Source organism: Oncorhynchus kisutch, linkage group LG26 (assembly GCF_002021735.2).
Source record: "Oncorhynchus kisutch isolate 150728-3 linkage group LG26, Okis_V2, whole genome shotgun sequence".
Lineage (NCBI taxonomy): Eukaryota > Metazoa > Chordata > Actinopteri > Salmoniformes > Salmonidae > Oncorhynchus > Oncorhynchus kisutch.
Window position 1 is genome coordinate 9,022,273 of NC_034199.2, and position 288,358 is coordinate 9,310,630.

Below are 288,358 nucleotides of genomic sequence, written 5' to 3' on the forward strand. Positions count from 1 at the left end.
ACACACACAAGGTCGCTGGGAATCCTAACTAATGAATAACAGAAAGAGGGGTGGAGCTGGGAAGCAGAGGAGAGAGCAGGCTTGCGATGTGACTCGCCACATACATCAAGTCTGCTGAGCAGAAAATGGAAATGTGGGCCGTGAGTGAGTGTAGGTTGCTTCCATTGTCCCCTGGACGAAATCCAATGATTTATCATTTCTCTCAGGGGCATTGGTGCCCTCTCACACAATCATACACTGTTGTATAATTTATTGAAATGAAAGATTACACTGAATACGATGAGGACATTCCACAAGAGATCACTGATATTACATTATCGAGGCAAACATATTTAATTAGCTCAATTAGCTTTTGAGTCTCTGGACAAAACATTCTCAGACACAGGGGAAACAACCACAAAATCACAGGGCAAACTACCCCCCCCTGGCCAGGTATAAATATTCAGTCCTGTCCCCATGTCCCAAACTTTATGTAGCAAGGCTAAGTCACTGTGGTCAGGGTCAATGTGGACATGATGGAGGAGGGGAACGCAAGAGTCCAGGAAGAACCAACACACCTCCCACACCATATACTCCCCTCCATATGTATTTGGAAGTGAATGGTGAATAATGTATTTTACAACCTATGTTGTGATAATTGCGTTGTTTGCTCTATCGCCCACTCGTTCATACACCACCGTGACATACAATAAGGCCGTGACAACAAAAAGACATCTGTCACACAGTGGCGGAATAAATTCAACTACACATAGGTTTGTTTCATTACAAAACCGGAATGCAAAATCCGTCCGGGAAAGTCTACAAAGCAATTATTGCATGTAAAAAAAAACGTTAAATTACCTGCAGCAAGGTCAAGCGAGCTAATGTATTCGACAGTTTACTAAACAACTTGTCACATCCTGACCATAGTTTGCTTTGTATGTTCTATGTTTTGTTTGGTCAGGGTGTGATCTTAGTGGGCATTCTATGTTGGATGTCTTGTTTGTCTGTTTCTGTGTTTGGGCCTGATATGGTTCTCAATCAGAGGCAGGTGTTAGTCATTGTCTCTGATTGGGAGCCATTTTTTTTAGGTAGCCTGTTTTGTGTTGGGTTTTGTGGGTGATTGTTCCTGTCTTTGTGTTTGTTACACCAGACAGGACTGTTTTTGGTTTTTCACGGTTCTTGTTTTTGTATATTGTTCATTTATCATCTTTATTAAATATGTATCTAAATAACCACGCTGCGTTTTGGTCTGCCTCTCCTTCAACAGAAGAATCCTGTGACACAACTACTGATTTAGAACCACAAGTCAGCCCAAAGACAACAGGAGCCCTGCCTCTGCTCTTCCAGCACCATTTCAACTTAAACATCATCAAATCAACAAGGATGCACAGTTGAAGTCGGGAAGTTTACATACATTTTTGCCAAAAACATTTAAACTCAGTTTTTCACAATTCCTGACATTTAATCCTAGTAAAAAATCCCTGTCTTAGGTCAGTTAGGATCCCCACTTTATTTTAAGAATATGAAATGTCAGAATAATAGTAGAGAGAATGATACATTTCAGCTATTAGCTCTTTCATCACATTCCCAGTGGGGTCAGAAGTTTATATACACTCAATTAGTATTTTGGTAGCATTGCCTTCCACAAGCCTCCCACAATAAGTTGGGTGAATTTTGTCCCATTCCTCCTGACAGAGCTGGTGTAACTGAGTCAGGTTTGTAGCCCTCCTTGCTCAAACACGTTTTTTCAGTTCTGCCCACAAATTTTCTATAGGATTGAGGTCTGGGCTTTGTGATGGCCACTCCAATACCTTGACTTTGTTGTCCTTAAGCCATTTTGCCACAACTTTGGAAGTATGCTTGGGGTCATTGTCCATTTGAAAGACCCATTTGCGACCAAGCTTTAACTTCCTGACTGATGTCTTGAGATGTTGCTTCAATATTTCAACGGTTGGGATGGTCTTCTTCAGCTTGCAAGCCACCCCCTTTTCCCTCCGAACGTAATGATGGTCATTATGGCCAAACAGTTCTATTTTTGTTTCATCAGACCAGAGGACATTTCTCAAAAAATTATGATCTTTGTCCACATGTGCAGTTGCAAACCGTAGTCTGGCTTTTTTATGGCAGTTTTGGAGCAGTGGCTTCTTCCTTGCTGAGCGGCCTTTCAGGTTATGTTGATATAGCACTCGTTTTACTGTGGATATTGTCAATTGTCTAGGTGATGCGGGTAAGGAGGAGTCAGGCGCAGGACACAGAGATGAGTAATAACCGTCACTTTACTCAAAACCAATATTCCATAAAAGAGACAATAATCCAGGTCACAAAACCAAGGAGGAAACCAGAGGTTTAAATAGGGAACAATGATTAGGGAATGGAAACCAGGTGTGTATAATGAAGACAAAACAAATCGAAAATGAAACATGGATCGGTGGTGACTAGAAAACCGGTGACGTCGACCGCCGAAGGCCGCCCGAACAAGGAGAGAAGACCAACTTCGGCGGAAGTCGTGACAGATATAGATACTTTTGTACCTGTTTCCTCCAGCATCTTCCCAAGGTCCTTTGCTCTTGTTCTGGGATTGTTTTGCACTTTTCGCACCAAAGTACGTTCATCTCTAGGAGACAGAACGTGTCTCCTTCCTGAGCAGTATGACGGCTGCGTGGTCCCATGGTGTTTAGACTTGATATGCTGATAGAATTTAGGTAGCCTTGTTCTCAAATTTGCTTTGTTAAAATCCCCAGCTACAATAAATGCAGCCTCAGGAAATATGGTTTCCAGTTTGCATAAAGTCCAGTGATGTTCCTTGAGGGTCGTCGTGGTATCGGCTTGAGGGGGGATATACACGGCTGTGACAATAACTGAAGGTAATTCTCTCAGGAGATAATACCGTTGGCATTTGATTGTGAGGAATTCTAGGTCAGGTGAACAAAAGGACTTGAGTTCCTGTATGTTGCTACAATTAAATCATACAATTGAATCATGAAACATGCACCCCCGCTCTTCTTATTTCCGGAGAGATGTTTATTCCTGTTGGCACGACGCAGTGAGAGTCCAGGTGGCTTTATTGACTCCAACAGCATATCCTGAGAGAGCCATGTCTCCGTGAAACAGAGTATGTTACAATCTCTGACGTCTCTCTGGAAAGCAACTCTTGCCCTGATTCTGTCGACCTTGTTATCGAGGGACTGGTCATTAGCGAGTAATATACTCAGGAGCGGTGAGTGGTGTACACGCCAGTGAAGTCTGACCAGAAGACCGCTCCATCTTCCTCTTCTCCGGCGGCGTTGTTTTGGGTTGGCCTCTGGGATCAGTTCAAATGCCCTGGGTGGTGCAGACAGAGGATCCACTTCGGGAAAGTTGTATTCCTGGTCGTAGTGCTGGTAAGTTGACGTCGCTCTGATAGCCAATAGTTATTTCCGGTTGTCATTAATAATAAATCCAATCAAAGCAGCACATTGCTGTAAAACAATGCAATTTTATCTTTACTTGATGACAGACTCGGACAGGTTGTTTAGGTTGATTTTCTGGGCTAACAATGTAAGAAATAAAACATAAAAAAACTAAATACCGCAAAGGTTCCTAAAGACTAGAAGTGAGGCAGCTCACGTTGTCGGCGACATCCCTGCCCTCTCTGTCGGCGCCATCTCTGCACATTGTACATTTGGTTCTGGCACTGACCCTATATTTTATATATCGTCCTCCGTAATTTGTTGTGTTTTAAAAAATATATATTGTATGTGTATATATATATATATATATAAATATACTGAGTGTTCAAAACATTAATAACACCTGCTCTTTTCATGACATAGACTGACCAACTTGACACAACTCAACTGTGGGAAGTATTGGAGTCAACATGGGCCAGCATCCCTGTGGAACGCAGGGTCCATGCCCTGACGACTTGAGGCTGTTCTGAGGGCAGAGGGTGCAACTCAATATTAGACAGCTTATTAGGTACGCCCATCTAGTACCGGGTTGGATCCTCCTTTACCTCCATTTCTTCGGAACATGGCTTCTACAAGTCAGAAACGTTTCACAGGGATGTTAGTCCATGCTGAGGCGATGGTATCACACAGTTGCTGCAGACTGGACAGCGGTACACCACCGCCACCAGCCTGTACCGTTGACACCTGGCAGGCTGGGTCCATGGACTCCATCGATGCTGCTTACGCCAAATCCTGACTCTGCCATCAGCATGACGCAACAGGAATTGGGATTCGTCGGATCATGCAGTGTTTTTCCATTCCTCTATTGTCCAACTCCAGCTTGTCTCCTGGAGTTGCTTCTTCATGGTTTTAGCTGATATGAGTGGAACTCGGTGTGGTCGTCTGCTGCAATAGCCATTCCGTGGAAAGGATCAATGAGTTGTGCGTTCCGATATGCCGTTCTGCACACAAACTGTTTGTGGCCCGCCTGTTAGCTTGCAGGCTTCTTAATTCTCCTTCAACCTCTCTCATCCACTATCTGTTTTCGCCCACAGGACTGCGGCTGACTGGATGTTTTTTGTTTGTCGCACCATTCTTGGGAATGGTCACCACCCTGACCAAGGCCCCTCTACCCCGATTGCTTAGTTTGGCCGGGCGGCCAGCTCTAGGAAGAGTCTTGGGAAACCCTATATACACTGTCATGCATGAAAATCCCAGGAGGGTCGGCTATTTCTGAGATACTGTATTAGTTAACTATTGATTACCGCACTGTTGGGTAGAGCTTGCAAGTTAAGTATTTCATTGTACATTTCACTTGATCTTCAACAATTGTTTTCTGTGCTAGCTACATCTGGAAAATGTAAATAAAATGTGAATATTTCCTTTAACATTCTGTGTTTTGTCCATATTATTTTTTATCATTGAGGGATGTTAATGAATGCTTTATAAAGGCTTTATGGATTATAAAATATAAATGACATTACATTGACTGCATAGAATTCATGTACAGTGCATTCGGAAAGTATTCAGACCACTTGACGTTTTCCACATTTTGTTACGTTACAGCCTTATTCTGCGATGGATTAAATTGTCATCAATGTACAAACGATACCCCATAATGACAAAGCAAAAACAGGTTTATAGAAATGTTTGCAAATGTATAATAAATAGAAAACTGAAATATTACATTTACATAAGTATTTATACCCTTTGCTCAGTAATTTGTTGAATCACCTTTGGCAGCGATTACAGCCTTGAGTCTTCTTGGGTATGACGCTACAAGCTTGGCACACCTGTATTTGGGGATTTTATCCCATTCTTCTCTGCAGATCCTCTCAAGCTCTGTCAGGTTGGATGGGGAGAGTTGCTGCACAGCTATTTTCAGGTCTCTTCAGAAATTTTTGATCGGGTTCAAGTCTGGGCTCTGGCTTGGCCACTCAAGGACAAGTCTGATGTCCTGAGCGCTCAGGAGTAGGCTTAATCAAGGATCTCTCTGTATTTTGCTCCATCCATCTTTCCATTAATCCTGACTAGTCTTCCGGTCCCTGCCGCTGAAAAACATCCCCATAGCATGGTGCTGCCACCCCCATGCTTCACCATAGGGATGGTGCCAGATTTCCTCCAGATGTATCCTTGGTTTCATCAGAGCAGAGAATCTTGTTTCTTATTGGTCTGAGAGTCCTTTAGGTGAATTTTGGCAAACTCCAAGTGGGCTGTCATGTGACTTTTACTGAGGATTGGCTCCCATCTGGCCACTACCATAAAGGCCTGATTGGTGGGGTGCTGCAGAGATGATTGTCCTTCTGGAGCTCAGTCAGAGTGACCATTGGGTTCTTGGTCACCTCCCTGACCAAGGCTCTTCTACTCCGATTGTTCAGTTTGGCCGGGCGCCCAACTCTAGGAAGAGTCTTGGTGGTTTCAAACTTCTTCCATTTCAGAATGATGGAGGCCACTGTGTTCTTGGGGACCTTCAATGCTGCAGAAATGTTTTGGTAACCTTCCCCAGATCTGTGCCTTGACACAATCCTGTCTCTGAGCTCTATGGACAATTCCTTCGACCTCATGGCTTGGTTTTTGCTTGGACATGCACTGTCAACTGTGGGACCTTATATAGACTGGTGTGTGCCTTTCCAAATCATGTCCAATCAATTTAATTTACCACAGGTGGACTCCAATCAAGATGTAGAAACATCTCAAGGATGATCAATGGAAACAGGATGCACCTGAGCTCAATTTTGAGTCTCATAGCATAGGGTCTGAATACTTTTTCATTTGTAATATATTTGCAAACATTTCAAACTATCTGTTTTTCGCTTTGTCTTTATGGGGTATTGTGTGTAGATTGACGAGGAAAAATGGTTATTCAATCGATTTTAGAATAAGGCTGTAACATAACAAAATTTGGAAAAAGTCAGGGGGTCTGAATACTTTCCAAATGCACTGTATAGACCGTTAATGTTGGTATTATAGATCAGAGTAGCAAACGGCACAGTTAATTACTATGTAGTGCTTAGCTATAAATGCTTCATGAATGGGAAAATAGACTTGACTTTACATTGACTGCATGGAATTCATACATAGACCCATCATGTGTGCGATATAGACCAGTACGGCCACTTAAATGTCGTGTGTAGGAGGGCTGTTAATGAGTTACAAAATAGTTATGATATGACCCACAACTACATTATTTGATCTGTTAAATGTAACCTGAGGATTCATCCCTCTGGGGATCTTCATGAAGCATTGACCTTAGTGAGAAGAAGAAGTTAAGTCACAGGTGTGTACTGGCCAGAGGGGGAAATGGGGCTGGTACAGGCTATATATCAGCATACATTTATTTTGACGTATTCACTAACACTGGTATGGCAGAAGCACACTTTTGAGAACAGCCATAATGATGATACTGCGCTGTCATTGTAATGATGCATCTATTAAGATACCTAAATATGACCTCTTACATAGCATGACATGAATGTGCTACAGATATGCTTTGGATATATTTCATAAATCTTTAATATGCGGTTGGGACCTGTTATAACACATTCATAAAATGCTTATAGATGTGTAATGAATGCATTATGGAACATTTGATCTCATGAAACCTTCACAGTCACTTCCTGGAGTAGCTCAAACGGCACATGTTATGTTTCCATGTGACGTCATTTTAAAGGCCTTTGCAGACTGTGCGTCTTTTACGATTATCACTTCACATTGTTCGATGTTACCAAATACAAATCTTGATAACAAAAAGCCAGATTGTACGATTTGCTTCAGTTCTGCGATTGGCTTGCGAGGCTACTTCAACTGCAGTGGTGTATTTGATCTGCGTATGTGCCAGCACCAGCAGCGCAATCGTCAATTGATGCTTATGCTCTGGTGAAGTGTGTTTCGAAAAGCTGAACGTAGCAATGCATTTTAGAATTAGTTTTCACATACAAACTTTATATGTCCGAACTCAAATAGACTTCAGCAAAATAAAATGTTTACTTTGTTTGCTGATTTTGTGCATTTATCAAAATCCCATCAGTAAGCCTGTTTTCAGATGTGTCATCGAACTGATATATTCATCTGACTATTCACAGTAATAATTATTGATCCGTCACAGGGATCGGCTCGGAACACCAGCCACACTACACAATTAAGTCAAAACAAATGTTACACTCCCAGAACTTTGTCGGAGCCTATGACTGCACATAGTGGTACTTAGACCTTGTCACAACTGAACGAGCCAAGACGTCCGAAAATTGTTTACAACCTAAGAATTTGCAGACAACGTGGACATTTTGTCTGGGATGACAAAATCGTGCCACGAAACGGCTAAAATCGTAGTCAACAAAGGCCTTAAACTGACTTAATTTGGCTTCAATGCGCTATTGAGTCTTCAAAAAGGAATCGTGTCACGTGATCGATGGCTTTATCCATTCACATATACTGTAGTCATTGACACCCACACACTCAGGCAAAACGCATGCAGCAAAAGGATACCCAGAGCTAAACTATTACCCTTCTTACACCAACTGCAGCTATGTTCCCTTCAATCGCTTGCTGATGGAAGAAATTGAAGCGTGTTGATGTTATATCAGAGACTTGGTCACACAGTTCAGGAGGGGTTTGGGGACACTAACAGCATTCCAACAAAACAAAAAACAGCCTTGATGACAAAGAAGTCAACCACAATGTTACCAATGTAAGTATAGGTTTTAGGTCAAGGATTATTTGAACCCAAATCTCACTCCTAGCCACTGCTACCTTTGAGAGAGTAATTTTTTATTTATTTTATCAGATCCTAGTCCTAAATAATGGAGGACAGGAAGAGTTTCCTTTAGACTACTCGTGTACGTACACTGCCTTGGCTCGTCATTAGGCATGTTTTGATCGGCTTTCACAGGCTCAGTAAGAATTTGATATTTGTGTTTTATATGATCATGAAAATCATATCCCACACACCCACAACAAGTATTGATGCTGATTTTCATATCAATGTTTTTTTTTTGCCTGTTGATTTTATTACAGGACAACATTGATTTGGAGTTGTTCTTTGGAGGAACCGAATGCAATTCAGGGGCCACTGCAGGGGCTTCAAGGTCGAACACACACACACACACACACACACACAGTCAGAGACAGACAGACATCATACACACCTAGTCGTCACAGCATCACCTTTTGATGGCCTTGGCTAACCTCCAGAGCTATTTGTAGGTAAAACATGAAAGTGGAAGGAAAGCCCATGTCCACTAATCCCGTTGAACCTTGAGATTGACAGACCGACTGACGACAGAGTAACACCTAACAATACCATCTCTCTTCACAATGTTCTATGTGAAAATATAGCGCTTGTTTTAGATCTTGGCGTGGTTTCTTCTCGGCGTGGGATGGTGCAGAAAGATAAGGGCTAGATGGGAGGCTGCTTGCTGATAAGGAGTCTGTGTGTTTCATGGGCTCAATACGTTCCGCACAACAACAGTATACAACCACGCACACGTCGCAAAGAATGACACAACTTCCGCGAAAGAAAGTAAACTATGGTCTCCTTTATTTATTTTTTTGCTCATTTTAATATATCTATTTATCCGTTATTTTTCTACATACGAGTCCTTTAAAAGTATGTCGTCATGCTTTAGGTGCAGCTTCAGAGTGGGAGCACATGCAAGATGGTGGTCCGGGTACAGGTTGCACAGCGGACGTGGGGTGAGGAGGGTGGAGGAGTTCTCTGACCACCCGAGTGGACCACATAGGGACCACTTAACAGTCACCAGTCACCACGCGGTCAGGGCGGCCGACTGTCTTGACCAAACGACCGACTGGGGACTATAGACCACTGGGACCACTAGGTTATAAGGTTGCAGTTCAGCTTCTTGGAAATAGTTTCGACCTGTCCATTTTGGGGGACGGTTTGTGTCATGACATCATCGATTGACATCTTTAGTGCAGTCAAAAAAAATGAGGAACATACTATAGAGAAGCAGGCAGTCTTTAAAGAAAGTTTCAGACAGTCAGTTTATAAAGAGATTACGACAATGGGGAGAACAGAGGGGGAGGGGAGCCATTCTTTTTGCTCCCGTTCCGGGTTGGGCCTCATTAAAAAGGGCGTTGGGGGTTATATTGCTTGTGACCTTGATCCAGTTCTCTTGGCTGAGGCCTGCATCGTGGCATGGTTCCCCCTCTGTCGGTGGGGGTAGGGGGGACGTACATGATTCCGAACATACATTTGTATCACAAGGACACAGCAACACAGGACATTTGACTTTTGCTCTACAATGACTAGCAAATCTCTGGCCGTTGCAGTGAAAGAACCTGACTAGCTTTTTTAAAAGAGTTCTAAGTAAAGGACAAAAACAAATCAAATACATCCCAGCAGTTTCATGGGGGGGGGGGGGGGGGGGGGGGGAAGAGAACAAGAACTAGACAGTGAAGGAAGAATAGTTGCACAGGCATCACATTTTTAACCAGTATTAATCCTATCCCCATCATTCCACAGCAATATAACATCAGAGAGGTTCACAATATTTACACCTTGGTAATCAACAGCTACAGATATACTGAAAGAGCCCGACAAGTAAGATTCCATCACGAAGCTGGAATACAACAGAACACAAACCCATTGTTCTATACAAATCAAATAAATTGGTCAAATGAAAGTACAATAACTAAAACATTGTAATATTTTAATCAGCAATTTGTGTGTGAGAAACACAGGTGTTAAAAAAATAATTCCCATTTTTTTAAATTTTGTAGCTCAAAAGAAAATTGTGGGAAAACACAAGGACATAATCTTTGGTGAAGATTCCACAGCAATCTCTAATATCCTGTTATGACGTTTATCGAGCTGTGTCATGCGCACACACACACTCACCTCACTCTAGACATACACACACACGACACACACAATGCTGGGACTCAAACCAAACACCTTCCCCTGCTGTTTTGAACCAAATATATTGGATATAAAAATACACTAAGTAAAGAATATCTCATAATATCAATCCCTTTGCAGCGTGTCGGTTCAAATTGTGGTTTGTCACTGGCCATCAAGTGCAACGCACAACGTTCAATATTAAACAAATGTACAATGCTGATATTACAGGTATATGACCAAGTTGTCATTACTGGCATCCAGAGTTTATCATGTTGTAGAAATAGTTGAAATAGAAAAGATTAGCACACGGCAGACAGTGGAGAACAGGGCTTATAGAATACCCAGGTATATGGACCAATAGGACTTGGAGCGAGCATACACAGATTGGTCATTTGGTGGGTGGGTGGTACCAAACTCAGCTTTGTAAAAACTCTCATGCGTTTCTTTGTGTTCCCTTGGAAGTTTACTCACACAATGAGCAATCAGCATTCGTGTTGCCTTTAAAGGCCCAGTGCAGTTTTTCCTGTGTTTTATATCATTGTGTACAACAGCTGATTAAACTAACACTAGAAAAGTGTGAAACAATGTTGATCAGTGTTATTTCCTGATAGTTGCTGGTTGAAAATACAATCTACACAGGACTTTTTAATCAGCAGGTTTGCATGGGTGGGAGTTTTGGCTTTCCATGGTGACATCACATGCTGTAAATTGGTTAATAGACCAATAACAAAGAAAGTTCCAAACCTCTCTGCCAATAACAGCTAGTTTACTCCCAGAAAGTCCAACAAAATTCTTGCTTTTTGTTTAAAAAAAAATCTTTACAGTAAGGTACTTAATTGTTACCCGGAAACTATTTGATATTGATATAAAAACGGCTGCATTGGGCCTTTAAAAGGTATTTAAATGATGACATAAGCTCTTCCCAGCTCTCTATGAATGACATGACATATGGACTACTTTACACCTTCATAACAACCCCAGACACAAGATGTGTTATGTCACCTTACTTGTATTGTGTAGCATGACCATGACATATCAAACTGAGGTTGTTAACATAAGCATTTATAAATGCCCGGGGCATGGATGCATAATGTCCATGAGGCTCATGCTTATGAAGGTGTAATGTAGCTCCTATGCAGTGTCATTGATGGAAAGACTTCATTCCTGTCATTATTCAGTTACAGTGCAATCCTTCAATCCTCACAAAAAAAAGAGTCAATTTCAATTCTAAAAACAAAAGCCCCTCCCTCCCCAAAAACAAACACATACAAAGAGAGAAAACTGTTTTGAAGCTGCCTGTGCAGAAATAAGATGCTGGCATTCAAAATTCACTCGAGGAGATCCTGGTGGTTCCCTACCAAATCAGCTCTGCAGACCTCGGAGACAGTTCCCATGCAAAGCCATGGCTTAAGTCAATAAGAAAAAACGTGCAGCGCCTACCCAATCCCCTAAACTCCCTAGGCCAAAGGACTCGAGGGGAATCATCAACAGCCTCCACCAGGGCCCCTGTTCAAGTATGGAATAGGAATGGGAATGGTTTCAATGACCAACATCGTCATCAAATAAATAAATAAGCGTAAAATGTTCACAAGAGAATATTTCAAATGAATGATGATTCAATGACTGTAACCACCATTTTGGATGAGTATTTAGCATCATGTCCTATGTGCTTTTAATACAGGGGCAAGAATGTAATAAAATAGGAAAAGAAAAGGTCAAATCTCACAATACGTAAAAAAAATATACCATGAAGTCATACGGCATTTGGGTTTCCTAGTGAAATTATATTTAACTGAATGACAGAAATGGAATCCGGCCAATCATTGTACATTCTAGTTACAGAAGTACTTATATAGTAACTACATGGTATATGGACAACCTCATGTAAAATCTTACACAAAAAAAAAAGACTAAAAAGGATTCCAGTTTAAAATACCATACATTTTTATTGCCATAAGGACATAAAAAGGTATTTGAATTTTAGTTGCTTTAAAACAAACAGACAGACACAGCAAGTGATGACGTCACAGCGATGAGGAATGAGAGCAGAGTGATTGGGGACAGAGGGAGGAGGCCAGAACCACGTGCATTATTTCTCATACACACACTCAGACAGACACACACACACACACGCATGTACGCACACACACACGCACGCACACCCACACACGTGAAGTCTCAGTGGCTGGTAGATTCAAAGAGCCTCTCTCATGTCTAGAGAGGGGGGTTGGGGTGCGGTGGGTTGAGTGAAGAGGTTCCCCCCTAATCGCCTGATCAGGAGTTGAGGGAGAACTGGTCCTGCTCGATGGGCTTCTTCACCCAGGCCCCCAGGCCCGACTTGTGGAAGACCTTGATCAGCGTCTGCTTGGCGTTGTGGTACTCTACAGCCGCCTCCTTGGCGTCGTGGTACGAGCTGGGCTTGGACACCTTGATCCTCAGTGTGGATGACAACTGGTGTGGGGAGGGGAGCAAAACAGATGTTGAGATACGCAGAAGACTACTTTGAATAGGATATTGAGGAGCAACTTGTACAGTGCATAAACGTACAACCACTTGATCTGTGCTTCAGCTGGTCTTAATGCTGCCCACATCCTCTGTGAGTAGTGCTGATAGTCATAAACACAAATTCAAGGAGAGCCGTTGTGGTGTGTGTGTGTGTGTGTCGAACCATTCCGTACCTTGGAGTGCAGGCGAATAAAGCGGCTGTAGAGGGCGTGCTTGCAGAGGCGCGAGGCGCGCCCCATGTCGTCTTTGCCCGTGGTGGCGTTGATGACCTCCAGCGCCTGGTCGCCCACTGCCCAGTTCACGCTGAAGTTGGGCGCCTTGCCCGGCTGCCTCGCCTCTGCGTTGCTGATGCCTGGAATCACAGATAGCCACTCACTCAGCAGCTCTAACTCCACCTTCTAACAGTGAGCATGCAAGGCTGAGCCAATGGGATTCAATGACGAGCCCAGGCATTAACTCTGAAAGTTAACTCCCCTTTCTAAAAGCAAGCACGCAAGTCTAACCAACCGCAAATGTGACTCATGCCCGCTTTATCCTTCTGAGAGCAAGGCATTCACTCTGAATGAAAGCATATGACTCTTCAGGTTTTGGTGAAGGCTTCTCATCGTGGTTAACCCGAGCTGTTGCTCCACAAGCGAGGGCACGACGGGTCAAAGTCGCGAGTCTTTGTACAGTCTTTGTCCTAGCAGCATCTGTCAGAGATAGCGTTAACAAAATACCCATCAAAACATGATGCTACAATGTCCACCTAGTGTGTCTGGGATAAAGCCTCTATTACAGTACATGTGCTCCTCCAAGCAGGGGCCTAGAGAGAAGATAGATTGGAGGCATAAATCCTTCTTTCAGTGGAGGGTGTTAAACGCCTCGGTTCCTTTCTCTTCTGCAGTGCACTGGGCTGCCTGGCTGGGGGATTATGATTTAAAGGGCTAAATGCTGAGCGTCCACAGCGCAAAGCTCCTTCACGGCAAAACTCCCTAAAGCGGAAAAAAAGTTAATAACCCTCCCATTATCTCTTTACCTGCAGTTCAGGGAGTCATCGGAGGGGACAGAGAGGAGGAGGAAGAGGAGAGAGGGTAAGGTAGGCGGGAAGGAAGTTGAGTGCACCAGTTGGGACAGCTATTGCATTGTGTGAGATCTGGAGGGAGATCATGGCCATGTTCATTCAGGCACACCATAGAAACACATTTCAAAGCGCCGTGCAATGGAAAAAATAAAGGACAATATGCTGTTACTAGGTAGCCCTCACCCTGCCTTAGCCCCTAACCTGACAGGAGGTGGTTTGGACAGTGGGATGGAAGGGGGAATGCACATTATTTTAGCTGTATGTGCTATAGAACACATAGCCGGTTCCAAATGCCGCAAAACAACTTGACAAAGGGATATATAATGAAATATCACAAATAAAAATCCTGGAGTCAAATAAATATTTTGAGAATATCTAAACAGATCTGACCTTATAACAAATGGCTGCATGGATTCCACCGATTTGGCACAAAGGGCATGAAGTTATCCAAACTCACACAGGAAGGGTAAGTAAATGTCACCTCAGATGACAACTGCCGTGTTTCAATAAGACTACGGTAGGTGACCCATCTATGTGATTACCCACGGTCCTGCTGGGTATTTACCGTAGACATTTATACATGATTGGTGTTTACCCTTGTGCCTACTGTGGGTTTGCCCATGGAGTCACAGTGTCCGGTTGCATTGGTCTTCACACAGAAAGCGTGAGGAAACAGACAAGAGGCCAACTAAGCCTCCTCCTAGCCACCTAAGCAAAGTGTTGAAAGTATTGGAGTGTTTGAATGTGCATGCGGTGGCACTTGAGTTAGTCTAGCGTGGAGTGTTCTTTGGCATGAGTCTACGCCCGTGTCATGGGCATTAACCACCAAACGGGTGAAAAACGGGGAGGGACTGAAACAGGAAGGGACTACCTTCGACTCGTTTTTTTGTTTTCTGTGGCAAAACGTTTTAAAACATGTTCTGTTGCGTCCCCCAAAATGAACACGACCCTGAGCGCATGAGAGTCTAGGCGCTAGAGTATTGGGGGCGGGGGGGGCAAAGAAGTAAAGGAGTCGAAGTTTAAAGGTGAAGGGTACTGACCGCTCAGTAGAGGCCTGTTGAGGCTGAACTGTTGGGGCAGGTCCTCGATGTCGGCGATGCGCTGGTACATAGCCCGGGAGAGGTGGTCGGCGTGGTACAGGCTGCCCAGGATGATGCTGGAGAAGTAGATGGGCTCCGTGAAGTAGCTCATCAGAGATCCCTGGATGCCCAGCACGTTCCATCTGCAGCAGAGGGACACACACGCATAAGTACACACACACACACACACACATACGTACGTACAAGTGCGCACGCATAAAGACACAAACACTCCCGCACAAACACACACATAGGAATGGCTGCTCTGACTCGGAACTATCCAATTGCATTTATTTCACCCTACATTCTATGTTGTTACATTAGCCGTCCCATCTTTGCCATACATTTCCTTCCACACGCTCTATGAAGCTATACCAATTGCCTTGGCGAGCGACGACTTCGAAGAGGACACACGCAGGCAGACCATTACCAGATGACAGAAACAAGACCCTGACAAACAGCTTTGATAACTGCCGCTCCTGCCTCCTTCTGACCCGAGGCAGTGTGTGTGTGAGAGTGTGTGAAATTAAGCCACCGACTAGAAACGCAGTCAAGACATGAGTCTCGGAGACCACTCGTTTTCCAGTAGCCCCCGGCAGGGACGTCTTCCATATGCGATGGGGGGGTTGATAGTTGGACTGTATCATTACTGTTGTTCAGTCCATCCACCCACCCACCTCATTTGATTTATGTGATTTTGCCCCTTGTGATAGCAGCTAAACTCAGTGGCCATGGAGGCTCTGGGGTACACAATTAAAAAACATAATCAGACAAAACATACCACTGTTCTTGGTATACCACCACCTCTTTTCCAAAAACACGCATGCACATGTACACACACATACACACACACACACACACACCCCACTCCCCCACCAACGTACCACACACACACACACACACACACACACACACACACACACACACACACACACACACACACACACACACACACACACACACACACACACACACACACACACACACACTCGCCCACCAACGCACCACACACACACACTTCAGTGTTCTAAAGGGAGAGTGGCGACCAAGCTCAAGTGATTGGGGCTTTTGAGGGCCTTCACAATCAGTTGCTTTATCAAAGAAAAAGCAACTCTGGAGAGTAACACTTCTAATGAGCCAGGAGCAGGAGGGAAGGAGCCGTAAACTAGACCTCCATCACCTTAGCGCCGCCGGGCAGGCCATGTAATCCAAGGAGAAAGGTGTAAAAAAAAACACACTGAAATTGCAGGGCTAAGTCAAACAGAGCTAGTGCATTTAGGTAAATAGCCATCGCCGAGTCATTAATCATTCGTACAGGAAGAGATGGCAGGAGGGGCATTTTTTCTCCACCTCACCATTTAGTTGCAATGGTTAGGTTAGGAGAGGACCTGTTGTGTAGAGAACAAGTGTAGGGTAGTCTGTAAAGTGGTGACACTTTCTATGCCTTGCTCTAATCGGGCTATGAGCTAGGTTAGCTGTTAGTGCACATGCTACCTGTATACTGTCATCTTGAGTTACATAGTATAATAGCAAGGCCATTAATGCTTACTCAAAAACATTAGGTGTGTGACACTCCTGTTGGCATTGAAATTGGAGGAAGGGACTAGGAGGGAGAGTTACGGAGTAGATTGCATCGTACATTAATGGGGAGGGATAGATAGCTGCACCTTGACTGTGGACAGTGAGCAGGGTCATGGGCTGACTGCGAAAACACCCGGGTTGGACCCCATCAATTCAGCTGCCCCTGATATAGCCTGAATCCAATAAGACTGGGCCTGAACAAAGTGGGATATACAGGATAACTACTAGAAACTAAGTGCTATCCCTACAGTACCAGTCAAGAGTTTGGACACAACTAATCATGCCAGGGTATTTCTTTATTTCAATTTTTTTTTTTTGTATTGTAGAATAATAGCCAAACCCAGACGACGCGGTGCCAATTGTGCACCGCCCTATGGGACTATGGGTATCTGTAGTGACGCCTCTAGCACTGAAATGCAGTGCCTTAGACCGCTGTGCCACTCGGGAGCCCTATTTGACCAAGAAGGAGAGTGATGGAGTGCTGCATCAGATGACCTGGACTCCACAGTCACCCGACCTCAACCTAATTGAGGTTGGGTGACTGTGGTTTGGGATGAGTTAGGACCGCAGAGAGAAGGAAAAGCAGCCAACAAGTGCTCAGCATATGTGGGAACTCCTTCAAGACTGTTGGAAAAGCATTCTTCATGAAGCTGGGTGAGAGAATGACAAGAGTGTGAAAAGCTGTCATCAAGGCAAAGGATGGCTACTTCGAAGAATCTCAAATCTAAAATATATTTTGATTTGTTTAACATTTTTTGGTTACTACATTTGTGTTATTTCATAGTTGTGTTGTCTTCACTATTATTCTACAATGTAGAAAATAGTCAAAATAAAGAAAAACCCTTGAATAAGTAGGTTTGTCCAAACTTTTGACTGGTACTGTATAAAACAACTAACTGCTCTAGAAAACCAGGCCACTACACAACTTTGCAATCCTCCATTAATAATTTGTACAATATTATTGTTGTACTTGGATGTAATTTCTGCAGTCTATCATAGGCCAATCTAAACCAAACTCGCTGAAAACACACTAAATGATTGCAATTACAGAAGTACATCAATAACTAGTTTGACCAAACCGTTATTAATCAAGCATTAAGCTTTTCCTATCAATGATTTATATGTACACTAGATGACTATCAGTGGGCGCTGTTTTAAAGCCATCGTGCCTCCATCTTGACATATCCCCACCATCGTAAAAAAATATTTTGGAAGCTTTAGAAATGCATTTATTAATTAAATGAATGTAACATTTGTTTTTGCCACTTTTATTCTATTACAGACACCTTAATGCATAATTATATTTATTATGTGAGCTAACATAAAAATAAAAGATTAAGAAATACAAACAAATATTTTCCTTTAAGTATAATTTGTTGAAAGTACTAATGTTACTGTCTCCACTACAACAAAAACATACTTAAATACATGTCATTTTGTCCTTGAAACATTTAATTGAAATACTGTAGAATTCCATTCAAAACCTGCTCCTTGGTTTTGTCTAGAAGGTATACAGCTTTTGTCAAAATTGACTTTTCGTAGCAGGATTCGGAGAACTTACACAGAAGGTTAGGAGAATTAACGTTGCAGGTAAGGATAATTAGGTTAACGTTAGGAAAAGGGTTAGGGTTATCTAAAATATAAAAATAATTAAACTTTTGACGTCAAATTTGACAAAAGCTGTATGCGATCTAGGCATGACCCAACTTCTTCTGGGGAGTGCCAATACGGCCGAGCGGTGGCTTCAAAACCTCTCACTGGCCAATACATAGAATCAGCAATACAGGGTTAATATACATCAGTGATTCATATGCATTAAAGAGGCAACGCTGAGTCTGCTATATGGGTGGAAGTGGCTGATAGATACTCTACATCAATGCATGATATGTGTGTGTGTGTTCTTGTGTGTGTAGGTGAAGTTCTTTGGGGTAGCGGGTAGATATGCCAGAGCCCGCTGTCACAGCACACTGAAGGAAGACAGAGTGTGTGTGTGTGTGTGTGTTTTGACACCTCTTTATCTGTCTATTTCCGTGACATTACCACGGCACACATTGGCAGACACCACCATAACTTTATGGGTGAATCCGCACCCTGCACTAATATCGACTTAACGGACACCTTAACACAGACACCAATAGCCTAACTCTGGTTATATACTGCAGCTGTATCTACCACAACAGCAGCTTACTGACTGTAAGGATTCCACCTCCAAGTGCAAATACTGTGCAAGAATTAGAGTCAAATTCATATAAACTCTGTTTAATGTCCAATTAAATTGTTGAATTGAAACACACCACTTTTACGTGGTGTCTCACAATCTTGCCGGCTTTGGAGGAGGATATGTGAGGAAAAGGATACCAAAAGGGGACACAAGGCCATGTTACCTTGCGATCTTGTCACTGCAGGACATGGTGAGCAGCCTCTCTCCCTGCAGCACCCCGTCCCATGTCTGGATGGTATTGCTGGTCCTCACAGGGATGGTCCCCTCCCCAGACTCTATCTTGGTCCTCAGCTGGCCCCGTGCCTTCCGGTTGGGGTGGCGGTCTCCTTGGTCTGTGGGAGGGGGACAAGGAGAAGACAGATGGATGAATGGATTAACACTAAACCAGTTTCAGTCAGTTTCTGTATTTTCTTTGAAATGTATCACATAAAATCAACATTTTCATGAATGCGGTCAATAAGACATTGATGATCAGCACCAGAAATATATAAGCAATCCTGGCCGCCTGTACACTCTTAAATGAAATGAAATCTGCTGTGTTGACAATTTATAATGCATAAAATATTACACCAGGCAAAAGATGCATATACCAAAATTGTTGAGGATACATACACAAAAAAAGTCAAGATACTTGTTTCCATTGTGGTCTTCTAGGGCATGTGACACCAAATCATCTCGACAGTGCGAAGGGTACAAAAGACAATAACTTTAAATACAACTTCATTGTTATTAATCACAGCATTTCTACATGTTGGAAAGTAATTCAAAAAGGCTAACAAGCCTAATCAATCCACTGGCTAATTGTACAAGGGTATTTCCTTTTGTGTTTTTGCGTATGCCGGGAAACAATGTGACAGAAGCATTTATATGTGACATATAAAGAGGGTGAGTAATCAGAGAGAGCGAGAGAGAGAGGGAGAGAGAGGGAGAGAGAGGGAGAGAGAGAGAGGGGGAGAGAGAGAGGGAGAGAGAGGAAGAGAGCGACAGAGAGAGAGAGAGAGAGAGAGAGAGAGAGAGAGAGAGAGAGAGAGAGAGAGAGAGAGAGAGAGAGAGAGAGAGGGAGAGAGAGAGAGAGAGAGGAAGAGAGCGACAGAGAGAGAGAGAGAGAGAGAGAGAGCGAGGGAGGGAGAGAAAGAGAGAGAAAGAGAGAGAGAGGAAACATGGACAAAGATCCACTAATTAACAGACTTGTTGAAATGGGTTTGTAATACGCATTTGGACATTCAAAATGAAATTCTAATTAAATGAATCCAGGCATAAGAGGAAAACATACAGGAGTTAATTGAATAAAATAAACAAGCTCCGATATGGAATTCTCAACAAGCGTAAGATTAAATAAGAAAATGTGTCAGCCAGCTAAGTGAGGAGAATGGAGACTGAGCTGACGTGGGGGTTGATTGAGTCTGGCTGTCACATGGGACAAGGTCACTAAAGATGGCATGCCACCAAAACTAATGGGACGGCCCTATATGTACATGTTCACTTAGCGTCGAAATTTAAGCCATTGACATTATAAGCTTACAGTCATATGGAATCAATGAGTGAATCACAATAAGCCTTGCATTTAAGAGATAGTTCAGCGAATTGCATTCGGTTAAGAGCAAGTAGCGTATGGTTGGAAATGCTGTTTCCGTGTTTATATGAAGGTGTATCACAAATGTATCAATGAGTATAAGATTCAAAGCTTCATATAAACTTAATGGCAGAACGCATTCACATCGAAGAGCATCGTGCAGGCGCTGGATAGCCTGACATATGCACCTGATGAAGAAGGCATGAATCATGCCATCATTGTACATTGTGGCACAGAAGGGTCAGCAAGAGGTTTGGTAACAGCTACTACTATCACAGGTAAGCGGGGAGGAGGGTGCGCCTCATACCTTCCATGCCGGCCTCATGCGGCGAGAAGATGCGTGCGTCTCCGCAGGGCGAGGTGCTGATGTAGAGGTGGAACTGGACGTTGTCCTTTAGCCGGTAGCCACGCTTGTCACAGCGCATGAAAATAGACTTCTGCTGCTCCTCCTTGTTGTTGCTAGGAGACAGAGGGTGAAAGGGGGGAGGGGTGCAAAGTGTTGGCAGTGGCTCCAAATGTCACAGAAAATAAAAACAACTAAAAGAAATCCGCTGAAGCAAGAACAAAAAAAGGAATTCCATGCTGCAATTTAAGCAACATTGCAACAGTGAACTCAATTTTACGACTAAATGCAAATTCATCTTTTACTAGGACTTCATGATCCACTGAAGGCTTCAACAAACAAGACTCTAATCAAAATGGGAGCCATTTTGTGTGTTTGTGTTTTCAATGGCCTAACTTCTCACCTTAGGAAGTGCTCTAGCTGGGCGTAGAGGTACCGGATGAGCGAGCGGCGGGCGATAATCTCTGCGTGGCAGTCGTTGAGTGCCAGGCCACGGTCGCTCATGTACTCGCCATTGATGCACTTGGTGCCCGTGGAGACGCAGATCACTTGGGCCTCTTTCACATCTGTGCCTAGGGGTGGGGATCAGAGAGGTTCAAAATTCACCTTTACATTCAATAAAAAGCCATTTGTGTTTATTGTTTCTACTTTTCTATCATTATTCCATTTCATTGACATTTTATTATATTTTTGATGAGGGTTGATGTAGGTTTTTAGAAATGTGTGTACTCGTGAAATTACATTTTTGTAAATTGTATGGAGTAAATTAGGCTTACATAGCCAATGATAAACAGCAGCACCAGTCATGGACATGGACCCCACAAAAGGAAGATTTTGATGTGCACCCTGATTGACAGGTGATGGTAAGAAGATTAATTTCCTCCCATCTACACACATTAGCCTCCTGCTGACAGTATGGCTGGGGTTTTATGGCCTGTACAAATCTAGTGGTGTACTGTTCGGCGGACACAGCAACGCTCCGAGGGTGGAGAACGTCAAGTTTTCCCATTAGGCGGAGTGATAAAGCGTACCTGTTGTCATGACAACTCCCGCCAGGACTTTCCGTCGCGCGTGGGGCGAGGTGAAGTTGTCCGTCAGCTCGCTGAACTTGTCCACCACCAGGCGAGAGACGGCGTCGGCGAGAACCTGTAGAGGTGAGAGACGCAACACAACGAGCACAGGCTTCAGGTACAGGCTGCCTGTTTGGAAATAGTTTATCCTTCCCAAATCCTTAAACATCAAAGCTCTAACTTAAACCTAAGACCAGCATCTAGGGACAACTTCATCATATTCCACCACACGCACACATGCCAGTCAGCCATGTGGACTTACTAAGCAGAGTAGACATTATAGACCCTCAAGCACTAGTCGTCACCTGTCAGTGTATTCACATACACTATATACAAAAAAGTATGTGGAAACCTCTTGAATTAGTGGATTCGGCTTTGCTGACAGGTGTATAAAATCAAGCACGCAGCCATGCAATCTCCATAGACAGACATTATTGAAAACTTTCAGTGACTTTTAACGTGGCACCCACCGTCATAGGATGCCACCTTTCCAACAAGTCAGTTTAAAAAAAAATCTGCCCTGCTAGAGCTGCATCCTCTGTCCTTGGTTGCAACACTCAAATTCCAAACGTCAGCACAAGAACTGTTTGTTGGGAGCTTCATGAAATGGATTTCCATGGCCAAGCAGCATCACACAAGCCTAAGGCCACCATGCGCAATGCCAAGCATCGGCTGGAGCGGTGTAAAGCTCGCCGCCATTGGAGTCTAGAGCAGTGAAAAAGCGTTCTCTGAAGTGATGAATCACACGATCTGGCAGTCCGACAGACGAATCAGGTTTGGCAGATGACAGGAGAACGCTACCTGCCCCAATGCATAGTGCCAACTGTAAAGTTTGGTGGAGGAGGAATAAAGGTCTGGGGCTGGTTCGGGCTAGGCCCCTTAGTTCCGGTGGAAAATTGGAGGGGAAATCTTAACACTACAGCATGCAATTACATTCTGGACGATTCTGTGCTTCCAACCTTGTGGCAACAGTTTGGAGAAGGCCCTTTCCTCTTTCAGCATGACAATGCACCTGTGAACAAAACCAGGTCCATACATAAATGGTTTGTTGAGATCGATGTGGAAGAACTTGACTGGTCTGCACAGAGCCCTGACCTCAACCCCATCGAACACCTTTGGGATGAATTTGAAAGCCGACTGCGAGCCAGGCCTAATCAACATCAGTGCCCGACCTCACAAATGCTCTTGTAGCTGAATGGAAGCAAGTCCCTGCTTCAATGTTCCAACATCTAGTGGAAAGCCTTCTGAGAAGAGCGGAGGCTGTTTAGCAGCAAAAGGGGGGCCGACTCCATATTAATGCCCATGATTTTGGAATGAGATGTTCGACGAGCAGCTGTCTACATAGAATATTAAGAATATTAAGGATAGAAATGTGAGTTGTCCTCATTTGAGCCAAAAGTCTTATACAGTCGGCATATATGGAATCGAATCTCAGCAGGAACCTCGAATGGACTTAATGCATCTCTTTTCCTTGACAGTGGCCGTTCCTTTTGCTCGCTTTTATCCATTTACTAATACAGAGGAAAATGATTACTGCCAAGGAGAGGCGACGGCTGAATAGGCACAAATTAAAAAGATTAGTCCAAATATTACTTCCGCAGTACTTCAGAGTCACCCAGTTGGAGTGGGATAATTTGACTTCTGGGAATTGGTTGCAGGCAGCACTGAAACGCGTGGACGTCTGTGTTATCCGTCGTGGAACAAAACAGCCAGCCAAAAACAGTGAAACAATTCCATTCTGGCAATAAAAAAGTACTCTATCACTCATGTTTTCCTGATTTTCCAATTAGCCCCCGTCCATATGGAGCGACCGCTTCAGCTGGGCTGAAGGTACATTTAATAAATATTAACCGACAGAGAATTAATAGACCAATTAGCGGGTGCAGCATCGTTGACACGAGCTGCCCGGGTTGAAGGAAGCAGACCGATGACAAGTGGAGGGAGAGTAAAGAAAGAAAGTGGGGGGGGGAGACAATTGAAGCCGTTGACAGTGTGCCCCACAAGCTGCTTTCCTGTCCAGACGGCACTATCTCTGCACGCACTGGCACGACTTTGACAGTCACTTCTGTGATGAAAAATCACAAACCAATCCCCATCCTCACTCCCCAATTCATATAAAACTGAACCAGCGCTAGGATATTGACAGTCTTTGGAAAGGGAGACCTTCTTTGAGCACCTTTACGCCTGGGTTTACACTCCACCAAGCACTCCAAGTAGCAAAACTCAGTGTGGAGCCGAGCCCTCCGTGTGAAAGTCACAAAGTGGTTACGGAACACGCCTAGTGGAGTGCAAATCCAGCCTAAGGGAAGGAGTGGATCTAGATGCAATCTGACTTCCAGCCACAACACCCTAATAAACCGTTACTGAGCCCTAGCCCTAACCACGGTCGTCATATTACATTTGAAGCAAAATCACATTCGATATCGAAAGTGTTTCTCTTATACAAGACATCTTGTATACAAGACATCTTCAGAAACAGTGCTTTTATTTAGGCTAAACAAGTGATGCAAAACATGACTTAACTAAAATAATTGTATTTCAAGTTTCCTATGGAATTAACCCCAACTCTAAACTCTGAGAAGCCCTGACAGTGCTAAATAGGTCCCACATCTAGGTACAAAATAGCCTGGACAGCCAATATAGTTTTTTTCAACACAACAAAAAAAAAAGTGCGATGCTAAATAAGATAGAGATTTTATCTCAGCTGCCGATTAGGGGAGCCCAATTAGGAGATGTGTAAATAGATGTCTCACATGTATACACAACCGTTTCACCACTGAAGCACCGCACATTTTGATATCCTGTCTCATCTTGTATCATTCGTCGGGCCTGATCATTTCATCTACATTTTCAATGAATGTCAAATCCAGCAATGATTGGCAAGAGAACTGAACCTTCCAGTGGGGACTTTTCAAGATATGAGCTAGTAAAGGCATGCGACTGACACTGGGATTCTTTAGATTCGCTCGAACGCATTGCGATTAAAAAGGCTTTCAGATGTTGTCGTTTGTAATATCTAGAAAGGATATCTAACTGAAATCAACAAGAGAGGGATATTGTTAATTCCAGTAGTGAAAATACCTCTGTGTCCTCAGAGCTTTCAAACTACATAAGCCTATTGTACATTTTCCCAGTTTAAAGTATGACATAAGAACTATTCTCAAACACTGAAATTCTCAGCAGATTGCTTTCTTTGACCAAAACATATCCAGATATTCCTAAATGTGTAATGCACTCCCATTTAAAAAATCCCAAATCACAACAGTGTTTGAGAAAGCCTTGCATAAGTGTTTTGGCTTCTGGGGAAGCTCTGATGCCTTTGCTCGGTGCCTGAAAACATTAGATGTAGAGTGACTGCAGATTCTATGTTCTATGTCCTGTTTTTAAAGGGCCTTGACTGGCGGCAGATTTGGCTTGTTCAGAGGGACCTAGGTTTGGGAACTTACCTGGGGTAGGTGGAGCTGCAGTCCCTCTCTGGGGATGGGCTGTCGGGAGGGTGTCTGGTCCAGCTGCATGTTGAAGAGGGCTGAGAGGGCTGCCTGGGCGGCCCGGGCCTTGGCCAGCTTCTTGTTTCGTCCAGAGCCCTCAAACTGCTGTGAGTCCACCGACACCTGCATGACAAAGTTCTTGGCGTGGCTCTCACCGCTCTCCGACACAAAGTCGTACTTGAGGCCCGGCCGCAGCTCGTTGAGGATCATGACGGGATTCTTTCCGCTCGAGTTTGAGGTGAAGGAGGAGGGAGGGGGCAACGGTGCCTGGGCAAGGTTAGCACCTGGCGTGGAGGGCAGGGGATACTCTCCCAGCGAGTTTAAGGAGCCGCTGCCATTGGATCCCAGGTAAAAGGAGTCCTCGGGTGGTGCGGGCGTCTCAAACCCATTGAAGAGCATGTCTGGGAAGTCGGCCTGATCAGATGTGAAGTCCGTGTTGACTGTCAGTGTCCGGCCCATAGCCAGGTGCGCCTCGGAGGCGTTGGGGAACTGGACAAAGGAGCGCAGGGCCTTTTCTGCCGCATTCAGCTTGGCCTTCTTCTTAGTCGGACCTGAGCCCTCGAACAGTTGACCGTTGACCTCAACGGTCATGACAAACACGGGAGCATGAACCGGACCTGTTTGAGACAGCAGCTTATACTGTAGCCCCGGCTTGATTTCATTCAGCTGCATAAGTGCATTTTTTGGTAGAACCGGGCCCGGTGTTTTCTTACGCTTCTTGGCCCGGAACTTGGACAGCGTGTGGCCATTGTTGCCCTCCTCTAGGGGGCGCTTCCTGCTGCCCCCGCCACTGCCATTGGGGAGCTGCTCGCCTACAGCTGCCCCCTCTTTGGAGGAGACGTTGTCCAGGTTACGGTTTTCCTTAACGTCGGTGCTGCTCGAACCTGCGGTGCCCAGAAAGAGTAACTTACAACGCCTTCGTTGCAGGATCTTGTAAATGTAAAATTTATAGGTTCCTATATCACTCTTTGGAACTGACCTGGTGATGTGTGTTATCGTTATTTGGTAAGGCTTAACTGATAATGCATTTATAACCCAAAGGATCAAACATATATCTAAAAGGAAAATCCATTTAGAAATGACGTTTGAGAAAAATAGCCTGAAGCACATGTCATAAATATAAATTGTAATATTGATAGGACAGTACATTCTTGGATTTTATAACATGGCAAGAGGGATTTCATCTATACAATACATGCAATTATTACATCAATGGGGAAATCAGTGATGCGGAAATATTGTAAGAATCAGGCCAGCTTAACAACATAAACAGTGAGTTCCTCCCTCTACATAAGAGAGAACTATTTGCGTTTCCTGGCCTTTTTGTCAGGGAGGGTTTTGGTTAATATTTGTCAGTTTAGGGAGGGGTCAGGTGGGAAGATGTGGAAGAGTTGGGGTACGCACACACGCATATGCACACACTGATCTTTACCTTATGGGCAGATGTTATGACCTGTTCTTTCTGCCTTAATGATAGGTTGGCGCTATATCCTAGAGTGCTGAGCTAGTGCTTTAGTGCTCATAATAGTGGAATTGCAGCTGGAGAATATTGTAAGGAGCACACATCACCAGGTCCTGTTGGCAAAGTGGACGGAATGTTGGCAAAATTTTCATTTATAACATCCTCCAGCAAAGGCTTGATAGGTTACTCCTTTCGGAACTCAGGGGAGAGAGAACCGGCAGTGCAAATGAAAGGGTTTAGTTGGAGGATGGAGGGTGCAGGAAAGAGTGTGAGGTGGAGTTTGGGTATCATAAGATGCAGGCAGAAAGGAAAGAAAAGGAGGGAGAAAAAGGCCAACAAAGTCTGACGAGGATGGCAGGGTCCAACCTGAGATTTGGTGCCAGTATCAGAACGCTTTTAGATCCACTCATGTCATCTTTACACAACCTCATTTCTATGATATCTGTTACTTGCCTCTTGGTAACACAGAGCTCTACTTAAGAAAATCAAAGTATGAAACCAAAATATATTAAATTAATGTATTTTCAAACGAGATGAACTACATAAGAGGCTAAAGGTTTCTGAAATTGTGAGGCTCTGTTGGGGTTTCCGACGACTCCTGAACAACAACAGAATCCTTAGCTTCTGACAGGTGGCGAGGTGCACACTAAAATGCATCCCAGAAACAAGACAAAACATAGCAATCCTGCTCTCACGTGATTTCCAATTCTCTTCTATATATAGACTAATATATATCCTCCACTCGAAATGCAATGTGTCCACATATGTGCGTTAATATATGCAGTTGAAGTCGGAAGTTTACATACACCTTAGCCAAATACATGTATACTCTGTTTTTCACAATTCCTGACATTTAATCCTAGTATAAAATTCCCTGTCTTAGGTCAGTTAGGATCATCACTTTATTTTAAGAATGTGAAATGTCAGAAAAATAGTAGAGAGAATGATTTATTTCAGCTTTTATTTCTTTCATCACATTCCCAGTGGGTCAGAAGTTAACATACACTCAATTAGTATTTGGTGGCATTGCCTTAAAATTGTTTAACTTAAGTTGGGTGAATTGTGGCCCATTAAATTGGGTGAATTTTGTCCCATTCCTCCTGACAGAGCTGGTGTAAATGAGTCGGGTTTGTAGGCATCCTTGCTCAAACACACTTTGTCAGTTCTGCCCACACATTTTCTACAGGATTGAGGTCAGAGCTTTGTGATGGCCACTCCAATACCTTGACTTTGTTGTCCTTAAGTCATTTTGCCACAACTTTGGAAGTATGCTTGGGGTCATTGTCCATTTGGAAGACCCATTTGCGACCAAGCTTTAACTTCCTGACTGATGTCTTGAGATGTTGCTTCAATACATCCACATAATTTTCCTACCTCATGATGCCATCTATTTTGTGAAGTGCACCAGTCCCTCCTGCAGCAAAGCAGACCCACAACATGATGCTGCCACCCCCGTGCTTCACAGTTGGGATGGTGCTCTTCGGCTTGCAAGATTCCCCCTTTTACTTCCAAACATAACAATGGTCATTATGGCCAAAAAGTTATATTTTTGTTTCATCAGACCAGAGGACATTTCTCAAAAAAGTACAATCTTTGTCCACATGTGCAGGTTCAAACCGTAGTTTGGCTTTTAATGGCGGTTTTGGAGCAGTGGCTTCTTCCTTGCTGAGCGGCCTTTCAGGTTATGTCAATATAGGTCTCGTTTTACTGTGGATGTAGATACTTTTGTACCTGTTTCCTCCAGCATCTTCACAAGGTCCTTTGCTGTTGTTCTGGGATTGATTTGCACTTTTCGCACCAATGTACGTTCATCTCTAGGAGACAGAAGGCGTCTCCTTCCTGAGCGGTATGACGGCTGCTTGGTCCCATGGTGTTTATACTTGCGTACTATTGTTTGTACAGATGAAGGTGGTACCTTCAGGCATTTGGAAAGGTATACAGGAGGTATACAATTGTTTTTCTGAGGTCTTGGCTGATTTATTTTGATTTTCCCATGATGTCAAGCAAATAGGCACTGAGTTTGAAGGTAAGCCTTGATATACATCCACAGGTACACCTCCAAATGACTCAAATTATGTCAATTAGCCTATCAGAAGCATCTAAAGCCATGACATAATTTTCTTGAATTTTCCAAGCTGTTTAAAGGCACAGTCAGCTTAGTGTATGTAAACTTCTGACCCATTGGAATTGTGATAGTTACGAATTATAATTGAAATAATCTGTCTGTAAACAATTGTTGGAAAAATGACTTGTGCATGACGCACAAAGTAGATGTCCTAACCGACTTGCCAAAACTATAGTTTGTAAACAAGACATTTGTGGAGTGGTTGAAAAACGAGTTTTAATGACTCCAATCTAAGTGTATGCAAACTTCCGACTTCAACTATATATTAGTGTAACATGGATGTGTTTGAGTGGGAGGAGGTCTTGAAGTGGGGAGTATCATTGTCACATACAGAATACATACAGTACAGAATAATGGACTCTGGGGTAACCATGCACAAGCCAGGCAGGAAGGAATCTTAACAAGGGTGTGTGTGGGATGGTTGTGGAAACAAGTACAAAGAAGAATGACCAAAGGCATGAATACTGTAAAATGAAGAAGTGGCTTTTGCCATTTTCTAAAAAGAAGGGAATCTGATAGGAGCGGGTTGTGAAAATGATCACACGAAAATATAGCATGGAGAGGAGACATTCTCATCTATTTTGATGGATGGATTAATTTCAGAGAATTATTCAAAGAATTGTTCATAGTAAGATTGGCAGTGCTAAAAGGAGTGGTCATGGGATTACATGAAATTGCTGACTTAATGAGTCAATTAATATTTAATGACTTTTATTGCAGTATAGCTACAGAAGACTGAAGCGTCTCGTCGATTTCAGTGGAGTGCTTTCATAATCTTTTTAGGCTTATGCCTCTCTCAATGTACAGTATCCTGAATGTCAGTGAGAATATCCATGGGTATGTTTGGAACATTGTTTTTCAAACTGGCATGCAGCTGGTACGAATGTGAGCAAAGACTGAGTATACAAAAATAGATGAACTGCTCCTGGTGTTCCAAGTAAATTACACATTTCCATTGCTCAGAGAAATATTTCTGTGTACAGTAGCTATCTTGAACGTGTCTCACAAGTCTGGAGATAAATAGTGCAACAGCAGTTCCAGTATCAGAACTCCATGAAATGTTCCCCTCTGCCTTGAGTCAGTTGCTGGCGCTTTGGAAAAATGTCCCCTAAGAGTTGGATTGATATTGAACTTCATTGCATACCTGCTTATCAGGGGAAATCTAAATACGGAAACGGGCCGATTGTAATGAAGGATCTTAAGGTTACATTGTCAGAGGTCTTCAGTGTGAAACCGGTGAGTGACTACAATGGTAACCATCCATTTAATCATGGGATTAGGGCAGGCAGCCATTTTCTTCTGTCTGTTCAGAGTGGTGGGGATGTAGGGACAGACACTCAATTCATAGGCTTGGCTGCTGGAGCTCAGGGCTCAGATTCCTTCAAAAATGTCCAATTAAATTTGAATATGTGAGGGAGGCTGAAATGTTTTAAGGGTGTGCATAGAGCAATATAAGTTGAATCCAAGGACATTTATTAAAGTTTTTGTGGTGGGAATATCGAGTTCTGCAGTTTTGTATATGCACTGTGTGTGTGTCCTTCGTGTGTGTGTGTGTCCTTCGTATGTGTGTGTGTCTAGGCAGGGGATCAGCTAAGGGAACAAATGGACAGCCAGACAGACAATTTGACAAAGAGACAGACAGACAGACTCACTCATGTTCTCCTCTTCATCCACATCCATGGTGAAGAGTTTCTGCTGGGCCCGGGGCTGCCTAGCTCCGGCTCCACCTGAGAACAACGAGAGGAAGGGACGGTCAGTCAAACTCAACCTACTGTAGATGTCTCCACCACAACTAACACACGGGCCCATGTGCACACACAAACAAGTATAACTATAATAGAGGGGACCAAATGTTGGGGAAGTGTCAGGGTCTCTTCCCTACGGGCAAGGGCTGCTGAAAGTGTATAAAAATCGAAATATTCATATGTACACACACACACGCACACGCACACACACACACACACCCGGTGTGTTGAGATGAAAATGACACAGCCAGGTTAAGCTTACGGTGAGTGTATAAATATTCAGAGGTGGAAACTAATCTGGACGAGAGAGGAGAGGGGGCCCGGTGCTGACAGGTCGTAATAGTCGGGAGCAGTCTATTGTGACTTTAATATCCGTCCGATTAGACCTCATTTCCAGCTGCCTGCCGGGAGATATACAGCTATTGACATGGACAGGCCTTTTAGTTGGGCGTGACACACACAGCCATTTATCCTCCAGTAGAAAATGCACTACAGTACACAGACAGTTGTACAGTACAGCAAAGCCAATGGATTTCTAGCCGAGCAGAATTGGGTTCACGCACTTGGTATTTGTGCGAGATGGTTCTCCGCAGGTGAATGCAGCTTCTGGCAATCAGTCATCAAGGAAAGACCTGGAATCTATACACAGATCTTTACTGAGATCATACTGAAATCTTTATGTCACTGATCAAGAATACGCAGTAGAACGGAAGGGTGACCTGTGAGCACTAAATATCTCAAGAGGAACATGATCTACTATCAGCAGTCATTATTTATTTCATTCAAAAACGAAGAAAAACTAAAATTTCTGAACCTTTTAAATGAATTGACGTAGCATTTGTTATAAGGTTGTTTATTAACACATTTGATGATTTATTTTATTATATTAAATATATGACCAAAATATTACCACAAAGTTTACATCAGTAAAATTTGGAAACAACCTTCCAATTCCAGTCTTAAATGATGTGGTGTTGATCTTGAACATAGCCCAGATCCAGGCCCAGATATGAACATCTAAGGGAGTGGTTAGTTTGTCTCTGGTCTAGAAAACAATGCTCTTTGTTAATAATCACATTCTCTTATGGGATTTGTTTCCTTCTGAATCCTAGTTTGTTTTCCCCCCAGTCCAACAAGTTTTCCCCCAGTCCAACAAGTTTCCCCCCAGTCCAACAAGTTTCCCCCAGTCCAATGTGCTAGTTGTCAGTCTTGGGGCATCTATGTAACCTAAGGGGGAAATTCTGTGTACCATACACCATACATTTAGAACATGTGATCTTGCAGACATTGATTCAGCTTTGATCTAACTTTATTAAACAAGCACCGTTCACCCGAGTAGCCAGTTCTCCAAGAGTACAGTATAAAATATACAAATACGCAGAACCTTGCACAGACACAGGCCTTTAAAATAACTCCCAAGTAGTCAAGAGGTGAGTGGAACCGGAAACACACATATGCACATGATTGGCAGTCTAAGATCACGGTCACTCTGGAAACCACAGACAAGAACAGCTGAGAGACAAGAAAAGTGAAGCAGGTGTGCCGAAATCATGACGAACCCCGAGGAGAGAGAGCGAGCTGTGATGAAGTATGACAGGGAGAAGACTGTGCTGAATCTAGCTCTCTGCCTTGGTCCCATGCACCATTCCTCACAGCGGACGCTTTCTTAAGCTAAACTAAATGGCCTAATTAATCTTGGCTTATGGTGGGTGACAGCAAATGGGCTAGCACAAATATTACCCTATTAAAGACTCATATTCCGCCCCATAATTGAAAATGAAAGGGGGGGGGGATTAGTTGGGGGGGGGGGGGGGGGTTAGGTAGCCTAGCCAGGTAGCCTAGCCAAACTACAGCCACGTGTCCATCCTTCGTCCAATGATCCCCCTTGCTTCCTGCACCTCCCCACCATTTATTCTATTCCACTCGAAGGTCTAAGCGCTAAATGCCTGTTTGGATATTACAGGTTGGTAGATTTGCCCATTTAGGCTGGCTCGTGCACCCGCCGCTTTTGATTTGAGGTCGCGGAGCCGTCTCGCCTCTTGGCTCATGAATCGGTTAGCAGCCATGAGATCGGAGCCAATCTACGAGCGGTGCATCTACAGCGTTCACAAAAACCTGGCTGAGGGAAAGGGAGGATGAAATCCAGTGGTGAGTTAGGGCTGTGTGATCACCAAGGCAGAACCAGAAGCCTGTCTGGTCAGTGGTCATTGAGACTCACTAACTAATTAGTCAACCTGCAGATGATCTGAGGGAAACGTCTGTTAGGATATTCGCGGCGCCTCTTCATGCCTCAGTAGCCAGCTGAAGGTTGCCAGGCCAGGGTAGAAGTGTGCTCACTGGTCAGCTCGGCCCTGGATAGAGCCAGTACTGGCACAGCTGCTTTTTGTGTTTGGCCTTTGTGTTTGCCCACAGTCAAAGCACAGAGGCTGCATTTAACCAGCTGCTTTTCTTTCCGCTCCACACAGGTCAGCGGCTATTAAAGCCATTGAAATAGAGAGGGGTATCCTGACCAGGTCTCAACTCCCATACCAGATTTAAACAGCAACTGCCGTTAAAAAGCAACAAATCCCTTTGAAAATGGCCCATGTGGCATCAATATAAGTCAGAAGCAGTTATTCTAGTGTCAAAACTGATTACAAAGTGTAAATAGGATGAATTTGGTCCTAAAATTAGTCTTGTCTAAAATGGATGTTGGAACATCCATACAGCACAACGGGTAAATGAAGGTTGGGTTTTGATTTGATGATGTCCAATTGCTATTAACATGATGTGAACAGCTGCAGTGATTGGTCTCTATCCAATAGCATAGACAGTGAGATAGACCTGCCCAGCATCTCAGACTTTGTTTACACAAGACAACACGTCACACATTTTTTTACTTGAGAAATACTGCACCAAACAACCTTAGTTAGATGTAAAATTGCGCAACTAAAACATCCTCGGCAAAAAACACAAAATGAACTACAGATTTCTTAAGTTATCTTAGATTCATTCTGGGTATTTTGAAAAAGTGAAATGGGCTTCGGTGTCTACAGTGTCTCATGGGGGACACACATCATTAACCAAACGCGGAATCGGTCAGGAAACACACCTCCAAGACTGAAATCTTGTTTTTCTGATGAGCAACAAAAACACACACGTGCCAATCGGTGTGTTCAGTGGCTCTTTAAAGAGAGATTCCTTCCAAAGTTCTACAATTCAATGGAATGTTCTTTAGCATTCAAATTAGTGTCCGTGATTATCCTGTCATGTAAATGTTCCACTCTGGCTATGGAAAATAAGGGAGGAGAGTCATTGATGCAATAATTGACGACACAACTAGAACTATTGCCATAACAATTTAGGTAAAGAACAATGTTAAAGTCAGTGAAATACCCTTCAGTCTCAACGCTAAAGATGTGCGGCTGACCAAGTAGATCATTATGCAGTCGGGTTTGAGTTCTTGCGTTGCATTGTGCTCCTCTTTGTTTTAATCCTCATGCCCAAACGATACCCAATCCCACAAGTTGTGAATGTGGCTGGTTTCAGAAGTATTTCAGAGTGGATGGTTGGGCCAAGGGAGGGAGAGAAAAGATGAGAAAACTCAAATTCAATCTCGACAGCGTGAGGGACTGAGGGAAATAAGGTGTTTTGATTTGTCTTTCATCCTTCGCTTTCTCTGCGGTGGAGTGATAGCATGGCGCTTCCGTGGAGGGAGCCCCGGCCGCCTGAACAGACAAGAGGGTAAGGGGGATGGAGAAGAGGGGTGGGAGGGAGTGAGGGAAGAGAAATAGAAAATGCAATCCTATTCCCGGTAAAAGAGAATCATTATCTCTCCTAAAACAGCGAGTGCAGGACTGGCCTGTCGCTGATAGAAAGTGGGAGGCAAACAGTCCAGCCAAACACCGATGGAGGTTGAGTGATGGGGGATTGAGAGGAGGAGTAACTTAATAGGAAGAGAGCATGAAGGCTGAGGTTCATGAAAAGAAGTTAATTTCTGTCCGGTAAAACCAACTTCCTTCATACCTTAAGGCAACAGGCAAAGAGGTCCAACAAGTTTGCAATTCACATCTACAGTACCATCCATAATGGAAAAAGCTCAATGTATACATTTCTATGGGCATATTTACAGGAGAAAAAAAGGTCTGCAACCTGTAACCACAAAGCAGAACATTATTTACAGCCTTACAGGAGCATTGGCAGTGGCATAGGGGTAAATGGTCCAATGAAAGGGTGTTTTTTGATTGATCCACTGACAAGGTGATGGCTTGTGATTGGACTACTGACAATTTGATTGTTTTTTATTGGTCCAATGACAGGAAAGCTCAGGTCAGGGGCTCTCTCCATTGTAATTCACCCTAAATGGCTTGCTCTTTATTTTGATTGAGCAACGAGGCACATAGCACTTAGGTAACGCCACCTTTTACCTGGATTCCATCACCTCTCTATCTAACTGTAATTTCCTGTAGGCTAAATCAAAACAACCTTTCTGAGGAAAAAAAAACACAGAAGATAGAAGAAACTAGCAGAATTCTGACAAATGTCTCCAAACATAAGCCACTTTCAAAGATCCTGCTCTGCCACAGCTTTTTGTTGGAGAGGAGAATTCTTCTCTGAAGGCGGCAACGCTGTGTATTGATTTTAAGAAAGGCATTGGTGTTTATGGTTAGGTACAGTCGTGCAACGATTGTGCTTTTTTCGCAAATGCGCTTTTGTTAAATCATCCCCCAGCGTTGCATCGATTATATGCAACGCAGGACACACTAGATAAACTAGTAATATCATCAACCATGTGTAGTTAACTAGTGATTATGATTGATTGATTGTTTTTTATAAGATAAGTTTCATGCTAGCTAGCAACTTACCTGGGCTTCTACTGCCTTCACGTAACAGGCAGGAAATGAGAGGCAGGTGGTTAGAGCGTTGGACTAGTTAACCGTAAGGTTGCAAGATTGAATCCCAGAGCTGACAAGGTAAAAATCTGTCGTTCTGCCCCTGAACAAGGCAGTTAACCCACTGTTCCTAGGCCGTCATTGAAAATAAGAATGTGTTCTTAACTGACTTGCCTAGTTAAATAAAGGTGTATAATTATTATTTTTTTAAACGGCGTCCAAAAATACAGATTTCCGATTGTTATGAAAACTTGAAATCGGCCCTAATTAATCGGCCATTCCGATTAATCGGTCGACCTCTAGTATATAGCCTCGTTATTGTTATGTTTGTGTTTCTTTTTATTATTAGTTTATTTGATAATATTTTCTTAACTCTTCTTGAGCTCCATTGTTGGTTAAGGGCTTGTAAGTAAGCATTTCACGGTAAGGTCTACACTTGTTGTATTCGGTGTATGTGACAAATGAAGTTTGCTGCCTTTCACAGCTGTTCCCAGGTAGCTCCGCAGCAGAGAGAGACTTGATGACACCGCAGGGATCCTCTCTAACACACAGACAGAAGTGGTCTTTGGCAACTCTGGGACTATAAAATACTGAAACTATTTTTTGATTTCATATTTTTAATTAACTGGGCAAGTCATTTAAAAACAAATTCTTATTTTCAATGATGGCCTAGGAACAGTGGCTTAACTGCCTTGTCTTTATTTTTGGGGGCTTTTTAGCTTATCAGCTCGGGGATTTGATCTTGCAACCTTTCGGTTACTAGTCCAACGCTCTAACCACTAGGCTACCTGCCACCACAATCTGCAAACAAACATGCACACAAATGACAATGTTTACTGCACACCCGACCAGGCTAACGGAACAGGACCATGGACAGAGACACACCGATACAGACTGCTCTACACAAACGTATCACTACCACTTGTGAAAACCAGTAGAATACACTAGAGCACTATTCAATCCAAATCTCTATCGGTGAGTTTCCGGAAATAAGAGGAAACAACTTTCTTCCCACAAGAAATACATCCAAATGTGCGTTCTTACAGCAAAATAAAAATCTCAGGATAGAGGTTTGTGTTTTTAGAGCACCGCAATCAATGATTGAAATGCTTCTAGTACACAGTGAAGCGCTAAAAGCAGGAGGTCCGCTTAGAAGATATGGAGGTGAAGAGGATTAGACTGCCTTTTATTGTGTTCTAGACTTTAATATTAGACAGTGGGCAGTACATCACCAGGGTGCTGATGTGGAGGACTTGGAGGTGGATAGATGGGGAGAGAGAGAGAGAGAGACAGACACAGACAGAGTATCAATATGAATTTTTTATTTGATGGTTTTATGTGAGATTGCCTTTCAGAGGGGCGCTGGAGTGGCGGGTCAGGAGAGAGAGCAGGTTAGAATGGGAGTGAAAAATATGGTGCGGGCGCACACACACACACACACGCACACACACACACTTTTCTCTTATTAACACACACGCGCAACCTCTCCCTTTCAGTTTTATAAACTTTTCTCATGTGTTCTCATTCTAACATACATACACACACACACCCACACACACACACACACACCCTCTCTCTCTCCCTCCCCCCTCTGCTTTCCTTCAGGTGTAGTCATAAATCAGCCGAGCGCGGGGACATGAAATCCCCCAGCCTGGCAGGCTGGGCCAGTAAATGGCCCCTCGCTACCTCCCAGAGTCCATCAAGGCAAGGACGAGTGACCGACCGCCCAGCACCTGCTGACACACCGGGGACGATGACAGCCGCCACCCAGCTCCCCTTCCCTCCTGCCCACCTCACCTGTACCCAACCCTCACCTCCCCCTCATAACATCTCCTCACTTTTTTTTTTATAGACAAGATTTTCGCCCTCCCCCCTTCAATCCCTCCCTGTCCACGTCCAGCCCCCGCATCCATATACTCATTATTTGTCTGTCAGGCCAGCGGACCATTTAAGCTGTGAAATATGCGGATAGGTAGTGCTGAGCTGCTGGCAGAAGCCCTGGTAGCTAGCTGGTGGCTGAGCTGAGTGTTGATGCTCCGTCACCCTGGATGCTTCTGTAGCACAACTACACCTTTCTTTCCCATGCACAGACTAGAGCTTATCCACAGGATTCAAAATATACAGTAGATGGTTCCCTACTATAAAAAGCTTGACAAAGCAGTCAGATACTAGAGGCAGCATGACACAGCCTTGGGAGGATGGGAAGTACACTTCATCTAGGAGTTAAGGTCCCCTCCCCTGGAGGTCACAGACTAACAAGAGCCACTGGGAGTCATGATTGAATGAGCCAGTCAGTGAGGGGGGAAAGGGGGGGGGAATGAAAAGAGAGAGAGAGCGAGAATATGAACCCATATGAGGGGGAGAAAATAGAACGGTGAGAGCAGTGTGGAGCAGAAGACAAGGGAGGCTGACAGGAAGCAAGAGGAAGAAATGAGAGTGAAAATGAGAAGAGAGAGAGAAAAAAAGAAGAGAGAAAGTCGACTGTGATGAATGGCTATAGGAAAGAGGGAACAGGGTGACGGGGTGGTCTGTCACCAATGCTCTCAGAGGGCCTAACACAGACAGATAGGTGCAGTGGTCAGTGCATGCATTCCATTCCAATCCAGACCATATCATAACTCTCCAGCTCCTCTCTCCGAATTTATAGTTGCGGTTTGAGCCCATATAGTGTACTACTTTTGACCAGGAACTTTAGGGCTCTGTTTAAAACTAGTGTGCACTATATAATGAATATGGTGCCATTTGGGACATATCCCTGATGTTGATGGAGGATAGTTACAACAACAGATGCAAAAGACACAGAGTGCTTCTAAAAAAATATATTTTCAGGTCATTCCGGTTCAACAGCTGAACTGGACATTCAAGGGAATTTTGCAATTGAGTTTACATTTTACAATTACACTTTGGGATTGACTGGGAAGGAAATTAATTTGACCCCGATTGTAAGGCTGCGTGCACATCCGGTCCGGTCTCCTCAGTCCTTACTATGGCACCTGGAGCAGGTTAGAACTGGAGTGGAGAGACCCTACAGTCTGGGTCAAAAGCTTGATATCTGGAGTACTTGAAATTCAGGCTTCCTTTCTAAAACCACAGCTGGAGAGAGACAGACTGACAGAGAGAGAGTTAATAGCCTAAAATGAACCAACCGTTCAAAGAAATTAAGAAACTGTTGCACACTTCTAAAAATGCAATCCTTACAAAAAGGGGCTTTGGGTTAAGGTGGTGGACGTGGCAGGGGTAGCTGAATTTCAGAGAACATTTTAGAGGCCCCCATATTGGCGGTGTAGAGACATTTTTGCATTTTTAAGACAACTTCCTGCAATTTGACACATTTCTTTATGGATCTGAGAGAAATGTTTGCAGTTTTATAGCTAATTTCCAGCAATTCTACACTTTTTAGCATGTAGTTGAGATAAACATTTGCAGTTTCAAAGCTAATTTCCTGCAATTCTATGCATTTTGGCATGGCTAATGCTGTGTTCTTTTGCTCAAAATCTATAGTCCTAAATGTGTTGTTTTTGGAATGATCAATTCCCCATGACTCAAACTTTTATTTTGGTGATTGTCAGTTATCAAAGATGATGTTATTAAATAATATCCATGATCTTTTATACATACACTACCTGTCAAAGGTTTTAGAACACCTACTCATTCAAGGGTTGTTCTGTATGTTTACTATTTTCTACATTGTAGAATAATAGTGAAGACATAAAAACTATGAAATAACACATGGAATCATGCAGTAACCAAAAAAGTGTTAAACAAATCAAAATATATTTTATATTTGAGATTCTTCAAATAGCCAACCTTTGTCTTAATGACAGATTTGCAAACGCTTGGCATTCTGTGCCTTCTTAAAAGTTAATTTGTGGAATTTCTTTCCTTCTTAATGCGTTTGAGCCAATCAGTTGTGTTGTGACAACGTAGGGGGATATACAGAAGATAGCCCTATTTGGTAAAAGACCAAGTCCATATTATGGCAAGAACAGCTCAAATAAGCAAAGAGAAACAACCTTTGTTCCCATGTGCAGTTTCAAACCGTAGTCTGGCTTTTTATGGTGGTTTTGGAGAAGTGGCTTCTTCCTTGCTGAGCGGCCTTTCAGGTTATGTCGATATAGGACTCGTTTTACTGTGGATATAGATACTTTTGTACCTGTTTGCTCCAGCATCTTCACAAGGACCTTTGCTGTTGTTCTGGGATTGATTTGCACTTTTTGCACCAAAGTACATTCATCTCTAAGAGACAGAATGCGTCTCCTTTCTTATCGGTATGACAGCTGCGTGGTCCCATGGTGTTTATACTTGCGTACTATTGATAGATGAACGTGGTACCTCCAGGCGTTTGGAAATGGCTCCCAAGGATCCCCCCTGAGCTCTTGGCACTGAGTTTGAAGGTAGGCCTTGAAATACAACCACAGGTACACCTCCAATTAACTCAAATGATGTCAATTAGCCTATCAGAAGCTTCTAAAGCCATGACATAATTGTCTGGAATTTACCAAGCTGTTTAAAGGCACAGTCAACTTAGTGTATGTAAACTTCTGACTCACTGGAATTGTGATACAGTAGATTATAAGTTAATTGTTGGAAAAATTACTTGTATCATGCACAAAGTAGATGTCCTAACCGACTTGCCAAAACGATAGTTTGTTAACAAGACATTTGTGGAGTGGTTGAAAAACTAGCTTTAAAGACTCCAACCTAAGTGTATGTAAACTTCCGACTTCAACTGTATGTGATATTGGATAGGCATTAGGCAACGGCAATGTTTCTAGATTCTCTACAATGTATTTTCACATATCAAACCATGGCAGATCAGTGATTACTTTGAGAAGGAAAGGAAGTTTTTAATAATTAGATGTGAACCAGACAGGGCTTTTGTAATGTCCGAGCCCATCTTTTTTCTTTGCTGTCCAGTTTTTTTTCTGTCCTGTTTCCTGGTGGCGGTACCCAGGTAATGCACCATAATGGGGTACACGTGTGGGGCCACCAGCGGCTTAATGGACTGGGGTCCTCGCGGACAGGGAGGCCTTTCTTTTTGCCTGATTGAAACTGATGGGCCGGGGAATGGGAGGAGAGGAGCGTGGCCGCCTAACATCGCCCCTGCCGTGCCCCCTTCACAGACACACACCGTGCCTCCACACAAATCTCCATCTCAGACTCCATTATTCATTTGGTTTCTTTAATACTGTACCCCCACGCAAATCTCCATCTCAGACTCCATTATTCAATTTGATTTTTATAATGACCAATAACTGGTTGGAATTAGATTGCCAAGACCAATTTCACTTCAGTATGAGCAGACTTCTCCGTGTCTTTAGGAGTCTCTGTTACAAGCTCCGGGTGCCAGCTGGATATTCGGATCTTACTAAGTGTCCCATAGAGACGGAGCAGAAATGAATACCCCTCATCATTCTCAGTGATGTAAGGATTTTTAAAAAAAGGTTGAAAATTCAACACTGTAGCTACGTTTAGTTTTGCAACATTCCCATATGCAATAAGAGGATACCATAATTCAAACACGTGATGCACGGGACAGAAGTAATAGTTGACGGCAGAAAATAAACAGTACTGCAAATCCAAATCAAATCCAATCAAATTTTATTTGTCACATACACATGGTTAGCAGATGTTAATGCGAGTGTAGCGAAATGCTTGTGCTTCTAGTTCCGACAATGCAGTAATATCCAACAAGTAATCTAACCTAACAATTCCAAAACTACTACCTTATACACACAAGTGTAAGGGGATAAAGAATATATACATAAAGATATATGAATGAGTGATGGTACAGAGCGGCATAGGCAAGATACAGTAGATGGTATTGAGTGCAGTATATACATATGAGATGAGTATGTAAACAAAGTGGCATAGTTAAAGTGGCTAGTGATACATGTATTACATAAGGATGCAGTAGATGATAGAGAGTACAGTATATACGTATACATATGAGATGAATAATGTAGGGTATGTAAACATTATATTAGGTAGCATTGTTTAAAGTGGCTAGTGATATATTTTACATCATTTCCCATCAATTCCCATTATTAAAGTGGCTGGAGTTGAGTCAGTGTGTTGGCAGCAGCCACTCAATGTTAGTGGTGGCTGTTTAACAGTCTGATGGCCTTGAGATAGAAGCTGTTTTTCAGTCTCTCGGTCCCAGCTTTGATGCACCTGTACTGACCTCGCCTTCTGGATGATAGCGGGGTGAACAGGCAGTGGCTCGGGTGGTTGTTGTCCTTGATGATCTTTATGGCCTTCCTGTGACATCGGGTGGTGTAGGTGTCCTGGAGGACAGGTAGTTTGCCCCCGGTGATGCGTTGTGCAGACCTCACTACCCTCTGGAGAGCCTTACGGTTGTGGGTGGAACAGTTGCCGTACCAGGCGGTGATACAGCCCGACAGGATGCTCTCGATTGTGCATCTGTAGAAGTTTGTGAGTGCTTTTGGTGACAAGCCAAATTTCTTCAGCCTCCTGAGGTTGAAGAGGCGCTGCTGCGCCTTCTTCACGATGCTGTCTGTGTGGGTGGACCAATTCAGTTTGTCTGTGATGTGTACGCCGAGGAACTTAAAACTTACTACCCTCTCCACTACTGTTCCATCGATGTGGATAGGGGGGTGTTCCCTCTGCTGTTTCCTGAAGTCCACAATCATCTCCTTAGTTTTGTTGACATTGAGTGTGAGGTTATTTTCCTGACACCACACTCCGAGGGCCCTCACCTCCTCCCTGTAGGCCGTCTCGTCATTGTTGGTAATCAAGCCTACCACTGTTGTGTCGTCCGCAAACTTGATGATTGAGTTGGAGGCGTGCGTGGCCACGCAGTCGTGGGTGAACAGGGAGTACAGGAGAGGGCTCAGAACGCACCCTTGTGGGGCCCCAGTGTTGAGGATCAGCGGGGTGGAGATGTTGTTGCCTACCCTCACCACCTGGGGGCGGCCCATCAGGAAGTCCAGTACCCAGTTGCACAGGGCGGGGTCGAGACCCAGGGTCTCGAGCTTGATGACGAGCTTGGAGGGCACTATGGTGTTAAATGCCGAGCTGTAGTCGATGAACAGCATTCTCACATAGGTATTCCTCTTGTCCAGATGGGTTAGGGCAGTGTGCAGTGTGGTTGAGATTGCATCGTCTGTGGACCTATTTGGGCGGTAAGGAAATTGGAGTGGGTCTAGGATGTCAGGTAGGGTAGAGGTTATATGATCCTTGACTAGTCTCTCAAAGCACTTCATGATGACGGAAGTGTGTGCTACGGGGCGGTAGTCGTTTAGCTCAGTTACCTTAGCTTTCTTGGGAACAGGAACAATGGTGGCCCTCTTGAAGCATGTGGGAACAACAGACTGGGATAGGGATTGATTGAATATGTCCGTAAACACACCAGCCAGCTGGTCTACGCATGCTCTGAGGGCACGGCTGGGGATGCCGTCTGGGCCTGCAGCCTTGCGAGGGTTGACACGTTTAAATGTTTTCCTCACGTCGGCTGCAGTGAAGGAGAGTCCGCATGTTTTAGTTGCGGGCCGTGTCAGTGGCACTGTATTGTCCTCAAAGCGGGCAAAAAAGTTATTTAGTCTGCCTGGGAGCAAGACATCCTGGTCCGTGATGGGGCTGGTTTTCTTTTTGTAATCCGTGATTGACTGTAGACCCTGCCACATGCCTCTTGTGTTCTGAGCCGTTGAATTGAGATTCTACTTTGTATACTTTGTATACTATACTGACACTTAGCTTGTTTGATTGCCTTGCGGGGGGAATAGTTACACTGTTTGTATTCCGTCATGTTTCCGGTCACCTTTCCCTGATTAAAAGCAGTGGTTCGCGCTTTCAGTTTCACGCGAATGCTGCCATCAATCCACGGTTTCTGGTTTGGGAATGTTTGAATCGTTGCTATGGGAACAACATCTTCAACGCACGTTCTAATGAACTCGCTCACCGAATCAGCGTATTCGTCAATGTTGTTGTCTGATGCAATACGAAACATATCCCAGTCCACGTGATGGAAGCAGTCTTGGAGTGTGGAATCAGATTGGTCGTACCAGCGTTGAACAGACCTCAGCGCAGGAGCTTCTTGTTTTAGTTTCTGTCTGTAGGCAGGGATCAACAAAATGGAGTCGTGATCAGCTTTCCTGAAAGGAGAGCGGGGCAGGGCCTTATATGCGTCGCGGAAGTTGGAATAGCAATGATCCAAGGCATGATACCTCATAGGGATGCTTAGTCATCTGGCAAAACAGACATGGCTAAAATGTTGTCAGGTACCTCGCTCAAGAGGGAATAATGCAGTATCAATCACTCCCCCGCATTTGTGGACTTGGTGTATGCCTTAAAGATTACACACCTGGGCTGTGGTGTAAAGTATAATTTATTTATTTATTTTCACTTTTAAAAAAAAACTAGGCAAGTCAGTTAAGAACAAATTCTTATTTACAATGAAGGCTTACCAAAAGGCAAAAGGCCTCCTGCGGGGACGGGGGCCTGGGATTAAAAAATAATCATAAATACAATAGAAAAATTTGACAAAACACACATCACAAGCGAAACACAACACTATATATAAAGAGAGACCTAGACAACAACATAGCAAGGTAGCAACACATGACAACACAGCATGGTAGCAACACAACATGGTAGCAGCACAAAACATGGTACAAACATTATTGGGCACAGACAACAGCACAAAGGGCAAGAAGGTAGAGGCAACAATACATCACAGAAAGCAGCCACAACTGTCAGTAAGAGTGTCCATGATTGAGTCTTTGAATGAAGAGATTGAGATACAACTGTCCAGTTTGAGTGTTTGTTGCAGCTCGTTCCAGTTGCTAGCTGCAGCGAACTGAAAAGAGGACCGACCCAGGGATGTGTGTGCTTTAGGGACCTTTAACAGAATGTGAATGGCAGAATGGGTGCTGTACGTGGAGGATGAGGGCTGCAGTAGATCTCTCAAATAAGGGGAGTGACTCCTTTACAGAGGAGTATAGAGTGCAGTGATGTGTCCTATAAGGAGCATTGGGGAAAAACCTGACGGCCAAATCGTAAAGAACATCTAGCAGCTCGAGAGCTCCCTTACCTGCCAATTTATAAATTATGTCTCCGTAATCTAGCATGGGTAGGATGCTAGATTATCTGAATCAGGGTTAGTTTGGCAGCTGGGACGAAAGAGGATAAATTACGATAGAGGAAACCAAGTCCAGATTTAACTTTAGCCTGCAGCTTTGATATGTGCTGAGAGAAGGACAGTGCACCGTCTAGCCATACTCCCAAGCACTTGTATGAGGTGACTACCTCAAGCTCTAAGCCCTCAAGAGGTAGTAAACCCACTTGTGGGGAGAGGGGCATTCTTCTTCCCAAACCACATGACATTTGTTTTGGAGGTGTTCAGAACAAGGTTAAGGGTAGAGAAATCTTGTTGGACAGGAAGAAAGCTTATAAAACTGTATCATCTGCATATAAATGGATGAGAGAGCTTCCTACTGCCTGAGCTATGTTGTTGATGTAAATTGAGAGGATCGTGGGGCCTAGGTTAGAGCCTTGGGGTACTCCCTTGGTGACAGGCGGAGGCTGAGACAGCAGATTTTCTGACATTATACACTGCACTCTTTGAGAGAGGTAGATAGCAAACCAGCCCAAAGACCCCTCAGAGACACCAATACTCCTTAGCAGGCCCACAAGAATGGAATGGTCTACCATATCAAAAGCTTTGCCAAGTCAATAAAAATAGCAGCACAATATTGCTTAGAATCAAGGGCAATGGTGACCTTGAGGACTTTTAAGGTTGCAGTGACACATCCATAACCTGAGCGGAAACCAGATTGCATACCAGAAAGAATAGTATAGACATAAAGAAAGCCAGTCAGTCAGTTGATTATTGACAATTTTTCCAACACTTTTGATAAACAGGGCAAAACAGAAACAGGCCTATAACAGTTAGGATCAGCTTGATCTCTCCCTTTAAATAAAGGAAGAAATGTGGCTGCCTTCCAAGCAATGTGAACCTCCCCAGAAAGGAGAGACAGGTTAAAAAGGTTGGAGATAGGCTTGGCGATAATAGGGGCAGCAACCTTAAAGAAGAAAGGGTCTAAACCATCTGACCCAGATGTTTTTTTAGGGTAAAGTTTAAGGAACTCCTTTAGTACCTTGGCTGCCTGCAGGGAGACACTTTGTAGTGGCGCAGGGGAAAAAGAGGGAGAAGCATCAGGAATAGTCACATTAGAAGGGGTGGGAGATGAGGAAATGTTGGATGGGCAAGGAGGCATGGCTGAGTCAAATAGGAATCCTGACTTAATGAAGTGGTGATTAAAGAGCTCAGCCATGTGCTTCTTGTCAGTAACAACCACATCATCAACATTAAGGGACATGGGCAGCTGTGAGGAGGAGGGTTTATTCTCCAGGTCTTTAACCATTTTCCAGAACGTTTTGGGATTAGACCCACAGAGAGAGAACTGTTCCTTAAAGTAAGTCACTTTGGCCTTCCGGGTAGCCTGAGTTCACTTATTTCTCATTTGCCTGAACGAGAGCCAGTCAGCCTGAGTATGCGTGTGCCAAGCCTCTCGCCAAATGCAATTATTGAGGTAGAGTATCTCTGCAAGATCACGGTCGAACCAGGGGCTGAATAAACCTGTTTTTAATTCTCATTTTCTTATGGGGGTGTGTTTGTTAACAATACTACTGAAAATATCAAAAAAGAAGGTCCAGGCGTCTTCGACAGGGGGGGATCAAGCTGATTCGATACCATTTTACAGAGGTCAGTTTATGAAGGAAGGCTTGCTCATTAAAGTTTTTTAGCAAAGTGTCTATGACAAATCAGGACAGGAGGTTTCACTGAGAAGCCATTATGAACACATGCTGTAAAACAGTGATCACCAAGGTCATTAGAGAAGACACCAGACTGATATCTATCAGGATTATTTGTGTGGATAACATCAAGGAGAATAGCTTTTTCTGGGTGTTTGGAGTCATACCTTATGGGATTGGTAATAATCTGAGAAAGATTTAGGGAGTCCCATTGCTTTAGGACTTGGTCAGGTGGTTTAAGCATGTCCCAGTGTAGGTCACCTAGCAGGACAAATTCAGACTTTGTGTAACGGGCCAGGAGAGAGTTTAGGGCAGGTAGGGTACAGGCCGGTGCTGATGGAGGACGATAGCACCCAGCGACAGTTAACAAAGAGCCATTTGAAAGTTTAATGCTTAAAACCAGGAAATCAAATTTTGGGGGACAGACTTGGTGGAGTCAACCAATCACTGAAGGTGATCCTTGGTAAAGATTGCCACTCCCCCACCTTTGGAAGATCTGTCTTGCCGAAAAAGGTTAGAACCAGAAAGATTAACATCAGTATTCAAAACACTCTTCCTTAACCACGTCTCAGTAATGACCAACACATTTGGATTGGAGCTGTGAATCCACTATGTCAATTGATCCATTTTTGATAATAAGCTACATTCCTAAAAAAATTATGTACATTTTCCCTGACACTCAAAAATACTCATTACATTTGGTCGAATTGGTCGAATTCATGCACTTATCGAGTGAACATCCCTGGTCATCCGTACTGCCTCTGATCTGGTGGACTCACTAAATACAAATGCTTCGTTTGTAAATATGTCTGTGTTGGAGTGTGCCCCTGTCAATCGGTAAATTGAAAAAAGAGAAAAGAAAATGGTGCCACCTGGTTTGCTTAATATGAAGAAATGATTTATACTTTTACCTTTGATATTAAAGTACATTTAAAACCAAATACTTTTCTTTGGGTGACTTTCACTTTTACTTGAGTCATTTTCTATTAAGGTATCTATACTTTTACTGAAGTATGACAATTGGGTACTTTTTCCACCACTGTCTAGGACACAGGCCGACAGAGCTAATATAGGCGGTTCAATAAAAACATACTATTTCTCTCCCTCTCTTTCTCCCTCCTCCCTCTCTCTTCAAGGGCGCTGAGTGGTTGCCGCCGTCCCTTTCGCCTTTTCAGAGGAACCTGTAAAATCTGTGTGACAGCTATGATTTATGATATACGCACTGTGTGCCTGTGGGGGCAGGTGTGTAAGGTCTGATAGTTCTCCTTAGTTCTCCACGGACCATAGCCAGAGGTATCAGAGGTCACTGTTCAGTGACCCCAGTCACACACAGGAGAGACGGAGAGGGTGTGTGTGTGTGTGCCTAGGAGTGTGAGTTGGGCTGCATGACATGATGCAAGAATAAAAACCAGAAACTGGTCACAAAAAAGTTTACAACAAAGATGAACTAAGACATGCGCTGACAGTTGGTTAGAGGCAACGGGTCAGCTGCTGTGTGCATATGAGAGTGTGTATGAATGTGTGTATGAGAGTGTGTATGGCCTCATTCTCTCACATCGTATTTTGAAGTGCTGCGGGCTGACCTGCTGGTATCAGCATAGTCTCTGCCTCTCTCTCTCCAACTATCTATTTCCATTGCCCTCTCTCTTTGCCCCCCCCTCTTCCCATTTTCCTCGCCTCAATACCCCTGCTGCTCGCAATGTGCACTGTACTTCATATTCAAGGCCGTGTCAGGCACTCCAGTATCCTCACGTTGGTGCGTGCATGTTTTTTTCCCCACATGTGTGTGTGTAAACATGCACTTTCTATTTGTGCAGATGCACATGTGTTTGGAACGGGGAGTGTGTGTGTGTGTGAGAGAGAGGGGGTAGAGAAGTGGAATTTCACACCTCCTGCCTCCGTTATTACCAGGTTATGAGTTAATGTTGATGGACAGTTGGGAGCGGAGAGGGTCTCACTCTGAAAGGTCACAGACAGATAAGGCTTGTCTTGACAGTAGAGCGGGAACAGGAGAGAGATCGGGAGAGAGGGAGAGTCTGCAGCACGTTAAGGACAAGTGTGGGAGTGATGGGCACAGGGTTACAGAGGGAGGGAGAGGGAGAAAAATGAATGTAGGGAGGGAACAGAGAGAGACAGACAAAGAGTTGAGATGGATAAAGTGAGGTGGGAAGAGAGATGGGAGCAAAGTAGAGGGAAGAGGGAGGGAAGAAAGGAAGACAACCAGACAAGTAAAGAATAGTTTCAGCTTCCCCTTGTACTTAAGCTCTTGTCCTTAAATTGTCACTAGTTGCTGTTAGTGTGCATATACGAATGAATGCAACACATAGCCATAGCATCATTATAGCCCTAGCAGCCATACAATGCTTGTAAATGAGATATTGTACCATCCACACACATTATGCTACCTTGGGCTGGGAATTGCCAGGGACCTCACGATACATATATGTAGTGCGATTCTCATGATTCTATATGTATAGCGATTCAACGCTGTGATTTCATTGAGATTCCACGGTCCAAACATCTTTGCTCACCATACGTCTGCTGCAGAGGGACAAGAGACATAAAAGTGCCGAAAACAAATTGCCTCCCTATCTAAAAAGAAGATGGAGAACAATCTATGAAGGAAAAATACTGGAATTTTGGTGCAGGTACAGCCAACTAGCGCAAAAATAATATTGCAATATCGTCAAAAGGATACGATATACCGTCAAAAATACCCCCCCCCCCCCCCCCTCACTAATGCTGTCCCACGTCCATTGGAAATGAGGCATACTGTAGGTAGCGGCGTTGACACCTAAGAGCCGACCAACCCTCCTCAGAGTCACAGAAACGGCGTCCTCCCTGGCTGAACACACGTTAGCGCTGCTCCGGCAACACGGCTTCCTCCTCTATCACAGGCTGACAACCATTAGCCGAATGCTAATCGGGGCTAATTACACACTGTTCACTCCTAGACGGCGTGACCCAGCTAATTTCTTATCATGACAGAGTGTTTGCATTGTGGGGCCCCCGGCGACGAAATTACGTTAACAAAAGGCAGTCGTCAACTTGGTGTCTTAATAAGTGCTTTGGCGTTCGGTTTTCAATGAATAAATGTCAAATAAGGTCTCTTTTCCGACTGTTGTTGTTGGATGCTGTTTGATGTTGTTCGATATTGTGTCTGCCAAGGCTAGAGAAGACTTTTCCTGCAGCAGCCAATTCGTTGCTGCTTTGTGACTGTATTGAGGTAGTGGCTGTCATTTGTGATTTCCAGACAGAAACACTTTCCTGAATGCTTTGTTAATTCGCTGTCATTGAGTGCAGTGCCTTGAGTGCAGTGGAAATCAGAAACCCTGTTAATCTAGCATGGAAGCCCTTTAAATCTATAATGCATTTGCTTACTTCGATTCAAAGACTCTATTCAGATCCTTTTCTCAATCTTAATATCCTTTCAAAAGCATTGGAGGTCTCTGATAGCTAACCTCTTTGTAATTTGCTGTTGGAGTAGGTGGGGTGTTGTATAAGAACTCTCACAGAAAAAGGCTGAATCGTTTCTGGCTAACAGAACTGAATGAAACAGCCTGTTCTCCTAAGCAATGGATCCACAGAGTGGAGACACGGCATATCTCCCTCCCACTCCATCTCCAAAAGCTCATTTTGAAGATTCTGCAGGCTCTGCACAAAACCCTGGGTCCCATTTTCCATATTTCATGTACGGACCATTGGAGAAGCATTGCCTTATGAGTGTCCTCCTCGCTACAATGTATTGTGGGGGCGATACATTGACGCTTCCTCTGTTGGAAAATGTGCTGTTGTGTAGTGTTCCTAGACTCAATTGAAAGTAGCCATGCGACTAAGTGGTTTGCAATGGATGAGGCCATTCACATGTCTAGTATATGGTCAATGTCATTGACACACACCGATCAGCCAAAAATATGAGCAAAAGGCACTGTTGATGTTTTCAATTCAGCAACTCTGCTTATCTTTGGGAAATGTGAATGACGCTCACAGAAGAGTGCAAACACCTGACTGTTGCCTCCTCCATTAATGTAAACCTCTGCGAGGCTAACTGGCTGGGTAGCTGGTCTGACAGACAGAAAGGCTGGGAACAGCCCAGGCCACGCCATCAGTTAGTGTTAACGTAGCGTAGCTGCTGATCACCAAGAAGGCAAACACAATGGCCTAACACACTCTGGGGACTCATCACGGCTTCCGCTCACTGAGGGAATTATTGCCAGCTGTGATGGGGTTAGCGGAATAGCATTACCCAAATGTCACCCTTAAGCCTTCTCCTCTCTGGGGTTAGTGCAAAGTGGTGCTGTCATTTCCGGAGCGATAACGAGGAAGAGATGGAGACGGACACCAGCGAAGCTGACAGACAAAAAGTCTGTCTTAAGTTTTGGTTGTTCGCGACTCGCGCGGCTAAAACGCAACTTCAGCAGTGGCGGGTTTACTCGGATGAACAGGCTCGGGTTTGACAATTCGCAGTGGGAGTGGGTGGGTGGGTGGGGGCAGGCAGGAGTTGCGGGATATATCAAAGCAAATAGCTGACATCCCTAATACCGCTACTGAGAGGGAGCATCTAAAAAATTACTACTTTCCCGGCCTGTTGGGCTAATCCCTAGAGCAGGGGAGAAGCTTAGAGTCCCAGAGGAGCCAAGTCAGTCTACTTCACTTACAGAGAGAGAAGTCTCACTCACACACAGAGGTCTATCTTACTCTCCGAGACAGAGGAGGCCGCCTTATTCACAAAGAGAGGGTTCTGTATCACTCACAGGGATAGTCCTGTCTCACTCACAGAGAGATAGGCCTGTCTCACCCACAGAGATAGGCCTGTCTCACCCAAAGAGAGATAGGCCTGTCTCACCCACAGAGAGATAGGCCTCTCTCACCCACAGAGAGACAGGCCTCTCTCACCCACAGAGAGATAGGCCTGTCTCACCCACAGAGAGGTAGGCCTGTCTCACTTACAGAGAGGTCTGTCTCATTCCCAGATAGAGAGCTCGTTGTCATTCACACAGAGATTGGTCTTTCTTACTCACAGAGAGATAGGTCTGTCTAACTACAGAGAGGTATGTCTTTCTCACAGAAAAGCCTCTCAGTAACAGAGCGATAAGTCTGTCTCACTCACAGAGAGTGTTGGGATTGGTTACTTGAAATTGAGAGAAAAAAATCTCAAAATCGCACTGTTTGTTTGACTGTCGGAGGGAGCAAGGCAAGCCACGCGCGATCTACCAAAGATAGGCTACTTACTAACTCAGGTTTGATCACTTGTTTCTCTTTTCATCTGTGGCGCTGCTTTCCTGTGCTAGTCTACAAGTGCTGCGCTATACATGGGCTGCTTAATTAGCCATATTACAGTGGATTCTGAAATTATTCATACCCCTTGACTTATTCCACATTTTGTTGTCTTACAGCCTGAATTCAAAATGGATTAGATAGATTTATTTCTCACCCATCTACACACAATACCCCATAATGACAAAGTGGCAACATGTTTTTATTAATTTTAACAAATTTATTGAAAATTAAATACAGAAATATCTCATTTACATAAGTATTCACTGTAGAAGCATCTTTGGCAGCGATTACAGCTGTGAGTCTTTCTGGGTAAGTCGCTAACATGCTGACCACACCGCCGTGTTGTGAGTGTGAGCGTTGCAAAATAAATGTACGCATACATGTTATTCAATCATTTTATCCAAACTGTTTGCACGCGTCAACGAGCATCTGCGTAGCCAACCCGGATGTTCTAGCCGTGTCTGAATCCTGGCTTAGGAAGGACACCAAAAATCCTGAAATTTCCATCCCTAACTATAACATTATCTGACAAGATAGAACTGCCAAAGGGGGTGGAGTTGCAATCTATTGCAGAGATAGCCTGCAGAGTTCTGTCCTGTGTGTGCCCAAGCAATCCGAGCTTCTTCTTTTAAAAATCCACCTTTCCAGAAACAAGTCTCTCACTGTTGACGCTTGTTATAGACCCCGTTCAGCCCCCATCTGTGCCCTGGACACCATATGTGAATTGATTGCCACCCCATCTATCTTCAGAGTTCGAACTGTTAGGTGACCTAAACTGGGACTTGCTTAACACCCCGGCCGTCCTAAAATCTAAACTAGATTCCCTCAATCTCACACAAATTATCAAGGAACCTACCAGGTACAACCCAACATCCGTAACCATGGGCACTCTCTTAGATATCATCCAGACCAACTTGCCCTCTAAATACACCTTCTGCTGTCTTCATCCAGGATCTCAGCGATCACTGCCTCATTGCCTGCGTGTGTAATGGGTCCGCAGTCAAACGACCACCCCTCATCACTGTCAAACGCTTCCTAAAACACTTCCGCAAGCAGGCCTTTCTAATGGACCTGGCCTGGGTATCCTGGAAGGATATTGATACATCCCATCAGTAGAGGATGCCTGGTTGCTCTTCAAAAGTGCTTTCCTCTCCATCTTAAATAAGTATGCCCAATTCAAATGTTGAACTAAGAACAGATATAGCCCTTGGTTCACCCCAGACTTGACTGCCCTTGACCAGCACAAACACATCCTGTGGCGTTCTGCATCAGCATCGAATAGCCCCCGCGATATGCAACTCTTCAGGGAAGTCAGGAACCAATATACTTAGGAAAGCTAAGACTAGCTTTTTCAAACAGAAATTTGCTTCCTGTGGCACTAATTCCAAAATGTTTTAGGACACTGTAAAGTCCATGGAGAATAAGAGCACCTCCTCCCAGCTGCCCACTGCACTGAGGATAGGAAACACTGTCACCACTGATAAATCTACGATAATCGAGAATTTCAATAAGCATTTTTCCACGCCTGGCCATGCCTTCCACCTGGCTACCCCTACCCCGGCAAACACCTCAGCACCCCCTGCAGAAACTTTCAACCCCCCCCCACCCCCCTGCTTCTCCTACAGCGAAATCCAAACAGCTGATGTTCCGAAAGAGCTGCAAAATCTGGATCCCTACAAATCAGCTGGGCTAGACAATCTGGACCCTCTATGCCGAAATTGTTGCAACCCCTATTACCAGCCTATTCAACCTCTCTTTCATATTGTCTGAGATCCCCAAAGATTGACAAGCTGCCGCAGTCATCCCTCTCTTCAAAGTGGGAGACATCTTAGACCCAAATTGTTATAGACCTATATCCATCCTGCCCTGGCTTTCTAAAATCTTTGAAAGCCAAGTTAATGAACAGATCACCGACTCTGTCGAAAGCATTCTTATTGGCAGACTCAATAGCCTTGGCTTCTCAAATGAGTTCCTCGCCTGGTTTACTAACTAATTCTCAGATAGAGTTCAGTGTGTCAAATCGGAGTGCCTGTTGTCTGGACCTCTGGCAGGGTTCAATTCTCAGGCCGACTCTTTTCTCTGTATATATCAATGATGTCGCACTTGCTGCAGGTGATTCTCTGATCCACCTCTACCTCTCGACACCATTCTGTATACATCTGGCCCTTCTTTGGACACTGTGCTAACAAACCTCCAAATGAGCTTCAACGACATACAATACTCCTTCCGTAGCCTCCAACTGCTCTTAAATGCTAGTAAAACTAAGTATATGCTCTTCAAACGATTGCTGCCCGCACCCTTCCACCCGACGAGCATCACTACCAAACATACCCTCGTAAAACTGACTATCCTACCCATCCTTGACTTGGGCGATGTCATTTACAAAATAGCCCCCAACACTCTACCCAGCAAACTGGATGTAGTCTATCACAGTGCCATCCGTTTTATCACCAAAGCCCCATATATATTCGTCGCCAAACCCACTGGCTCCAGGACATCTATAATCCTTGGCTTGTTAAAGCCCAGCCTTATATCAGCTCACCGGTCACCATAGCAACACCCACTCGTAGCACGCGCTCCAGCAGGTATATTGCACTGGTCATCTCCAAAGGCAACACTTCCTTTGGCCGCCTTTCCTTCCAGTTCTCTGCTGCCAATGACTGGAACCAATTGCAAAAATCTCTGAAGCTGGAGTCTTACATCTCCCTCTCTAACTTTAAGCATCAGCTTACCGATCACTGTACCTGTACACAGCCAATCTGTATATAACACACCCAACTACCTCATCCCCATATTATTACTTACTCTCTTTCTCTTTTGCACCCCAGTATCTCTACTTGAACATCATCATCTACACATCTATCACTCCATTGTTAATGCTAAATTGTAATTATTTTCACCTCTAAGGCCTATTTATTGCCTACCTCCCTACTCTTCTACATTTGCACACACTGTACATAGAACTTTCTAATTATTATTTTTTTTTAACATTGTTTTATTGTGTTGTTTTTGTCGCACTGCTTTGCTTTATCTTGGCCATGTCACAGTTGTAAATGAGAACTTGTTCTCAACTGGCCTACCTGGTTAAATAAAGGTGAAATAGATCAACAAAATTGTAGTGGAACCACTGCTAGACCAAGAGACACTACTACAGGATGATTCAAAGTAAGTAATAAAAACAAAGGTAATTGTGCAGTACACACACACACACACACACACACACACACACACACACACACACACACACACACACACACACACACACACACACACACGCTCACGCTCACACATCTCACACAAACTACAAAGAAAAGGTGGATACCTTGGCGCTCGCTGCGCTTCTTGCGCCTCCTCTTGAACCTCCTGCGGATGAGGCAGTAGTAGGAGCCCAGGCTCTGAGGGCCAGTGCTGAACAGGGCCATGCTGTTCTGTCCTTCACCGGCTACCACACTGCTCTCCTGCCCTGGAAACGCTCCCTACTGGCCCTCTAGATTCTAGCCATGTGGTGGAACGCTTACTACCCTCAACCTCCCTCTCGCAGTCTCTCTTTTCTTTCTTTCTTGGTTTCTGTCGCCCTCCACCTAGTTGGAGGGGAGCAGATAGAGAGTGTGTGGGAGGGAAGTGGATGTTCTCAAAGGAGAGGACTGGTGCGGTTCCTCAGAGAGTTGTAGAACGTCACAAGGAGTTGGTCCTATATTTCTCTCTCGCTCTTTCTTTTCCACTCCTTCTCTCCAGGCAGAAGAGGCAGCTTGCTCCCGCCAGCTCGGTGCTTCTATAGCATCTCACTGACACGTCACACTGTCCCTCAACCTATCACAGGCTGCCTCTGGCTCGTTGCCTGGCCTCTACCTGTTCACACACACATTGGACAAAACACATGCGCACTAACACATGTACTGTATGTGCACACGCACACGCACACACACGCACACACAAAGCCGGACAGACTTGCGTGCGCACTAGCATGCACACACATGGACAAACATGCATGCTTAAAATGTAGGCTACACACACACACTATCACACACTCAAACACAGTCACACTACTGTAAACACACTCATAAACGACTAACTACAAGTGATCTAATTTCTCAAAACACACACTCATGCAGTAAAACAGCTGAGCCCAAGGTACTTGTCCTGCAATAATAAACACACCTTTGAGGTGAAATATCTCACACGTCACGAGATGAGTGTATAAACTCTTAACAGGCTCAGGCGTAACTAAATAAGACAAGTCACAATACTGCAGCACAGGGCTCTACCTCCCTCTAGTGGGCATACGCCGTCACTACTCTGCTATTATGTCACTAAAGGCCATCTCAACGAAGTGAAATATTAGCAGTGTATAACAGCCGCACAAACGGCACATTCCGAGTTAGAATACAGGAGGACTTACTATAAAGACCATGTACGACACTGTCCTTGAATATGGTTGTACATGAATAATATTTTACCCTTCTGTCTAAAGCCTTACTATTACCCTTCTGTCTAAAGCATTACTGTTACCCTTCTGTCTAAAGCCTTACTGTTACCCTTCTGTCTAAAGCCTTACTGTTACCCTTCTGTCTAAAGCCTTACTGTTACCCTTCTGTCTAAAGCCTTACTGTTACCCTTCTGTCTAAAGCCTGACTGTTACCCTTCTGTCTAAAGCCTTACTATTACCCTTCTGTCTAAAGCCTTACTATTACCCTTCTGTCTAAAGCCTTACTATTACCCTTCTGTCTAAAGCCTTACTATTACCCTTCTGTCTAAAGCCTTACTATTACCCTTCTGTCTAAAGCCTTACTATTACCCTTCTGTCTAAAGCCTTACTATTACCCTTCTGTCTAAAGCCTTACTATTACCATTCTGTCTAAAGCCTTACTATTACCCTTCTGTCTAGGTGGTGGCGTCAAACTCGATCCACGGCGGGCCTCGTGTCTGCTGGTTTCTGCTTTTTCCTTTCAACCAAGACCTAGACCACCAGGCGAGGGGAGTTCCTTACTAATCAGTGACCTTAACTCATCAATCAAGAATGAAGGGAGGAGAGAAATCCCGCAGATACTCAGGCCTCCGTGGAATGAGTTTGGCACACGTGGTCTAAACCACACTAACCAGAGTCCACAAAGGAAACCACAAGATGACATGGGCCTTTATCTTGGTGCACAATGCCCCCCAGTGGAAGACATTGGTATTGCACTCACACCCTGACGGGACACCAGAGGCTTTATGGTGCAGTATAAAGAATATGAGAAAATCCCAGGAAAATAACCAGAGCATCTGCAGGAGAAATGGAAGGGGAGAGAAATGGAGGGGAGCCAGTTTTCAACAAACTTGCACTTATCTATTTACTGATTTCCCATCAGTAGGTATGAGTAGTGCTCAGACCAATGACCATGTGACCTGACTAGTAAAAACGATGGGCCCTAAATATGACGGAAACACTGTCAGTGAGGGAGGCTGACAAAGTGGAAGAGAGTGTGTGTGAGAGAGAGAGAGGGAGGGAGGGAGGGAGGGTATGGAGAGAGGGTATGGAGGGAGGGTGGGAGGGAGGGAGTGAGTGAGGGGGAGGGAGAGAGGGTATGGAGGGAGGGAGGGAGGGAGGGTATGGAGGGTATGGAGGGTATGGAGGGTATGGAGGGAGGGAGGGAGGGAGGGAGGGAGGGAGGGAGGGAGGGAGGGAGGGAGGGAGGGAGGGAGGGAGGGAGGGAGGGAGGGAGGGAGGGGCGAGAGAGTAATTAGTTAAGACACCTGTTTTCCCTTTGTTGTCCGTTGTGTAGTGCTGGGCGCTCTCTGTGGTTCTTCTTCAGTGGCCTGGGAGAGAAAGGAGAGCACAGGTCAACGTACAGCTACAGTACACGTCATCACACACTGGTACCTGCTGACAGGCAAAACCCTCAGAGGAAAACAAGAAGGATGTGAAGCACTAGTAGAATACAATGGCAGCATTTTGTAGAATGAAGAGGTCCTTTGGTAAAGGGGTTATTGGTCAGTCTTTTTATACATTTTTCACAACATGAAGAGTGCCTTGGTCTTTTGTGTTTTTGTTGTTGTCGACAACACACACCCTTGTAGGCTCGTACACACACACACACACACACACACACACACACCTCACAAAACAGATAAATTCATCCCAGGACACAGAGCCCATAAGTTTCTGTCCCAGTCATCCATCACATATCATCACTTCTTCCACCCACCCATCCATCCATCCATCCACCTTTCCTCGCTCCCTCCCTACCTACCTCCCTTTCTTCCTTATGCTCCAGATGTTATAGGCCAGACAGTAGTTGACAGCCGGCAGGTTGAGGAAGACACACAACACACCTCGTCACATAGAGCTGACAGCTTGAGAGAAGACACAAAACACACCTCGTCACATAGAGCTGACAGCTTGAGAGAAGACACACAACACACCTCGTCACATAGAGCTGACAGCTTGAGAGAAGACACACAACACACCTCGTCACATAGAGCTGACAGCTTGAGAGAAGACACACAACACACTTCGTCACATAGAGCTGACAGCTTGAGAGAAGACACACAACACACCTCATCACAGAGCTGACAGCTTGAGAGAAGACACAAAACACACCTCGTCACATAGTGCTGACAGCTTGAGAGAAGACACACAACACACCTCGTCACAGAGCCGACAGCTTGAGAGAAGACACAAAACACACCTCGTCACATAGAGCCGACAGCTTGAGAGAAGACACAAAACACACCTTGTCACATAGAGCCGACAGCTTGAGAGAAGACACACAACACACACAACACACCTTGTCACATAGAGCCGACAGCTTGAGAGAAGACACAAAACACACCTCGTCACATAGAGCTGACAGCTTGAGAGAAGACACAAAACACACCTCGTCACATAGAGCCGACAGCTTGAGAGAAGACACAAAACACACCTTGTCACATAGAGCCGACAGCTTGAGAGAAGACACAAAACACACCTCGTCACATAGAGCTGACAGCTTGAGAGAAGCAGGCTGAAGAAAACAACAGTTAAAATCTGTAGTAAAAGTCCACTGGAGTGGATAAAATAAGTTTACATTATGTGTAGAAAAACAGCTTGGACCAACCAAAGCCATAAAACTTTAAACTCTCTGATTACGAGAGGGGGGAAAAGATAAGAGTATCAGAGGGAGGAGAGGAGGAGAAGAAAGAGAGGAGGGGAAAAGATAAGAGTATCAGAGGGAGGAGAGGAAGAGAAGAAAGAGAGGAGGGGAAAAGATAAGAGTATCAGAGGGAGGAGAGGAAGAGAAGAAAGAGAGGAGGTGAAAAGATAAGAGTATCAGAGGGAGGAGAGGAAGAGAAGAAAGAGAGGAGGTGAAAAGATAAGAGTATCAGAGGGAGGAGAGGAAGAGAAGAAAGAGAGGAGGGGAAAATATAAGAGTATCAGAGGGAGGAGAGGAAGAGAAGAAAGAGAGGAGGGGAAAATATAAGAGTATCAGAGGGAGGAGAGGAAGAGAAGAAAGAGAGGAGGGGAAAAGGAGAGAGGGAGATTGATAGAGAAATGAGCAGTGAGTAGGGATGAGCAAGTCCATCTCTTTGACCGGAGGGGTCCTTTGAGGACACCACAGCCGTCTCCATCACTGCCCACTTCAAATTCCCATGGCTGTCTGTGGTACTCTGGCTCAGACCAACAGGCATGCGTTTAGATAGCTCTTCTATAAGACAAGCATGTGCTAGTTGGCGAGAGAGCGAGAGAGCGAGAGAGAGAAAAATAGAGACAGCCTTTCCATCACACTACTGACAGTATATAGGCCAAGCACAACCACAGCTGGCCAAGTCTGACCGCGAACGGTCTTGAGAGCCAAGAGGAGAAGGAAGTGGTCTTGGTTGAGAAACGGTAAGGCGTCTCAGACTCTGAATGAAGCATGACCTTCAGATGGCTCTCCCTGTGGTTGCATAAGAATTATTTATAGAAAAACACAGCCTCTTTTTACAGGCTAACACTAGTCAAAGGCCAAACAACTGTTGTCACAATTTATATTTCTTAAACTCATACGGCATATCTGTTTACAGACAGTTAACTGAATAAACGTGGTTGAAATAAAAATGACCATTGTGGTAGTGGTACCAATTCCTAAAGTCAGAGTCATTTCCCCAAAACCTTTGAACATGTGTTTGGATCAAATTAAAAGCCACAAATAGGCTACAAACAAGACTGTGGTCTAAGCGGGAGTTCCCAGGCGTTATAGTACAAACTTTGTGTATGTAGTCGCATGGCCCTGTTTACAACAGCCAGTGTTAGGAGGGCAAAACTCGCGTGAAACTTTTAGAGCTATTAGCCATGCTATGGAGCACCTTTCCCAGTTGGACCAATTGTGTGCGCTCCAGCCAAAGGGAGCGATATTGAGTTGGCCTTCAACATAACTTGGTCTAAATGATGCATGAACTGAAAAGTGAAAGAATAGCTTCATCTTCAATATATGGGCTATGGAAAGGCTGGCCAATGTCAAGGAAGTCCACGGTAAGGATCAGGAGTAAGAGCTGAGAATAATTAGTCAACGACCCCGTAGTCTAATACACCAGTAGGGGGCAGCATTGGTTTTCATTCCCCAACAACTAAGGTCACGTTTAATTCATCATGAGTGATGGATATTTCACTGTACTGTAAATACAGTATTGTTTCCCCCGTTATGGTTGAATCTAAACTGGTGTGAGAAAAATAAAAAACGTGTCTCCAGTTGAATCTGAATAGAGCGCGAATAGAGCGCAGGAAGACTGTCATGCTCCAAATGAGTAGCCTGGCCTACTTAGTGACCAGTCATCCAGCAGGGTCAGTGTGGTCAGAGAGGGGTGGGAGGTGGGGGGGGGGGAGATACTTTACAGAGAGAGAGAGAGGGCTACATAGAGAGAGGTAGGAAGAGAGTGAGAGAGGTGTGTGAGTCTGGTTCACCATCGTTAGCATCATCATTTAGGACAGGCCACTGAGGCCAGGGAATGGGGGGGCACCACCGCCGTGCCATAGGGCTCGGGTCAGGGCACTCACCCGCTGAGGGGGGCAGGGGAAGAAGAGACGTGGTGGTGGCGGGTACATTATAATTGGGCAAGACCCAAATAAGGCATGCAAAAAACATACTACCACCCCCGCACAGGACGAGTGACAGAGGGGGAGGGGGAGAGACGAGAGGGGGAGGCTAGAGACCAAACTTTGAAAATGCTATTGTTTTAGAGTTAGTACATGCAAATGTGTGTTTGAGAAAGAGACAGAGAAAGAAAATGAGAGAGAGAAATAAGATGAGAGAGAGAAATAGATGAGAGAAAGAAGATGAGAAAGAGAAGGAAGATGAGAGAGATAGAAGGAAGGAATATGAAAGAGAGAGAAGGAAGGAATATGAGAGAGAAAGAAGATGAGAGAGAGAAAGAAGATGAGAAAGAAAGAATATGAGAGAGAGAAATAATATGAGAGAGAGAGACAGCAAAAAACATATACATGATCAAATACAAATCTTAGAATCAACTATTAAAGCCTACCAGAACCCACTGGATTCTCCAATTACCTTGAATGAACTACAGGACAAAATAAAAACCCTCCAACCCAAAAAAGCCTGTGGTGTTGATGGTATCCTCAATGAAATTATCAAATATACAGACAACAAAATCGAATTGACTATACTAAAACTCTTTAAAATCATCCTTAGCTCTGGCATCTTCCCCAATATTTGGAACCAAGGACTGATCAATCACCCCAATCCACAAAAGTGGAGACAAAGACAAATTTGACCCCAATAACTACCGTGAGAAATGCATCAACAGCAACCTTGGGAAAATCCTCTACATTATCATGTACAAGCAGACTTGTACATTTCCTCAGTGAAAACAATGTACTGAGCAAATGTCAAATTGGCTTTTTACCAAATTATCGTACAACAGACCACGTATTCACCCTGCACACCCTAATTGACAAACAAACAAACCAAAACAAAGGCAAAGTCTTCTCATGCTTTGTTGATTTAAAAAAAAGCCTTTGATAAAATTTGGCATGAGGGCCTGCAAAACAAATTGATGGAAAGTGGTGTTGGGGGAAAAACATACAACATTAGAAAATCCATGTACACAAACAACAAGTGTGCGGTTAAAATTAGGCAAAAAACACACATTTCTTCCTACAGGGCCGTGGGATGAGACAGGGATGCAGCTTAAGCTCCACCTTCTTCAACATATATATCAAAGAATTGGCGAGGGCACTAGAACAGTCTGCAGCACCCGACCTCACCCTATTAGAATCTGAAGTCAAATGTCTACTGTTTGCTGATGCTCTGGTTCTTCTGTAGCCAACCAAGGAGGGCCTACAGCAGCACCTAGATCTTCTACACAGATAATGTCAGACCTGTGCCCTGACAGTAAATCTCAGTAAGACCAAAAATAATGGTGTTCCAAAAAAGGTCCAGTTGCCAGGACCACAAATACAAATTAGAGCACACAAAAAACGCCACAGGTAACTTCCACAAAGCTGTGAACCATCTGAGGAGACATGGCAAGAAGGGCATTCTATGCCATCAAAAGGAACATAACATTTGAAATACCAATTAGGATCTGGTTAAAAATACTTGAATCACCAACCAAGAATTCACAAAATGGGACAAACACCAAATTGAGACTCGGCATGCAGAATTCCTGCAAAAATATCCTCTGTGTACAAAGTAAAACACAAAATAATGCATGCAGAGCAGAATTAGGCCGATACTCGCTAATTATCCAAATCCAGAAAATAGCCGTTAAATTCTACAACCACCTAAACGGAAGCAATTCACAAACCATAACAAAGCCATCACCTACAGAGAGATGAACCTGGAGAAGAGTCCCCTAAGCAAGTTGGTATTGGGGCTCTGTTCACAAACACAAACACACCCCACAGAGTCCCAGGACAGCAACACAATTAGACCCAACCAAATCATGAGAAAACAAAAAGATAACTACTTGACACATTGGAAAGAATTAACAAAAAAACAGAGCAAAGTAGAATGCTATTTTAAACAGAGAGTACACAGCGGCAGAATACCTGACCACTGTGATTGACCCAAACTTAAGGAAAGCTTTGACTGTGTACAGACTTAGTGAGCATAGCCTTGCTATTGAGAAAGGCCACCGTAGACAGACATGGCTCTCAAGAGAAGACAGGCTATGTGCACACTGCCACCACAATGAGGTGGAAACTGAGCTGCACTTCCTAATCTCCTGCCAAATGTATGACCATATTAGAGACACATATTTCCCTCAGATTACATTGATTCACAAAGAATTCGAAAACAAACCCGATTGTGATAAACTCCCATCTACTGGGTGAAATACCACAGTGTGCCATCACAGCAGCAATATGTGTGACCTGTTGCCACAAGAAAAGGGCAACCAGTGAAGAACAAACACCATTTTAAATACAACCCATATTTATGTTGATTTATTTTCCCTTTTGTACTTGAACCATTTGCACATTGTTACAACACTGTATATATACATAATATGACATTTGAAATGTCTTTATTGCTTTGGAAATGTTTATGTTTATTTCACTTGTGTATATTATCTACTTCACTTGCTTTGGCAATGTTAACATATGTTTCCCATGCCAATAAATCCCCTTGAATTGAGAGAGAGAAGATGAGTGAGAGCGAAGGAAGATGAGAGAGAAAGAAATAAGATGAGAGAAAGAGAGAAAAAGAGTCAGAGAGAAAGCGAGAGACAAGAGACAGAAAGAGGAGAGAGGTATGACAGAAACAGAGTTAAGGAGAGAGAAAGAGAGTGAGAGAGCAAGAGAAAGAGAGAAAAAGAGTCAGAGAGCAAGAGAGAAAGAGAGAAAAAGAGAGAGAGAGAGAGAGCAAGAGAGAGAAAGAGAGAAAACGAGTCAGAGAGAAAGTGAGAAGACAAGAGACAGAAAGAGGAGAGAGAGAGAGAGAGAGAGAGAGAGAAAGAGAGAGAAAGAGAGCAAGAGAGAGAAAGAGAGCGAGAGAGAAAGAGAGAGAGCGAGAGAGAAAGAGAGCGAGAGAGAGAGAGAAAGAGAGAGAGCGAGAGAGAGAGAGAGAGAGAAAGAGAGCAAGAGAGAGCAAGAGAGAGAAAGCAAGAGAGAGAAAGAGAAAGAGAGAAAAAGAGTCAGAGAGAAAGTGAGAGACAAGAGACAGAAAGAGGAGAGGGGTAAGACAGAAACAGAGTTAAGGAGAGAGAAAGAGGGGAAGAGACTGCGTGACTGTGTAAGCAGTAGAGTTCAACCTCCCAGCCCAGTCAGTCCTCACTCGGCAGACAATTAGGCTACAGGCGCCACATCAGAGCAAATATGCATGAAGAGGGTCCTGACAAGCCCTCTCCTAGAGGTGGCTGGGCTTTTTCCGGTTCGAAAAAGGTCTGGGAGAACTTTGCCAAGCACTTCTTCACAATAATTATTTTTGTTATATTCCTCTGTTTGTTCTCATCTATCATTGGGGCAGCAGGGTAGCCTAGTGGTTTGAGCGTTGGCCTAGTAACCGAAAGGTTGCAAGTTCAAATCCCTGAGCTGACAAGGTACAAATCTGTCATTCTGCCCCTGAACAGGCAGTTAACCCACTGTTCCTAGGCTGTCATTGAAAATATGAATTTGTTCTTAACTGACTTGCCTAGTTAAATAAAGGTAAAATAAATAATCCCTCATTGGTGATAATCAGTCTGTCTGAGATGGTTCTCCCTCCTTCTGAGCATTGTGCTGAAAAATAGTTCATTTGAAACATTTTATAAATGTATCCTCATGTGTGGTTTGGTTTTACTATCCTTGTGGGAACATGAACACCAGACAAGGATAGTAAAAACTAGAAAAATTGTGTGGACATTTCACCCTGGCCCCACAAGGAAAACATATATATTTTTTGGGCTGCAATTAGGGTTAGGAGTTAGGATTAGGTTTAAGGTTTTGGGGTTAAGGGTTAGGTTTAGGGAAAATTGGATTTTGAATGGCAATCAATTGTGTGGTCCCCTCAAGGATAGTTAAACAAACGTGTGTGTCTAAGTAACCCATCTTCTGTGGATGTTTCTCCTATTCTGATGTGTACATGTATACCTGTCCAGAAGGGGGCAGCATTGTCCTTATATTAAGCACACAGGCCTGGAGTCAATGTACCTCTGTAAAGAATCCAACTGTGTGTGTGTGTGTGTGTGTGTATGTGTGTACACCCATAATATATGCGTGCCTGTGTACATCTTCCTGCATCTTTTCTTCCATCACATCCTTAAACCACTGAAATCCAGTTGAAGTAGACTCACATAGAGCCATGGATGTAAACTCTCTCACTCCATGTCCAACAGCAGCGGCACATCGGATATTAAAAGTTAACTGGAGGCTCTTCTCAAATTTCCTCCGTAGCGCGACCACCCTGCATCCGCAGGCCATAGGCTAGCGCTCGACGCTAGTGCTGCCCAATGCAGTGCGAGTGCCCGAGCTCGAAATATTAAAAAATATTTAACACACCGCAGAGAGGTGAGGGGGAACAGTACACACAGTGTCTTTCAGTACAGAGAGAGGGAGAGGGAGTTCTCAGTGCAAACACCCACACATGAGCATGTAGGGCGCACACATACACCTCATTTGAACTCTTTTTAAAATCTTGGGCAAATTCAGCACATAGCAATATCCTCCATCAGCATTCTTAAATGACCTGTATACTGGGGGTGAGAGCGGGACAATGAATTGAACTGTGTTTTATTCCTAAAAACGGTTCATCTGCCAGGGAACAACAAATACATTGCACCAGATGTAGCTACAAATGCACATCTGCAGTCTCCATCTGTCATTGGCTAGCAAAACAGTGCTGGGCTACTATTATATACAAACGACTGGGTGCGGACTGCGGAGTGATACCAATGATGTACTGTATATACGCTGAAATGAATATTCAAGGTTATGAATGTATATGAATACGTATGTCTATGGATGGCGGTAGCACGGTGTCCTGTGATCAGCGTACACTCCTGTTGATTAGGGATGGGCTTTTCGGATATTCCATTATCTGAACAAATGTTATTAGTATTCAATTATTTGGGAGAGCACATTTTTTTTTTATGGAACTTTTGGCCTTTCGGCCTGTTTTTTTTAAAGGCTTTTGTCTAAAATGAAATAAAATGATCTACGTGACATTGCTCCATAGCCTACAAGGATAGACCAACACAATGTTATTTTTTAAAGTGCACCCCATAAAAAGACACACCGGTAGCCTACACACGGTTCACTAGTGTAGCTTGTTATTGCAGGTCAATCAAAGCGGCGCTACAGTCAAAGTCTCCGTGTGTAGCCAGCTAGCTGGCTATCTTAGCTGGCTACTGTCGCTAGCTAGCTACTTTACAACGATCTGACGCAGTGAATAAGACAGCTACTACCAGATGATATGGTAGATAACCTAAGGCAGCAACAAACTTGCGCGAGTCGGTTTGGCTACTCTCTCTCTCTGTGCCACACACAGACTTTCAGAGCAGAGCGCAGCGCACCAGCGCTCTCTCGCGCAAGCAAGTCTCTGTTCGCAGAATGAAGGTTCCGCCGTCCAATCTGCAGCAACTGTGTGATGATATTCACGTCAGCATGGGCCAACATCCCCGTGGAATGTTTCCAACACCTTATAGAATGCCCCGAAGAATTCAGGCTGTTCCGGAGGCAAAGGGGGCCCGACCCGGGACTAGATGGGTGTACCTAATAAACTAGCCGGTGTATATATTTATATTCCGGACTCTGACATTGCTCGTTATGATATTTCTTAATTTCTTTCTTTTCATGTCTTTGGAAGAGTGTGTATTGTTTTGCATTGTCAGGTATTACTGCACTGCCGGAGCTAGAAACATAAGCATTTTGCTGCCCCTTGCGATAACATCTGCAAAATATGTGTACGTGACCAATAACAATAGATTTGACTTCTTGGTCTGTCCTTGCGCTCAGCCCACCCTCCTAGCAGGCCCATACGGGAGCCAGCAGCCCGGTGTGAGGTGGGGTGGCACTGGGAGGAGTCCTCGTCCTTCTGCTCTGCTCTGCTGCCACGGCCTTTGAGGCTGTGCCCGCTGCTCCAGGGCAACACAACAGAACAATAGCCGCCTCCATCTGTCTACCCTCTGGTGACACACACACACACACACACACACACACACACACACACACACACACACACACACACACACACACACACACACACACACACACACACACACACACACAGGGCCCAGACGGCTCTGGCAGACACACCAATAAGGAGAGAAGGGAAGGGGACTCCTCCCAGTGCCAACATCAGGAGACACTGGGACTGCATCCACTGGGGAAGAGGGGTGTCAGAAGGTCGAATCTGGACCAGCAAAGGCGTGGCTTTTACAATAAATCAGTGAGAACAACACTAGCCAAGCTTTGATATAGCGCAGTTAGATTTACCTAAACCTGTTCGGCACAGGGGAGACCAGTGCAGAGTAGGAGAATGAAAGTAGCCCACAGTAGAACTAAGTCAGCACTTTTTCTCTTTAACAATATTCCCACCAGCTTTGGAATAGTCCCTTCCACCTGTGTCGTCGTTAGGAGCTCTCCTTGTCCTGCCTTAATGAATGGGGAGCACAGAAAGAGATATGATACTGGGATGAAGTGAGACACAAAGAGCAGTACACTGGCCACATTTCTATCAGCTGAATGTTTCACATGGCTGAACGCACCCCTGGTTACCCAGGCGGTAACCACTCCTGGAGTCTCTGATTGAAATTCAAGGGGAGGGGGAAAAAAATGGGAACCACTGACTGAGGATTGGAGCTGTGCACCTCTGACCCCGGCCTAGTGTTAGCACCTGGGTTGGGGTCAATGCCATTTCAATTCAGTTGTTTGGAGGAAAATTGCAATTAGAATTGGAATTGACCCCCACCTAATATGATTAGCACCCAGCTGGAAAGCTGCACAGCGGGAGACAATTTGTATTTCTCCCCAAAATATCCATATTATTTGCTTAGGCTCACCTGCTGGGGTGGCAGATGTGTGTGTGTGTTTTGGGTGGCGCCCCCTATCCTCTCCCCTGGCACTGCTGGATCTACCTGGGTCAGGCATCTGGCGAGATGCCAGGACAAGGCACTGTGGTGGGAAGTTGTGCATCACAGCTGGAATGCCCACAATGCCCCAACACAAACAAACCCCTGGAGCCACCAGGTGCCAGCACCCGGAGCAGGCACACCGGCAGTGCAACCTGTTCCGATCAGGATGGTTATGAGGGTCGTGTGCGTGCGTAATGTGCGTGTGTGCGTGGCGGTTGTGAGTGTGCACGCATGCAGTTGTGAATTTGAAAACGCATTCAACCATTTCACCTCAACTTTGTCAAAACGACTGTTCTATGATCCCTGTCCCAATCAACCAATAGAAATACATAACAATACTACTCAGCATCAACTGTCATACAGTACGAGAGAAGAGCAATTGAACTTCCACAGAGACAGACAGTAGTGGTTACAAAATCATGCCTATTGATTCATCTGGCCTTTTCAATCCCAGACCGTCGGTGTAGGGTGAAGTTGCTCCTAGAAGCCGATCCTGGATCAGTTTGACATTTTCTCCACTAATGGTTAAAGTTAGGATTGAGCCTAGATCTGTACTTAGAGGAAACTTCACCCTGGAGCCCAGCCCCTCCAAACCTCCCATATGTACCATGGGTAACAATACAAATCCTAGTTCTTGCAGGAGCTTGTGTTACATCAACTGTGTTTTGAAAGTAGGCCACCGCTGCGTGTTTGTGCGTGTGTGTGTTTGTGTGTGTGTCAGAAAAAGAAGAGTAGAAAGACTAAAATGAGGGCATAGAATTGGTTTACAAGGCAGGTGAAAGTAATCTGTGACTGAAGCCTGACTCAGTCAAGCTTGACGTTTGAGCACTGTCAAATCCTTTCAAATACACAAATGCGCAGACAAACACGCACGCACGCACACACACACAGTGATGTGACTATTCAGCCAGCAAAAACCTCCAACAAGAGCCATCCAGAGCAGTGATCAGAGGCTTTGAAAAGGCCATCCAGCATCAGTGATTAAGGTAATGGCAAGCTATAACACTGTCTCATTCACAGGACATACGGTAGGTTTCATTCTGAGCAGCTTCTGAAGAACCAGATCGTAAGTCCATAAACCGTAGCAATGCGGGTCTAGGCTTAAAGCTTTCCATTCTGCCATGTCTCCAATCTCTCATTCTTTTTCTCTCTGTCCGTCTTCTTTCTCTCTCCACCCGCACACACAGTGCCAACCCAAACACGGCGTTTCCGTTTGGCAGGTGTGTGATTCTTGAGTGATGGGCGCTGGAGTAAAAAAGGGTCTTGCGGTGAAATGAAGGAGAGGTTGTGAATCTCTGTCTGTCTTTCTTCCTCTCTCCATAGTTCACTTCTAAGGATCGCTCTGCTGTTCACATGCACGCATACACACACACACACACACACACACACACACACACGTGGATGCTTGGCCGTTGTGTTGGGTCCATCATCTGGCTCACCTGGCCTAGGGGCTGGGCTGCTATGGGCCAGTGAGCAAAGCCATCTGTCTATCTGCACGTGTCTTTGTATGCATTATGTTGGGTTGACCTGCCTGTACGCTTGTCTCTCTTTCTGGCTGGCTGTCTGTAGGCCTCCCTGCTTTCCTTCTGTCTCTGTGTGTCTTTTAGCGTCTGTATGTGTGTGTGTGTGTGTGTACAAACAGCACCTCTCACTGTAAGCTCCCACTCACCCCCAGCCCTGAGTGAATACATAACTCCCTGCACTCATCCTGTTAGTTTTTACTTTTTTAATCTCTCTCTCTCTCTTTCTCCCTCTCTTCCTTCTAAAATATTTATAACTGTTGTGCTGCACAGGCAAGAAAAAGGCTTTTCTTTTGTAATATCTTTTTGGTGCTAAGCCAATCAAATGGCTTGGATCTGTTCTGCGAAGCCGGGTGCAATCCTATTCTGTCATCTCATTCCTCTCCCCCCAAAAATAAACACTTATATAACAACAATATGATTACCAACGTGCCTCTGCTAAGGAAAATAGGTTTTGCAACAGTACCGTTTTAGCATTGGCCAGCGCTAGAGGATATAATGGAGAAATGACTCACTGTATTTTGATAGAGAGCCCAGACAAGAGCAGGGGCCACTAATTCACAGTAGCATGGACACACTGACACTGAATGTTTAAAAAGCCATTGTATCTCCACAAATGTCTCGTTCAAGGTGACCAGTGAAAGACCGAAAGAGAAAGAGAGATAAAAGGAAAGAAAAGGAGAAAAACAAGAGACAAACAAATTATAGGAAAAAAGAAAATCTTACTCAAATCACCAAGTAGGATGAGGTTACCTCTAGGGACTGCTCTAAGGTTAGTTTTACATTCTCCCCACTAATGGAGGGGGCCTTCTTGTGTTCAGTTGGCAGACGACACAACAGTGGTAGGCCTGATTACCATCAATAACGAGACAACAGGGAGGAGGTTGGGGCCCTGGGAAAATAACCTCTCACTCAACATCAACAAAACGAGCTGATCGTGGATTTCAGGAAACAGCAGAGGGAGCACGCCCCATCCACATCGACTGGACAGCAGTGGAAAAGGTAGAAAGTTCCTCATTGTACACATCACTGACGGTCTGAAATGGTACACCCACACAGATAGTGAAGAAGGTGCAATAGCGCCTCTTCAACCTCAGGAGGCTGAAGAAATTTGTCATGGCCCCTAAAACCCTCACAAACGTTTACAGATGGACATTTGAGAGCATCCTGTCGGGCTGTATCACCGCCTGGTATGGCAACTGCACCGCCCGCAACCGCAAGGATCTCCAGAGGGTGGCGCGGTCTGCCCTCCAGGACACCTACAGCACCCAATGTCACAAGAAGGCCAAAAAGATCATCAAGGACATCAACCACCCACGCCACTGCCTGTTCACCTCGTTATCATCCAGAAGGTGAAGTCAGTACAGGTGCATCAAAGCTGGAATCGAGACACTGAAAACAGCTTCTATCTCAAGGCCATCAGACTGTTAAATAGCCATCACTAGCCGGCTACCACCCGGTTACGCAACCCTGCACCTTAGAGGCTGCTGCCCAATATACATAGACTGGGAATCCCTGGCCACTTTAATAATGTTTACATACTGCTTTTACTCATCTCATATGTACAGTGCCTTCAGAAAGTATTCTGACCACTTGACTTTTCCCACATTTTGTTACATTACGGACTTATTCTTGAGGATATTTTTTATTTTTTTATCCTCAACAATCTTCACACAATACCCCATAATGACAAAGCGAAAACAGGTTTTTCGAAATGTTTGTACATTTATTAAAAATAAAAAACTGAAATAAGTTATTTACATAAGTATTCAGACCCTTTGGTATGAGACTCGAAGTTGAGTTCAGTTGCAGCCTGTTTCCAAATCAGTTTATTTGTCACGTGCGTCGAATACAACAGTGAAATGCTTACTTACAGACTCTAACCAACAGTGCAATTTCCAAGTAAAAAATATAAAAAATATTAGGTGAACAATAGGTAAGTTAAGAAATAAAAACAACAGTAAAAAGACAGTGAAAAATAACAGTAGCGAGTGACTATGCGTTTATGAGTGGGTGGCGGGACACAATGCAGATAGCCCGGGTAGCCAACCAACCGGGGGCACCGCTTGGTTGGGCTAATTGAGGTAGCATGTACATGAATGTATAGTTCCATTGATCATCCTTGAGGTGTTTCTACAACTTGATTAGAGTCCACCAGTGGTAAATTCAATTGACTGAACATGATTTGGAAAAACCAAACCATGAGGTCAAAGGAATTGTCTGTAGAGCTCCGAGATAGGATTGTGTCGAGGCACATACAGTGGGGCAAAAAAGTATTTAGTCAGCCACCAATTGTGCAAGTTCTCCCACTTAAAAAGGTGAGAGGCCTGTAATTTTCATCATAGGTACACTTCAACTATGACAGACAAAATGAGAGAAAAAAACTCCAGAAAATCACATTGTAGGATTTTTAATACATTTATTTGCAAATTATGGTGGAAAATAAGTATTTGGTCAATAACAAAAGTTTGTCATTATGGGGTATTGTGTGTAGATTGATGAGGGAAAAAAAACTATTGAATCAATTTTAGAATAAAATGTGGGAAAAGGGAAGGGGTCTGAATACTTTCCAAATGTACTGTATATACTGTATTCTATTCTACTGTATTTTAGTCAATGCCACTCCGACATTGCTTGATCTAATATTGATATATTTCTTAATTCCATTCTTTTACTTTTAGATTGTGTGTATTGTTAGATACTACTGCACTGTTGGAGCTAGGAACACAAGCATTTCGCTACACCCGCAATAACATCTGCTAAATATGTGTATGGCACCAATAAAATTTGATTTGATGTGAAGAGGTCATTTGGAACCCTTGGAGATACCCTCTGATGTGGCACAAGGCATTGTGAGTAGATTATTTGCCTCTGTCGGACTGAGTGGCCTTCAATGGCAGCAAGTCTTGCCATCTCTCTCTCTCAGCCACACACACATACAAAGTCGAAACCGTTTCCACTCGCACTTGAGAGAACGAAGGACATCTCTCTGACGACTCGCATGAGAAAGGCTACAAATCACTCAATGAGCCACAAAGCATTGTGTTACGTTCAGGGCATTCTTCATAACACCAAGTGCTTGTCGTTCTGTCGGAAAACAGACAAGACGGTCACGGCGATAGAGAACCACGCGTCGCTACATCACTGAACTGCTAAAAATCCACAGCCCTCGCTACCCCACCTTTCAGTTCCATTCATAGTCAAGCAGGATTTGCAGTCACCCCACAGTGGCTTTTGAAGCTTACTCCCACACACACACACTCATTTATTCACACACATAACTCACATGGACGCTCGGCGTTGGGCACACAGACACAGACAACAAAAACAGATAAACACACCCACTCACTTCCAAAACATTCACGTCTGACACAGTTTGTGTGATCCTTTGGAAAACAGCAGACACACACCAGGGATAACAAACATACTGTATGCACTTAAAGCGCTCGTTTGACCCTATATCTACACTGCTTTAGCGCTTTCATGCCTTGAAATCCCTAGTGCTCCTGGTAGAAGTTACCACGACGACAGAGATCTGATCTAAGATCAGTTTACCTTAAGCAATTGCTTGGAACATGCAATACTGACCTTAAATCAGTGAAACATGGAAACTTCGTCCTACTCTGAAATGCTGGGATAAAAAAAATAAAAAAAGCCGCTGTTGTTGTTTCCAATTGGCCCGCATAAAAAGCTAATTAGAATTTAGGGAGAGGAAGGCCCGCTTAGGGGAAGAGGGGGAACTAGCTCACCCACACATACGCACACACACAGACAGCTGACCTAAAGAGCGTGAACCTACGTAGAGGAGCTTTGAGCTGGAGTGTGAACCCTTGGCAGGTGTCACTCAGAGTGTGGGCGTGTGTAGCGGCACAAAGGTCCCATCACATTATCCCTGTGGAGATCGATCCAGTCTTTCTGACTGACCAGATAAATCAACATGAGTGGCCCTGACAGGTGGATTACATCATCCCGGCTCATTTCAACAAGAGCCTATACACTCCCAGCTCATTATCAATACAGTCTTATACATAACCACACAGTATTGACAATAAACGGAGTGCTTTATCCAATACAGTGTACTGCAGATTCCAATGTACGGCCTAGTAGGCTTGGGCGGTATTACTGTGTATACCGTATACCGGGGTATTTGGAAATAGCCACGGGATGGTTTTTTAATACCGCCAATACCATTGAAACTGTTTTTTTTTGTGTTTTTCAATACATTTTCATATTTGAAGCAATTGTTTTTATGTAAATACCTGTGTCAACTTGTGCAATATGTTAAAAGTTAAAGCTGAACGCCTTCTTCATTTCACCTGTCACATTATTTTACATGATGAAGCTTCCCGTAGTTCCCCAGAAACAGTTGACCCAGTCACATGTTTGTTAGTAAATAGCACAATGGGAGAAAGCGGGAGCAGTTGAGTCCATCTGTGTACTGATAAGAGATTGCGTTTTATATTGAAAGGCAACCGTCTTTTTTCTTCAATAGAATGATCAGAGACGTGCAACTATAGTTTTCACAGAAAATACATTAGCGCAGCACATTCGGCAGAAAATAGCTTCATTTTCCATCAGGTGACGACAGAAGCGCAATGCTATTTGGCAGACAACCACATGAGTAAATGAGCTTACAATGACAAAAGGTATTTTTTGTTGCAAAAAAAAACAATGCGAGGCCATCATATTTCTAATGGGTATCATAGAAAAAACAGAACCAGCTACATTTCCTAAATGTTTTGCTTAAAGACCTCTTGCATTTTACCGAGCTACGCAGAGAAGAATAATGGAGAAGAGTAGCAACACATCAGTCAAAGCGCGGTCTTTAAATAGAATGCCCGTTTGTGACTTCTCATCCGAGTGGAGAAGTGCATCTGAAACACAACATTAGTTTGATGCTGAGCAGAAATTACAATAAGAAGCATTTTAGATCTGCGTTTACAAAACAGTACAGTATTTCGTTTTTTTCCACCCGGTGTGATGAACAAAGAATTCTGCATTAGGGCAACCCCTAATTTTAACTTGCTAGCTATCTAAGTAAGTGGCTGAATTAATAAGATCACGGGGCATCATATTGTTAAGCTTTCTTTTTTTTCTTACCCTCTTTTCTCCCCAATTTTTGTGGTATCCGATTGTTAGTAGTTACTATCTTGTCTCATCGCTACAACTCCCGTACGGGCTCGGGAGAGACGAAGGTCGAAAGCCATGCGTCCTCCGAAACACAACCCAACCAACCACTGCTTCTTAACAATTATCTGTACAGCCGCCACTGTAGCTGATTCCTTGCATTTTTTTCTCCTCTCGTTCTGGGCCTGTCTTCTCCTCCCCCCTCTTCTCCTAGCAGGGCAGGCAGGCCAGTTGCCCTAGCGACTCCCAGACTCCACACAGGCACAGTGTGTACACAGTACCGTTCTTCCTCCAGACAAGCATGCGTCAAACCTTTGTTAATTTGCACAATGTCTCTCGTTTAGATTCGCTTGTAAATGCCCAAACTCAAAAATGACATTGGTAGCTCCTACCTATACATGTATAACTTTATGAGCTGGATTGCCTGTCTATACAATGCGTTTATTTTTGTTTGTGCAAATTTAGCTAATTTAGCTAGCAGCCTCCATGGAAATGTGCTATTACTTAGCATTCTGGTAATAGACATCCAATGTGCTTTTTATTTTTATTTTTGGCGCCCCCTTGTGTACTAAGCCGGTAATACTGTAAATGTGAGAGAGAAGGGTGGTATGATGATATGAACATCTGGATACTCTCCAACCCTACTGCCTAGTAGAGCAGAGGTAGGCTAGCAAATGCTAAAGGGCACTGTTAGCTTCCCTGAGGCTGTGTGGTGATAATCATTCACCCACCGCTGTAAACTATTCCACAATTTTCCTCGTACTGCAATAGAGTGAGGGAGGACGCGGGAGACCACGAGAGAGAAAGAGATACGGAGAAAATTAGACAAACTAATAGCTGACTAGGCGGTGGCGACGGAAGCAGCAGTTGCTTGTAAACAGGAGGCTTTGATTTGACGTGAACAGAGAATGAGGTCATGGTGCCGGGGCTCGTTTTTTTATCCTAGCTGCTACAGTATGGCCCATCCGCTGGGAACAGAGCTTGGTTAGCGTCAGCGGCTAATGCGCTTAGCGGGAGCTCCGGGCCATGTAGTGCCTCACCTGGCGCCCGCTCTCTCGCTTTCAACCTCTCTCTCTTTCTCTCTATGTATCGCCCCTTGAGACTCTACAGCAACAGTGTTGACTCGATAGAGGATGGAGGGAGTGGGGGGGTGCATACACAAATAGAGGACTGGTGCAGAGGAGAGGAAGACTGACAGCGAGGGAGAAATTCAGAGGGCAAGAGGGGCAAAAACACTAACAGCAAGAGAGGGAGAAGGTCCACTAAAGACAGGAGGATGTAGGAATAGCAAGCAATACGGAAGGTAGGGCACAGGGAGAGAGAGAGGGACGTTGAGCGAGCGAGGTAAATGAAAAATGGAAGGAGGAGACATGAAATGGAGGGGGGGGGGACAAATAAAGAGGAGGAAAATGAGAGAGGGGAGTGACTGTGAGCATGAACACATGATCGTGTTCATCTAAGCCAAGTTTGTCTCAGCTGTGTTCCCATCCTTTTACAACGTGCTACACTCAAACTAAATTGCTTGAATTCTCTCAAAGCCTTCCTCCCGCTCTCTCTCAAGCGGCCACTTCGCAGTCTCCCTATAGCTCTTCCATACTCTCTAGTGCTGACAACATTAATATATGTTTGACTGGGAGGGAAAAAACTCACTCAACGTAAGTGGCAAATAACACACACATACACAGCCTGGCGTCTCTTATTAGCGCTGAGTGGGAATAAAGTGTAGGCGGCGTTTTGCAACAGAGAGACTATTCTGGGATGCGTTTGGGGCCGCAGTAAAAATGGGAATCTGCCAGCAGTGTTAATTATGAAGCTGGTTGAGAGAATGCCAAGAGTGTGCAAAGCTGTCATCAAGGCAGAAGGTGGTTACTTTGAAGAATGTAGAATATAACATATATTTTGATTTGTTTAACATTTTTCGGGGTTACTACATGATTCCATATGTGTTATTTCATAGTTTTGATGTCTTCACTATAATTGGCTCTGATCCAAGATGGTGTAGCAGTGGGACGTGTGTTTGCCTTGTCCCGTGTAAATATTCTGTTTTTCGTATTTTTTTTCTGATATATTTTCATCTCACTTTTCATCTACGAACGAAATATACTTTCCTGCAACCCGCCTCACCCAATGTGGTACGGATCTGCTATTTTTATTACTTAGAACTGGAACCTCCATCAGAAGCTAGCCAGCTAACTAGCTACTAGCTACTAGTCATTGTTAGCCACTGCTAGTGGTCTTCACCTTTAGCTCGGACACCAGCGGCTTTAGCTCGGACAATACCTTCCAGTCTGCTCAGCGCGATATCAACCCAGAGCATATCGGACTGCTTTTCTCAACCACATCACCGGATTCCTGTCGTAAGCTCTGGACCATTACACCGGATCATCGCAGCTAGCTAGCTGCAACCGAGTGGCTATTGTTGGCTAACGCCTCTGTCCCGAAGCAAGCGCCAGTTAGCTGACGAAGTATACCAGCTAATTCTTGGGCTACAATACCTCTTTTGCCAATTGGCCTGGACCCTTTATTGTCGACATGGAGCCCCGCTGATCCATCATGACTGGTCTGCCGACGTAATCGTTCAATGTGTTTCAACAGGCTTTTACGTTGCGATGTCGCCGAAGAACCATCTGGGTCTAGAGTGTCACTAGAGTGTCAGCTTTCTGAACGCTGTGTCTCCAGCTCACCTAGCATAGTAGGGACTACCGAATGGCCCCTTGACTCACCTATTGCTGCTCATTGGACCCTATGATCACTCGGCTACACAGCTGATGCCTGCTGGACTGTTCACCAACACGGTACCTCATTTTGTTTATCTGTCGGCCCCAGCCTCGAACTCAGGTCCTGTGTGTACCTAACTGACCCTCGCCGCCCATTCATCGCCATTTATCCGTTGTTGTCTTAGCTCTCCTGATCAACACCTGTGATTGCATTATGCCTCTCTCTAATGTCAATATGCCTTGTCTACCGCTGTTTAAGATAGTTATTATTGTTTTATTTCACTGTAGAGCCCTCAGTCCTGCACAAAATGCCGTAGATAGCTCTTTTATCACACCCCCACCCATGCAGACCTCAGCTGGCATAACTGGTGCCTCTAGAGATGCAACCTCTCTCATCGTTACTCAATGCCTAGATTTACCTCCACTGTACTCACATCCTACCATACCCTTGTCTGTACATTATGCATTGGATCTATTCTACCGTGCCCAGAAATCTGCTCCTTTTATTCTCTGTTCCCAACGCACTAGATGACCAGTTCTTATAGCCTTTAGCCGTACCCTTATCCTACTCTTCCTCTGTTCCTATGGTGATGTAGAAGTTAACCCAGGCCCTGTAGCCCCAGTACTACACCTTTTTCCCAGGCGCTCTCATTTGTTGACTTCTGTAACCGTAAAAGCCTTGAATTCATGCATGTTAACATCAGAAGCCACCTCCCTAAGTTTGTTTTATTCACTGCTTTAGCACACTCCGCCAACTCTGATGTCCTAGCGGTTTCTGAAACCTGGCTTAGGAAGGCCACCAACAATTCTGAAATTTCCATCCCAAACTACAACATTTTTTCCAGCAAGATAGAACTGCAAAAGGGGGCGTAGTTGCAATCTACTGAAGAGATAGCCTGCAGGGTTCTGTCATACTATCCAGGCCTGTGCCCAACCAGTTCGAGCTTCTACTTTTAAAAATCCACCTTTCCAGAAATAAGTTGCTCACTGTTGCCACTTGTTATAGACCCCCCTCAGCCCTCAGCTAAGCCCTGGACACCATATGTGAATTGATTGCCCCCCATCTATCTTTAGAGTTCGTACTGTTAGGTGACCTAAACTGGGATATTCTTAACAGACCGGCCGTCCAACAATCTAAGCTAGATGTCCTCAATCTCACACAAATTATCAAGGAACCTACCAGGTACAACCCTAAATCCATAATGGGTCCACGGTCAAGCCCCCACCATTTCTCCTTTACCCAAATCCAGATAGTTGATGTTCTGAAAGAGCTGCAAAATCTGGACCCCTACAAATCAGCCGGGCTAGACAATCGGGACCCTCTCTTTCTAAAATGATCTGCCGAAATTGTTGCAAACCCTATTACTAGCCTGTTCAACCTCTCTTTCGTATCGTCTGAGATTCCCAAAGATTGGAAAGCTGCCGCAGTCATCCCCCTCTTCCAAGGGGGTGACACTCTAGACCCAAACTGCTACAGACCTATATCTATCCTACCCTGTCTTTCTAAGGTCTTCGAAAGCCAAGTTAACAAACATATCACCGACCATTTTGAATCCCACCGTACCTTCTCCGCTATGGAATCTGGTTTCAGAGCTGGTCATGGGTGCACCTCAGCCACGCTCAATGTCCTAAACGACATCATAACCGCCATTGCTAAGAGACATTACTGTGCAGCCGTATTCATCGACCTGGCCAAGGCTTTCGACTCTGTCAATCACCACATTCTTATTGGCAGACTCGACAGCCTTGGTTTCTCAAATGATTGCCTCGCCTGGTTTATCAACTACTTCTCTGATGGAGTTCAGTGTGTCAAATCAGAGGGCCTGTTGTCCGGACCTCTGGCAGTCTCTATGGGGGTGCCACAGGGTTCAATCCTTGGGCCGACTCTCTTCTCTGCATACATCAATGATGTTGCTCTTGCTGCTGGTGATTCTCTGGTACACCTCTACGCAGACGACACCATTCTGTATACTTCTGGTACCCTCTTTGGACATTGTGTTAACTAATCTCCAGACGAGCGTCAATGCCATACAACTCGAACTAAAACTGACCATTCTACCGATCCTCGACTTCAGTGATGTCATCTATAAAATAGCCTCAAACACTCTACTCAACAAACTGGATGCAGTCTATCACAGTGCCATCCGTTTTGTCACCAAAGCAACGAGAGCATACACTACCCACCATTGCGACCTGTACACTCTCGTTGGTTGGCCCTCGCTTCATACTCGTCGCCAAACCCACTGGCTACAAGTTATCTACAAGTCTCTGCTAGGTGAAGCGCCACCTTATCTCAGCTCACTGGTCACCATAGCAACACCCACTCGTAGCACGCGCTCTAGCAAGTGTATCTCACACATTTATATATATATATATATCACTGGTTGTTATATTGTAATTACTTCGCCACCATGGCCTATTTATTGCCTTAATTCCCTTATCTCACCTCATTTGCACTCATATAGACTTTTTGTTTTCTTTTGTTCTACTGTATTATTGACTATGTTTTGTTTATTCCATGTGTAACTCTGTGTTGTTGTATGTGTCGAATGACTATGCTTTATCTTGGCCAGGTCGCAGTTGCAAATGAGAACTTGTTCTCAACTGGCCTACCTGGTTAAATAAAAAAATATATACTACCCACCACCTTGTGACCTGTATGCTCTTGTTGGCTGGCTCGCTCTACATATTTGTCGCCAAACCCACTGGCTCCAGATCATCTATAAGTCTTTGCTAGGTAAAGCCCCACCTTATCTCAGCTCACAGGTCAACATAGCAACACCCACCCGTAGCACGCGCTCCAGCAGGTATATTTCACTGGTCATCCCCAAAGCCAACTCTTCCTTTGGCTGCCTTTACTTCCGTTTCTCTGCTGCTAATGCCTGGAACGAATTGCAAAAATCACTGAAGCTGGAGATTTATATCTCCCTCACTAACTTTAAGCATCAGCTGTCAGAGCAGGTTACTGATCACTGCACCTGTACACAGCACATCTGTAAATAGCCCACCCAACTACCTATATTGTTGTTTTTTTGTTGCTCTTTTGCACCCCGGTATCTCTACTTGCACATCATCAGCATATCTACCATTCCAGTGTTAATGCTAAATTGTAATTATTTCGCCACTATGGCCTGTTTATTGCCTTACCTCCCTAATCTTACTACATTTGCACACCCTGTATATAGATGTTTCTATTGTGTTATTGACTGTACGTTTGCTTATCCCATGTGTAACCCATGTGTTGTTTTTTGTCGCACTGCTTTGCTTTATCTTGGCCAGGTCGCAGTTGTAAATGAGAACTTGTTCTCAACTGGCCAACCTGGTAAATAAAGGTTAAATTAAAAAATATATAAAAAAATTCTACAATGTAGAAAAAAGTCCAAAATTAAGAAAAACACTTGAATGAGTAGGTGTTCAAACTTTTGACTGGTACTGTATATATTTATTTATTGAACACCCCCCACCCACCCGGTAATCTAAGCTTATCTAAAAATCTATTGTGAAATAAGAACGCAGATAAATAAATACACCGTGCATAGTACAAACATCAGAAATAGTTTACAAATGATAGAGATCCATTCGTAGATGTACAGATCTGTTGGATAATAGTTAAGAAATGTCTACTGCTGCTTTTCCCCCCAGATGTCCAAAGTGGACACCCTGGCCCTGTGAATCCTGGCTGTGGACAATTCCATCAGACAACTTCCTTAAATTTGAAGAACCAATGCTGCAATGGTAACTGATGAGGTGGTATCCACCTTGGTACAATCGTTTTCTTAGCAGCTGTGGTTCCTGCCAACCGCACTCTCCATTGGCGTTCAATTCAGATTCATCACAAACCGACATCACCATTGGATCTAATGGCAATATTTGGTACAGAGATTATATCGTTGACTTTCTACCAGAATTCAACCACCCCCGGGACATTAAAACACTGGCGGATTTCCTGGAAGCTAAAGAGTCCATTCACGTATCTTTGAAAGTATAAATACCCTTCCTAGATCTACACAATTCCTTTTTATGCCCTATTGGAGAGTATGAATGCCATTTAAGATTAGATCTCGAATGAGTCTCTGTTGCTTTCCACACATTTACTGCGGAAACTATAATTGGTCCAAACAATAATTCACATTTTTTAGGAGTCAACCCAGAAAATACTGCATATTGTATTCTTATTGGAGTTTGGAATGATAGGTGATGAAAGCCCACCTGATGCTTTCGTTCTCTGTAGTGTTCTATATTTAATCTGCGGTCTGCAATAGTCTTTATGGCAGACTATTGGTCTAAACTTGACTCTATAGGAGGAGGCAGTGGTAACATGGAACTCATAAAATTGATACAAGGGATGAAATTCATTTTAATAATTGAGATTCTAGCATGCAAAGAAGTAGGCATAACTCACCATCTGTTTATGTTTTCTTAGACCTTTTGAAAGGTGAAAAGTAGGTTCTTCCTGCAAATAGAGGGGGATAAGGTAATGCTTAATGATTTGTGTCTTCACCGTGGCCATCACCTACTTAAGCATTGTCCTCCCTTGTATAAATTTTGTGAGTTCCATGTTATCACTGCCTCCTCCTAGAGTCAAGTTTAGACCAATAGTCTGCCATAAAGAAGTTCATTTTCAGAAAAAAAGAGACCACAGATTAAATATGGGGCACTACAGAGCTCCCGAGTGGCTGAGGCACTGCAACTCAGCACAAGAGGTGTCACTAAAGTCCCCGGTTTGAATCCAGGTTGAATCACATCCAGCTGTGATTGGGAGTCCCATAGGGTGGCGCACAATTGGTCCAGCGTAGGCCGTCATTGTAAATCAGAATGTGTTCTTAACTGACTTGCCTAGTTAAAGAGAAAAAAAAGCATCAGGTGGACTTTCACATTTTTCCCCCCCACCTTACGATTCCAAATGTGTGTGCTTGGGTAAAGTGATCTGATGATCTGTTGTTGATTTGGCTTCTGTGACATTACAGATCCTTCCAGGGAATGGACGCATGACACAGTCCTTTTTCAATACCTGCAGCAACCAGACCATGCGGCTAGATTATGGACCGGGAGTACCCACGGACAGATACTAATGGTCTGCCAGGGACAGATACTAATGGTCTTTCTCTTTCGCACACACAGACAAGCACAGTATGCACACACATAGGCAGAGACACACCCATAGGATCGTAACCCACACATTCCAGGTGGCATTTCTATTGTATAGTGTGTACAGTCACTAATCTCTAGTCAATTGAGTCATATTAGGTCCATCTCTGTTCTACTGAGAGAAAAAAAACCCTGGTGGGTCAAAACTAACTGACCGTTCAGACGGTGCGTGTAAACCAAATATACCCACCAGCATGTATTAGCCATTTAAGCTAAATACTCTGGTGCCTAAGTGCCTGTTCAATAAGGGGGACATTGATGCCAACTAATACAATTAATCTCCATCATGACAAGAGCTTTTAGGTCAAGCTTACTCCCGGGGAAAAGTACGAAGACGAAACGCAAAGGTTGCAAATAGAGAATGACCAAGCAAAACATAGACGAACACACACACTCCCAAACCACAGGACATAACATTGCCACGGTCTGGTGTCTGAAATTGCTTGGTAATTGCAATTCCTTGTGCTCTTGAATGCTCGTGTCATGATGAAGTTTGTTCTTGAATGCTTTCTCCCCAGAGTCTGACTGCATGCCTGTCTGCCTTTTATCCTGCGGAAACCCGCTGAGATTAAACAAAGGCATTCCGGCGGCAAAGCTTTCTGAATTCCCAATGGGAATAATAATAATAATAATGGATCATTTGCTACCGCCAGACACTTAACACTCTTTTGAAGGGGAGAGTGAGATGTCTTCGGGAGGGTAAATAATCTTAGATGAGGACAATTTGACATGTTTGTTTCTTCAGTTGATCCCTTGGTTGAAGTCAGCGCTTTTGGGGAGTTACGTAAAGCATACAGCCCAATTATCCCAAACCATGTTTGTCTCAAGCCGACTACATAATATAACATAATTTGCCTGCTTTGATTCGTTTTTTCTTTAGGGGTTGAGGGAGAGTGAGAGAAAACGTGTATGTGCACGTGTGTGTGCGCCCACATAAGGGTGTGGGTGCGTACTTGAGAGAAACAGAAGGCGAGCGGGGGACCGACCGACAAACCCGATCAAAACACTACCCGACACAATATAGCCTAATGTGGTTCAAATCAGAGAGTTTTTCATGTAAACACCACATGGTAACTCAAGCCAGTCAACAAAAACATACATTTTAGGAGACTGCTACTGTCACGAGAATGCTGAGTTTAAAATGTAATAAGACCGTGGGAGCACATGATGTAAGAAACAGATATAACTGGCATCTATAACGTAATATCGGTCTGTGTTTGTCCAGCCTGTGCGTTCTTTTGAAACAGTTCCACCAGACATAAGTCAAATTCTCCCTATTGACTAATCAAGTGGTTTGTGGATGTAAAGGAGGGCACTGAGACTGTATACAATCATTTTAGAATGAGGGGTGCTGTACTTCTGCTGGTGTTGCTGTACTGTCTGTTTGGGGTATGGGCTCAGGGAGAGAGTGTGATTGACAGTCATGGTTATGCCGCTACCCGAGACAAGCCACAAAGAGGTGACTGGCAAGACCCCCACCACCCCTGACATCTGGACTGAGCTGAGGGTGCTGAGAGACAAAGTGAACATCCTGGGTGCTGTCGCGGGTAGAAGAGAGAGTGGAGCTGAGCGCCACTAACACTGAACTGCAGCTCCGGAAGAACAAGGTAGAGGAGAGAAAGAAACCGGGGTAAACAGCTGAGCTGTCCACCATGGATGGCCAGCGTGACTGACAGTGAGAGGGAGTTGGATGAGCAGAAAAGGGAGGTGACGACAATTCGAGAGGAGCTGTGCGTCACTAAGACTGAACTGCAGCTCCAGAGGAACAAGGTGGAGGAGCTGGAGAGGGTGAGTGCAGACAGACCAAAGGTTACCTTTCTCTGCTAGTTTGAAAGGTTCAGGAGCTGTAGGACCATTACAAACATTGGCACAGCCTGCGACTCACAGTTATCTTCACAGCACCACTCAAATGAGTTTACTACTTTAGATTCACCATCACTTATTTCCGCAGGTGTATTGTTGGGTGTATATGCAAGAATGACCAGAAAGTTACATTTAACTGAGAATTAAATGACGTAGATAATTTACACGTATCTAATGCACTAACTTTCGAGCTGGAGGTGGGAGATGTGGTCTACATGTGTCTTCCCAAAGGACAAGGGGCCTTTTGGTGATCATTGTAACCATAACACCTTTAGTGGCTTCCTGCTCTTCGCTGTGCGAATGGGAACGACTGTACCACAATCAAGTGAAGAGCCAAGGCTTTCTAGCTCCAGGAGGTTAGGGCTTTCTAGCTCCAGGAGGTTAGGGCTTTCCAGACCCAGGAGGTTAGGGCTTTCCAGACCCAGGAGGTTAGGGCTTTCTAGACCCAGGAGGTGAGGGCTTCCCAGGCCCCAAATGTTATTCTGCAACCCAATATGAAAACTGAATAAAAAAATATCATTGCAAAAAAATCTAAGAATAAGGTGGACAATTTTTTTGTTGTTAATCTTTTAATCACAAACATGATAGAGTGGAATTTCTTATTTTCATCCACCTGATAACTGTTGATGTTTTCAAATGAACACCACCGATCCATCTGCAGACATGGTCTTTTTAACGGTTTAGTACGTTTGTTTTGTGAGCAGGTGCAGATCATTTGTCTCACTTGTCTTTTCATCCGTTGCACCATGTCATCGCTAGAACTGTTGACATTGATGTTGCTTTTTCTTTGACCTGAATTCAAAACCACGGTGAAAACAAGATGACGCATCCCGTTGGGTTTACCCTGTCAATAAAACATTCAAACAATACAGTAAACCACATTGTTGTTTTGTACAATGAGCCCACCAGTCCCATACATCGCGGTGCCACTGGCTATACATCCTCCCCATAACCCCCCTTCCACACACGAGCATCGAATTAATCCAATCCAAGGCTTATAGGGCTTTACCTCGACTGAGGTAGACCATAATTGATGGTTTCATACCAAAGAGCATAATCCAATAGCTTGTCTCAAACAAGCCTTACTTGTATCAAACTGTACTTGTACAATGGGACATAATACAGTTTAGTTTAGTAGTAGACAACACCCAGTGCACAAAAGCCCCCGGGCAGAAATGAACAGTCACACACCACACGCTGTTTAAACATGATCCGTATAGCAGAGTGGGAAACAAATGTGCAGTAATCAAACCTCCCTGTCACGTGGGCTCCCTCTCCGGCCTCTAGGTCATCAGGCTGCTCATTGTCCCGATACACATGTCACCATCGTCACGCGCCCCAGCGCGTCATGACACTCACCTGGACTCCATCACCTCCTTGATTACCTGCCCTATATATGTCACTCCCTTTGGTTCCTTCCCCAGGCGTCATTGTTTCTGTTTCAGTTTCATGTCTGTGTGTTGTTCTTGCGTTCTGCCTTGTGTTTGTATCGTGTTATTGGTTGTTGTTGTTTTATTAAAACGTTTCACCTGCACCTGCTTCCGACTCACCGCCCCCATCATTACACTCCCAGTTCATATCTGTCCTTACTGGCCCGGGTGAGAACCTGTGGAGAAGGCGGGATGTGTTTGACTGTGTGTGTTAGCCAGGAGAGGATGTGTGTGGAGGTGTGCCCGCACGTGCCTGTTTTATCATCTCCTGTGGGAAACAATCTACCATGATGACGGCTCACATTTTCCCCAAGCAAGATGCATGTGCAGCTCCAACTGAACAATAGAGAACACACAATGCTTTCGTATTTAGATGACGAGAACAGCAACAACAGGTTGCATTGTTTCATTCTGATCCCATCTTTAAAATGAAATCCTCTGTTCATAGCAGCAATCCCTTTTAAAAGTATGAACTGTGTACTATAAACAGAGCACGGCATATTAATAATTCTCTCACACACTTTGACACACACACACACACTTTGACACACACACACACACACACACACACAGCTTGGTGTGTGACAGCACTGTCTGGCCCCAAATCATTCTGTGGCTGTCTCTCTCGCAGTGCACGGCATACATCAGCCATTGAAGTGGCTTTTCGTCTGAACTCTTTTTCATTGCCTCCGTCTCTCTTTTTATGTCTTCTCCTTTACTTTCCCCCTTACTGTTTTACTGTCCCAAACACACATTCGCTCTCCAACTTTCCCCTCTTCTAAATAACACTACCAAAATCTCACTCATAACAAAAAACACATGGATGTAACGATAAAATAATAAAGATTTATCAAAACCAGGGGTTAGCAGCTAAACGGCAAAACCCTGTACTACACTATGTGTTCTCTGTTGTGCCACTGCCAATAAGTGACAGGTTTGGGATCAGCGTGAAACTTTAACACTGGGTAAAGAGAGCTGGCTGTGATGTGTATTGGCCTGACATGTGTTCCGCCAGAGACAGATTGCATTGGGCTGTCCCTGCTGAGCTCGGCCTTCTGCTGCCCTGGCTAGCCTGGCACTAGCTAGCAGTGGCTAGTGTGTCCTTGCCTGCCCTTTCTTTCTGCTATGGCGCCCGTTGGGACCTGATGCACGGTGACTGTTGATGTGGTGACTGGATGCGGTGACCGTATGTAGAGATGAGAGGGGGTGGTGGGGTTTTGGGAGTGGGCTGAAAAGCTCTCTAGGGGAGAGATACCTGGAGTGGGAGAGTACACTTCACTTTCAAAGACACATATTGTTAGTGTATACTGTACATCAGAGCAACTTCCAGTCCAAAAGGGCCAAAACACCGTTTTTTTGTTTCTACCTCATTGTTAATTGCACTCACTTGGTGTCCCAGATCTGAATCAGGCCCTGATTAGAAGGAGAGGATGAAAAAACCTGATTAAAAAAGAACAGAGACCAAACGGCATTTTACCCAGTATGGACTTATCAGTGTATACCAGTGTTTAAGCCTACTCTCAAGAAGCTTGATCTTGCAAGCTAGACATTTAGCTAGCAAGTTAGCAAACCAAATGTATAGCTGGAGCCCTGGGCTGGAGAAAATGTATTGGGCACATAGTTACTCTTATAGTAATAAGATATTTTAGCTGACAAACATTAGTAGTGAACTTCAAGTATAACTTGATCACTTCTCTTGCGCTGCACAACAATGGATCGTCATGTTATAATTTGGGGACGTTATTGAAAATCATACCATGGGTATTTCGATAATACCCCGGGAAACGTTATACAACCCAGGTCTACTCACCAGCACAGTCAATTTCCTCTGAGAGTCAAGTTTCTTTAAACCAATGACATCCAAAGGTCAAAGGGTGTGAGGTAGCTCGATTGCACTTGACGCAGTGGAGCAATTGAGTGCAGGAGGGCGTACGTCACAAACGGTAGAGAGCCAGGGACGTACCACACACACCACCACCGCCGCGGTCAGCCGTGATCAATAGAGGGATGGAGTGGTGGTGCATGGGCAGTGGAAACTATCGTTCGGTGCAGAGTGGGGGGGAAACCAGACCCAGACATCCCCCTTATGGCAATTTAGGAGGGAGGGCAGATAAGGAATGTTTTGGGAGGTTGTTACCAACCGTCCCAATATACAGCAGGCACAACATGACAGTCAAAACAACGCACATTGTCTGGGAGCTGTGATATGAATAGAAAAGAGACGTTATCTCGATGACACCACACTGTGAAAATAAGAAGACAAAAGCCGCCGGGAAGAAAAAATACTAAAAGAGTCACACACACACACACACACGCGCTGCTGTTTAAACATGATCAGTGTAGCAGAGTGGGAAACAAATGTGCAGTAATCAAACCTCCCAGGTCATATCTGTCTTTACTGGACCGGGTGAGAACCTGTGGAGAAGGTGGGATGTGTTTGACTGTGTGTGTTAGCCAGCAGAGGATGTGTGTGGAGGTTTGTGTTGGAGGTGTGCCCGCCCGTGCGTGTTTTATCTCCTGCGGGACACAATCTGCCATGATGACGGCTCACATTTTCCCCAAGCAAAATGCTTGCCTGTACAGCTCCAGCTGATCAATAAAAATACACAAGGCTTTTATATATTTAGATGAAAAGAACAGCAAAAAAAAAAAAAAACCCCGTTGCATTGTTTCATTTTTCATCCCATCTTAAAAGCTAATAATTGCACCAGCCACCAGCATCCCAATAGACAGACTGTTCTGGTAGCTCGATTGCACTGGACGCAATGGAGCAATTGAGTGCAGGGCGCAAGTCAAATGGTAGAGACACAGAACACACGCTGAGAAAAAAGAAATAGAGCTAACTCCTAAGCGGAGTGGGGGGGGAATTGCCTACCCTAAGCAGTGGGGGAAACAACTATTAACAAAGTGGACCTACCGTTAGACAGGGATGAGGGTTGGAAGTTACTTCTCTGGATTTCACTCTGCGTTGACTTCAAGAGAGAAGGGGGGGGGGGGGGGGGGGAGAGAACACGGCAAGTTAGGATGAGCAAGCCTTGTATAACATCATTATACATTCAGTGCCTACATAACAGTGCCTCACTGGGACGCATGCAAAGAAGTCTACATCCAACGGACCAGGAGGAGAGGTGTATTATAACAGCTAGCAAATTCAGCGAATGTGCCTTTAAGAATGCGGATCCAACTTTAAATTAGACAAGACTAATTGAATTAGTTTAAACGCCAATGGTTTCTCAGGTACATAGGTTACGTCCCAAACGGCACCCTATTCCCTATATAGTGCATTACTTTTGATGAGAGCCCTATGGTCCCTGGTCTAAAGCACTGCACAGAGTGTCATTTGAGACATGGCCATACTGTAGCAAATGGAGGTGTTTTTCACCAGGCGCTGTCAACATGTCAGAATGGGGTCTATTTCTGCATGCAGCACTAATGCTATCGAGTCGTTACACAGCCAAGGAGATTTCTACACCACCGGTGGTGAATGGGCTCGTTGGAAAATGAAGTGTGAACACCCAAACACACATTTATTTCCCCCCCCCCTCACAAACAAACAAACACACAAACAAACACACACACACACACACAGGATCTTGGGACCAGTGTCCTGGGATAAATCTTGGTCTTGGCTCCTGGATATTACCTTAGTCGTTGGTTTACAAACCATAGGCAACCCAATTTGAGGAAGACAACGCTCTCTGATTATTGGCTGGTCACGCCAAACCCATTGGAATCCCCACCCAGTTTAAAAAAGGTGGAATCTCTCAACGGCAATGTCTATACCAAGACAAGTCCGTTATGTACTGTATCTCTATGGTTGACACTGTTTCCAAAATAAATTATAATAAAGTGATCATTTAAACATCCAACATAATTCATTAGATGGATAAGTCATTAAATGAATCAACAAGTTTCAGAGTCATACAATTAACATCGAACATTTTACAGAGAACAATAGTGATGATATTTCTCTAAATTCAATAAATGGTTTTGAAAATCATGTTGACTCTATTGTTAAATTGGTATGCAAATAAAATGTCTAAAATGAGTCTGTAATAGAAGGTTAATCAAAATGATTACTGTGCATGGTTCTCCTTTTACTGCAACTTTTTCACTATGTTTCACGAGTGACAAATTTAGTTGGGTGTAGGGTTGTTACGGTGACCGTATTACCGCCACACCGGCGTTTAGTCACGGAAATTATGTTTCTCCAAGCTCTGATGCTGCGGATGGTCATTAGTAGCCTACCAAACTTGCTAACTGCCTGGTACTCAGCACTCAATTGTCCCTCTAATCAATCTGACATCAATGCAAATGTGATCAAAAATCTAATCAAACACTTCATGAGTGCCCATGAGCTCATGTTGCGCAACATTTCTATAGACTATGCAATTGCGTGAGAAAACAAAGTGGTGGCCTCTATTAAAAGGGGGAGGATTCCAACAGCTTTCTATAGGCTAGGCCTACTATATTTATTTCTCAACTTTCTTAATATTAAGCACAGTGCTTATTTACAACAGGAGTATAAACTACCTGGCTGGCATGAAAATGAACCACGGGAAAAGCATCCTCCATTCGCTTTTTAAGTGCATAGATGACATGTATTTTTTCAATACAGGTGCATGATAATGGTCCATTCTAAATCAAAACAATTTTCACATTTTATTTAGTATTGTAACGTCTGCTTCCAACTCACACTCTCAAACACATAGAACACAGCTCATGCTCCAGATCCCAATCACCTGAATTCTGATCACCTGTTCACACACCTGTATGTCATTATCACACACTATTTAGTTCAGTTCTTTGCACCCAATCACTGTGAGTTATTGTTTGTTTTGAGACACATGTCTAGGTCGGAGCTCTGTTTTTCCCGTAATTGAATCCTCCCGTGTATGATCGTTTTGGCCTGCCTCACTAACGACGCCTTTTGCCTGTTCCCTGCCTGTGCTTTAGCCTATCGGATTTCCTGTTATCGAAATATTGCTGGATCTCCCGGGCGACGTTACTAGCTTTTTCCCTGCCTGTACTGTTGCCTTTTTGGACCCCTGTGTATGACCTTCTGCCTACCCCTGGACCCAGCTACCTGTCTCCTTCTGTGTATGACCTTCTGCCTTCCCCTGGACCCAGCTACCTGCCTCCTTCTGTGGTCCTTTACAATAAACAACTTGAAACCAGCCCTCTCCCACCATGTTCATTACAAGTATATGTGAAGACAAGATTCAATCAAGAACAGTCTGATTGGGTGATAATATTAGCCGATCACTTGTGAATGATATATTATCACTTGTGAATGCTATATTATCACTTGTGAATGATGCCCAGCTTGTGTGCAATAAGGCTTTTTATATTCATAGTAGCATACCTCATGTAGTCTAGCTCATAGGCCTATACGTTTTCATAAGGTTTGTATCACAACTAAAGTGACCAAATAACTTCTTAAAATGAAGCACATTAATCCGCTTTACAACGGGTGTAGAGCCTAACTGGCATTCATAAACAGCGTGTGAATTTCAAGTTTGGGAATGATAATTTTCACTATAAAAATGCACCTTTATAATATAAACATTACATGCATAACTGCATTTGCAGTCACTTTTGAGAATGGTGTCTCCTGACCCCTCCTGTCTCAGCCTCCAGTATTTATGCTGCAGTAGTTTATGTGTCGGGGGGCTAGGGTCAGTTTGTTATATCTGGAGTACTTCTCCTGTCCTATTCGGTGTCCTGTGTGAATCTAAGTGTGCGTTCTCTAATTCTCTCCTTCTCTCTTTCTTTCTCTCTCTCGGAGGACCTGAGCCCTAGGACCATGCCCCAGGATTACCTGACATGATGACTCCTTGCTGTCCCCAGTCCACCTGGCCGTGCTGCTGCTCCAGTTTCAACCGTTCTGCCTTATTATTACACGACCATGCTGGTCATTTATGAACATTTGAACATCTTGGCCATGTTCTGTTATAATCTCCACCTGGCACAGCCAGAAGAGGACTGGCCACCCCACATATGCTCTCTCTAATTCTCTCTTTTTTTCTCTCTCTCGGAGGACCTGAGCCCTAGGACCATGCCCCAGGACTACCTGACATGATGACTCCTTGCTGTCCCCAGTCCATCTGACCGTGCTGCTGCTCCAGTTTCAACTGTTCTGCCTTATTATTATACGACCATGCTGGTCATCTATGAACATTTGAACATCTTGGCCATGTTCTGTTATAATCTCCACCCGGCACAGCCAGAAGAGGACTGGCCACCCCACATAGCCTGGTTCCTCTCTAGGTTTCTTCCTAGGTTTTGGCCTTTCTAGGGAGTTTTTCCTAGCCACCGTGCTTCTACACCTGCATTGCTTGCTGTTTGGGGTTTTAGGCTGGGTTTCTGTACAGCACTTTGAGATATCAGCTGATGTACGAAGGGCTATATAAATACATTTGATTAGATTTGATTTCCAGCTAATCGATTGCATTTTGGAATATTTGCGCCTATAGCCTACTGCTGTGTGCGTATTGCTGCGCTTACAATGTGAAGAAATAGCCTAATAGTTTATCAACATGTTAAGCTAAACGTTCGGATCTGTTGCGTCAGCATCATTGCTTAAAAAAGTGTTTTGATGCTAGTGGTTGTATTCATTTGGGATCTATCCATCCCACAACTGTCCCAGACTATGTTTGGAAAATGTCTCTCGTGCAGAATAGGTCAACTTCTGCACTATGGGGGGTGGTAGATTGACATAGCCAGCCTATGTCAATCTACTATCTCCCATAGTACAAAAGCTGATAAGCAGTTGCGACCCCGATGTGTCTGTCTTCAACTGTAGCCTGTGACAAAGACCTGATCACGTGACAGGCACTGGCTGATAAGAATTCAGCTGTCAGAGAGCCATGTGAGTGAGGGGTGCTTCGGAGCACGCAGCCGGGAGCAGGGAATTAAAATTATTATATTCAGTCTAAGGGCATAACGGCCAGTGGGAGCAAAAGGCCCGGATTTTTTTGGGGGGGGGGGGGGGGGGGGGGGGGCATTACGGCCACACAAAGGGGATGCCGCTGGGAAATTCGAGGCATTATCAAGTGCTTATCAAATTGTGAATGAAAGACTGATGAAATGTGTGCAGCCCGCGCAAATAACAAAGCAGAGCTTATGCCTTTCTTGTCTGCTAAATCAACTTGTGAAGCCCACAGTCACATGGCATAGTCAGATCATGGCCTAACATAAGGACAAGGAGAATGCTATTCTGTTCTTCTGAAATACCTATCATGTTTCTTTAGACCTGTCTAAAACACATAATGGATTAACTGTGATGGTGTAGGATATGGATTTATTAGACTTTTTCAAATGTAGATGTTCCAAAGGTCTGCATCAGTGGCTTGTAGGCTGTGTGTGGAAGCCAGGAGATGCTAAATGTGTTTATGTTAATTACGGTCAATTACCATGAAACTCGCAGTTATTTGCTTGACAATCACCAGCTGACAAAATGACGGCCACAGCCCTAGATGGGTGGTAAAGCAATTCAGGTAATATGTCAAATACGCAATACAAATAAAGTGTGGGAGTACCAGTATATACAGTGCCTTCGGAAAGTATTCAGACCCCTTTACTTTTTCCATATTCTAACTCATCAAACCACACAATACCCCATAATGACAAAGCAAAAACGATTTTTATAATCATTTTTGCTGATTTATAAAGAATTTAAAACTGAAATATCACATTTACATAAGTATTCAGACCCTTTACTCTGTACTTTGTTGAAGCACAATAGGCAGTGATTACAGCCTTGGGTCTTCTAGGGTATGAAGCTACAAGCTTGGCACACCTGTATTTGGGGAGTTCTCCCATTCTTCTCTGCAGATCCTATCAAGCTTTGTCAGGTTGGATGGGGAGCGCAGGTGCACAGCTATTTTCAGGTCTCTCCAGATATGTTCGATCAGTTCAAGTCCGGGCTCTGGCTGGGCCACACAAGCTCACAGAACGGGGCCGCCAACAGCTGAAGTGCGTAAAACGTTGTCTGTCCTCGGTTGCAACACTCACTATCGAGTTCCAAACTACCTCTGGAAGCAACGTCAGAACAAGAACGGTTTGTCGGGAGCTTAATGAAATGGGTTTCCATGGCAGAGCAGGCACACACATGCCAAGCGTCGGCTGGAGTGGTGTAAAGCTTGCTGCCATTGGACACTGGAGCAGTTCTCTGGAGGGGTGAATCACGCTTCACCATCTGGCAATCCTGACGGACGAATCTGGGTTTGGCAAAAGCTAGGAGAACGCTTCCTGCCCGAATGCACAGTGCCAACTGTAAAGTTTGGTGTAGGAGGAATAACGGTCTGGGGCTGTTTTTCATGGTTCGGGCTAGGCCCCTTTGTTCCAATAAATGAAAATCTTAACGCTACAGCATACAATGACATTCAATACGATTCTGTGCTTCCAACTTTGTGGCAACAGTTTGGGGAAGGCCCTTTCCTGTTTGAACATGTCAACGCCCCCGTGCACAAAGTGAGGTCCATACAGAAATATTTTGTTGAGATCGGTGTGGAAGAACATGACTGGCCTGCACAGAGCACTGACCTCAACCCCATCGAACACCTTTGGGCTGAATTGCAACGCCGACTACGAGCCAGGCCTAATCCCCCGACATCAGTGCCCGACCTCACTAATGCTCACGTGGCTGAAAGGAAGCAAGTCCCCGCAGCAACGTTCCGACATTTAGATGAAAACCTTCCCAGAAGAGTGGAGGCTGTTATTACAGCAAAGGTGGGATCAACTCTATATTAATGCCCATGATTTTAGAATGAGATGTTCGACAGGTAGGGTAGCCTAGTGGTTAGAGCGTTGGACTAGTAACCGAAAGGTTGCAAGTTCATATCCCCGAGCTGACAAGGTACAAATCTGCCGTTCTGCCATTTATCAGGCAGTTAACCCACTGTTCCTAGGCTGTCATTGAAAATAAGAATTTATTCTTAAGGTGAAATAAAATCTCACACCAAAATCATGGGCATTAATATAGAGTTGGTCCTCTCTTCTGGAAAGGCTTTCCACTAGTGGGCACATTGTCTTCTCGCTCAGATCTGCCTATGGCGGTCTCTTTCAATAGCAAGGCTATGCTCACTGAGTCTGTACATAGTCAATGGTTTTCTTAATTTGGGGTCAGTCAAAGTGAGAAGGTATTCTGCTACTGTGAACTCTCTGTTTAGGGCCAGATAGCGTTCCAATTTGCTGTCTTTCTTTTGGTTGATTCTGTCAAATGTGTCATATAGTTATCTTTTTGCTTTCTAATAATTTGGTTAGGTCTAAATGTGTTTCTGTCGTGGGCCTTTGTGGGGTCTGTTTGTGAACAGAGCCCTAGAGGTTTTTTTGTGGAATGTGTGTGCATCGCTTTTAGGTGGTTGAAGAATTTAACAGCACTTTTCTGGATTTTGATAACTATAGTATTACATCTGCTCTGCATGCATTATTTGGTGTTTGCGTTTTACACAAAGTATATTTTTGCAGAATTCTGCATGCAGAGTCTCAATTGGGTGTTTGTCCCATTTGGTGAATTCTTGGTTGGTGAGTGGACCCCAGGCCTCACAACCAGGGCAGAGGAAGGCAGAGGTAGGTGTAATTATTATTATTATTATTATTGTTATTATTATGTGCTTTAGGGCAACAGTGTCTAGTTAGAATTTGTTTTTGTGTTCTTGGCTACTGGACTTTTTTTGGAACACCATTATTTTTGTCTTACTGAGATTCACTGTCAGGGCCCAAGTCTGACAGCATCTGTGCAGAACAAAAGATCTACAGTGCCTTGCAAAAGTATTCACCCCCTTGGCGTCTTTCCTATTTTGTTCCATTACAGCCTATAATTTAAATTTGGATTTCATGTAATGGACATACAAAAAATTGTCCAAATTGGTGAAGTGAAATGAAAAAAATTACTTGTTTAAAAAAATACAAATAAAAATAAAAATAGAAAAGTGTTGTGCGTAATATGTATTCACCCCCTTTGCTATGAAGCCCCGAAATAAGATCTGATGCAACCAACTACCTTCATAAGTCACATCATTAGTTAGATTGTACACAAGTGGACTTTATTTAAGTGTCACATGATCTATCACATGATCTCAGTATATATATATATATATATATATATATATATATATATACACACACCTGTTCTGAAAGGCCTCAGAGTCTGCAACACCACTAAGCAAGGGGCACCACTACCATGAAGACCAAAGAGCTCAGGAACAAAGTTGTGGAGAAGTTACAGATCAGGGTTCGGTTGTAAAAAAATATCAGAAACTTTGAACATCACCACGGAGCACCGTTAAATCCATTATTTAAAAAAATGTAAAGAATATGGCACCACAACAAACCTGCCAAGAGAGGGCCGCCCACCAAAACTCATGGACCAGGCCAAGGAGGGCATTAATCAGAGAGGCAACAAAGCGACCAAAGATAACCCCGAAGGAGCTGCAAAACTCCACAGTGGAGATTGGAGTATCTGTCCATAGGACCACCTTAAGCCGTACACTCCACAGAGCTGGGCTTTACAGAAGAGTGGCCAGAAAAAAAGCCATTGCTTAAAGAAAAAAATAAGCAGACACATTTGGTGTCCTCCAAAAGGCATGTGGGCGACTCCCCAAACATATGGAAGAAGGTACCCTGGTCAGCTGAGACTAAAATGTAGCTTTTTGCCCATCAAGGAAAACGCTATGTCTGGCACAAACCCAACACCTCTCATCACCCCAAGAACATCATCCCCACAGTGAAGGATGGTGGTGGCAGCATCATGTTCTGGAGGGACTGGAATACTGATTAGAATTGAAGGAATGATGGAGGGCACTTAACACAGGGAAATTCTTAAAAGAAACCGGTTTCAGTCTTCCAGAGATTTGAAAACTGGGACGGAGGTTCACCTTCCAGCAGGACAATGACCCTAAGCATACTGCTACAGCAACACTCGAGTGGTTTAAGGGGAAACATTTAAATGTCTTGGAATGGCCTAGTCAAAGCCCAGACCTCAATTCAAAAAACGTTCAGGTTTTATGTTTTTCGTCTTGTTTCTTGTTTGTTTCACAATTTAAAAAAATGTTCAAAGTGGTAGGCATGTTGTGTAAATCAAATATACCCTCAAAAAATCTATTTTAATTCCAGGTTGTAAGGCAACAAAATAGGAAAAATGCCAAGGGGGGTGAATACTTTCACAAGCCACTGTAGGTGCTGCTGTAGGCCGTCTTTGGTTGGGGAGAGAAGCACTAGATCATCAGCAAACAGCAGACATTTAGAGTGAGGTCGGGTGCTGCAGACTGTTCTTGTGCCATTGCCAATTCATTGATATATCTGTTGAAGAGGGTGGGGCTCAAGCTACATCCCTGTCTCACCCCACGGCCTTGAGGAAAGAAATCTGTGTGTTTATTATTTGTGTACATTGATTTTATAATGTCATATGCTTTACCCCAACACAGCTTTCTATCAATTTGTATTGCAAAACCTAATGCCAAATTGAGTCAAAAGCTTTTTTGAAATCAACAAAACATGACAAGACTTCGCTTTTGTTTTGTTTTATTTGTTTGTCAATCAGGGTGTGCAGGGTGTATACATGGTCTGTGGTACATTATTTTTTGTAAGAAGCCAATTTGACATTTGCTCAAGACATTGTTTTCACTGATTACATTTAGAAGTCTGCTGTTGATAATACTGCAGGGGATTTTTCAGAGATTGCTGCTGACGCTTATTCCACAGTAATGATTGGGGTCAAATTTGTTTCCACTTTTGTGGATTGGGGTGATCAGGCATTGGTTCCAAATATTAGGGAAGATGCCAGAGCTGAGGATAATGTTGAAGAGTTTAAGAATAGCCCATTTTAATTTGTGGTCTGTATATTTTATCATTTCGTTTAGTGCACCATCAACACCACAGGCTTTTTTGGGTTGGAGGGTTTATATTTTGTCCTGTACATTTTAGAATAAGGCTGTAACGTAACAAAATGTGGAAAAAGTCAAGTTACTTTCCGAATGCACTGTATATGTTTTTACTCTTGGTTCCTCTTCGTGTTGTTTTTGTTTAGTGTCTTCCGATTTTCAGAGAAGTGATTTGATTCTATGGATTCGCCAATCACAAAGAGTTTTTTTCTGTCATGCTGTTCCTACTTTTTTCTTTGTATATAAGCTAAGGTTTTCTGGTTCTTTGTGTTTCTGGTTGGAAAGGTTTCTCAATTCCTTTTGTAGGTTTTTACATTCTTCATCAAACCATTTCTCATTGTTGTTAGTTGTCTTAGGTTTTATGCTGGAAATAAAAATGTGATATGTTAGCTGATTTGATATGTTAGCCTCCTACTGCTAAGTTTACACCTTCACTATCGCAGGAAAACATTTAGTCCAGGAAGTTGTCTAAGAGGGATTGGATTTGTTGATGGCCAATTGTTTTTTGGTAGGTTTCTACAGTACCCTCCTTCCATCTATAGCATTTCTTAGGTTTGTTTGGCTTCGATACTTCATGTTTGATTTTCGCTCTGTTCAAGTAGATTGTGATTTTGCTGTGATCTGATAGTGGCGTAAGTGTGCTGACTATGAACATTGAGAGACTCTGGGTTGAGGTTGGTGATAAAGTAGTCTTCCGTACTAGTGTCAAGAGATAGGCTATAGAGTTACCTACAGTAGGAGTCCCCTCGAAACCTATTGACTATGTACATACCCAGCATGCGACAGACCTGCAGGAGTTGTGATACGTTTTTGTTGGTTATGTTGTCGCAGTTGTGTCTAGGGGGGTATATGGGGGAGTGAATGCTGTCACCTCCAGTTGGATGTTTGTCCCCCTGTGTGCTGAGGGTGTCAGGTTCTTGTCCAGTTCTGGCATTTAGGTCACCACAGATTAGTACATGTCCCTAGGTCTGGAAATGATTGATCTCCCCTCTAGAATGGAGAAGCTGTCTGCATTAAAGTATGGGGATTCTAGTGTGTGGGGGGGGGGGGGTATAGGTAGCACACAGGAGGAAATATTTCTCTATTGAGATATTTTCCATTTGAATTTCTAGCCAAATGTAAAATGTTTTGAATAATTTAATTGTCACACCATGATCTGGTTCACCTGTCCTTGTGATGGTCTCCACCCCTCAAGGGGTCGCTTATTATCCCCGGTGTTTATGTCCCTGTGTTTCCTGTCTCTCTGGGCCAGTTCGTCTCGTTTGCCAAGTCAACCAGCGTTTTCCTTGCTCCTATTTTTTCCAGGCTCTGTTTGATTCTAGTCCTCCTGGTTTCGACCCGTGCCTTTCCTGACTCCGAACCCGCCGGCCTGACCACTCTGCCTGTTCTGACTACCAGACTGCCTATCCCCCCTGTACTGTTTTGGACTCAGATCTGGTTTCTGACCCCTGCCTGGCCTGACCTCGAGACTGCCCTATCGTCTGGTACGGTTTGGTCTCTGACCTGGTTTATGAACTCTCGCCTGTCCCCGACCTGCCTTTGCCTGCTCCCTTTGTTATAATAAATATCAGAGCTCAACCATTTGCCTCCTGTGTCTGCATTTGGGTCTCACCTTGTGAGTTAGGTCTGCTTTACACCAAATAGGTATACTCCCTGAGCCCCTTCCCTGTTTCAAACCTGGTAGTTTGGTGGATGTTCAGCTCTCTGTAACGTAGAGGGTAACCAGTGGGTCCATCTCCTCTGTACCATGTTTCTTGTAGGATGACACGGTCTGTATTTCTAATTTACTTGGTGAAGTCCAGGTTCCTTCTCTTTAGATTAAAGACAGATGCCCTCAGGCCTTGGATATCCCAGGATGAGATAGTGAAGGCTTTGGGTGCCATAAAGTGTCCAATGTTGTCTGACCAGTAAGTGTGAGCAGAGCCTGCGGAGCATATGATACATGACATTGGCTTGGGCTAGTGTAAGAGTGGGGGTTGGGCCTGTTTGCCTGCTCACGGCCTCCCTCCCTCTCTCCAGTCTGTCTCTCTCCAGTCAATTCAATTAGCTTTATAGGCATGACGTAACAATGTACATATTGCCAAAGCTTACTTTTTACAATATTAACATAATTAATAATAATGATCAATATTATGTCGCGTCTTTGGCTATGCCGGATTAAGTGATATGACATGCTATTCTCCGTAATTACTATTATCTGATTGAGCTAATCATGTAAATGTAATTAACTAGAGAGTCAGGCACCATGAAATAATATTTATAGAGCTGTTATCTTCCGAATAAACTCTTAAACTCTTAAAGACCTAGTAATATTTTACATCAATAGCAGTCAATATTAATCGTCACCTTAATTCACTCTCATCTGAAATATGTTAATTCTTAGTTATCTGCAAGAACCCTGGCTAACAATTTGAATTAGCAATACAAAATTGGGTTTAATTATTTATTAACCTGTAGTGACACCCCATCCCGTGAATGGGACCGTTGTCATCATCTGACACTAATTAGCATAACGCAACGGACATAAATCTTCCTAGAAAATCATCCTATTCATGAAAATCACAAGATTTCAGTTCTGTTATACTCACAGACAATATCTTGCAGTTTTGGAAACGTTAGAGTGTTTCTATTCAAAGCAGTCAATTATATGCATATTCTAGCATATTTTCCTGACAAAATATCCCGTTTAAAACGGGAACGTTTTTTTTCCCCCCCAAAAAATACTGTCCCCTAACACCAAGAGGTTAACTAAATACCTAACTAAATCACACAGAATTATACATACACATAATTAAATCATAACTTGATTACAAATTACGTCATAAAGGAAAACGTCCCTAGCGGGCGGAACAGATATGACAGCTTGTTACACAAAAGAAAAGGGGCTGGGTTGAGTGAAGGAGCGGGAAGACTGAGGAACAAAGGAGAAGCTGTGCTATCGTAAATACAGTATCTTATGCATTCTAAATTACCGCCCATTTGGAAAAGGAAAATGCAATAAATATTTACTCTGAGCTTCGGTAGGTTGGTGGTAGATGGAAGGCCGTGTTGCCAAACCGAGTCCTTTGAAGAATGTCTCTGGCTGTCAATTGGATACGTTGTAGTAATGTCATTGTGTGATAGACGGGATATTCTGTCTGTTCCTTCATAACCCTCGTTTGCAGCGGCTGTTGCTAACTCAACGGCTAGGAGGTATCACTTTTGTAGTGAATAAGAGTTCAAAGTTCATACCATTCGCAACCAAAGCTCACGCTGATGTTGGCTTCGTTCTGTAGTTATTATCTGAACCATTCTGACATAGGATCGTCGTCCTACATCCCGGGAACAGGAAGTTATGTTGTCGTCAAGGCTTTATATAGGAATGGAGAAAAGGGGTGTGTTTCATAGTTTACAACCTCGGTCTCTTCACGTGGGCGGGCCACTGAGTGAGCAGCCCTATCTTATGAAAACCCACATCTCACATTTTAAAAGTTAAAATCCCATTTCATCCCATCACAAATAATTTCATATTCAAACATTTAAATTGAACAACAATTCCATGTGAATCCGATAACTCTGATGTGTAGACTTTCTACTGTAGAGTTTATGTCATCGTATCATCGATGAGAATGTCTCAGATGACAACCGAACTGACATCATATTCATTAAGTACCACCGCATATGTTCTATTGGTCGGATTACCAGAATATAGTTCATTTCCCCCCACCTACTGATGTTAACCAAGGGTTTTGCAAATGTAACATCAGTAGGGTAGAGAGAGGAAAAAGGGGGGAAGAGGTATTTATGACTGTCATAAATCTACCCCCCAGGCCAACGTCATGACAATTATCAATGGGACAACATTAACAACAATAACCAAGTGTAAAAATAACCATACATTGAACAATAAAAATAAGCATAAAGGACACATGCAAGTTGGTTGGTCTGTCAGACACTGTACCTTATCTTATGGCAGGCAGCAATGTAGTGCGCTGCCAACCCACAGCTCTCTGTGTCCTGACAGGGTAGCCTATCCTCATCGGAGACGTCTTTGAAACTGAGACGTCTTTCCAAATTTAGGGAAATGAAACTCTGATTGTTTTATATTTTGGACATTTTGTCAGGAAATGCAGCTCTGTCTCGGGTTTTGCTGTGGTGCAGTGGTTGCACAGCCCTTCCTCGACATGGATGTTTCCCTGTGTCCACCCTTCCCAATGGCAAGGCTGTGCTCACTGATCCTGTACTAAGGTTTATCTAAGGTTTTGATCCAGTCTCTCTCTCTCTCTCTCTCTCTCTCTCTCTCTCTAGGCTCTCAGTCTCTCCCTCAAGTCTCTCTCTCTCCGGTCTCTCTCTCTCCGGTCCCTTAGTCTCTCTCTCCGGTCCCTTAGTCTCTCTCTCCGGTCCCTTAGTCTCTCTCTCCGGTCCCTTAGTCTCTCTCTCCGGTCCCTCAGTCTCTCTCAATCTCTAGTCTCTCCATTCTCACTCGCTCTCCATTCTCTCAGTCTCTCCATTCTCTCAGTCTCTCCATTCTCTCAGTCTCTCCATTCTCTCAGTCTCTCCATTCTCTCAGTCTTTCCATTCTCTCAGTCTCTCCAGTCGCTCTCTCCATTGTCTGTCTCTCCATTCTCTCAGTCTCTCCAGTCACTCTCTCCATTGTCTGTCTCTCCATTCTCTCAGTCTCTCCAGTCGCTCTCTCCATTGTCTGTCTCTCCATTCTCTCAGTCTCTCCAGTCTCTGTTTCTCTCTCCAGTCTCTCAGCTCCTCTGTCTCCCTCTGTCTCCAGTCTCTCTCAATTCTCTCTGGTCTCTCACTCCAGTCTCTCTATCTCCAGTCTCTGTCTAGTCTCTCAGTCTCTCTCTCCAGTCCCTACAGTCTTTGTCTCTCTCGCTTCAGTCACTCTCCTTCTCCCTCCCCAGCCTCTCTCCCTCTCCAGCCTCTCTCCCTCTCCAGCCTCTCTCCCTCTCCAGCCTCTCTCTCTCTCTCTCCACTCTCGCTCTCTCTCCACTCTCTCTCCACTCTCGCTCTCTCTCCACTCTCGCTCTCTCTCCAGTCTCGCTCTCTCTCCAGTCTCGCTCTCTCTCCAGTCTCGCTCTCTCTCCAGTCTCGCTCTCTCTCCAGTCTCGCTCTCTCTCCAGTCTCGCTCTCTCTCCAGTCTCGCTCTCTCTCCAGTCTCGCTCTCTCTCCAGTCTCGCTCTCTCTCCAGTCTCGCTCTCTCTCCAGTCTCGCTCTCTCTCCAGTCTCTCTAGACTCTAGATATTGCCAAAGAACGTTTCTTCAAGTGCAGTTGCAAAAACCATCAAGCGCTATGATGAAACCGCCACAGGAAAGGATGACCCAGAGTTACCTCTGCTGCAGAGGATAAATTAATTAGAGTTAACTGCACCTCGGATTGCAGCCCAAATAAATGCTTCAGAGTTCAAATAACAGACACATCTCAACATCAACTGTTCAGAGAATACTGTGTGAATCAGGCCTTCATGGCCGAATTGCTGCAAAGAAACCACTACTAAAGGACACCAATAATAAGAAGAGACTTGCTTGTGCCAAGAAACACAAGCAATAGAGGGAAATGGAAATCTGTTCTTTGATCTGATGTGTCCAAATGTGAGATTGTGTCTTTCTGAGATACAGAGTAGGTGAACAGATGATATTCACATGTGTGGTTCCCACTGTGAAGCATGGAGGAGGAAGTGTTCATTTTTTTATTTTACCTGTACTTAACTAGGCAAGTCAGTTAAGAACAAATTCATATTTTCAATGACAGCCTAGGAACAGTGGGTTAACTGCCTGTTCAGGGGCAGAATGACAGATTTATACCTTGTCAGCTCAGGGATTTGAACTTGCAACCTTCCAGTTACTAGTCCAACACTCTAACCACTAGGCTACCCTGCCACCCCAAGTGTGATGGTGCTTTGCTGGTGACACTGTCAGTGATTTATTTAGAATTCAAGGCACACTTAACCAACACGGCTACCACAGCATTCTGCAGCGAAACGCCATCCCATCTGGTTTGTGCTTAGTGGGACTATTATTTGTTTCTCAACAAGACAATGACCCAAAACACACTTCCAGGCTGTGTAAGAGATATTTGACCAAGGAGAGTGATGGAGTGCTGCATCAGATGACCTGGCCTCCACAATCACCTGACCTCAACCCAATTGAGATGGTTTGGGATTAGTTGGACCGCAGAGAGAAGAAAAAGCAGCCAACAAGTGTTCAATATATGTGGGACCTCCTTCAAGACTGTTGGTAAAGCATTCCTCATGAAGCTGGTTGAGAGAATGCCAAGAGTGTGCAAAGCTGTCATCAAGGCAAAGGGTGGCTACTTTGAACAATCAAAAATATAAAATATGTTTTGATTTGATTTGGGTTTTTTTCAACGTTTTTGGTTTCTACATGATTCCATAGGTGTTATTTCACACTTTTGATGTCTTCACTATTATTCTACAATGTAGAAAATAGTCCAAATAAAGAAAAAGTTACTGTATGTCAGTTTATCAATGTTTGATTTGTTTTCAAATTCTTTGTGGGTCTGTGTAATCTGAGGGAAATATGTGTCTCTTATATGTTCATACATTGGGCAGGAGGTTAGGAAGTGCAGCTCAGTTTCCACCTCATTTTGTGGGCAGTGTGCACATAGCCTGTCTTCTCTTGAAAGCCAGGTCTGCCTACAGTGGCCTCTCTCAATAGCAAGGCTATGCTCACTGAGTCTGTACATAGTCAAAGCTTTCCTAAATTTTGGGACAGTCACAGTGGTCAGGTATTCTGCCACTGTGTACTCTCTGTTTAGGGCAAAATAGCATTCCAGTTTGCTCTGTTGTTTTGGTAAATTCTTTCCAACGTGTCAAATAATTATCTTTTGGTTTTCTCGTGATTTGATTGGGTCTAATTGTGATGCTGTTGTGGGGCTCTGTGGGCTCGGTCTGTTTGTGAACAGAGCCCCAGGACCAGCTTGCTTAGGGGACTTTTCTCTGGGTTAATCTCTCTGCAGGTGATGAAAGGTTATGGAAGGTTTGGGAATCACTTCCTTGTAGGTGGTTGTAGAATTTAACATCTATTTTCTGGATTTTTATCTCTCCCTCTCTCTCTCTCTCTCCCTCTGTGCATGTGTGTGTGTGTGTGTGTACCCCCTGTCCTAATTATAGATTGCCCATTAATCAGCTAAAGCTGTAATTATAACAGTTCCAACATGTAATCTGATTGTGAAGAACGATAAAAATCCTGCTGTACTCCCCTGGTTGGGGAGAAAGGGAGGAGAAGGGAGGGGGGGGGGGGGGGGGGGGGGGGGGGCGGTTGGGTGTGAAATTATTTGGTCTTCATTCTCTGTGGAGCACATTTCGATTACAGACACACAAACAAACAAAACAAACAAACGTGTGGCAATCTGATTTGATTTAGCAAAGCAGTGGTGCCGTGGGAAGGTGTGTGTGTGTGTGGTTAATCTATTTGCAGCGACAGAATTATGAGTTCAGCTCAGATGAAATGCGGCCTCCACATATTGAATCAAAACGTCTTCCTTGTCCCCTCTCATCGGTGTGTGTGTGGGGGGGGGGGGGTCAATAACAGCCCGTCCCCTGTGTGTGTCAGGGAGAGAGAGACCGTGATTGAGAGTGTTTTAGCTAGATCTGTGTTTCAATCTATTCTGAGCTAAATAAAGAGGGGGTCTCTATCAAAATCTATAGCAACATCTACCACTCATGAAAACAGCTTTGTGGAGATTTCATGAGCGAGACAAAACAACAACCAAACATCCCATAATTCTCCCGTCCGATTCACTGGAGCCACCGTGGCTAACCTGCGGAACGCGCGAACGAGCTGAGTGGATTTGACGAGCGAAGGGAAATACAAACAGTCCTCTGGGCCAAACACAAAGGGCTAAACACATGATATTGATATTCGCGTCAGCTGTCCGACAATACACTCTTGCAGCAACGTTATTGACGCCTTCTTCCAGTGCGGTTTTACAGTAATAAGCAGAGAGCAGAAAGACAAAAGGGGGGGGGGGGGGGAATAGAAAGAGTGAGGAAACGAGGAAACTGGTCAGCAATTCTGACATTCCTAAGCAACCTAAAAAATTTAAAAAACATTGCATGGTTGATGTGAATGACCTTGGTGTCTACACGATCAAATCACTATGAACAACTGCAGGCTACGGAGGAGCTAAGTGTTCTGCTCTGCATGTGACTCGGCCACAGGCCCCTGCTCTGTCTGTCTGTCTGTCTGTCTGTGCGTGAAGGTCTGAGTCTGCCAGCCTTAGACCACAATCACAACCAGGTTGGAGAGAGGGGGAAGAAGATACTGTAGGAGGTGGAGAAGGAGAGAATGAGGGAGGGGGACGAGGGGATGGATTCAGAGGGGTTGGGTTAAATGCGGAAGACACATTTCAGTTGAACACATTCCGTTGGACAACTGACTAGGTATGGGATTTGAAGAGGGGATAGAGGGATGGAAGAGGGTGGGAAAAAGACTGGGAGATAGGGTGACAAAGTGGTCTGGAGCTGCCAGTATGTGGGTGCCAGAGGCAGGAGTGGCAGGCTGGCTAGCCGTGTACTCGGACGCCCTAGCAAGAGGTATGCCCTCTCACACAGATCTGGTTACACACGATCTACACACGCTGGCACACAGGCATGCACACACACTTTACACATTTGCCACTATTCACAGACACAGGCAGCATGACAAACACACGTAATATTACAGTATACTGTAGGCCTACTGACACGAGGCCCTCACGCGAACACGCACCGGATCACACAGAGACACATACGTTACTAACACATGGGGTGTTATGCTAGTCCCAGCTGGAATGTGATCAGCCACAGAGCATTAAACCCGGCAGCCAGCTACACTCACAGCCACCTGAGCGTCTTCTTGAAAAGTGCGTGTGCCTGTGTGCGTGCGTGCTTGTTTGTTGTGTGCATGTCTGTGTGCGTGCTTGTTCGTGTGCGTGCTTGTTCGCGTGCGCGCTTGTCCTCTGTATGTGTGTGTGTGTGCGTGCGCGTCTGCATCGGTCCTAATCAGCCTGTCCCTTGCGATGCTTTTCAAGTTCCGTGTAGTTTATGAGGATCCCAGTTAGTTACTGCACATGCAGCTGCTACTCTTCCTGGGGTCCATAAGTATAGGGGCAAAATGGAGGAGCAATTCAGCAGGTCGTATGTTGCAGGGGATTTTTAACGATCACGGATTACAAAATGAAAGCCAGTCACGTCGCGGACACCAACGCCACCTTACTGGACGACCTAGAGACCCTTTCCTCATGTTTCGAGCGTAACAACTCTGAGCTGCCTAGGAGAGCCCTAGAAGACAACGAGGGCTATGTGCTTACGGTCTCCACGGAGGACGTATGTAAGTCGTTCAAGTGTGTTAACGGTCACAAGGCTGCTGCCCAAACACCATCCCTAGCTGCGCCTCCAAGCATGTGCAGACCAGCTAGCTGTTGTGTTTTCTGAAATGTTCTATCTCTTTCTAGCTCAGGCCGCTTTCCCCACCTGCTTCAAGATGTCCACTATCAACCCCTGTGCCCAAGAAAAGGAAAGTAAGTTTACTGAATGACTACCGACCCGTAGCACTCACGTCCGTCATCATAAAGTGCTTTGAGAGGTACATTACCTCCTCCACACTGATCCTCAACATGGGGGCCCCACAAGGGTGTGTCCTCAGTCCCCTCGTGTACTCTCTGTATACACACAGATTTCCAACACCATCATCAAGTTCGCTGATGACAACAGTAGTTGGCCTCATTACCAACAACGACGAAACGGCCTATAGAGAGGAGGTAGGCACTCTGACAGTGTAGTGGCAGGTAAACAACCTCTCCCTCAATGTCTGCAACACAAAGCAGCTGATTGTGGACTTCAGGATGAACCAGGCTGGGCACCGTGGAGACGGTGAAAAACGTCAAGTTCCTTGGCGTACACATCTCCAAGGAGGTAAAATTGTCAATGCACATGGACACCATGATGAAGAAGGCACGACATCAACTTTTTAAACTCTGGATGCTGAAGAAATTCGGCCTGTCCTCGAGAGCCCTCTCGGTGTTCTACAGGAGTACCATCGAGAGCATACTGTCGGGATGTATCACAGCCTGGTACGGCAACTCCACCGCCGCTGACCGCATGGTGCTACAGAGGATGGTACGCGTAGCCGATTGCACCATTGGGTGCTCACTGCCTGCCCTCCAGGACACCTACAACACCAGATGTCGCTGGAAGTCCAAGAATATCATTAAGGACCTCAGCCACCAGAGCCACGGCCTGTTCTCCACGCTTCCATCACGCGGGCAGTATAGGAGAATGATGGCACACATTTTTTTTTATGTCAGACTGGCCAATAGCTTCTACCTCTAGACCATCAGGCTGCTGAATGGCCGCCGTTAGGCAAAACCTGCTCCCCGGAATTCCAAAATAAGAGTTATATACTGGAAAGAGACAACAAAAATACTACACATATATACAGTGAGCTCCAAAAGTATTGGGATAGTGACACATTTTTTGAACTCCATCACTTTGGATTTGAAATGAAACAATGACCGATATTAACAATGACCGATATTATTAGTATTTGGTCCGATATTAACCCTTTCATGCGTGAGTTCCATATATCTCTAACGGTCACCCCAGCGTGAGTTTTTTATGCACGTGATGTTAGAACGTTCTCTCCATTCCAGAATGTGATTGTTCGGTAACAGTACATTTAATCGGCGCTGCCCTCAAACCAAAGCACGCAGCCTGTTTTTATTTGTCAATTTTAAATTATTTTCGAATAAGTTTTTTATTTCTAATAACAGTTTGAAATGAGGTGTGTTCCGTCTCATTCATTCACATACAAGTAGTCATTTTTACTTTTGCGGACCAATACATTTTTGGGACATTTCTGACTCGGACAAAATTCCCCAAACACTTCAATTGTTTGTGCAGTTCAAGTCTGCAGACATTTGCTCATCTGCCGTCCTGCACACACATGTTCATATTTTCCACCTGTCGCCTGCATCGCAATCAAAGTTGTTTTCGTTACCAATAATAACTTTCGAAATTGTGCGTTTCTATCAAAGTTCCTTATTACGTTATAATAGTTTCTGCATGTCGTTTCTACTGTAGCATAATATTTTGGGTATATTCCTTATAACCGTGGACACGCAATGTAATGTTACTCATTTCATAACATTTATGGTGTTATACTCAATGATTAGGTAGCTAGCTACATTCTTCTATTAGCTCTGGAAAACAATGCTAAATGCGTCAGGGAAGTATTAGCATGTGTTGTATTTTGAAGCTACCCTGGCTTTATGACTCCCAAGTGGCACAGCGTCTCCGTGCTAGAGGCGTCACTACAGACACCCATCTTCAAATCCAGACTGCATTTTTATCAAAGTAAGTGCCTTATTACGTTATAATAGTTTATGTGTGTCGTGTTATACTCTGTCTACTCTAGCTCACTGTGTGTATGGAACATAATATATTTGTGTATATTCTTTATAACCGCGGACACGCTAGGTAACGTTACTCACCTTTTATGGTGTTATATTCAATTGTGCTTATGTAGCTAGTTACATTCTTCTATTAGCTCTGTAAAACAATGCTAAATGCATCAGAAGAAGATGTTGTAGTTTGACGCTACCCTGGAAAAATTTTGAAATATCTTATACCACTTGGTCGTTTTCTGAGTGCATTCCACAAAGCTGTTTATCATGTCAGCCTTATCCACTGCCCCCATTTTGAGGTTATAGTCAAGCACGCAGTCTGGTTTGATGTTTCTCTGTCTGGTTTGTTTCTCTCTCCCGTCAGGTGGTCCAACTTCCCTGTGGCTGACATGGTTGCTGTATGGACAGAGGAGAGGACATGGACGTCTTGTTTGTCATGGAACTTTACTGCCAGCTGTTAACATTTTTTATTTTGTATAACGGGTCATTTAGGATGGCAGTAGCGTTGTTGATGAAATGCAGTCATAGCAGCAGAACTAGAAAGCAGTCTTGGGAAAAGAGGGTGGCAAAGAAGGGAGTTGCAAACATAGGATCTCTGCCCCAGTATTCTCTTATGGAGTTCCTCTTCACGGTCACCAGAAATGTATACATTTCACTAATTGCGGAGCGGGAGTGAGAGGTTACTGATTGACTGCCTGCACGCGCCATTTGTATCAATAAATCACTATCAGAAAATGTTTTGAGTAGTGTTCCTATATTTACTATTTTATTCAAGTTTTTCAATTACCGGTGATAAATCATGCATTCCGATTTTTGCATAGATTGTAAAGGGCACATAGTATGTGTGTAAAATAATGTTTTGAAGGTTGTACTGATTATGAGCTAAGCTAATTCCAGCTATGTGTGTGGAGCCATGTTTGTTGACATACAATGCATTCTGGGTTTCACTTGATCGTCTGTCGGACCAAAGATGCTATAGCAAAATGAGGTAAGAGTTAACACATTTTTTGAGGACTTCCGGAAATTAATGGTGGGATGTGAACGACGGTAGATGACACACCCCTTCAACATGCATACTATAAACAGACCAAACACATCTCCTCTTCTCTTATTATCTTCGGTTTCTGTGAGGAAAAAAATGCATGGCTGCGCGCTGAAACTAATCGTCGGATTACTTTCGATTTCTATAAAGTGTTTTACATAGTTATTTCGATCAATGGTGAGCTCACCAGTGATGTGATTAATTATACATAGTAATTGCTATTAGCAAATTCATAATGGTGTTTATGTCAGCCTAGAGCTAGAAAATATGACAGCTTGTGTGGGGTCAATCTTTCCTCAGTTAGCGCTAGGACAACTGTAGCCTACATTTTTCCGATTAGGATGATTGTGTTATGCTATATATACTGTACTTCTGTGAATATCTGAACATTGCATCCCAAAATAAACAGCTCACATTCTGGACATAAATTTGTAAGGACTGTGTTTGTGTAAATAGTTTCTGAAAAAAGTGTGGCCAGCTCAAACGCTGATTGTTGCGTCATTCGAAACTGGCCGTTCTAAAGGAGCATTCTAAATGAGTGTTATAATCACACGGGGTGTGATCGTGTGATGGTACGTGTGAAAGGGTTAACAGCACGCAATGGCTACATCAAGGTTGTGACTCTACAGACTTGTTGGATGCATTTGCTATTTGTTTTGGTTGTGTTTCTTTTGATCCCCAAAAGAAATGAATGGTAAATAATCTATTTTGTCATTTTGGAGTCCCTTTTATTGTAAAGAACAATATGATTTGTTCCTAAACTGTTTTACATTCATGTGGATGCTCCCATGATTATGGAGAGTCCTGAATGAAACGTGACATAATGATGAGTGCGAAAGTTAGACAGACAAAATATCATACCTCGCACCACTACAATATCAGGGGAGGTTATGTTTGGGCGGTATGATATTTGTACATCTTTAAGGATTCCCACACTCTAACTCTCCCCACGCGACTGCAGTTGACCAAGCCAAATATGAAGACGAAGCAGAGAACTAAAGTGTTCGCAAGTCATGGCTCTTACATAAAGTCTGAGTCACTAGGCCTTATCCTGCTCTTCCTCTCCACTTAAGAGAAACTGAAAACATATGTAGCGGAAAATGGCTGCATTTTGTCTGATATAATGCCTGGCTGGAATATAGAGAGAGTGTGAGTTAGCAAGGTGTGTGTGAGTGAGTGAGTTAGCAAGAGAGCTGTGAAAATGAATGAATGCGTCATATGAAAGCACGCACGCACACACACACACACACACCACACACACACCTTCCCTCTGTTCAAAACCTAAGCAGAGGGAACAGAGCCCAAGGTGAGACGGGTCTCGGTTCTAACGATTCCCCCAGCAGGCTGCCTACAAATTAACGACAATCTTTACCGTTGTCATAAATGAAATATCACCGCCCGCGCACTGCAAGACATCTGGTGAAGATTAATTCATCAAAAAATGTTCTCTCTGCAGTGGGGGGAGAAAAATACAACTCATTTAAATAAAGAGAAGCGGTCCCATGAAGAATTGCCTCGCATTTTTCATCTTCTTCGCCATCCGTCAGTGCACACCTGGGCAGAGCACTGACTGGGCCAGTATGCACTGGCATACACATACAAACTGTATGCACAGAAATAGCTGGACCGTGACTTAATCTTGTAGGACGGTCTCGGTCTGTCTATACGCCTGCCTGTCTGTCTGCCTGCTTATATGCCTGTCTCGCTCTCTGTCCTCCTATCTGTCCGCCTGTCTACTATGACTACATGCCATTACAGTACCTCCATCAGCATTTGCCAGCATCCTGTGCACTGTCCCAGTTTGCTGAGCTTGCCTGTGGCGGGACTCATTGACTCACTGTGTTGACTAACCCAGTGTGTTGCAACTGTTTTGCCGATGCTGCAGTAAAGACTCATTACTGTAATGGAGGTGAAGGGGGGGGGGGGGGTGACGGGGAGAGAAGGAGAAAGGACACCACAGGCCCTTTCCCTGCCACAATGAACATCAGCAGTGTGACCATCGCACACCCCTCCCAGGCAATTTCTCTAAAACTCACGAGTCGCCACTAGTGGAATTCAGCATGAACGGTGCTGGCCCCGACGTCTGTCTGTATGTATGTGCCTATATCTTCCAGTGGAGATAGGTGAGGGAGAGAGAGAATGGTTGAAAGAGGCCATGGCAGAGAGATCGCACAGGTTTCCAGCCAGCAGAGCTCCTGATGGGGCTGAGGGAGATTTGCCACAGGACAAAAGAATGACAATCTCTGCCCCTTAACGCTGCCAGCGTAACGCTGCCACAGCCACCGCCCCAGGAGCTGCTGAACGGACTGGGTGTTCAGTCAGCACTCTGCTCTCCCCCAGAGAGAGTGCAGACGTCTCAGAGCCCAAGTTCCTCCTCTCTGGACAGTTCCTCCTCTCTTCACTTTAGAAAATACCCTATTTTTCTCAGCATTGTGCTGTGAGGGAGGGTGCCAAATGCCACCAGGCATCAACGACACCTCGGCCTGAAGTAGACATCTGGTGCCTTGGAAGGTTAGACAAGGAAATACTAAGCAGAGAACCGACTCCATGGAAAAAAATGTGGAGGGAAAAGAGAATAATTCTCATCTTGATAATAGCTAAACTTAAAGCCCTAATCAACCTAACAGGGTTTGGATTTCCACCAGGGGGAGAAAAATATGAATCTGGGCCCCCTACTAGTTGAGCATTCCAAAAATAGAAACTGGGTAGAGCCGGAATTGTTATCCTCTAAGACCGGAGAGAAAATATCAAAAATATTATTCTGTTTGTCTAAGCCGAGAGCACTGGATGACTACCATCATTCGGTATAACGCACCGTTTTATGATACGGCGCTCATAGTTGCGCCGGTCAAATGGACATTAGGGCTGACCCCATTTAGGGCTGACCCCAATTAGTCGACTGGTCGATTGTTTGGTCAATAGGCTGTTGGTCGACTGGGATCTCTTTAGTCGAGCAGTCGCAAATATATATTTTCTATGCGGCACAAGACACCTAACTGTCTGAGTCGCTCCTGTCTCAGTGGACTAATCCATTGCGGAGGACATCACTGGCACTAAGACATGTGTTACTAAAATGTAAATGGTTATATTATGTAAAAGAATATTGGTGCAACACTAATAAATATGATATTATTTTATAACAAATGCGTTTTTTTCCGAGATGGACAGCGGTCGCAGAGGCAGCAGCGGCGCGTAGAGACGAGGAAACAGCCTTAATTGTCTAAGAAAAGTAAGGAGAGAGGAAACCCCAACTAAATTAGGTCTTTAATCAATAGCCTAACTGTTAAATGTGCCTGGCTTTATAAATCATCCATATATATATATATATATATATATATATATATCTACAGAAATAAAACAGATCCTGTTTCTGTTGCCAGTTTAATAGCCTACTGATTCATTGAGCACCAAGCCTCACGCAACCTTAAAAATGTTGGCTAAAGCAATTTCACAAATTCCGTTTTTAATCTCCGCTATGCTGTAATAAAGGCTATTAAAAAGTGTTAGAACAGGTATTACTTGTGATTTATTTAGTGTTGTTCACATTGTTAAAAATGGGCAGAACATTTTTATTGTCATCTAAAAAGACAGCACCTGTTTGTCACACACAAAAATATCAATAAGATATTAAGAAGCAATATCCTTCTTATTGTCATTATTACAATTGTTATTATGATTGTCATTATAATAAAGTCATGTCATTATGGCTTCTTATAGTTGTAGCCTTGTATCACCACCATCGAGCTGAAGGCCTATAGTGCGCATCCTGTTTAGTCTTGAGACCATACTTGGGGCTATATTTCAATATAGGCCACTGATCAATCAATTATGTCATCACACAGCATACGAGTCATTCATGCTTTGAAATGCAACCACGCATTTTAGTTTTCAAATGAAATAACAAAGGGAGCTTTGGATAATTAGCCTGTGCAATAAATAAACTGCAATTCACGAATGAATGCAACTGTTGTGTTAGTCTTTGCTGTAATAATATATATATATATTTTTGGAGAACAGACTCTCTGGTACAGTTAGAATTGATTTAGTGTTGTTTATACTGTTCCAAATTGTTATAATAAAAATGAAAAAAGTAATCTAACGTTTGGCACAAAATATTCATGCAGCGCTTGCTCCTATACCCTCCTTGTTCTTGATCTCCAATAGTCAAATGTCTTACACCTTATCAGAATTTCCCTTTCCCTCCTGAGAAACCAGTAAACATTCCCCCGTTTTGAGTATCTTTTTCACGTCCTCCGCATCTATTTTGCTGTCACGTGTTACGGAGTTTGTTATAACCAATTTATTAGTGTGATTATAATAGGCTTGCATACATGTTTCACAAAGAGAGCAAGGGTTGAGGGAATGTTTTTCCTAAACAAATGAGGTATTTCGTTAACAGAACTTTTCAGTCAGAGATACAAGTAAGAAACTAAATGGCTGTAATTATGTTGCAGCTTCAGCACGGACAGCGCGATAAAGACCTGCTGTGCTGTGGTGCCTGTTCAGTGCAGCAGGGAGGAGAGAGAGACAATGCCAGTCACACAGGCACTCGCTGTCATTTTTTTTAACACAGCATGGCCATCGGGCTCCCTCTTGAGTAATTTGTGTGTCTTAATTATTTTATCAAACAGTGAGCTTAAAGCATCAGACAAGCTCAGTGCATATAGCTGATTTTATTCAAAACACATACATGCATCTATATATGGAAAAATAGATGTTTAAAAATTTCAGCCAATATTTTGTGGGGGGCAAGGACAGCCCTAATGGACCCCCTTCATTATTAAAGTATCAAGCATTGGTAACGCAACCCCTGTGTTGGCTATAGTGTTACCTTCACTAAGGCAGCCTTAGGAAAGCCTTTGTGTAACCTAACACAGGGATATGATATTCATATTGTCTGCCTTTTTACATATTAATGGGTTTAATTGTTGAAGGGGCTGGGTCCTGTTGCAGAGTGAAAGAGAGACGATTATGGGTCCTCTTGTTGCCGATGTCAAGCCATGTCACTCAAAGTCCCGGAAAGAGCCACTGCAGCCCGGGTCTTATACTGAGCAAACCCTAGCAGTTACAGTCACACATTATTTGAAGATTGATATAATCTGCAGATTCTCCAAGTGATCTGCAAGCTTAAAGTCATCTCTCTCAGGCACGAGCTGGGTCAGGGTCGACAATTTGAGCATTCAAAGAAATCAAAATCCCACAATGTCTGAAGTCAAACAGCCTTCACAGGGCAGCCTTGGAGCAGTCACAGCGACCTTCCCCAATAAACAGTCCAACTAGTCTGAATTGTTTGTGGAGTATTCAAGAATAGCTGTGTGCTAGAGTTCCATGCTAGAAAACTATAGAGAGCTTTTCACTTGGAGCTACATAAGGTTTGTGAAGTGAACTACACTCTGTTCACCTTACCGTGGCTCTGGGCGGTCAGCAGAGTGATGCAGATCTTGGATGAAGTTTCAAGGTCCTACGAACAGGTGTCAGAGCTCATGCCTGAAAGAGAGAAAATCAGTATGAGTATTATAATGACACTGTTCTTCCTGTAAAACAGAGATGTCAGTAAAGCTAGATAAAACAATACTGAGCCTTACAGGAAGTGTCTGAATTTCACAAACACCCATGCCAAGTGCAGAAGTATCCACTTGCCCAGATGCTCCCCCCCCCCCACTCCAGCAGTGTGAAAGGCAAGACCACCAACAACCAAAAGTTCAAGACACCACAAAATGATTGTCTGCCAAACATGTGTGGGGGTCCATATTCATAACGCCCAAGGAGACTGGAAAGTACCTGAAACAGGGGAGTGGTTGGAAACCAGGCAGGGACAAGATGGCTCCTTATGAGTAGGGCTACCTTAGCTATGAGTACATTGGATACTTGGCATCTGAACGAATCACAATCAAGCAGGGACTTGATCTAAAAGCAACCGGTGCCGTAAGGCAGTGCCAGGGCAGGTGGCGAGATGGGCATAGGAGACGAGCTTCAGCATGCCAACCGGAATGTTAGTCTGTTTATTACAGGAGTGAAACCCTTTGTATTTTCAAGTACTGCAGTATCACGCCATGGCTATGTGTGTCACCTGCAGGGACTGGGGAGGTTGTCAGGATCAAAATTAAATATGAAAGGAGCAAAGCCCAGGTAAAAAGTTAGAGGAACATCTATATCAATCTTCTGGATACCTAGCCCTGAGATAGAGTTTTATTCTTCAGTGAGACAATTACACAAATTGTAATACCAAAAGACACGCCAGAATGGCTTTCCAATAGGTGTTGAGTGTTCCAGAGGGGTCCAGTCTCAGTCCTGACTTTAAATCTGCTTACAAATCTGAGACAAGGTTTGAATATTGCTGCTCATCAATGATTCCCAACCAAATTGACTAAGCTTGAGCAATTTTGACAAAAACAATGGATACATGTTGCCCTAAGAGTTGTGCAGAGTTGGTAAGGGGTGGGGGTTACTTTTTCCTTCACTTTGAAAATGTGGAGCAAGTTGTGTAGATCTGGATGGGAGAAAAAAAAATACAATGTAAAATGTGACAACTGTGAAAGAGGTGTGTAGACTTTCACTAGGCACCGTATTCATGTAGACGATTCGGCTCAACGTACGCAATATGTCATGGGAGTGGATGTAACGGTGACACAAAGAGAACAACAGGAACATTACTTCAGTACAGTGTTCATAAAATGCTAAATGAACGCAAATACTGCTGCTTGCTAGCACTCGGTTATGTAGCAACGACGGGGACTGAGCTCAATCAAAAAATGAATCTACGAGCAAAATGATTCCCATTTAGCTGGAAGAAGAAAGAGAAGAGAAAAAAAGCACTGTGCCGCACTTAAGTGAGCTGCTCAGCCGACCAAATTGAGGCTAGGGTGGGATGAGTGGTGCAGTCCATATGACAGCTGCACGACGTGTCTGAAGCAGCCACTTTCCATCCACCGCGTCTTATCACGGCCAAAGTGTGTGTGGAGGAAATGGAGGAGGGCCTCGGCATTCCAGGCCCTCACCAAGGTGCTCTTCCTGCCTTACCGCACCGCCCCGTCTGCTTGTGGTGGACAAACCCGCGTCCTCGGTATGAGGGGAGTGATGCCGGCACAGCAGAAGATACTCCAGACAATGGAAACTTGATTTGATGCCACAGGGATCTTCATCGGGTCACTGTGCTCATAAGATCATGGCGAGCTTGAAAGTTTGGTCGATATCCTGTGGTTTGTCATGAGCCATTTTTGGGGGGTTAATAAGGTTGTGGCATTGGCATCATGGTAAATTGCAACAACCCGACACGGCATGGCATGACAGGTATCATGTCATTAGTGGTAATGTCATTCAAGACATATTATAACTCACTGCATGGTTATGGTAATCCGTTATGAGGTTTTAGGACATTGTTTTGATTTATGGCCCTGTGCAGCCCTGCCCCGGATGTCTTTGCTTCGTACCTCCATTCATAATAACAGAGGGAAAAGTGGAGGGAACGCTACAGAGGATGGCAAATACATAGGATGACATCACCCTGGCTTAAAAACACATTCTAGAAATAGAGCAGCATATCCTGTCATTCACCGAGACCAGGGAACTAGTGACGCTACAGTTAAATTAAGCAACTCCCCAGACGCATCCACCTCACACGTTATCATATCCACACAGACACGCACACGCACACACACACACGCTAGAACATATGCAAGAGAGGGACTGTGAGGTTAAATTAGGCATCGTATCCCACTGCTGATTGTGACAGAAATATCCACTCTCAAGCACTCACACAAAACACACTGCACACGCAATTCTACTCCCTATGGGGTATGATAATGCTCATCTGCATATTCATGTCGGCATTGTCACAAACATTTATAGGTAGGGCCCAGTGTACCTAGCTGTTTCCATAGACTTCCAGTCATTGAGCCAACAACTATCCATTTAAAAGTGCGTCCCGGGAAGAAATATATATTATTTTTGTATACATTTTTTGTGGGGTGGTTGCAGCAATTTAGCAGCGGTGGGGAAACACTGGGTAGGCCTATACAACCACACACACACACACACACTCCAACTCTCAATTACAGCATTCATCTTCTCAACATGTATCCAAGCTACTGTAATTGGCCACATTTATCCGAATACAAATTCATGAAACCAATCATTTTTGATGAATGGCCCAGTTCGACTTGATGCATAATAGCCATTAGAGAAAAGCCTGGGCAAGTCATAATCCATCCACTGGGACAAAGGCGAGAGGAAATTGAGAAATAACTGACACAATCCTCTTATTTTCTGACTCAATGCGGCAGAGAGCAGCTTTGTAATCACTTCATTTTTCACGTCTCTGCACCTTCTCGGGAAAACGTTGATGGCCGCTGAAGAGCCCGGTGCACAAAAAAAAGGGCCAGACAAAAGAGAAACAAGGGCTTGGCAGCCAGGCGGAAGCATCCATTACAATGGCTCGAGTTTCCAGTCTGTTTTTGTCAAAGGCGGGTGACAAAAGAGCGGGTTCGAGAGGGGAAGGGGGGGGGGCTTGTCGACCAGGGGGTCGTCTGTGGGTGATACCTATGACGGGGTGTTCCTGTCTAGTCAAGAGGGAGCTTGTCGATTGGATAAAGACATCCAATGAAGATATTACAGGGAGGGAGATGAATGAATGGGGAAACGCTATAGAGTGAGGTGCATTCTGACACCCAAGGTCAACGATGGCAAAAACACTTAGTGATAGTGAAGAATCTCCCACAGACTAGAGACGATTAAACTGTTCTGTAGCCTGGGTGACAATTTTCTTAACAAGGCAACAAATGTAGCGATGTTAAATATAGATCCAGACCGGTAACTAGGCTAGCTATCTTGTGACACGGGAGCTAAATTCCTCCTTGATGCAGCCAGAGGGAGAGACTGCTGCCAACATCTCAACTGACTGAAAGACAATCGTGTCCTTTATTTTTCGGCATCAGACCTGCCTAATTCTCACATTGTTTAGGTATTTAATAGACCAAATTACAAAGTCTGTTAAATCTTATTGCAATTTGTAGTCTGACATTTCAGATTTACATATGATCATTTTTCAACGTTTTTTTAGATGTAGTGAACTACTTTTTCAAAGTACAGTACATCCGGGAAAGTATTCAGACCCCTTCCCTTTTCCCACATTTTGTTACATTACAGCCTCATTTACCCTCATCAATCTACACACAATAACCCATAATGACAAAGCAAAAACAGGATCTTAGAATCTTTTGCAACTGTATTAAATATAAAAACACAGAAATACCTTATTTACATAAGTATTCAGACCATTTGCTATGAGACTCGAAATTGAGCTCAGGTGCATCCTGTTTCCACTGATCATCCTTGAGATGTTTCTACAACTTAATTGGAGTCCATCTGTGGTAAATTCAATTGATTAGATGTGATTTGGAAAGGCACACACCTGTCTACATTCGAAGTCGGAAGTTTACATACACTTAGGTTGGAGTCATTAAAATTAGTTTTTCAACCACTCCACAAATGTTTTGTTAACAACTATAGTTTTGGCAAGTCGGTAAGGACATCTACTTTGTGCATGACACAAGTACTTTTCCCAACAATTGTTTACAGACAGATTATTTCACTTGTAATTCACTGCATCACAATTCCACTGGGTCAGAAGTTTACATACACTAAGTTGACTGTGCCTGTAAACAGCTTGGGAAATTCCAGAAAATGATGTCATAGCTTTAGAAACTTCTGATAAGCTAATTGACATAATTTGAGTCAATTGGAGATGTACCTGTGGATGTATTTCAAGGCCTACCTTCAAAGTTGTCAACGCTGTCAAAGGTGCTTCAACAAAGTACTGAGTAAAGGGCCTGAATACTTATATAAATGTGATATTTCAGTTTTTTTTTTTAAATATACATTTGCAAAAGTTTCTACAAACTTGTTTTTGCTTTGTCACTATGGGGTATTGTGTGTAGATTAATGAGGGAAAATAACTATCTAATCAATTTTAGAATAAGGCTGTAACGTAAAAAAAATGTGGACAAACTCAAGGGGTCTGAATACTTTCCAAATGCACTATATCTGTAGTTACGTAAACTATATGGGTAGCTTTAATAAGCTTTAGCGTAGCTTAACTTCTTCCAGTGTGAAGTAATTGGTAGCTTGGTTGTCATAGACGTGTGTATAGGTGCCAGGGAAGTCAGGCGCAGGAGAATCGAACTTGGTAAAATTGAGTAGTTTAATAACTTAAAAACACAGCTCCAAAACCATGACAATGAACAAAACAAAGTGGGTACGAGGACCCGTAGCGCACCAATACAAACATGATAAATGAACAACAAACGACCTCTGACAAGGACATGAGGGGAAAGAGGGTTAAATACACAATAGGTAATGAATGGGATTGGAGCCAGGTGTGTAGGAAGACAAGACATAACCAAAGAAAAATGAAAAAATGGATCAATGATGGCTAGAAGACCGGTGACGTCGACCGCCGAGCACCGCCCGAACAAACATGGCATGGACTTCGGCATGGCATGGACTTCGGCAAAAGTCGGGACATTGGCAAACTATATTTTCAGAGTAGCTTCCTCAACACTGCAGCTAAGACAGGACACCTTGATTAAAATAAACATGTTTTAAAATCAAATTGTATTTGTCACATGCGCTGAATACAAGTGTAGACTTTACCGTGAAATGCTTACTTTACAAGCCCTTTCCCAATAATGCAGTTAAAAAGTAAGAAAATTTACAAATAGATAAAAAGAAAATAGTAACACAATAAAATAACAATAACGAGGCTCTATACAGGTTTTATACAAGGAGTACCGGTACAGAGTCAGTGTACTGGAGTACGAGGTAGTTGGGGGATTTTGGTTTTTGTTATTGTTAAATTAAGTGAATTTACACAGAATTACGGTAACGGAATAAGATCACGGGTCCCCGAGCTTTACTACACAGAAATGCATAATTATGGATATAAATGTCATTCTCTTCATGGTGATGTATCCTGAATAGGTACACAAAGGTAGAAGTATGCAATATCACACGTTGCATATATGGGTATTATTATACACACTGGCTCCGTCCCCAAACAAGACCACATTTGGTTGGTCTGGACCTGACCAAATCTGAACCAATCATAGACCAACGTGTAATCGTCTATGTTTTACAAGATTAGACATCACAGCACAGTAGAGTAGAGTTCAGTACAGTAAAGTATAGTTCAGTACATTATACTGTATTCGAGTGTGCTCTACTGTACTGATCTATACTCTACTTTTCTTTACTGTACTAATCTATAATCTACATTTCTTTACTGTACTCTACTGATCTATACTTTACTGTACTGATCTATACTCTCATTTTTTTTTTTTTTTTTACAGTACTCTACTGTGATTCACTGTACTGTATTGTGCTGTCCAAACTTGTGAAAGATACACGTCAATGATTGGTTCAGATTTGGTCCGCCAATCATGTACGTCCATGTTTGGGCCAAATCTAGGCTGAACCAGACCAAAAGTCAACGTCTGCAGATGCTGGTTACAGTAAATGGAAAGAGAGGGGACTCATTGGTATGTGTCGTCAGTAAGAGCCGGGAGAGGTGACATTAACTGGAGAGAGAGAGAGAGAAGAGAGGCAGAGAGACAGAAGGAGGGGTTGTCCGGACTGTTTTCACACTTTCTTTGACCACCAGATGACAGAAAGAAAACTGTAATGAGCTGAACATAACAGTATGCCAGTGGAAGGGACTAAAAGTAGAGAGACTGTAGCATGTGACCCAACTGTGGTTCGTGACTACTATGATTTCTCATTGTAGCCAATTCAATTGCCAATTCAATTCAATCACCGATTTGGTCACAGAATTACGAGTTAATCGCTTAATAATTCGTAAACAAAAATGTAAAGCAGCAAAAACACTAACTCATTTGTAGGTCTACCTTTACTCTTAGTTCTGTGAACTTTCATTATCAGAAATGAGAAAAAAACTTAGATATGTATGTTTTTGGTAAGAGAATCACAAGGCAATGTTTCTTAAACTTACAAAAGGAAAATACATTTATCCAAAGCTAAATATGTGTGGATATTAGTTGTCGATAATGAAGTTCAACATGATTGTGTTTCGATGTATTTCTAATACTGTAAGAGGTTTTCTGGGAGATGTTTTCGAAGATACACTTCCATCTGTTTGACCAGAAATCAAATCCTTTACTTCTGCCTTATTTTTAAGATGGGAAAATGGTTGAAAAATGAACACGTTGGGTCCTTTAATGGAAATGAAGATAACTAAAGCCTCCAAGTCCATCATGGGAAACCAAAGGGTGATAGCCAAAGACTGGAAGCAGCCAGTTTAGAGCGTAATCAGAAGTGTGACCATGGTCATCTCTCACAGGGAATTATCAGTTACTAGTTCTGTACATCCATTAATATCCTCTTATGTAATTAGCTGCTTCGATTGTAAAGTATGACATTTGCACATGTCCCAACTGCTTCGTTTGAGAAGTATGCCGTAACAAGGGGGTGTTCAAGCGCCAAGTGTAGTTGTTAGTGGAGCGGGAGACTGATCAGAATAGTTTCGACACGTACATGTAATTAACCCCCTTCCATGAGTCTGCCAAAACTTTAGGCCGGATTCCTGTTGCTCAGACAAAGCCTCTTAAAATTCTCTCTCGCTTTCTTGCGGTGATACGGTTAGCGCAAAGTACACCGGAAATGACCACTCAATTTGCCCATCCACCCGGCCTCAAAAGAATCCCATGTGCATTAGCCAAAACCAAAAGGTTGTTGATCTCCATGTGGCTCATCTCCTTGGGCCATGGGCCAGGAGGTACTGTAATAAGCAGACTCTCTGTAGCCTTGTCAAACAGACACAGTTAAGACATCACAGGTCTAATGAGAGTAGAGCCACAGTGTCAGCAGTGCCACAGACTACAGACTACAGTAACCTCTTGCACATGCCAAAGCCAAGAAGCCAGCACTGTTCATATGGGCAATATTTAAAAAAGAATAATAATACATTTTTTTAAAGGCTGTTTACAGCCCTGAAGAGCAACAAAAGTGCTGGAGAGACAACACTAGCAATTAGTTGCTTCAATTGCTGCAAAGAGAACTGGACAGCAACCAACCACAAAAATGTAACTGACCAATTTCAAACGCAGTTGGGAAGCACTATGCACTCAAAGTCAACTGTACATACCGCTAGACTGAAAAGCTAGCGCCAATGTTTACAACTGCAAATATCCTGAATGGGGCATATAAAGGCTGCCCACTGTCAATCTCACCCAATGAAAGTGCTCTGCCCCCCCCCCCCCCCAATCAGAGAGCTCCTATTGGCTTAGCAGTGGAAATGACTGACAGTGTGTGATAATCCCCACCCGCAGGGTTCTAAGGACACCCATCTCCAATCACTACCATCATTATCTCTCAAACAGACCCAACACAGTTCATTATTAATGACTAGCCAGGGCATACACAGGCCGGGTCCTCCCGCTCATTCAAAGAGGGCTGGGAAACAGGTGGGACGACCAAGGAGGAAAATGGCAAAGAAGAGCAAGAGCATAGTCATCACTAGAACACAACACTGGTTATGTCCCAATAAGAAAAAATTTAAATAAAAAAGGAAAGTTATCGACAAGACAAGGTTCAATTCCCTAAGGTATTCAGGAGATTAATACCCATTTGAATGCAGGAACGTGTAGGATGCAGGAAAATGCAGGAATGTCATTTCTAACACAATGAATATTTTTCAATTAGGCCTGTTATATTGGAATTTCAACCTGTATACATTTTGAATTCTAGTGGGAACCTATTAATGTGGGATGCAATTCTTGTGGGAGGCTTTCTTTAATCACGTTTCTCTCTGCCATGGTAGGATTTGCACTGTCAAGGACATTTTTTCAGCCTGCGCTTCAGCCTCAATCTCTCAGTACAATATGGGTGGATGAGACATACTTCTAAGAGAAGGCTGCTTCAAATCAATAACTTGCTAACTAGCAAGAGACCTGAATTCCCTGAGCCAAGAGAGCTACGTCGAGATCACTTTGAAGAAATGTGAATACAACTGGCTTAATTCTGGGGCTCAAACTCATTGGCTAGACGATGGTGATTGATGATCTACGATAATCATTTCATGCTTCAGTGGTTGAAGCTTCATGTGATGCTTGGTGTTTAATAGAGCGTCGCTGGTACTAAATCCTCTCTTGTGTGGTCTCCATTTTGGAACAGAACCGAGTCGCAGCCTCGTGGTCCTAAGCGGTGATGATGGAGGCCTCACACCTGCTAGATCACCAAGAGCCAATGACGGAGCAGAAGGAGAGAACAGAAACTCCAATCACAGGACTACATTGCCATTATCTGAGCACATACTGACACTAAGAGGACACGTGGGCATTTACCATGGGAGACAAAGTTGTATTTGTATATTTTATTCAAACTAAGTGGGATTTGTTATCTCAAAAAAGTATGGAGCATATTAAACCAGAACACTATGCCTTGTCAGGACACAGGAGGATTGCAAACAAAGGACATCTCATTTGCTTATTTTTGATTGGTGGGAATTATTAAAAACATCCAGGAGGGACAAGCAGATGGAGAGGTAATTAGCTGTGTGTGTGTGTGTGTGTGTGTGTGTGTACTGACTAGTAATTTCCCTCTAATTTCACCTTCTCTCCTCTCCGTCCTATTTCTATCTCCATCATAAATAACCTTGTCTGTCACCTCCCAGTCGCCCCTTTAAGAGTGGGTGGGGGGGAGGGGTTTCACTGCAACACCAAGCCCAACATAGGCCGGAACACGAGAGGAATGCATATTGCCAATCTGTAACATTCATTTTGCGTCACCAGAATTTAATAAAACCTTAACTCATATTGAAAAAGAGAGCCTCCGCATGATAACCTCGGAGACCAAAACAGACCACCAGAAAAACGAACAGTTCTGTGAGAGCCGGAATTCTTACTGGTTGGTAGGTGATCAAATACTTATGTCATGCAATAAAATGCAAATTAATTACTTTAAAATCATACAATGTGATTTTCTGGATTTTGTTTTAGATTCTGTCTCTCACAGTTGAAGTGTACCTATGATAAAAAATGACAGACCTCTACATGCTTTGTAAGTACGAAAACCTGCTAAATCAGCAGTGTATCAAATACTTGTTCTCCCCACTGTATATAAATGAAGATTAGCATTACAGTCAAATCAAAGACGCCGATACTGAGGATATTTAGTACAAAAAAATCATGAGTGATGATAACGATGAAAGGATAAAATGATACTGTTGTGTAATCCTTTAATCATTATCATTCACTGATTTGTGATAATGATGACAATAACCAAGATGCAACAGGCTGCGTGAGCTGATGACATTCAGAGGTTCTGTCTCGAAACTCAATTTTGAAAATCCACACTTCAGAGAACTGTCATTTCATCTCGCCCTCTCTCTCTCTCACTCACGCATGCACGCACAGAGGGAAATCCTTGGCGTGAGAATGCCATAAATCAACAATAAAGGCCTCTTCCTGGAGAGTTGTGTTTCATGTAAACTTTTTGGCAGAATCAGAAGGACTAACAAGCCCAGCCAGGTGCAACTCAGACTCAATCCCAATAACCCCCCCCCCCCCCTCCATTTTGCTCAACCCCATGAGCCCCAACAAAGCTTTGTCGGAGTGGTATTCCAATTGAGCGAAACGTAGTGCCTTTTCAGCCCTCTAGTTGGCCCTCCATACGAAGCGAATCGAGATGAAGACTTTCTATCGAGTGGTTCTCAAAAGTTGGACAGTTTGCTTCAGGGAAGATGGCTGACAAAAATAATAGGAGGGAGGTAAACGTAGGTAATTATAACTTCATAATGAATCGTGCAAAAGTTAAGAGGAATATGTTAGTTCATGTAGAGAAACCTTTATGCATATTTATTGTCAAAGTTCATTTATGAAGATAGCTAGTCAAAAAGCTTGTTAAATAGCTAACTAAACATTTAGCTTGCAATTATGGGATTTTGACATTATGAACTGTAATTTGTGTTGTTTAATGTTTTAGGGACTCCTGAGCAAATCAGTCTGTCATCTCATGAAACCCAATGGATTTATTCATCCGTTATTTTACCAGGTAAGTTGACTGAGAACACATTCTCATTTGCAGCAACGACATGGGGAATAGTTAGGGGAGAGGAGGGGGATGAATGAGCCAATTGTAAACTGGGGATTATTAGGTGACCATGATGGTTTGGGGACTCCTGAGAGGGTCTGTCATCTCGTGAAACCCAATGGGTTTATTTATCTGTTATTTTACCAGGTTGTAAACTGGGGATTATTAGGTGACCATGATGGTTTGAGGGCCAGATTGGGAATTTAGCCAGGACACCAGGGTTAACACCCCTACTCTTACGATAAGTGCCATGGGATCTTTAAAGACCTCAGAGAGTCAGGACACCCATTTAACATCCCATCCGAAAGACAGCACCCTACACAGGGCAGTGTCCCCAATCACTGCCCTGGGGAATTGGGATATTTGTTTAGACCAGAGGAAAGAGTGCCTCCTACTGGCCCTCCAACACCACTTCCAGCAGCATCTGGTCTCCCATCCAGGGACTGACCAGGACCAACCCTGTTTAGCTTCAGAAGAAAGCCAGCAGTGGTATGCAGGGTGGTATGCTGCTGGATGTAAAGGATCTAGCTAAAGCATTTACTTTGAATTATATATATTTTTTATTATAAGCTTGCCTTGCTGTTCATAATTTGTTTTAAAGTCAATCAGTTATATAATTAGGGGGTGCTTATCTAGCCCATTTTCACTGTACGAAGTGGGTAACTTGTACTGGTGTGAAATGGAAATACATTTTTTTTTGCATATCCCACTCCCTGGAACAATTAGGGTTTATTCCGTTGCAAGGGCTGAACGACAGATTTTACCTAGTCGGCTCCTAACCGCCGGGCTACCTGCCGACCCTGCAACAAAATAACAGTGGAGAAAAAAAAGAGAAGACAAGGTAACAGTAGAGTAGAACAAGTCAATGAGAGGGTGGCTCAGAAAAAAAGAGCAGAGAAGGTAACGGTAGAGTAGAACAAGTCAATGAGAGGGTGGCTCAGAAAAAAAGAGAAGACAAGGTAACGGTAGAGTAGAACAAGTCAATGGGAGGGTGGTTCAGAAAAAAAGAGGAGAGAAGGTAACAGCAGAGTAGAACAAGTCAATGAGAGGGTGGCTCAGAAAAAAAGAGGAGAGAGAAAGATATGTGATGGAGACGTGGGGAAATGGGAAAAGAGGCGAGGGAGAGAGAGAGATCAGTCGGAACACAGGTGGCCACTGCGGTGTATAACAGTGCTTGTGTAATTTATTCAACTTGTCCCACCAATCAGAACCTATTTCCTACCGGGGACGGAGGCTGCTGCAGCACAGCTCTAGTGGATGTGGCCAGGGGAGAGAGAGTCCTTGGCAACACAAGCAAATGAGAGAGAGATAGGGAAAAGAGAGCAGGAGAGAGAGAGAGAGAGAGAGAGAGAGAGAGAGAGAGAGAGAGAGAGAGAGCAATGGAGAGCAAGGATGAGAGATCCAAGAGACAGAGAAATATGACCCTCGCAGATGTAACGTCCCAAACTCCCCACACACACATAAAAACACCCACCCCGGGCTGTTCCTTCCTGTGTGTGTTTGTTTTCACGTGTGTGTGCCTGCATGCGTGTGGTGGGAGAGAAATTAACAGCAGAGCAGGGAGCATCAGAGGCAGAGGCTCCGTCTCAGAGAGTGTGTGTCCCCACTCAGGGAGAGACCATTCCCCAGCAGGGTGAGTGGGAACCAAGCATCATGACATCCAATCACACTCACTGACCTTCTATTCTCAGTGTCCCTCTGTGTGTACGTGTGCATTTTGAGTTGGGACTCAATGGTCCATAGATCTGTATAGGGTCCCAAACAACTCTAAAGCGTGCAGGCTTGCGGAACTGTTTCGGAGTGGATCCAAAGAAAGTAGACATTGGGTGTCTGTGTGTGGTCATTATGAGGCTGTGAGCATATCGCATGCGAGTGCTATTGTGTCCATTTTAGTTAGCGTGACTCTGCGTCTTTCTAGGACACCCTTTGTTATTGCTCCGTGCACTCGGCCGAGGCAGAACTTGCTTTAAAATAGACTTCACTTCATTTCGCTTCTGCTCAAGCCCTCCAAAACCAGTTCCACTCGTTTAACTCAGCCAAACCCATCAATCAAGTTGTCCATCAAATAGTGGAGAACTGTTTAAAAAGCCTCGTCTGCTCCTCTGGCCAGGAAAGCTATCTTCTCTTTTTTTGACGTCAATACGGCCGCATTGATCGCTATAAAAACGTGGAATTAAATATTGATCTACTACCCCTGTTTCGCAGCATTTTAACAATCCTCAAAATGCCCTTGTGGTCGCTTGTCTGTCTGTGGTAAAACGTGACCGCTCTAAAAGACTTTCAGGTGGCTGTGGAGGGGGCAGTCATGGTAGCTGTGCTTTGTGACTAGACACAGACCTCTTTAAAGACCTCTCTCTCTCACTGTTAACTCATCGTATAGTAAATACTATTTACTGGAAGATTTACTAAATAAGTATGTGAGGTCTTTGCAAAGTCGCCTAGAATAATGTTTTTCAATATAACACTGGTCCTGGAGAGCTAGGACCAGGGCTGCGGGTTTTTGGGGGCATAGAAAAGGCAGGAGGCAGAAAAAGGGCAAGCATGAGTGGCCAAGAGAGGAGAGGAGATAAGAGAGAAGAAAAATGGTACTGGAACACCTTAAGATAGATGCATCTGCACATGTGTATGCGTGCACGTGTAGACACAGGGAAATTCTTCCCTCAAAGCGAGTGTAATGCGGTGGCTGACCATTCCTGAGGCTTCAGCATTTTTTCCCCCTCTCGCTCTCTCTCCTCTCCATTTGACGGGCCTCCCTCTTAATCTTCCCCAGGCCGTCTACCTCCTCCCTCGCTTATAAAAGAAGGAAGGCAGCAGAGAGGACAAACTCCATTCATCCACATCCCATTCATTCAGTCGGAGGAGAAAGAATCCCCTGTCCGGTGCTCTCTATCAAAGCCCATCACCGGGCAGTGTGTATTCTTCACTAGTTGATATGCAGCGTTGACGTCAGAATACAGAGGGAACACTGTACAGTACAAGAACCAGGCAGAAATGAGGTAATAGTCCAGCTACACGCCAAGCCATTCGGAAGGTGAATTCAAATGAGATTTGAGTAGAGGGGCTCTTCAAGTGAATGTTGGAGATTCCATTTCAGTGGATGTATTCAACTGGCAGTGATCAAGCGATGAACTGGGTTTATGTGTCTGTATTTCTGTTCCCCCAATTCATTAACTCTCAAAACCTGTCGAGTGATTCTTATAACACATTCACTCTCTCATACAAACAAAGGCACTGTATAGACTATTTAATCAAAAGGAAATCCTAAAGTGAACTTTGAATTGACCCCAACCCTTTTGCAATAATAAAGCCGAATTGACCGCCTCCCTGTTGCAATTTGAATACCGAGGCTTTGCAAATATCAGAAGAACTCAAATAACTGAGGAGAAAAATGTGTCAATGTGGAATATTTCAGAAGGGAAAACATACGTTTGAGACACACTTGGTACTCTGTTCGTTCGAAGTTCACGTTTCACAATTTGCAAAACAATCTATTTCAATTGATGGTGTGTACGTCACATACTGTACATAGAGTAAGCCTGTGTGTGCGTGTGCATGTATACACTTCACTAGCAAACCAATCTTGCATGGAGATTAAAGGGCGGATCCTCACAGCTCTGACCTAGAATGATTAGCAATGGCTTTAAGCAGATTTTTTTATCACGTGTGACTGATCAAAACAGTATTGTATCAAGAGGAAACCAGGTCTCCTTTTAAGACAGAGAGAGAAATGAGACCCAAGCATAGCAACCCCCACTGACCATGGAGCATAACATAGCCGAAAGAGCGAGGGAGCAAAAGAATAACAAAAAGCACCGAAAGTGCCAAGTACCTTCTCCACAGAGTTGAGAGCAGATGTATTTTTTAAATGAACCAACGACTCATTCGAGTTGTTATGCGTTGATATATATATATTTTTTTAAATCTAAATTCTTAAACCTACCAGGATTTCTGTTAGCAAGTAATTTTAGGCTCAATAAAATCAATAAAAATGAAGTTGTCAAATCCATATAATAGAAGAGAAAGGGGACACAAATACAAAGTGATATCCATCTAACCTGGAGGAGGAAATTATTGTCCAAAAACAAACAAAAGTAGGCTACTTTTCATCGTCTTCTCTTTACAACAATAGCCATTCGTTTTCGAAACTGTTTTTCCGCGATTGTATTTGTAAATATTGCGATATGCCTGGCTGGGTCTCTTTGCTTTTCACTGACAGCCACAACTCAACAATCACTTATTTGGTATTTGCCGTTCGCTCTGCTCAAATTGTCGGCCCTTCCAACTGTAGGCTATTTGATTTAAAACAATAAACCTTTTTTTTTTAAAGAGCTAATGATCCTCTGTGGACAAATCATGCTTTCTGGTGTAGTAGCCTATTTTGAATGATTTTATTTATTTCTGTATAGACGGGAGAAAGTTAATTATGCTATATTATTTTGGCAATTTAATTTCTTTGACTTTGGGGGAAAGCTTCACTTCCGCTAGCCTTATGGACGCGCCGCCGACGTACTCTAACATCTTCAAATTTGCTCATCGGAATTCGTTGCATGTTCTGTTAAGATGAATGACCATAAACTAAATGTGATTTCTGTCATTCTGAGAACCGTGGGTGGATGCCCTAATCAGGTTACACAACCACAGCATATGGTTCCGGTAAGTGTCCGGTGAATTAAAATGGAAACTCTTTGTCCTCTGTTGTTTAGTGGTTTATTTTGTTTGCTGAAATTGAATAAAATGTTAAGCAAACAACCACGGACTGTTTCCTCGTTGAGATTCAAATTGACACATGCGTATTGACTTGCCATCTTAGAGCAACAGCAAATGGGGAAACAGTCGGTGGTCGCATTTGATTTAATGTTTGACTAAAAAGTATCGATTTCAGAAATAAAAGAAAGGCACCGCAACAACAGAGGACAAACATTGATACATATTAAGTGTTTAGGAGTTTACACTTTTGAAGTATCAACGCATAGCGACTCAAAGGAGTCGGAAGTTCTTTTAAAATACTCTAGTCGACGCTCAGAGGTACTTGGCAATCCTACCCCCATCCATGGAGCATTATAAAAATGCACCACAGCGCTAAAGTGTTGTCATCTCCGCCCGGCAACAGTCTCTCTGGAGAATGGCGTGGTTTGAGGCCATGTTGGTGCGACACATGGAGGACGACTCAATCTGAATTAAGATTCAAACGAGTGGGGAGAGCCCAGAGTTTAAACAAATAGATCATTAAATCAATCATTATCAATTATCAAACCTGCAGAGACGCGAAGCCAGCAGCCAACATTCCCAATTTAATAATGTTTGCCTTAGAGCTATACATACATAACATAGGACAATACACCCCCCTCCTGTGTACAACCATGGACAAATGTACTTGGAATTAGAACAAGTGCCTTGGAGGGCCTCTGGAATACACAGACATCTAGATTTTGCTATCCTTCTCTCCTGGTATGTGGATGTCTATTTGACCTTGAAAAGGATATGCTCAAAAAGCATTCTTATACTCAGGCAAAGGTACACTTGCTGGATTGTATTAATCGCAGCATGAGTAGAACTGATATGAACAACATGCATATCCAGGAATGGCACTCGTAATGGACTGAATGGAAAATGTATCTCTATATAACATAAAAGCACAACTGGGTTCACAAGGGACATTCTTAAACCGCACATTTGTTAGGCTTGTGTAAGCTCACCCACCATGGCAAACATTAAAACCCCTCCATGTCGCTCGCTCATAAATATTTCAAGATTTCATAAAGGGGGGGGGGGGAGCAAATTACACCCACAGATGCAGGCCTGTGATTGGATAATACATGTCAGTGCATCATTTCCCGCAATTTTAGGAATACCAAGGTTGAAATGAGAAATGTGTTGTGGTGTGAAAAAAAAATAGGGCAGGAAGATGTGCCAGTTACTGGTTGTTCTCCCTGGCTACAGCCCCACTGCATTGTCCTGGTTCACTGAGCAGGAGGAGAAGTTGTATTTCAAGTCCCACATCAGCGAGAGAGAAGGTTCCATCAAAGTTGTGTCTCCCCCCCCAAAAAAAACTCCATTATGATGGGGGGGGGGTGTATGTGAAGGCGACTGGAGAAGTGAGAGGCGGCTGACAGCTAACGCACAAAGTCTTGCCCACACTGTCACACGCACAACCCCTTGGCTGTCACAGTGCTGACCACTGCCACCAGCCCTATGGTCGTCAGTACAGTATCAGAACAAAAAAAGAGCATCACCTTTCACATCTTGTTGCATGAACTAATGTGAAGCTAGTTTCCGGGTGTATGGGAGATACTAGAACATGCCTCTATAAAAGTCAAGGTCAAAAGGATAAAGGTTGGGGGGGGGGGGGGGGTGTAACGCGTGGTCTATGTCCACACGAGTAAGCGTCAACCCAGAGCAGAAGATTAAACAGAGACAATAACACTTTTCAAGTTACTGTGGGGATGGAAATAAACTTCTCTCCAATCAGAAGCTTGAAGGATACGGTGGCCCACTTATCTGGCCCATTCAGCAGCATGAGAGTCAAGCACGAAGAAGTGTCACACTCTGTGACGATGGGAGACAAATAACTGCTACAGAGCCATCAATCAAAGGATGATGTATTACTATGTGTGACAGCTCCGTCGTCACACACACACACACAATAAGCAGGTACACACACACACACACACACATAAACCATGAGTCTCAGCTCACTAACTAGCCACTAAGCCACTTCATCTCTGCCCCAAAGTTATCAAACACTAGCAAAACTGTGCTGTGTGTCTTCATTGTCTGTGGTTGACTAACAGCGCGAAAGGGACAGGAAAGTACCAGGCCTCAGAACAAAAGTAATTACTACTTTATCAAACATATATTTTCAATGTTTGACTTACTGCAGACGAATGAATAGATGTTTTCCAAAATTGTGTACTAATTGGACAACAAAACTGCAAGCTACTTTACCATGATGATTAGAGTGACTATGATGATTAGAATGACTATGATGATTAGAGTGACAACGATGATTAGTGACAATGATGATGACAATGACTATGATGATTAGAATTACTGATGATTAGAGTGACTATAATGATTAGAGTGACAACGATGATTAGAGTGACAATGATGATGACAATGACTATGATGATTAGAATTACTGATGATTAGAGTGACTATAATGATTAGAGTGACTAAATTATGCAACAAAGAATCATGATGAATCGCCTTGTCAAGCAACAAGCCTGGGACTTCATCGCAATTGTGTGAAGTCATCATTCGGAGCATTCAAAAGCCTTTTACACACAGTGTAAAAGTGGGAGCAGGATGACTCGGACCACCCGGAGAGCCAAGTTGAGAGATACAGTACATGGTGTGAGGCATTGAAAGGACGTCAACCTTGCATCTCAGGAGTCATCCTCTGTGTGAGGCCTCCTTTCCCTTGACTCCTCAGCCAAATGGGGCAATGCAATTAAGCAATGGACAAATAGATGACAAACAATGTTTGAGATGGAAAAACAGAAGTCATCTTAATTCCGCCACGCCATCTCCAGTCAGCGAGAAACCCCCTAAAGGTTGATGACACTCATCATTTTGATGATCCTGGGATTGTTATTTAAAGTGAAACCCCTTTGCACCACATGTCAGACCCGGGTGAAGTGAACCGCATAAGACACCAAGCCTGGCTGGCACTGCCAAGCGTTCAGGCTCTGACAGTCAGGCGCGATTTAGGGAGGGAGTTGGGTGCATCTGGGGCTTCTATTCAGCCAAATATCTAAGAGGGGGAACACAAGAAATCCAACAAAATGTGGGATCTTTTTGGTTTGCCCACAACATAAAAGCACACACAGGCTTTTCTGGCTGATTGGACCTCAGCAGTGATGGGGGAAGAAAAAGAGGGAGAATCACAACTCTTGCATTTGGGCCCCTTCCACTGGTGTTGCTAAACGCATTCAGCTTCTGATCAGCGGAGATCTGCCAAAACACATCGGATTCATTTGACATCTGCGCTAGAGTCCCCCCCCCCCCTTCTCCAAGGGACTTTATCTGACTATTGTCAGAGAGTGGCTTCTCTGAAGAAGTCAGGGTTCTCACACATAGAACCCTAAGACCCCCAAGAGGAATACCTTGGGCCCGTGTGCACACACATGCACACAAGACACACACAGTAGACACATTTTCACACAAACCTGCCACCGGCCAGATATATCAGACAGATTACGACCCATCATCTTCTACATCTCACTGCTTGTTCGCTCTGATCCCGCTGAGACATTTCAGTCACTTCCATCCCAAACAAAACATGCAAATGCAGCCCAGCAGTGGGCTGGCAGTCCACAAAATCTTCTCGGTGGAGAGGAAACAAAAGCTGATTTCATTTGGGTTTGCACTGGGCAAAAAAAATTATATTGTTGATTTGTCATGTCCATACTGGTATCAGGGAAGGATACAGTTTACATAGAGGAGACCTTTTGTAAGGAATTGCAATATGTTAAGAGATTGGTTGACTGACGACAAATTGTCGCTACATTTGGAACAAAACATAGATTGCGTAGGGCTGACAAGATAACGGTGAACTGTGCAGGCAAGGTGATTGAATCTAAAACAAGTGTAACTTATCTTGGTGTGTCCCTTGATCAATCCCTTTCTGGAGACCTGACTGCTGAAAAATGTGTTTCTGAAATGGCGAACAAATTGAAACGTTCATATCGAAACACGAGCTGTTTTAACATTGAAGTTAAGAAACTGCTTGTCTCAACCTTGATTCAGTGTCATTTTGATTATGCCTGCTCTACTTGGTATAGTGGGCTATCAAAAAAGCTGAAAAAGATCATGCAGGTCATGCAAAATAACATTATCAGGTATATGCTGAATGTCCCCCCCTAGGACCCACATAGGGGTACAGGAGTTCTGGGAGATGGGCTTGTTGCCTTTGAAGTCCAGAGTGGACCAACTTAAACTTAATCATATGTTTGACATCTTAAATGATCGTGCCCCAGGTTACATGAAAAAAACACTTTGAAATCGTCTATAACCAACACAGTTACAATTCCAGAGCTATTGTGTCATGTCTTGTAAAATCCCAAGAGTAAACAGTACTGCGAGGAGCACATTTTCCTATACAGGCATTTGTCTATGGAATAGACAACAACAAAAAAGTAGAAATAGCTTTAAAAAGCAGGCAACGGTGTTCATTTGGACAAGGTTGTCTAAGTAAGAGAAACCACTCCCCTTGTGTACCCTACGGCTGGTCAGGTGTATCTATTTGAATGATAGGTATGATGTGCAATGAATAGATCGTTTTTTTTTAAGGTCGAAATGGGAAATGAATATGGTTGAATTTTACCGTTAGGGAGAAGTGCAGTGAATAGTATTATACACAAAATGTAAAGCCAGAAGCCATAGCTAATTAGATTTGAGCTCTCCGTGGATACAGGGAAAGCAACACAGAGAGAGTGAAGCAACAGAAACAAACAGTCATCGGGTGGAGTAGCTTTCAATATACGCTGTAGGCTGCTCTGGATAACGTAATATGCCAAATTGTGTTGAAAATGATAGCATTACTGGAATGCATTTAATGCTGTATTGTAATGTTCAGTTTGTCGGTAGCAATTATGCCATGTAAAAGTATAATGATGCACTTAGTCTTGCATTGAAGGCGACAACACAGCACAGGGAAGCATACAATAATATGAAACAGGCCTAATGATAAACTATGGGACAGAAAACATAGATCCCTAGCTTTTGGGCTATATAAAATATTGCTGTTAGGCTATGTACTAAGAACAGAACGACAGATTTTCACCTTGTCAGCTCGGGGGATCCAAACTTGCAACCTTACAGTTAACTAGTCCAACGCAATAACGACCTGCCTCTCTCTCGTTGCACTCCACAAGGAGACTGCCTGTTACGCGAATGCAGTAAGCCAAGGTAAGTTGCTAGCTAGCATTAAACTTATCTTATAAAAAACAATCAATCATAATCACTAGTTAACTACACATGGTTGATGATAATACTAGATATTATCTAACGTGTCCTGCGTTGCATATAATCTGACTGAGCATACAAGGATACAAGTATCTGACTGAGCGGTGGTAGGCAGAAGCAGGCGCGTAAACAGTCATTCAAACAGCACTTTCGTGCATTTTGCCAGCAGCTCTTCGTTGTGCGTCAAGCATTGCGCTGTTTATGACTTCAAGCCTATCAACTCCCGAGATGAGGCTGGTGTAACCGAAGTAAAACGGCTAGCTAGTTAACGCGCGCTAACTAGAGGGACGGAAGCTATGCTGTTTCACTGGCAATACTAAAGTGCCTATAAGAACATCCAATAGTCAAAGGTTAATGAAAAACAAATGGTATAGAGGGAAATAGTTCTATAATTCCTATAATAACTACAACCTAAAACTTCTTACCTGGGAATATTGAAGACTCATGTTTAAAGGAACCACCAGCTTTCATAGGTTCTCATGTTCTGAGCAAGGAACTGAAACGTTAGCTTTCTTACATAGCACACATTGCACTTTTACTTTCTTCTCCAACACTTTGTTTTTGCATTATTTACTTGAGGCTAAATTGATTTTATTGATGTATTATATTAAGTTAAAATAAGTGTTCATTCAGTATTGTTGTAATTGTCATTATTACAAATACATTTTAAAAGAAATTTGGTCCTCCAATCATTGGTATCGGCGTTGAAAAATCATACTCGGTCGACCTCTACTACAGAGGTCCTGTTTACACTCATCATGAGGGTTATTCAAACCAAGCTCAGCAATCAAACAGGCAACTGGCAGCACTGTATTCACAACTACATAATAGTCCAAGTACAGCTGTAAATTGCCATTGATCTTATGAGTAAGCAGATCTATGGAGTGCGCTGAGGCCCAGCGTGGTGAGCTTGGCTGTGTATGGCACATAAAGATGCCTGCTGCTGGTTTTTGACAGGGAGAGTGCTTCCTCCTGAACAGCAGATGTTGCTAGTTTGATTCACAGCTCGCTGGTAAAGTAACCTCTAGAGTTCAACGCATCCCGTTTTAACCCTCCAACATCCAGACATTTTAAATGCATACAGCTGGATTTCAAATCGGTGCATATGTATTTTTTATAAACCGCCAATGTTTCACTGGGTTTTAGCCAGGACCTTAAGTAGGGGCAATGTAAAAAAAAAAAAAAAAAAAGATAAGATCTGTAAGCAGTGTACACTGAAGTGAGCCCCGCGTCGGGCATCAGGATCTCAGTTTAAGCCTGGCTTATGGCCCAAACAGCCTGAGTGATTCACAGCCCGGGACAAAAGGAGAGGATCGGCTTGGACTCCATTCTCTTAAAACCAGAGGAAACAAGAGGAGTCAGGGATTACACCAGATAAATCACTACGCCGGAGCTACCAACCATATCCCAAGTAACACAGCTTCTGTGCTCATGCCAATTTGATCGTAGAGGGAATGGAATGGCAGAGAATCCTCTCAGTGATTACCATGTTCCCTCGGTCAAAGGTTAATTGGAGATTTTGTGTGGGGGAGATGAGATTGGGAGTCTTTTTGGAGTAACACTTGAGCAAAATACTGTAATTCTAAACTCTATAAGTGACTCAAGATGGCTTTGGTTGTTGAAGTGTGACCCTTCAGTTGGTAACTGTCTGTTTGCCCTCCTCCGCGGGCATGTTAGGGTTTGTAGGATTCTGTGGTGCCAGCTGTGCCTGTAGTACACCCGCTTCCAGTCTCTCAGAGTAGCAGTTGTCAAGGCTGATGTACATAGTCAGCAGCAGACTACCCAAACACTTCTCGTGTGCACACACACACAAATACAGAAAGAAAAACAGACACTAGGCGGTTCATATGACACCAGGGAGAACTTGTTTAAACTACGAGCACTTTTGCCGCATGTTTGTCTCCTCGGATCGCAGCATGGAACTAACACATCATCCCTTTATTTGCCCACCACAGCGAGCACTGAATTATTACTGCGTAGCTAGTGCCACGGTAAGAAGCCTTGCCTCTCGACACTGCTGCAGAGTAGAGGCAGCAAGTAAGCTGCTGTTCACCCAGAGAAAAGAGATGCAGTCTACCTGTGTGGAAAAAGAGAATGATTTATCAAAGCAATGGACCTTCTCACCTGCTGGTTGGCTGATCCAGTCCAGGATTGACCTAGTCCACGCCCATGAGAGAGAGAATCCTCTTTTCCCTCGCCGTTCTATAAATCACTTCACTAATCGTTGACTGACACATGTTGCATATTTGCTTTTGGCATCCTCTCGAAGGACACCAAAAGATATATGAAAAGACGCTAGGCAGTTAATCATAAACAAACTTGCGTAAGTCTGGAGAGCTGTGATGGCGTGGGTGGGCTAGCAAGTGTGAGAGGAGTGCCATGGTGAGGAGGAAGGATGGCGAGTGGGAGTAAAGGAGACAGCTAGCGCTCGGCTTTAGCACAGCATCAGCACTGCACATCTGTCATCAAGATCAAAGAGGTTCATATTTTTACCTCGCGAGGCCTTTTGTGCTGCCTTCTCCCTGGTAAGGATTCTCCACAAAAAAAAGCCAAAATCCCATGCTCTCCTTCCTCCATCATCTCAAAACGGTTGTTTGGTACGAGATTAAAACAAGGTGTATATGGCTGAACCTGAAGAGTTAACGTTTTAACGGGTCAACTTCTGTGGATGTGATGTGGATATCTGTACAGTCCCGCATCAATCACAACAATACAAGCTCAATCAATATGGCGTGTAGAAAAAGGGTACAGTATCCACATTAATCTTTGGGTTTATCCCCTCTTGCAGCAATTAAAAAGCTAGAGAGCCGTTGCTAGTTTCGCTTTCTGTTCCGCCAAGTCCTCCAGGCGACACTTCTCTTCTCCTTAAAGAAAGCGCCTTTGTGTTTCCAGCATGCTCACACATGCCCCTGTCCAATTAAATCACCATCAGTTGGCCCATGTTCCCATATAATTTGAAGTGTCTAAACCTACGGGCCAATGGCGAGAGCGCAGTATCACTCAGTCAATTTCACAGTAAATGGATGCTCTCTAAGCTCAACACAAAATAAGGTTTTAAACAAAAGAGGGTCCTTGGATCAATGGGAAATCTCCCCAAAATGGAGTGTTTGTTGATGCATTGGTGTTCTTCCCCTTGTTGTGTTGACCTTCCCTTGACCTCAAACTAAGCCAAGTGGAGGACACGTCGAGAAAGCACTTCAAGCCTGAGGTGAAGGACCCATTTTGCATTTACATTTACTGTAAAATGCTGGGCATCAAATACAGATTACAGTGTTTTCCACTAGCGCTGGCTTTCAGCTATACCGCCGATTAGTCATTTTCAACCAGCTACTTTTTCCACTTAAAGAAGTTTACCCGAAATCCCAAAACTCCCAAGTGATTCCATACATTGAAACTAGTTCAATGGAGTTTGCCCTCTCCCCCTTTCTCTCTCTCTCTGTAGTGCTGTACTGAAACAACAGCAAAAATGGGTCACGCGACTAGTGACGTTGCAGTGAATTCATGATTCAGAAATCCGTGAATTGTGTTTTATTGAAAGCGCACGGCGAATGACACATTTTTGGCAAAAGTACTATTGGTTGAGTCGAGAAATGTGTACTTTTCCGCCTAAAATATTTGTGATTATTTTATGTAATCGACTGCGACAGCAGTGGACATTGGTTACAACTGGGCATGTGCACCAGCGTAGGGGAGACCCTGCTATGCCCCATATAATTGTGGTAACGATGAGTGGAAATCTTAGCCTATTGTTTTCTGGCACATTTGCGTATTTTCTTTCGCGTGCAGGGTCCAACATTAACCATGGCCCGGGGCAAGTAAACACATGTCTCGGCCCAGTGGATCTCGTCAGTCACTGGCCCAATATAAGGCTAGTAATTTATCAACATATTTTTGCATTCCAGTTCAACATTTACCTGCTCTGTCACAGTCTACCATTGAAGGCTACATGAGTAAATGTCAAACTATTTGTATTTGAGCAATATGACTGGCTTTTCATTCAAGCACCGCCACGCTCCTGCAAGTCACAACTTCTCGAGCACTCGAGTTGATGCCTTCACACAGCACACGCAAACTATCCAGAGCAAAACGAAGCGCCCATCGATCTACTCGCTGAGCTTTTTTATTTTAGGGAAAGTGATATACAAAAGTAAACCTTCAATAGTGAACATACTACCAATATGCTGGCTACTGTTGATAGTCTGCAAAAAGAAAGCTACAAAAAGACACCTAGCATTGCTAGCCTAACATAGCCATGCTGATATCTTTTTTGAAACATTTGTCTTAAAGGGCCAGCGTCCTAGTTTCAAATCTTCTCAAAATTACATACTTTAGAAACAAAAATGAATGCAATTAATACAATGCAATTCTAAAAGAATAAATTATATTAAAACAGCTTTTTAATATATATATCATCGTAACCAAATGTAGCCTATTGATAGCTAAATATAGAGAGAAAGCATGCCAACCTTTAGGCCCTGAATGATTTTTTATTTAACTAGGCAAGTCGGTTAAGAAAAACATATTATTTACAATAACAGCCTAGGAACAGTGGGTTAACTGCCTTGTTCAGGAGCAGCACAAAAGATATGTACCTTGTCAGCTCAGGGATTCGATCTAGCAACTTTTCAGTTACTGGTCCAACACTAACCACTAGGCTACCTGTAGCTTGAATGACCAAAATGCGTTTAAAAACTACACCATGAAACACCCCTGGCGTGTTTCATATGCAGCCACGGAGTAGTGGCTATTTACTCCACTTTGATTGACGAACCGTAAGCTTGATGGGTTTATAACATGTGTTGAACTGGCTGAACAAAGTCGATCTCTTGTATCCTTTCCATTCATAAATCATACAGTGTAGTTATATGTCCATGGTACTGCATAGGGACAAGTAAACTAAAGGTCTCTTAGTACTAAACTAAAGGTCTCTTAAACTAAAGGTCCATTAGTACTTGCGAGACAGTGACTTCAAAGTGAGTGACTCGTCAGTAGCCTACCGAATCGTATTGGTAAGAGAGACATTCATTTGGCTTCCTGTAGATAAATTCAATGAATCCTCCTTAGAGCATGAACAATAGGTAGGCCAAAAAAGTCCTAAATATGATCACAGAAAACAGATTGAATATGTCAAGTGGAGAAACATTCATCCAGAGTCACAGTGAGAGCAGTACGTAAATCTCTCTCTCCACTCGGTGCCAATTTAATGTCATTGTGGCTCTTGGCCTTTTCCGAGGACAGGGAGCGGGACAGAGGGACGACACACACACAGCCATCAGATGAGACACACACTCAGCCATTGGGACGAGGTCTGAGTTTACAAGTGTGCGTGCGCGCTCAGCCATTGTGCATCAGCCAGACGACTTTAAAGGGGAAAGAATTTCATAAGCGAGGTCATGGAATGAATGGACTAACTGTAAGTCACTCTGCTAAATGACTACAATGTAAAAATGTAAATGGAACGGGAGAGAAAGAATGTAAATGGAGCGGGAGAAAAAGACAGATGGGTGGAGGTTGAAAAAAGGCAGAAAGAGATAAAGAAAAAAAAGAAGAGGGAAAGCAGATAAACAACAGAGGCGTGTATATAGTCCCCCCCCCCCCCCTCCCCCAGGCTCGCCGTGTCTTGTTCACGTTTCAATTACTAGCACTGACCTCCAGGACGTGTCCCTCTCTCTCCCCTGCATCCAGATGTTGTTCAGATAATTAAAGTCGGCCCCTTTTGTCTGCAGAGGTCACTCGGATAACATCTGCGCCGAGTGCAACGGCGGCTAAAACAGACCGCTCGAGTCTCTGCGGTGGGACCTGGAGTGTGTGTGCCGCGAACAGACAGACACAAGGGGCAAACACACAGAAGGACATACACATGTACACACTTTGTAGATCCGCAAAAGGAGAGCGAACATACACCAACACACTCAATCTCACATGTGAGCACATACTTCCCAACACAGTTATTGTAAACAAACTCACCGAGTCCATAGAAGGACTGTTTCTTTCAGACTCTTATGCATCAAGATAAGCATTAGTAGTCCTGACCACGAGAGAGCCCCAGTATGTATTCAGATATCCCTACTGATGCTACTGCCTTCCACCGCAGTCTACTGCATGAGCAGCCGGATAGCATGCCAGTGACATCAAACAGGCTAAAAACACCTCCTTCAGGAGGACAACATGCAGCTTCCTATGAATAAAAGAGCTATTCTAAGTGGGAAAGAGCTAGCCTAATTATTATTTTAATTGTACCTTTATTTAACTAGGCAAGTCAGTTAAGAATAAATTCTTATTTTCAATGACGGCCTAGGAACAGTGGGTTAACTGCCTGTTCAGGGGCAGAATGACAGATTTGTACCTTGTCAGCTCGGGGGTTTGAACTTGCAACCTTCTGGTTACTAGTCCAACACTCTTAACCACTAGGCTACCCTGCCGGCCCTAAGTGGGAAAGAGCTAGTCTAAGCGGGACAGAGCTAGTCTAAGCGGGACTAACAATGAAACCGTCCGCATCCTAACAATGAAACCGTGGATGAAAGTTTGATCGTCATCGGGAAAAAAAATCACATTTATTTAACCAGGTAAGCTAGTTGAGAACAAGTTCTCATTTACAACTGCGAACCTGGCCAAGATAAAGCAAATCAGTGTGACACAGACAACAACAGAGTTACACATGGAATAAACTACCCCAAGTCCATTGTGGTGGATATGTTCACATATTTCAATCTCTTCACGGTGTGTTGTTTTATTCCCTCGATTTCTGTTGAAAATAAACCTAGGGAGGCAGATTATATGTAATAAAGAAACACTGTGTGGGTCTGAAGCTGCATCGTTAGCCTAGCAACGAGCGTAGCTCTCGCTGCGCTGCGACAGGGAATCATAAGAAGAGCCGTTTGGCTCGCTAATCCCAAACAAACAGCTAACTGTTAACAAAACTGCGGAGCCCAGTCGGTCAAACCCCAGGCAAAGCATGCAGGTTATCCTGCCATTTAAAGGCAATCACGGCCTTCCTCGGGCATACCCTTTACATTGAGGCTTGTGTGTGTGTGTGTGTGTGTGTGTGTGTGTGTGTGTGTGAAGGTCACTACAGAAGCCTCGCTGTCTTCACCACCACTCCCCAATGCCCTTTCTGTTCGATTGTGACAACATCTATCTGGACCGTCAAGTTGTCTGATGGGGGAAGAGCAGTGTCACCTCACCCCATTAAAAGATAATCATCTCGTTAAGTGCCTTTTGTCTGATGTGGTTTGTATTCCAATACAAAGCCCTAAAAACATTCACGAGGTACGTTGTCCATTGCCTTGACAGAGAGATTAGAAGTGAAAGAATTTCTAATACATCTCTGTTCAACTGCCCTCGTCGACATCTGTAACTGACGAGGAGGAACCTGATGGAAGCAGAGTTTGTGTCTGGTAATGTCCACTGGCAGGTTTTCCTTTCACCCTTTTGCTGTAAATCAGATAGGATTTCATTGTGATAAAACTGCTTAACGTTAAAATTGTATTACCAACCGTATTGCACTTATTATATTGTACTGTAATGTAGAACTACATTATGTTGTGTGAATAGTAGCCTACATGATGGACATGTAACTGTGTTCTTGTGACGACGTCTTCTAAATTGTCCTCGCGGGGATTTAATATAGGGGAATTGTACTGTATTCAACTAACATCGCTGGGTAAAACAAATGCAGAAACCGTACTTCCCCAGGGAGAAAGAAAAATATAGTGAACTGCGTTCCACATACACATTTTTGCCTTGACTGGGAAACTCAGCTCCTTAATTAAAAAGGCCCTAATAGAATGGCCAGCACTGCAGATCGCACATTACAAAGTGAGAGATCGGTGAAAGGTGCTAAAAACTCATGTATGCCTCTAGAACCGCAGTCTTAATTTAGGCACAGCTTTCATTTCCACTAGGTCTGTGACAAAGAAACCGTTGTCTAGAGAGTCAAGTTCAGAGGCCCTGGTGGTGGACATGGAGAGGGGTGAGAGGGAGCCCTGGTCTGGTCTCCATGGAAGCGAAAGCTGTAAGTTAGAGGAAGATGGTGTGAGGATGTATGAGAGACAGGGGGAAGGAGATGAAGGTGACACCAAAGGCTTTTGGGTTGATTAGGTCAGCACGGTCCATGTCTAGAGTAAAACCTTCACATAATGCAGTTCTTTTGGCCAAAGACTAATGTTCTTATTGATCTGGACAAAGGTAGCGTACTATACAACATTGGGTGTCATTTGATAACAGATACAGTAAATGTGCCAAAGTAAAAGGTTATTTTAGGGGCTCAATGCCATTTAGAAGAATTTCCCTTTCCTCTGATTGCCTAAGATCACTGCCAACAAGGGCAAACAAAGGTGTTTGAAGCCATATTACATAACATTTAACATTTTACTTTACAATAGTCGTTAAATAATGCAGGCAGCCTAACCCGAAGAATTCTATGACACCATGACACTCAACCAAATAATAATCAGAGTTGTATGCCTTTGAGAGTCTTGGTGCCCTTTACTGCTGAAGAAGAGAATTGGAGGGCGGTGCAGCACAAGCTAAGGAAGCAACAACAGCATTTGTGAACCAAACTGGGCTTGGAGATTGACGTAACCCAGAAAACAAAGCCTCTTTCTGTAGCACACACACAAACCAGAGTGTACACGGGAGACCTATGGAAAGAGACAGAAGGAAGGGGTAAAACACGCCGACAAACCCCCCGAAAACACTGAAGTCATCTCAGAGGTATAAATAGATTCAACATTTTCAGCCAGGCGGACAAGAGCAATCGGTAGCAAAACAGGAACCGGCTGCTCGTCCACACTGCATTTCTCATTCTTCTGACAAGTTTTATTCTCCCCATTACATTATAACAGGCCATTCAGAAACAGTATCTCCTCATTGTGACGTGACCTTGAGGATGGCAGAGAACGGGAGAGAGAGGGAGAGACTAATAAACTGAAACGAGAACACTTGAGAAGCAGCAGGATTGACTATTACAATCAGAGACGGCTGTTTTGTCTTAGTCGTCAAATGCATTTACCTACACCATCAAATATGCACAAGTGACCTTCACCAGTAAAAACAACTGAGAAAATGGGAATTGACATGATGTAGGCTACTGCTGATTTTAGATAAGGAAAAGCTATAAAGCATTCTTATGGTGTATATAAAATAAATGAGACCTATTGTATAACATTTCATAATGGAAAATGTTTTGTATTCTAATATTTCCACCCATAAATTTATGAGCCCCTTTATGGCTATAAATGGAATAAACTGGAAAAACAGCCACCCTCACCAAACATTAGGAGAAAATGACATTATCTGATGGCATGGCTGGTTATGATAAAATGCCTGCATTCCAACCACTTATAAAGTCATATGTTTGTAATTGGCCATTCAAAAGCACAGGGAGTACAGTCCTTCTGCATTTCACCTCAGGAATTGCAAACGGATGTCAGCCGACATGGGTTTAGGAATGTACTGCAAAAAAAAATGTTTTAACAACTACATAACCCAGATTTGGTAGTTACTACGAGGAATGACCAGAACCCTTTGCCCTATCAGCAATTGACAATTAAATAATCAAAGGTCATATCTACACATGGCCGGCATGGAAATTGAATGAGATTTTATTGAGATAAATAGTCCGTTTTGATGAAATTTTTCTGAAAACCACAGCATTTAACGATGTTTCACAGTAACGCCATGGCTTCCCCCACAAACATCCAAAAGGTGAGCATAGCAACACTAAACCAGAAAGTTCCAGGGTGGAATGAATCCGACCAGTTTTAAAAACACGGATCAAATTAAAAATGTTCCCTCTGAGCGAACAAAGTGCTCACACATGCACTCCTGACCAGCATGCACCTGTCACACTCATTGTTTTCTTTCTTCTCTCCAGTCGGTGCAGTGCTGTTGCATTTTTGGAGCGAATTCCCAACACACCTGACCCTGGGATTGCTCATCGCTATGAAAGCACTGGCTAAAAGGTGCCAGCATTCCAGACAAGGTGGCCATCAGGTGGAATTCCAACTATTCCAGACACAGCAGTCTTTCTACTTTTAAGGAAAGGATTTGAGCGATAGGGCTGGAACAATGACCATTTAACCGTGTAAACGATGGTTATGGATTTAGACTGTCATGAAAATAAAATAACTATCATTTTTTAGGGCACGAACAGCTGACTGAAGACAGTACGGCCAGATATTCATGCGGTTCGCAATTTGACTGGTAAACTCATGGGTACACTCGCAACGGCTGCCTGGTATTGTAATTTCCATTGTAATGTAGAACGTTCCTTCAAATTGTGTGTTCACTGATGTAGCTCATGCAATGTAATGTATTTTTTGTAATGTCAGTTGAGTTGAATCAACAAATCGCAGCACATATTGCCGGTTACACTTCCTGCTTTGCTCCTATGGGTACAAGCGCAATGGCCGCCAGCCCATCCATTTTGCCATCATTGACTAGAATAGGGAAGCCCATTTTATCTCTATGACAATACATGCAGTCGGGAGCTGTGGAAAGCTGAAAATATGTGTCTAAATATATATTTTTATTTATTTTAGCTATTTGTGAGGTTGTTACGTGAATCGGGGTCATTTGGCTGGCCAATTACCATCATCCAAAAGTACATGACCGCCACAACCCTAGTGAGTAATCCCCATGGCAACATTGAAACTCCCACCTACATAACCAACCCGCCGCGTCCTTCTGCCCCTCTTCTTAACCCTTATAGAGGGGGCACTCAACAGAGTCAGCCATACAGCACCGAAAATACTGTTTGCTTCTTCTCTCCCCTCTATATATAGCCATATCACCAAGGGCGTTACACAGAGCCATACAGTGCGTAGAAGAGGAAGAATACCGCCTTTTCATGTGTGACACAGTGAGTCATGACACCCGGCTGTGCGCGCAGGCAGCCACGGGTGTGCAGACGCGAGCAGTGTGGGGAGAGAGATCCAGCCCACTCCTGAGCTAGGCTACGCTTGAAGGAGGCTGTCATGGCTTTTTGGAAACTCAACCGAGGGGCTCACTCTCTCTCTCTCCATCTCATTCTCTCTTTCTTCGCTCTCTTCTTTCCCTACTCTCGCGTTCCCTCTCGATCCTCATCCCCTCTCTCCAATCCTGCTGCAGTTAAGAAATGAGTGTGCCATGACTGATGCAAGAACTGCGTTAAAAATGACAAGACCACAGGTCTAGACAGCAACAGAATTAGGCCTACAAGGAAAATGCTGCAAAACATCCTCCCGAATCACAGTGCCAAACACATAGCAAATTGACATCGGTGAGGCTCACAGAAGGATAGTGTAGCCCAGTGTTTTCCCTAAGTACATGGATCAGCCAGACAAATAGAAAAAGCAGCCAGCCAGGGTAACAGAACAAGCTTTATTTTGGTGGCCTCGGGTACATTCTAATGCCTTGATTCAATCCGAAATAAATAGCTAAATTCTTTAATATTTTTACGAGTTAAATTAGTTGTATTGAGCAGAAAGACATGAATTTTCAATTAAAATTATTTAAAATGCCATATAAAGTCCAAAGAAGAAGCCTGAAGGAGAATAGATTACCAGAAACAAGCTCGGTTTACCCTTTTGTCCGTGGATTAATTGTCGGAGTAGAGGACCTTGTGCATTTCAGGTAAAATAACAACCCCATGTTTATATCCCAGGACAAATTAGCTAGCAACAGCAAGCTAGCTAGCTAAATTGCCATAAATGTTTGCTTATTGAAGTGTCCCCAAATAAATATAGTTAGTTCAGAGTTTGTTTTGATATTTCAACCTGTGTGTCCTTGATCACGTCTGGTGTGGGGGGATAAAATCAACATGGCGCTCACAGATGTTATTTTACTCCAATTAGGGGAGGGGTGGTAGGATTAGGGTGAAATAATAAAGGAAAACGATATTTAAAATATATATATGGAGGATTGTAAATGATGCAGATAATTACATTGATATAATCCACAATCTGCAATTTTAAAGCTGATACAAAAAATACAAAATAATAATAGTTGTGCATTGACTGCTTGTCAGAATGCCTGTTTCTCTCCCTATGGCACTCACAACTTTGAATGCGCCTCGAAAGGCATATTTATGTCACACAGAATGCAAAACGATAAGCTTAATAGGTAAATAGGTAAACTAGTCTACTATAGGTTTTGTTGGCAGAGGAAAAGTAAACGTGTGCAGTTCTAGCCTATTCAAAGTATTTTTTTTATGTTCCATATTCTTTCAAATGAAAAGAAGCATAGTGAAGTTATAAAAGTCGAAAATGAGTCCGGTGCAATCCTTGCTCTGGGGACCATCTAAAAAGGACTGACCCTAAACTCTAAGCATAATGTGACAGTCAGAGATGAAACCCAGATGGATTCGAGTGGATAGACATTGGTATCTGCTCATTGGAAGATTTTGTAAAAACTATGTGTATAATGAGGACATATGCTGAGTGGAAAGATTGAGATGGTGAGTGGAGTGACTGTGCTGTATTAAACGTGGGCAGACATCTGGCAGATAGTAAATTATATAGGGTAGAAATGGTAACAGTCAGTAGTGGCACTGTTTAGAGTGGACAGAAGACAGTCAGGCAGATAGCAGAGGGGAGAAGACCAGAATGTGATTGTGGCTTAGCCTGTTTGTGTACAGATTGGGATAATAACTAAATGACATACTGAGTGCGAGGATAGACAGATGAGCGGCAGATTACTGGCCATAGAGATAACTGCTCTATGCGTGGTTGTGTTGGAGAGATTAGATTGATGGATATGAACTGTATTACACACCGAGTGAGGATGACAGTGGACAGGCAGATTGGTATAGGTTGGACAGCACTGCCCCACATATGGCTAGGCATATGGTAGCGTATAATACTGTACAGACGGGAGGTTGACCAATGTATATGATAATGGACAGATAGTGTGGAGAGAGTGGACGATGGACAGTAATGCATGTGTTATTATGCGGCAGTTAACTTCTTTGGGGTAGGGGGCAGTATTTTCACATCCGGATGAAAAGCGTTCCCAGAGTAAACTGCCTGCTACTCAGGCCCAGATGCTAGGATATGCATATTATTAGTAGATTTGGATAGAAAACATTCTGAAGTTTCTAAAACTGTTTGAACGATGTCTGTGAGTATAACGGAGCTCATATGGCTCATATGCTCAGTCAGGCGCGCGCCCGTGAGAGTTAGCTCTGTTCCCCTTCATTTCTAAAGACAAAGGAATTCTCCGGGTGGAAACATTATTGAAGAGTTATGATAAAAACATCCTAAAGAATGATTATATACATTGTTTGACATGTTTCTACGAACTGTAATATAACGTGTTTGCCTTTGTCTGGACCTAGTGCCTGTGCATTTGGATTACTGTACTAAATGCGAACAAAAAGGAGGTATTTGGACAAATGGACTTTATCGAACAAAACTAACATTTATTGTGGAACTGGGATTCCTGGGAGTGCATTCTGATGAAGATCATCAAAGGTAAGTGAATATTTATAATGCTATTTCTGACTTTTGTTGACTCCATAACATGGCGGGTATCTGTATTGCTTGTTTTGGTCTCTGAGCACTGTACTCAGATTATTCCATAAAGCTATTTCTGTAAATTGACGTGGCTCTCTGCACTTTCACCAGATGTTTTGGAGGTAAAACATAACGCGGCAATGTAAATAGATATTTTTTGATATAAATATGAACTTTATCAAACAACACATACATGTATTGTGTAACATGAAGTCCTATGAGCGCCATCTGATGAAGCTCACCAAAGGTTAGTGATTAATTTTATCTCTATTTGTGCTTTTTGTGACTCCTCTCTTTAGCTGAAAAAATGGCTGTGTTTTTTTGTGACTAGGTACTGACCTAACATAATCGCATTGTATGCTTTTGTCGTAAAACTTTCTTGAAATCTGACACAGCGGTTGCATTAAGGAGAAGTATATCTTTAATTTCATGCATAACAGTTGTATTTTCATCAACATTTATGATGAGTATTTCTGTAAATTGACATAGCTCTCTGCACTTTTACTGGATGTTTTGGAGGAAAAACATAACAACGCACCAATGTAAACAGAGATTTTTGGATATAAATATGAACTTTAAAGAACAAAACATTTCTGCTTTTTGTGACTCCTCTCTTTGGCTGGGAAAAATGTTTATTTTTTTTGCTTTTGTCGTAAAGCCTTTTTGAAATCGGACACTGTGGTGGGATTAACAACAAGTTCATCTTTAAAATTGTGTATAATACATGTATGTTTGAGGAATTTTAATTATGAGATTTCTGTTGTTTGAATTTGGCGCCCTTGCACTTTCACTGGATGTTGGTCAGGTGGGACGTTAGCGTCCCACGTACCCTAGAGAGGTTAATGCTTAGATTTAGGATGTGATCTGAATTCCATACTGAATGAGGGGATGGTGGACAGATTGACTGCTCAGTATAATTCACTGACTGATAGGTTGGGGAAGACAGACTGGGCTGTATTGGATGTAGGCAGATGCCAGGCAGGGTAGAGATGGACTACACATACATTCTAAGTGATTTCAATGAGTCTTTCTCCATTCTGATTGTTTTATACTGTTCAATTTAACTTCAAGCGAAACTAATTTCAGCACTCTCATTTCTGCATTTCCTGCACTCAATTGCAGTGGTGGAAAAAGTACCTAATTGACATACTTGAGTAAAAGTAAAGATACCTTAATAAAATAAAATTACTCTAGTGAAAGTGAAAGTCCCCCAGCAAAATACTGCTTGAGTAAAAGTCTAAAATATATGTAAGTATCAAAAGTAAATGTAATTGATCAAATGTACTTACGTATCAAAAGTAAAAATATAAATAATTTCAAATTCCTTATATTAAGCAAACCAGAAGGCACCATTTTCTTGTTTTTTATTTTATTTACGGATAGCCAGGGGTACACTCCAACACTCAGACATAATTTATAAATAAAGCATTTGTGTTTATTCAGTCCTCCAGATCAGAGGTAGTAGATGACCAGGGAGGTTCTCTTGACAAGTGTGTGAATTGTTACATTTTGAATGCTTAGCAGGACAGGAAAATGGTCCAAGTACCTTTAGGTGTCATTGAAAATGTATGGAGTAAAAAGTATAGTACTTTCTTTAGGAATGTAGTAAAGTAAAAGTTGTTAACAAAAAAACAACTTAAGAAGTACTTGAAATAATTTGTACTTAAGTACTTTACACCACTGCTCAATTTAGATCATTTCCACACTGTAGGGCTGCACGATATGGGCAAGTAATGGGCAAATAATGTACAGTGCCTTGCAAAAGTATTCACCCCCCTTTGCGTATTTTGTTGCGTTACAACCTGTAATTTAAATTTATTTTTATTTGGTATTCATGTAATGAACATACACAAAATGGTCCAAATTGGTGAAGTGAAATAAAAAAATAACGTGTTTCAAAAAATACAAACGTTAAAGTGGTGCGTGCGTATGTATTCGCCCCCTCTGCTATGAAGCCCTTAAATAAGACCTGGTGCAACCAATTACCTTCAGAAGTCATATAATTAGTTAAATTAAGTCCACTTGTGTGTAATCTAAGTGTCACATGATCTGTCACATGATCTCAGTATATATACACCTGTTCTAAAAGGCCCCAGAGTCTGCAACACCACTAAGCAAGGGGCACCACCAAGTAAGGGGCACCATGAAGAATAAAGAGCTTTCTAAACAGGTCAGGGACAAAGTTGTGGAGAAGTTACAGATCAAATATCAGAAACTTTGAACATCACCACGGAGCACCGTTAAATCCATTATTAAGAAATGGAAAGAATATGGCACCACAACAAACCTGCAAAGAGAGGGCCGCCCACCAAAACTCCTGGACCAGTCAAGGAGGCCATTAATCAGAAGCAACAAAGAGACCAAAGATAACCCTGAAGGAGCTGCAAAGCTCCACAGTGGAGATTGGAGTATCTGTCCATAGGACCACCTTAAGCCGTACACTCCACAGAGCTGGGCTTTACAGAAAAGTGGCCAGAAAAAATCCATTGCTTAAAGAAAATAATAAGCAGACACGTTTGGTGTCCGCCAAAGGGCATGTGGAGACTCCCCAAACATATAGAAGAAGGTACCCTGGTCAGATGAGATTAAAATGGATCTTTTTGGCCATCAAAGAAAAAGCTGTCTGGCATAAACTCAACCGCTCTCATCACCCCGAGAACACAATCCCCATAGTGAAGCATAGTGGTGGCAGCATCATTCTGTGGGGATGTTTTTCATCGAAAAGGACATGGGAAACTGGTCAGAATTGAAGGAATGATGGATGGCGCTAAATAAGGAAATTCTTGAAGGAAAACGATTTCAGTTCTCCAGAGATTTGAGAGTGGGACGGAGGTTCCCCTTCCAGCAGGACAATGACCCTAAGCATACTGCTAAAGCAACACTCGAGTGGTTTAAGTGGAACATTTGTCTTGGAATGTCCTAGTCAAAGCCCAGACCTCAATCCAATTGAGAATCTGTGGTATGACTTAAATATTGCTATATAACCCATTCAACTTGAAGGATCTGGAGCAGTTTTGCCTTGAAGAATGCGCAAAAATCCCAGTGGCTAGATGTGCCAAGCTTATAGAGACATACCCCAAGTGACTTTGCAGCTGTAATTGCTGCAAAAGGTGGCTCTACAAAGTATTGACTTTGGGGGATGAATAGTTATGCACGCCCGAGTTTTCAGTTTTTTTGTCTTGTTTCTTGTTTGTTTCACAATAAATAAAAAATGTTGCATCTTCAAAGTGGTAGGCATGTTGTGTAAATCAAATGATATTTTTTTTTTTTTAATGTAATTCCAGGTTGGAAGGCAACAAAATGTGAAAAGTGCCAAGGAGGGTGAATACTTTCACAAGCTGCTGTAGAACTTATTTTTAACCAAATATTGCAATTGCGATTTGACTTGCGAATTAGAGCAAATTTGTCGGAATCATGGAAATATAATGACTATTCTAATTATATAGTTAGAATATAATAGTGGGCACTTTGAATACAGTGTTGTTTGAGATGACAATGAATTAAAATGGCAGGGAGGAGTTAGTGTGATAGAGTAGGAACTAAAGTGTTGATACGCGTTTCCTTTGGCTACATTGCATGTTTTCTCTTACCTACTTCATGTAGCTAACATATTCTTGCTTTGCATATTCCTCTTTGATTTAGAAGATACTGTTGCACAAACAACATGCTGATTTAGGAAAAGGCTGTATTAGCTAGCTACGTTTGCTCTTACTCAATACATGACTTAGCTAGCTAGCTATTAGCATTAGCGGCTAACAATTAGTGTTTCACAAGATTCAAGGCAACTTCCTAAGAAAAGACAAACTAGCGGTTTGCTGATGTAAGAAACACAAACTAATAGTGTCATTATAGAACGCTAGTGGATTTATATTAAGAGGCAAAGTGAAAACAGCATTGTTGTCATCAACATTGTTGCATGTGCTGCATTGACCATGCAGACTGAACGCAAGTGTCTCCTGGTTGAGGAACATCAAATGCGCTCCTTGAGTGACATGGGGCATGGCTAGGTCTGTGTGGAAAGTGGCACGGAGAGAAAGAAAGAGAGGAGAGAGATGACTGAAGTCGTGAAGTAAACTATAAAAATTGACATTACCCATGGCGTATCACATTTAACAAACAAAACATTCAAATACAGGTATAGAAGGTAAAGTAATAACCCAAACCGGTCCCTGCATCAATACCGGTATATCATAAAATAAGGTATACCGCCCAGCCCTACTACTGAGTGAGATAAACAGTGCAGTGCTAAAAGAGGGAACATTGATATGGGGCACTGTCTAGGCTAAGAATGTGGGAGATTGTGTAGTACCAGTATGGTACATTGGGCAGACTGTATAGGGGAGGGATAATAAGATGTACTATGCTGTATAGAATGTGGGCACTAGGCAGACCGTAATCAGGAAGAGTGTGTAGAAGGGATGAAGCTGGTGGACTATATATAGTATGGCAGATGGCCCTGCTGTTGCCTCCTACTGAACAATGGCTCCCAGGGAATCAACCATTGGCCAGTCTCAGAGTGGAGGACATGGCCAGATGCTCAGTGCAGTTCACAGTGCCTGCAGTGGCCAGCACGGCCCGAGACAGTGAGAAGAGCAGACGCGGTAGAAGCGTATTGGTTTGTGAAGGAGAGAGGGAGACTAAACACAAGTCTTAGATAACTTGGATGAAAAACAAGAAATCTGGCCAGAATGTACGCTATGTAGCCAACTAATCAACAGATCCATATCAAACAGGCAATGCTCTACTAGTGTATTCACATCAATACAGAACTAATCTGATTCACAATTTGAAACCAAGCCAATCACATGGCATTTTTCTATTTTTAGACATCCACTATGTTCAACATTTTCAGGATATTTCCCAGATGTCTGATCTCACACCAAAGCAAGGACTCGTTTTGGATTATTTAAGTTAAAAGAACAGACAAATGGATGGAGAATCAAATCTAACTTAAGTAGAATGGTTGCACAGAGGTTTTAGCAACCGAGGTTTCACTAAGGTGGAGTATCGTGTGTGGGCAGGCATGGATCCCTTTGAAACCGAACGCCCAGACACATGCAATGGAGCCGCGGATCAGTGCGCAGAGCCTTATGAAACATGAATAGAATGTTTTCACAGCTTCTCTATGATCCCTGCATTATTCATGGTCCTGGCTTCTCTTCTCATCGCAGATAGATGTACCACCATATCATGACAACCCCTGTGTTAACAGGTTGAAATGTACACGTGATGATGACGACGTCCTTGAGACAAGGCGTGTGTATGGTTCATCCCAGGATGTTATTTCCGTCTGCTCATAACTGGCCAGAAAGTGGCGCGGAAGCTGTGCCGACAGAAGTATCAGCCAACTATAGCCTTACCCTGATCAGTGGAGGCTGCTGAGGGGACGACTGCTCATAATAATGGCTGGAACGGCATCAAACACATGGAAACGATGTGCAAAACCACCAGGGGCAAATGGAAAGGTCAGATAGGTAAACGCTGAGTCAAATGACCCCGGGATGGCAATTGCCCTTTGGCACAGATCTAGGATCATCTTACCATCTCTAAACCCTGAATCTAAACCATTAGAGGGGGAAAGTGCAAAAACAATTTTATCCTACACCACTGACCAACCGGGCAAAGAACATAAGACAGAACAGAGAGGCCATAGCCATGACCGTATGAACTTTATAGCCTATATAGCATCATGAATAAAAAGAGGGACCAGAGTGGGGAGAGGGAGAGAAAGGTGGAGGACTTGCCTACCATACCGTCTGAGATGTTTCCCTATGGCGGTTGGTATTGATTGCCTAACCTCCTGTCCCAGAGTCGTGGTGACCCGGGTATCACAGCCATTAACCGCTGACCGCCAAGCCTGCGTCATGAAGCGGTGATGGTGGACATCACGGAGTTGGCCCTGAGCCAACAAACTTATGCAAAGCATATCAGCCCTGTGTGTTTGGGTGTGTGTGTGTGTGTCTCTCAGTTCATGTGGAAGGAGGGGTGAAAAGCAAAAGGGGCATCCACAAGGGCCCCAGTCTGTCTTTGGGCATATCATGGAGCCTCTGTTCACTCAGTAACCCAAAGTGGTAGTGTTGTTACGATACCAGATTTTTGACTACGATACCAGATTTTTTACTTCGATACCAGGTTTAGTATCATGATACTCAATACAAAAACCACAGCGGAAAAAAAGAAAGCGCATTACAGAATAACCACTGAGCTTTCTTTTATTAAACATTGAACAATATGTTGAACTAAAATAACAAATAGAATGGAAGAAGTTTGGAGAAACCAAGACTCTTCCTAGATCTGGCCACCCGGCCAAACTGAGCAATCGGGGGAGAAGGGCCTTGGTCAGGGATGTGACCAAGAACCCGACAGTCACTCTGACAGCGCTCTGGAGTTCCGCTGTGGAGATGGGAGAACCTTCCTGAAGGACAACCATCTCTGCAGCACTCCACCAATCAGGCCTTTATGGTAGAGTGGCCAGACGAAAGCCACTCCTCAGTAAAAGTCACATGATAGCCTGCTTGAAGTTTGCCAAAAGGCGCCTAAAGAGACTCTCAGACCATGAAAAACAAGATTTCCTGGTCTGATGAAACCAAGATTGAACTCTTTGGCCTGAATGCCAAGCTTCACGTCTGGAGGAAACCTGGCACCATCCCTACGGTGAAGCATGGTGGTGGCAGCATCATGCTGTGGGGATGTTTTTCAGAGGCAGGAACTGGGAGACTAGTCCGGATCGAGGGAAAGATGAACGGAGAAAAGTACAGAGAGATCCTTGATGCAAACCTGCTCCAGAGCGCTCAGGACCTCAGACTGGGGGTGATGGATCACCTTCAAGCAGGACAACAACCCTAAGCACACAGCCAAGACAACGCAGGAGTGACTTCGGGACAAGTCTTTGAATGTCCTTGAGTAGCCCAGACCGAGCCCGGACATGAACCTGATCAAACATCTCTGGAGTCCTGAAAATAGCTGTGCAGCTACGCTCCCCATCCAACCTCACAGAGCTTGAGAGGGTCTGCAGAGAAGAATGGGACAAACTCCCCAAATACAGGTGTGCCAAGCTTGTAGCGTCATACCCAAGAAGAGTAGAGTTTAATCACTGCTAAAGCTGCTTCAACAAAGTACTGAGGAAAGGGTCAGTAAATGTTAGTAAATGTAATATTTCAGTAAAAAAATTGTAATACATGTGCAAACATTTCTAAAAACCAGTTTTTGCTTTGTCATTTTAAGGTATTGTGTGTAGATTGATGTGGGGGAAAACTATTGAATCCATTTTAGAATAACGCTGTAACGTAACAAAATGTGGAAAAGGTCAAGGGGTCTGAATACTTTCCGAATGCACTGTAGCTAGTCTTATAAAAGTACAGAAGTTTCATATAGCGTGCAGCACTACAGTGGCCCATTTAGCAACATAACACATCCTTCTGTGAAATCCCAGTGCTGGAAGACAACGGTTTAAATTGATTTGACCTGAACAAACTGTCTTTCATTTTCTAATAACAACATTCTAAATCCAACATTTTTACTTTCCCACAATATGAGCACTTCGGTGAAAATGTAAGCCTATTAAACAGAAACCCACACCATGTTAGTCCATAATATTTCGATGAAATAGTGGTAAAGGCTGATATTAGCCAGCCCCAACAGTCCTTGGCCTGGCTGTGGACTGGAGGGGTCTGGGTGGCAGTGGGACAGAGGGCTCTCGGTGGCGGTGACCCTGTGTGTGTGTGTGTGTGCCCATGCACCATGATGTCACCGCGAGTAGCTGACACTAACCGGCTCTGGCGTGTGCGTTAGCCCTTTTCCATTTTTCGCTGAAGGTCCATCTCCAGTGGATGTTAGAGGTTACGAAACCGCTTGCAAAAAAAATACATGTCCTCGCTCTACTAATGTTCTAATCTCTGGAGGGCTTTCTCTTTGTATCTTGCTGAAAAACAATGATGCAACAGTAAGAGTCTCAACAACCAAATGTATTCAGCATGATTAATGGCTCCAACCTGCGGCTTCCTGCTCTGCAAAATTTGGTGACGGGGGTGATGGGGCAGCACTGATGCGCCCTCCGGGGAGCGCAGGATGTCTCAGTCACGCTAGCTAGCCGGGGTCTCGTCGATCCCAGCCTACCCCCACTGCAACTAGCCCCCCTTCCCCACTGACAACCCCCTCGAAAACATGTTCCTCCCTCCCTGGGCTACACACTGCCACACAATTAGACCACCCCTACACACACACACACACACACACACACACACACACACACACCACCCCTCAACTACCAGAGACCCACTGAAAGGCCAATACTTCCAGCCCAGTAAATTCACTCCTCAAACTTATCTACCGCATTTAATTTCCGTTTCAGTCACCCCCACGTGCACCACTCACAGCATGGCTCGTTATTCAGGTAAATTTGCCAGTGGCACGCCGGGGCCAGTGCCAACTGAAAGCTACTGGGGGGAAAAAGGTTGAGATCTGACGGGAAAGCGAATTATTTTATCTTTAATTTGCGGGCTGAGCAAGTAACCTACACAAGGTTGATACAGACATTGGCAAGTCAAAATCAAGTACTTTCAAGAACTTTTTCAAGCACTAAATTGTCATTTTCAAGGACCTACATTTTATATTTTAATTGTTGTAATAGCCTATAAACAAAAAACGCACCCCAAAATGTATGTATTACCACTTTAAGAATAATTTCTTTTTTTAATAGGCCTACCAAATTGCATTATGCATTAACATTATTTTTACATTCACTACATGACCATAAGTATGTGGACACCTGCCCATCGAACATCTCATTCCAAAATCATTAGGCATTAATATGGAGTTGGTCCCCCCGGTGCTGCTATAACAGCCTTCACTCTTCTGGGAAGACTTTCCACTAGATGTTGGAACATTGCTGCGGGGGGACTTGCTTCCATTCAGCCACAAGAGCATTAGTGAGGTCGGCCACTGATGTTGGGCGATTAGGCCTGGCTCACAGTCGGCGTTCCAATTCATCCCACAAATAATTTGGTTGTAATTGTAATGTTGCAGGGTGGCCAACCATCCTCCAGGAGATTCCAGGAGAGCTACTGGGTGTACATTCTTTCTTCCTGCTCCAGAGGAATCTCCACCGAAATCTCCTTACCAAAACCCAGTTTACTTCAATCGACTTGGAATGGCATGGGTTGCTTAAAACAAATTAATGTCACACTATAACTGACTCAGCTACACCAAAACAGAGACTTGCAGATATTAATAAATGGACAACAGACATAGCCTTTGCGATACAATGTGACAATGATGCCCTGCCTTGCATTATTCTAAGGAGTATTATTTATGTGCATCATACCCCTGTCCCCGCAGGAGGCCTTTTGGTAGTCCGTCAGTGTAAATAAGATTTTGTTCATATCTGAATAGCTTAAGTTAAATAAAGGTCAACAAAAATGATAATACATTAACTCATGAGCTGGGCAGAGCCTCTTAATTAATAAGGGCACAGAAATATCTTTGCATGGTATACTGAAACATCTGTACTTTTTCAAAACCAGAACATGACAACTATTTTCCGGTCTATCGTTCCAGCCGATGTCCCCTATTGCGCAGGCGCACCGTGCCTCTTGCCTGCTCCACTTACTCATTGCTGGAGCACTGGGAGTCTGGGCTGCAACATGTTGGCACATGCTGCATCGAAGTTATTAACACACTTGAATAATGCAACATTGGCATGTTGAAATGTTGAAACTGTTCATTACTGTTTGCAGACTAGAATACTTTTCAATGCATGAAGTTAGCCTACAAAGCTGGAAGCTAACTTTCCTTGCTAGCTTAACGTTACAGCTGAAGCTAGCACATTAAAGCAAAATATCCTGATTTCAAAGCTTATTATCACCCAAAACGTTAAGTTACTTAATCGTATCTCCGTCATACATTTTTTTTTTTGTAAATGTACTTTTCTAGAATTATGAAGTATGCCTTGGATTGCTGTGGTGTCATTTAACAACAAAGGAACCGATTTAATAAATTAACTCGCTGCAGCCGGGATAGGACCAAGAGCTAGAGCGGAGAGTGATGGGGGAGCGAGGGAAGACAGGCAGAGGAAGGGGCGCAAGTGACCTGCACACATGCAGCAGCCGGATCGGAGCAGGGGAGACCTAGCTGACAGCAGAACAGAGCAACACAGCTAAACTCAGCCGAGCCGCCATACACAAACAGGGAAGTCGCTAAATCAACCAAAATTTGCCGAGGCAGCCTCAAAAAGTGGCTACATTTGTCACTATACTGTTTCACCAATAAAAGTCGCTGAAGATTCTGAAAACAAAATCGCTAAATTGGCAAAACTTCCCTCAAACACAACTAAAATGTGGGCATGTGCATTGTCATGAATGACCTCATTACTGTGTTAAAGAGACAGCACAAACTTAACAAATAAGAGATTGCTACTTATATGCAAATCAGTACATGAAAAATAAGTCCCAAATGGAAGGGAAACAGATTGTCATCTTTAGCCCCATGAAATCAATGAATGAATCCACACACTCCTACTGAATATGCATTCACCTGTATTGTGAATTGGCCTAGGCTACACTTGGATTTACCCAGTTTATGAATAGAGATTTACTATTCAAATAAATTATTACCATTATGTTGTTATGTAGTTAGATTGATAAAAAAAAGTCTAATTAATTGTATAATTGATTAATTCATGCATACATGTCTGTCTCAAAATGTTGACATCAAATTTAAAATGTAATGATATTGAAATGAAAAAGATGCCCAACGATTGAACAGAGCAGTAGCTGAGTTTATCTGTCTGGATCTAGTGCCATTCTGTGACTTTGGCTAATACGTCTTTGCTGTGGTATCGTTTTGGTAGTGTTTTGATATCAAGTATCGTGACGGTATCGAGTATCGTGATACTCTGTACTAAACCCGGTATCGAAGTAAAAATTCTGGTATCGTGACAACACTAGCTCCAGCATATTTAATGTAATGTAATTCACATTATTGCTGGTAGCTTTCATGTCTCTGCAGGCCCATTTGACTCGAGGCCACCGTTGTGTCCCTGCACTGGCTCTCCTGAGGTGCCAAATTGAGTTTATGGTTGTCATAGTTATGAACACAGCAATCAAGTTATGTCAAGCCCAAGGCCTAAGTCATGTTCTGAAAACAGATCTTCAGAGAAAATTCTGAGTAGTAAAAGTGATCAAATATTGTTGTCCTATTCACATGGAATAGTTACACGGAACTGGCCTCCATATAGGTCAGGGTGAAAATAAATACATTTCAGCCCCACAGGGGTGGGGTGTTTTTTGTCATATGCGTGACAGGAAGGTCATCCATAGCCTACTCACCAGGTCGATTGACAGGCCTCCTGTCATTATGGTTATGGCAAAATACCTCATGTACAAAAACCAACAAATCAAAGCAGCAATCATTATGGGTTCCAATCCAACTAGACACCTTCAAATGAGAAAATAGCAAACCCCTAAAAATACCCGATGTTGGGGTTTTTCTCTGCCCCTGGGTGAAACTGGTCTCATAATAATTACAAATTAGTGTTGCACGGTATACCGAAACATCGGTACTTTTTCAATACTAGAACATGAAAAACAGTTCGGTACTAGAATTCTTGTTACTTTCAGTAGTTCTGTCAAATGTGTATCACGGATCAAGCCAGCCAATGTCCCCTTTATTATAATGCCCAACTGTGCCTGTTCTGCTTACTCATTGCTAGCCTGCACTGGGAGTCTGACCTGCATCATGTTAACTACCCACTCATGAAGCACAGAAGTTAACACACTCGACAGCATAGTAGAAATGTTGAAACTGTTAATTACTGTTCGCAAAACAATGTCCATACAGGCTTAGAACACTTTACACTGCTTCCAGCTTTGTAGGCCAACTTTCTGTGCCAGCTGACAGCTGAAGCTAACATGAATTAACTGCCCTACTACTTTGTTTGTGATGCAAACCATAATGAAAATATGCTACTTTTAAAGCTGATTGCAACTAAAAACTTTATTCATTCACTTATTCACTCTCTCTCATGTCTCTAATAAAGATTTGCTATTGTCTCAGTGAATTGACTGTGCTCCAACAGGCAGCCCCCCCCCCCCCCCCCCCCTCTTGACTCGTGAATGACATCATTACTGGTTAAAGAGACAGCTTGTTTAATAACAATGCGTGCTACTTCTATGCAAATGTTGTTGATCAGTACAATAAAATGCATGAGCTGGAGCACACCCAGAGAAAATGATTTAATGTTGAGGTGATGACTAACTGTGAATACTAAGTTATACTAAGTTATACTAAGTTATAAAAACAAAGAGATTCGCACACTCCATATATACACTGCTCAAAAAAAAAAGGGAACACTTAAACAACACAATGTAACTCCAAGTCAATCACACTTCTGTGAAATCAAACTGTCCACTTAGGAAGCAACACGGATTGACAATAAATTTCACATGCTGTTGTGCAAATGGAATAGACAACAGGTGGAAATTATAGGCAATTAGCAAGACACCCCCCAATAAAGGAGTGGTTCTGCAGGTGGTGACGACAGACCACTTCTCAGTTCCTATGCTTCCTGGCTGATGTTTTGGTCACTTTTGAATGCTGGCGGTGCTTTCACTCTAGTGGTAGCATGAGACGGAGTCTACAACCCACACAAGTGGCTCAGGTAGTGCAGCTCATCCAGGATGGCACATCAATGCGAGCTGTGGCAAGAAGGTTTGCTGTGTCTGTCAGCGTAGTGTCCAGAGCATGGAGGTGCTACCAGGAGACAGGCCAGTACATCAGGAGACGTGGAGGAGGGCAACAACCCAGCAGCAGGACCGCTACCTCCGCCTTTGTGCAAGGAGGAGCAGGAGGAGCACTGCCAGAGCCCTGCAAAATGACCTCCAGCAGGCCACAAATGTGCATGTGTCTGCTCAGGGGTTCCGACGTCCACAGGTGAGGGTTGTGCTTAAAGCCCAACACTGTGCAGGACGTTTGGCATTTGCCAGAGAACACCAAGATTGGTAATTTCACCACTGGTGCCCTGTGCTCTTCACAGATGAAAGCACGTTCACACTGAGCACGTGACAGACGTGACAGACTCTGGAGACGCCGTGGAGAACGTTCTGCTGCCTGCAACAACCTCCAGCATGACCTGTTTGGCGGTGGGTCAGTCATGGTGTGGGGTGACATTTCTTTGGGGGGGCCGCACAGCCCTCCATGTGCTCGCCAGAGGTAGCCTGACTGCCATTAGGTAGTGAGATGAGATCCTCAGACCCCTTGTGAGACCATATGCTGGTGCGGTTGGCCCTGGGTTCCTCCTAATGCAAGACAATGCTAGACCTCATGTGGCTGGAGTGTGTCAGCAGTTCCTGCAAGAGGAAGGCATTGCTGCTATGGACTGGCCCGCACGTTCCCCAGACCTGAATCCAATTGAGCACATCTGGGACATGATGTCTCGCTCCATCCACCAACGCCACATTGCACCACAGACTGTCCAGGAGTTGGCGGGTGCTTTAGTCCAGGTCTGGGAGGAGATCCCTCAGGAGACCATCCGTCACCTCATCAGGAGCATGCCCAGGCATTGTAGGGAGGTCATACAGGCACGTGGAGGCCACACACACTACTGAGCCTCATTTTGACTTGTTTTAAGGACATTACATCAATGTTGGATCAGCCTGTAGTGTGGTTTTCCACTTTAATTTTGAGTGTTGCACCACCAATTTTGAGTGTTGTGACTCCAAATCCAGACTTCCATGGGTTGATAAATTTGATTTCCATTGATAATTTGTGTGATTTTGTTGTCAGCACATTCAACTATGTAAAGAAAAAAGTATTTAATAAGAATATTTCATTCATTCAGATCTAGGATGTGCTATTTTAGTGTTCCCTTAATTTTTTTGAGCAGTGTATAACCTCCCAGTAATTTATTGGGTATAAAACCACCAATGTTTCGGCATCACTGTGCCATCTTAAGGGTAATGTTATGAATCGGACGTGAAGGATTTACTTCAGGCACCCGATAAGGTCCAAATCCCTGTGATTCGCATGAGAAAGAGACAAGAGATATCGGGGGTATAGATCGGGGTGCCTTGTAAGGATCCGACGGCGAGTGGGTAATCTGCCTCTACCATCAGCACTTTTAGCCAACGTACAATCATTGGATAACAAAATAGATTAACTACGATCACGAATATCCTACCAACGGGACATTAAAAACTGTATGTTTCACCGAGTTGTGGCTCAACAACGACATAAATAACACACAGCTGGCTGGTTTTACGCAGAACCGCCAAGATAGAACAGCCGCCTCTGGTAAGACAAGGGGTGATTGTCTGTGTATATTTGCAAACAACAGCTGGTGCACGAAATCTAATAGAACGGAAGTCTCAAGGTTTTGCTCGCCCGAGCTAGAGTATCTCATGATAAGCTGTAGACCACTCTATTTACCAAGAGAGTTTTCATCTATATTCTTCGTAGCTGGCTATTCACCACCACAAACCGATGCTAGCACTAAGACCGCAGTCAATGAGCTGTATACCGCCATAAGCAAACAGGAAAACGCTCATCCAGAGGCGGCGCTCCTAGTGCCCATGGACTTTAATGCAGGGAAACTTAAACATGTTTTACTTAATTGTGCCAGCATGTTAAATGTGCAACCAGAAGGAAAAAAACTCTAGACCACCTTTACTGCACACACAGAGATGCGTACAAAGCTCTCCCTCACCCTCCATTTGGCTAAGCTGACCATAATTCTATCCTCCTGATTCCTGCTTACAGTGACTCCGTCATGGGATAATCAAAATAAATCAGCCAAGACCTCAGAGAAAAAATTGTAGACCTCCACAAGTCTGGTTCATCCTTGGGAGAAATTTCCAAACGCATGGTGTTTATACTTGTGTACGAATGTTTGCGTACAAACAATAGTGCGCAAGTATAAAGCAGCCGTCATAATTCTCAGGAAGGAGCCGTGTTCCGAAGGAGATGAACGTACTTGTGCGAAAAGTGCAAATCAATCCCTGAACAACAGCAAAGGACCTTGTGAAGATGCTGGAGGAAACAGGTACAAAGTATCTATATCCACAGTATAACGAGTCCTATATCGACATAACCTGAAAGGCCGCTCAGCTAGGAAGAAGCCACTGCTTCAAACCCGCCATAAAAAAGCCAGACTAAGGTTTGCAACTGCACATGGGGACAAAAAATTTACTTTTTGGAGCAATGTCCTCTGGTCTAATGAAACAGAAATAGAACTGTTTGGCCATAATGACCATCGTTATGTTTGGAGGAAAAAGGGGGAGGCTTTCAAGCCGAAGAACACCATCCCAAACGTGAAGCACAAGGGTGGCAGCATCATGTTGTGGGTGTGCTTTGCTGCAGGAGGGACTGGTGCACTTCACAAAATAGATGACATCATGAGGGAGGAAAATTATGTGGATATATTGAAGCAACATCAAGACATCAATCAGGAAGTTAAAGCTTGGTTGCAAATGGGTCTTCCAAAAGGACAATTACCTCAAGCATACTTCCAAAGTTGTGGCAAAATGGCTTAAGGACAAGAAAGTCAAGGTATTGGAGTGGCCATCACAAAGACCTGAACTCAATCCTATAGAAAATTTGTGGGCAGAACTGAAAAAGCGTGTGCGAGCAAGGAGGCCTTCAAACCTGACTCAGTTACACCAGCTCTGTCAGGAGGAATGGGCCAACATTCACCCAACTTATTGTGAGAAGCTTGTGTTGGGTCAAACGTTTCGGGTAGCCTAAGTTAAACAATTTAAAGGCAATGCTACCAAAAACTACTTGAGTGTATGTAAACTTCTGACCCACTTTAGCTGTTGCAAAAGCAGAAGTTACTCTTCCTGGGGTCCACACAAAACATGAAACATAATACAGAATGACATAATACAGAACATCAATAGACAAGAACAGATCTAGGACAGAACTACATACATTTTTTTACAGGCACACGTAGCCTACATATCAATGCACACACACAAACTATCTCGGTCAAATAGGGCATTGTGCTGCGAGGTGTTGCTATATCTGTTTTTTTTAAACCAGGTTTGCTGCTCTCTGCTACCGCACGGCAAGCGGTGCCGGAGTGCCAAGTCTAGGTCCAAGAGGCTTCTAAACTAGAGGTCGACAGATTTAATCGTCATGGCCTGACCACCTGTTACGCGAGTGCAGCAAGGAGCCAAGGTAAGTTGCTCGCTAGCATTATACTTATCTTATAAAATCAATCTTCACATAATCACTAGTTAACTACACATGGTTGATGATATTACTAGGTTAATTAGCTTGTCCTGCGTTGCATATAATCAATGCGGTGGCTGTTAATTTATCATAGAATCACAGCCCACTTCAACTTCCCCAAACGGGTGATGATTTAAGAAAAGCGCGTTGCCAAAAAACGCACAATTTTTGCACAAATGTACCTATCCATCAACATCAAAGCTTCTTAAAATCAATAAACAGAAGTATATATTTTTAAACCTGCATATTTAGTTACAAGACATTCATGTTAGCAGGCAATATTAACTAGGGAAATTGTGTCACTTCTCTTGCGTTCAGTGCAAGCTGAGTCAGGGTATATGCAACAGTTTGGGCCGCCTGGCTCGTTGCAAACTAATTTGCCAGAATTCTACATAATTATGACATAACATTGAAGGTTGTGCAATGTAAAAAGTGATCATTGTTCATCCAGTATTGTTGTAATAAAAGACTCTTGAACACATAATCAAATGACTACCAAGACTATTTGCATTGCCCCCCCCCTCTTTTACACCGCTGCTACTCTGTTGTTATCATCTACGCATAGTCACTTGAATAAATCTCGCTATTGTTATTTTACTGCTGCTCTTTATTTACTTGTTACTTTTATTTCTTATTCTTATCTGTATTTTTAAAAGTTTTTTTAACTGCATTGTTGGTTAGGGCCTCGTAAGTAGGCATTTCACTGTAAGGTCTACTACACCTGTTGTATTTGGCGCATGTGACTAATAAAATGTGATTTAATTTTGTTTATTTGAGCAATATGAGATGGAAGGAAGTTCCATGCAATAAGGGCTCTATATAATTCTGTGCGCTATCTTGAATTTGTTCTGGATTTGGGGACTGTGAAAAGACCCCTGGTGGAATGTCTGGTGGGATAAGCGTGTGTGTCAGAGTTGTGTGTGAATTGACTATGCAAACAATTTGGGATTTAACACAATGTTTCTTATAAAAAGCAGAAGTGATGCAGTCAGTCTCTCCTCAACTCTTAGCCAAGAGAGACTGGCATGCATACTATTTATATCAGCCCTCTGATTCCAATTAAGAGCAAAATGTGCTGCGCTGTTCTGGGCCAGCTACAGCTTAGGTCTTTCCTTGCAGCACTGGACCACATGACTGGACAATAATCAGGATTAGACAAAACTAGAGCCTGCAGAACTTGCTTTTTGTCAAAAAAGCAGAGCATCTCTTTATTATGGCTAGACCTCTCCCCATCTTTACAACCATTGAATCTATATGTTTTGACCATGACAGTTTGCAATCTAAGGGAACACCAAGTAATTTAGTCTCCTCAACTGGTTCAACAGTCACACCATTCATTACCAGATTCAGCTGAGATCTAGTGCTTAAGGAACGATTTGTACCAAATACAATGCTCTTAGTTTTAGAGATGTTCAGGACCAGTTTATTACTGGCCACCCATTCCAAAACAGACAGCAACTCTTTGTTAAAGGTTTCAGTGACTTCATTAGCTGTGGTTGCTGATGCATATATGGTGATGCGTATACCATCAGCATACATTGCCACACATGCTTTGTTTAATGCAAGTGACAGGTTATTGGTAAAAATAGAAAAGAGTAAAGGGCTTAGAGAGCTGCCCTGCGGTACACAAACTTTACATGTTTGACATTAGAGAAGCTTCCATTAAAGAAAACCCTTTGAGTTATATTAGATAGATAGCTCTAAATCCACATTATGGCAGAGGTTGAAAATCCATTGACTTACTCTCCGGCAACTGAGTTAGGAAGGACGCCTGTATCTTTGTAGGGACTAGGTGCATTGATACACCATCCAAATTGTAATTACTAACTTCACCATGCTCAAAAGAGATTTTTAAATGTGTATTTTTCCATACATAGATACATCCTATGTGTTTTAATAAAATCAACTATATGCACTGAGCTTGTCTGATGCTTTAAGCGATCTGTTTGTTAATTAAGACACACAAATGACTAGACTGAATCCGACTGCAATTGATTTGACAGTGCCGGGCCTGGCTCAGACTTGCTGCGCTGTGTTTTTTAAAAAGACAGCAAGCGACTGTGTGACTAGCACATGTTGTTTCTCTCTCCTCCTTTCTGCAGCGACCACCACAGAATGTGTTTTTGAAGCTGCAATATACAATGCATTCGGAAAGAATTCAAACCCCTTGACTTTTTCAACATTTTGTTACATTACAGACTTATTCTGAAATAGTTGAAATAGTTTTTTTCCCTCAGTCTACACACAATAGCCCAACATTACAAAGCAAAAACGGGTGTACATTTCGTTGCAAATGTATTAAATATAAGACTGAAATATCACATTTACATAAGTATTCAGAACCTTTACTCAGTACTTTGTTGAAGCACTTTTGGCAGCGATTACAGCCTCGACTCTTAGGAGTTCCTCCCATTCTCCTCTGCAGATCCTCTCCAGCTCTGTCAGGTTGGATGGGGAGTGTCGCTGCACAGCTATTTTCAGGTCTCTCCAGTGATGTTCGATCAAGTCCGGGCTCTGGCTGGGCCACTCAAGGACATTCAAACACTTGTACCAAAGCCACTCCTGCATTGTATTGGCTGTGTGCTTAGGGTCGTTGACGTGTTGGAAGGTGAACCTTTTCCCCAGTTGGAGGTCCTGAACACTGGAACAGATTTTCATCAACGATCTTTTTGTAATTTTCTCTGTTCATCTTTCCCTCGATCATGACTAGTCTCCCAGTCCCTGCCGCTGAAAAACATCTCCACAGCATGATGCTGCCACCACCATGATTCACCATAGGGATGGAGTCAGGTTTCCTCCAAACGTGATGCTTGGCATTCTCATTGGACCAGAAAATCTTGTTTCTCATGGTCTGCGAGTCCTTTTGAGGCCTTTAGGCAAACTCCAAGTGGGCTGTCATGTGCCATTTTACTGAGGAATGGCTTCTGTCTGGCCACTCTACCATAAACACCTGATTGATGGTGTGCTGCAGAGATGGTTGTCCTTCTGGAAGGTTCTCCCATCTCCAGAGGAACTCTGGAGCTCTGTCAGAGTGACCATCGGATTCTTGGTCACCTCCCCGACCAAGGCCCTTCTCCCCCGATTGCTCAGTTTGGCCTGGCGGCCAGCTCTAGGAAGAGTCTTGGTGTTTCCAAACTTCTTCCATTTAAGAATGATGGAAGCCACTGTGTTCTTGGGGACCTTCAATTCTTCCAAATTGTCTTGGTACCCTTCCCCAGATCTGTGCCAACACAATCCCGCCTCGGCGCTCTACAGGCAATTCCTTCGACCTCATGGCTTGGTTTTTGCTTTGACATGCACTGTCAACTGTGGGACCTTATATAGACAGGTGTGTGCCTTTCCAAATCATGTCCAATCAATTGAATTTACGACAGGTGGACTCCAATGAAATTGTAGAAACAGGATGATCAATGGAAAAAGGATGCAACTGAGCTCAATTTCGAGTCTCATAGCAAAGGGTTTGCATAAATTTGCACAAAAAAAATTCAGCTGTTTTCGATCTGTCATTTTGGGGTATTTTTTGTAGATTGATTTTATTTAATCAATTATAGAATAAGGCTGTAACGTAACAAAATGTGGAAAATTGGAAGGGGTCTGACTGAAAAGTGATGTTACCTACCGAAATCCCTAATTTGTTTTGGAAAAACATTCCTTGCTCTCTTTACGAGGCACATGTACGTAAGAAATAAACTCGAAACGGGAGAATGTTTACTGGTTGTGCAGGAGGTAAAGGGGAAGTCAGATCTGTGGAATACATTTGACTAGTTGTGGAAAATGCTTGAGCTCAAGAAAAAGAAGGTAAGGAGCAAGCTCTGCATGCATATTATGTGTGCCAAACAGGTAATGTTAGATTACGATATAATTTTTCTGACCGTTTTGAACAATGTAAACAACACTAAATACATTATAAGCATACCAGTGTGTCTGTTATATATATATATATATATATATATATATATATATAAAATGTTTTTAAGGTAAAGTCATTATTACAGCAAAGACTAAAAATTCATTTGTGAATGCAATCCCCGAAATGGAATCGTTTACGCTAAATATTCAATGGTCACTGTTATTTTATTTTAAAACTAAAATGCTTGATTGCATTTCAAATCATGAAAGACTCGTATGCTGTGTGATGACATAAACAAATAAATGATTGATTGATACAGTGACCTATATAAGTATTGAAATATAGGCCTAAGTAAGTTACGGTATTAAGACTAATCAGGATGCAGCTCAGCTCTATGGTGGCTATACTAGGCTGCTATACTAAGCCTACTAATGATAATGACATTGCTTTTATTATAATTATGATCATAATAATAATTGTAATAATAACAATAAGAAGGAGCTCAAGGAAAAAGGAGGGTTATTATTATTAATATAATTTCTGACAATTTGCAACAGTGTAAACAACACTAAATAAATTATAAATCATACCAGACAGGCTAGTTTGTAAAGCTTTTATTACAGCATAGCAAAGTTTTTTTTTCAAATCAGAATTTGCGAAATTGTTTATCCGACATGTGGTTGCTGAGGTTTGGTGCTCATGGAATCAGTAGGCTATTAAACAAGCAGTCAAATAGGCAACAGAAGCAGGATCTGTCTTATTTCTGTAGATATATATGGATGATTTATAAAGCCAGGCACATTTAACAGTTGTGCTATTGATTATAGACCTAATTAAGTTGGTTTCCTCTCCTCACTTTTCTTAGACAATTAAGGCAAGGGCTATTTTCTTGTCTGTCTCCTAACTCCGCCGCATTGTTCTCTACACCAATATGCTGGTTAACTTTGCTATTATGAACTTAGCAACATGGTCTAGGAAAAGGCATCAATTCAACAGCGCATTGATGTGTTTCAGAACCGCGGACAGCGACCACTATCCAATGTAGGAGAAAGCGCATTTGTTATAAAATAATATTTTTTTATTTGTGTTGCACCATTGTTCTTACATAATATAAACATATACAATTTCAGTAGAACATGTCTCAGGCGTGGCAGCGTAGCCTAGTGGTTAGAGCGTTGGACTAGTAACCTGAGCTGACAAGGTACAAATCACTGTTCCTAGGCCGTCATTGAAAATAAGAATTTGTTCTTAACTGACTTGCCTAGTTAAAAAAAAAATTAATAAAAAGACTGATGGACTGTGCCATCCCCACAGCCTCCACAATGGATCAGTCCACTCAGACAGGCATGAATCAGGCCTGATTTATTTATTTTGTCTTGTACACCATGATTTATTTATTTTTTTGCTACTGCTCGAATAAAAGGAATCTCGGTCGACCAACAGCCTATCGACCAAACAATCGACCAGTCGACTAAATGGGGTCGGCCTAATTCAATGTCTGCTTTTTTTGTATTTTGAACCATCTACCAATATGTGCCCTTCTTTGCGAGGCATTGGAAAAAAAACCTGGTCTTTGTGGTTCTTTATAGTTGAATCTGTGTTTGAAATTCACTGCTCAACTGAGGGACCTTACAGATAATTGTATGTGTGGGGTACATAGATTCAGTAGTCACTCAAGTGAATCCATGCAACTTATTATGTTACTTGTTAAGCACATTTTTACCCCAGAACATACATGTATTTAGGCTTGCCATAACAAAGGGTTTGAATACTTATTGACATTTCATTTTTTATTACACTGAATTGAAATAGAAATGTTTCATGAGCTGAAATAAAATCTCCCCAAAATGTTCCAATATGCACAAAAAGCTTGTTTCTCTTGTATTTTGTGCATAAATTTGTTAACACCCCTGTTAGTGAGAAATTCTCCTTTGCTAAGATAATCCATCCATCTGACAGGTGTGGCATATCAAGAAGCTGATGAAACGGCATGATCATTACACAGGTGCACCTTGTGCTGGGGACAATAAAAGGCCACTCTAAAATGTGCAGTTGTCACACAACACAATGCCAGCTCTGTTTCAGCATGACAGTGCCCCCGTGCACAAAGCGAGGTCCATACAGAAATGGTTTATTGAGATCGGTGTGGAAGAACTTGACCCCATCGAAGACCTTTGGGATGAATTTGAACGCTGACTTCGAGCCAGACCTAATTGCCCAACATCAGTGGCCGACCTCACTAATGCTCTTGTGACTGAATGGAAGCAAGTCCCTGTAGCAATGTTCCAACATCTAGTAGAAAGCCTTCCCAGAAGATTGGAGGCTATTATAGCAGCATAGGGGAGACCAACTCCATATAAATATCCACATATTTTTGTATATATAGATGTATGACCAAGGAAGACTCCACCCCCGCTACTGAAAGAAATTCTAGGGGAAACACTGCCGTACTTTTTGGATATGTTACTTCATTTGTAACATTATGTGGTGATTTTAGAGGTGGCATCCCAGAGTGGTTGGAGAGGGGCGAGTGGAATTGTTTTTCCTAGGAACCAGAGTTTTTCCTTATCTGGTAGGCTACCTGAACCAGGGAAACCTCCGGACCCTAGTTGTAGGGTATGACATACTAATACATCAGATGTAAAAACGGTTTTATATGGGCTATGGGCTAATTTTTCGAATCAGGTCACATTTGTTTTTTCTGGGATGAAAACATTAAAACACTGTTAAACTGCAGCAACCTTGAATTATATTTTTAAACTAAACTAACATGGGATCATTTACACATACAGAGACAATAACTGTGTTTGAACAACAGAACAGGGCTGAGCTTGCTTTATGCAGGGTTGCATTGTGTAGGCCTTTGCATCAGTAATTAAAAAGTTACTCACCCAGTATGTCATCACTATTGTGTTGATTGATTAACTCTAGGCAATGTTGGATTGAAAAGGTTGGCTAGCCATCCGAAATTATAAACCAAATTTGATCACATTCACATTTTTTTCTTAGACACAAATGGGCATAGGCTTCTCTAGACTACCTGCAGCTGTAGTTGTTATCAATAGGCTACAGTTGATCAGACTACAACAGATTAATTGTGCACGAGTTGACAAATCATGAGGCGAATCAGTCTGAACAACAATACTTTGTCCCTCTTTTCAACACTTTTGTGTCAATATTTTGTTCTTATTAAACCAAATCAAAAGTGCTGGGGCAAATGCCAGCTTGCCACACGTATGCCTGCGTCCAGGCTGTGCTGATCTCTGCGATTTAAATCACCACACAATTCTACAAATGAATAAACATGTCCTATATGTATGATCTACTATCTAGACATGTTCTGATTGTCTAAAATTTCGATACACTATTGATTTTTAATTTTATTATTGTGGCGGGAATGACGATACATAACTTCAAACACCCATTAGTACCAAATATGGTATTTAATTCAACAAGAACACCACACATTTCTTGAACCAATACTGTAGCCTATATTGTAGGCTATACATTATTCATTTACATCAAATGGTTGACCACAACAACGCCCAACCATGCTGTGATTTAGCCTAAATAAGTGTCCTTTTGAAAACCCACAAGGCAGGTTGTTCATGGGCTATAATAGCCTGGCACACAATTTAGCAACGTAACCTACCACATTTCAATGTGGTGCTTTCGTTTTATTCGGGGGAAACTTGGCTCCATTTTGAATCGTATCTAATTTTGTTCAAACGCCATGACTTTTCAAATGCTATCTATTACAGGTCAAAAACGGACCATGGCTTGGTAGCCTACTTCAAATACGAAATCTAGAGAAAATCGAATATTTTTTCTCACCAAGCGAACTGTTCAACTGACAGCGCTCAACTGAACAGCTAGCCATTCCGTCAACTAATCGTGTAGAGTTCCCCGCCAAAAGAACGTTACAATGTATCCCTTTCATTAAACTGCGGCTCTGCACATGCGGTCTCCCTGGATTTCATTGTAGTACACTGTATATTCGCAACTAGCAGACACGACAGCCGAACACAACATGATAACGTCAGCTCAATGTACTAAACAAGGTGCACATTTGTATTAAATAGGGTTGACTACATTTAAGGCAAGAGCCATGTTTGTACGCTGTCTACAAGAACATATTAAATAAACACACCCGGAACCCAAGCATACCATCCGTCACACTGAGAAGACGTCAATACTTACAGTAGTGTTGCAATTAAAAGGGAAGCTTTCAGTTCCATGAAAGAGGTGCTCGTCCTCCGTTCAATTTAAAAGCAAAGAGCGCCTCTTGTATGTTTTACGGGTTGCAGAATTAATTGGCTTGAAAGCGCCGCTCGTACAGTTGCATGCACACGCCGCAATACAGACAGACTGGCTATGTTCCTCTAACGGTGTCGGTCCTCCGGCGCAAGCAATGGGAAGGATAGATAAACAGGACAGTGTGAATGCAGAAACACGTAATCGGATCTATCGGTTTGTCGTGCTGAACTGCGCATGTGCATGCCTGTCAAATGAATCGGACGCACAGGGTACGTTCGAGCGAATCACTTTTGTCAAGTCGGTGACCATTGTTCACCGCCTTTCAATGTGTGTTGCATTATGGGGATAAAATGTTCCGACTTGATCCTACATATCGACTGCATGCACAAACATCATGTGATCAAAGGTCATTAAGTGTTGACTACAGTAGACTGCAAGTTTCTGCAGTTGCTCTTCAGCAACTTCATCCTGCAGTCTGCTTTGTCGGAGGCTCTATTTGTGAAACTATTAGGGTATTTTTGTTTGACCCACGCGAACGTGACCAAAGATGTGACGAAGAGGAACCAACTTTGCCGCACTTCATGTAGACCTATACCCACTGGGCACAGACGTAAATTCAACGTCTATTCCACGTTGGTGACGTGGAAAACAACGTTGATTCAACCATTGTGTGCCCAGTGGATACAGTGAATATATATATATACATGAATGTGATAGTAGAGGCTCTCTCTCACCAATTGATTGCACCATGTGCACACATAAATGTTTAGTTTGTAAGTGTGAGATATGAGATATGTTTATTTCCACATTATATAGAACAACTTGGTAACACTTCCTTTTAAGGGGTCCTTTTACAGTGTAATTACATGTGTAATTATTCTGTAACAAGTATTGTAGTTAACTCTAACAACTCTCAGGTTCAATGTAATAACAACATGCACCTGGTAGTAATTGCAGTTTGTAATTACAGAAGTGTGACATCAAAAGCTTGTCACCATTCTAGTTACAAATGGGCAGGTTTCCACTAAATTCACAAAATTTGGGTTTTGCCTCTTCTCATTTGCATCAAATTCATTAACAACTGTGCGCTGGGTGTCTGAGAAATTGTAGTCTATGCCCAATAGGCTCCAATTACTTAACCATGAATGTGTGTTGTTCAAAATATATCTCTAGCACTTGCCCCTGAAATAAATCGGATAATCTGGTTGAACTTGGTTGAGTTTACGAAAACAGATTTAATACGAGTCTCATCCCAGATGAGGAATAAGACACTATTTCAAAACACATGTATTGTTTGCCTCAGTACAATGTAATCACTAGTTGTTACGCAGGATTTAGCTAGTTAAAATTAAGTGCATTTTGAGGGGTACTTACTTGTAATTAATGTGTACTTATCCAGTACATTACCCTGCTTACAACCTGGCCCTCAATTTAACGCTTGTGGAAACGAGATCCAAGTGGGAGATTAAATACACTAGTACACCACAGAGTACCTGTAATATCTGCATACGTACAATTTAATTACTTGGTGTTACACAGGATTCCACTAGTTGTAATTATAGTCTATGATAACCCGTGGTGGAAAAAGTACCGAATTATCATACTTGAGTAAAAGTAAAGATCATCAAAAATGACTGAAGCAAAAGTCACCAATAAAATACTCCTTGAGAAAAAGTCTAAAAGTATTTGGTTTAAAATATACTTAATTATCAAGAGTAAAAGTATGAATTTCACATTCCTTATATAAAGCAAACCAGATGGCACAATATTGTGGCATGCCAGGGGCACACTCCAACAATAAAAATTGTGATGCAATAGCAAATTGAGTTATTGCACACGCGCACTTCATAGACTAGGTGTTCCCTAACGGAAATATGCAAATACATGCTCAAATGTGCCAATAGGATCTTGCTAGCTCCACTTCCTTGTTCTGCCCACTCGATTCACTAGCTTCCCATTGGAAACAACAGGGTGTGGTTTGTCTTGGGTTAGTTATACAAATCTTTGGTGTTAGCATGCAATTTCATAGCTAGCTAGATAACACAAGAACTAGCTAGGTAGGAAGCTAGGCCTAGCAAGCTATAGGCCTATACTATAGAAAGCATGATGATGACAGTTTTTCTAAATGAGCTATCTATAGGCTACAGATTTGAGTCACCACTAGAATAGTTATTTTATGTTATATCTTTAATCTCATTAATCAAATTGTTAAACTAACAATAAAAAAATCGTATTATTTTGTAAGAAATGTGAGGTACTTTTACATGTTGCAATAAAGGTGACTAAAGCAGAAGCTAATATATTGTTCGCAGGTATTTTCAGTTGGTAATGAAATCAAATCTATTTATAAAGCCTTTTTTACATCAGCAAACACAGGGCGGAAAACACTGACCAACCCAAAACACAGGGTAACACGGTCCGGAGCACAAAACCACATTCATAGATGACCAGCAGGGTCAAATATTACAGTTTTTCTTAATTGCTAAAACCATATCTGAAACCTTGCTCCATTTCCTAAAATCATTAAACACAAAACTTCATCTTCAAGCTGTACATAACCTCTGACTCCTCTCACAAAATGAAACATTCGCCTCAAAACAGTTTTACCTGTGTTTAAAATCAAACACTGCTCTCAAATCATAAACAAAGTGATCAACATTATATACACTCTCAAGCAGTCAGTAAACAATACACTGAAAAATAGAAAACACATTGTTCAAAACATACAATTCTCAGGGAGAAGTACATTTTTAATCTAAAAGAAAAACGTATTTTTCCGTCATTGTCTTTTGACGAACAAAAACATGTTCTATCATAGTAGCTCAAAATTGATCAGAAATTACTACTCTGCTTTGCTCTTTGCAATTTAGCTTTTTGTTCTTCCTCCTCCTTGTACACCTATTTTTACAGTACTGTACCCTGCATCTCACAAACTTGTCCTTTGTCTCTGTGATACTGTAATTCTTGTTCTTTGTTGATACGAACCTGCAACCAGTCAAAATCTATTGAGCAGTCAGTACTGTTAATAAATGGAAAGCACAATGTTCAGGGCCATACAATTTGTACATTGTACAGTATACAGCCTACAATGCACAGTATACAATACTAAAAGGGACAACAATCAAAGGAGTAAACATGTGATCAATGTGCTTCTTCTTGTTTTTGGGCTTGGTCAGGCCAGAGCACTTTGTCGACATCACAAGCAATATTGTCCCTCCTGAGGCAACGGGGGAAGAAGCCTCTTGTGTGCCGTATCCAGCCCTGACATGATTCCTCACCAATATCAACACAGGCTAAATCCATGGCTTGCAGCCAATTTACTCTGGTGTAGGGTTGTCTATCATACACTTTCCATATCCAAGAGGAGAAAAACTCCTCAATCGGATTCAGGAAAGGCGAGTATGGAGGGAGGTACAAGTTCATAAACTGCCCATTGATGTTAAACCATTCCCTTACCTGAGCAGCTCGGTGGAAACTGACATTGTCCCACACTATCACATAGGTCGGAATGGGATTCTCATTTAGCTCTTGATCCTGCTGCTCTTGAACCTGCTGCTCAAATAAAATATATCTTAAATTGGCAATAAATCTTAGATGGTGCTGCGTGTTATATGGCCCGAGTGTAACATGGTGATGTAGAACACCATGGTTGCTGATAGCAGCACAGATTGTGACATTGCCACCTCGTTGACCATGGACTTCAACAATGGCCCGCTGTCCAATCATCTTTCGGCCTCTCCTTCTCCTCTTTGTTAGATTGAAGCCTGCTTCATCAACAAAGATGAACTCATGGGGTCTGTCCAAGGATTCCAAGTCAAATATTGTCTGTGTAGAAATACAATATACTGTATGTAGGATTTTGTAAGTCGTTCAGAGACAGTGCTATACTGTAGAGTACAATTAGGCTTCTGATTCACATACATTGTATGTACTAAAGAGTAATGTCTACAAATAGGGCTACCTTCTGTCCCTTTGCAGAAAAACAGCCCCAAAGCATGATGTTTCCACCCCCATGCTTCACAGTAGGTATGGTGTTCTTTGGATGCAACTCAGCATTCTTCGTCCTCCAAACACGACGAGTTGAGTTTTTACCAAAAAGTTATATTTTGGTTTCATCTGACCATATGACATTCTCCCAATCTTCTTCTGGATCATCCAAATGCTCTTTAGCAAACTTCAAACGGGCCTGGACATGCACTGACTTAAGCAGGGAGGCACGTCTGGCACTGCAGGATTTGAGTCCCTGGTGGCGTAGTGTGTTACTGATGGTAGGCTTTGTTACTTTGGTCCCAGCTCTCTGCAGGTCATTCACTAGGTCCCCCCATGTGGTTCTGGGATTTTTGCTCACCGTTCTTGTGATCATTTTGACCCCACGGGGTGAGATCTTGCGTGGAGCGCCAGATCGAGGGAGATTATCAGTGGTCTTGTAAGGCTTCCATTTCCTAATAATTGCTCCCACAGCTGATTTCTTCAAACCAAGCTGCTTACCTATTGCAGATTCAGTCTTCCCAGCCTGGTGCAGGTCTACAATTTGGTTTCTAGTGTCCATTGACAGCTCTTTGGTCTTGGCCATAGTGGAGTTTGGAGTGTGACTGTTTGAGGTTGTGGACAGGTGTCTTTTATACTGATAACAAGTTCAAACAGGTGCCATTAATACAGGTAATTAGTGGAGGACAGAGGAGCCTCTTAAAGAAGAAGTTACAGGTCTGTGAGAGCCAGAAATCTTGCTTGTTTGTAGGTGACCAAATACTTATTTTCCACCATAATTTGTAAATAAATTCATAAAAAATCCTACAATGCGATTTTCTGGATTTTTCCAGAAATGCCACCCCACACCATGACTGACCCACCGCCAACCCGGTCATGCTGGAGGATGTTGCAGGCAGCAGAACGTTCTCCACGGTGTCTCCAGACTCTGTCACGTCTGTCACATGTGCTCAGTGTGAACCTGCTTTCATCTGTGAAGAGCACAGGGAGCCAGTGGCGAATTTGCCAAACGTGGTGTTCTCTGGCAAATGCCTAACATCCTGCATGGTGTTGGGCTGTAAGCACAACCCCCACCTTTGGACGTCGGGCCCTCATGGAGTCTGTTTCTGACCGTTTGAGCAGACACATGCACATTTGTGGCCTGCTGGAGGTCATTTTACAGGGCTCTGGCAGTGCTCCTCCTGCTCCTCCTTGCACAAAGGCGGAGGTAGCGGTCCTGCTGCTGGGTTGTTGCCCTCCTACGGCCTCCTCCACATCTCCTGATGTACTGGCCTGTCTCCTGGTAGCGCCTCCATGCTCTGGACACTACGCTGACAGACACAGCAAACCTTCTTGCCACAGCTCGCATTGATGTGCCATCCTGGATGAGCTGCACTACCTGAGTCACTTGTGTGGGTTGTAGACTCCGTCTCATGCTACCACTAGAGTGAAAGCACTGCCAGCATTCAAAAATGACCAAAACATCAGCCAGGAAGCATAGGAACTGAGAAGTGGTCTGTGGTTATCACCTGCAGAACCACTCCTTTATTGGGGGTGTCTTGCTAATTGCCTATAATTTCCACCTGTTGTCTATTCCATTTGCACAACAGCATGTGCAATTTATTGTCAATCAGTGCTGCTTCCTAAGTGGACAGTTTGATTTCACAGAAGTGTGATTGACTTGGAGTTACATTGTGTTGTTTAAGTGTTCCCTTTATTTTTTTGAGCAGTGTATCTATATACACACAGTACTAGAATAATAGTGAAGATATCAAAACTATGAAATAACACATGGAATCGTGTAGTAACCAAAGAAATGCTAAACAAATCAAGATATATTTTAGTTTTTAGATTCTACCCACACTTTGCTTTGATGACAGATTTGCACACTCTTGGCATTCTCTCAACTAGCTTCAATAGGTAGTCACCTGGAATGCATTTCAATTAACTGGTGAGCCTTGTTAAAAGCAGTGGTGTAAAGGACTTAAGTGAAAATACTTTAACCCTTTCACATGTACCATCACACGGGTGTGATCATTATACAGTGGTCCCTGAAGCATACGATCACACCCGTGTGATTAGAACACTTATTTAGAACGGACAGTTTTTAATGACGCAACAATCAGCATTTGAGCTGCCCACACTTTTTTCAGAAACTATTTACACAAACACAGTCCTTACAAAGTTTAGTCCAGAATGTGAGCAGTTTATTTTTGCATGCAATGTTCAGATATTCACAGAAGTATCTATAGAATAACACAATCATCCAAACCGGACAAATGTAGGCTACATTTGACCTAGAGCTAACTGAGGAAAGATTGACGCAACACAAGCGGTCATATTTTCTAACTCTCGGCTGACAGAAACTACAATATGAATTAGCTAATAGCAATTACTATTTATAATTATTCACATCACGGGTGAGCTCACCATTGATCGAAATAATTTAGTAAAACACTTTCTATAAATCGAAAGTAATCCGACAATGATTACATTACATGTTCACATTCCACCATTCACTTCCTGAAGTTCTCAAAAAATGAGTGAACCCTTACTCACCTCATTTTGTTATAGCATCTTTGGTCCGACAGACATTGTATGTCAACAAACATGGCTCCACACATTGCTGGAATTAGCTTAGCTCATCATAATCAGCACATCCTTCAAAAAAGTATTTTACACACATACTATGTGCCCATTACAATCTATGCAAGAATCGGAATGCATGATTTATCACCAGTAATTCTGTGAATAAAACAGTAAATACAAAACATTTTCTTTATTTTTTATTGATACAAATGGCGCATGCAGACAGTCAATCACGTAACCTCTCACTCCCACTCTGAGACATTCAGTGTTGTTGTTTATGTATGTAGCCAATGAGCTAAGCTGTAGCATTAGCAATGTCTTTCAAAAGGAGACAACTCACAAATGCGTAAATTCTGGAGATTTTTTAAATTCTGACAATGGGTCTGAAAGTCAGGAATCAGATTGTGACAGTGAAAGTGAGGATCTGCCCCCCAGCCATTGAGAACCCTGAATCTGAGGACCCCTTTTGATGAGTCCCAGTCTGGAGTACAACACCCCTTTCCATTTCCATCTGAGGCAGAGTGCTTCAAATTGTTTCTGACAGAGGAGCTGGTGGGAGACATAGCAGAGACCAATCACTATGCCTTGGAACTACAGGAGAAGAGAGAGCCAGGAGTGGGGGGGACAACCAATTAGTGAAATGTATACCTTCCTGGTGACAGTCCTTCTCATGGGGATAGTAAAGAAGAACTCACAAAGAGAATACTGGAGCACAGATCCTATGTTTGCAACTCCCTTCTTTGCCACCCTCTTTTCCCAACACTGCTTCCTAGTTCTGCTGCGATGACTGCATTTCATCAACAACAGCTGGCAGTAAAGTGACAGGACAAACGAGACATCCATGTCCTCTCCACTGTCCATACAGCAACCATGTCGGCCACAAGGAAGGTGGACCCCCAGACTGGGAGAGAGAAAAATCTAACCAGACTGTGTGACTCAAACCAGACTCAAAATGGGGGCAGTGGATAAGGCGGACATGATAAACAGCTTTGTGGAATGCACTCAGAAAACAACCCAGTGGTATAAAAAGATATGTTTAAAAATTTTCCAGGGTAGCTTCAAAATACAACAAGCCAATACTTATCTGCCGCAATTAGTATTGTTTTCCAGAGCTAATAGAAGAATGTAGCTAGCTACCTCAGCATTGAGAATAACACCATAAAGGTTATGAAACGAGTAACGTTACCTCGCGTGTCCTCGGTTGTAAAGAATATACACAAAAATATTTTGCTACAGTAGAAACAAAATTACATGACATGCAGAAACTATTATAACGTAATAAGGCACTTACTTTTATAGAAATGCACACATTTCCAAAGTTATTATTGGTAACAAAAATAACTATGACTGTGATGTAGGCAACAGATGGAAAATGTGAACACGTGTGTGCATGACGGGAGATGAGCAAATGTCTGCAGACTTGAACTGCATAAACAATCGGGAATTGTTTGGGGAATTTAGTTCCTTCAGAAATGTGTAAAAAATTACTACTTTTATGTGAATGAATGAGGCGGAACACACCTCAATTCAAACTGTTTTTGGAAGAAAAAAAACGTTCAAAAATCATTTGAATATGACCAATTGAAAACAGCCTATAAATAAAAACAGGCTCCTTGCCTTGGTTTGAGGGAAGCACAGATTAAATGTACTGTTGTGTAACAATCACATTCTGGAATGGAGAGAACGTTCTGTGGGGAGCTTTCATTTTGTGATGCCATTAAAATTGTGTTGATGAAATACTGTAACTTGGAAAGTATATCCCCTTTTTTTCTGTCAGGTTCCATCCAATACGTTGTGCATTTGATATACAAAATTGTGAAAGTGTTTTTGATAAGATATTAATGTGATTTTAGTAGTTATAACTTCTAGGAGTTATAACTTCCAATCATATCCTTTGTACGTTAAGTAGCCATACCCCGAGTGAGGTCAGCCTGATGGACCCATCCTTTTCGACCCGATTGCTTAAAAGGACTGGTTAAGAATGAATATTTTAGACCAGGAAAGACGGGGAGTCTAAAGTGGTTTAAATTCTGAATCTCAGAGACCAGGAAAGGTGAGGCGGTAGGTACATGTTTGAAATGGTTGGAACTTTGAACCTCAACACGAGGTGAATAAATAAACTCACCTTCCTTTAGACCAGAGAGATGGCGAGCTGCAGCTCATGTCCATCGTGGTCCGACTCCTGAATAATCAACACGAGGTGTAGGCGAGAAGTTAACCTCCCAGACAATCACTGAGACAGCTGAGGAAAGCAAATCTAAGAGGGACCATACTACTATGCTTCAAACCATCCCATCCTACTACGAGTCAAATATCACCATATTCTCTGACTATCATCACCAATGTGAACTCTCGACAAGGCTGGCTAGCTATCTTCCAGAGTGACCAACAACAGAAGATGGGAAATGGGAGAACCTTTTCGAACAATCAGAGCCATACAGCTTGCTGCTGAAAGGCCATCAACCTTCCTAAAGAGGGCTGGCTCCGTCCAAACAAAGGCACTCACACGTAAATACATTCATGATTACTTATTCCAAAAGGACGGCGAGGTCGTGTGCAAACTACATGATTCATGTGAGAATAGTTCTGAAATGTATCGACAATGTGGGTTTCTGTCTCCCCCCCCCCAGATGGATGAGGTTATGACTGTTCAGTCATCAGATTAATGAAAGTAAAGTCACAACATTAGTATTTCAATAAATTATTTATGCATGCAAGGGTGAATGGCCGGTCTCATTAGCAACAGTCATCGAAATTGTTAAAAGGTTTTAAAAACAATTCCAATAAATGCAACAGTTGAACAATGGATGAAGACACTCCAAAGGTTTAGAAGTTTTATAATCCATCAGATATTGAATTAATTACAGCACATAAAACATCTTACTGGCACAAATAATGATGGTTCAGGGATTTACAAAGTATGTGGCATCAGTTTCACAACGGAGCCTTCAACCGCAAGGGGTGCGCTCGGAAACCACTCCGTTGTGGACGGTCCCCATTGAAATGAATGACATCCGGGGCAACAGAATGTTCAGATGTAATTTGAATGTGACATCAGCTTTCTTATTGATTCAACGGAACAACAATATATTCCGTTGAGCCTATTTCAGTCATTACCGGGGTGTGTTTGACAGGTCATTACAAACATTTCCCGTGGTCGTAATGTTAACAGAAAAAACAGCAGGCACGCAAGAGTATGAAAGAGTTGCAGGATTAAAATGAAAGCAAACAATCCTGCGAGACTCAAGTGACAAGTGGATTTTGCACCCTTTGGGTGGGCAGGGCATGCACGTTGCTAATCTAATAGATATTCAGTGAGAAATAGACAGATGCCAATTTGAATGTTATGCTCTTACAGTGGATATTTATTTTATTTTACCTTTAACTAGGCAAGTCAGTTAAGAACAAATTCTTATTTTCAATGACGGCCTAGGAACAGTGGGTTAACTGCCTGTTCAGGGGCAGAACGAGAGATCTGTACCTTGTCAGCTCGGGGATTTGAACTTGCAACCTTCCGGTAACTAGTTCAACGCTCTAACCACAAGGCCCCCTGCTTATACTAGCCTATTTTTGGTCTAAGAATATACTAAGCATGTAATACTTTTATGTTTCAGCATTTTCTCCAATTCATCTCCCCATAATGTCTATCTACACTGTGTAAGTACAACTATATTTTATTTAGTTGGGTTGTCAAGACAATATTGTTGAATTCAATGTTTCCTGTTGTCTATTTTTGTCTCTTTTATATTCATAATGGAATTTTCAGCAACTTTTCCATGAGTGCATTGGGCGGTCATCACTTTTAAGGTAGCAAAGCCTGATAGGAATAACAGACTCTCCAGTTTAGACAGTGATGTCACCTGCCAGCAGGGGTGCTTTGGCTACTGTATGGAGAAATAAACGTCATGACACGTGGCAGCCCACATACATTATATCTTACTGCTCGTGTGTGAGTCTGTGTGCTTGGCCTGTGTGTGTGTGTGTGTGTGTGTGCGCGTGTGTGTAGCCATGTACATATTGAGCAGTGTAAGACCAATGTTAAGTCAGTGAGACATGAAAGGGTTCTATATTATGCTCATACTAGATAAGAAGTGATCCTTCACAGGATTCAACATGTTGTTACGGATGAAGGCCGAGGCTGGGGTCTCATACATGATAAATGAGGTGCAGTGGTAAAAAAGAGGGACTTTACGAGAGTGCTAAAAGGTATAGGGCAGCTCGTATAAAAGCTTAGGGGAAGATTAAACATGGCTGTATACTCGACTTTATGACAATTCTTACCCTACAACAAGCATGGCAAATTATAGTATCTCATTTGTGAGCATCTACATTGGACATATTCATAAATAAGTGAATAGTTCGTGATTCCAGGATATCTACAGACTATAATCTAGAGCAGAGGAGGCTGGTGGGAGGGGCTATAGGAGGATGGGCTCATTGTAATAGGTGGAATGGAATAGTACCAAACACACCAAGAACTTGGAATCAACATGTTTTAACTCCGTTCCATTGATTGTGTTCCAGCCATTACAATGAGCCTGTCCTCCCATAATTCCTCCCACCAGCCGCCTCTGGTCTATAGTCTATTATACTATAGCCTATAATCTCCATGACAACTGCTTTGTAAATCATGTTCATGGGCTACTATCTGCCTGATATTATAATAATGCATTATATAGCACTTCAAGGACCCAAAGTTGCTTTACAAAAATGTATAAAAACAATATACTTATATATGCACTGATATGCTTAGAAAATAATATAGTGTTACGCCACCAAGATGTATGATCCCATCTTTTGTCTGCAGATAAAAGTATTATTAATATTGCGTGTGTGACTCTGGATGAATGACAACATAATGATGTTTGTTTCCAACATTAGGGGTGTTTTCCTAAAGCTAACTCTGCTTAAGACTGGTACCCGGACTAATGACAGAAGTGGCAATGAGTGGAATGTTAGCTAAAAAGACTGGTTCCCAGACTAACCAAAATGTTAACCTTCTAGAACATCCCCTCTGATGTTTGTGTGTGTCCATTTCTCCCCATTAGACTTTGAGACATAGGGCTGAATTCAATTCGTTTCATGGAAGTATCGCGGAAGATTCACATTGAAATGTAAAGGCAATTGAGCTGACATATGCAGCGTTTACAGTGATTGCAGTCTTCGCAAATGCGTGAACATTGCCTTTAAATTGCAATCGAGCTATAACGCGGGTTGTCTGCGATACTTCTGCAATCCTTGAATCCAACAGATTGACATTTCTACATTATGGCCTGGATTCAGAGTTTAAACCCTTTAAACATTGAGCAAGACCGAGACACAGAGAGACACACAGATAGATAGAGTCCATTGATTTGGCACAACGTTTGGTGTTCTGCACTCTCTGAAGTCTCCAATGGGCAAAGTAATATTTGATTTATTTTTACACACAGGAGTCTCTCATTATTTTTGTGAGCGTATGCTCTAGTCTTTCTTGAAATTTCACACAGGCAAATGAGAAAGGACAAGTCCCTCACTGCTAAATACAGAACATAGCATTGAATAGGGCACTGTGACATCACATTTGCCAATATTGCAATCCATATTTGCAGATGCTAATTAAAATCAGGGGGAAAATGAAATGTTCGTAAGTGAAGTTAATCTGATGTATCTTATTTTAATAATCTTGTACGTGAGAATATGAAATGTGCGTACTGTACACATTTCCTCATAAAAAGATCAAACTCTCCCTGGACAGACTCCTCATTACCAATGGAAAATAAAATAGGTGGATCGGCGTTAATTTCATGGTGAGTAAATTAACGTTCGGTTAAATTAACGTTAAATGCATTTCTCTGCAAAAGTGAGTCAACTCCTGTGCAAAATTAAAAAGGTGTGTAAACAGCATTTACGTGAGTTTACCCTCCACTACAGCATTGCTCACTACACCTCCCTTTATGTGCATATGCACATAGATATATAGATACAGATTTATTGTCAGGGATGCAATCAAATGTTTTCTGTTTTACAAAGACCTGAACTTCGTGACATTAGTCTAGGAGTTTGGAGATGCTGGTTGAGGTGTATTCCTACAGAGTGCTTCCAAGAACTGGGCTAGAGGTTTTAACCCCAAAGTAGGAGGCTGAGTTACTGAGTTAGATGACTTTGTGAACTCCATCCACACTATGACACTGCTCTTTCGAATCCTTAATCCTCGTCCTATATATATATCACAGTGAACTAATCGATAGACACAGCCCTCCCCAAAACATCAGCACTACCGCTGCACTATTGATCCCCACTCACTCTCTCGCGCGCTCTTTCCCCATTTAATTTAGTCAGGGCTAACGGCTCACTGGACAATCTCAGTCACAGTCTGGATTTCACATTGTCCCTGGTGACACAAACACATCAGAGAAGACAAAGCTACTTCCGTCCGACAGAAGAATAAAAGGAGGCAAGAACAGCACTTGACTGAGAATTTAAGTTCCTGAGTGAATGGATTCACAAGCATTTTCCATCACAATTACATTTGGCAATAATCATTATAACAGTAACATGTATTGTTTGTGACAGGATATTTCCAGCATTAAAAAGGTATTACAGGTTCCTTATGAAATAAATTTTTTATTAAAGGTTCCTTATAAAATACATTTTTGTCAGGAGGGGAAAGTAGCAATTTACAGTCTCTCTAGCAGTAGTGTTTATTTTAAGACAGTAGATGCGTCCCAGTTCTAAGAGAGTTTCATAACGCTGTGACTGGAAGTCTCCCTGCACTGGGAAGAGGAAAGACTGATGTATTCACATATCCACTATGGTGGCCAAGTCCCCTGTGGACTAATACTTCGTATTTTGGCAAATTTAGTACGACATCCGGGAACTTTTGGCATACTAACTGCTCATACTATGACCAATATGCATACTATATACACAATTCACGTCACAAATAGTACAGTTAGTGCTATTTGTGTTAGCATGAGTATTTGAACACAGCTAAAGTCTTAACACATGGAAAAGACCTTCATGACCCATAATCCCTGTGATGAAATTAAAGAGATGGAAGCACTCAAATTTGCCAGATAGTTTGCCAGAGGTGGCATGAGGGTAATTGCCAAGAACCTTACCTACAGTCCTTTGTACAGTGATTGTGCAAGTAATTCTGTAGCTAGTAGTATTCTTGGTTTCAAAACATTCGCTATCAGTTTCACACATACAGAACTGCCCAGAGTTAGCTAGTTAAAACCTGACAACAAAAAATGTGCAAACTGTAACTGCAAAGCTAACTAGCTACTAGTCAGGAGACACTTAGTTGCTAACATTCGTTCTAACATAAAAACGTTGATTCTTATTCATACACTTTTTACTTTAACTTACTTTTTTTCAACAGCAATTACTTTACCCGGTGCTGTGAGTAATGGTGGTGCTGCACAGTGCTTTTTCTCTCAGTCACACACTGCCACACTACTATTAACAACTGAGAGTGAGAACAAAGCAGTCGGGGCAGAGAAGTGACTCAAGTTCCAACAGCGGAGGCCTTTTCAAAATAAAACGTCCTAATATATATTTTATAATGTATTTATTTTATTTAACCTTTGTTTAGCAAGGCACATCCGTTAAGAACAAATTCTTATTTACAATGACGGCCTGCCAAAACGCAAAAGGCCTCCTGCGGGGACAGGGGCTGGGATTTAAAATAGAAATATAGGACAAAACACAGATCACGACAAGAGACAACACTACATAAAGAGAGACATAGCAAGGCAGCAACACAGCATAGTATCAACAACATGGTAGCAAAACATGGTAGAAGCACAAAACATGGTACAAACATTATTAGGTACCAACATCATTAGCACAGGCAACAGCACAAAGGGCAAGAAGAGACAACAATACATCACGCAAAGCAGTCACAACTGTCAGTAAGAGTGTCCATGATTGAGTCTTGAATGAAGAGATTGAGATAAACTGTCCAATTTGAGTGTTTGTTGCAGCCTGTTCCAGTCGCTAGCTGCATCGAACTGAAAAGACGAGCAACCCATGGATGTGTGCGCTTTGGGGATCTTTAACAGAATGGGACTGGCAGAATGGGTATTGTACGTGGAGGATGAGCGCTGCAGTAGATATCTCAGATACGAGGGAGTGAGGCCTAAGAGGGTTTTATAAATAAGCATCAACCAGTGGGTCTGTGATGCAGTGATGTGCCCTATAAGGAGCATTGATGCAAATCTGATGGCAGAATGGTAAAGAACATCTAGCTGCTCGAGAGTACCCTTACCTGCCGATCTATAAATGATGTCTCCGTAATCTAGCATGGGTAGGATGGTCATCTGAATCATGGTTAGTTTGGCAGCTGGGATGAAAGAGGAGAGATTACGATAGAGGAAACCAAGTCTAGATTTAACTTTATCAATCAAATTTCAATTAATCACATTTATTTATAAAGCCCTTCTTACATCAGCTGATGTCACAAAGTGCTGTACGGTGGCTAGGAAAAAGTCCCTAGAAAGGCCAGAACCTAGGAATAAACCTAGAGACGAACCAGGCTATTTTTTAAATTTCACCATTATTTAACCAGGTAGGCTAGTTGAGAACAAGTTCTCATTTACAACTGCGACCTGGCCAAGATAACGCATAGCAGTGGGAAAAGACAAGAGTTACACATGGGAGTAAACAATTAACAAGTCAATAACATAGTAGAAAAAAAGAGGCTATATTCATTGTGTGCAAAAGGCATGAGGAGGTAGGCGAATAATTAAAATTTAGCAGATTAACACTGGAGTGATAAATGATCAGATGGTCATGTACAGGTAGGTGGTGTGCAAAAGAGCAGAAAAGAAAATAAATAAACAGTATGGAGATGAGGTAGGTAAATTGGGTGGGCTATTTACCGATGGACTATGTACAGCGATCGGTTAGCTGCTCAGATAGCAGATGTTTGAAGTTGGTGAGGGAGATAAGTCTCCAACTTCAGCGATTTTTGCAATTTGTTCCAGTCACAGGCAGCAGAGAACTGGAACGAAAGGCAGCCAAATGAGGTGGTGTCTTTAGGGATGATCAGTGAGATACACCTGCTGGAGCTCGTGCTACGGGTGGGTGTTGCCATCGTGACCAGTGAACTGAGATAAGGCAGAGCTTTACCTAGCATGGACTTGTAGATGACCTGGAGCCAGTGTGTCTGGCGACGAATATGTAGCGAGGGCCAGCCGACTAAGGCATACAGGTCGCAGTGGTGGGTGGTATAAGGTGCTTTAGTAACAAAACGGATGGCACTGTGATAAACTGCATCCAGTTTGCTGAGTAGAGTATAGGAAGCTATTTTGTAGATGACGTCGCCGAAGTCGAGGATCGGTAGGATAGTCAGTTTTACTAGGGTAAGTTTGGCGGCGTGAGTGAAGGAGGCTTTGTTGCGGAATAGAAAGCCAACTCTAGATTTGATTGATATGAGTCTGGAAGGAGAGTTTACAGTCTAGCCAGACACCTAGGTACTTATAGATGTCCACATATTCTAGGTCGGAACCATCCAGGGTGGTGATGCTAGTCGGGCGTGCGGGTGCAGGCAACGAACCGTTGAAAAGCATGCATTTGGTTTTACTAGCGTTTAAGAGCAGTTGGAGGCCACGGAAGGAGTGTTGTATGGCATTGAAGCTCGTTTGGAGGTTAGATAGCACAGTGTCCAAGGAAGGGCCAGAAGTATACAGAATGGTGTCGTCTGCGTAGAGGTGGATCAGGGAATCGCCCGCAGCAAGAGCAACATCATTGATATATACAGAGAAAAGAGTCGGCCCGAGAATTGAACCCTGTGGCACCCCCATAGAGACTGCCAGAGGACCGGACAACATACCCTCCGATTTGACACACTGAACTCTGTCTGCAAAGTAGTTGGTGAACCAGGCAAGGCAGTCATTAGAAAAACCGAGGCTACTGAGTCTGCCGATAAGAATAGTGATTGACAGAGTCGAAAGCCTTGGCCAGGTCGATGAAGACGGCTGCACAGTACTGTCTTTTATCGATGGCGGTTATGATATCGTTTAGTACCTTGAGCGTGGCTGAGCCGGCTCAGAAACCAGATTGCACAGCGGAGAAGGTATGGTGGGATTCGAGATGGTCAGTGATCGGTTTGTTGACTTGGCATTCGGCAGGGCAGGATGGATATAGGTCTGTAACAGTTTGGGTCCAGGGTGTCTCCCCCTTTGAAGAGGGGGATGACGGCGGCAGCTTTCCAATGCTTGGGGATCTCGATATGACGATATGAAAGAGGTTGAACAGGCTGGTATAGGGGTTGCGACAATGGCGGCGGATAGTTTCAGAAATAGAGGGTCCAGATTGTCAAGCCCAGCTGATTTGTACGGGTCCAGGTTTTGCAGCTCTTTCAGAACATCTGCTATCTGGATTTGGGTAAAGGAGAAGCTGGAGAGGCTTGAGCGAGTGGGGGGGGGGGGGGGGGGGGAGCTGTTGGCCGAGGTTGGAGTAGCCAGGAGGAATGCATGACCAGCCGTTGAGAAATTGTTGAAGTTTTCGATAATCTTGGATTTATCGTGGTGACCGTGTTACCTAGCCTCAGTGCAGTAGGCAGCTGGGAGGAGGTGCTCTTGTTCTCCATGGACTTTAGTGTCCCAGAACTTTTGGGAGTTAGAGCTACAGGATGCAAATTTCTGCTTGAAGAAGCTGGCCTTTCCTGACTGAATTGGTTCCTGACTTCCCTGAACAGTTGCATATCGCGGGGACTATTCGATGCTATTGCAGTCCGCCACAGGATGTTTTTGTGCTGGTCGAGGGCAGTCAGGTCTGGAGTGAACCAAAGGCCATATATCTGTTCTTAGTTCTGCATTTTTTGAACGGAGCATACTTATCTAAAATGGTGAGGAAGTTACTTTTAAAGAATGACCAGGCATCCTCAACTGATGGGATGAGGTCAATATCCTTCCAGGATTCCCGGGCCAGGTTGATTAGAAAGGCCTGCTCGCAGTAGTGTTTTAGGGAGCGTTTGACAGTGATGAGGGGTGGTCGTTTGACTGCGGACCCGTAGCGGATACAGGCAATGAGGCAGTGATCGCTGAGATCCTGGTTGAAGACAGCAGAGGTGTATTTAGAGGGCCAGTTGGTCAGGATAACGTCTATGAGGGAGCCCTTGTTTACAGATTTAGGGTTGTACCTGGTGGGTTCCTTGATGATTTGTGTGAGATTGAGGGCATCTAGCTTAGATTGTAGGACTGCCGGGGTGTTAAGCATATCCCAGTTTAGGTCACCTACCAGAACAAACTCTGAAGCTAGATGGGGGGGGCGATCAATTCACAAATGGTGTCCAGGGCACAGCTGGGAGCTGAGGGGGGGTCGGTAGCAGGCGGCAACAGTGAGAGACTTATTTCTGGAGAGAGTTATTTTTCAAATTAGTAGTTCGAACTGTTTGGGTATGGACATGGAAAGTATAACATTACTTTGTAGTAGACTGCAACTCCTCCCCCTTTGGCAGTTCTATCTTGACGGAAAACGTTATAGTTGGGTATGGAAATCTCAGAATTTTTGGTGGCCTTCCTAAGCCAGGATTCAGACACGGCAAGGACATCAGGGTTAGCAGAGTGTGCTAAAGCAGTGAGTAAAACAAGGAGGAGGCTTCTGATGTTCACATGCATGAAACCAAGGCTTTTTCGATCACAGACGTCAACAAATGAGGGTGCCTGGGGACATGCAGGGCCTGATTTTACCTCCATATCACCCACGGAACAGAGGAGTAGTATGAGGGTGCAGCTAAAGGCTATCAAATCTGGTCGCCTAGAGCGTTGGGGACAAAGAATAAAAGAAGCAGATTTCTGGGCATGGTAGAATATATTCAGGGCATAATGCGCAGACAGGGGTATGGTGGGGTGCGGGTACAGCGGATGTAAGCGCAGGCACTGGGTGATGATAAGAGAGGTTGTATCTCTGGACATGCTGGTTGTAATGGGTGAGGTCACCGCATGTTTGGGAGGTGGGTGGGACAAAGGTGGTATCAGAGGTATGAAGAGTGGAACTAGGGGCTCCATTGTAAACTAAAACTATGATAACTAACCTGAACAACAGTATACAAGGCATATTGACATTTGAGATAGACATACAGTAATCGCAGGTGTTGATTGGGAGAGCTAGCTAAAACAACAGGTGAGACAACAACAGCTAGCACAACAACAGCAGGTAAAATGGCATTGACTAGGCAGAGAGGGTCGGATTAACTACACACAGAGCCTGAGTTCGCGGCTGGGGCCAACAGATAAAAACAAACAAACAGAATGGAGTACCGTGATTGATGGACAGTCCAGCAGGCATCAGCTATGTAGCCAAGTGATCAGTGTCCAGGGGGCAGCAGTAGATGGGACAGGGAAGCCGCCACTACGCTAGCGACAGAGCGTTTAAAGTTAGTAGCCCGGGGTGGTAGGGAGGGGGGTTGGCAGGGAGATGTGCCTGCTAGCAGGGAGATGTGCCTGGCTCATGTGCCTGGCGTTAGCCAAGGTCCAGAGTTTACAGGATCTGGTGGAGTATTGGATCCGGTGGAGTATTGGGCTCTAGCCGTGTATGAGTGTGGTTCGGGTGAACAGCTGAGTAGGCCGGGAAGTGGGCCTCAGGGATAGCTTCGGTACTGGGTGCAAGCTAGCTGTGAAGATCAGAAGTATTGGTCCAGGGATTACGACAGGAATCCGGCGTTGTTGTGGAGAGACAGTTCGATACTGGTAGACTGGCGAGTATTATCCAGGCAAAAAAAAAATGGCTGGCTTTGCAGAAGGTAAAAGCCGCTAGCAGTGGCTAACAATGACTAAATAGCTTGTAGCTAGTTAGCTTCTGGAGGTTCTTGAATGTGTTCTAAAATTAAAAATAATAGTATCACATTGGGTGAGGCAGGTTACCGGAAGGTAAAATCGAATTAAAAATCGAAAAGAGACTGAAAATAAATATGGGTCCAGTGAGTGGTTGGACTGGCTGGGGACACGGGGATTCAGACAGTTAGCAGGCCTGTGCTAACAAGCTAACAGTTAGTAGGCCGGGGCTAAACAAGCTAGCAGTTAGCAGACCGGGGCTAAACAAGCTAGCAGTTAGCAGACCGGGGCTAAACAAGCTAGCAGTTAGCAGACCGGGGCTAAACAAGCTAGCAGTTAGCAGGCCGAATTAGCAAGCTAGCAGATAGCAAGGGCTAGAAAGTTAACCTTTGGGGGACGTCGCGATGGGGTTAAGTCTGGTTATGCCTCTTCATGCGGTGACGTCGATAGACCGTCGTGGAATTAGCAGGGTTCCAAATAGCTCTAGGTAGCTAAGCAGGCCTAGCATAATGGGCCTTCAGCGGGTGTCGCGCCTGAGTCCTCGGGCAGATTATGTCGGTATTCCAGTCGTAGGGGATCTGCGGGGTTCCATGCCCCGTACCGGCTGTAGAAGCTGGCTAGCTTCAGTTGAGGGGTTCCAGATCCGAAGTAAATATAAATACTTTAGAAAAAAAAAGCAGATCCACGCTACATTGGGTGAGGCAGGTTGCAGGAAAGTATTTAGATGTTGAGGTTTAGCAAAATATTTTAAAAGATATGCGAAGAAAAATATGTAAAAAACGATATATACAAGGGACACGACGTCTGGACAGGAAGCGACAACCCGGACAGGAAGACCACGTCAGTAACTCAACCCACTCATGTGAGGCACCCCTCCAAGGGATGGCATTGAAGAGGACCAGTAAGCCAGTGACTCAGCCCCTGTAATAGAGGTTGAGGCAGAGAGTGGAGAGAGGGGAACCGGCCAGGCAGAAACAGCAAGGGCGGTTCGTTGCGCCAGTGCCTTTCCGTTCACCTTCACACTCCTGGGCCAGTCTACACTCAAAGGACCTACTGAAGAGATGAGTCTTCAATAAAGACTTAAAAGGTTGAAACAGAGTCTCTCTCACATCTCTCACATGGATAGGCAGACCAATCCATAAAACCCTGCCTGCAGCTGTTTGCTTATAAATTATAGGTACAGTAAGGAGGCCTGCGTCTTGTGACCATAGCGTACATGTAGGTATGTACGGCAGGACCAAATTGGAAGATAGGTAGGAGCAAGCCCATGTATTGATTGTAGGTTAGCAGGAAAACCTTGAAATCAGCCCTTGCCTTAACAGGAACCTGTGTGTAGAGAGGCTAGCACTGGAGTAATATGATCAAATGTTTTGGTTCTAGTCAATATTCTAGCAGCAGTGTTTAGCACTAACTGAAGTTAATTTAGTGCTTTATCCAGGTAGCTGGAAAGTAGAGCATTGCTGTATTCTAACCTAGAAGTGACAGAAGCATGGATTAATTTTTCCGCATAATTTTTGGACAGAAAGTTTGATGTTTGCAATGTTACTTAGATGGAAAAGAGCTGTCCTTGAAACAGTCTTGATATGTTCCTCTAAAGAGAAATCAGGGTCCAGAGTAACGCCGAGGTCCTTCAGTTTTATTTGAGACGACTGTACAACCATCAAGATTAATTGTCAGATTCAACAGAAGATCTTTGTTTCTTGGGACCTAGAACTAGCATCTCTGTTTTGTCCGAGTTTAAAAGTAGAACATTTGTTGCCATCCACTTCCTTATGTCTGAAACACGGTCTTCCAGGGAGGGAAATTTTGGGGCTTCACCATGTTTCATCGAAATGTATGGATGTGTATCGTCTGCATAACAGTGAAAGTTAACATGTTTCCGAATGACATCACCAAGAGGACAAATATATAGTGAAAACAATAGTGGTCCTAAAACGGAGCCTTGAGGAACACCAAAATGTACAGTTGATTTGTTAGAGGACAAACCATCCACAGAGACAAACTGATATCTTTCCGACAGATAAGATCTAAACCAGGCCAGAACTTGTCCGTGTAGACCAATTTGGGTTTCCAATCTCTCCAAAAGAATGTGGTGATCGATGGTATCAAAAGCAGCACTAAGGTCTAGGAGCACGAGGACAGATGCAGAGCCTTTGTCTGACACCATTAAAAGGTAATTTACCACCTTCACAAGTGCAGTGTCAGTGATATGATGGGGTCTAAAACAAGACTAAAGCGTTTTGTATACATTGTTTGTCTTCAGGAAGGCAGGGAGTTGGTGCGCCACAACTTTTTCAAAATGTTTTGAGAGGAATGGGAGATTTGATATAGGCCAATAGGGTTTTATATTTTCTGGGTCAAGGTTTGGCCTTTTCAAGAGAGGTTTTATTACTGCCACTTTTAGTGAGTTTGTTACACATGAATAGAGAGCCATGTATTATGTTCAACATAGGAGGGCCAAGCACAGGAAGCAGATTTTTCAGTAGTTTAGTTGGAATAGGGTCCAGTATGCAGCTTGAAGGTTGAGGCCATGATTATTTTCATCAATGTGTCAAGAGATCTCATTTAAAATAACTTGAGTCTCTCCCTTGATCCTAGGTCCTGGCAGAGTTGTGCAGACTCAGTACAACTGAGCTTTGGAGGAATACGCAGATTTAAAGAGGAGTCCATAATTTGCTTTCTAATTGATAATGACCTTTTCCTGAAAGATGTTCATGAAGTTTTCACTGCTGAATAGAAAGCCATCCTCTTGGGGAATGCTGCTTTTTCGTTTGCAAAGACAACACAATCCTACATTTATTTGATACTATTTCCCTCAATTAAGTTGGAAAATAGGATGATCGAGCAGCAGTTTATACTGTATTTTCTGTATACCAGGGAGCTAGTTTCTTATAACAAATGTTTTTAGTTTAGGGTTGCGACTGCATCTAGGGTATTGCTCAAGTTTAAATTGAGTTCCTCAGTTAGGTGGTTAGGTGATGTTTGTACTCTGATGTCCTTGGGTCGGTGGAGGTAGTCTGGAAGGGCGTCTAAGAATCTTTGGGTTGTCAGAATTTATAGCACAGCTTTTGATAATCCATGGTTGGGGTCTGAGCAGATTATTTGTTGCGATTGCAAACGTAATAACATGGTGGTCTGATAATGTTTTTCCTCATAGTCCAGGATTAAGATCCACAACAAAAGACGAAACAAGACGAACAAAAGACAGAAACGTCATTTTTTTTGTAAATTGAAATTTGCTATCGTAAATGTTAGCAACACCTCCGCCTTTGCGGGATGTGCAGGGGATATGGTCACTAGTGTAACCAGGAGGTGAGGCCTCATTTAACACAGTGAATTCAACTTTAGCCTGCAGCTTTGATATGTGCTGAGAGAAGGACAGTGTACCGTCTAGCCATACTCCCAAGTACTTGTATGAGGTGACTACCTCAATCTCAAAACCCTCAGAGGCAGTAATCACACTTGTGGGGAGAGGGGCATTCTTACCAAACCACATGACCTTTGTTATGGAGATGTTCAGAACAAGGTTAACGGTAGAGAAGCTTGTTGGACACTAAGAAAGCTTTGTTGTAGAGCATTTAACACAAATGCTGGGGAGGGGCCAGCTGAGTATAAAACTGTATCTGGATATAAATGGATGAGAGCTTCCTAATGTCTGAGCTATGTTGTTGATGTAAATTGAGAAGAGCGTGGGGCCTAGGATCAAGCCTTGGGGTACTCCCTTGGTGACAGGCAGTGGCCGGAGAAAGCAGATGTTCTGACTTTATACACTGCACTCTTTGAGAGAGGTAGATAGCAAACCAGGCCAAAGACCTCTCAGATACACCAATACTCCACAGCAGGCCCACAAGAATGGAATGGTCTAACATATCAAAAGCTTTGGCCAAGTCAATAAAAATAGCAGCACAACATTGCTTAGAATCAAGGGCAATGGTGACATCATTAAGGAACTTTAAGGTTGCAGTGACATCCATAACCTGTGCGGAAACCAGATTGCATACCAGAAAGAATACTATCGACATCAAGAAAGCCAGTCAGTTGATTGACAATTTTTTCCAACACTTGATAAAACAGGGCAAAATAGATAAAGGCCTATAACAGTTAGGATCAGCTTGATCTTCCCCTTTAAATAAAGGATGAACCGTGGCTGCCTGAGGAGAGACAGGTTAAAAAGGTCGGAGATAGGGGCAGCAACCTTAAAGAAGAAAGGGTCTATTTTGGGATGAAATTTCAGGAGCTCCTGTAGCACCTTGGACCCAGTAACTGCCTGCAGGGAGAAACTTTGTAGTGGGGCAGGGGAAAAGGGAGGGAGAAGCATCAGGGATAGTTATGTTAGAATGGGTGGGAGATGAGGAAATGTTGGACAGGCAAGGAGGCATGGCTGAGTCAAACAGGAATCCTGACTTAATGAAGTGGTGATTAAAGAGCTCAGTTATGTGCTTCTTGTAAGTAACAACCACATCGTCAACATTAAGGGACATGGGCAGCTGTGATGAGGAGGGTTTATTTTCCAGGTCTTTAACCGTTTTCCAGAATTTCTTGGGGTTAGACCCGCAGAGAGAACTGCTCCTTGAAGTAACTAACTTTGGCCTTCCAGATAGCCTGAGTGCACTTATTTCTCATTTGCCTGAACGAGGGCCTGTCAGCTTGAGTATGCGTGTGCCTAGCCTTTCACCAAATGCAATTCTTGAGGTGGAGTAACTCTGCAAGATCACAGTTGAACCAGGGGCTGAACCTGTTTTTAATTCTAATTTTCTTTATGGTTGCTTGTTTGTTAACAATACCACTGAAGAAAAAAGGTCCAAGCGTCTTCAACAGAGGGGATCAAACTGATTCTATACCATTTTACAGAGGCCAGTTCATGAAGGAAGGCTTGCTCATTAAAGTTTCTTAGCAAGTGTCTATGACAAATGATCATAGACACTTGTGATCACTAAGGTCATTACAGAAAACACCAGAATGATACCTATCAGGATTATTTGTGAGGTTAACAGAGTAGCCTTTTCTGGGTGTTTGGAGAAAGATTTAGGGAGTCCCCTTGCTTTAGGACTTGGTCAGGTGGTTTAAGCATGTCGCAGTTTAGATCACCTAGCAGGACAAATTCAGACTTGGTGTAAGGGGCCAGGAGAGAGCTTAGGCAGGTAGGGTACAGGCCGGTGCCCTACCTGGCAACAGTCAAAGAGCCGTTTGAAAGTTTAATGCTTAAAACCAGCAAATCAAATTGTTTGGGGACAGACTTGGTGGAGACAACCGAACACTGAAGGTGATCCTTGGTAAAGATGGGCACTCCCCCAACTTTGGAAGATCTGTCTTGCCGAAAAAGGTTATAACCAGAAAGATTAACATCAGTATTCAAAACACTCTTCCTTAACCACGTCTCAGTAATGACCAACACATCTGGATTGGAGCTGTGAACCCACACTTTCAATTTATATATTTTAGGTAATAAGCTTCTAATGTTAACATGCAGAAAACGTAGGCTTTTACAAGAGCAGAAATCAGTGAAGCAGATGTCAGAGCACAAGTCAGAATTGGGGCTAGCAACAGGAGATGGGCCAGGGTGTACGTGCACATTTCCAGATATCATCAACAGTAATACAATCAAGGCACGGCATAGGACAGGGAGAGCTCTGCAGTGCTGATTTATGACATCTGAATGTGCATTAGATGGCAACAAGATCCTGTTGTACAGCAATTTCATCAGGTAACATGAATACAAAGCTGGCGAGAGGTGGTTAGAATTGGATGGGAGGCCAAAAGTCTAACCAATAGAAAAATCTGGTGACTCGTTTTCAAAATAAAAGTCTTGCAGAATTGTATTTATACCATTTTTATTAGGGGGGGGGGGACCATTTGACCTGCTTTTAACATTGGGGGGGGGGGCATATGCTCCTACGCCTTTGTGTGTGCGCATGTGTGTGCGAGAGAGAGATTTTCAGTTTAGTGCAGGGTTGAGGGTTGAGGGATGGAAGGAATATGTGCGTGTGTTGGTCAGAGGGCAGGAGGTGGGGGGGGGGGGGGGGGGGGGGGGTTGTCTGGAAGAATCTGTGACGGAGGAACCGGAGCTGCCTCTTGGGCACATCCATGCCAGATACAAACCACCACCATTAAACAGACATGCACGCATACACAATTCCCAGATCTTGGGTCTACTCTGTGATACAAAATTAATACGACGACATAGCCCTAGCTACACCAAGGGGACGTTAGGTAAAACCACCTCTGCCTGATTGCTTCTCACTTCTTCATTCAAATGAAGATGACACAAGTCCCTGGTGTGCCATGAAATAGCCTCTGCAAGTATTTCCAAGATTTTTGTAATAGCTGGAACAATAAGGGCCACTTCAGGAGGCAAAAGAAACTCTAAACCGCATTGCGACATCTTGGTAAACATTTGAATAATTTAGAGTAGGCAGGAGAACCAGAGAATCCACTCTGAATGACACGTTAACCCCAAGGGCCCAGAGAGAAAGCTTGACTAGAAACCCCTAGCTGTACCCAGGAACATCACCTAACCAAGGGGAAAAGACTGGAGACTTGCCATGGTTTGGGGCATGGGAGCTAACTAAAATGGTGAAGGGCCACACAACTTGCAAACATGCCAGTCTCCATTCTTATTTGGTCTCTCATATGTAGAGTCCAAATAACCTCCTGTGTGTGTGTGTGTGAGTGTGAGAGTGTGTGCGTGTGTCTGAATGAATTTATTGGGAAACAGATTCCCCCTGCCTAAGACGACCTCAGTCTTGGTCAGGCTGGAGAAGGTCTTGTGCAGTGTGTGTGTGTGTGTGTCAGCTAGCAAGTACTTATTCACGGGTGCATATTAGGCAGCGCACCACTATAGTCATGGGCCCACTGTAAATAATAATAAACAATAAGATGTTTTGTCACATACACCGGAAAGATGCAGTGAAATGTGTTGTTTTACAGGGTCAGCTATAGTAGGGCGGTGCCCCTGGAGCAAATGAGGGTTAAGTGCCTTGCTCAAATGAACACATAATTATGGGCCACTAACTTTGTCAATGGCAAGCCACTCTTGGGCCGCCGTAAGCTTATTGTGTGTATGTGCATGTGTGTGCGCGCGTATATGCGAGTGCTTATGTAGGGTGTAGGGACTAATCCACCAACTCTCTAGGCATGGTGTGATGAGGCATAGTCACTCACAATTTAGGACCAAGATCAATGGAAACATAACACCAGATAACACAACTGACCTGGTTTTAAAATAAACACCTCCTAAGGTCCACTTCTATGGGATGTCTCAAATGGAGCTCATGATCAGTGCAATACATTTTGGGAAGGGCTTCTCAAATAGGATCCAAAACACTTCTCCAAGTTATCTTGCCCTGAGAGAATATGTGACTAAAACGATGCTTTTGCCACTTCATAAACGGTCCAGCTTCGACAAAAGCTCACCAGCCGAACAGCTGACGCATGGGGAATTAGAGCCCTTGTGATGTCTATCTAGTGGTTTGTCAGCCATATTGCCAAAATAAAGTTTCAAATAGAGGGGAGGTGTGGGACGTCATTGTGGGCCAGTGGGGGAGACCAGGACCAGTATCCACAAAGCATTTCAGAGTAGAACATTTGTTGTGTGCTGAGTGCTGAGAATAGAGACATATTACTCCTACTCTTATGGTTAAAAATAAAAGCTATGGATGAAGGCTCTTTAGTTGTTAGAATCCCACCTAATCTACAGATATTTGAGAGACCTCTTGAGCTGTCCTAACCAGTTACGAGTGACCAGCATATGTCTTGATAATAGAAAAGGGCAGAGAGTCACTGGTTCCTGCACCACATGCAATTGCTTTGGAGTTGTTCAAATAATGTTTTAATATTTCTATATGGTCAATCCATAAATAATCTAGACCTACATGCAACGATATCTACAGTACATATATTAAGCAAAAATACTATGCTTATAAATAAACACGTTTTTTACCTACATCATGTTATACCTTTGGAGCGCAATATCAAGTTGTTAAATGTATGGGCATGCCTATAAATTGGGCAATTGATTGCATCTAGGGCTTATGTTAACTTTGATTGTTTTCGATGAAAATGATAGACCTTTCAAACAAGTATGCAACTTTATACGTAACAAATGACTTGCTGCCTATTGTGCCAATGCGATTTAGAGTTGCTAAGCGGCTAACAAAGTCACGTGAAGTCAGTGATGCCAGAATAACAAACTAGCTGCATTTGCATTGGTTTAAGCTGTTCGTGATTTTTTGGGGATACATCCATAAGAATGAGCTAATGATGTGCTGATGTGCCTGGCATAGAACATTTGCTCTCTCACAAGGCTACTGTTAACTGCATTGTCGGAACTAGAAGCACAAGCATTTCGCTACACTCGCATTAACATCTGTGACAAATAAAATTTGATTTGATTTTCAGAAGAGATAGCCAACTACACATCTAACACAACACTTAAAAATGAAGATGGAATTAATCCTGTGGTCGGGCTGGGTGCAGTGCACGCTAACCAGGTGCACGGTGTTTCCTCCGACACATTGGTGCGGCTGGTTTCCGGGTTGGATGCGCGCTGTGTTAAGAAGCAGTGCGGCTTGATTGGGTTGTGTTCCGGAGGACACATGGCTTTCGACCTTAGTCTCTCCCGAGCCCGTACGGGAGTTGTAGCGATGAGACAAGATAGTAGCTACTAACAATCAGATACCACGAAATTGGGGAGAAAAGGAAGTAAAATCCCCCCCCCCCCAAAAAAAAAAAGAATAAAAAAAAATATGCTGATTCATGATTTTGACTGGCTGAGAAAAGCTGCCAGCCTGTGTCTCGTCCTGACACGTTCATTACCATAGAACAGCTGGAGATTGAATTTCAATATTGAAACATTGTTGCAAATGTTGTAGAGACAGACAGCAACGTTATTACAAAACTCCGCTATTGAAAACCAAATGCTGGTTTTTACAGTGTAGATCATGTACATACTGTAAATTGCCTGTTGGAGCTGATGAGACCGTGGATTGCGCAGTGAGATGGAAGAGTAAATAGGCATTTCGACATCATGGATTTAGCCGGTGGTAATTTGTGGAATAGACACCGGCTGGAATGTGGTTTTAACCAATTAGCATCCAGCATTAGACAAACCCGTTGTATAATCCTCATCCTTTGCAACAGTGTAAATGAGCATCATCACTATCTTTCCTTTGCGATAATTCGAACTGTCGTGATTACCTACTGATATAAGCTTTTATGAGTTGATTTTACTCCTGGCTCAGAGCTTGTCTGAGCAGTGTGTTAATAACATCATCCTGAAACCAACTCTGAGCTGGGAGTTGACAGGATTCCTAGGACCTTTGAGACACTTTGTGGATACGGCCACAGATGGAGGCTGGGGCATTTTGGCCCAGGGCCCTCTGGAACTGTGGATGAAACAGCTTTGGGTTCTGTTGTGCTAATTCAGCCAACTAGATTAGCATAATTAGCAGTGTCATTGTTCTCTCTTCCTTTCCTCTTTAACTTGTACTCATTTGCTTCAAGTTCCTTTCTTTATTCATGTTCCTTAGAACAAGCTGCCACTGTGGTTGGTGGGGTGTCCAATCGACTGAGACTTGGGAGGAGAAGCACAAGTACAACAGTACCAGTGGAGGCTGGTGACTTGAAAAAGGGAGGAGGATGGGACACACACGGTATAGGTGACGAACTCACAGTGTCACGCCCTGGTCTTATTATTTTGGTCAGGCAAGGGTGTGACATGGGTTATTTATGTGGTGAGTTTTTGTCTTGGGGTTTTTGTAGGTTATGGGATTGTGGTATAGTAGAGTTGTCTAGGTAAGTCTATGGTTGCCTAGAGTGGTTCTCAGAGGCAGGTGTTTATTGTTGTCTCTGATTGGGAACCATATTTAGGCAGCCATATTCTTTGAGTGTTTCGTGGGTGATTGTTCCTGTCTCAGTGTTTGTTTGCACCAGATAAGGCTGTTTAGGTTTTCACGTTTATTGTTTTGTATTGTTTGTGTTTATCTTTTATTAAACATGAATCGAAATAACCACGCTGCATTTTGGTCCGCCTCTCCGACGAAAGAAAACCTTAACACGCGGAGACCAAAGTGTGTTTCATAAATTGTCAAAGACAAATTATTTTAACCTAAAGCATTTAATAAAGACATTTATAGTACAATATTATGGGGAATGGTAATTAGAGGGCTACTTACACCGTGTTGGAAAGGGATCACAGCAGTGATTGAATGAGGGTATGAGACATGAGTTGAGGTGTTCAGAGGCTTGACCAGTGCAGGACAGGATTTGACTGGGAAGACAAAAAAAAAAAACTATAAGACACACTACACAGTTCTGACAACTGCAAAAGCAGACTGGTGTAGGTCCCAGAGTGGTTGAGCAGACTGAAAAATAGTCTTGTTTTCATCCGATATAGCATGTCAGATTTCTAATGTTTAGGTGTAGCCTAGGCTGTTGCAAAATTTATGTCATGGGTTTTTGCTTGTGTCTGTCCGGAATGATTAAGTGTTATCATCTTTGCTAAATAAATACCGGAGGAAAGTGTAAAGCCTACCTGAGCGCATGCGAAAAAAATGGACTGCGTCAACCTCTCACTTTAATCTAACTTTTAATGGATAATGTGATGGAAGCTATCAAATCATTCGCAATTGTTTTCGACATGCCAGAAAAGACATTTGAAAGGTCCATATGTTCAGCAAGTAAAGCATTGTTACGTGCAATTACCTCTGCAAGCTCCTTGCAGTTGCCCTTGTTAATGGAACTTTCCCTCTCGCTGTGTCCTCTAAAAGCAAATTCTTGCATGCTCTGCTTTAGTTTTCGTTTAGCTGAACGATCAATGTTCTTCAGGTCACTGCACCCACCTTTCGACCAAGGCTCAGACTTTCCAAAAAGCAGGTAAGGCCAGCAATACAGGCTGTCTGATCTGTTAACCAGCTATACTTTTTGATACCGGTTGGTATTGAACGCCCTCATCTTTTCATCTCTCTTCATGAAACTGATCTCAGGCAGAGGTCGACCCTTGCTTTTAATTCACACCTTTTCCGTGTACCCCAGTGAATGAAAGGGGTTCTTCAACAAAATTCAACATTTTCAATAGTGTTGACCTTTCTGGCAGAGAAAAACTGCACACTCATGCTGGTAGCTAGCTAGGTACCTTCTCCGTCTCCTGTAATTTGAGTAAAAAAAAAAAAAATTCAATATACAAAAAATGCTCAACTTTCACTCTTCACTCATTATCTCTATCCAACAATGTCACCAAGCCTCTCAACACATAGAACCCCCATAATGCTATGTGGCACAATCCCAATACACTAGGTTCATTATCTGATCCAAATGCTATGATTGGATGTACAACATGTCAATTCATACTGCAAAAGCTTTGATTGGTTTGGAGGACGTCCTCCGCTAATGGTCATAATTACCATGTATGTCTGTGGAAGGGGGTGAGGCCTACGAGCCTCCTAGGTTTTGTATTGAAGTCAATGTAGCCAGAGGAGGATGGAAGCTAGCTGTGCTACCCCAGACAGCGCTGTTGAAGTTACTGTAGACCTTCATTGGAAAACAGTGTATTTTAATAAATTATTTGGTGACATGAATATATTTAGTATAGTTTTATCTAAAAAGGATAACTTTAATGTTTCAATATTTTATTTTCATTACATTTCACTGAGGGATGGTCCTACCCTTCCTCCTCTGTGGAGCCTCCACTGAACAGTACATGAAATGGTAGTGGCTATCAGTTTAAAATACCATTACAGTTATGTATGGCTTTTTTTGTAATGCATTAGCTCGCCTTGAAATTTGAAAAAGGTCAAGTTTAATTCCATGAGAGTTGATTGATTGATTGATTGCCGTCTAAAGCTGTTACTATTGCAGTCCCATGGGGTCATCTCTAAGTGAAAGCCCTAAGTGATCCAATCTGGGTAAAAGACACCCTGATTCTGCATAATTGCCTAAGCAAGGAGACCAAATACTAATTTATTGTTGTAGACTGGTGTTCACTTGACTTGTAGATTTCACACAACTGTTTGTTGGATTTTGAGAACACCCTCCCTTTGTTGTTCTGTCTACCTAAACCACAATAACGCAACATTAAAAAAACAGAGTACCACTCAATGGAGGGAGAAAACATACTTTGGTTGAAAGGTATGATTTGAGTTGCTTTCATAGCATATGCTTTCCCTCTGGTATATCCGCAAACTCTCACAGAAGTGAACAACTTATTGAGTATTATAAACTGGCTGGTCCGAGCCCGGAATGCTGATTGGCTGACAGCTGTGGTATATCATACTGTATATCTAGAGGTGAAAGAAATGCACACCTATTTAGGCGAGGTGCTGGCTAGCGGAGTAGAACACTTGACAAATTAAAGGAGATCTGCCCTCTAGGAGCTCAGATGCAATCATTTAATAACCAACGTTTCAACAGACAAGCCGTCTTCATCAGGGTATAATGACAAACACTGCGGGGTGACTAGTTTATATAGTGTCAAAGGACACACACAAGTGTCTGTAATCACGGCCGGGTGTGGCCTGATATCATTGGTTAATCTTCAGATATAAAAATACCATACCAAAAACATGAATGGATAGCATACGATCATAGATACAATTCGGCCACATAGGCTTACAAACATTTACAATAACAAAATCACAAGAATGGCTTCAGATCAAAGTCTACGTTGAGGCCGAAGAGAGCAAGGATCTTTAAATTAAAGGTCCAGGCAGCCTCTCGTTTTAACAATAAATTGTCGAGTTCACCCCCTCTCCTAGGGAGGGTGACATGTTCGATGCCGATATAATGTATGGACGAAATCGAGTGGTTTGCTTCCAAAAAGTGGGCTGCAACTGGGTAAGTAGAGTTTTTGCACCGAATGGTGCTATAATGCTCCGAAATTCGTACTTTTAATTTGCGCTTTGTTTTACCCACATCATTTTTACCACAAGGACAAGTTATAAGATAAATAACTGCCTGATGTAGAGCACGTGATAATACCTTTGATTGGGATCTGTTTCTTTGTTTGGGGGTGTTTGAAGGATCTACATGTATAAGTGCCATTGCCTTGAGCACAGCCATTACACTTGTAGTTTCCATCCAGTAGACGTTGTGCAGGGATATCAGACCGTATACCACGGGTAGACAAAACATTTTTACTGCTCTAATAACGTTGGTAACCAGTTTATAATAGCAATAAGGCACCTCGGGGGTTTGTGATACAGTGGGGCAAAAAAGTATTTAGTCAGCCACCAATTGTGCAAGTTCTCCCACTTAAAATGATGAGAGAGGCCTGTAATTTTCATCATAGGTACACTTCAACTATAACAGACAAAATGAGGGGGAAGAAAATCACATTGTAGGATTTTTAATGAATTTATTTGCAAAATATGGTGGAAAATAAGTATTTGGTCACCTACAAACAAGCAAAATATCTGGCTCTCACAGACCTGTAACTTCTTTAAGAGGCTCCTCTGTCCTCTACTCATTACCTGTATTAATGACACCTGTTTGAACTTGTTATCAGTATAAAAGACACCTGTCCACAACCTCAAACAGTCACACTCCAAACTCCACTATGGCCAAGACCAAAGAGCTGTCAAAGGACACCAGAAACAAAATTGTAGACCTGCACCAGGCTGGGAAGACTGAATCTACAATAGGTAAGCAGCTTGGTTTGAAGAAATCAACTGTGGGAGCAATTATTAGGAAATGGAAGACATACAAGATAATCTCCCTCGATCTGGGGCTCCACGCAAGATCTCACCCCGTGGCGTCAATATGATCACAAGAACGGTGAGCAAAAATCCCAGAACCACACGGGGGGACCTAGTGAATGACCTGCAGAGAGCTGGGACCAAAGTAACAAAGCCTACCATCAGTAACACACTACGCCGCCAGGGACTCAAATCCTGCAGTGCCAGACGTGTCCCCCTGCTTAAGGCAGTACATGTCCAGGCCCGTCTGAAGTTTGCTAGAGAGCATTTGGATGATCCAGAAGAAGATTGGGAGAATGTCATATGGTCAGATGAAACTTTTTGGTAAAAACTCAACTCGTCGTGTTTGGAGGACAAAGAATGCTGAGTTGCATCCAAAGAACACCATACCTACTGTGAAGCATGGGGGTGTAAACATCATGCTTTGGTGCTGTTTTTCTGCAAAGGGACCAGGACGACTGATCCGTGTAAAGGAAAGAATGAATGGGGCCATGCATCGTGAGATTGAGTGAAAACCTCCTTCCATCAGCAAGGGCATTGAAGATGAAACGTGGCTGGGTCTTTCAGCATGACAATGATCCCAAACACACCGCCCTGGCAACGAAGGAGTGGCTTCGTAAGAAGCATTTCAAGGTCCTGGAGTGGCCTAGCCAGTCTCCAGATCTCAACCCCATAGAACATCTTTGGAGGGAGTTGAAAGTCCGTGTTGCCCAGCAACAGCCCCAAAACATCACTGCTCTAGAGGAGATCTGCATGGAGGAATGGGCCAAAATACCAGCAACAGTGTGTGAAAACCTTGTGAAGAGTTACAGAAAACATTTGACCTCTGTCATTGCCAACAAAGGGTATATAACAAAGTATTGAGATAAACTTTTGTTATTGACCAAATACTTATTTTCCACCATAATTTGCAAATAAATTCATTAAAAATCCTTCAATGTGATTTTCTGGATTTTTTCTCATTTTGTCTGTCATAGTTGAAGTGTACCAATGATGAAAATTACAGGCCTCTCTCATCTTTTCAAGTGGGAGAACATGCACAATTGGTGGCTGACGAAATACTTTTTTGCTCCACTGTATATGGCCAATATACCACGGCTAGCCGTGGTATATTGGTCCTATACCACACCTCCTCAGGCTTTCGTAATTATATAGAATATAAAAGACTATAATATATGCACATGTAAACAATATGCAGCATTTACCTACTCAGGCTGGATTCGATGCCATGTTCTAACCAGCACTATGCACTCCGTAGTACTGTCATTACCACAAAACCATCAAAAAAATTAAATGAGTACAGGAGCTGTTAATGTGTGAGGCAACACCAACATACTGTACCTACATAAGCCTACCCAAACACCAGTGGAGACTGGTGACTTGAAACGATTTTGGAGGACGGGAGACCCATGATATACAGTAGGTAGGATTTTACTGGGAAGACAAACAATGACACAACACAGTTAAACAAAAGAGCTAAGAATGACTTAGTCCAAGCAAGGAGTAAAATCACATTGATGTGTAATAATGTGATTGACTCTACATACAGAAATGAGAGAAAATGGACAGGGCTACTCACAGTGCTTGAAAAGGAAGCATTCGATGTGCCAGTGGATGAGAGGGCACATGAGACATTGCTTCAGTTCATATCAGAGAGTTGACACTGGTAGTGGAGTGGTCATCATCTCTTAAATCAGGGAACAGGAGGGGACTTAGCTGAAAGGAGTGGACCAAAGCACAGCGTGGAAAGTGTTCATGATCATTATTTTCAAAAAATACTCAAGCAAAATTACAAATATGAAAACGAAATGGAACAGTTCTGTCAGGTACAGACACTAAACAGAAAACAAGACCCAACAAAACTCAAAAGGAAAATGACAACTTATATATGATCCCCAATCAGAGACAACGATAAACAGCTGCCTCTGATTGGGAACCACAAGCTGCAAAAAACAAAGAAACACATAGCACCCTGACCTAACCAAACATAGAGAATAATAAGGATCGCTAAGGTCAGGGTGTCACAGTAAATATAAATAGCAGATACATTCCATTACAGCAGCGACCATCATAGTTTTGGGCAACAAGTTTCTCCATGAAGTTAAACTCCAAATTCACAAAGTCAAACACAGACTACGCATCTCTCTCACTTGACACATCAAAGTAGCCCAATAAATGTTCCTGAATGCCCTGATCATCAAATACCCTTATCATCCACATAACTGATGATAACTGACAACTGCAAGCAACAGCTGATGTCTGTGGGTTCAACCATTTGCCATGCGAGAAAACCACTCTTTTAATGTCACTTTTAATGGATGATGCGATGGAAGCTACCAAATCATTCTGAATTGATTTCGACATTCCCAGAGAAGGTAGAGCATGTTAATGTGCAATTACCTCTGCAAGATCCTTGTTCTTTCCCTTGTTAGGGAAACTAACCATGCCCCCTAAAAGACAACTTTTTACATGCCCCAAAAGGCAGTAGTGTTGATTAACTGCTTGAGAACATCCCTGTCTCTTTTTACCTTCTCGTTGTGTTGCGCAGTTTGAATACGCAGATGTACCTTTTCCCCAGAAGCTTGAATCTGATGTGGGCAATGAAAGGGATTCTTCAACCAAAAATGACATTGTTGTTAGCATTAGCTATCCATTCTGGCAGAGAAACCCTCACTTTGGATCTAGCAAGTGACTTGCTACTAAAGTTATCAAGGCAAATTGTAATAAATTGCACTAATTCAACGCAAAATTAAAGTTCTATAAGCAAGAAAACAATATACAGTTGAAGTCAGAAGTTTACATACACCTTAGCCAAGTACATTTAAACTCAGTTTTCACAATTCCTGACATTTAATCCTAGTAGAAATTCCTTGTCTTTGGTCAGTTAGGATCACCACTTTATTTTAAGAATGTGAAATGTCAGAATAATAGTAGAGAGAATGATTTCTTTCAGTTTTGATTTCTTTCATCACATTCCCAGTGGGTCAGAAGTTCACATACACTCAATTAGTATTTGGTAGCATTGCCTTTAAATTGTTTAACTTGGGTCAAATGTTCCAGGTAGCCTTCCACAAGCTTCCCACAATAATTTGGGTGAATTTTGGCCCATTCCTCCTGACTGAGCCTGGTGTAACTGAGTCAGGTTTGTAGGCCTCCTTGCTCGGACATGCTTTTTCAGTTCTGCCCAAAATGTTTCTATAGGATTGAGGTCAGGGCTTTGTGATGGCCACTCCAATACCTTGACTTTGTTGTCCTTAAGCCATTTTGCCACAACTTTGGAAGTATGCCTGGGGTCATTATCCTTTTGGAAGAATCATTTACGACCAAGCTTTAACTTCCTGACTGATGTCTTTGATGTTGCTTCAATATATCCACATAATTTTCCAGACTCGTGATGCCATCTATTTTGTGAAGTGCACCTGTCCCTCCTGCAGCAAAGCACCCCCACAACATGATGCTTCCACCCCGGTGCTTCACGGTTGGGATGGTGTTCTTCGGCTTGCAATACTTTTTTCCTGCAAACATAACGATGGTCATTGTGGCCAAGCAGTTCTATTTTTGTTTCATCAGACCAGAGGACATTTCTCCAAAAAGTACGATTTTTGTCCCCATGTGCAGTTGCAAACCGTAGTCTGACTTTTTAATGGCAGTTTTGGAGCAGTGGCTTCTTCCTTGCTGAGCGGCCTTTCAGGTTATGTCGATATAGGATATATACTTTTGTACCTGTTTCCTCCAGCATCTTCACAAGGTCCTTTGCTGTTGTTCTGGGATTGATTTGCACTTTTCGCACCAAAGGACGTTCATCTCTAGGAGGCACAACATATTTCCTTCCTGAGCGGTATGACGGCTGCGTGGTCCCATGGTGTTTATACTTGCGTACTATTATTTGTACAGATGAACGTGGTACCTTCAGGCGTTTGGAAATTGCTCCCAAGGATGATTTCCTTGGCTGATTTCTTTTGATTTTCCCATGATGTCAAGCAACGAGGCACTGAGAATGAAGGTAGGCTTTGAAATACATCCCCAGGTACACCTCCACTCAAATTATGTCAATCAGAAGCTTCTAAAACCATGACATAATTGAATAATTGAATAATATTCCATAAATGCTCAACTAGCTATCACCAACTCACCAAACTTCTAAATGACACATGTAGCAATAGGTTTATTCTCTCTCCTTTGATTGCATGGATAGCATGTCAGTTTATACTGCAAAAACGTTGGCTAGTTATTACAATTACTATGTAGGTCTAATGAACGGGGTGAGGAACACAAGCCTCCTGGGTTTTGTATTGAAGTTAATGTAGCCAGAGGAGGATGGAAAACAGCTGTCCTCTGATTTAACCATGGTGCTACCCTAGGGGGTGCTGTTGAGACTACTGTTGTCCTTTATTGCAAATTGTGTGTTTTAATCATGTGTTTTAATCATGTATTTGGTTACATTTGAACATTTAAAGTAGTTTTATCTAAAAATGGAATTGGAAATTCAATTCCTCCCCTTCCTCCTCTGACGTGCCTCCACTGCTAAACACATACACCCACATGCACACACACACACACACCCCTTCTGGGCCAACCTGTACCTACCTGTACGTACGTTTTTGTGTTGATGACACCCAAACTCACCCGATCATTATGTTACTAAACTGACAACAGTCATTATTATATAGCGCACATAATATCTTAAGATTTAAGATTGATTGTAAGAAAAAATACATAAAACAATTGCTTTTCTTGAACTAACACTCACATTTGTCTTTTCTTACTAGCAATGACTTTGCATATAGCTACTTTATTGAGAAGAAATGTACTTACTATGATTTTGATATGTGGTTGTCTCACCTAGCTATCTTAAGTTGAATGCACTACTGTAACATGCTGAGCAAACCGGACGCGCACATGTTGATTTTGTACCCACACCAGACACGATCAGGACACGCAGGTTGAAATATCAAAACGAACTCTGAACCAATTATATTCATTTCGGGACAGGTCGAAAAGCATTAAACATTTGCTTGCTGCTGCTAGCTCATTTGTCCTGGTATATAAACATTGGATTCTTATTTGACCTGAAATGCACAAGGTCCTCTACTCCGACAATTAATCCACAGATAAAATGGTAAACCAAATTCCTTTCTCGTCATCTCTCCTCCTTCCTCAGGCTTCTGTTTTACTTCTTTGGACTTTACATGGAGGTTAGCAACCAACTTTATGGTTCATTACTACAACTGACTGGAGTGTGGACATCAGTTCATCTTTCAATCACCCAGGTGGGTATATGCTCAGTAAATGAGAAGATGGCACGTGGGTATATGCTCCTAAAAACCAATGGGGAGATGGGAGAGGCCGGACTTGCAGCGCATCTAGCATCACAAATAGAACCTATTTCTATTTTAACACCTAGCCATGCAGACGCTCGCTGAGGCGCGCGATTGAATAGCATGTATGTGTACATTTACTTTGCAAGCCTTGCACACGAAATGCGAGCGATGTGGTCAGCATGTAAGTCACTCTGGTTAAGAGCATCTGCTTACTGACTAAAATGTCAAATGTAGAAATAGCCTGTTGCGATCCTTTATGATGGTGTAATGCGAGCACTCATGTCAAGCCATGTCAAGCCAAGTCTATTGGACCACTAATTCCATCCACTTAAATTTTATGTAAAGCATTTAGATTTTAGCTTCTATATCAAAATATTCTATACCCTTTTAAAGTAAGGTAAACCAACACAAAAAAAGACACTTCATCATTTCAAACCCTTCATTCTGGGTTGTACAATCCACTTAGTATGGTAATACTATAATCATAATGAAGGTTATACTTCTATTAATGGGAGTGAGTATAAAAAAAATACACATTCACAATAGATCTGTAGATTCAGAGATGAATAAATCTCTCAAAGTTAACAATTGTTTCCATATTTCTTCCCACACATGGCTTGGATTGACCTATGTTTTTCACTAACTGTCCCTGGGACATCAACTTAGTCAAAATATAAAAGCCAGTTGTTTAACAATTCTGCTAAGACCTTCAAAAGGTGGGTGATGGCTCATTAGCTCAGTGTTCCACATGATGTAAACAGGTTAAGGGTTTAGATGACCTTATCCTCAACTTGTTAAAAGAAAACAACCTTCAATCATTACTCATCATCTGTATCTACAGGGAAAAATGGGGGCTCATCCAGAGTTGGCAGTTTCACCATCCTCTGGAGGAGCATAAAACATGATAGCAAGAGAAGCACAGATCGCCTTACAGCATATTAATAACATTTCACAGGGAAGAGAGAGAGAACACGTTATAACAGTTTCACACCAACCGTGCTAAGAATTAAATTGTTGCAAGGTGAGCCAAAGCTACAATCTAGTGGCTCTCCTCACATGTTTAGGACACAGATAATATACTTCCGGCGCCGACAGAGATGGCCGCCTCGCTTCGCGTTCCTAGGAAACTATGCAGTTTTTTTTTTTTTTACGTGTTATTTCTTACATTAGTACCCCAGGTCATCTTAGGTTTCATTACATACAGTCGAGAAGAACTACTGAATATAAGATCAGCGTCAATTCAGTACGACCAAGAATATGTTTTTCGCGACGCGGATCCTGTGTTCTGCCTTACAAACAGGACAACGGAGTGGATTCCATGCAGCGACCCCAAAAAACGACTCCGAAAGAGAGGGAAACGAGGCGGTCTTCTGGTCAGACTCCGGAGACGGGCACACCGTGCACCACTCCCTAGCATTCTTCTTGCCAGTGTCCAGTCTCTTGACAACAAGGTTGATGAAATCCGAGCAAGGGTAGCATTCCAGAGGGACATCAGAGACTGTAACATTCTTTGCTTCACGGAAACATGGCTAACCGGAGAGACGCTATCCGAAGCGGTGCAGCCAACGGGTTTCTCCACGCATCGCGCCGACAGAAACAAACATCTTTCTGGTAAGAAGAGGGGAGGGGCGTATGCCTTATGGCCAACGTGACATGGTGTGATGAAAGAAACATACAGGAACTCAAATCCTTCTGTTCACCTGATTTAGAATTCCTCACAATCAAATGTAGACCGCATTATCTACCAAGAGAATTCTCTTCGATTATAATCACAGCCGTATATATCCCCCCCAAGCAGACACATCGATGGCTCTGAACGAACTTTATTTAACTCTCTGCAAACTGGAAACGATTTATCCGGAGGCTGCATTCATTGTAGCTGGGGATTTTAACAAGGCTAATCTGAAAACAAGACTCCCTAAATTTTATCAGCATATCGATTGCGCAACCAGGGGTGGAAAGACCCTGGATCATTGTTACTCTAACTTCCGCGACGCATATAAGGCCCTGCCCCACCCCCCTTTCGGAAAAGCTGACCACGACTCCATTTAGTTGATCCCTGCCTACAGACAGAAACTAAAACAAGAAGCTCCCACGCTGAGGTCTGTCCAACGCTGGTCTGACCAAGCTGACTCCACACTCCAAGACTGCTTCCATCACGTGGACTGGGAGATGTTTCGTATTGCGTCAGACAACAACATTGACGAATACGCTGATTCGGTGTGCGAGTTCATTAGAACGTGCGTTGAAGATGTCGTTCCCATAGCAACGATTAAAACATTCCCTAACCAGAAACCGTGGATTGATGGCAGCATTCGTGTGAAACTGAAGGCGCGAACCACTGCTTTTAATCAGGGCAAGGTGTCTGGTAACATGACTGAATACAAACAGTGCAGCTATTCCCTCCGCAAGGCTATCAAACAAGCTAAGCGCCAGTACAGAGACAAAGTAGAATCTCAATTCAACGGCTCAGACACAAGAGGCATGTGGCAGGGTCTACAGTCAATCACGGACTACAGGAAGAAACCCAGCCCAGTCACGGACCAGGATGTCTTGCTCCCAGGCAGACTAAATAACTTTTTTGCCCGCTTTGAGGACAATACAGTGCCACTGACACGGCCTGCAACGAAAACATGCGGTCTCTCCTTCACTGCAGCCGAAGTGAGTAAGACATTTAAACATGTTAACCCTCGCAAGGCTGCAGGCCCAGACGGCATCCCCAGCCGCGCCCTCAGAGCATGCGCAGACCAGCTGGCCGGTGTGTTTACGGACATATTCAATCAATCCCTATACCAGTCTGCTGTTCCCACATGCTTCAAGAGGGCCACCATTGTTCCTGTTCCCAAGAAAGCTAAGGTAACTGAGCTAAACGACTACCGCCCCGTAGCACTCACATCCGTCATCATGAAGTGCTTTGAGAGACTAGTCAAGGACCATATCACCTCCACCCTACCTGACACCCTAGACCCACTCCAATTTGCTTACCGCCCAAATAGGTCCACAGACGATGCAATCTCAACCACACTGCACACTGCCCTAACCCATCTGGACAAGAGGAATACCTATGTGAGAATGCTGTTCATCGACTACAGCTCGGCATTCAACACCATAGTACCCTCCAAGCTCGTCATCAAGCTCGAGACCCTGGGTCTCGACCCCGCCCTGTGCAACTGGGTACTGGACTTCCTGACGGGCCGAGTTTTAAGTTCCTCGGCATACACATCACAGACAAACTGAATTGGTCCACTCACACAGACAGCATCGTGAGGAAGGCGCAGCAGCGCCTCTTCAACCTCAGGAGGCTGAAGAAATTCGGCTTGTCACCAAAAGCACTCACAAACTTCTACAGATGCACAATCGAGAGCATCCTGGCGGGCTGTATCACCGCCTGGTATGGCAACTGCACCGCCCTCAACCGTAAGGCTCTCCAGAGGGTAGTGAGGTCTGCACAACGCATCACCGGGGGCAAACTACCTGCCCTCCAGGACACCTACACCACCCGATGCTACAGGAAGGCCATAAAGATCATCAAGGACATCAACCACCCGAGCCACTGCCTGTTCACCCCGCTGTCATCCAGAAGGCGAGGTCAGTACAGGTGCATCAAAGCTGGGACCGAGAGACTGAAAAACAGCTTCTATCTCAAGGCCATCAGACTGTTAAACAGCCACCACTAACATTGAGTGGCTACTGCCAACACACTGTCAATGACACTGACTCTACTCCAGCCACTTTAATAATGGGAATTGATGGGAAATGATGTAAATATATCACTAGCCACTTTAAACAATGCTACCTTATATAATGTTACTTACCCTACATTATTCATCTCATATGCATACGTAGATACTGTACTCTATATCATCGACTGCATCCTTATGTAATACATGTATCACTAGCCACTTTAACTATGCCACTTTGTTTACATACTCATCTCATATGTATATACTGTACTCGATATCATCTACTGTATCTTGCCTATGCTGCTCTGTACCATCACTCATTCATATATCCTTATGTACATATTCTTTATCCCCTTACACTGTGTATAAGACAGTCGTTTTTGGAATTGTTAGTTAGATTACTTGTTCGTTATTACTGCATTGTCGGAACTAGAAGCACAAGCATTTCGCTACACTCGCATTAACATCTGCTAACCATGTGTATGTGACAAATAAAATTTGATTTGATTTGATTTGTCTCTAGAAGCCTTGCCTTTCCAAATCATAATTATTTATAAATTATCCAACCCAAATTTAGAATAATAGTCCTTAGTGCTTCATGTTGATTCTATCACTTTAATTTAAGACCCTCACTTTTCTCATCACTTGTGGTAATGACCGATTGGTATCTCAATGCATTTTTAGCCTAAATGACTATACATTTTGCAGTGTGCAGACCTCCACAATCCTGATACCCAAAATAATTTTGGACATGCCTAAATCAATTATGGGCACGGTTGACCACCCCCTTTCACGGCACTCACTCTTCATTTCCTGGCGTTTCCTCATGTTCTTCTTCAGAATGTGTTTCAGTTCGTCTTTTTAATGGCACATGTTCAAAGTGGATGGCCCTCTCACCTGATAGTCCTGTTATTTACAGTCATTATGTATTTGTCCATTTTCCTACCAATACACCAGCAGCATGAGAGAAGTTTGGACTGGATCTCTCTCCATGCTCACTCCACATGGACGCACTCCTGAGAGAAAAAGTATGAGAGAAAAGGCGGTTGATAGCTTCTGGATGCTGTGTACAGGTTGCTCGGACTCAGGTCTCACCGTAGAAGTGGTGAAGGACCATCCTGTATGCCATTTTTGACATTAATTCAGCCGGATAGAGGGGGTGTTGAGGTTGTTTTTGGCCTAATTGTTCCATCATGCATCTAGATACCATCTGTGGTCACCTTCACCATAACCTTGAGAAATGACAGACCAGAAAAACAGTTTAGTTAAGGACATTTGTAATTCAGGAAATCCAGACTTCTAAGACAAATGTCTCAGAGAATAACAACACATAGTTGAAACCCCCCCCCCCCCCAAATTGGCTTATACTTCCCTATCATCTTGGCGAACTCACTACAGTTACGGGTCAGGGTGTCAGAGGCCTAATCCTTAGGGAGAAATCCCGACCATCCAGCAACCCAGTCTGGTGAGATTTGTTATTGAAGTAAGACAAAAACAAAGAAAAGAAAAGAAACAACAACAGTAATACACATATATCACTAGATGTGGGGAATACTTCAATTCAAATTGGAATCCAAGCACTTTTAACTGCTCTCCTAATGCACCTGCCTCAGGAAGCCTTTCAAAGGGAAAAGTACAGAAACATTGAACATGGGAAAAAAACTTGGTCGTGGACATTCCATCAGTCCTGGAAGAAAGAAAATAAACATGTTCTTAGTTTTCACTATGCTACATTTTAATCAGTCCTAAAAATTCTTTATAAAAAAAGTTGAGTTTACTGCATCTTGGGTAGGAAGTCTTAAAACCCATCTGTATACAGAATTATACTTCAGACACATTTATACTTCAAGACATATCAGATGATACGGTGTCCCGTAAAGCTGAATTGGGCTCCTTCTAAAGTAAACATTTCTCTTGTAATCTTTATATTTTATACCTGTTGCATTAACATACAATTCTGTACCAACTGTCCCTAATTTACCCACTGTGTCTCTCACAGCCTATTTGAGTTCAGTGTGTACTGGCGGCTGTCTATTGTTCCACGGGAAGGTTATCTTTAACCCAATCAACAGATTACTTAAACACGAGAGCAGTGGACCAGGCCTTGAAGAGCGAGCAGCCTCTAATTTAATATCAGTCCCAATGCTCAATCCCTCTGTTTTACTCATTCAAATTACTAAAATATAAAAATGTTGGATTGCTATCTGAAAGCCAATTTCCATTCTTTGTTACTTTCACTAGTCTCCTAAATCTGTTTCCTTCAACTAGATCTCCCTTTTCCCAATGCTTAAACACACAGATCACTCTCAAACCACATTTAGCTTTTCCCCCTATTGCAAGGTTTAAAACAAAACAAACATGATACTCAATTATTTTATTACCAATCTCTGTTGGATAGTCACTTTCTGCTTCAATATTTATTAAATGTCTATTATTTTAAGATGCATATGTAATGTTTTGGAGGGTTGGCACGGTCTTAGTCCCCAGTAGATGTCACGCTCTGTCAATAATAAGTCTGGCCCCTGAGACAACAGGGAAACAGAAGCAGTCTTCATTTTGCCTACTCACGAATTGGTTAAGAACGTCATCATTTGGGAATCAACGAAAGCAACATCGGGAGTACAATAAACTGTAGACTTTTAAGTTTAGTTAACAGAAAATCATGTTCAACATTCATTGGTTCTATTTAACGGGGGTTGGGCTTATTTCAAAATGCATTACCAGGGTGGAGGAAGTCTTCTAAGCATTCATTAGTTCTAATGGTTAGGGGTAAGTCAAGTCCCATACAATGCTTTAACCTTATCATACAAATGATCCATAAAGGGACCACTCTGAACAGAATACTTTTTGTCACCACTTACGTACGTGTGGGTTTGTCAGTTTTTCTATTCTTCCTTCATCAGATCATCATAATAACCCATTACACTCAGTATTATGTTACTGTATCTCGAGTAACCCATTATATATTTGTGTTCCATTACAAATTCCTCCTCTACACTAGTGTTCTACTCATACTGGGGTTTAGATATTTACACTACCTCTATTTAACAGCGTATTCGGAAATAGCTCTCTCTTCTTTCATATCTCCATACATAATAATGTTATTCATCAAACTCCCACTGACAAGACATGTTATCCTCATGTAATCTAAAGTCAAGTTAATCTCAGAGACATGTTATCCTCGTGACTAATGAGACATGTTATCCTCGTTATTAACAAGACCTGTTATCCTCTTTACTAACAAGACCTGTTATCCTCTGAGACATGTTACTTATCTGATTTCTGAGACATCTGAGTTATCCTTTACCTGTAGATCCAACGGTGGCGTTGGATAACGTTACAGATCAGCTCACACAGAACTGGAAAACTCAGCTCACAGAACTAGAAAACTCAGCTCACACAGAACTGGTTGTGGCATTCATTCACTTCTTTCACACGTAAGCTAGTCCCCTGACAGCTCTCATCACTCAATACTTAATGGCACGATTTCAATCCTCGTACTAAACACATTTCAATCAGCTTATTATCCATATTTCAATCTTAAAAGTAATAATTTCAATCAGCCACATTTCAATAAGCTTAATATGTCATATCTCACAATCACACAACTTTCACATCCACGTTCACTCAGTGCTATTCCCAAACACACTCGGTAATCTTTTACATTACCACATACATCGTCAACGATTCTCAACTTTCGTTACTTGTTATGCACATAAATAACACCCCGTACTCAAAAATACCTTGTGTTATTTTTTTGTGGCTGCAGACCACATAGACATTTCTTCTAAATGCCTACAGACAGCTGTCAGCGGGGCATTCCATGGTACCATTACGCCCTCGCACTAGTCTTCTCATTAAACTAGTGAATAGCCTTCTCTCTATAAGACTATAGGTACCTTTTAATACATTACTCGGCTTGATCTTCTTTTTATCATCATTTATAAAAATGTTTTTATACAAATTCATTTAAATGGACTTTCCAATTGACTCCCTCAATTGTTAGTGGATGATGTGTTTCTTCCTGGGCAGCTCACAGTAAGAGTCTGGTCTGGGTGGGTCCTCGTCCTATTTTGGTCAGACGGGAGTTTTCCTCACAGATCCCCACTGGAAAGCTCCGCCGGCAGAATCAATCATTTTGTTTGCTGACGCCAAATTGTAGTGGAAATTCGTACACAGGGACACTCTAAGTCAATCTTAATGAATCATTTATTGTCAGCGCGCTGGAGAGGTTCCAACCAACCCAATGCACCATAGTACACATGTCAATCAGGAGCTCTCCTGGGCAGTCCCAGCAGTTGTCTTATATAGGGCTATACACAGACAAGTTATATTTGCATGATTTAGCATAATTAATTCATCATTACCGTTTTGCTTCATCCATGTGACCGACCAATACTGTTTCATAACATGTGGCAGACCAACACCTCATGAGGCTTCTTCTCTCCATGCTGAGATCTTGAAACAGAGATATCTTTCATTCGTTCTCAAAACAAGGTCTGGGCGTACTGACAAATTGTGGGTTATGGTGGCCATTGGCTCAACTTACCCCATGGCAATTATTTTGACTACGTTAGACCACAGAGCTACAAAGATGCATTTTCATGCTAGGTTTAGGACCTCATATTTTCGAACCCCAACTGATGTTTAAACAATCTTAAAACTATATACTTTGGTTTAGCTACAAGCTACAAGCACCATGAAACCTTTAACACAATAAATAAATTTGACTTTGTGAAAAATCTGTTTTTTGCATCTTGCTTACAACTTTTTCCACGTGGTGTCTTCCTTCACAGACTCCATGAAATAATAACCTCTTCCTAAATATTTAGCCACATGATTCATTTTGTGAATGGTTTCCTAGAAGCAAGGAGTGGCTCCGCTAACCCTTTGGCTCAACTTACTCCACTCTTCCCTTCAGACATAGTATCTATGTTCTCCGTGCCTACTGCAATTCAAGGTTAACCTCAGGAATGAGAACAATCTCTGAATGAATCCACTATGTTGGGGTGCGGGTAACCCAGGCATCTGCTGTGGTTGACTAAATCTCATAACGGTGCCTTTCCCCTCCCATTGAGGGGAAAGCTAAGGTTACAGCAACTGGGCTCGCAGACAAAGGGTTTTCTAGTAGTATGTCAATGGAGGAGTCTGAACTATGCTAGGGCTATTGCTAGCCCAGCGGCATAATTAGCCCAGCACAACACTGCTTAGCATGCGACATCATGCGATTTAAAAAAATGACATAGCATACAAGAACTGGGAGGTGACAATCGCCGCCAAGGCCTTTGTCAGCTCCAGCGTAAATTGGACCTTGTGACTCCCTCAACAGCTGCTTCCAATCCCTTCAAAAAGAGTCCAAAACACACATTGGTTTTTACAGTTCACAATAAACAATGAGGGAGAAAAGCTCTCGAGCCTGTCCCTGTGTTTTTGTGTTGTATCCCGGGAGACAGACGTAAACCGGACTACCAGAGTAGATGTGTCTCATTTCAGAGAAGTACTAGACTCTACATACACTTTTTCTGGATGCTTTTAAACCCTAGGAACTGATTTAGAATCAACTCTCTCTATCCAAGTGTTGAGATTATAAGAGGGAGAGGACTGTAAAGAAAGAAAGCGAGAGAGAGAAATAAAGATTTTTTATTGTGCATTCTGTATGTGCATTCATGTGTAAATCCAGTCGCACCAAGGTCTCAGACCACACACAACCAGTTCATTAAATATAACAACCTAATTACAGCAGTCACTTGATAAAATGCATTCTGTAGCCCATGTGTTCTCTGTGTTTCGTAACACCAGAGGGGAGACTTTTATGACTCTTTTAGCGAACTTTGATCTTCCACGTTAGATATGGCATTCATCTTTATGAGAAGCATTTGGTTTTATGTTGTGTGCCTGCTTTGGGGGTTAGTTACAGGCTGTTAGAGGAGCGTTTTGGAGTTTACAGATAGCCAAAACATTTTACGTACTCATATCCTGTCATTCCCTTGAGAACGATGTCTAGAAAGAGGTCCACTTTATCTGTCTACTGTCCATTTGTCATGTGGAGAGTCAATGTGATTGCCAGATTAAATTATTTGTGTCTGGCTTTTGCAATTGTGTGTGTGTGTGTGTGTGTGTGTGTGTGTTTGTGTGTGCGTGCGTTGGTGTGTGTGTTTACACAATGTGTTGGTGTTTCGGTATGTTTATCTCTGTCTATGTCTGTTATTTTTCTGTGAGAGTGTGTGCCACATACCGTGCAACTGCATGTCTCCAGTGCAAACACTGGGGGAGGTGTGGTGTGTGTGATGGACTCCCAGCAGAGAATCTGGGAGCCCCCTGACTGTCTGTGAAACACATCTCGATGGGGATCCTAGCTGCCACGACATCCGCCTTCTCATCCTGTCGGTCAGTGTGCGTCTCCATGACAACTTCCCTGCTCTGTATACAGTTCCTCCCTACTTTGTCCAAGGGATCCCCATAGGCCACCCATTAGGTGACGTTCACTGTTGTGATTGCTGACACAGTTGTTAAGACTGGAAACCAAAACATGTAGAAGGTCAGGTATTGCTGACATTGGCCTATATGCTCTGGCAATACCTCTGTTTTTCTGCAATTATGGAATTTTTCTCCTATTTTCTTATCTCTTACAGGAAGTTTGCCAGGGTTGCAATGGTGATGGAGGTCTCAGGTGCAGCTATTTCTTTTTTAGGGCTCGGTTTCAATATAAAACGTAACAGCGGTTTTGGTTTCCATCCCCTCAAGAGAGATGAATTTAACAATGGTTCAACAGAATGCAAAGTACCATCAAAGTACCTGCCAGGTCCTTTGAAACTCAATTGGAAGAGCAGGGCGCTTGCAATGCCAAGATTGTGGAGCCCCATTAGCCGACGTCAATGGCAACAGCTAGTCTTACTGGGGTCCGACACATAACAAAAAATACATTACAGACTTTACAATTGACATACATTTAAAAACATTAACATGTAGTGTGTTCCTCTATCAGTTACACGTACATGCCAGTACATACACACAGCAAGGTCACATGGGGGAGAGGAATAGTGCCGTGAGATGTTGCTTTATTTGTTTTTTGAAACCAGGTTCGCTGTTCACTTGCGCTATATAAGATGGAGGGAAGTTCCATGCACTCATGTCTCTATATAATACTGTACGTTTACTGGGTAGTACATAATTGAATAAACAAATTAACAAAACAAGAAACCCAAACAGCGCACAGACACGAAACTGAAACAGAAACAATGACGCCTGGGGAAGGAACCAAAGGGAGTGACATATATAGGGCAGTTAATCAAGGAGGTGATGAAGTCCAGGTGAGTCTGATGATGCGCAGGTGTGCGTAACGATCGTGACAGGTGTGCGCCATAACGAGCAGCCTGGTGACCTAGAGGCCGGAGAGGGAGCACACATGACAGTACCCCCTAGAGAGAATAGAGTAGATGTCACGGGTCAAAATTTTGATTGATGACCCTATGTGAACCTATGTGAACTCTATGTAGTGATGACGTGTGCATGTCTTCTGGTCAGGCAAGCCTGGTTAGGTGGGGGCTATGGGGTGAGTAAGGGTCCATTTGACAGGCCGTTAATGATTGATGACCCAAGCCTGATAGACAAGCCTGGTTAGGTGGGGGCTATGGGGTGAGTAAGGGTCCCTTTGACAGGCCGTTAATGATTGATGACCCAAGCCTGATTTATGACCCTATGTAATGATTTATGACCCTATGTCATGTAGAAGGGTGCATGCCCTGGGTTGAGTAAGTGACCATGTGTCAGGTCAACCTGTTACTGTTTCTCACGGTTTGGGTTGGTTAAGGCCCCTTATAAAGCCGCTGAACAATACCTGTTTAAGACTGTACATGATAACCCCCCTGAATATTAAACAAAAATGACACCTATGCCAATTTTAGGGATGTTATGCTCGGCTTGTCATGAACCCAGTGACCAAAGCCTTGAAGAAGTTCTGTGTGAAGCTCCAGAATGTTTTAAAGGATTTTTGGGTACGAGTGAGGGCCACATGTCTTACATATTCCACCCGGAGGATTCTACGGTAAAGATATTCACAGACCGTGGACCCAAACCCCTTTATCCTGCAAAACCTGGGAGTTTTCCCCCGGCTCTGGGGATGAGAGAATGGCTAAACATCAGGCTGGCTCTTTGTAAAATTGAACAGGTCCTAAGTGTTACAAATGTGCCAGGATATGCGTTGGAAGAACAGGTCTGCGGCCGCAGTGATCTCAAGGCTCTAAGAATTGCTTCAATGGACTATAGCCCTGACAACAAAGTGACAATTTTAGCCTGTGACCTTTATGATAAGGCTAATGCTACAAAGTCTGTCAATTCTCCGGTAGCTTCCAGAGCCCGCAAACATGTAAACTTTTTTATTCCTGTGTTTAGTTTTAAATGGGTGGATTATCCAATTTTCATAACACTTATGAATAAGCTGGACATTCTCTTCCAAAATGGGGAACAGTTAAAGCGCTGGGCGAGGCTTTCCTTGAGACAGAGTCAAGACCAAAAGGCCCGACGGCGGATCTACCCCTGGAGTGAAAACTTACCATGTGTTGATGGACATAGCAAGAGAGCCTTGCCTTTTGAGGGTGAACTCGACACGGACAATGGCGGTTGGTTGCATAAGCTCCCAGGATCTGTAAGAAAGGCATCGTAAAATACCTTAAGAATGTAACGATATAAAATGTATGTACTAAATATTTTGAATGAAATAAATGGTTTTAAAATCAGAATCTCACCACGTTATGAACTCTCGCGTTTGTTCACTCTTAGCGCAGTCTGTCCCTGAGAAAAATCTTGCGGAAAAAGCCATGTGCGCGCGCATGTGCGTGAGGGAGTTTTCTGTAGTGGCTGTGTGTGTGTGTGTGTGTGTGTGTGTGTGTTTCAAAAACAGAAAAAGGGGGGCGGGTTGTTTGTTAAAAAAATACCCATGCATGCCTGGTGGGTCGTTTGAAACCAAGGTTTACACTAGCCTGCAAAACAGATGCCTACCCCCCAACAATAATATTGTGTCTTACGACTCCTAATCTTAAAGGCCTTTCATAAAACTATTTTTTTTAGGTGGGCTAAAAAGTCATTCATCCCAGCGATGTCGAGAACAACACACCCCCATGCATCTAGGTGCTAGCACCCCGGAGATTTTAGAAGCTCCAAAAGGATCCTAATGTTTAGACACACCCAATACCATGTGTTTGAAATGTGTCAAATATACCATGGGCGGGGGTATAGCCCGAAAAAAACGACAAACCCCAAATGCTATGTAAAAAAATCATTCAGGGGTTTTTCTCTAGGTCGTAGGGTACAAAAGCGCTAGAAACCATGGGCAATGTTAGCAGCGTTTTAGTTCCGATGCAAACAGCACCTCCAGAAACTCCAAGAATCGTTATCGGACTGAAGCGTTAAAAAAGATAATCGGGGAAAACAGTCTAATGGATCTATCGCAAGGTGAGTTCTTGAAATAAATCTTTATTAGATTTGATTGTTGTGGGGAATTGTTTGAAAAGCGTGGGATGTTATAGAAATATTAAACAATCATTAGGATCAGTATGCTTACCGTATAACAAGGCAATATTAGCTAAAGTGATTATAGCTTTAATATTGTCGAATGTTTTATAGATTCTGAAGCATTCACGCAGATACTCCGAGGTATAACTGAGCTCGAACCATCCCATGGGGCTCCGAAACAAAGTGCCTACAAACAAACGACTGCCCTGAATTGTCAACGTAAGTAAGCTCCAAGAATTCCATACATAAAAATATTTATACCTTAAAAACAAAAAGTGTGGGCATCTTATATTAAAAGTTATTTTATATGTTTACAGAGGACCTAAAGCCTAGAAGGTTAAACGATGCCCTATGGAGCCTGAACGGTTTCTGCGAAGCATATGACTACGAGACAATTCTGCCCTACTCCCAGGATGTATTTACACAAAAGCAGCGAACAGAGACTTTAAACGGCAGGTCAACTCCCCTTGGCCAGGACAACGTTGTCCCCCATATTTCTAAACACCAAAGGATAATTAGTGCTCAGATCCACAGTTCCGCTTCACCCGAACAATTCTACTTGGCCGATATTCACGAGACGTCGTTCCAAGGACTAGGTATGAATCAATTATATATTATTATTTATATATATTATTATTTTAATATTTATATATTTTTTTTATGCCGGAATATGTTAAAACAAGGCCTAATGCTGTTTTTTTGTTTGTTTGTTTTTTCAGGCTCCCCATCTACCGGACCTGCAGATGTTGTAATACAGGTTGAACAAAGACAACAGCCCCTGGTTTCAGAGCTTCTTCAGAACAGCCCTCGTCAAAAAAGCCGAGGTATTTAATTAATGTATTGTTAATATATAGGCTTATATCTGAAATGTATTTGGCATTTTTAACATATTTTAGGGTTAATAACCTATTTGTGTATGTATTATTTTTATTTCAGACTCCTCACCGGCTTATGAACACAACGCACAAACATCGGAGGATGCCCAGACAAGCATCCCCGAGGAGGCTCCAAAGACACCAGCGAAACCTGATGATGTCAAAGATTTAAATGACATTTCTGAGGTAGACGATTTGATGTTCTGTGAAGCTGCCAACCTTCTTGAATCGGCCAATTCTGTGGGGGAAACAGCAGATTCTGAAATAGACCAAGAACGTTTTTTCAAAGCGTTTACCCTGGGTTTAAAATCACGAAAGGCTCTACTCCAGAGGCGCATGTGTATTCTACTCGAGCATCAATACAATCAGGATGTGTCATTCTGGCGTAGCGAGCTACCCCGTATGTTAAAAAACATTAGGGCTAAAACAAGCAAATACCGCCGTTAAAAAAACACACATGTAAACACACACACACACACACACACATCCTTAATTAGACAGATGGCGCCCCCTATAGACCAAAGTGAGACAATTGAAACTCTCTTAGCCAGGATCCCTACAGAGCTCCAAGATATAGTTAACCATATGAATGATTCGGGGGTAATTGACATAATGACAATAGATGAAAATCTATTATCCCAGATTCCCTCCGAACTCATAGACATTATTACACGTATGAATGAGTCAGGGCCTTCCGAGGAAAACATGTTAACACAGATTCCCGAAACCATCATATCTCTAATTACCCAGCTTAACGCGAGCCCTAGGTTTAATTCGGCCCCACAGACACCTCTAAGACAGCCTTTAACAACATTGTCCGAAGAGTCTGAAAGTCAATATGATGTTTTTGAACAGTTGGACAAATGTCTAGCAAATCTGGAGGGGGGCGGTCTTGAGATCAGTGTACAGAACGAGAGCGCTAGGTTTAATTCGGCACCCCAGACACCTATAAATCCGCCTTTAACACCAATGTCCGAAGAGTCTGAAACCCAATACGTTGTTTTTGAACAGTTGGACAATTGCCTAGCAAATCTGGAGGGGGGAGGTCTTGATCGAAGTGTACATGTTTTGCGTCGAAATAAATTCAACAATATTGAGGTTCGCCAGTTTTTCAATTTCGCATGGGGGGGTCAGATTCGGGAATATGCTGTGTTTTACGTAATGCTTATGGACACTTTGAATGAACTGTTAGCGAGGATTAGAGATTATAGCGAACCTAGGGATCTCTTACAGTTGGAAATTTGTGGAGACAGTCTACAGAGCAAGGTATCGCTTATTTTACAGAATGGTGAAGCAGAGCTTGAACAATTTGTTAAACTGCTAGAACGCCTTGTACAGTCAAATTTAAACGTGCTAGCAGATAGGACCCTCGAACTTGTAGTACAATTAGTACGCCAACCACAAGGGGGCGGGGGTCAGAGACGAAAGCTCGAGAGTTTAATGCAGTCCGAAATCATAAGCAATAAAAGGGCCTATCTCATAAACGTTCACAATCCAGGTAATAAGCTATGTTTTGCCATAGGTTTGGCCCACTTACTCAGCCCCGGATGTACTGATCAAGCCGCGTTACATAAAGCTCGAGAGCTACAAACTGCGGTGGGTCTCGGTATACAGGATGCTGTGGCTTTCTCAGACATAGTCAAATTTGAAAACTTTCTGAACATCAAGATTGTGGTTTTGTACCACAGTAGGGCTAATGACGCTCTCCTCAAGTTCCAAAATATACCCGAACCACATCCTAAGACTATGTACTTTTATGTGCAAAATGAGCATTACTATGCCGTAACTAACATCACAGCCTTTTTAGGCGCGCCATATGTCTGTCCAGCCTGTCATACCGGCTACACACGCATGGGGGGGCACTCGTGCCGTTACAACTGTTCAGTATGTCTGGATAAACATTGCCCTATGCAGCCGCTAAACTTGACCCCCTGTGCGGATTGTCACCGCACATGTCGTTCGGCCTACTGTTACGAAAAACACAAAACTGAAACATGGCATCCCAAGGCATGTAAATCTGTAAGCAGTTGTGACATTAACAAGAAATGTCCAAAATGTCATTGCAATTACAACCTTAAAATAGATAGCCCTAAACCTCATGTTTGTGGAATTATACACTGCCCAATCTGTAAAGGTCCTTTGAAAAGCAGAGACGCGGAAGCGGTTCAAGAAGTAACACATGAGTGTTACATTCAGCCCTTGGCTGAAGATGAACATACAGAGAAATATGTGTTTTATGATTTTGAGACAACTCAGCAATCAGGGGTTCATTTGCCTATTTTTGTGTCAACCATGACTTTCAAGGGTGAAAAATGGTCGGCCGAGGGACCCGATTGTGCCCGACTCTTTCTAAAACATTTTAGAAAAGCCCAGTACAGAAACTTCACGTTTATAGCTCACAATGCTAGGGCCTATGACTCCTATCTGCTTCTGAACCCTTTGATACAGCAAGGCGTGGCACCCAGTGTCATAGCTCAAGGGAGTAAAATATTATGCTTTGTTGACCCCGCCTTCAAACAGAGATACATTGACAGCTTAAGCTTCTTACCCATGAGATTGGCTCAAATGCCAGAGGCCTTGGGTTTTGAAAACTCTGTCAAAGGCTATTTCCCTCATTTCTTCACATCTGAGGAGAATCTACATTATATAGGATCTTATCCAGCCCCCGAAATGTACGGGTGTGATCAAATGTCTCCCAAAGAGCGTGAGAGATTCATGACATGGTACGAGACCGTAAGACATGGCACTTTTGATTTCCATAAAGAGATGGAATCATACTGTGACAATGACGTTGTTATACTTCGTGAAGGATGCCTCAGATTCAGAGAAGAGGTAATCAAAGATGCGGGCATTGACCCCTGGAGCTGTACAACTATTGCATCAGCGTGCATGAAAACCTATCGTACACACTATCTAACTCCTGAATCTATAGCTATCCCATCGCCAGACAACTACCGACGCCAATTCAAGGCCTACTCTAGTGGTTCCATTCAATGGTTGGAGTACTTGGCCCAGGATAAAGATATTTTTATCCAACATGCTTTGAATCGGGGGGAGAAGGCTTTTGGGCCTTACCATGTAGATGGATACACACAGATTGACGGGGTTGAGACAGTGTATGAGTACAACGGTTGTTTCTTCCACGGTTGTAAATTATGCTTTGTCCCCCACACCTTGTGTGTCCTAACCCAAAAGACTTTTGGGGAAATGTACCAAGAGTTTCAAGACAAACTGAATTCTTTAAAGGCTACTTACGGGTTAAAAGTTGTGGTTTTGTGGGAGCACGAATGGACAGCCCTCAAAAAGGCAGATCCTAGTGTTAAGGCCTTCCTTACCCATTATGACCCTCCAGAGCCCCTGGAACCGCGACAGGCCTTGTTTGGAGGCCGGACCAATGCTTTGACATTGCGTTATGTAGCTCAACCCGACGAGACAATAGGCTATGTAGATTTTACATCCCTATATCCTCATGTAATGAGTTCCTCATTCTATCCTATAGGGCATCCTGAAATTATTCACAGCGACTTTGACGAACCCCAAAATTATTTTGGTTTAATCAAAGCGACTGTCTACCCTCCTAGGGGGCTGTTTATACCTGTGTTGCCTTACAAGGGTCCTAAAGGAAAACTTTTCTTTCCCCTTTGTCGCACATGCTGTGAAAACCACAACCAGGAAAACCCCTGTGATCACACAGATCAAGAAAGAGCCCTGACCGGTGTATGGGTCACTGTAGAATTCTCTAAGGCTTTAGAGAAGGGGTATCGTGTGGCCAAAATCTTTGAAGTGTGGAACTTTTCCAGGAAATCAGACACACTTTTTAAAGAGTACATCAAAACCTTCTTGAGATGCAAGCAGATGGCTTCAGGCTATCCTGCATCGGTCACAGATCAAGAAAGTAAAGACCAGTACATTCAAGACTACCATGACAGAGAAGGCATACTTCTTGACCCTGACAGAATAGAGGTCAACAAAACCAAAAGAAATGTGTCGAAATTGTACTTGAACTCCCTTTGGGGGAAATTAGCGCAGAGATGCAATATGCTAACAACTTCGATCATTAAAGACCCCGAAGAATTTTTGGAATTTGTTTTTTCGGACCAATACGAAATTTCACATTTTTCCTTCTTGAGTCAAGACATTGCCTTGGTGCAATGGAGGCGCCACCAAAAGTGGGTTCTACCCCCGGGTAATGTAAATGTGTTTCTTGCAGCATTTACCACAGCCTATGGCCGCCTTGAACTGTACACCCTCATGGAACAGCTTCAGAGGCGGGTTCTTTACCACGACACAGACTCTGTGGTCTATGTAAGCAAACCGGGGGATTGGACCCCCCCACTTAGCAACTATCTTGGGGGTTTAACGAGTGAACTCGAAGAGGGTGACCATATTACAGAATGGTCCTCATGTGGTCCAAAAAGCTATGCTTTTAGGACTAAAGCCAATCACGTGGTGTTGAAAGCCAAAGGCGTGACTCAAAACTATGAAAATGCACCGCGTGTAAACTTGGAATCAATCACGCGCTTGGTCGAGGGGTTCGTAAAGGACAAGAATAGTGACTTGGAGATTTTGAGCTCCTACAACAAAATAGTGAGGGATAAAAAGGGGTTCCATCTAAGAAACGCACCACTCACTAAAAGATTCAGGGTAGTCTATGACAAGAGACAGCTATTGCCTGACGGTACCACATTGCCCTTTGGCTACTGACTTATGCTACAAGCCCCAGTGTGTCTTAAAGCTTAAGATATTATGACTGCTGTCGAGGGTTTTGACCCCCGGCTACAATTGCCTTTTTCAGCATTAATTGCCGGCCCTTCAAACAGTGGCAAAACTTTTTTTGTAAAAAGTATTTTAGAGAATTCTGAACATGTGTTATCTCAAAAGCCTGACAATATTGTATGGTGTTATTCATGTTACCAACCTCTGTATGATGAATTATTGAAGACAATAAAAATCAAGTTTGTTGAAGGAATACCCGATTCTCTGTCTGATGATGAACTTCTCCCCCCACATGTAAATAATCTGCTGGTTTTGGACGATATGCTATTTGCTGGTAGCGAACACCCTGAAATTGCACGAGCTTTTACCCAATATACTCATCATAGAAACCTGTCCGTGCTTTACTTGGTCCAGAATGTGTTTCACCAAGGTAAAAATAGTCGGACCATTAGCTTGAATGCCAACTACATGGTATTGTTTAAAAATCCTAGAGACAAACTGCAAATTAGCACTCTAGCTCAGCAGATGTACCCTGGACGGAAATCATACTTTATGGAGAGCTATGAGGACGCTACCAAAGAGCCATTTTCTTATTTAATCGTGGATTTAAAAGCAAATACTCCAGAACACCTTAGGCTACGTACAGGGCTGTTTCCGGGGGAGAGGCCTGCTGCATACCTTCCTAAAAAGTAAACGCTATGTCTCTGCGTTTAAAAAGAAACCTCCCCCTCTTGAGAAGGCTAGTAGGTTCTACAGCTAAAGAACGGAAGGCCATCTTGGGTCGCTGTTCTTCAGATCTCATATTAGCCCTATGTGAGATTGCTTTGAATCTTCTCAAAGGACGCATTCCACTCACCCTGAACCAATTGAAAAAATTAAGGAGACAAAAGACAACGATCAAACTCTTTGCCAATAAAAGGGCCAGTCTTCAAAAGAAAAGACATAGTATACAACAGTCTGGGGGTTTTCTTCTACCTTTACTCAGTATAGCCGTGCCCTTCATCACCAGCCTTATTGCGGCCAGACGTGGTGGTTGAACACGGGGTGTGATGGCCACTAAAATGTACTTGGTGCCTCAACAAGAGTTGGATAGACTTAAAAAACAAATGCAGGGTCCTGAAGATATCAGACAAACAGCGGAAAATGATTTGGATATGGCCATGAAGGATGTTTTGAACCGAAAAGGATTGAACCCCTATGATAAGATTCAAAAATACACAAACCTAATGCAAAGGTATTTGACTCGGGTAAAGCAAGGGGAGAGAGAGACTAACCATTTAACCCTTTCCCTACCGGACCCTTTAACAGATGTCGAACCTAACGATAGCCATGCCCCTGTAAGGCCTGTACCGTCGATCTTACCTAGTGGCGATAATATGTCGGGTGAAGCTCAAATGCCATTTGAAGATAAAGTTATGCATGACCTACTGACACATGTGCCTTTACGTAACAGGAAGAATGTTAAATACATTATGAACAAGATAAAAGACTCAAAGGGGATAGCTGCTTGGAACGACTCTGGAGAGTTTATCCTTCAGGGCTCTGTGGTTAGGGGGTCCCATATGCAGGACTTGCTTAAAAGTACCACGGCTGCCCACAAGGTTGCTGATGACCGAAGGCCTCCCGGCTGGCGTCAGTTTCTTAAGGCCCTGGCAATCCTCAACATCCCCCTCTCCGGTGTACCCAACCATAAGCTTCGTCAACAGATTCAAGCTTTAAAACAAAAGCCTTCAACGAGATACAGCACCCCTAAAGATGCCCCAACGACACCGGCCCCATATGAAAGCGATGATGCTAACTCATTTACTCCCATGAACGTCTCAGGACCTTTTCCTAAACCCGATCTCTCGGCGTGGTTAGACTTTTGAAAATGACTTTTGAATGACTATGATTAAATTCAATAAATTTTTTATTTGAAAAATAAGCAAGTTAACATTTGTGGCATTCTTGAAACATATGACGTGAGCATACGCCTTGATTACGCGTTCTTAAAGGACACACATTTGAACACTTTTGATATTTTCTAACAAAACAAGATACAAGGTTATCATTACTTCTTAAATCATCCTTATAAAGAGACATAACATCTTCAAAAGAAACTCCCCGGGCTCTTTGGCACAGGTAAAATACACAGTGGTGACCGCATGTAGTGGAAAGGTTATCTTGCACTTGTTTGATGTTGTAGTAGATCTTTGTACCGTTTAGGGTCAAAAAATCTTTAATAGATTTAGGGAAATGTGAAAAACCGGGGGGAAAGCCATAGGAATCAAAAAAAGTTGAGATTTTTCGTCCACCTTCCTGTTCTAATGTCATAGCTAGCCAATGTTCACCAGGCATGTGTTTAGGATGGGTATTGACAATAAACATTGCAGGCCTCTCAGACCATATCTCCATAGGTAATTCATCACAAGCCAACACTCCACAAAATTGTTTTCCAATCAAGCGGCTCATGAGCCCGTCCAACTCTTGGGTATTCATGTCTTTGTTCAAAGGTCCTTAATAATAATCCACTAAGACCTGTCTTCGGGCATTCACTTCCAAGATTGAATCAGAGCATGCGTAAACAATCATGCTAACTGTACAGGCTAAAGGTGTACGGAAACGCATTTCCAGCCTGAGGTTACCTTGGGACACCACAGACAGATTTCCTGAGGTGTCATCATCAGGTGATAAATTGAAAGCATACAATGTGTAACCCTCTGCAAAATCATTTCTGTCAATAGGTAAAGAGAGATCTTTTAGATGTCGCCCTGTAGCCAGGAATAGATTGTAAAATTCTCGCACAGATATGTTGTTATTAAATTGTGGTTGGAAAGCCTTCGCCGGAACCTGACGTCCGTCCTGACAGAGCGCTACATACTCTGCATTGAAGTGCTGAAAATTAAAGTTTTTTTTATCTAAACTGCCCGTATTAGAGGCGTGATCAACCAGACCTATAACCACATATCTAGGTAAAGGGCCTAGAAATAGGTTTTCTTGACTGCAGATTCTACTGCCCACAGGTATGCTAAAGGTTTTCATGGTAATTCTTTGGAGAGGGTAAAGGGCATTTCCTTTCATCAAAGCATGTGAGTGACCCAGGCGCACGGCCGGAGATACAGATACTTTTTTAATAAAAAGGGTTGCCCCCAACACTTTCAAACTAAAATCCCCGTCTTGGGGAGACATCAGGCAAAAATCATCCTTGGCCCTGGTTAATTTTAATCTTAAATCAACCGAATTTAAGAGTAACCGTTCTTGAAAGAAAATGTCAGAGTGTATAGGGCCTAGCAAATGAAACTCTCGAGATTCGGCGCAGTAGCGAGCTCGTGCCGCTAGTCCTTTGTTTGCACCGGTGGAAGGGTCTGTCGATTCCATAGAGGCTCCTGCAGTATCCTTGCTAAACAGCCCGGCGCTAAATTGGGTTTTGAGAGTGTCTTCGGAGTAGTTTAGTAAACACTCCATGATGGCTCTATAAGGGTATGTAGCGCTGCTTTGACTGATTAGGCGTTCACCCAAAGTCACATCAACTTGGGAGAAAATGGTGGCCAAGGGGTAATTAATGAGACTCACTTTGGCATCGTCTGCAATATTAGACCCATCTCTTTTGGTCACTTTTAGACGTAAATGCACCAAGGTGTTGTTGAGGTCCAGATAGTTGTCACCATGGCCTGGTATGAAAAATTCGATAGGCCCGTTATCGGTAATAGCAGAGAGAGGGGCTATCTCCACATAACTGGATCTATCTATTGAATGCTGCGTTAACGGTGCCGTGAAAAGATCAAGTTCTGTCTTTATAGCTTCAGAGGACATTCGATGTAAAAGAGCCATGTCACTTATTCTTTTAGAAAATACTTCCTAGTATTCTTTTAGCCTGTTTTGGTACAGACCTCCTCACTTTACCCCGTCTTTGACTTACTGAGGTTCTTTTAACAGTTAACCGACGCTTTTTAGGTGCAGGTCTACGCCTTAAACCAGGGGGTCTCTTTTTTGGCCTTCGAGACAATATCATAAGCCCCGAGCCTTCTTGATGCTCCACCTCTGGTGACGCCCTTCGGGTCATAGCATTGGCTACAACCTCACTTACTATATTTTTAGCCGCTGATTTTAAATGTGGTTTGGCTATGCTGAAGCCTCTCTTCATAAACGGTAAAACCATCCTGAAGAGGTTACGGAATATACCTCCTATCCCCGAACCATACATTGTCGGCGCTCCATGATATCCTGGTAGTCCATTACCCACTTGATCCACATAGTATGAAACATAACGGTTAGGGTCGAGCTGATGGTGCTCCATAACCCTTTTATTTGTATTATGTTTATAAATATAATACAGCTATTATATATGTAGAGAGGTTTTGGTGGGTCTAAAGTGGAGTTTTACAATCGTTTTACCATAAGTAAATTCAATGTTTTCGTTCTGATCCGTTTTAAGCTCAACCAGAATGTTTTCAATATAGTTCTTGCTCACATGTACGTAGTGCGGCTTGTCATAATTGACAGTGACGATGTCCCCATCCTTGCCGTCTATATGAACTGTTCGCAGGAGGGGCACACAGCTGTCTCCGACCCTTTGATAGGTTATGATGTCGGTATAGACAAATATGTTGTAAAAGCCTGCATGTATATCCGCAGGGAATGGGAATAATTTATCGTTCACATACGTCCATTTATTGGGACCCATCCCCAACATGTAGGATAAATTACCGCTGGTCTTTATACCTCCGTTAGCAGGCCCTGAGATTTGTATCCTTTTATGGATTGGATTGTAGAATAGGAATATTTCCATCTTGTTCAGGGTTAGGTGTTCATTCAACTCTGAGACGATCCTGTCGACGGTTCTATAGAAACCTTTTTTAAGCTTAATAAGTTTCGCAGGTTCCGAGAACCTTTTGCAATAAAAATCACGGTCCTTAGCTTTGATATTATACCAACTATGGGGGTATGTAATCTCGCTGAGACCTACTTCCCAAGCCTCTGATAACTCTATAGGCTTTGGAAAATTGGTTGTATACTTCGAACTCTGATTATTACGATATATCTGTGCCGACGCATTACTGGGGAGAGTCAGGTAGAAGCCGCTGTGTTCCATGATGCCCAACTGTGTACACGCGAATGATGCGCTAGTTATCATGACTAGGGGTTTAAATTAACCCCCGTTGCCTCCACCACATCCTGCTCCAATACCCAACTGTTGAACTTTTGAGGCCAGTTTTTCCAGCGGACCAGCAACCATTTTTTACCCTTTTCTCTCTTCTGATCTAGAATCTCCTCCACGTGAAAGACTTTGTCTTTACCCAACTGGACCTTCTGTAATTCCTTCTCATAAAAAGATCCCTCTATAAGATCCCCGTCATAATCTTTTAATTTGTAGACCGGCGGAATGCGTGGCAGACATTCGGTAACGGTAAACAACTCCGAGCTAAAGCCTTGTTCGTATTTTTTGTCGAAAACACCCCTCAACTTTGATATACGCACCAAGTCACCCACTAGGAATTTAAAAGTCATTTTTTTCTTACGGCGAAGTGGGAACAAACCATACATATTTTTAAAGACTTGAAAAGAGTTTTCCGAAGAGACCTCCGAGGGCTTCATACGTATAGTCTTATGGTAGCTGTGGTTGTAACCGTTTACTAAATCCTGAACTATGTCTGTATATCGGTTGGTGTTGTGAGCTGTAAAATAGCGCCACATCCGCTCTTTCAAAGTCCTATTAAAGCGTTCCACAACCGAAGCTTTCAAATCAGAGCCTGTAGCAAAATGTACTATATTATACTTATTCATTAGCTTCTGAAATGTTTTATTAAAAAATTCTTTTCCGCCATCCGTCTGCACTTTCTTGGGGGCGCCTCCTGCCTTCAAGATCGATTCAAAGGCCCTGGTCACCTCTGCCCCGCTCTTATTTTTTAACACCCTTACATAGGCTAATTTAGAGAAAATATCTATAACCGTTAGCATGTAGCGATTTCCATCATTTTTATCGGCAAGGGACTGCATGTCACATAGATCCGCCTGAAATTGGGATAATGGATGCGTAGAAAAAACTCTATTTCTTGGAAAATGTTTTCTTACAGGTTTATGTAGAGTGTAGGCATCTTGCTCTGATAACCATTCATTCACTTTAGCATCGCTTAACAGACTACCTGTTTCTTCGACTATAGCTCTCTGTAAACGCTCTTTACCCCCATAAGACCCGGGGTTAGAGGGATTATAATATATGTTTTTCAACAGCTGCTCAGCCATCCTTCTTGCCTCTCTGAGGTACAATAACTGTAATGAGCCACTTTCATATAACGACAACATTTCAGTTTGTGAATTTTTATTTTAAGAATGCAACAATTATTACGTATACAGACAATTCAGGATTTGTTGCAAGATACAAGTCCCCGTTTTCTCAACAATCACAGCATGCAACACCCTGTATATATTGTTTAGATTTACAGGTTTGTTTCGCTGAATTTTTAAAACACACACGTCTGATATATAAGTATATAAACAACAAATATGATACACATTCACATTAAAGGGTGGTTCAAACAAATAATGTAAAATCTTAGCCAAAGTTATTTCTAGTTCTTCAGAATCCTCAACAAGCCTTGATACCATATGTGACCATTGTAAACTCTCGCCCGTATGTCGGACATGTTTCATGATTTGCTCCATTTTTAACACACGCTCTACAATAACCCCTGTATTGTGGGTTGTGTAGAACTTTACATTGTTCACTTTATTTTCAATAATCTGATGCATAACATTTGTAAGGTCTCTCAAAAGAAAAAATGTATTTATTCGCTCAAACATCGTAGACACATAGTTACCCATAGCTCTAAATAAACAAAATGTCACTCGGTCTCTTGGGATTTATTGAGCCAGAAAAGCATCACATCAGCCATCACAGCTTCCCTGTATTTGTTGTCGTCCACCAGGGTGTGTCGGATTTCTTTGAGTTTCTCATGGATGAAGAGGGCCTCCTTCAGTTCATGTAGGAAGGCTTCGGTTACCCCGTAAACTCTAGGGATAGACGGCGCAATACCCATAGACTCCAGGGCGATGACCAGCGCTGGTATAAAACGGCAGGACCACAGTCTTTTCACCAGCTCCTCAAAATGATTGAAAAAGTAGTATCTAGGAGGGTCGTAGAGGCAAGGATGACGACGCTGGCTGGGATGATTGATCTCACAGCCGATGCATTTTTCTCGTATATATTCGCCAATCACCACGTTTAAAAGTGTAGCTACAGAGGCCTTGATTGTATCCACAAAAACAGTACTGGCCACCCCATCAAACACATCCTCAGGCTGGGTAAATGTCGGGGGTGTCACGGGTCTTGCCAGGGGTGCGTAGAGTGTAGGGCTTCGTGGCATAGAGTCTTTAGTGTCGGGCCCCCATGACGTAGTGGCTTCCTCGTAGATGGTCTGGAGATCCATGGTGTATGCTGAAATGAAGAACTGCCTGCTTTTTTTCTTTTTATTGTAGAACAAGGCCCTTGGGTATCTGGGGGGGCGGGGTTAAAGCATCCGCTTACTTAGTTTTCTTCTGACGCTGTATCTTCTTGAGGCTCTTTTGCATCGTAATCTTTACGATTCGTATATATTATGCACTTCTTTAAATGAACAAGGCTCTGACGCTGTTGGCTCTGTACAAAGAGAGCATCCAACGGTTGCAACATTTTCAATTCCAGTACATCCCAACTGTTAAAAGGAATAAGCAGACGCAGTCGGGTATCCCCAGTCAGGCCACCACCCCTAAGTTTGTGGTTTCGGATTGCCTCGGTGCCGATATAGAACTCCACGCTGCCGCACGGTCGGCCATTCTTTCTTTGTATTTTCACCCTGTGAAATATTTGTCCTGAGGAGTCCGGGGTACCTTCCCAACGGGTCTCGTGGCCCGTGAACACACTATACCCCTTGGTGATAAGGCTCAGTTCAGGACACACAACCTTGCGAAAAACCGACCAGTCTTCAACACCATATTCCAAGCCTACAGTCTGGTCTGTATATTCTTCTCCTTCATCTACCGTATAGAGGGTCACTCTACAGGCCAGGTAATCAAACCGATACCCCCACTGCTGGCCATTAGACATCAACACTTGATCTGTCAGAGCATTTGCTGGCGGTATTTGGGTTCTATACACATTTAAAAAACGTTTTTTTGGCGCATCATATATTGCTGGTTGATACTTTGCCCTTGCTCTATGGGCAACCCGAAGGCCTGTTTCAGTTGTTACAGTCATCACTGCTTTGGTACCGATCCCAAATTCCATGGTTATTCTTAAGATCTTGTGCACTCTTAAACAGGTATTGTTCAGCGGCTTTATAAGGGGCCTTAACCAACCCAAACCGTGAGAAACAGTAACAGGTTGACCTGACACATGGTCACTTACTCAACCCAGGGCATGCACCCTTCTACAGGACATAGGGTCATAAATCATTACATAGGGTCATAAATCAGGCTTGGGTCATCAATCATTAACGGCCTGTCAAAGGGACCCTTACTCACCCCATAGCCCCCACCTAACCAGGCTTGTCTATCAGGCTTGGGTCATCAATCATTAACGGCCTGTCAAATGGACCCTTACTCACCCCATAGCCCCCACCTAACCAGGCTTGCCTGACCAGAAGACATGCACACGTCATCACTACATAGGGTTCACATAGAGTTCACATAGGTTCACATAGGGTCATCAATCAAAATTTTGACCTGTGACATCTACTCTATTCTCTCTCCCCCTCCCTGACACGCGGCTCCAGCCGCAGGACGCTGATCAAGATGACGATCCCGGGGATTCGGAGCGGACCGGTCGCCTCCGCTGAGGTGCAAAAACCTGATGAACCGGCTGAGGCGTGAAAGCATGATGAGCCGGCTGAAACCTCCCTACTCACTAGCTGAGGCACGGGAGCCTATCGAGCCAGCTGAGGCCTCGGAGCCTATCGATCCCACTGAGGTATGGAAACCCATCGAGCCAGCTGAGGCAGGGAACCCGAAAAACCGTCTGAGGCCTCCCAGGTAGATCCGGTTCGGACACCCGGACCAGACATCTCTCCAAAACAAAAACACAAAACAGAAATCACCCCCTTATGCTTCCCTTTGGTGAGGCATCATTCTGTAACGTGTGCACTGGGAGTCGGGAAGCAAGTTCAGGGAGATGCTTCCCTTTGGTGAGGCATCATTCTGTAACGTGTGCACTGGGAGTCGGGAAGCAAGTTCAGGGAGATGCTTCCCTTTGGTGAGGCATCATTCTGTAACGTGTGCACTGGGAGTCGGGAAGCAAGTTCAGGGAGATGCTTCCCTTTGGTGAGGCATCATTCTGTAACGTGTGCACTGGGAGTCGGGAAGCAAGTTCAGGGAGATGCTTCCCTTTGGTGAGGCATCATTCTGTAACGTGTGCACTGGGAGTCGGGAAGCAAGGTCAGGGAGTGCATAATTGAATAAACAAATGAACAAAACAAGAAACACGAACAACACAGGCACCTGTCAGTCCGGTTGAGACGTGGAAGCATGGCAACCTAGAGCACCGGAGAGAGAGCATAAGTGACGATACCCCCTCCCTGGCGCATTCGGCTCCAGCCGCAGGACGCCAACCAAACGGACGTTCCCGGGGATCCATAACAGTTTAAAATCTAAGGTAAAACCAAGTAATTTAGTCTCCTCAACTTGTTCAACAGCCACACCATTCATTACCAGATTCAGCTGAGGCCTAGAATTTAAGGAATGATTTGTTCCAAGTACAATGCTCTTCGATTTAGAGATGATCAAGACCAATTTATTATTAGCCACCCATTCCAAAACAGACGGCAACTTTTAGTTAACGGTTACAGTGACTTCATTAGCTATGGTTGCTGATGCGTACAGTGCATTCGGAAAGTATTCAGACCCCTTGACTTTTTAAACATTTTGTTACATTACAGCCTTATTCTAAAATGGATTAAACCATTTCCCCCCTCATCAATCTACACACAGTACCCCATAATGACAAAGCGAAAACAGGTTTTTAGAAATGTTAGCAAATTTATTTAAAAAATGTAAAACAGAAATACCTTATTTACATAAGTATTCAGACCCTTTGCTATGAGACTTGATATTGACCTCAGGTGCATCCTGTTTCAATTGGATTATTCTTGAAATGTTCCTACAACTTGTCTGGAATCCACCTATGGTAAATTCAATTTATTGGGCATGATTTGGAAAGGCACACACCTGTCTACATAAGGTCCCACAGTTGACAGTGCATGTCAAAGTAAAACCAAGCCATGAGGACGAAGAATTGTCTATGGAGCTCAGAGACAGGATTGTGTCAAGGCACCGATCAGGAGAAGGGTACAAAAAAATTAATGCAGCATTGAAGGTCACCAAGAACACAGTGGTCTCCATCATTCTTAAATGGAAGATGTTTGGAACCACCAGACTCTTCCTAGAGCTGGCCACCTGGCCAAACTGAGCAATCGGGGGGGAAGGGCATTGGTCAGGGAGGTGACCAAGAACCCTGTGGTCACTCTGACAGAGCTCTAGAGTTCCTCTGTGGAGATGGGAGAAACTTCCAGAAGGACAACCATCTCTGCAGCACTCCACCAATCAGGCCTTTATGGTAGAGTGGCCAGACAGCCCGCTTGGAGTTTGCGAAAAGGCACCTGTCAGTTACGATGTAAAAGACTACATTTAACGACGCCAGCCCAGGACTTCCACACCCGGCTTCTTCACCTGCGGGATCGCCTGAGACCAGACACCCGAACAGCTGATGAAACTGTGGGTTTGCACAATAGAAGAATTTCTGCACAAACTGTCAGAAACCCATCTCAGGGAAGCTCATCATCCTCACCAGGGTCTTGACCTGAAGGCAGTTCGGCATCGTAACTGACTTCAGTGGGCAAATGCTCACCTTCGATGGCCACTGGCATGTTGGTGAAGTGTGTTCTTTACAGATAATTCCTGGTTTCAACTGTACAGGGTAGATTTGTATTTTTTACCTTTATTTAACTAGGCAAGTCAGTTAAGAACAAATTCTTATTTTCAATGACAGCCTAGGGACAGTGGGTTAACTGCCTTGTTCAGGGGCAGAACGACAGTTTTATCCTTGTCAGCTCGGGATTCAATCTTGCAACCTTTTGGTTACTAGTCCAACGCTCTAACCACTAGGCTACCTGCAGTATCTGTAACCAATAGATACCACAAGCAGATATGGCAGTATCTGTAACCAACAGATGCATATCTGTATTCCCAGTCATGTGAAATCCATAGACTAGGGTCTAATCAATTTATTTCAATTGACTGATCCTTGTATGAACTGTAACTCAGTAAAATCTTAGAAATTGTTGCATTTTGCGTTTTGTGTTTATATTTTTGATCAGTGTATATTATCACTGTGCCATCTCTGGCCATGTCATTGTTCTTGGACTAAATCTGTTTTCAGTGTAATAGACGGACCATTACAATTTGGTCGACTCCGAGTGCTGAGGGAACATTTTCATAAAAAGGGATGCGAAGTCTCCGAGGAGCACTCCTGTTTCAAGAGAGGGATGACTTGAGATCACTCTTGTATGGGGGTGGGGGGGCGAGGGAGGGAGGGCTCAGAGACCTATAAGACCTGTATTGATTGAACCTGCTTCCGTAAAGCCCTCTGGTCGGTGGTTACATCTCCCTATCAGTGGCTGGCTGTCAGTCTGGCTGAGAATCAAGGTAGAGAGGGCTTTGAGAGAGCAGGGCCAAAATAAACAGAGTTAATCTCTATGAAGCAGCAGGGCCAAAACCTGTGGTGAAGGCTCTCCACAACAAAGAAGTCAACCTCCTATTCCCCACTCCTTACATCCAGCTATACACACAAACGGCACACAGCGAAGTCCAATTAAATATCAGGTTATCTTTCTCTCTTCCCCACTGACTTGATACCACATCCATTGACCTTCAACATCAAGAAGACTGGATCCTTCTTCGTCAATAGACTATTTTGGGACAGCATCCACCAGAAAATAAAAACACCACTAGAAGAGTTTATCCCCATTTGGTTTGTTCTCTAGGGGATTGAGAATGTGGATACAGTTATTGACCTGTTTTCATATTTCCACAGCTCATTGACCCTGCAGTGATCCCCCAGGGTGTTTTCAATTTCTACTACAAATATAGGATCAGTTTCTCTTTCCACACATTCAATGCTTTGCCATGTTCCTTCTGACAGCGATGCTGTCAGGTACACTAGAGAAATTAAACTTAAAGGAATAATCCACTCAAACTATATTTTGGTATTTCCTTCATCATTCCACTGTTATTGTGCATGTCAATAATCAAGTTTTAAAGACATAGGACTTACAAAAAGCCAATTGTAACTTGCCAGATCATCATGATGCATCATATAGTTAACTTTTGCTGACATCCAAAACATTGTTAACCGGCGATAGCTGACAACCGCATAGCTGATGTTTTGCTGGTGTCATAGGTGAAACTGCGCTGGAGTTGTCAAATCGGTGAGCAGCTGCTCTTGTGATGATTGTCACGAAGCCACAGCCGTCCCACTGGGCACTGATGTCAGTTCAACGTCTAGTTTTGATTTCCATTTGGTTGAGTTGTCAACTAACGGGAATTCAACGTGAAATCAATCAAACATTTCACCAGGTCATTGGATTTAGGTTCAAATTTGGGTGAAAAAAAGACTACATACCCTTACGTTAATTACTTTTTGTAAATCCAATTAGTTTTCCACATTGATTCAACATCATCACATAGATGTTTTGGGTTGAAATGATGTGGAAACAACTTTGATTCAACCAGTTTTTGCCAAGTGGGGTTCTACTTGCGTTAGAAGTTCAGAAAGAGACAAATGTAGGCTATATGAAATAATGATGCTCAAATTGTAAATAATTAAACAAAATAAGGATGATTTAAGGATGATAAGGATCAGCCTGATTGAGATGTAGAATACGTTTCACATTCCAGTGTTCGAACTTGTAAACAAGCCTCCATGGGATTTATTTTAATGCGACACCGTTCAGCCAATGGCAATGTCTGCTTTAGATATAATGTCAGGAGACACTTTTGGATTTGACAGCTCTAATACAGTTTCACCTCCGACACTGCCAAAACAACCACTATGCGGATGTGTCTAAAGCGAATCTGATTGAATCGAGCCCAAAGTTGTCTCTCCTGACATGACAATGATATGGTAAGAAGCTTCTGCATCGATGGATTCTCTACCTGTCTGGATTTCTCTTGGGTGAATGTTGACAATGGTAGTGACAGGAAGTCTAAATATGACAATAAACATCCTGATAACTGCAAATATGCGTCAGTGTGTCAGTCACCTTTGACGGTTCTCTTTGAACAATGCCCCTCCCGTATCACCCAGACATTTTATTTTCGTCATCTCAGCTACAGCGGCTCTTTCCTAATATCCTGATTCCCTAACACTTTTTGTGGTGAGGCAGTCAACCACAGCAAGTGCAAAACACTTCCTAAAGCTTTCATCTGTAAGATCCACTTACAGTTACAATACCCAGAAACCCAAGTGTAATTACATGTCCGGAAATGTCTCTGATTACAGTTCTCCTATGGCCCATTAATAAACCAGCACATCAAAGTGTGATTGGGGCCCATTGTGATGGTTTGATAAAGGGGTCCAGAGTGAGGCAATATGTGTGAGAGAAGAAGACAGTGAACAACACAGTCAATTAAGTCAACTCCACTGGCCTAACAAGTGGGACATTTGATTCCACTCCTTGATTTAGAGTGGGAGGAGGGGCTCAACAAGTGCTGTTTCCAAGACTCTCACCCCCCACCACCCACACATACCTTCAGGGCTGGGTTCAATTTGAATGGAAGACAGTCAATTCAGGAAGTAAACTGGAATTACAAACATTTGGGGGAAAAAACTACATCTACATTCAATTACTTCAATGAAATGAGGACTAGCAGCTATTCATACCCAAAGATGTTCAATTTTTGCATTTTTTATTCAAATTGACTACCTTCAATTCGAATTGAACCCAGCCCTGTTGCTAATGTTCCTCACAGTCACACAAACATGGTTGACGTTGTGTATCTCCTAATGTGGCTGTTCTGGGGTCTCTCCTCAAGTGCGAGTCAGAGAACAGAATGGGGCTATGCCGAAAGAGGCACGGTGTGGGATGCGTCAGGGGGCGAGGCGTAACCCCTCGCCCGCGTCTGCCACAGAAAAGGGAAAACAGCAATGCACCCTAAACCCCCTGCGTCACCGCACCGCTACGCTGCTCCTTTCAAGGTGGAGCGATAAAGGCTTTCCCACTGTGTACAGAGACGCCCAGGCTTTGATGGTGGCCGTTTTGGTGGAGCGGTAAAGGCCAGGGGGGTCACTATACCCTCATAGAAGCGTCACCTGCACACCTTTCCCCGCATCGTGTGCCCTCACATAGACATCCCAGGTGTTATGTTTTTGTCTGGGTTTCTTCCCGGCTTTGATGGTGGCTGCCTCTCATAACATAACCAGGTGCGGGTGGTATGATGAAAGAGTGAGGCTACACTGTAGCACCATGATTGTGTAATGAAACCATGAAAAGTTGTACACCTAAGCTGAGATCTGGTGTTTGGAGGGTGTATGAATGTAAACCCAATCTAAGTGTTTTAATACACAGAATGTGTTTTAAAATAGAAATGACAGTAGAACTCTGAAACACCCAAAGTGGTTCTTCAACCTGAATATTGGTGCTTTTAAGACAGTCTTGTGAAAACAATCAATGGTTTAGAAATGCAAATGGTTTATAGCTGAAATATTGATTGATGATAAAGCGCTATGGAGAATCTCTTTTGTGGATTACCTCTATTATTTGTTCAATGCTTTATTGAGACAGATTGGATACAGGAGGGGCAATACGTTTGTACATTTCATTGGAGTTTTACCCACTAAACCACTGAATTATTCTTGGGTGCATTGAAATAAAAAATTAAAAACAACAACATATAGGCATACTTAATAAAAAAGGAATGCATGTGGTGCAGAGCCTCTGGTCTATAGCGGTAACGCAACCGACCCCTCTCCCCCTCAAGACTGGGATTCAATTCCCCACTCCAACCCTTTCAATCTGTTTCTCCCACCTATCTGTATCCCCTCTGTCATTTCACAAGTGTCAAAATATATTTTAAAGAATGTATGCAAGTCATTTCAATAATTTGTTAATTTCATGTTTCTCAAAATGTAAGTACACTACATATACAAAAGTATGTGGACACCCATTCAAATGAGTGGATTCGGCTATTTCAGCCACACCCGTTGCTGACAGATGTATGAAATCGAGCACACCGCCATGCAATCTCCATAGACAAACATTGTCAGTAAGAATGGCCTTACTGAAGAACTCAGTGACTTTCAACGTAGCACTGTCATAGCTTGCCACCTTTTCAACAAGTCAGTTTGTCAAATTTCTGCCCTACTAGAGCTGCCCCGGTCAAATGTAAGTGCTGTTATTGAGAAGTGGAAGCTATTATAGCAGCAAATGGGGAACCAACTCCATATTTATGCCCATGATTTTGGAATGAGATGTTCGACGAGTAGGTGTCCACATACTTTTGGTCATGTGGTGTATATTTCATGAGGATAACCAAAGAGAGAGAGAACTAACTGATTGTCTTGTTAAACATTAAGACACTTCAGAAAAATGGGATCTAATTCTGCACTAAATGGGATTCAAAACATCATCATGGTGTTTATAAGATTTTAGAGGGAGGAAACAACTCCAAAAGAGAAGGTATCTAATTCTGCACTAAACAGGACTCAAAACACCAATAGTGTTTTCAATCTTTTCCTTTAGTGTTGCCAGGGTCTGGCAAGGTGTTGCAAAACCCTTGATTTAGTGGTGTTACAACACACCAATTCATGCTTCAAAACATCTCAGGATGATGTGTTTCAATACTCCACCAAAGTTAAGGTTGTCTCCTTCAAGTTGGTGGCAGCTCAGTTGCCACTAGTTTTGGTGTTACAAAGCACTTCATTTGAAGAGTGTACTTGTTCACATCAACAGCTTCCTCTCTTTTTTTTTTTTACCCCAGTCAAACGAATACACCCATGAGCCCCCTGATGAAAGCTGATGAATAGCCAAAGCCACATTGTTCCCGTGCATTGTCTCCAAACAACCTCCTCTGCATTTCAAATACATGACAGTAACAGAACACAGGGCTTAGTTACATTGTAAATTGAGCATATTCCTGATTAAACTATAAGCTCTTTATAAATGTGTCTAATATCTCCACCTCCAGGCAACCACAATCACGCCCATTAAGTGCAATGTACTAATATGCTAAGCTGGCTGAACAGTGAACTCATAAAGAAGCATTTGCTTCATAGATGTACATATAAGGCAGTGGCCAAAGGCTGCTCATTAGTCTCCAACTCTCGATCACAGGTGCCATGGTTAACGGGGCAGAAACGGCTCACTACTAACCAGACTCAGTCAGCACACTCTCTCTGTATACCTCACACATGGCTTCAGCATGTGTTGTGCTCCCCCACCCTCATCCTGTTATAGAAAAATATATCTCTACTCCCGCTCTCTCTCCCAGAAGTTATTCTCACAGACTGACATGCCATTAGAGGTCAGTCCACGCCAGGGCTCCAAACGAGAAAAAAAATGTTGGTAACACTAGGTAGCCTAGTGGTTAGAGCGTTGGGTCAGTAACCAAAAGGTTTCTGGAATGATTCCCAGAGCTGACACGGTAAACATCTGTTGTTCTGCCCCTGAGCAAGGCAGTTAACCCACTGTTCCCTAGGTGCTGAAGACACATTTCAGTTGTACAACTGACTAGGTGTCCCCCCTTTCCTTTTTTACATGTTGTACACTAGAAACTCATATGTATCCCTGTAAAGACTTGTTTATTGTAAAAGCTAAAATGTTGATACAAATACCTGTCATTGAAGTTACAAAGTAATTTGTGGATTATTAGGTGTCTTTCTACATTGTGTAAAAAGCACTTCCTATTGAGATACTTTACATTGGTCCCAAGTATGGTGTTTGCAACACCAGGGTTCTAGGTTCAATTCTCAAGTTACCAGGTTGTTAGCTAGCTAGCTAATGAGGTAACATGACTGAACAAGTTGTTAACAGCCCGCAAGTAGTTTATGAATGAAAAATGTGCCATGAAAATGGATAAGGCATCCAGCTGCAAAACAAGGAAAAAAACGTAGCGCCATTGTGATGAGATAACTCAGGACCGTGGAACAAGACAGTACAAGAGCTTATCGCAAAGAGCGCTCTGTAAGCAGTGGCCGGATCTAGGCATGTTGCATTGGTACACATTTTAATACAGAGATATGCCTTTCATTTAGAATTTGGTTTTGTGTAGTTATGCCAATATATTTGAGACAAGTGAATTGCAGTTAATTTTGTCTTTGACTTAATAAGTAAAATATATTGGAGTAGCAAAAAGGGAAACAACAAGTCCCAGACAGTTCGCAATAGAACATGTTCTGCCAGAGGGGGGTATCGTTTACTACTTGAATTCTTTGGATTATCTGATTACCATCAGTGATTGGGATGAATTGTGCTCGTTGACAAAACAGACCTATGTAATATGTAATATGTAATATGTAATATGGTTCACAACTTTTGAACGGTTTTGTGATGGAGACAAAGTGTTTTTCTCTGTGGTAATGATGCAACCACCAAAGTCACAAATCTGTGCTCTCTTTTTTCTCTCTATGGCACTTGGGAAACAGCAGTACAATCATTAGGCTTCAACAAGTATTGGCAGAATTTTTTTCTAATGCACTGGTGCTCCCAAATGAAAATTCTCACAGAAAAATTGTTTGGAGCATATTTTAAATATATACTTTGTCATTTAGCATGTTATTTTGGCATTAATATGTGACACATATCAGTGTAAATTTTTTTTGGGATTCAATGCTTACAAACATGGTCTATTTTTTGCTTTATTGAGTAAGGCAGCTCCAAAATGCAGGTGTTTCAGCCTAGCTCAGTGCTTTCTGTGGTGAAGCTGCAGCCAGCGTAAAATACAGAGCGTAGGGGTTGGTAATCTTCTCTACTTGCGCTGTGATTGGCTCAGTGTTCCTACGTCACCGCAAAATCTCAGGGAGAGCTAGAAAGTCCAAACCCCATTGGGTGCTGCCATAAATTAACATTAGAAGTGCCCATCCAAGAAGGCTCAAGGTTATTGGCCACAGATAAAATTGTCAAATCACGTTATATCTACTGTAGCTTTGATTGAACTGATTCAACATCATACTTTCAAAATCGTAGCTAGCAAGCTAGACAAGCAGTCATCATCATGAATCACACCGAGAATCTACTGGCAAATCATTTTCATATGAAGACAACAAAAAAAACAAGCTCCAAATGGGAAAATATGTTTTGAACAGTCATCCTTTTCGGAATTCCAAGTAGGGAACTCGGGCCTCTTTTTAGAGCTCTGACCTAAAGAACACTGATGTCCTGATTCGACCTTGTTTTTTTTCCCAGTTCCCAGTTGTCTTGAAAGCACCATTAACCCAGAGAATGCCAGACTTTGATGACAAAGTTTCATGACAAATTTTGCCCACAAGAAGGACCGCTGCGCCACCTTTCTGTTCAAGTGAGCACAGCACAATAGTAAGTCCATAAATGTATTGTATGCTGCTGCATCAATTATGAAATATGCCAAGGAAATATGTATACTGTAGCTAAGAAAGTAATAATAAGTGTATGTTGTATAGTAAGCTGTTAGTAGCCCATGTGCCTCACCATAATAATTTGGTCCCTTTCCCCCTCAACTTAACTTACTGTTCTGACTTGGTGGTGCACATGCAGCCTACAGCCTGTTTTAGAAAAATGTCATCATCGAATATATTAAAAGCTTTCACTGTCTGCTTACATGCCCCCTTGATTTATCCTACGGTTCTGACTTGGTGTACATGGAGTATACTGTAAGAACGGCCCATGTTCTGAATTGTGTCACTGTCAATTTCAAAAGTGCTGAACAAGTAGTTATATTAACTACGTCCATCTTAGCTCGCTCATTATTGTCTTAATCGAAATTACGGGTTGCCTCTTATCCACTCATTGTTCCCTTATGCCATAGTTTGTACATCTCAATTGTCAGTAGAAATAACATTTGTTTAAGCAAGTCAGCCATATAATTTTTTAAAAGGCATTAAATGTGGCTGAATGAACTGTTTTGCTGCCAGACAAGGCTCCCGCTGATAGCCAGATGTAGTGGTGGTAAAGATTCACTCCATGGTGCTGAAAAGAAAGCTCTGCTGTTGGGACAGCTTTATGTAGGCCCAAACAGTTTGTGTGCACCGTTTGTCACCGTTATAGTGCAATTCATGTATTTTTTTTGTTTTTGTCCCACCAAGATTTACATGCTAAAATCGTCACTGACACCAATTAATGCCTCATTTGAAAAAGCCCCCCCCCCCTTTTCCTTTTCCCTCCCTTTATTTCTCTCTCTTTCTTCTCTTTCTCACCCTCCCTCCCTCCTCTTCTGCCCCACACAACTGTGGCTTCCTCATCTATTTACATATTATGTTTCCATAGGGACAAAGGGAATACATTGGGACTGAGGGTATGAAACACGCACCGCTCGGTGGGCACTCACCTAGCTCACGACCAACCTCCCCATCAGTCCATACATCACTGAGTCAATCCCCCTGTGTTCACCTCGCTGCCTTCACCCTTTGATGCCGGATCATTAGTTACTTTACACAGACCTGAAAAATCTCATATTGGGAGAAAACTTAAAATGCACTCAAAAGTATCCACAGCAGGGAGAGAGATGCCTGATGAAAAAGGCACTGGAAGAGTTTCAAAGGGATGCAAATGGAACAAACATCGAGGTAGATGATCATTCATACATTTTATCACTCAATTGTCAAAACCATCCATCATCAACACAGAGGCATTCCCAACCGCAAAGTCCTTGAAAAAAACCTGTGTATAAAACCTGTCATGAGGGAAGACGATTAGGAAAAACGTTCTTATTTGAATGAATAGTCCTTAGGAGAGCGAGCTGCTACTTCTGGAGGTGGAATTTCTGTTACACTGCTTGTCACTTTATTATGTGTGTGTGTGTGTGTGTGTGTGTGTGTGTGTGTGTGTGTGTGTGTGTGTGTGTGCGCGTGTGTGTGTGTGCGCGTAGGGGCGTCATGCACTCATTATTTTAGAGGGGCACAAAGTTCGTGAGGATGGAGGGGGCGCTTGTTGCAGAATTTTGAATGTTTTAAACACCTGAAACAGATTTTTTTCTGCAATCTAGAGGCATAACCATTATTTTTCTGCATAGGTTATCTAAGCATACATTACCACCTCTTTACCTGTTCAATTGTAATTTTAGTGAGGGTGTCATTCTGACTTGTAAATCACACATCTCAATATAACAGCAACAACATACATAGGATATCACATCCAAATTGCAACACAGTACATGGGATCCTAACACACATCAATACAGGCACATAACATAATTAATAATTAATGGGGCTCCCAAGTGGTGCAGCGGTCTAAAGCATGCAGCTCAGTGCAAGAGGTGTCACTACAGTACCTGGTTCAAATCCAGGCTGTATTGCAGCAATTGGGAGTCTCGTGGGGTGGTGCCCAGTGTTGTCAGGGGTAGGCTGCCATTGTAAATACGATTTTGTTCTTAACGGACTTGCCTGGTTAATTATTATTATTTTTTTTATGATATTATCATAAGGTGCAAGATTACATTTAAACCAAGTATTTTTCTAGGCATACCTCTTGAAATTTCTGTATCCTCCTGACCGGTGTCTTTTTTTAAAGAAACTAAATATGCTTCTCTGCAAAAATCAGGGTAAACATTTTTAAGGAATGTCTTATTTTTTTTGTAAACTTTATTTAACTAGGCAAGTCAGTTAAGAACAAATTGTTCTTTTCAATGACAGCCTAGGAACAGTGGGTTAACTGCCAGGGGCAGAATGACAGATCTGACCTTGTCAGCTCGGGGATTCATTCTTGCAACTTTTCGGTTACTAGTCCAACGCTCTAACCACTAGGTTACCTGCTGCCCCATTATTCAGTACATTTAGTAATTGCTTGCTTTTCTAAAGTCTCGCAAATCTTGCCAGCAGGCATGCCAGCTAAGATAGTTAGACAAAGCTAAAGCTACTCTCAAGCTACTCTGCTGATTGATAGCCTGAAATGGCTTAGTAGCTAGTTATGAGGTTGGGAACCTCAAGCTAAAGCCTAAATTGCTAATTGACTAGTAGCATTACAGAGAAAAACAAACAGAACAAATCTGGCATGTGCCCCTGTGCCCCATATGGGCACGAGGCCTCTGTGTGCTCCTCCACCAATCATCCACACATAGTTATAATGGGAATAATGTGTGTTGCACTTACTGTGGGGTCCAAGGTGGTGGAAGGCCTCAAATGATTCCATTTGGTGTAGGAGAGAGAACAAAAAAATATCTGAATCTTAACAAGATTCCACATCTGAAATGATTCATTAATTCTATTAGTTGGTCACTTCTACAGCCTAACTTGTTTGCTTGGTTCAATTCTTTGGTTGCAGAAGATTAGACTAAGTGAGCCAAGTGCCTCTGAAAGGACCCACAAACTGTAGGTAAAAACATATCAATGTCATCATCTGCATGAGGTCCTCCTATTAAAACCGTTTGTCCTTGACCTCCCTCTGTTTGCTCTGTCTGTCTGCTGCTGTGCTGTGTCCCTGTCACCACACACACACACAATTCCAAAGGAAAGGTGAACTCAGCAGGAGGCACTGCATGTGGCTTTGACGATGGAGACGTGAGAGGGCTGCTAAAACACACTGTGGATATGTGTGCATGTGTGTATCTGACTCTGCATAGGCTCTGAATACTGTCACATATAGATTCTGAACAGAAAGTGAATGCAAAGGAAGGGCCATTGATAAAGAATAGGATGAGTTCAGTCAATTGAAAATGGATGAGGGCAGTTGTAATCAACCTGAGAGAGTGAAAGAATCTCATAACAGTGGGAATCACTGTAGGATTGGGTAGCAGATGAATATGGTTAAATGCAGGGATGGGTGCCAAAATGGAACTAGCGATGAAAAGATGGGCCCAAGGACGAGAGGAAAGTGTCCACAATTTAATTCCTAAACTCATCTCCCTTCACATCTATACTCTTGTTCCATCACCTAATCTCAACAAGAATGCTTCAATATATTATAGAAGTGATGATAGTCGCTTCTATATTAGGTTTTGAGCCAGCAATGCATGTTCAAATGATTTTTTCCCCTCGTCATTCCTCCGTCAATACTACATATTATGGAACGAAATTTGGTACCTCGGTACCCTAAATTCCCTAAATAATCAGCAGATGGCGTTCACTAGTTTCTTGCTGGAAGGATGTATAGAACTGTAGCATTCTCCCTTAGAGATTCTTCAAGATGACATTTAAGAAATTCCACTAAGTTGACAACAGTTTACATTTTTTTAAATTTATTTAACCAGGTAGGCCAGTTGAGAACAAGTTCTCATTTAAGGCTGCGACCTGGCCAAGATAAGGCAAAGCAGTGCGACACAAACAACAGAGTTATAAACAAACGTACAGTCAATAACGCAATAGAAAAGTCTATATACAGTGTGTGCAAATGTAGTAAGATTAGGGAGGTAAGGCAAGAAATAGGCCAAAGTGTCGAAAAAAATTACAATTTAGCATTAACACTGGAGTGATAGTTGTGCAGAAGGTGATGTGCAAGTAGAGATACTGGGGTGCAAAGGAGCAAAACATAAATAATATGAGGATGAGGTAGTTGGGTGGGCTATTTACAGATGGGCTGTGTACAGGTGCAATGATCGGTAAGCTGCTCTGACAGCTGATGCTTAAAGTAATGTGAGGGAGATGTAAGACTCCAGCTTCAGTGATTTTTGCAATTCGTTCCAGTCATTAGCAGCATAGAAATGGAAGGAAAGGCGGCCAAAAGAGGAGTTGGCTTTGGGGATGACCAGTGAAATATACCTGCTGGAGAGCGTGCTACGGATGGGTGTTGCTATGGTGACCAGGGTTTGGCGACGAATATGTAGTGAGGGCCAGCCAACGAGAGCATACAGGTCGCAGTGGTGGGTAGGATATGGGGCTTTGGTCACAAACGGAGGGCACAGTGATAGACTACATCAAATTTGCTGAGTAGTGTATTGTAGCGTAGTTTGTAAATGACGTCGCCGAAGTCAAGGATCAGTAGGATAGTCCGTTTTATGAGGGTATGTTTGGCAGGATAAGTGAAGGAGGCTTTGTTGCGAAATAGGAAGCTGATTCTAGATTTAATTTTGGATTGGAGATACTTAATGTGAGTCTGGAATGAGAGTTTACAGTCTCTAATCAGACACTTAGAATATGTGAACAACTACAAATACCTAAGTCGGAACCGTCCAGAGTAGTGAAGCTAGACGGGCAGGTGGGTGCGGGCAGCGATCGGTTGAAGAGCATTAGTTTAGCTTTACTTGCATTTAAGAGCAGTTGGAGGCCACGGAGGGAGTGTTGTATGTCATTGAAGCTCGACTGGAGGTTTGTTAACACAGTGTCCAAAGAAGGGCCAGAAGTATACAGAATGGTTTTGTTTGCGTAGAGGAGGATCAGAGAATCACCAGCAGTAAGAGCGACATCATGGGGCATGCTATTTTAAGATGATGTGGAAAGCACTTTTAAAGAATAACCATGCATCTTCTACTGACAGAATGAGGTCAATATCCTTCCAGGATACCTGGGCCAGTTAGAAAGGCCTGCTCGCTGAAGTGTTTTACAGCGTTTGACAGTGGTAAGGGTGGTCGTTTGACCACGGGCCCATTACGGACCCAGGCAATAAGGCAGTGATCGCTGAGATCCTGGTTGAAGACAGCAGAGGTGTATTTAGAGGACAGGTTGGTCAGGATGATATCTATGAGGGTGCCCGTGTTTACGGATTTAGGGTGGTACCTAGTAGGTTCCTTGATAATTTGTGTGAGATTGAGGGCATCTAGCTTAGATTGTAGGACGGCTGGGGTGTTAAGCATATCCCATTTTAGGTCATCTATCAGTACAAACTCTGAAGATAGATGGGGGGGGCAATCAATTCACATATGGTGTCCAGGGGACAGCTGGGGGCTGAGGGGGTCTGTAACAAGCGACAACAGTGAGAGACTTATTTTTGGAAAGGTGGATTTTAAAAGTAGAAGCTTGAACTGTTTGGGCACAGACTTGGATAGCATGAGAGAACTCTGCAGACTATCTCTGCAGTAAGATTGCATCTCCACCCCCTTTGGCAGTTCGATCTTGGCGGAAAATATTGAAGTTGGGAATAGACATTTCTGAATTTTAGGTAGCCTTCCGAAGTCAAGGACATCAGGGTTGGCGGAGTGTGCTAAAGCAATGAATAAAACAAACTTAGGGAGGAAGCTTCTGATGTTAACATGCATGAGACCAAGGCTTTTACGGTTACAGAAGTCAACAAATGAGAGCGCCTGGGGAATAGGAGTGGAGCTGGGGGCTACAGGGCCTGGGTTAACCTCTACATCACCAGAGGAACAGAGAAGGAGTACGATAAGGGTACGGCTAAAGGCTATAAGAACTGAACGTCTAGTGCGTTGGGAACAGAATAAAGGGAGCAGATTTCTGGGCATGGTAGAATAGATTCAGGGCATAATGTACAGACAAGTGTATGGTAGGATGTCAGTACAGTGGAGGTAAACCTAGGCGTTGAGTGACGATGAGAGAGGTTGCATCTCTAGAGGCACCAGTTAAGCCAGCTGAGGTCTCTGTATGTGTGTGGGGTGGGACAAAAGAGCTATCTAAGGCATGTTGAGCGGGACTGAGGGCTCTACAGTGAAATAAAATAATTAGAACTAGCCAAGACAGCAGTAGACAAGGCATATTGACATTAGAGAGAGGCATAAAGCAATCACGGGTGTTGATCAGGAGAGCTAAGACAACAACAGGTAAATGGCGGGTCACTTAGGTACATACAGGACCTGAGTTCGAGGCTGGGGCTGACAGGTAAACAAAATGAGGTACCGTGTTTATTGAAACAGTCCAAGGGGCATCAGCTGTGTAGCTGAATGATCATAGGGTCAAAAGAGCAGCAGTAGTGAGTCAGGGTGCCGTTCGAATGTCACTACTACGCTAGGCGAGCAGGGGAGACAGCGGTCAGAAAGCTAACGGGCCGGGGCTAGGCAGATGGTTCTTTGGTGACAGAATAGCCTGTTTGAGACCTTATCGGGCGATCACGTCGGCTACTCCCTGTCGACAATAAACGGTAAAGGCTAGTTGGCAAAAGAGGTATTGTAGCCCTAGAATTAGCTGTGAAGCTCGAATGACCGAGAAAGATTACATATCAAAAGTGCCTCCCTTTTGAATATCCGAGAAAGGTATTGATATATTTATAAACAATCAGCAAATCATGAAGGAAAGCAAACTAATTACATGGGGGCTAACAGGCTAATATTTCATTTTTGTTGAACGAGAAACAGATGGACAGAATTAGGATTACAGATCATTCAAAGTGAGAAATGCTGCTTGTCCTCAATTGCGATCTATCTGTTCTACTCTATGTACTGAGCTGTGACGCAAAACTGAAACCTTGCCACACTCATATCTTAGCAACAGTAGCTACACAAGTTAACTAGCTAGCTAACGTTATATCCAAGCAACATTGACGGTCAACATATTTTTAAATTCAAGCCTATATTATTGAAATTGCATCTGTTTTGCTAGTTGACGTTGCAACATTAGTTGCTATCTGGCTCCAGGGTTCACGTCTCGTCCAAGAAAACCAGCTGTGGCAAAAGTTGGCTAGCTGGCTAGCTAACTTGTTGTACCTTCACAACATTGACCCTCAACATACAGTCGTTTACACCCTCCACACATTTCTTGTTAACAAACTATAGTTTTGGCAAGTTGGTTAGGACATCTACTTTGTGCATGACACAAGTAATTTTTCCAACAATTGTTTACAGACAGATTATTTCACTTATAATTCACTGTATTCCAGTTAATACAGTAATTTCACAATTCCAGTGGGTCAGAAGTTTACATACACTAAGTTGACTGTGCCTTTAAACCGCTTGGAAAATTCCTGAAAATTATGTAATGGCTTTAGAATATTCTGATAGGCTAATTAACATGGGAAAATCAAAAGAAATCAGCCAAGACCTCAGAAAAAAATGGAGACCTCCACAAGTATGGTTCATCCTTGGGAGCAATTTCCAGACGCCTGAAGGTACCACGTTCATCTGTACAAACAATAGTTTGTAAGTATAAACACCATGGGACCACGCAGCAGTCATGCCACTCAGGAAGGAGACACGTTCTGTCTCCTAGAGATGAACGTCCTTTGGTGCGAAAAGTGCAAATCAATCCCAGAACAACAGCAAAGGACCTTGTGAAGATGCTGGAGGAAACAGGTACAAATATCTGTATCCACAGTAAAACGAGTCCTATATCGACATAACCTGAAAGGCCACTCAGCAAGGAAGAAGCCACTGCTCCAAAACTGCACCTGGGGACAAAGATTGTACTTTTTTGAGAAATATCCTCTGGTCTGATGAAACAAAAACAGTACTATTTGGCCATAATGACCATCGTTTTGTTTGGAGGAAAAAGGGGGAGGCTTGCAAGCTGAACAACATCCCAACAGTGAAGCACAGGGGTGGCAGCATCATGTTGTGGGGGTGCTGCAGGAGGGACAGGTGCACTTCACAAAATAGATGGCATCATGAGGCAGGGAAATTATGTGGATATTTTGAAGCAACATCTCAAGACATCAGTCAGGAAGTTAAAGCTTGGTCGCAAATTAGTCTTCCAAATGGACATACTTCCAAAATTGTGGCAAAATGGCTTAGCTACTCTTTGACCATATTTCTAATATTATTTGGAGTCTCATAACAAAATCATTCAAGTGTCCAGGCAATGTTGTTCTGCACTAAAATGGCTGTTGCCTGATGTTGCAGCATCTTAGCTTGATTTATTCTCACTTTCTAACAATTGTGTAATTCATAAACAACTTAGTTATTGAAATGCAAGCAGCAGGTAATGAGACCAGTGACAGAAAGTACTAAAATACCAAAACATTTTAAAAAACTATAATATTTTGCTCAAATCAACCTCACCAACATGATTGTAATACAGCACTATTCAAATTAACCTACTGGACCTCAACACAAACAAACAAGAACATGAAACAAAGATGATTCACTTTATTTTAGATGATAATGTAATGGTGAATGAATCATTGTTAAATGTGGTAGCTGCAAGCTGCCTGTGTTTACATTCCTCTCTGTCCAATCAACGAAGATGGCTATAGTAGAGGGAGAGATTTTACAAGATAAAAAGGGTGGGGGGACTAGGTGGAAGTTCAGGTACCCTGGAGAGTTACCCTCCTGTAGCTTATCAACCAGCTAGTTATTTGAATCAGGCGCACTAGATTAGGGTTGGAGAAAACCTACAAGATGATAACTCTGCAGGAGAGCAGATCATTCTGGATCTTGCGTTGAGTCTGTTGATTCCGTTTTGATCTGGTCATCCTCCCCGTGGTACTCCAGCCCTCGAGGGCTTGATTGGTATCACACTTCTCCCCTCAGCTAACACACCTTATTAAGCTAATTGCATTCGGAAGACTAGAGTTGCCCATCTCTCTGATAAACTTTCACCATGATCACCTGAAAAACTTAAGTTTGCAAACTGCAGCAACACTGACACTTTTTTTTTAAACCAAGCAATGCTCTCCTATCTAACCTACATGCTTGTGGACGGCAAAGAAAGAAAAAAAGGTAAACGTAACAAACATTAATTGAGGGGATATTCAATGTGTTCAGAGTTGGATCATATGGTAGACAGGGAGAGGTGGGGAATGTGATTAGTCTAGATAGAACAGCATTTCTGTATTTATCCTGGTCCTGGGGCCCCAAAGGGGTGCACATGTCTGTTTTTGCACGAGCACTACACGTACGATTCAAATTATCCACTTATCATCAAGTGTTGATTAGCCAGTCTGAGATTTTTCTTTGCAACTCTGCCTAGAAGGCCAGCATCCCGGAGTCGCCTCTTCACTGTTCACTCTTCACTGTTGACGTTGAGACTGGTGTTTTGCGTCTGTTTCTCAAACGAGACACTCTAATGCACTTGTCCTCTAGCTCAGTTGTTCACCGGGGCCTTCCACTCCTCTTTCTATTCTGGTTAGAGACAGTTTGCGCGGTTCTGTGAAGGGAGTAGTACACATAGTTGTATGAGATCTTCAATTTCTTGGCAATTTGTCACATGGAATAGCCTTCATTTCTCAGAACAAGAAAAGAAAGTTATTTGTTTCTATACATTTTGAGCCTGTAATCGAACCCACAAATGCTGATGCTCCAGATACTCAACTAGTTTAAAGAAGGCCAGTTTTATTTGCTTCTTTAATCAGAACAACAATTTCCAGCTGTGCTAACATAATTGCAAAGGGTTATCTAATGATCAATTAGCCTTTTACAATTATAAACTTGGATTAGCTAACACAACGTGTCATTGGAACACAGGAGTGATGATTGCTGATAATGGGCCTCTTTACGCCTATGTAGATATTCCATAAAAAATCTGCAGTTTCCAGCTACAATAGTCATTTACAACATGAACAATGTCTGCACTGTATTTCTGATCAATTTGATGTTATCAAAATGGACAAAAAATGAGCTTTTCTTTCAAAAACAAGGACATTTCTAAGTGACCCCAACAGTAGTGTACAGTACATGGTCTTATCAGTAAGACTTACCAGTGTAAATACAGGTATTCTTTTAGGAAATGGGGTGCTTGTCAAGGTGAATAATGCATTACTAAACCTTCTAAAAAGACATTGAGGATCCGAGGGGAGGATATTCACGTGTGCATTGTAGAGAAAGCCATAGGTGGAGCAATAGGCTTTCTAACTGCACGTGCATGTGCACATGGCTAGTTGAACGCTGAACTCTTCATTAAGACAAAGCTGAAACATCAAACCATGGGCGAGTCAGAACTCTTCATTAAGACAAGGCTGAAACATCATACCATGTGCGAGTCAGTGCCACATTTTCATTTGTGACAAAATCAAAATGAAAGAAAAGTAATCTGGCAAATTCAACAGGCTATGGTGTGATATAGTCTTTTAGAAGTGCCGTCTTTATCTTATTATTTATCGCTATTGCCATCTTTGGTGTGCTTATCAATGCATAAGCACCCTTTCCCCACTCCTATCTCTCTGTGGAACAGCTTGTTGCGTTGTGGCCATAGACATATAATCCATAGAAGGGTTTTTGAACCTCTAACCCTGGCAATTTGACTGATAAACTCATGGGTACACTAGCAGCAATGGCTGCCAGTCTTGACTTGAATGGGAACTGCCATCTGTGGATTATATGTCTATGGTTGGTTGTGGCTGTCAGTTTGCCTTTCACAAATTTCTAAATACAATCGCGCCCAAAAAACTCTACAGTTTGGAAGCAAATGCTGTCCTTACCAAATGTGTAATTTGATAGGTATTTTAACATTACAATTTTTTAAAACACAAATAAACACTTGATTGATAAAATAATTTATCAGCCATCATCCTCAAATGAAGGGGATGATGACACAATCTTTGCGAGAGGGAGGGTATCTGATTTCATTGGTCCTCAACTTGTGGTTCAGGCACTTCATTCAGGATAAATTGAGTTAGCCCTCAGTTAGCTTGCTCTGGAGCAGGTTAGTTCTGAAGGATTCGTTGCCATAGACATGTACCTGGCTGAAAGGTTATCGCGGGTTGAACTCAGAGTTGACCAAAGTTACCTCGCTAACTCTTCAAACCTGATTCGTAGTATAGGGCTCATGGCGAAGCCCCCTCTGTTGACGTCTCCTCTGTCCCACCGCTACTGCACTTTGCTCTCAGTTCACCACCCAAAAACTTCTTGTTGTGTCTGCACATGCACACACACACCCACACACACGCACACACGAGACAGATGGAGAGACATCAGAGTAAATCAACCATACACTAACACTGTCTACAAACAATTAACAAAGCAATCACTAATTAGGATTTGATGGTTCATCATAATGAGATGGTGAGTACTGAATGACTCCAACTACTTAGCATCAATGAGTTGTACTGTAGCATGATGTCATAAAGACAGATGAATATATATATTTTTTTTTAAACCATTATTTAACTAGGCAAGTCGGTTTTAAGAACAAATTCTTATTTACAATGACAGTCTACCAAAAGGTAAAAGACCTCCTGCGGGGAAGGGGGCTGGGATTAAAAAAACTAATAGGACAAAACACACATCACGACAAGAGAGACACCACAACACTACATAAAGAGAGACCTAAGACACCATCATAGCATGGCAGCAACACATGAAAATACAACATGGTAGCAACACAACATGACAACAACATGGTAGCAACACAACATGGCAGAAGCACAACAGGGTAGCAGCACAAAACATGGTACAAACATTACTGGGCACAGACAACAGCACAAAGAGCAAGAAGGAAAAGACAACAATACATCACAGAAAGCAGCCAGAACTGTCAGTAAACGTGTCCATGATTGAGTCTTAGAATGAAGAGATGAGAGACATGCTCACCTCTATTGTGCTTTGCTGTGCCTCTACCTCTTTCTTCATTTTTTATTTTCCTGAGAGGTTTCATTAGACTCCATTGAACGAGGCAGGCAGGTCCAGTATATAACCTTCCAGCAGTCTCTATTAATGGTCACATTGTTGGACAAAACACTTCTATCTACATGCCATCAGGCTGATGAACACTTGAACAGGACTGACCACCTGCTCTGTGGCACCTTAGCACACATGCACTCACTCACACACACACCCACACACAACTGCACAATTTAATCACCCCTTTCCTAAAAAAAAAAAAAATATTGGACAATAACTTGTGCCTTCCTGTATTATACTTATGCTGAAATGTTTGTAATATTCTACTGAGCTATTTACTTTATGTTCATATTTTTTGCTTTTAATATTTCTTATTGTTGTTGCATTGTCGAGAAGGAACCATGTGTATCCTATACATATTACTAATAAAACTTGAAACTAATGTTATAGAGTCTGCTACATGTACATGACTAACAAAGGGGCTGAAGTCTACATCATCCCATTACAGTACACTCCATTAGGCCCCATTAACTTCCATTTGCCCGTGGTGTGTGTGTGTGTGTGTGTATGTGTGTTACACCTGGAATTGAGGCCAGTCAATAAGCATGCCTGGTCTGTGGGTGTTCTTCCACCAGCGCAGTTTGTCTTGCTCATTGATAGCCATGAGAGCGTTGTGGAGCTCATTACTCATTATACAGCCTTCACACTTGGAGAGAGGAGAGAGAAAAGTGGGAGAGGAAAAGATAGAAAGGGGAGGAAGAGAGAGGGGGAATGAGAGATCAGGGCATGACAAACTATCACATCCACACACACCCTCCTAGTAACAGCCTGATTTCAGGTTTAGCCTACCACTTGTTGGTGACATCCATTGCGGATCATTGTTGACCCTCTTCCTCTCCTCCTCCTGTGATTGGTCAAAAATAAAGACTTGCACCTGGAAGGAGATGTACACATTATTACACATACCCATGAACATAGACCTTGTAGCTAGTTGTTAACTGTGTTGAGTTGCCAAAGGTCTGTAGGTAGCCAGATAACACTAGCGAGAACTTGGATAGTTAGTTCTCTGTGACCTAACGTTCTAAGATCATTTGCTAGCTTGTTAACAGTGTCCCCTAATATCGACAATACAATGGCACAATTCGCTAAATTAACTAACGTTAACTAGCTAGCTACAACGTTAATGGATATAAAAAGGGAATCCAATGACTTTTGGTTCCAATGACTGAAGGCCCTACCAAACTAGCTAGCTGTGTAACTTATGGGAGGAGTAGCTATATATCTTATAATATAGTTAGTTAGCTAGTGTTATATAAATATTCATACACATAGCTCATATTATACAGCGCTAAGCTAAACCACCTGACTCAAGTCATCTTACGTACCCTTGCTAAAACAGGAACTAGCTCACACAGCCAGCAATAAAACTACCCCCCTAACACCATCCCCTCAGCTTTGTTGTCTCCAAAACGACAAGACTCTACCTACTTTATTCTATGTATAAAAATGAATGTAACCTTTGTATAAGGCCTCTTTTTCACCTGACTCCTTGCCGAGTTGTATGAACTAGATCCGTGCACGTAAAACTGCAGGACAAGATATCTTTGACTCATTAAAACTGTCTTTTGTTACAACTGAAATCCACTCTGTCCAGCGTCCGTGATTTGGTCTCAACTCTCCAGTATTTAAACACTAACACTAGCTATCAATGTCCAAAGGTTACCTAAACTAGCTAGCTAGTTGAAGTCGGAAGTTTACAACCATCTCAGCCAAATAACTTTAAACTAAAATTCCTGACATGTAATCTGAGTAACAATGCCCTGTTTTAGGTCAGCTAGGATCACCACTTTATTTAAAAAATGTGAAGTGTCAAAATAATAGAAGAGAGAAGGATTTTTTTCAGCTTTCATTTCTTTCATCACATTCCCAGTGAGTCAGAAGTTTACATACACACAATTAATATTTGGTAGCATTGCCTTTAAATTGTTTAACTTGGGTCAAACATTTTGGGTAGCCTTCCACAAGCTTCCCACAATAATTTGGGTGAATTGTGGCCCATTCCTTCTGACAGAGCTGGTGTAACTGAGTCAGGTTTGTAGGCCTCCTTGCTCGCACACGATTTTTCAGTTCTGCCTTCAAAATTTCTATAGGATTGAGGTCAGGGCTTCGTCATGGCCACTCCAATACCTTGACTTGGTTGTCCTTAAGCCATTTTGCCACAACTTTGGAAATATGCCTGGGGTCATTGTCCATTTGGAAGACCCATTTGCGACCAAGCTTTAACTGATGTCTTGAGATCTTTCTTCAATATATCCACATAATTGTCCTACCTCATGATGCCATCTATTTTGTGAAATGCACCAGTCCCTCACGTAGCAAAGCACCCCCACAACATGAATCTGCCACCCACGTGCTTCACGGTTAGGATGGTGTTCTTCGGCTTGCAAGGCTCCCCATTTTACCTCCAAACATAATGACGACCAATATGGCCAAACAGTTCTATTTTTGTTTTATCAGACCAGAGGACATTTCTCCAAAAAGTATGATCGTTGTCCCCATGTGCATTTGCAAACCGTAATCTGGCTTTTTTATGGTGGTTTTGAAGCAGTGGCTTCTTTCTTGCTGAGTGGCCTTTCAGGTTATGTCGATATAGGACTTGTTTTAATGTGGATATAGATACTTTTGTACCTGTTTCGTCCAGCATCTTCACAAGGTCCTTTGCTGTTGTTCTGGGATTCATTTGCACTATTCTCACCAAATTATGTTCATCATCTCTAGGAGACAGAATGCGTATCCTTCCTGAGTGGTCCCATGGTGTTTATACTTACATACTATTGTTTGTACAGATGAACGTGGTACCTTCAGGTGTTTGTAAATTGCTCCCAATGATGAACCAGACTTGTGGAGGTCTATAATTCTTTTCCTGAGGTCTTGGCTGATTTCTTTAGATTTTCCCATGATGTCAAGCAAAGAGTTTGAAGGTAGGCCTTGAAATACATCCACAGGTACACCTCCAATTGACTCAAATGTTGTCAATTAGCCTATCAGAAGCTTCTAAAGCCTTATTTACAACTTACAACAATATATCAACACATGCTTCACTGTTTCATCAACCATACATTCACATGCTTGCCAACCAGATATAATGATGAGTTCAATGTACAATGTCCTAGGCACAACCAAGCAAAACACCGCCTCTTTCTTCCTAATCTGACCTTTGAATCTTGGTCCACCGACCTTTCTTTGGAGGGCATATGAATGCCGGCCATTATCAAAATGGCTGTAATCTTACATTTCGCTTCACCTACCTCTCCTGATCTTTCTGTCTGAACTAACGTGACTGTGTATAAGGGTTAGAAAATATGGTTTTGTGAAATACTATCTGTTTGGTGTCCTCGCAGTCAATTTGCAGTGTACAATTTATTTATAATTATAAAATGGTTGTTTGGATCCTGGATGCTGATTGGACGAGCAGTGTTCCTGTATTGGCTGTCACAGGCACACTTATGCCTGCTAACAGTTCCATCTGAATTATCACTGACCCTTCATAAGAAACTGCAATGCGAACTTGGTTGAGACCAACCACCATCCGGCACGGGCACTTTGCTCTGGTTAGAACTGACATGTCGGGCATGTTTAAGATCAGCCACCAGCTACATGTCCTTTAGCATTTTCTAGAAAGATCAAAGGGCCACTTGAACCCAATAAACAGAACATATTTATGTAAAGTGCCTTCAGAAAGTAGTCACACCCCTTTACTTTTTCCACCCCTTTACTTTTTTGATCTATTCAAAATGAAAAGCTGAAATGTCTTGAGTCAATAAGTATTCAGTCCCTTTGGTATGGCAAGCCTTAGGGATAGGAGTACCGTTAACGGGACAGTTGTAAATCATGCAGCGTTTTGTGACACGATCGCAGATTTTAGAGAAACAACAAATGTCGGTACATATAAGGGTCTTATATTGTCCGAAAGCTTAAATTATTGTTCATATAATTGCACTGTCCAATTTACAGTAGCTATTACTGCAAAAAAAAATGTAATGCTCTTGTTTGAGAGCTCCTAACAACAAACCCTTTTTTTACACGATAGGTTTGATAAATTCAACCCCTGAAGGTGAAATGTGTACTTACATTCTGAAATCTTGCTCTGATTTATCATCCAAAGGTTCCCAGAGATAACATGAAGTGTTGTTTTGTTAGATAAAATCCCTTTTCATATCCTAAAAAGGTCCATATAGCACACACGATCGATTTTGTATTTCCACTCCACTTGAAAAGAAAGGAATCTGTGAAAATCTCACCCTAAAAGCTGTTTCAATGAGGCAAATCACATTCAAATCTATTCCTCCGAGATCCTAGAAGGTAACAAAACTTCACTATTTCATTAGGGGTGTAGTATATCCTATAGGACACCATATTTGGGCAGAGAGCGATGCCTTCATGGCACGCCGATGACGCAGGCAGCCATCTCTTGGAAGACTGTATCTTTGTCAAATAAGCACCAAGCTAGCTAGATAGCCAATGAGCTGGTCTTGACGGGAGTATCCGGAAACCATGTTTTTGTTGTAAAATGTCGCTACTAACCTAAAATACGACAGCATGGCTTTTCATTTTGGACACAACGTATAAGAATATTCAGAGTTATGAAAACTGGTTGTTTTGCAAATGTTGAACTAATAACATCGCTACTAATACTTGGAAAGCTAAATCAAAGTCCAAGTATACAGATTTGACGATATTCTTGCAGAAAAATAGAATATGAATGGGATCGTCTCCTTCACGATATGCCCAAATGTACCTGGGGGCTTCACACTAAAGGTCTTGTTGTTCACTCATTTTTCAAGTTATCCATCTGAAACTTTTCACATACAAATACACATGCCTTACACATGCATATCACATCATATCATATCAAATACACATGCATATCAAAGATGGTGGTAGTAAAAGACTGGTTGGTTTTTCCTTTGTATTTTCTTCTACCAGATCTATATTCTCCTACATTCAATTCACATTTCCACAAACTTCAAAATGTTTAACATCATTTTTGAATAACTACCCCATCTCTGTACCCCACATACAATTATTGTAAGGTTTTGTATTTAATTTCTTAGTCAACCTTGTATTCTGTTTCGTTGTGTTCTTGAACGTAGCCCTGTTTTTTTCTTTTTTTGGTCATTGTTCCTTGTTAGTTACTCACCTGGTCTCATCAGCTCCTTATTTAGTTCTTATTCTGTTTGTGCCTTTGTGAGGTATTGTTAGTTTTGACTCCACTAAGCCTTTTCCTAGCTCGTTTGTGAGAACCAGTTATTGTCTCGAGTCCGACCGCGGGTGGTTTCCCTTCCCGGTCGGGTGGCGCTCGGCGGTCGTCGTCACCGGCCTATTAGCTGCCACTGATTGTCTTTCCTCCCCCTCCTTGTATGTTTATTGGTAGCACCTGTTTGTGATGATTAGTTTGTCTTTATTAGACAGCCGGCCCGCCTGGTTGTTGTGCGGGATTATTCATTGTAACCTTCGGCTCTGTAGTAGAGGAACGTGTTAGTTCCTGGTCGTGCATTTTTCAGTAGTCATTTTTCATTCCCTGTGTTTTGGGGCTGTTATTATTGTGAGCACCCTGTGGTGCGTTGGTGCAATTAAAGAGCACAGCATTGTACTCTCTGTCTCCTGCATTTGACTCCACACCCACAACACCCGGAGTATTACAGTTATAGCCTTCAGGTCTAGTTTTGATTCGCCTGCCTGTTTGCCTACCTGTGTATGACCACTGCCTGTGACCACAATCCCTAACTTCTGAAAACGCAAAATAAACACCTGCTGCGCTCTGCGTGTGAATCTACACCTTTCATTACAATTATCTGCAAGGTCCCTCAATTGAGTAGTGCATTTCAAGCACAGATTCAACCACAAAGACCAGGGAGATATCTCAATGCCTTGCAACGATGGGCACCGATTGAAAAAAGCAGATGCTGAATATCCCTTTGAGCATGGTGAAGTTATTAATTACGCTTTGGATGGTGTATCAATACACCCAGCGTGAAAAGAAGGAAGCATGTACAGAATAAAAATATTCTAAAACACGCATCCGGTTTGCAACAAGGCACTTAAGTAATACTGCAAAAAATGTGACAAAGAAATACACTTTTGGTCCTGAATACAAAGCTTTATTTTTGGGGCAAACACAACACATCAATGAGGACCATTCTTCATGCAGTTTTCTGGGGGGGATAAAAAGAAACGGAATACAGCTATAAGCACAGGCAAAATCCTAGAGGAAAACCTGGTTCCTCTTTTCAGCAGGACAATAACCTAAAACACAAGGCCAAATCTACACTGGAGTTGCTTACCAAGATGACATTGAATGTTCCTGAGAGGCCTCGTCATAGTTTTGACTTATATCGGCAAGGAAATCTATGGCAAGACTTAAATGTCTGTCTAGCACTGATCAACAATCAACTTGACAGAGCTTGAAGAATCTTTAAAACAATAGGCAAATATTGTACAATCCAATTGTGCAAAGCTCATAGAGTTACCCAAAATGACCCACAGCTGTAATCACTGCTGAAGGTGCTTCTACAAAGTATTGGCTCAGGGTTGTGAATACTTATGTAAAAGAGGTTTCTGTACTTCATTTTAAATGCAAAACATGTTTTCACTTTGTCATTATGGGGTATTATGTGTAGATGGGTGGAAAAATCTATTTAATCCATTTTGAATTCAGGCTGTAACACAAAATGTGGTCAATGGGTATGAATACTTTCTGAAGGCACTGAATATTGTTGTTGGTTGCTGAAAGAAATCACTCACTCCCTTGCGACTTGTGACTTGACAATGAAGCTACACCAAGCATTTCATCCTTTTTCAGGCAGAATTTGTTTCATAGTAGGAATTTGTTTGACATATTTGTATTGTTAACCACACATTTTCCTGTCCCTCGTTGGGTTCAGGGAAACCTGGGGGGACACAGTGGCTAGGGGACACAGCAAGCTGTCATGGTCAAAACATAGACTAAAATGGTTGCTAAAATGGTAAGAGGTCTGTCCATGATTGGCCAACTGAAGTGTCAAGAAGGCAGAGCAATGTGTGGTTATGTGCGGCAAAGAGGGACATAGGTAATTTTGCATTTGGTCAAGAACAAAGCAGCACGTATTGCACTGAGATGGACACGGAGGGCAAGTGTCAGTATGCATACATGCATGTCAATCTCTCCTGGCTCAAAGTTTAGGAGAAATTGACTGCAACACTATTGGTCTTTGAGTGAGGTATTGATGTGTTGAACGTACCTTACTGTACACAGTTCGACTACTCATTGGTTCAACAAAAGACAAAAGAATGCAATCAAAGGTCTCTTTACTGTCACCAGGTCCAGAATAGAGGCTGGGAAATGCACATTATTAAATAGAGTCATGACTATATGTGTAACGGCGTTCTTCGTTTGTTGAAAGAGAGTCGGACCGAAATGCAGCGTGGTGGTTACTCATGTCTTTAATAAAAATAAGTGCGATACATGAAATAACTATAAATACGAAAACAACAAACGGAACGTGAAACCTAATACAGCCTATCTGGTGAACACTACACAGAGACAGGAACAATCACCCACGAAAGACAAAGCGAAACTCAGGCTACCTAAATACGGTTCCCAATCAGAGGCAACGAGAATCACCTGACTGTTGATTGAGAACCGCCTCAGGCAGCCAAGCCTATACAACACCCCTAATCAGCCGCGATCCCAAATACTCCAATCCCCAATACGAAATACAATAACATAAACCCCTGTCACACCCTGGCCGGACTCCCGGACGCACCTCAAAACCATAGGGAGGGTCCGGGTGGGCGTCTGTCCATGGTGGCGGCTCCGGCTCGGGACGAGGACCCCACTTCATTAATGTCCTAGTTCCTCCCCTTCGCGTCCTGGGATAATCCACCCTCGCCGCCGACCATGGCCTAATAGTCCTCACCCAGAACCCCACAGAACTGAGGAGCAGCTCGTGACTGAGGGGCATCTCGGGACTGAGGGACAGCTCGGGACTGAGGGGCAGCTCGGGACTGAGGCAGCTCGGGACTGAGGGGCAGCTCGGGACTGAGGGGCAGCCCGGAACTGAGGGGCAGCCCGGAACAGAGGGGAAGCCCGGAACAGAGGGGAAGCCCAGTACTGAGAGGAAGCCCAGTACTGAGAGGAAGCCCAGTACTGAGAGGAAGCCCAGTACTGAGATGAAGCTCAGGTAGGTAGTAGGCTCCGGTAGATCCTGGCTGGCTGGCGGATCTGGAAGATTCTGGTTGACTGGCAGATCTAGAAGATCATGGCTGACTGGCGGATCTAGCTGCTCTATGCAGACTGACATCTCTGGCTGCTTCATGCAGACTGACAGCTCTGACTGCTCCATGCAGGCTGACAGCACCCTGCAGACTGACAGCTCCCTGCAGACTGGCCGCTCCTTGCAGACTGACAGCTCTGACTGCTCCATGCAGGCTGACAGCTCCTTGCAGACTGACAGCTCCTTGCAGACTGGCAGCTCCTTGCAGACTGGCAGCTCCTTGCAGACTGACAGCTCCTTGCAGACTGACAGCTCCCTGCAGACTGACAGCTCTGACTGCTCCATGCAGGCTGACAGCTCCTTGCAGACTGACAGCTCCTTGCAGACTGACAGCTCCTTGCAGACTGGCAGCTCCTTGCAGACTGGCAGCTCCTTGCAGACTGACAGCTCTGGCTGCTTCATGCAGACTGACAGCTCTTTGCAGACTGGCAGCTCCTTGCAGACTGGCAGCTCCTTGCAGACTGGCAGCTCCTTGCAGACTGGCAGCTCTGGCTGCTTCATGCAGACTGGCAGCTCTGGCTGCTTCATGCAGACTGACAGCTCTAACTGCTCCATGCAGGCTGACAGCTCCTTGCAGACTGGCAGCTCCTTGCAGACTGACAGCTCCTTGCAGACTGACAGCTCTGACTGCTCCATGCAGGCTGACAGCTCCTTGCAGACTGACAGCTCCTTGCAGACTGGCAGCTCCTTGCAGACTGGCAGCTTCTTGCAGACTGACAGCTCTGGCTGCTTCATGCAGACTGACAGCTCTTTGCAGACTGGCAGCTCCTTGCAGACTGGCAGCTCCGGCTGCTTCATGCAGACTGACAGCTCTAACTGCTCCATGCAGGCTGACAGCACCCTGCAGACTGGCAGCTCAGGCTGCTTCAAACAGGCAGGAGGCTCCGGCAGCGCTGTAGAGAAGAAAGGCTCTGATAGCGCTGAACAGGCGGGAGACTCCGACAGCGCAGGAGAGGAGGAAAACGCTGGCTGCGCTGAACAGACAGGAGACTCCGGTAGCGCAGGAGAGGAGAAAGGCTCCAACAGCGCTGGAGAGGCGGGAGACTCCGACAGCGCAGGAGAGGCGAGGCGCACTGTATGCCTGATGCGTGGTGCGGGCACTGGTGATACTGGAGCGAGGACACGCACAGGAAGCCTGGTGCGGGGAGCTGCTACCGGAGGACTGGTGTGTGGAGGTGGCTCTGGATAGACCGGACCGTGCAGGCGCACTGGAGCTCTTGAGCACCGAGCCTGCCCAAGCTTACCTGGCTCGATGCCCACTCTAGCCCGACAAATACGAAGGGCTGGTATGAACCGTACCGGGCTATGCACCCGCACTGGAGACACCGTGCGCTCACTAGCATAACACGGTGCCTGCCCGGTCTCTTTAGCCCCTCGGTAAGCACAGGGAGTTTGCGCAGGTCTCCTACCTGGCATAGCCATACTCCCTGTAAGCCCCCCCCCCCAATACATTTTTGGGGCCGACTCTCAGGCTTCCATCCGCGTCGCCGTGCTGCCTCTTCATACCAGCGATATTCTCCAGGCTGAGCCCAGGGTCCTTTTCCGCCCAGTTCCTCCTCCCATGTCCAATTCTCCAAGTGATGCAGCCTCTCCCACTGCAACTGCTCTTCACGATTAGCAGGGAGAGTTGGCTCAGGTCTGACACCCGACTCAGCCACTCTCCCTCTGAGCCCCCCCCCCAATACATTTTTGGGGCTGCTTTTCGGGTTTCCTTGCCAACCGTGTTCCCTCGTATCGTCTGCTCTTATCTCCGGCTGCCTCTGCTCTCCTAAGTGCCTCCACCTGTTCCCATGGGAGGCGATCTCTTCCAGCCACTATCTCCTCCCAAGTGTAACAACCTTTGCCATCCAATACGTCTTCCGATGTCCATTCCTCCTTTCGCTTTTCCTGCGGTCGCTGCCTGTAACCACGCCGCTCGGTCCGTGTGTGGTGGGTGATTCTGTAACGGCGTTCTTCGTTTGTTGAAAGAGAGTTGGACCGAAATGCAGCGTGGTGGTTACTCATGTCTTTAATGAAAATAAGTGCGATACATGAAATAACTATAAATACGAAAACAACAAACGGAACGTGAAACCTAATACAGCCTATCTGGTGAACACTACACAGAGACAGGAACAATCACCCACGAAAGACAAAGCGAAACTCAGGCTACCTAAATACGGTTCCCAATCAGAGGCAACGAGAATCATCTGACTGTTGATTGAGAACCGCCTCAGGCAGCCAAGCCTATACAACACCCCTAATCAGCCGCGATCCCAAATACTCCAAACCCCAATACGAAATACAATAACATAAACCCCTGTCACACCCTGGCCTGACCAAATATATAACGAAAACACAAAATACAATGACCAAGGCGTGACAATATGTAACTTTCTACCACCCCAGGTAACTCAAACTAGCAATAAAACCAGGTTCAAGAAACAGATAAAATAACCCCTTACTGCACAAAGGGGACAATGAAGAGACACAGCCATTTTATATATCTTGTAATGTAATTTGCACTGTATTATGCACAGTGCATTTGGAAAATATTCAGACCCCTTGACTTTTTCTATATTTTGTTACGTTATTACAGCCTTATTCTAAAATGCATTCAAACAAAAACAGGTTTTTAGAGATTTTTGCAAATGCATTGACAGCAGAAAACTTAAAAATCACATTTACATAAGTATTCAAACACTTAACAGTCTGATGGCCTTGAGATATAAGCTGTTTTTCAGTCTCTCTGTCCCAGCGTTGATGCACCTGTACTGACCTCTCTTTCTGGATGGTAGCGGGGTGAACAGTCAGTGGCTTGGGTGGTTGTTGTCCTTGATGATCTTTTTGGTCTTCCTGTGACATTGGGTGCTGTTGGTGTCCTGGAGGGCTGGCAGTTTGCCCCCGGTGATGCATTGTGCAGACCGCACCACTCTCTGGAGAGCCTTGCGGTTGTGGGTGATGCAGTTGCCGCACCAGGCGGTGATACAGCCCAACAGGATGCTCTCAATTGTGCATCTGTAAAAGTTTGTGATGGTTTTAGGTGACAAGACAACTTTCTTCAGTCTCCTGAGGTTGAAGAGGCATTGTTGTACTTTCTTCACCACACTGTCTGTGTGGGTGGCGACAGAGATGGCGCTGACAAAGATGGTTGCCTACCTTCTAGTCCTTAGAAAACTATGCAGTATTTAGTTTTTTTATGTATTATTTATTACATTGTTAGGCCAGAAAATCTTAAGTGTTATTACATACAGCCGGGAAGAACTATTGGATATCAGAGCAACGTCAACATACCAACATTACAACCAGGAATACAGCTTTCCCGAAGTGATCCTTTGTTCTCACCACCACCCAGGACATGGATCTGATTCCAGAGGCTGCCCCAAAACAACCATTGCCGCAGAAGAGGTAGACAGAGCGGCCTCCTGGTCAGACTTCGAAGGAGTGCACACCACCCAACGCTTCCGAGTATATTACAAGCCAATGTCCAGACTCTAGATAGCGAGGTAGATGAAATTAGTGCATGGGTTGCTTTCCAGAGAGACATCCGGGATTGTAACATTCTCTGTTTCACGGAAACATGGCTCTCTCGGGATCTGTTGTTGGGGTCGGTACAGCCACAAGGATACTTTATGCGTTTGCGCCGACAGAAATAAACATCTCTCTGGGAAGAAAGGCGAGGGTGTATGCTTCATGATTAACGACTGGTTTAATCGTAACAACAGTCTTTTTGTTCGCCTGACCTAGAATTCCTTACAATCAAATGCCGACCATATTACCTCCCAAGATAATTCTCGTCAGTCATTATCACAGCCATGTATATCCCTCCTCAAGCCGATACCACAACAGCCCTCAAGGAACTTCATTGTGCAAACTGGAAACCATATATTCTGGGGATTTTAACAAAGCAAATTTGAGAACAAGGCTACCAAAATAGTATCAGATATTGATTGTAGCACTTGTGCGAGCAATACACTGGATCACTGTAACTCTAACTTCCACGATGCATACAAGGCCCTCCCCCGCCCTCCCTTCGGCAAATCCAACCACGTCTCCATTTTGCTCCTACTGTCCTATAGGTAGAAACTCAAGATTGTTTTGATCATGCAGACTGGGAAATGCTCCGGGCAGCCTTAGAGAATAACATTGATTTATATGCTGATTCGGTGAGTGAGAAACCAGAAACCGTGGATAGATGGCAGCATTCGCACAAAACTGAAAGCACGAACCACTGCATTTAACCATGGAAAGATGACTGGGAATTTGGCTAAATATAAACAGAGTAGTTATTCCCACCGCAAGGCAATCGAACAAGTGAAATGTCGGTATAGGGACAAAGTGGAGTCGCAATTCATCGGCTCAGACACAAGATATATGTGGCAGGGTCTATAGGCAATTACAGACTACAAAAAGAAAACCAGCCACGTCACGGACACCAACGTCTTTCTTTCAGACAAACTAAACACCTTCTTTGTCTGCTTTGAGGAGAATACAGTGCCACCAACGCAGTCCGCTACCAAGGACTGCTGGCCCCCTCTCTCCTTCTCCATGGCCGACATGAGTTAGAACTTTAAATCGGTTAACCCTCTGCTGGCCCAGACGGCATCCCTAGCAGCGTCCTCAGAGCATGCGCAGACTAGCTGGCTGGTGTGTTTACGGACATATTCAATCTCTCATTATCCCAGTCTTCTGTCGCCATGTTTCAAGATGGCCACCATTGTTCATGTACCCAATAAGGCAAAGATAACTGAACTAAATTACTATCGCCCCGTAGCACGCACTTCTGTCATCATGTTTTGAGAGACTAGTCAAGGATCATATCACCTCCACCTTACCTGCCACCCTAGACCTACTTCAATTTGCATACCACCCCAATAGGTCCACAGACAATGTAATCGCCATCACACTGCACATCCCACCTGGACACACAACCCTATCCCATCTGGACAAGAGGAATACCTATGTAAGAATGCTGTTCATCGACTACAGCTCAGCATTCAACACCATAGTACCCTCCAAGTTTATCATTAAGCTTGAGGCCCTGGGTCTAAACGCCGCCCTGTGCAATTGGGTCCTGAACTTTCTGACGTGCCACCCCAGGTGGTGAAGGTAGGAAACAACATCTCCTCTTTGCCTATCCCCAACACCGGGGCCCCACAATGGTGCATGCTCACCCCCCTCCTGTACTCCCTGTTCACCTATGACTGAGTGGCCATGCACGCCTCCAACTCAATCATCAAGTTTGCAGATGACTTAACAGTAGTGGGCTTGATTACCAATAACGTCGAGACAGCCTACAGTGAGGAGGTGAGGGCACTTTGAGTGTGGTGTCAGAAAAACAACCTCTCACTCAACGTCAACAAAACAAAGGAGATGATCGTGGACTTGAAGAAACAGCAGAGGGAGCACTCCCCTATCCATATCGACGGGACAGCAGCGGAGAAGGTGGAAAGTTTTAAGTTTCTTGGCGTACACATCACAGACAAAAGCTGTCATCTTCCATTTCCCATCTGAGTAGGCTTAAGTATTAGGCTCGGTCAAATGTAGGGTTAATGAACAGTTTTGCGGACACAGATTACACCTAGTCCTGGAGTAGATTTTTTTATTGATCTTGCTTTTTAGACCAGGACTATGCTTAATCTGTGTTCACTCATTTAAACCATAATGTGTAATGGGATGATGTCTTACATGAAAAAAACATAGTTACATTACCAAGTATATTAATGGGGTTAACCTACTCTAAGAGTATGAATCAAACTGTTTCAGAGAAGGCTTGACTCCTAATGTGAGTACATCTGTTGTTGAAGTAAAGTAGATCAAAAAGCGACAGTACTCTTGCAGTAGTCAGGCTGCTTGTGCTGAAAAGCCTTGTTAGTGCATAGATCAAATTCGCTTTTGAATTTCCTGTCTTTTCTGGCTTCAGACAAAAGCTAATATTTCACTTAAAACATAATTTTTTTGTATTAATAAAACCCAAGTTATAAAGGAGGACTAGTTCATGATAAAGCCTATAGGGATGAGTACATGAATGAGGAATGAGCCAGCATGAGAACATACAATGAGGGGTATGAGTGTGTTCAAGGGTATGGGCAGAGAGCATGGATAAGTGTCAGGAGGAATATATGACTGAATGCCCAGTCTGCTGAAAAAGAGACAAGCCAGACAGGTGTAGGAGATGCATCTGACAGCAAAGCAGAAAGAGACCAAATCAGTTATTGCTATGGGAGGGGGGACAAAAACAATGTTTACGACTGGGCATGGTCTCAAGGTTAGAGAGCACAGAAAAAAGGGAGGCTGATCAGGTGCATGTGGGAACTTTTTAAGAGCGATATAAAACATCTGCACACACAAGCTCTCATAGAACATCCTGTGCAAATGGACTCCACACATACCTTTTTATATAGTCAGTCTCAAGTACAACATGCTTTTAGAAAAAAATACAGGGCTATATTCACCTTGTTAAGATTGCCAGCGGGTGGGCAGCAGGGGAACCAAATAAATAAGCCGGATAAAATTGAGCTTTAATGTCCTACAAGGGTGCGAGCAAAGGAACATGTGGTGCAAATCCCAACGCATTCCAATCAGATGTCCGTGGCGTTCAGTTACTGAAGCGCAGAGCCATGTGCCTCATTTCCTGAATGTTTAATGAGAGAAAGATGACGGCCAGGGCTGGCCCCACACAGAGATAATCTCCCATTATCTGTTTCTGGGGAAGTTTATCGAACCATGAGAAATGCCCAATCTTAATTTATTTTGGAAATGAAAATGTGTTTCCGTAGCCCCACTGCTGTCCAAATAAGTGGTAAGGTGTGCCTTGTCTATGGCATGGGCCACCCGTGTTGGCAGGAAGGTGAGGTGAAGAGTGGTTGCTCTAGCGATTATTGGAGGGAATTTCTCACCCATAAAACTGGCCCTGGATCAGTGTTAGAAAAAATATGGAGTGCTTTGCACACAGTCAGGGTCTCTGCAGCATTCATATTCCATAACAATACTGCCATTTATGTGTCTCTTCTCTACCAGGAGTCCAGGCCTCTCACACCAAAGACTAAATGTTAATGTGCAGTGGCGAACATAGGGCCATAGATCACAGTTACAACTCTGGGCCAACTTCCAAGCCCATAGCCCAGGATTGAGATTGCGCTTGGCCCCAGTAATGACATGCCGCTGAGTGTATTGTGTCCCCACTTTGTATGCAGAGTGCACTAACGCTTAACACTGTTCAGATGAAGTCCTCAAATTGAAACACTACTTCATGCTAAATATATTTCTCCCATTGCCTTATAAAGCCACTGTCCATATGCAATAATGCTTATATTGTGGCTCAGCTAGCAAGACTCCTGTGCACTGAAAAGCATAGCTAGCATAGCCAGACACACCAGGTAAACTGGCAGTAATTCCACTGAGTAATCAATCAGCTGTGGTTAGCGAAACATGGTCAGAACAAGTATATCAGGGAAACATGACGTGCTCCTTCAAAACGTTGGTAGTTATGACAGCTGTTTGTACTGTTCTACTGCACAATCACATGTTCTTCCCTGGAAAGATGAAAGAAAATATTTCTAACATGGCTAGAGGCGTCTGAATGACGGTGGTGGTAAGGGCCAGACAAACTGCAGTTATGGTGTCCATTTCATGCCCATTCCTGTCGGGAGATTGAATTAAAATTCAGTTTAGAAATCATGGACTTCTCATAACAGTAGTGGCTCATTTAAAATTCAATATCTTAATTTACTTGAATTTAACACAGCTTGAGAAAGAAGAGCGTTGTTTTACCAGATGCAACTTATGATCAAACTAATACATACGCAAAATGTCACCAGTTGTTCTCGATTTAAGGCAGATTCTTCATGCAGCACACCTTTCAATCCTCATGAGGTGACTTTCATACTGTGGAAGATAGGTCATGTTCACTTCCACAGAGACAAATTGAACTTGGACCTAGAAAATTTCCATTGTCATTTTGCAGAGCCATGACTGTTTGTATCCCCCACGGTATTCCAGACTGATATTCCCAAAACAACTTGACCGCCCCTACGATGACAGGACATGCCCTGGGCAGTACTAAGAATGTCCACTTTCCCAACAGCAATCACATACAGTAGGACTACAACACAATTCCTCTGGATCACATTGATAAAATTGTAGTCTCCCTCAATCCAACCCTCCAAGGCTACTCAACAGACACTTGTCTTCACTTCAGCACTACGGGCAAAAGGCAGTCCATCTTCAAGTGAGACTGAAGATTATTTCAAAAGTGTGACAGTTCGGAGATTACACAACTTGTCTCAGCAGCCACCTACTCAAACATGGGAAAAAATACCAGCCACTGGAAAATATTGGAAAGATTCTAAGTTCCAAATACTCACACTCATGTTTATTCCTGATCTCCATGGCCCATCACTGAAGCAGTTCCTGTCCGCAATAGCATTTGTCACAGAATTTTGACCCACTACAATACAAGTGAAAACCTGTTGATTTGCGTTGACTGCCAAAAAGTTCTGTCTGTGAATAACAACTTTGAAACGCTTCGTCCAAACGAAATGTACAAAAGATGCTAATCGTCGAAGAGGGAACTTGACATTGTGTATAAGTCGTCAGTCACTCAACTCCCTGGGATCTTTTTTCAATGATCCGTATCATGCTGTAAAATGTATATTTCCCTCCTTTAGCAAATAATCGTTTTTTACACTTTTGAGGATGAATGTTTCTCTTTTTTTGTGCGAGATAGTGAGTTGAATGACCGCCATTCTATGTCTGGGAGCTCCATATAGAGTCATATAATGTGATGGCTGCCTTCTGCTCCACACACCACTTCTGTTTGCCCTAGCAGGCAATGTGCTACAGCTATTCCTGCGTGTCATCTGCTGCTAACTAAACGTTCTGCTCCCTACTCCATTTCTTCCAAGGTTCTTCCATGTTCCTTGGTTGGTATTAATTTGGAACACACTGCCATACACCAGAGCGGGTGAAGTGCGCCATGACAGCCACGATCTGCATGTCATTACAGAAACACATTGGCGGATGACATGCAAACTCCAGAACTGCAAGCCCGCAACCAACAACTCTCCTCATGTATCTCACTCACTCTTTTGGGCCTTACCACCCTCTGGCCTATAAAATGTAGTTTTTTTTGTTTAAAAAAAATGAATTCAGTGATCAAGGTGAACATTCAGTGAAAGTGCATGGTCCATGTCTCTCTCTTGCTCTCTGTGTGTGTGTTAATGTGTGCGTGTGCGTGTGTGTGTGTGTGTGTGTGATGAACGTAGGGTTTTCATCAACACAGTCGTTCACACTTCAACACAGGAGTTGAGATACACTGTATATAATTCTGTTCCTCTGACATTGACATAAGAGTAAAATGTTGTCACATCAATCATCCTGACTCACCTTAATTAACCAAGATATCATCAACACTCCAGGATTTGAATGGGCAGACTTTGTCCTTTAGTTTGATTGGCTGCAAAGGCAATTACCTGTGAAGTAAATTGTCTGCCAACCTAGCATCAAGCTGAGTGAAAATGAATTACTTTCACCCACATCAGGACAGCCAACTCCCCTAAAAACATCTACAAATGAGAGCAATACTGTAGATACTAAAATTGTGCAAGATATTTGCATGTCGGCATAAAACACACAGGCATGAGCACATGACCATATGATGATGTGACAAACAAACAGGTGTAGAGGTGCATTGACACAAAGATGCATACTCTAGTACACAGCCATATAACCTGACACTGTACTAACTATCATAACGATATACACTGCCTATGGACACCATAATCCCCTTGGTGGATGTAGAGGATTCGTCATGACAAGTATAGGTATATATTTTGGGCATACAAAAAACAATGTGTGTGTGTGTGTGTGGAATACACGTCATGCTAAGTGGAGAGGTTAAAGCCCTGTACGTTATACCATACAGTCATTGGCTGTGGATTATATTTTCTCTCTTTTTCATCTCTCTCTCTCTCTCTCTCTCTCTGTCTGTCTCTCTCTCTCTCTCTGTCTCTCTCTCTCTCCATTTTCTTTCCCTCGTTATCTGCCCTGTCAGGGTCCTTATCACTTCTGTCCCAGCCTCCTCGTGTCTTGGCTACACCGTTTGGCTGCTTGTAAAAACGAGTGCGCTGTACCATCAATGTGATGCACCATCCATCGACCTTGCTCTGTGGTCGATTTGCTGTCTAGATCATGTGCACGGAGAGGTGTGTGAGATGGGATGAAAAGGGGAGGAGAGGGTGGAGACGGAGGAGAGGGAGCTTCACTCGCTCCTTCATCTCCCTCCCCCTCTCCCTATGTTAGTCTCATCTCTTGCTCCTGCCTTCATATAGAAAGAAACACATCAATATCCAGGTCCCAGAGGGTCCTGTAAAAAGAGGCCACTCAATTGAAATGCACGTGTGCACACACACAGAAAGAGACAGGCACACAGACATACACACATACGCACACACACACACACAAACACAGCTTTCTTTTCATTACATTTCTCTTGACGTTTTAGGGAGTAAAAATGTTTGACCCTTAAAAATCCTATTTTCCCTAACCCCCAACACTAAACCTAACGCTAGCCCTAGGCCTTAACCTATAACCTTAACCCTAACCCTAACCTTAACCCCAAAACCCTAAACCTAACCCTTAAGCTTAAAACAGCATTTGAACAAATTAAGGACATGAAAAAAGTCCTGAATCCCCCCCCCCCCCCCCCCCCCATTGTCAGGACATTCGGGTGAATTGTTAGGACATTGGGGTCTTGATAAGGTAGGATAGTGTACACACACACACACTGCGGCATGAAGACATATTAGAGTTTGGGCCTATATAAAACACAGCTCTCTTCTCCTAGCTTTAGCATTGCACAGATCACACTAACCAGCATGATGGCACACTAAAATGACTTACTGTATGTCAAAACATATATTCTTGTACTCTTACAGCCCACACTGTTGATACAATCACTGGGGAAAGCAATGGCAAACATAGCAGATAGATGCAGGTGCCGAAAGTAGGCAGAATCAGAGACAGGGGAGATAGGAGGTGATACCTCATATTTTACAAGGGAAAATGTAAGATACAGTAGATACTGCAGAGTGCAGCACCATTGTGTTGATAACTTTGGGTTATCCAATTGTCTTTCAATGGTGAGTGTACCATCATTAGACAGTAACCAATGTTATCAAAGTACCTAGGTACACTACATCATCAAAAGTATGTGGACGCCTGCTCGTCGAACATCTCATTCCAAAATCATGGGCATTAACATGGAGTTGGTCCCCCCTTTGCTGCTATAACAGCCTCCACTTTTCTGGGAAGGCTTTCCACTAGATGTTGGAACATTGCTGAGGGGACTTGCTTCCATTCAGCCACAAGAGCGTTTAGTGAGGTCGGCCACTGATGTTGGCCGATTATGCCGGGCATGTAGTCGGTGTTACAATTCATCCCAAAGGTGTTTAATGGAATTGAGATCAGGGCTCTGTGCAGGCCAGTCAAGTTCTTCCACACCGATCTCGATAAACCATTTCTGTATGGACCTCGCTTTGTGCACGGGGCATTGTCAACAATGTTGGAAGCACAGGATCATCTAGAATGTAATTGTATGCTGTAGCGTTAAGATTTCCCTTCATTGGAACTAAGGGGTCTAGTCCGGACTCCTCTACCAAACATGACAGTTTGCGCTATGCATTGGGGCAGGTAGCATTCTCATGGTTTCCACCAAACCCAGATTCGACCATCCGACTGTGAGATAGTGAAGCGTGATTCATCACTCCAGAGAACGCCTTTCCACTGCTCCAGAGTCCAATGGCTGCGAGCTTTATACGACTCCAGCCGACGCTTGGCATTCCACGTGGTGATCTTAAGCTTGTGTGCGGCTGCTCGGCCATGGGAACCTATTTAATGAAGCTCCCGATGAACAATTCTTGTGCTGACCTTGCTTCCAGAGGCAGTTTGGAACTCAGTAGTGAGTGTTGCAACCGAGGACAGACAATTAGTACATGCTGCGTGCTTCAGGACTCACCGGTCCAGTTCTGTGAGCTTGTGTGGCCTACCATTTCGCAACTGAACCGTTGTTGCTCCTAGACGTATCCACTTCGCATTAACAGGACTTACAGTTGACCGGGGCAGCTCTAGCAGGGCAGAAATTTGACTAACTGACACGTTGGAAATGTGGCATCCGATGACGGTCCCACTTTGAAACTCACTGAGCTCTTCTGTAAGGCCATTCTACTGCCATTGTTTGTCTATGGAGATTTCATGGTTGTGTGCTTGATTTTATATACCTGTCAGCAACGGGTGTAGCTGAACTAGCCGAATCCACTCATTTGAAGGGGTGACCACATACTGTTGTATATATAGCGAATATCCCCTCTAGACTCTTTCCCTCGATAGTTAACATCTCTGCTCAAATCTGAGATAAACATTCCTCCATGTGTGAGGCAGCTGGCTTCTCGTTGATTAACCAGGGTTTTCGGCTTATCGGAGGGAGCGACAGTGTTCCCGACGTCTGGGGGAGTTGATGACCTCCACCAATCAAGGTTTTATTATCAGTGGGCGTTTAATGAGTTTGGGTCATCACCCGTGTGATAATTAGAGGAAAGGGCATGCACATCTGTCAGAGCCAGGGTCTGAGTGGTATAGGGAACTGGAGCTAGAACACCCCATGGTGTGACATGCTGGGTGTATTTGTCTGTCTGTCTGCCTGCCTGCCTATATCCGTTTCTATGACAGCTACATTTCTGCCATATTTTCTGTCCTAGATCCTGGTCAGTGGCCAACATCGTCTCATCTCCCTGCAACTTGAGGAGACAAAGATTTTTCATTTGTATATGCCCGTTTAACTCATTCATGTCCATAATGGAAATTTCTATTTTTTTTTTTGTACACTTGCTATTTGAGCTGATTGATGGACAAATCTGATTAATAAAATTGTATCGGCCAAAGTGTTTCTCAACATTGTGTGTTTTAACGTTGTACTATATGTGACCAACCTGCTCGATTCGGTCTTATGTAGCAACATTTTTTAACATTTGATAAAAGTAGAGACTCAGAGCTAGAAAATGGTATATCGTACAGTACAGTTGAGGAACAATGGGAAAGGCATTCTGCTTTGAAAGTTGATAAACTTGTAACCCCACTTTTGAGAAATGGTCCTTGAATGTTTTGGTACTGTCACGATCGTCGTATGGAGTAGACCAAAGCGCAGCGTGGTTAGAATACATTCTTCTTTAATAATGAGGAACACTAAAACAAAAACAACCATGACCGCTATATAAACAATGTGCTAACGTGCAACTTAACATAGACAATAACCCATGAAATACCCAAAGAAGTTGGCTGCCTAAATATGGTTCCCAATCAGAGACAACGATAAACACCTGCCTCTAATTGAGAACCAATCTAGGCAACCATAGACCAACATAAACACCTAGATGAAAACAACCCCATAAATCTACAAAAAACCCTAGAGAGTACAAACACCCATATAAGACAAAAACACACATATCACCCATGTCACACCCTGACCTAACCAAAATAATAAAGAAAACAAAGAATACTAAGGTCAGGGCAGGTGACAGGTACACCTGCTGGAGAGCTCTTCTTTGTCTACACCAATTCAGCATCGTTCACACCCTCTTAAGATTTAGCTCCACCCATCTCTTTAAGGATTCACATTTGAGGCCATGTGCTACACAGTGAGTGTACTAAACAACCAAAGATTTTAAGACTAAAGGTTGGCTTATATACTACTTCTATCGACATGTCAGTAGACAGTTGCCGCAGTGACATGACATTCTACTGCTGTCCGACGTTATGAAAAAGTATAAACACAAAAATGACAGGCTGGTGGTCCAAAATAGCATAACTGGTGTATTTTAACACCAATAAACCTGACAATTTAAAAAGGAATTTAGTATATGTCAATCTAGCAAACCAGGCAACTTCCTAAAAAATGTTTTGGATTGTTTCTAGCTTGTTAGCTAGCTAGCTGAAGTTATCTGGCTAGCCAGTTCAAATAATGACCATATCATAGCTGACAACATCTTAACTTAAGCTAATTTTGATTTATTATTACAGGAAAATAAACTCACAAGATAACAAATGACAAGTTAATGGTTAGTTAATTACAGAAAATAGCTTACGGTTGTGAGTGTGACGAAAGAAAAGCAGGGCATTCTACCAGAGAATTTTAGAACTTGGACACAACTTGGTCTCATTGGCCTAACGTTATATCCTAATTTGACTTTGGTGAAGGTCATGTTCTTCACATTACCACATTACTGGTAAAGGTTCTAACCAGAATAGAAAGAGGAGTGGAGGCCCCGGTGAACAACTGAGCAAGAGGACAAGTACATTAGAGTGTCTAGTTTGAGAAACAGACCTCAACTGGCAGCTTCATTAAATAGTACCTGCAAAACACCAGTCTCAACGTCAACAGTGAAGAGGCAACTCCGGGATGCTGGCCTTCTAGATTAAGTGCATTGTAAGCAAATTCAACAGATTCTTTTTTTCAGCGTTTTTTCTCTTTCTCAGATCTTAAACATGTTCAAATCTTAAGTCTTGACCAATATATGTAAAAACAATATTTACAGAAATCCACACAGTTTCACACTCACACACACTACTAGAGTATACATTATTATACAGCATAAACAATCCAATGTAAGTCAATGGCAAGTGAGGCCTGCTACAGCATTCTCCCTCTTTCTGTCCCTCTCTCACATGTACACAGGTGTGTACACACATACTACAGACATCAATGTTCAACCGCATGTATGTATGTCTGTGGTATGTGTGTGTACACATGCCTGCTTGTGAGAGAGGGAGAGAAAGAAGGAGAATGCTGTAGCATTGACATGCATTGGATTTGCTTATACTGTATAATCTACTCTAGGAGTGTGTGTGAGATTGTGTGTATTTCTTCAGATATTGTTCTTATATATATTGGTGCAGATTTAAGATTTGAACATGTTTAAGATCTGAGAAAGAGAAATGCTGATCATGCTGATACATGAGGTAATGGCGGCTGATGAATGGCATGACGTGACAATGGGCCTCAGGATCTTGTAACGGTATCTTTGTGCATTAAAATTGCCATCTATAAAATCCAATTGTGTTCGTTGTCCGTATCTTATGCCTGCCCATACCACAACCCCACCGCTAGCATGTGGCACTCTGTTCACATCGTTGACATTAGCAAACAGTTTGCCCAGACAACAGTGGCTATGTGTTGTGTGACAAAACTGCACATTTTAATAGCATTTTATTTTCCCCCAGCACAAGGTGCACCTGTGTAATGATCATACTGTTTAACCATCTTTTTGATATGTCACACCTGTCAGCTGGATGGATTATCTTGGCAAAGGATAAATGCTCACTAACAGGGACGTAAAACAAATTTGTGCATATAAACTTGAAAGAAATACGCTTCTTGTCCGTATGGAACATTTATGGGATCTTTAATTTCAGCTCATGAAACATGGGACCAACACTTTACATGTTGCGTTTATATTGATGTTCAGTGTATATATTGGTCTGGACAATCTATATAGCAACAATTATTAAGATCTGATCATTTAAACATAAATTGATTGATTCGTGAAATGTGTAAAATAGCTGTAACCTCATGTGTCCAAAGACTAAATATACTACAATACAGAAATGCCTGTAGATCACAAATGACAGGGTTTAATCATATATTTGGGTTTAAAACACATCAAATATCAATACTATATGTTTTTAAACACTTTAATTCTGAAATGTATTTAATATGCTGAAGTCTTCTCAAAATCCCAACTTTGATTGTTGTTGTAACGGTCTGAGTGTAGTGGGTGAGGAGTCAGGCGCAGGAAGCAGAGAGTTCAGGGGAGTGCTATTTTAATGCACTGAGAAACGCTGAACATAAGCCAACCCTCACAAAAACACAGGGCATACTGAACAAACAAATGCCCCAAACAGGGGGACTTAAACTGTCCAGGGAAAACCCACAAAATGGGAAAACACTAAACCCATAGACTTGCACACAAGCTGTTTAGGAGTCAGTTAGTTTGATCCTTGATGCACTGGTACCACCTGTCAGACCGGAGCATGGAGAATGGTCCATGTCTCGGGTGGCTGGAGTTTTTGGAAATGCTTCTGGCCTTTCTCAGACACCGGCTGACATGTACGTCCTGGATGGCTGGGAGCTCGCCCGAGAGATGTGCTGGGCCAAACGCAATACCCTTTTTAGGGCCTTCTGGTCGAGGGTGGTGCAGTTGCCATACCAGACTGTAATACAACCAGTTCCTGTGATACAACCAGTTCCATACCAGAATGTGATACTAAAAGTTCCTGAGTATCTGCGGGACCAAATAGTTTCAGCCTCCTGAGGGAGAAGAGGTGCTGCCATACCTTCTTCACAACTTTGCTGGTGTGAGAGGACCATGTGATGTGGACACCGAGGAACTTTAAAAGCTCTTGACCCGCTCCACTGGGCCCCGTCGATGTGGATGGGGGTGTGCACCATTTCATGTAGTTCACAATCAGCCTTGCAAGTGTTGACCAGATTAAAAGCCTTAATCATGTTGGCCTTGGAGAGCGAGATCACCAGTCCTCTGGGACGGCGGGACCCTCATGCATGGCTCTGTGTTGTTTTTGTCGAAGCCTGCATAAAATGCATTGAGTTCGTCTGGTAGAAAGGCATTGTTGGGCAGCTCACAGCTAGGTCTTCCTTTGTAAGGACTGAAGCCCCTGCCACATGCGTCATGTGTCAGAGCCGGTGTAATAGGATTCCACCTTGTTTCTCTTTTATCCTTTTGCCTGTTTTGATGCCTCTGTGGAGGTCGTAGAGGTACTTCTTGTGCGCGTTCATGTCCTCTGGGTTGGCTGCGATAGCCCTGTGTGCGGTAGCTCTGTCCTTTAGATTAGTGTATTCCTCATTGGTAATCCAGGGCTTTTGATTGGGGAAGCAGCAAACCTTCACTGTGGGGACAACGTTGGCAATGCATTTCCTGATGAAACTGGTGACTGAAGTGGTTAGCTTGTCGATGCTATCACATATTCCAGTCAGCGCTAGCAAAGCAGTCCTGTAGCTTTGGAGGACAATTTTTCTATGGGATGCGTCACAGGTACTTCCTGTGGAGCTTCTGTTTGTAAACAGGAAGCAGGAGTATAGAGTCATGATCCGATTCGCCAAAGGGGGAACGAGGGAGGGACTTGCATGCTTGCTTGTGGGTTGTGTAACATTGGTCTAGGAGACGTGTTGATAGAAATTGGGCATCACGTAGTCTCAGTGATGCGGAATAAACAACAACCATAATGGAAATGAGTTTCAGTAAAATGCTAACTGAAGTGACTTTTCTGATTAAGAGAAGAGTAGAGATAAGTAAAGCCATAAGACTTGTGAGCACTAATTCCAATGTCAATTAAGGGTCCATTCGAACACCGAGGCTGCATTTAGACAGGCAACCCAATTCTGATCATTTTTCCAGCTTTGAAAAATATCTGTAGTGAAAAAATCGGAAGTGTATAAAAAATATCAGAATTGGGCTGCCTGTGTAAACACAACCTTACAGATCTAGCTGCTGGGACTCCAGTGGGTTTAGGATCTTTGTTCTGAGACAATAATTCTTTATCCAAAAAAGGCAAGAAAAAGAAACAGCAAATATCAGGGAGCTGCACTGGGGTGGTATGACTTTGAGAGGATATTATTCAATTTCCATTTCATGTTTAATAAAATAATGTCTTCAGAGAGCATCGATTCATCTTCCGGCGAGATTAAACTGGGCCATACTGGAGTTGTAGTTTGCACGTGGAGGAGGGAACAGTATTGACTTTTAGTTTGGTATGAGACTCTGAGCTGAATGTTAGATCAACACTGTGCTCAAAGCCAGATATTCAAACTAGATGGGAGAAGATAAACATAGCTGGAACTTATAACAGGTGCAAATGAGGGTACCTACAACTTTATGGTCCTCTGTGCATTGTGTACTGTGGTCATAGGTTACTTAGGTCATACAGTAGGGTTGTGGTAAGGGGTGTTTGTTCACTGTACACCCATTTTGAGATGTATTATCATGACTTGTGAGATTCTCTCAATATCCTGCTCATCCTGAAAGCAGCAAATTGGACCATTGATAGATGATCTGTTGAGACCCAAGTAGTAAAGTTTGATATTCCCTCAAATTAACAATGTGCATCGCATGTCATGACCATATGCATTTATCTTGAACTGAGGAAATCTTTGCTCTCTGGGAAATACAATTTTTCTGAATGTCAAATCAAATCAAATGTATTTATATAGCCCTTCGTACATCAGCTGATATCTCAAAGTGCTGTACAGAAACCCAGCCTAAAACCCCAAACAGCCAGCACTGCAGGTGTAGAAGCACGATGGCTAGGAAAAAATCCCTAGAAAGGCCAAAACCTAGGAAGAAACCTAGAGAGGAACCAGGCTATGAGGGGTGGCCAGTCCTCTTTTGGCTGTGCCGGGTGGAGATTATAACAGAATGGCCAAGATGTTCAAATGTTCATGAATGACCAGCATGGTCAAATAATAATAATCACAGTAGTTGTCGAGGGTGCAGCAAGTCAGCACCTAAGGAGTAAAATGTCAGTTGGCTTTTCATAGTCGATCATTAAGAGTATCTCTACCAATCCTGCTGTCTCTAGAGAGTTGAAAACAGCAGGTCTGGGACAGGTAGTACGTCCGGTGAACTGGACAGGATTCCATAGCCACAGGCAGAACAGTTGAAACTGGAGCAGCAGCACGGCCAGGTGGACTGGGGACAGCAAGGAGTCATCATGCCAGGTAGTCCTGAGGCATGGTCCTAGGGCTCAGGTCCTCTGAGAGAAATAGAGAATTAGAGAGAGCATACTTAAATTCACACAGGACACCGGATAAGACAGGAGAAGTACTCCAGATATAACAAACTGACCCTGTAGACAAAGGCCTTCTTGTAAAGTTACATAAACTCTTCCTAAATTCTATT

General features: G+C 43.1%; 1 protein-coding gene across 5 annotated transcripts; it reads right to left on the minus strand.

Annotated features, from left to right (window-relative positions):
• Positions 1 to 8,924: 8,924 nt before the first annotated feature.
• Positions 8,925 to 173,703, minus strand: adarb1b (adenosine deaminase RNA specific B1b). 5 transcript variants are annotated; one of them, XM_031805486.1, is made up of 14 exons: positions 173,424 to 173,703; positions 114,993 to 115,073; positions 88,179 to 88,233; positions 57,682 to 57,784; positions 57,185 to 57,247; positions 30,432 to 30,506; positions 25,151 to 26,076; positions 21,666 to 21,780; positions 21,038 to 21,206; positions 20,599 to 20,750; positions 18,882 to 19,050; positions 14,878 to 15,059; positions 12,948 to 13,126; positions 8,925 to 12,720 (listed from the first exon to the last, which is right to left on the minus strand). In XM_031805486.1, the coding sequence occupies exons 6-14, from the start codon at positions 30,457 to 30,459 to the stop codon at positions 12,544 to 12,546; spliced, it is 2,097 nt and encodes a 698-aa protein (XP_031661346.1). In that variant the 5' UTR covers positions 30,460 to 30,506; positions 57,185 to 57,247; positions 57,682 to 57,784; positions 88,179 to 88,233; positions 114,993 to 115,073; positions 173,424 to 173,703; the 3' UTR covers positions 8,925 to 12,543. The 5 variants fall into 5 exon arrangements, with proteins under 5 accessions (XP_031661346.1, XP_031661347.1, XP_031661345.1 ...); XM_031805487.1 differs by lacking the exon at positions 57,682 to 57,784 and having other exon boundaries at positions 18,882 to 19,044; XM_031805485.1 differs by lacking the exon at positions 57,682 to 57,784.
• Between the last annotated feature and the right edge of the window lie 114,655 nt (positions 173,704 to 288,358).

What these genes read in the sequence shown, in the direction of transcription:
- adarb1b (XM_020461596.2), bottom strand. Translation starts at nt 54,873, where the DNA reads ATGGCCCTGTTCAGCACTGGCCCTCAGAGCCTGGGCTCCTACTACTGC. An exon ending in GGGAGTTGTCATGACAACAG is followed by an intron (nt 21,207 to 21,665) that starts GTACGCTTTATC and finishes CCCCACCCCTAG; the next exon opens with GCACAGATGTGAAAGAGGCC. An exon ending in CAGCTAGAGCACTTCCTAAG is followed by an intron (nt 20,751 to 21,037) that starts GTGAGAAGTTAG and finishes TCTGTCTCCTAG; the next exon opens with CAACAACAAGGAGGAGCAGC.